General features: G+C 42.8%; 1 protein-coding gene across 1 annotated transcript; it reads left to right on the top strand.

Annotated features, from left to right (window-relative positions):
- The first annotated feature begins 13,845 nt into the window (after positions 1 to 13,845).
- On the top strand, positions 13,846 to 245,916 carry DCHS2 (dachsous cadherin-related 2). The gene is made up of 20 exons (XM_073343187.1): positions 13,846 to 15,288; positions 134,562 to 134,753; positions 144,669 to 144,900; positions 171,963 to 172,199; positions 173,954 to 174,970; positions 176,429 to 176,616; positions 177,432 to 177,531; positions 187,371 to 187,528; positions 188,922 to 189,762; positions 191,821 to 192,060; positions 199,811 to 199,945; positions 200,219 to 200,428; positions 213,057 to 213,914; positions 219,136 to 219,246; positions 221,845 to 222,056; positions 227,476 to 227,627; positions 231,108 to 231,238; positions 232,869 to 233,155; positions 234,589 to 234,727; positions 241,286 to 245,916. The coding sequence occupies exons 1-20, from the start codon at positions 13,846 to 13,848 to the stop codon at positions 243,913 to 243,915; spliced, it is 9,513 nt and encodes a 3,170-aa protein (XP_073199288.1). The 3' UTR covers positions 243,916 to 245,916.
- The last annotated feature ends 9,647 nt before the right edge of the window (positions 245,917 to 255,563 follow it).

Raw genomic sequence — 255,563 nt, 5'->3', positions numbered from 1 at the left:
GAACTCTAACTCTTGGGCTGTCTATCATAACCCATAATAAGGGAGGAGAAAAGAGGTAAAAATAATTCACAACATTTCGATTGAAACCAAATCAGGCAAAAAAAATAAATTCAGAGCTTTGGTAAAACCTAACCAAAAACTAGCCAAAAAGGATTTCTGGGATATTTACATGCCAATGGCAGAAGCCACAAAGATTGCAGTGGTTAAGATGCTTGACGAGAAATATGTTATCAAATACAATAAAGTCTACAGAAATCTGTGTTTTGAAAGGGTATAAAATGGTACCAGGAAAACCATGTTACAATATGGATTATCCTTGCCTATGTAGAGAGGAAAAACATGTCTCAACCCTAATTCGGTAAAGCATGTAAGTATATACTTAAAATCCACTGAATTCAAGTTGAAGTTAAGCATGTGCTTAAATGCTTTAATATGGGGATGGACTGCAGAATCAAGGTCTATGCTGGTGAACTAGTGATATTTTGTAACAATTCTGTGCCATTGTGAACACAAGGCAGGGTAGCCACAGGCATTTATAATAGTATGCTATTAGGTCTGCTCTGAGCAGGGTCTAATCCATCGTTTTTAGACTACTGAAAAAGACCACAGCTGTTTTGCAGTGCCACCTTCTGCAAAAGCTTCACCCAAAAGCTCCCCAATATGTCCTTAGAGGTCTGTGTCCCATAACAACACCCCTTCCTGGGGGCTAGTTTATTAACATACAGTATGCTCAAACACAGTCACCTTCACCCCCCATTCTCCCCTTCTTTCTGAGGTCTGTTTATTTTGAAGCTTCAAATAAAATTTCTTTATTTGGACTACCTAGGGAAGTAGTGGAATCTCCTTCCTTAGATATTTTTAAGGTTAGGCTTGAGAAAGCCCTGGCTGGGATGATTTAGTTAGGGATTGGTCCTGCTTTGAGCAGGTGGTTGGACTAGATGACCTCCTGAGGTCCCTTCCAACCCTGATATTCTATGATTCTTTTCAGTCTTCCACTGGGCACCATCCCTCCTTTGTGATGTCTATTTCCCTTTCACACTCCCTCTTCTCTGAGGTCTGGTTTCAATTGCCCCAGATAAACACAGCATTTATTTTCAGTGACTCCTTCCTCTCTTTCCCTTTGGAGTCACCTGGGTTACCAAAGCTCCTCTTTGAGCCTGTACCCCCAGGTTGGGAAAACTCCAGAAGGTTTCCCCCCAACTGCTTCCCTCAAGAATCCTACCAGAAATTCAGTCCCAGCTCAAACAGGTCTGCAAAAGTATTCCTCTGCTGCTATCTTTCACAGGGAGCTCTCAACTCCCTGCCTTATGAAACCCAGAACCTTACCTTTCAGTCAGTTGGGCAGCAGGCTATCAGTTACAATTGCCTTCCCTTTCACTTCGTGACAACTTCCTATTAAGAATATTGCATCTCTGTTCTTGGTAAAGCACAGCATGCATGTTACTGTTTATTTTTTTGCAATAGAATAACTCTTGGTGCGGGAAAAGGTAGTGTCTCCCCCCCCCCATCCCCAAACACAAAATGTCTATTTCCTGATCTATTGGGGTCAAATCCAGAGCCACTGAAGTCAACGAAGTCTTAAAAGTCTTTTACATTGACCTTCATGAGCTTTGGAACAGGCTCTCAAGGACCACACAGACCCAAAGGAAGAAATGTATGCTCTTACAGGCTGATTTTAAGGACGTGCTAACTTTGCTTTGGGAAAAATTAGAAAAATTGCCTATTTTTTAATAAAAAGTACCATAAGGCTTTGGATATTTAAATTCAAAAGAAAAGTAGTGAATTGGGTCCTGATGCATAGATTTAAAGCCAGGAGAAGGGACTTTTCATAGGACTTCCGTGAATTAATTCCTGGTTTAATTCCAATAGCTGTGCTTCAATTAGAGCAGGTCTTTTAGAAAAAAACATCTAGTCTTGATTTTAAAAATTTCCACTGATGGGGAATCCACCACAACGCTTGGCAATTTGTTCCAATGGATAATTACATTCTTGGTTAAAAAAAGTGCCTTGTTTCCAGTCAGAATTTGTCTAGCTTCAACTTCCAGTCATTGGAAGCCATTGGCTCTTGTTATACAATTGTCTGATAGATTATCAAATGTATGTTCTCCATACAGGTCCTTACAGGCTTATTAGGTCACCCCTTTACCTTTTCTTTCATAAGCTGAATATTAGATTGAGCTCCTTGAGTCTTTCACCATAAAGTATGTTTTCCTCTCATCATTTTCATAGCTCTTCTCTGAATCCTCTCCAGTTTTTCAACATCCTTCTTGAATTGTGGATATCATAACTAGACATAGCAGCGGTTGTACCAATGGCACATACAATGGTAATATAGCCCACCTACCTACTTGATATTCCCTTGTTTATCTATTCAAGGATTGCATTAGGCCTTTTGGTCAGAGCATCACGCTGGGAGCTCATGTTCAGCTGATTATTTACCATGATCAGTGTCACACTGTGTGGGCTGGCTCACAATTGTGAGCGCCTATCTCAGGGCAGATTGTCAGAAAACAGGGCAGACACTCCAAACTGATGGTACATTCTATAATTAGATTTCACCAAGCCAGTAACAAATGTGAACTCCTGGATCACCATACCAGTTTTACCATGGAGTCGCAGGGAGTCACCACAGCTTCTGCATCCTATCTTGCCATGCAGACAGACCAGACTTTGTGATAATGATCACTTAAATCAAAAATCACACCACATCAAGTTTCTCCCAGGGAAAAGTAGTAGGGAGGGGAAGGAAGGAGCCTGGGGGGTGGAAAGCGGTAGTAAGGAGCTGAGAGGGGCAGTTAGGAGCCAGAGGGTTGAGAGGGTTAGTGAGGAGCCCCACAGCAGAGTGTAAGGCTGGGGCTGGTCAGTGGAATGAGGGCATCGCCTTGTGGGGAAAAAGCCTTGCAGGGATAGGGGATCATGGTCCAGGCGCTGGTGTGCCCTCCCACCCCCACAACTTGTAGGGAGTTTCTGGCACTTTGTAACCTCTCCAAAGTGAAGACTTACATGTTGCCTATGCCTAGGAGCCCCAATTATGGACCAGAATTCCATTGTGCAAGGTACTGTACAAACACAGAACAAATAGACAGTTCCTTCCCCATACCATCTAAGTATAAGACAAGAAACAACAGATGGATATAGACAGCCGAGTACAAGGAAACAATGAGAAAGCATTGGGCAGCATGATGAGCAATGGTCTCAGCAAAAAAGCAGCCTAACCGTTGTCACATTTTTTGTAGGCCTCAGAACAAAGGGCCAGTTTTAAGGAGGGTTTTGAAGGAGTATAATGAGTTAGTTTCGCAGATGTTTACAAGAAGCTCCTTGAAAGCGTGTGGGGCAGCATAGCGCAAAGAATGAAAGTGCTTACTTGAAAATTTAACAAGTGGGAGAGGAAGGCTGACATCAGGAGCTGACTGGAGATGGGAGTCAACTTTTTGATGCTGTATAAGCAATGATAGGGGATAGGTCGTGCTGGGCCTTGAAAGTGAAGACAAGTAGCTTATGTTTGATACTACTGGAAGAGAAGAGGGAGCCAGCGAATGGACACAAAAAGAGGGGTGACATGGTCAAAGCCCTGAGATTCCTGGCTCTAGCCTAGGCTCCCACGGTTGCTGCCATAGATTAGGAAACCCGCCAGCCCCTGGAGCCCAAGCTGGAGCCAGGAGTCTAGCAGCCTTAAGAGCCCTGGCTCTAGAGGCTAGCAGGCTCCCAGCAACAGAGGAGCTAAGTGAAATTGACCTTCTTGTCAGTTTTGTGGCTGCTATTCACTGAACAGCAACCATAAAATTGAAAAAATGTCAGTTTTACATTTTCTGTCAGGAACATCGTATTTCAGTGTTTCTGAAACACAATATTTGGGGATCTCTGGTTCACCAAGACGTTTTGGGTAAATTTGCTTTCGTTCTGAATCAGAATGAAAGCAAATTTGAAAATACTGAAACCTCTGGCAAATCAAAATCCCCAAGTTTTGTCCAAGTCTACTCAAAAAATCTAGGTTCAGTACCTTGCTCTGCAACAGACTTTCTGTGTGACCACTGACAAGTCACGTAATTTCTGTACTTCCATTCCCTTTCTGTAAAACGGTGATAAATAAGCCTTCCCTGCCTCACAAAGGTGTTGTGAGGATAAATTCAATAAAGTGTGTGAGTTGCTCGGATACTTCAGTGACTGACAGGCACTATAAAAAAAACCCTACACAAAACAAATAGTAGTTGGAAGAAACTGAAAGAGGATCTGTTAGAGATTGAAGTATATCTGAAAAGATGAAATATGCAAATGCCATAACGGTATTTACCCATATGGACTAAATTAAAACCAGATAAGTTTAGATCAGCTCATGCTTTCAGGGTTCACATATGGCTCAAATTCAGACAAATTTAATCCATTAATTAATTAGGATTTTCACAATACAAAACTGTGACTATCCAAAAGCTCTTAGGTACCCATTGCACCAGTTATATATAAAGCAAACTAAATAGCAGCTTACCCCGACTGCCAACATAACTAGCCCTCCTACAAACATATAACACATACATCCCTTCTCCTTGCATTTATGGGGGATTGAACCCTATCAAACCTTACCCTCCATAGCCACCCACACAAATACATGCACCTTGTAGTGTGCCCTGAAAGTCAACAGATCAGGGATGTTCCAGGTTGGGAGAGCAAGGGAACCAGTTTGTTTTTGCTTATTTTTTGTCTTCCAAAGGCTATTTGAGTAGAATAGGTAGACCTTTTGGAATCATAATAGTGATGGTGTCAGTTAATGCATGGCAGCCCAAGCTTACACGGCTTGTGAAATTTTCATCTGGAAAAAAGCAGTGCACAGGCTCAGCAACTCCAAGTGACTTGGTTGCTTTTGATTCTTTTTGCAAAAATAGCCAAAGGCCTTAATTCACATATGGATTACTGCATATTTTAGTTGTAAGAGCAAAGTCTCTTTTGATTTATAGCTACTTTAAATAATTACTTCGCTAAAAATAGCAAGGGAAGGAGCTGGCATAGTGGCTCAGCACATTAATGATATGTTTTCATGTGTCAACCCTCTGCTCTCAGTGCCACAAGCTTGAGTTCCCAGTAGGGACTTAAACTGATGAAGTGAGAGCTGGAAACTTGCTGCTATCAAGTGTACTGTGTGGGCTGCTCTTTGGTGATGAGGGCAGCTGCCCCCAAAAGCTGGATTTTCATAGATTTTTTTAAGCCAGATGGGAACATTTTGATCATCTAGTCTGGCTTCATATGTAACACAAGCCTTAGTATTACACCCAGTAATTCCTGCATCAGGTCCCATAATTGGTGGTTAAAGCTGAACATATCTGTTAGAAAGACATGTAATCTTGATTTAATGACTCCAGGTGACAGAGAATTTATCACAGCCCTTGGTAATCTGTTCCTGTGGTTCATTATTCTCACTGTTTGCATCTTTTTCCAGTCTGAACTCAGCTGACTTCATTTTGATGTCCTGGCACCAATGGCACTGCACACAACATTGATCAAAAATCAGTATTGGCTATTTTAAATGGTGGCTGTAGGAGGAGCCTGGGGTTGGTCCAAGCACATTGCTTCCAGAAATTATTTCCCCAGCAAAGCATCTCCTCACCTTTAGGTTTATGGTGTGGATTTATTTGGGTGAGAGGGACGAATGATCAGAAAAATTCATTCATTATGCATGTGATACCTTCTGGTTATACTCAAGTATTCAAACAGAGCTGGCTGGAAATTTTTGGGTGAAATTTCGTTATGTCAGAAAACGCTGATTTGCTGGAGTGAAAAGTTTAGCTGAATCCAGCAGATTTCCAGTAGAAACCGGCCAGTGTTCCAAGGTTGACAGCTCTGCAGCAGAGAGCCTGGGGGTCCCTAGCTTATTTCTAGGGGCTAATAGACTTCCAGCTGATAGACTGCTAGCCCCTGAAACCCTCACTGGAGCTGGTTCTCTGGGGGCTGGTTGGCTCCCAGCCCCAATCAGGGCTCTCAGGGCTTCCAGGCCTGCTCAGGAATAGGTCAGCCCCAGCAGCCAGCTGGCCTGGGACTCTGTAAGCACTAGGGTCCCCAGGCCAGAGCAGTCCACATGGCAAGGCTGCCCTGGAGTTGAGGACCTTAGCGGTTCTGGTATCCCAGCGCTCTTGCAGGGAACCTTGAATCCAAGAGTTCTGGCTTAAGTGGGGAGCCTAGCAGTCCCTAGAGCCTGAGGCTCTGGCATGATCCCGACCGGACAGCAACTGAAGGTCAATTTCACATATTTTGTTTCAAGACCATATTTTGTTGTTTCCATAATGAAATTTTCAGGGATCTCCAGTTTGATGAAATTTCAGTAATTTTGCTTTCCTTCTGAACTGGAATGAAAGCAAATTGGGAAGGACCAAAATTTCTCCCAAACCAAAACTCCTGACTTTAGCCAGCTCTACATTCAAATAGGGAAGGACCAATTTGTTATCATGTTTACTCTCACTAAAATTTTGCTTTTTGTAGCTTCTCGACAACTACACCTAAAACTGAATTTTTTAAAGCGTACCAATGTACTTCAGGATCTACCCTCCTATAGATGTGTACTGACCTCTCTGGTCCTGAAGTCACTCAACTGAGTTGAGAGAAAGCATAAGGATGAAGAAAGCTTATTACCTTTTGGGCCAAATTCGGTCATTGGTAATATATAGAATTCCTTTGGAAGTCAACAGGAGTTGCATACAGTTCCAATGGTAGAATTTCGCCCTAGTTTATTTCTTGTCCTGTACCTTCTTCCCTCTTCCCTCTCTCATGCATGTATACAAATAAAATACAACAGAGCTCTGCATGGGCACTGTTTGGACGAGTGAATCGGATTGGACCAATTCTGACATATCTAGTAAGGGATGAATCAAAACAACTTGAACAATCCCTTATTTAGTCAAGGTAACAGCCTTTCTAGTCACAAATGAACTGTTTTAATGGAGACGAGGATGAGTGAGGTTGTGCTACTAGGACTAATTCAGGAGAACTAATTTCTTAATAGACTTTCTGATTTCCAAATCCAACTTCATCAGAGCCCCTGTACTTTGATTCCATCAACAGTAGGTAGGTGGCACAAGAGAACTTTGTGTAAAGCAGAAAACATGCAGCCTAAACTTCTTTTGTCGTTATTGTCTGATGACAAAATAAACACAATATATAAAAACAGTGAACTCTTTTCAGAAAAATCTTAAAGGGATTGTTTTAAACCATCATTAATTTAATCAGTATAATAGGCCAGGAGAGAGAATAGGAAAATCTTCTCAATTGTCTGTCAGAGCTTTTCCTTTTCATTGTAAATGATAAAAGGAATTTAAGAATTAAATGTCCGTGGTTTGAACATGGCACAGTCGCTCACTTTCATACTGTACATATTAGAGTGTTATAGTAGTGAAAGCTAGAGTTAAAGTTGAAAAGGGCATACCATTATCTAGTGTCAATTATTATGTACTACTCAACATGAGTAAAAATCTTACTCCATGAATGATCCCACTCAGTACTGACTTAAATGGGACCATTTGTAGGGTAAGGAAATATCCAGTTAAGTAAGGTTATCAGAATTTGGCCCTAAATATATCTGAAAGCCACTGAATCCCTTTAACATTTATTTTCATATTTCATTTTACCTTAGTTTTCCAGAAGCATATTTTACCAAAAGAAATGAGATAATGTGTTTATGCATCAGGAATAAACGTCCTGATCTTCTTGGGAGAGTAAATAACATATTGTGCAAAATTATGAACCTAGATTCAAATACTTGAGCTGTGTATTCTGTCTAACGATGGCTGGGATAGAGAGCATGCGTGACCCTCTATGCTCCTTCCTTTAGTTATTCAAGAAGAGTTCTGAGGAGACGCTAGGAGAAACATCGTTAAGTGGGTGAGGTGAAAATGGTAGTTCAGATAATAGTGGGAAAAGGTGCGAGGCAAAAAGAGCATGGAACAAGTTTGACAGAAAAGACATGAAGGAGGGAAAGATAACCTTCTAGCCACAACTGATTCTAGATGCATGTGAGCAGAACGGTCTCCCAAAGGGTGACATCCTGCTGCACCACTTAGTTTTTTATATTGCTCTCCCCTGATTGGCCAGTCTTTCCCGTGCCCCAAGGCTGATGGAGGCAGAGGAAGGAAACAAAAATAGTTTCCCCTGGGCGGGCAAAATGACCAGTGCCACTCCTGCTTGTAGCAGAGCAAAAGGGCCAACAAAGGAGGAGCAAAGGAGAGAAGGGAGGGGAAAATAAGACTAATGAAAAAAATAACATGTAAGTATTCTTTGGGCAACTCTACTTTGACTGAGAGTTGGATTCCAATAGCCTTACTCTATATGAGTAAGGTTATCAGTATCTGACCCTGAATGATCACCACATCCAGACTTATAAAACAGTGAACTTTCCAAATCAGACACATGCCTACAAGGAAAATCTCTCTCTTCTGAGAACAAAGTGACGTCTACTCACATTTTACCTGCAGCCACATAGCACTCAAAGGTGTAAAATCCTGCCTTTGAAAATAAACAAAATCAAAGAAATTACTTCCAATCTGATTCTTACAATGAAATCCCCATGGATTAGGGAGGACCAAACATCAGCTTCAGAAATAAATGAGTTGTGCAAAGCAATTTGCGAACAACAGAGATGAATGATGGCTACCAGCAGAACCATTACAGTTAGGTTTTATTGTATCCCTAACTCAGTTTGGAAAGTAAGCTACTAATAACATAGTAACTGTAACAACTTTTATTGGTTGCCACAACATCTTTGTGGGTCCTATAAGAGACCTATAAGTAACCAAACAGCTGAGGATCTACATATCTGAGGCATCCTCCATTCATCACACCTACCAGGCTGAATTTCCATAGTGACTATGGCCACAAGGGAAAAGCAGGTTAGGCAGGGAATAACACTTTGTTGTGTATGTATTAAAGATCCCCCCATACCTCAGTGATGAAAATACTAAAGTCAAAACTTTCAAAACCTATTAAGAATGCCTTGCATCTATTGTAACAGTGGTCTCCAAACTACTTGTGTCATACTAATCTAGGAAGTGAGGCTGATATAATACTCCTTTGCTGCCACTATGGCACTTCTTCACTGCAAAAAACATGTGTTCTTATCTCTATTAACTAATTTAGCTAAATCAGATTAAAATAGCAGTGACAGCAACTCTGCTTCTAACTTAAGTTAGCAGCTCGAGTTTAAGCCTTTATAGGAGTCTCGGGTTGAACTTGAGTTGCTAACCCAATTGAAATGCCATGTTGCTATGTCTTCATTGATATTTTAATGCAGGAGCTAAGAACACACACTTTTTTTACAGTGAAAACATACCTGTGTCTTTAATCTGTGCTATTCCTGTTCTTCATGTAGTTCTTGTCACTCTACAGTGAGTAATCAAAAGAGGTGGTTAAATATAGCATGTAAGTTTGCTTAAGATTTTACTTGTGGTATGGAGGAGAAAAAGATGTGGAAAAAAGACATGGATATGGAAAAAAGCAGAGAAGGAGTAAGAAAAACTGAGAGGGGATGGAAAGCATCAGAGAAGAAGAGGTGGAGGAAGGCAAGGATGAGGGAATGGGGACTGCCAAAGGCAGGGGAGAAGAACTCCAGGGGGGAACACACACACAGCATGTAGATGGAACATTTCTACTGTAATTAGGATGCAATAATTATGGAAACAATGCGGCAACAGAAAAATTTACTAGTTTACTGGATACAAATAGTGAGGAAACACCCAGCTCCCTGCAAACTCCATGGACACTCATGCATGCATCAATACTGACAGATCCACAGAAGTTGGGGAGAAATTAGATAGAGCTTAATGGATCCAGATATAATCCAGCCAAACATAGTCATTCAATGTGTTTCCTCACCAAATTGCTGGGCATTCAGGAATTTCCACACTGATTATATCTGAATACAGACTATTCCCATTTAGGCAGTGACTTGTGCTTGAAAACAGCAGGTTTTGTTTAGTTCCTCAATAACTGCCTTGCTTGAACATGATTCATATGTTTCCTTAGTAACTGCATGGACTGAATAGGACATGGCTTTTTTCCCCTGAATGTGCTGTGATTCAATAGGATCCAGGCATTTTCGTACTGAACATCTGTGACTTGGGAAGGATCCATGTGTTTTCTCAATGAATATTAGTGGAACTGGCAAGGCTCTGAATGTTTCCTTCTTGCTTCCATGCCTGGAATTATATATATAATCAATGCGTTTTGCTTCATCCAGCAAGATGAATAGATCTAGCTTTTACTCTGCCCCACCTTCTCTCTACAAATGACAGCAAGCCATGTTACAAAAATATGGAATAAAGGTAGGAGTAAATTCTCAAATATTCTATTCTTCCCCCATTAGTTAATTTCCCCCTCCTATATCTATCTATCTAATTTATTGATAGTACACAGAGAGAGAGAAAGAAATGTCAGAAATGAAATACCTACCACATCTGGATATGTGGAACTGTAACAACACTGGGGAAAAAATACTTCTCCCCTGAAGCTGCTATTTTAAATGACGTTATAGCAGCACTAGCCATTCTAAAGAGTATTGCCATCCCAGGAGTGGTGCTTAGGAAAGGGGTAAAATATTTGTAGTTCTTACCATGCTTGAAAAAGAGGCAAGTAGCAAAGAAGCCATTCTCCTAAGGGCCTAGCAAACACAAAAACTGTATTCTTTCATACCACCTGACCTATCTATAATATGTGCTCCTGCCACCTTCTTTTACTCACCCTGTTCTTGTTTATCCATGCCAAATTTGCCTTTTCTGAATGCCAGAAATGGTGAGATTCAGTACAAAGAAGGACTAGTAAGAAGAGCAAGACACCTGGAAATGTTGAAATATTGTCCTTAGCTTTCACAGAATGATAGATGCCACAGTTCTTAGCATAGATAGGGTGCTGTATGCTCTCAGTGTCACCATAGAAACATTAACAAATTAATCCTCATGAGATGCCCAGTTAGGTAGACACATGAAAAATGGGGAAACAGACAAAAGGTGAAATTCTGGCCCCACTGAAATCAAGGGAAGTTTTGCCAGTGACTTGAATAGAGCCAAGGTTCCACCCAGAGAGAGTTTAGAGCACTTGCTCAAATTTATTAGATATAGGATTAGAATTCAGGAGTTCCTGGCTACTAAACCTATGCTTAGTCTAGACCTCACAGCTATAAAATCCCAAGTCCCACAGTGTTTCAGAATAAACCACCTCTCCAACATCTGAAAAAAGATGCAGAACTTTCTGGGGACTAATGTGATTCATTTTAACCAGGAAAATGAGAAACTATTTTAGCAATAATCAATTTTGACAATTATTTTGTGACATTAAAACCAGAATAGCTACTGCCAAGAGCAGCAGGGTTTTAGAAGTTGTGGCAAAAGATAATGTGACAGAAAAAAAAAAAAAGGCTATACTGGATATTAAGTTTCACTTAACTTCGAAGTTATTTCTGGTAAATGCTTCCCTGCCGTGCTTTTCACTATTTACTGAGCTAATAATGGTGGGATAAAGAGCTAGCATTCACTTTATGGAAAATTTGGACCAGAATAATAAAGAGAACAAAAACTCGCTGAATGTAATAAAACTGTTTATTCTTGCAGATTTTTGCATAATTTAAATTCTCTCTTCTGATGAAGCATATTTCTGCATCTAAAAGTAGTAGTGTGCTTTATTCACTGCTTTCATTTAAAAGCTGTTCCTCCAGCACCCACCAAAAATCAATCTTTATAAAAGCCATCTCCAGGTTCAAGTTTGTTTTAGATCATTGAAGCATGACAAAATATTACACAATTTAGCAATACACAATAGCAGGGCTGATCACTGCAGGATTCACAAAAATGTAGTGATTTATTTGTATGAGTAGAAAGCCGAGGAAATATATCATCCTTCTAAGGTGCCTAGCCCCTGGGCTCTTAAGGTGTCACCATAACCGCCTACCTCGGGAATATATTTTCTCCTCATGTGGTTTGCACTGTTTTTGTGGTAAATACATTATTACACCACATTTATCTCAGACCTTTGTGTGGCTTCCCCTTCTAGGAATTTAATAAATAAATTAGTGCAATATTGTTTACATGAATCACTGAAAAGAAGGCTGAGATCCTAACTACAGGGACTATACCTGCAATTTTATCCAGCTAATGGCTTTGTACAATTATTTAATAAAATTTGTGAAGTGCTTTGGGTTTCACTTGGCTGAAAGGCTCTATAAAAATGCTAGCTCATTATCAATCTGCACAGTCTGGAGTGTTACAATCTGTGAGCAAACTTCATTGCATTGAAATCATTAAGGCAGGAGACAGGAACTTCTCCCAGATTGTCAATTTTCTGTATTTTAAGAACCTCCAGTCTATCTTTCCCCCTAAATCATCATTTTCAAATGCAGGCACTGTTGTGACTTCGATGAAAATGAGAGCCCAAAGTCAACCCCTTCCGCCTGTGTCCTGGCCTGGCGGCTCTGCAAGAAGCTTGTTTTCCATCACTTTATTTAAATAGTTGTACAGACAGAATTAATGTGGTTTCACATCCCTGTGTGTACTTGCTCATTTTATCCCCACAAGCTAAGCAGTTCTTATATTAACCCCACAAGCTAAGCAGTTCTTGTTTTGGCACAGATTGTCCCTCTATCCAATTGCATTGTCAGTGATTATTTTTGTGTCTGATCTATAAGGTTATTCAAGATAAACGTGCATAAAACCGTATTTCTCCCTCCGATTCCAAATCACTACTTTGCATGGATCACTTGATCGAGGGCCTGCATGTCTCTTCTAACGCTAGATTCAGGTTAGCAGGATCACGCTGTTGTGCTGTCCTTCCCAGAATCTCGCCTCCCAGCCAGAGAGGAAAGAAGGGGACAACTCCCTGCTGCAGTGCTTGCTCCAGCTATCCATAGGAGCGGAGTCTGCCCTTGTCTGAGAGCCGAGTCACATGGGAGGGGGTGTGTTTGCAGCTCTGCTACTCCTGAGACGTTATGGGTAGCAGGCGTCTCAACTGCGGCAGCAGCAAGGAAGCTGTCCCCTCCCGCCTCTCTCTCACACACTTGTTATTCCCCGCACCAACTTTGGCAGGTGTGTGTGCGTGCGTGTGGCTTAGAGGATTTCCTATTGCTCTGGCAACAGGAATAATGCACCTGACTCCGGCGGGGGGAAAGCGGAGCGAGGCGCGGATGCGAAAGAAATAAAGGAGGCGAGCGAGAAGAGGAGGCATCCGGCAGCAGCAGCGCTCGTGGAGGAGCGCACAGGCTGTGGCGGTGCGTGCGCGGCGAGGGGCCCCTGGCTGAGCCGTACGACTGCAAACAAACCGCTCCCGATGCTGAATTGGAAGCGATCCCCGTGTCATTGCACTGGGCTGTGAGGAGGTGGCTGAGGAGCACCCGCCGCTCGGATCCTCCCGCTGCGGGGAGACCCGGACCAGGGGCGCTCGCGTCTGAAACGGGGGGGAGCAGCGGAGATGGGGCAGCGGCCGCTGCCCCCGAGGGCGAGCAGCAGGTGCCAGAGGCAGCGGGAGCGGCCGCTCCCCCGGGGGAGCAGGAGACGCGGGGGCCCAGGGGCGCCTGGGGCCGGGCTGCTGGCGCTGCTCGCGCCCCTGTGGCTGTGCGCGGCGCGGGGCTGCTCGGCCCAGCTGTACAACCTGAGCCTGGCGGTGGATGAGGGGCTCCCGGCGGACACGCTGGTCGGGGACATCCGGGCCGGGCTGCCCCCGGGCGACGGGCAGCCCGGCGGCTTCTTCCTGTCGGAGGGGAGCGGCGAGTCGGCGCTGCTGGCGGATTTCCACGTGCAGCCGGACACCGGCATCATCCGCACGGCGCGGCGGCTGGACCGGGAGCGGCGGGCGCGCTACAGCTTCGTGGCGGCCACGCTGCGCGGGGAGATGGTGCAGGTGGAGATCGCGGTCACCGACGTGAACGACCATCCGCCCCGCTTCCCGCGGGACTCGCTGCGGCTCAACGTCTCCGAGCTGAGCCCGCCCGGCACCGCCTTCCGCCTCCCGGGCGCCCGGGACCCCGACGCCGGCAGCTTCGGCACCCAGGGCTACACGCTGCTGGCCGAAGGGCAGGAGGCGGCGGCGGAGGCGGCGCCGCTCTTCCAGCTGCGCTACGGCTCCCCCCCGGAGCCGCTGGACCTGGTGCTGCTGCGGCGGCTGGACCGGGAGCGGGCGGACTCGCACCGGCTGGTGATCGAGGCCTGGGACGGGGGCAGCCCGCGGCTGAGCGGCCGCCTGCGGGTGGAGATCCGGGTGCTGGACGAGAACGACAACGCGCCCGCCTTCAGCCAGCGCGAGTACCGGGCCCGCGTGCGGGAGGACGCGGCGCCGGGCACCGCCGTCTGCCGCCTGCGGGCCACCGACCCGGACCTGGGCGCCAACGGCCAGGTGCGCTACCTCATCAACCGCCGCCAGAGCGACCCCGCCGCCTACTTCGCCGTGGAGGAGCGGACCGGGCTGCTGCGCGTCAACCGCCCGCTGGACCGCGAGGCCCGCGCCCTGCACCGCGTCATCGTGCAGGCGCGCGACGGCGGCGCCGAGCCCGAGGTGGGCAGCGCGCTGGTCTCCATCGCCGTGCTGGACGTGAACGACAACAGCCCGGCCATCCACGTGCTCTACCTGACCGAGGGCGGCGGCGCCCGGCTCTCCGAGGCCGCGCGGCCGGGGGACTACGTGGCCCGCGTCTCCGTCTCCGACCCCGACGAGGCCGGGGACGAGATCGGCCTCACCCTGCAGGGCGGGGACGGCACCTTCGCCCTGCGGCCCGGCGGCGCCGCCGGCCTCTATTTCCTCTGCGTGGAGGGGCCCCTGGACCGCGAGAGGCGGGACCTGTACGAGCTGCGCCTGGCGGCCACCGACGCCGGCTCCCCGCCGCTCTCCGCCCGCGAGACGCTGCTGCTCCGCATCGCCGACATCAACGACCAGCCGCCCGCCTTCCCGCAGCCCCGCTACCGCGCCGCCGTCTCCGAGGCCGCCTCCCCCGGCACCACCGTGCTGCGGCTCAGCGCCTCGGACGCCGACGAGCCCGGCTCCCCCAACGCCCAGGTGCGCTACGACCTGGAGGCGGCGGCGGGCGCCGCGGGCCCCGAGCTCTTCCACATCGACCCGCTGAGCGGCGTGATCAGCACCCGGCGCGGCCTGGACCGCGAGCGGGAGGCGGCGCTGGAGCTGCGGGTGGTGGCGCGGGACCTGGGGGAGCCGCCGCTCTCCGCCTCCTGCCTGGTGAGCGTCCTGGTGGAGGACGCCAACGACAACGAGCCCGTCTTCGAGCAGCAGGTCTACAACGCCAGCCTGGCCGAGCACGCGGGGCCCGGGCACTGCCTGCTGCAGGTAACCGGGCTGGGGGGCGGGGGCAGCGGCCCGCCAGGGCAGCCCTGCTGGGGCCGGCGCAGGTGGGGAGTCTCGGGGCAGCTTAAGTATCTTCTCCGGAGACACCTGGGTTCGTTGGTACTGGCTGTGCTCAGGGGCCTGTAGCAGCCCTCTCCCTATGTAGGGACAGGGAGCATCCCTGTGGGGGGAGGCATGGGGGCAGCAAGCCGCCTTGGCAGGGTCTGCATCGGGCTCACACTATGGCTGATGTAGAAAACCGCACCTGTTGTGTCCCCTAGGCACGGTTGCCAGAGAGTATTTGCATGCATCTGATGAAGTGGGCTTTAGCCCATGGAAGCTTATGCTTAAATAAATTTGTTCGTCTCTAAGGTGCCACAAGTACTCCTTGAACTCCTATACTGTCAGCTTAACTGTTGTCACGCCCAAATCGCAACATCCCCCTCCACGGGCTTCTGGTTTCAAAACATTGCACACACACTGATTGTAAGGCATAACAGTTTTCTTCCCGCTTTTCTCATTAATTCGTTGTAAGAAGGAAGCCAAAGAAATAGTTTCCTTTTTGCAAACACTGTCACATTTTAAAAACTGGTAGGTTATGTTGGTGACTTGGGGTAAACCAAGGAAATTCACACACAAAATCCTTCCTTCCTGGGCCTCTCTGGAAAACTCCTATAGATTAGGATGCAGAAAACATAGAAAAGGGGCATCTTCAGCATGATACACCCCTTTTGCCAAGTACCATTGAAGATATGCTGTAGAGTTGGGAAGGTATGCCTCGCCATGTGTTTCTGGAGTGTCCGTTATCCTCAACCATGCATGGATTCCATAGCAGAATTAACCCTGACAGTCAATATTAACTTCACTATGCGTCTGCTTTTTCTTTCATGAAAAGGGATTTCTGGAGGAATGGACTAGCTGCAGAGATCCAAGGCAGCACAATTCTATTGACGTTGGTCTTCTGTGGAGCCAAAGAAAGGCACAAGGATCTCTTGAGGTTGTACAGGAGGCTCTGGGTTTTGCCATGTGGGCAGAATCCTGTAACCATTCCATGTGAGTGAGGCAAACTTTGGTCCTCAGAAGAACAATCGTTTTTTGTGCTCCTTGTGGTTTCTCTGGGGGAAAAGTCTTTCTGGTCCCAGACTGTTTTTCTAAACATTCCACAGACCCGGGGAATACATATTGTTCTTTCTCTTCCATAGTATCCTCCAGGCTTTGCATTACCATTTGCTATATATGGTATCATAGAACAGAATTATTTTTTGACAGAGTCATGGCTTCAAGATGTTTGCGTAGTTGTGGTTCTGTTGGTACAAGATGAACAAACTGAAAATGGGGGAATGAGCTATTTTTGCACCAATCTTAAGTGTTTATTTTGTACAGTATGCAGGCACTTCATACTGGTTGCTTTAGAAATTAAAATTATCATCGTATTATTAGTTGCCCTCCTCAGGATTGACTGCTTGGGTGGTCTTGGTGAGCTAGTTTTATGGAGGATGGTGTAACATAGAGTTGGCTAGCTTTTCAACACGAATGCAGTAAAATACGTTCCAACATTAAGGCCTGAACCTGCAAACACTTATACAGGTGAATAACTCCTCTCATGGTTTCAGTAGGGCTGCTCACATGAGTAAAATAACTCATATCTGTAAGTATCTATAGGATCTAGCCCATTGGATGCAACTAAAAAACAAACAACAAACAATCAAATTCTCAAAAAATACAGAATAAACTGCTGATAGTGATCTTGACCCTAACTGGAGCCATAGCAGGTAAAGAAAACAGGAAGGAAAGCTCACAGTAAGTATACTTTCCTTGGCTTCATGTGTTGCAACCAGGGTTTATTCACACCATATTTCTGCTAGTGGAATCCTTTTGCTCCAAAGCCTTGTGGGGTTTTTCCTAGTGTTTGGTCTCTTTACCATGGAGATGTGCTTCCAATTAAATCCTAGTTGTAGCATATGGATCACATGAGTGATAGATTTTCCCATGTGTGCTTTCTGTCAGCAAAGTGATGAAGTATTTTGTATCTGATCTTTATAGCTTTAATTGTATTCATTTTAATATGAACTACAACCTTTGCAAAAAATTAAAGGAATGTATTATTTGTCTTCAGTAGTGGCCACAGTGTGGTAAGCACTGCAATTAGTGCATTTTGTTTTATAGATGGTGAATGCTCTGAATAGCAAGGGCAATTGGTTGGCATTCAACACAAAACTGACTTGACTTATCCTCTGGTGCTCTTCATTTCAGCTCCTCCATAGTTATGCTATCTGGCTTCTGCTCTGGTTTGGTGCCACCAAATACATCATTTTACAACATCACCTACACCATTTTGAGCCTCCATTCAATGATAAGCACTTGCCCCAATAGAGCTTAGCTAAATGGTGTATTTATTGCATTGGGTTTTGTGAAGTGTTCTTAAAAAGATTTAATTTGTATCTCTTGGCATGTAAAAACTCTTTGACACTAGGGCTAGATAATAAACACAGAGTCCCTATGAGCTGGTTCTAATGGTAGTTATTACTGAATGATGGATTCTGAAGCTTTGCTGCAGGAAAGGAGCCAGACAGGATGACATGAGGGAACTGAAATGAAGGAAAAAGGAATAGTTAGCTTTGCAATATGATCATGAAAGTTTACTTGCCAATGAACAAGGTCAGTTCACTGACCTATTACCATGATGATTAATGCTATTTTTTTTTTTAAAAAAAGATGTTTTACTTTCCCGTCAAACAACTACTCCTCTACAAGTGTGGTTGAGTAGAATTTTGCAAGGCTGTTGTTTTCAAAATATCCACATCACAATTGGTATTTGGGAGTCTTGGCTTATAAAATTAGCATTTAAAATGCAGTTTGTGTTTTAAACGGTTAGCTCATTTTAGCATTCAAGTGTGCTGCAATAAGCTCTTTATTGAAGATGGTAACCTTTAAAACCAAAAACTTCTTCCACTCAAACTCCCTCCTGGTTACAGGTCACATGAGATGTTTCCTGCTGGCTTCATGCTTTGGGAAGCAAATAGAAAAGCTGGCAAAACCATTTGAGGAGTTTATCTGCTGCTAGTCAGATACTTCAGCCTCATTAGGGTTGCCAAGTGGTAGCAATAGCGAGGAGGATTGCAGCCAGCAGTCCATGGTGCTGAAGGAAAGTTGTTTTTTTAAATTGATGTGGCCTCAATCTACAGTAGGAACTGATTATTCCTGACATGTATTTAGTCATGTATATATTACCATCCTCAAGGAGGTGCGGAGACTAAAAGAAATGTAATATACATACTTATTTTTTTTAAAAAGGTTTAAATGTACTAGTGGAGAATGAGGGTTTTCCAGCGGGTCATTCAAACGTCAAATGTACCGTATATGTTGACTGTCACTGCACTGTTGTAACTATGAGTAGAGCTTGAAAAAATTGCCATGTGCCTATCATAGGTATAGGACTAAATCTATTAGCCAGAGGTACACACAAAAGATAAGGTGGGGCCCAACAGCAAGGTTCCGCGGGAATGCTGCAGTTAAGTCCAGACATTTCCAGCTGCTAGGAATGAGGAGGGTGCTGGGATTTTCACATGGGTGTTGACCCTGGATTCTAGTTGAGGGCTAAATTTTTCTCATCACTTTGCCTATGTCTAATCCAGTGTTTCCCAAACTTGGGACGTCGTTTGTTCAGGGAAAGCCTCTGACGGGCCGGGCCCGTTTGTTTACCTGCCGTGTCCGCATGTTCGTCCGATTGCGGGCTCCCACTGGCTGTGGTTTGCTGTGCCTGGCCAATGGGGGCCACGGGAAGTGGCGTGGGCCGAGCGACGTACTGGCTGCCGTTTCCTGCAGCCCCCATTGACCGGGCACAGCAAACTGAGGACAGTGGGAGCCGCGATTGGCCGAACATGCGGACACAGCAAGTAAACAAACCGGCCTGGCCCGCCAGGGGCTTTCCCTGAACAAGCAGCGTCCCAAGTTTGTGAAACACTGGTCTAATCAATTGTGAAGCTTCAAGCTAATGGCTTGGACAATTGACTGTGTGAAAAAGCTTTTTTATGCTCTCTTTCCCACCCTCCAGAGCCTCCTGGCTGTCTTAAGGACGATGGGGCTGTTTTGTAGTAACTGCTCTCCCAGAGATTTCCAGCTGCAATTAATAGTGGGGAGCGGAAAAGTCTCTATTTTTCCACCCCTCTCCTAGCCATTTTCTTGGGGCCTATAAGCCCAATATCTGACTTGTTACTGCTCATAACTTTACCAAGAACCTGCATGAAACTGACATCATTATTGATTGTGTCATTGCTGCTGAATAGAACCTTGATAAGTGAAGAATTTTGTTAATTTCACTTTGCTGCTGCTTGGCCAACTTATTAGCAGCAGAAATGGACTGAAGCTATCTGCATAATAAGGAATGCAGCTCTGCATTGTTTTACCTTTGGTTCACAACTGTAGGACCTAAAAACCATTTTTAAATAAAAATTTAAATTCTGCAGAAATGAATGGTTTAATCCCCTTTGCTCATCAGGGAAGTCTTCCCGCTCTGCGGTGATTAGATTTTTCAACCCAGGTGGGTAAAATATAGAAACCTCTTACTTTCTCCCCACTAAACTGATGACTGTAACAAAGAGCTATGTTCTAGGTCTTGCCAGTAGTTGCTCTACTCTACTACCCTGCTATAAATCTAGTCAGTCAGTAAATGCTGGTCATTTTTTTTCATCTGTATTCCAAATGACAAGATGTGGTCAAGAATTTTTGCCTGACAAGAAATTTTACTCCTGTTTTGATTGCTGTTTGGGTTTCCTTCATTTCAATTTTTTTCCTGTTCGAAATGATGTCTCAGAGACTAGTTGTGTGGCTGGTACTGGATCACTCTGCACCTAAATCTGCATTTGATTAATTTCACTTGCTTTACAAATATCCATAGCTTGAATGAACCTGCCCCTCTCATCTAGAAACAACGTAGGCTTTCAGTGCTCCAGTGCCTACCACCATGGGAAAATGCCATTAACTGTGCTTTAAGTGCAATCTCAGCAGCAATGAGAAAAATTTAAAACTTTGTTTATACTGATTCATTTTATTCAGGCAGATTTTCTTGCAAATCCAGCTAATTTAGTAGAAACAGTTACTCCATCTCTTGGTTAGTTATGGCTTCTGACACAATGTGGTGGTGTTCAGCAAGCACTCAGGTAGGTTAGAGAGATGCAAGTCAGCTATTAACTGCATAAACACAAAGATCAATCTGATCTGTCCTTACAATATCCCTGCTGCTCAGTGAGAGACAAAGTATTTTCTGGAAAATAAACTGAATTTATATGCAGCAGCTGATATAAGTTATTAATTCAAAAAAGCTGACAGCATAATGACTGCATCACTGAGAAAACAACTAGGTTGAAATAATTTAGAATCACCACCTGAAATCTAAACAAACAGGAAAAATCCTTAAAAGAGTGTGTGGGGGGAGGGGAGGGGGAACAAAACAGAAATGAATGGGTTATTGGATGTTGTGAAGTAGAGGGGAAAAGTATGCATTGAAATGCACAGAGTAAATTTGTTAGTTATAAATTTTGTGGGTTTTTTAAATTGTCATGCATATTACACGCAAGCCACTATGGGTTATAAGTACACTTATCTTAAACTCACTGTTTACTGGTGAGATGACGAAGCAGAAACAAAAGCAACAGACAACAAGATGAGCTCAGTAGGAGAGAAACTCTGTAAATGAAATTAGATAACACAAGCAAAAAGTGTTATATTAAAAACAAACAAGCAGGCAAAATACCAACCATCCCAAAACAGTGCTCCACTCAGCCTTGCCATCAATTGAGCCCTTAGTGCCTGGGTGAAAAGACCTGCATTTTCCCCCAAAACACTCTTCCGCTTGTGTGTCTCCAGCAGAGATTTTTATAGACCTTCCCTTTTCACATGAGTCCAGGGGGAGGAACTGAGAAGTTGGAATAAACTCTTTTTATGTACTGGAGACTAGGTAATGCCCCTGTACCTTCTCCTACTCGGCCTGACAAATATGTGGCCCACAACACAAGTGGTACCACTCCTCACCCAGCATGTGAAAATGAATTAGCATAGAAGTGTGCTGCTGCCAACCTCTTGGCATACAGTGAAGGAATAGAGCCAGATACTAGGAAATGATCCTGGCATTGGTATCTTCCAAGCTGCAAGGGCGTTATCTGTGGAACTGGTCAGTAATAGGTTGACTAAATGCTTTTGTCAAATGGCAATTGTTGATCTGAAACCAGGATGGATAAAAATCAATGATTTTAAAAAAATAAATAAATAAATTGGTTTTTAATGTAAATCGGATTTTTTTGATAAAATGCTTTTTTAAGATACATTATAGTTCAAAGATATCTCATCATGGAATAGGGATTATAAATTCTAATTCTATAGTATGAGACCATATATTCATGTAATGTTTAAGAAAAGTTTTGTAAATAAGTTCCAAAAGTTCATGGATTAGGGACCCAATCTTATGGGGTTCCAGGGGCTTCTGTATAGATTATTTAGGTTAATCTTTCTATCTACCCAATGGGACTCAGGGCTCAGTCTCGAAGATACCATCAGAGATTCTTAGTTTTGCAGTTCTCAAACTGTGGATTTGTGTCTCCAGAGGTAACATGCTTGTGTAGCAGCAAAAATGTTTTAAAATAAATAAATAAATAAACATAGAGAGGTGAGAAATAACAGACCTCAACCCTATTGTCCCTCTGAAAATTTGTGTACACAGAGTCAATCCCTTTCTCTAAAAGTGCAGACTTTCAAAGAGGTCAGTGAATAGAACATTGTTGGGGGCAGAATAGATCTGGACAAAGAGAAGAAGTCTGGAGATAAAGGTGAGCAGGGAGGGACAGGCAGTAGAACTAAAAGTGACACTGTTTTGAGCAACATATTCCAGAAGTCTTGAGGTCTTTCTGAGTGTAGCCTTCATTGATTTGAGATCTACCATACCATTCCCTTACTAGAAGGGAAAACCTATAATGGCAGCAGGCCGTAAAAGAGACCCAGTTTGTGAATAAGAACCATTCAAGAAATATGTTTTCTTGTGATGCTTTAGAGAAAGTCACACCAGTGAACAAGTGGAAGGCACTTAAGTGGATTCAGAGACTGTTGAAGTGATAATCTCACTGTTAACAGCAGTAGCTTCTTCTGCCAATGTTGAAATAATATTTTCTTACTTTGGACTAATTCATTCCAAATTGAGAAATCGTTTGGGACCTGAAAAAGCAGGAAAGCTTGTTTTTCTTTTCCAGATTATGAACAAACAGGAAAATGAAGGTGAAGATGATTCAGTTAGCTGCAGAAGCCAGTATTTTAAGTTTCTCATGTTGACCTAGTTGACATTGATTTAATTTTTGTTATTATAAAAAAAATTTCATATAATTATTTTAGTTAAAAACAATTTTAACAAAAACAAACCTGATTTTAAAAAACTTAAATGATTAACTAAATTCAAAAATTCACATGCTTGTTTTGTTAAAATGTTATATGTTTGCTGTTGAAGGAAAAAAATCCAGAATACATAATGTTGTTGTTTTAGTTAAATAAAACAATTCAAATGTCTGTCTGGTGATGTTCTCCTCCTAATACAGCATGGCAAGCAAATTCTCCAAATATTAATGATTAACCTGTTGAATTGGAGATAGTTCACCTCCCAATGACTTCATAATTATCTGCTTCAGTTACCTTTGGTAAATGAAATAACCAACAATCATTCATTTTCTGATACAGCTGTAAAACTAATCTGAAAAGTTTTCAAAATAAATCTCTTTAAAAATGTATAGTGTGTACCTTCTAAAAATGAAACCTACATCTATCTCTGAGTTGTGAAGAATATGTTTTATGGTTATAACAACCAACAAGAATGCACTTTTATGTAGAAATCCATGATTAAATCGAGTCTTCCTGACTAGTGATTTAAATCATGATTTAAATCAATTTGATTTAAATCAGATCCACCCTGCCTGAAACTGGGCTGAGTTTGACAAATTCCCCAACTTGTAAAAGATGCTGAGGGGAAAAATGTTTCAAAGTCAAAGTTTTCCAGTTCAAAATGACTTTTTGTTTCAACATTTAAATTAATTAGACTGAAAAAGATTTTTAAAAAGCTGAAATCCAAACAAAACATTTCAAAATTATTAAAACCAAATGGTCTGATTGACTGAAAACAAACAGCTCAGTGTGTGTATATTTTTGAAATTTTGAATTTTCATCTTGATTCAAGATAGCTCTCAGAGTTTGAAAAATTTTCCTATTTGTGGGCCAGAAAAACTGTTTCCTGTCCAGCTCGAAGGGTAAGGGTGATAAGGGTAAAGTGGGTCAGAGGTGGTAATAGCACAGCATCCATAGCTCTATTGCCTATTGCACCGGCCTCTTTTTCTATCATAATATATAATGGTGGAGGGAGCATGGGAGGGTGCACTTCCTGCACAGCATGAATCTCCACTCTGGCAATTCCTGTGTGTCAGTGCACAGGGGGAGGCTGGGGATGGGATGAAGCCAGAGGATCTGCCTCTATATAGTTCCTCACAATTCCCCTCCCCATGGGCCAAAGAGGCTCTCAGAGAAGAGCCTGCAGATCTCTGAGTGGTGGTGAGGATTCCTCCCTGTCTGTGCCCATATTTCACTCCAGCGCCAGCTTGGTTACTTAGGCTATGGGTTGCCCTGTAATGATTTGTGCTGAATAGATTTAGACTGAATGATACATGCTACAGAATCATACCATAAGCATTCAATGTTAACATAAATGGGTAATTTGCAAAGTATTCTACTACAGTTCTGTGAGCCTCAGTATTGTGGGTGTTGACAAACTAGCTCTCTTCTGAGCTGTTCTGCTGATCGTAATGTAGTGCATTGAGGAATGAGTGGAAGTCTTACCTTTAAATTTCCTTGCTAATGTAGGTTTAAATCAGTCTCTTAACTTTATTTTGAAGCTTTTTTGAATGCTTCTGAATGCTTTTCAATATTGTGAGGAACTGTACTGCTGCTTATGGAGTTTTAGTGTGGTATGTGTCAGAAAACAGTATTAACTGACATGCCACTATAGTCAAGGATCTGTCATTGTTTCTAGTCTTCGCTGACTGCGTGTGTGGGGAATATAACATTTGTCTCTTTCATACACAACAGGCTGAAACTTGACCTGTAAATTTTCATTTAATTAATTCTGTTTAAGTACTTTTCTGCATACCTGACACTAGGATTCATTTTCTGGTGCATTAAGAATATAATATATTTTGTATCCTAAAATGTACCTGGTAACTTCCTTTGATGCAAAACCTTTTCCTGATGGGATTTTGCAAAGCGAAATGTTTCAACCCGTAGCAAGGTTACTAAATCAAATCCTGACATAAATTTGTCATGGTAAGCTCTTCAAGGCAGAGACAGTGTTATATTTTATGTTCTATGAATGTTTACAGTGCTATATAAGTGTTTTAGTTGTAATATTAAAATGTATTATTTAAAAATGTGTTTTAGGATTAATAATTAATATTAGTAAGTGCTCTGAATATGTAAAGGTCCGTGTAAATGTTGTTTTTATTATTTATTGATGCAGTAACAGCAGTGGCTTTGAATGGTGTAGTAGTCAAAGAGTCAGGTTTGAAATACCTAGTTTTCTGGGGGTTGATAGGTTGAATTGACTTATCATCCTTCTGAAGTTGGTCACTATGCATTTTATTGTGTGCCACAATGTCTGGAATAGCTCATGACTCAAAGTGCTTATGTCAGGGTAGACACCCCAAAGTAACATTGTGTTCTATAATTAGATTTCACCAAGCCAGTGACAAATGTGAACTCTTGGATCACTATACCAGTCTTACCATAGAGTCATAGACAGTCCCCTTAGACACTCCAGTTTATCTTGCCACATAGACAACCTGGTTGCTTACACCAAAAACCAAATCACATTTAGGTTGCTTCCAGTTGCAAGAGGCCAGTCACATACCCCAGATCAATTGGTACTGTAGGTCTTACACCAAAGACAATACTGGTAGCCAATTTTGTGGTAAACTAACTAACTGTTTATTACCTGAGAAAAGGAAGTGAGAATTATTGAGAGGTTAAAGCTGGTAAAATATATGCATAGTGAGTCACAGTTTGTAATTGCAAATAGTGGCAGTGATGTAATAAACTGCCAGTGTTCCAAAAGTCTTTTTAGGGTACCCAGATTGTCTCTGGGGATCTCTGCTTTGCATCTGGTACACTTCCCTGTAAGAGTCCAAACAGTCCAGAGATCAAGGGTCTTTCCTTGAATCCATACTTATCACATCTTCTCATAGAAAACAAGCTGACATGGTGGCTAACCACAATGGCTTTTTCTTTGATGATGGAGAGTGAGGAATACATTTTGAGTCTTTAATCTCTGATCATCAGACACAATGACCACTTGCTTTGAAATTAGCACTTTTCTGTTAAAAGTTCTTCATTTGCATTCCACAAGGCTTCTTTGTCATTTGATGGGCTATTTAGTTACAAGGGTATACACAATATAAGTGTTTGCTACAATGTTATAATGGGATACAGATAGCTGAGAACAATGTAAGTAACATCTGACTCATTTTCATTAAGTTTAAACACCAAATACACTTCTATATTGAACAATCAGTTTGATCTATAATAAAATACAAGTGAATTGGCCTGGGGCTCTGGCACGAGCTTGCACCTGATCTGCTAACATCACATTGCATGAAGATCTTTTTAGTGAGATTTTAAAAAGTAAAGTCTTGTCTGCTCTAAATAGACATTAAAATCCCATGAGACCTTTTTGTTTTTTAAAGGTAGTGTTTCCCCATTACCTTTGCCCAAATGTCCCCTTCCATCAGTGTGGTGTAGTATAAGGTAAACTGATTGTTTGCCTGGATGCTGGGTGGTGTATAACAGTAGAATACTGTTTTTATTATGCAGTGTATAGGTTTCAGTATATGTCATAGATGTATGATTTAGAGTAAGCAAGAAAGTATATGGTGGAAAGGTGTATTATATAATGTTTTGTATTGTATATTGTATTCTAAACTATGCCCTGTACAAGAGCACAAGCACTCTTGCTGATTTTACAAGATATATTGAAATGTTCTCGATATCTGAGTGGAAGAGAGAATTCTTTGTATACACTGTACAGTCTGTCTTCTTGGTAAGTAGTATGTGTTTCATTATCTAGTGTATCATCTTCACACATTCAAATTAAATATGAAATAAGATTTTGGCAATTAAAATACTAAAAATTCAATATATATTAAGTTTGTATTTCAGAAGTGTGTTTCCTATATGCAGTGATATTTTCAAATATCTAACACAGCATATGCATTTTTTAGTATGGGAGATTCTGCTTGCTAAATCTTTCTTTCCTTACTCATGCAAAATGTCCATTGACTTAAATGAGAGTTTTGTGTGAGTAAGGTGAAACGGTATTGGTGCTGTATGTGTGCTTTCATAATATAGTAGTTTATAGTGTAGGTGATTAAGGCCCAGATCCTGGACTGTAGCTGAGTGCACAGTGCAACAAAGGAATGCTATGTACCACCTTTGCACTTTCTATAATGCTAGGGTGGCTCTGTGCCAGCCTGTTTCCTTGGTGTAAGTTAGAAGCTGGAGGCAGCTCTAATTTGTACCAGATGCCGTTGACCTCAATGGAACAATTGGCAGCCAGAGCTTGCTGGGGTATGGATAACCCAGTCATACCCCCTTTTCCCTGGGCTGTGCTTCCTATGTTGGTGTTGCTCGTAAGGTGGGTGTGGCCTAGGAAGCACAACCTCAACCCTGCACAGATTGAACCTCTCTAGTCTGGCACCCTCAGGACCTGACTGGTGCCGAACCAGAGAATTTGCCGAACCACGGGAGGTCAATGCAGAGTGCCAGTGGGCCTCCGCAGGCATGGGAAGTAGGGATGCAGGGGGTGCTGCAGCAACCCTGGGCTTTGCACCCAGCGTGGCCCCCTGCCTGGGGCCCCGCTGCCACCAGACCCGTGGGAAGTAGGGATGCAGGGGCTGCTGCAGCAACCCCCGCCCAGGGTCCCAGCCGTCGGCTCCGGGTCTTCCCCCTCTCTCCCGGAGTTTGAACGCCGCAAATCTGCTGTTCGTGGCTCTCCAGAAGCGCTGGGAGGGAGGAGGAGGAGTTGGTAAGTGCAGGGCCGCCTGTGCGCAGGGGGAGAGGAGCCAAGGGGGGCAACTTGATGCCGGTGGATGCTCCGCACCCACTAATTTTTCCCCGTGGGTGCTCCAGCCCCGGAGCACCCATGGAGTCGATGCCTATGCCAGACCACAGATGTTGCTGGACCATGGAGTGCCTGATTTGAGAGGTTCAGCCTGTACCACCAAAGGATTCTCATATATTGGGGGTAATTCTCCCCATCATGCTGTTCAGGGATAGAGTGTGCTGATGACTGCAACAAAGCCCAGGATCTCTACTAACTTGATGAAGTTCAACATAAAATAGTTAATTAATGTACCTACTTTAGTATATTGTGTTGTACAGTATAGCCACTGTGTGGCTGTTCGACATACAGGCCCAGATTTTTAAATGTATAGGTGTTGCTGCTTTTAGTGTTCCAAGGCCTAACTAATTTGGAACCTGAGTTTCATTTTCAAAAGGGATTTAGGCACTCATGAGCCAAAATCCCATTGACAGCAGTGCCTAAATACTTTAACTTGGCCACAGTGCCTGAATTTGTTCCCATTGAAGGATCAGATTGTAGTTTATAGTGTAGCTGTATATTGCAAAAAACATGCAGCATAAAAAGAACTGCATATATTCTTATATGAAAGATATAACCAATTATATCTAACAATAGCTTGAAGAGAACACACATTGTGACAAAACTGTCGATCATACACAGTAGTTCTATGCTATAGATCATTTTCTTCTAAGGATTGAATAAAGAAAATATACATATTGTTTTTAGAACAAAATGTTAGTCTCTCTGAAAGTCCAGAAGCTAAAGATCATGTGCTTTATCTGTCATATTATCTAAATCCCTAAGCATTTTGCTGTTAGAACAGTTTGCACTTTTAAGGTCCATAAGAGAATTATAGTAGCTCACTGTTTAGAGCTTCTAAGTTAATTTTATTTCTTCAGAACCGAGGCATATGGAATAACAAAATCTCTGAAATGCGATTGTACTTTTTTGGCTGTGGAATGCACATCTCAGCAAGAAAGGATTTCATATAAAGCTGCAATAGCATATTATAGAAAATATCCATTTTTAATGTACTGAATAGGGAAAGGCCTCTGGATTTTCAGAAAATGTGTTTGAAATACAATATAAATATGTTCAAAACCAAGGAGCATCTGCAGGACTTCGGATTTGTTCATGTTTTATGTATTAAACATAAATAGAAGACAAAGTAATAGAGATGCTCATTCTTACATAAAATGTACATATTTCCAACAGCCACTAATGGAAAGGGAAGATTTTTTTTAAAACTTGTATTTTAATATTCTGGATTTGTTTCCCTTACATGTTTTGCTTTTTCAAAAAAGGGTATTTAGTGCTTCTGGAAGATGTCAGATTGCTGGGTTTAGTGACTGAAATCCTCCCTTTAGCCACTGCACAGAACAGTACAGGCTTCAGCAGTATATATTTTTTTCGTCTGTGTCCCTCAGCACTGAGCTGGGGAGATGAGAGGTTAGTTCTTTAATGTATTAAGACCTGTCCAGTTGATGCAAAGTGTTATTGCTAAGAATTGAACTGCAAACTTATTTCACATAAGTCTCAAACAGCGATCAAAAGCTGACAGGTTGCTGTCAACCTGGGCCAGCATTGAGACAAACTTCTCCCCTGGCCCCAGAAAAATAAAAGGCTTTTACATCTTACTACCAGTCTCTAGAACTATCCAGTCCCACTTCTCGCTTTCTAAATTTTCAAAAAGTTGTCTAGAGTTAAGTAGCCTTTGCTGGCTGGTGGTCTGTTTAATGTGGTTGTAATTTTTTATACTCTAAAACTTGATTGGAAATGGGGGAGGGGAAACCACAAAACAGACAACTCCACTTCCTTGAAAACTAGACAGTACAGAAGTTATTGGTCAATATATAATTATAACTAAATATTATTTATTTGTTCATCCAGTTTGCACTGTTGGTATTTATTTGAACACTGTATTTAGTTTAATTGTTAGTTTATAGCAATTTGTATAATTCATATTCTGGATTTCTAAATTCATGCTGGGTATTCTTCAGCTCTCCAGAAATCAAAGTCAGTGGAGTCCCTATAAAGGATAATAGCTCTATGGCAATAACATCACTTTCCTGACTGCACATACCTTCTTGTAATCCATAAAATATGTGGCTTTAGCGGACAGTGATATTTTATGGCTGCTCTATGTGCAGAGCTTAATGGACAGACATGCAAGGTCTCTCAAAATCCATGCAGGATCTTACTACCTGTTGTACTGTAACTGGTTCTGTATTACAAGAAAAAATATTTTATGGTAGTACCTTTTCTTCAATACCTCTTTTAATTTTGGAGTGAATTTACTTTCTGTATATTCTTTTAATTAGAGTAATATTTAAGTGACTTCTTTTGAAGGTTTTTTTAAGGACAGAAAAGGAATTCGGTTAATAATGAAGACTTTAATTGCCTTGAAACACAACATAATTTGTCCGATGAAGTGAGCTGTAGCTCACGAAAGCTTATGCTCAAATAAATTTGTTAGTCTCTAAGATGCCACAAGTACTCCTTTTCTTTTTGTGAATACAGACTAACATGGCTGCTACTCTGAAACCTAACATAATTTGTGTTCCTTATTGTAATCATTTCAGAACCAGTCTCAAACATTTGACATGCATGAAAGCACTTTTGGTGACTAAATAAAGCTCTGATTCAATGTTAAAAATGCAGGAAAACAACGAGGAGTCCGGTGGCACCTTAAAGACTAACCAATTTATTTGGGCATAAGCTTTCGTAGGTAAAAAACCCACTTCTTCAGATGCATGGAGTGAAAATTACAGATGCAGACATAAATATACCGACACATGAAGCGAAGGGAGTTACCTTACAAGTGGAGAACCAGTGTTGACAAGGCCAATTCAGTCAGGGTGGATGTGATCCACTCCCAAAAATTGAGGAGGAGGTGTCAATACTAAGAGAGGGAAAATTGATTTTGTAGTGAGCCAGCCACTCCGAGTCCCTATTCAAGCTCAAATTGATGCACAGGGGAAAATAAGGGCTGGAAAATTTTAGATAAAAAATCACAAACTAGCTTACTATGTACTGACTGAGATGTCCCAGAATGAGTCTTTATTTTCTAAGCTGCTGTAGAAACAATTCATTCTTGAACAACAAATCATGCTGGAAAGATATCAATGGTTTACAGTGTCTACGTTTGTCGTTTACAATTTATGAGCTTGATTTAGAACCTATTCACAAGTTTCGGAGAGCTCAATTCAGTATGCTTGTGGAAAGCCAGGAGAAATCTGCTGTGCAGTGCGTCAACTGCACAGCATATTTGGGATAACTCCTACTCTGCATTCATTATGAAAGAGAGGTACTAGAAGCAGCTGCAAAGTCAGTAGGAGGAGGGGTCTGGACTGTTTGCGAGAATAGCCAGCTTCTGCTGTAGGTATCAGCAATAAACAGGTACAGATAGCAGCTCACAAAACATGCTTTATGCAAAACATAGTGGAGTGCAGTAGCTGTGAGCGGGATAGAGTATTCCATGTTGGTAGCTAAAAAAAGTATTTCATGTATGTACAGTGGCATATGGCACTTGAACATAAATAAGTGCTGCGACTTGCCAGTGGCCAGGACATGTGGTCTGATCTCGTTTAATCTGTGTGCTGTTAGGTACATTGCTCCCATACTGCCCTCTGAGTTTGGGAGCAAGAGAGATGGCAGCTACTGGAGAGAGAGAAGGGGCTAACCACATAATATTGTAGAGCAGAGGGTACAGGAACTTTAAGGTACCACTCTGACTCTTTAACATCTGTTATGGTGACTGGTGCAGTTCTCCTGAAATGACATTGATGGTTTTTCCAATGCTTACTGAGGGACATAACAGTTTTCTGTGCAGTCCCTCTTATGCTGGGTTGGTGCTTGGAGTGATTCTCCCAAACCTGAGCTTCTGCTGTGCCTCTGTCACCATGGTATGAAATGCACAGTAGGGGACTTCATACCTGGACACTCAACAACATTTTCCGCCCTTGTGGAAAAGTCCTGTAGAACTTAATAGAAAAAGCTTATCTTCCTATGAGGTTTTTTAAAACCATTATGTAGAAGGTAATAGAAAATTATATCTTTGCTATCCAGTTCAATAGTCTATAGAGAAGATAGTTTTCTAGAAAATGTTCTTGGTTTTCAGAGTAACTTCTATAAAACCCTATTGATTTCTTCCTTTTTAATTTCTGTAGGACTCTTCCATAAAGGTACCTCTGCAGCCAGAAGTTCTTCTGTTGTAGTGGGCCCTAGGTGGTTACACACTTCTGTGGAGAATGTGGAATTACAAAGATTCTACTTCTTATTGGAAAACATGCCCAGAAGCATTTAGCATTTCCCAATGAGATGTGCAGGCACTTTGTATGTTTCTGTTTTGAATTGTGCTGATAAAAATACATAGTATGTACAGGAAAAGAAAAACCCAAACTAAATTTTATCCTGCCTAACACACACACAGCCAAATTCAGCTCTTGTCTGCATTTAATATGATCACAGGCACATATTAACTGTATAAAATCAGCATTTATTAGACCCCTTTTCTGGCCAGTCATGTGTGGGTGTAGAATCTCTGTTCTGCGGCCATTGGCAATTACTTGACAAGGATTATGGGGAGGTGAATGCTTCGGGTGTAGGAATTATGTGCTAAAATATATGAAATTCACCTCTGTGAAACCAGTAGAAGGCCTGATAACACTTAAATCTCACTTAAGTCAGATTTTAAGAAGTGCAAAGGCCTTATACTTCTGTAGAGGGGTGAATTCCACCCTACAACCCAAAGCCTTGCCCTGCTCTGTGACTTCAGTTGCTGAGAATCGTATAGAATTAATGGTGCAGGATTTTATGGGAAGATACAAAAGTTGCAACTCTTTCTTCCCCTCCAACTGTGCCATATGCTGGGGTAAGCCAGGACTGAATCAAGCCCATGAGTTTTAAAATGCATTTTTGTTTAGAAACAGTTTTTTGATAATTCTCTAGTTAAAAATACGGCAACAGGCATGCATCTTTAGAGTCTCTCTTTTCCATTCTTCCTGTCAGCTTCCCCACACAAAAACATTTTTATGCCTATACCAGAGTTCACTAGCTCTTAAGATTTCTGTTGTGTATGAACCAAGCCAATAGGTAAAGATCAGGACAGTCTTAGGCCTATGTACTTGGAATTAATGTCTGCACTTTGAAGTTTGTGTTATTTTAAGTATGAAACTTTTAATAGTATGTTAATAATAAAAGTGCTCGTTCCATAGAACAAGGAAACCTACCAAATTCAGCCCTGAAATATGTCTCCTGCATTGACCTTGTGAGACTCTCCTGTGCAGAGAATTAGATTGTCATGCTTGTGTCTGCTCCACTTCCACTGACTGTACCTACATCTGGTACTTGGAAAGGGGTGACAGGAAGGGCAGTTTTTAAACTGACTAAACACACTTGAAACAAACAACTTGTATATGCTTTATTTTTTTTTTACTAATATAAACAAACACATATGGTTTAGGGTAACGTCCAAAGTACTGGATGTACATTACCACTCAGAGAAACTGTTTGGAGCTGTTATACTTTAGTTTTTGTGTCTTTTTTGCTTTTAAACTCTAATAAAATTCTGAAGAGTAACTACAATTTTCATATCACATGGCACATGACTGAAATTCAGTTTTTCTTAGTGCCTACTATAGTTTGAGTAAGGACTTTAGAGCAATAGTAACATAAATCTTGGTAGTGGGAGATATAGGACTGAGCTTCATACATGTTTGAAAATTTACCCCATAGAGTCTTACAGATTTTTTTTTTCGTTGACAGATTTTTCTAAATTGGACATCCATGTGCCTAAGCTTGAGTTTGGTCCTAAATTAATTTAATATCTAATGTTCTTGTGAGGTTGATATGCTATCTTGACAGGAAGATGGGCTTCATGTAAGGGCTTCTGAAACTTCTAACTTCGGTCCCCTAAAGAATTTTCAACCAAAATTAAGTTGCTAACAAGTGGAGGAAAATAAGCTCTCTGGGACATGGACTGTCTTTGTAGCTCTCTGTACAGTATCTTGCATACTGGGGTCCTGATCTGTGATTGGGTTTCCTAGGCGCTATAATAAAAATAGAAAATATTTTTATCTGAAAAACACTTATTGCTGGACATGGGACTAAGATTTAAAACTAAAGGACTGCTTGGATAGGACCAAGAACAGTGGTGGCCCTTATATGCCAAGTTGTCACTTACTCAGTTTTACCAGGCTACCCAGTTTTGACAGGATGGCTCCAGTCTTGACTATTTCATGGACTGAATCAGTTTTTGTTCTTGACCATCAAGAAGCTGAATAGAATTTGATTTTATATTCTTGTTTCTTCTTCGAGTGCTGTCCCTGTGGATGCTCCACTCTAGGTGACGGTGTGTCCTGGCGCTGTTGATCAGAGATCTTCGGTAGCAATGCCTGGTTGGGAGGCATGCGCTCACTGCTGTCTCGCAGCGTCGTTAGGGTCTGCCTAAGTGCGCGCGACCCACACCCCCGCTGTTCCTTCTCAAGTGTCCTCGGCTGAAGACGGGACTCGGGCCAGTGCTGATCCTCTTCCCTGGTTTCTGAAGGAAATGATTACAAAGAACATAGAAATAGTTAGTAACATTCCAGTTGTTTCCCTTCCTTTAGAATAGTTACTTAGTTTAAAAAAACAAAAAACCTTTTCTCTTCAAGTCTGTCTCCCACTGAGACACTCTCCCCTGGCATTTCTAGCACAATAATGCCAGGGGCTTCAGAGTGCAAGAAATGTGCTTCCTGTCAGGACTTTCTGCCAAGGTCCGATGGACACTCACGTTGTGTGAAGTGCCTCAACGAGACACATGTCCCTGCCAAGTGTGTCCACTGCACGAGCCTCAAAACCAGGGCTTGTTGTGACAGGGACACGGCTGAAAATGCTTCTCATGCAGAAATCCCTGCAGCTGCCTCTGGAGAGGGCAATGGCAAACCCTCTCTCTCATGCTTCCCGGCCAGGTCCGAACCATTTGGGAGCATGGCTTCACCCTCTCACGTGAAGAGGCAAAAAGCTCTGCAGCTGCTTACGGAGAAGGGCAGTAAACCCTCTTCCTCATGCTCCCCTGCCAAGGCAGAACCGACCGGGAGCCCGGCTTCACCTTCTCACATGAAGAGGCAGGAAGCCCTAATGTCTCCTCTCAGAGACACTCAAGAGGGTAAAGGATCTCCCGCAGGGTCTTTACCCTTGGTGCTGTCAGTGCGGACAGCAGGCAACTCTGATCGCCCCCGCACTTTGCAAGCCACTCACACGGGGCTCAAAAGCAGGGACCCGACTTCCCGCAGTGGGAAGCTGTCGTCGGCACCGGTCCCTCCGGCACCGACAATGGACCCAGTGCCGACAACGCGCTCCACCCTGGTGCCGATAAGAATGTCGGCACCGAGGCTGCCTGCCTGCCGGAGCAGATTTAGACCTCCTGCAGGGCTCTCACAAATGGCTCTAGGCTTCTGCAAAAGTGAAACTAAAATCACTCCAACTGCCGCTCACACTTCACACTCTGCAGCACACCAGCCTAGGGCGCAGCAACAATTCCTGCATCAGCAGGATATCTCTTTGGCCCCTGAGCATGACTCCGCTCCTAGACACCGAGCACTCACTGTTTGAACAGCAGCTCTCACCACTTGACCTGGATACTTTCACTGATAGTGAGAACGGCACACAGCAGCAGGCAGAGTTCTCCCTGCCTGAGTCTTCACCTCTACCAGAGCCATACATACCCCAAGACATGGCGCATCATAAGAATCAGCCTCAGTTTCCCTAATTTGTCCCCCAGTGGCTGGGACCCAACTTTTCCTACCCTGTGCCCTGGCCTCAGTGGTACCCGTGGTCAGCTCCTGCCACTGCTCCTCCTTGTGCCCCTTCTACCGGACAGCAAGCTCGTCCTACGCCTATATCCCCTGCTCTATCAACATCTAGAGCTCCTGAACCCTCTCCGGAAGAAGTGGGCTATGAACCTTTCACGGTTTTACCGGCTCCTGCCTCGCCATCAGCCGCAGAAGATGCCCTCATGCCTCCATCTCCACAAAACGTGGACGACTTTAAGCAATTCCAGGAACTTTTCAAGAGAATGGCACTCAGCCAGGATATCCCTTTGGAGGAAGTCCAGGAGACACAACATAGACTTCTCAAAATCCTCCAACTCTCTGCACCCTCAAAGATAGCACTACCCATAAACGAAGCTCTTCTAGAACCAGCTGATACTCTCCGGCAGACCTCTGCCTCTATTCCACCAACATGCAAGAAAACTGAACATAAATAGTATGTGCCCACGAGGGAAGTTGATTTCTTATTTCCCCACCCACAACCTAATTCTGTTGTGGATGCAGCGACGCAGAGAACAAAGCAGCCACACTGCTGGCCCACTCCACAGGACAAGGACCCCAAACGCCTTGACCTCCTGGACTGCAAGGTTTATACCTCTTCTGCTCTACAATTTAGAATTGCAAATTATTCCGCCCTTCTTGCAAGCTATGACCATGACAACTACAATAAGCTCTTTGATTTGCCTCTCATTACTGGAGGACAGGAGAGCGGACTTCAAGTTAGTCCTCGTCGAAGGTCAGTTGGTGTCTAGGATGGCACTATAAGTGTCCACGGACATGGCTGATCCAGCAGCCCACACCACTGCCACTGCTTCCTGGCTCTCGGCATCTGGTATCCCCAAAGATTTGCAGTCCAAAGTGGAGGATCTCCCCTTTGACAAAGATAAACTCTTTTCCAAAAAAACAAACCAAAAAAACCCCCCAAAACTCCAAGGATGAAGTCCTTCACACTATGAAAGACTCTAGAGCCACTTTGCACACATTGGGCATATACCCATTCATCCCCAGGAGACCATGGTATCAACCTTATCAGAGGCCCAGCGCACAACAATATCACTCTCCCAGTGTCATATGGTTTGGACTGGGGTCGAACTGCAACAGACCTCCTATGCTCAGGCGAAACCAGGCGCAACCAACTACTTCCTGCCATCGGGTAACAAACAACAATTTTGAAGTGCTGGTCAGGGGTCTGTGTGACCACCCCTTGACTCCTCCACCTATTTGCCCATTTGGCTGCCACCTCCAGGCTTTCCACCATGTCTGGCAACAGATCATGCAGGACCGCTGGGTCCTGGAAATAGCTCAGTCAGGTTACTCCATCCCTTTCCTATCTTCCCTGCCCACCCTTTTCCCCTTCCCCGTCTCTCTTCAGGGACCCCTCTCATGAGCATCTTCTCTGCTTGGAGGTGGCTCATCTTGTCCACCTAGGTGCAGTCGAACATGTACCGAAGCAACATCGGGGAAAACGATTCTACTTCCACTACTTTCTAACCCAAAAGAAAGGCAGGGAGTAGAGACCTATATTGGACCTATGCTGACTGAACAAGTTCGTACGTGTACAAAAATTCAAGATGGTCACATTGGGCACAGTAATACACGTGCTGGAACAAGGGGACTAGTTCACAGCCCTCGCCCTACAAGACGCCTATTTCCGTATATCCATTCATCCAGCACACAGATGCTTCCTGCGATTCCTCAATATTACGCATCTCATAGGCACGATCTCTGTTCGCCCCAGAATACAGGCAAGGACCTACCTTTAGCTTCTTGGTCATATGGCAGCCATCACCTTTGTGGCCAAATACGCCACACTGCACATGAGATGCCTTCAGGGTTGGCTCAACTCCAACTCCAAATCCAGCAGACACAGTTTCTGCATAACACTGACTCTGCCACCAAACATATTGGCCTCCCTGCATTGGTGGACAAAACCAGAGAACCTATGCATGGGTGTTCCCTTCCATCCACACTCCCCAGTACTCATGCTGATCACGGACACTTCCCAGATAGATTGCAGAGCACACTTAGGCGACCACAAGGCACAGTGCCGCTGGTCCCTATCAGAGACGTGTCTGCACATCAATCTCCTAGAACTCAGAGCTGTCAGGCACGGAGGAGTACAATCTCATTCCCTATGCATAGTAGCCATTAAACTATGGAATTGGTGCATACAACATCACGTAAAACTCACCACTTCCTACCTGCCCGCATGTCACAACACTACCTCCGACACACTCAGCAGACATTTCTCTGAGGAACACGAATGAGAATTATATCTCACAATACTCCGACATCTCTCCTCCCACTGGGGCACTCTGTCAATAGACCTGTTTGCCACTCCTCAAAACCGCAAATGCCATCTATTTTGCTCCAGAGCGGGAGCGCAAACGTATCTTTAGGGGATGTGTTCCTCATTCCTTGGAACAACTCCCTCATGTACGCTTTTCCACCGATTCTACTGTTACACAGGTCGGCTTCTTCATCCACAGCTCTGGAAACTCCATCTGATGGTGCAGTTTCTTCATGGTTTCAATCCCACGAATTAGCCTGCTCAGAACAGATCCAACACATCCTCCTGCACAGTAGAAGGGACTCCACTCCTAAGACTTACCTGCAAAAGTGGACACGCTTCTCCATCTGGTGCTTCCACAGATGCCTAATACCCCAGACTGCAACCCTCCCTGACATCTTAGACTATCTTTTCGAACTAAAACAGGACAAGCTTTCATTCAGTTCTATCAGAGTACACCTCGCGGCCCTTACCACCTTCCATGATACTCTGGACGGCTATTCACTTTTCGCCCAGCCCGTCATGAAACGCTTCTTCACGGGTCTGCAAAATCTCTACCCTGAGATTCATTCACCTGTAGCCTCCTGGAGTCTCAACCTAATTCTCCGTGCTCTTACGAAACCCTGTTTCGAGCCCCTGGCCACCTCATCCCTGCTCCACATGTCCATGAAAGTGGCTTTCTTGGTTGCCATAATGTCAACAAGAAGGGTTGGTGAAATAAGCACCCTGATGGCCTACCCTCCCTACCCCATTTTCTCTAAAAACAAGGTTACTGTACGAACCTGCCCCGAATTCCTCCCCAAGGTTGTGTCTACCTTCCACCTTAACCAGTCAATACACTTACCTGTATTCCATCCCAAGCCTCACATGACTCCACAGGAAGCTGCGTTACATACCCTCAACGTCTGACGGGCTCTTGCAGTCTGTCTTGACAGAACTAAACCATTTTGTGAATTCCCCAGGCTATTTGTTTCTACTACCAAGAGATCAAAGGGTGATGCTATCTCCAAGCAAAGACTCTCCAAGTGGATCTCGGCCTGTATCGGAGCCTGCTATCAGACCCAGAATGTTCAACCACAGGAGGGTGTTAGGACTCATTTTACTAGAGCAATGTCAACATCCAGTGCCTTTCCTCCACAATGTGCCTGTTACAGACATATGCAAGGCGGTCACATGGACATCTGACCACACATTTGCCAAACATTATGCTATCACATGGGATACCATGGCAGACACCATAGTCGCCATAAGGTACTGTCTACCGTTGTCCCTCACACAACTCCAAAATCCCACCAACCATAGTGGGTACTGCTTCACATTCACCTAGAGTGGAGCAGCCCCAGGGACAGCACTCGAAGAAGAAGAGAAAGTTACTCACCTTGCAGTAACTGAGGTTCTTCGAGTTGTGCCCCGTGTGGGTGCTCCACTACCCACCCTCCTCCCCTCTACTTTGGAGTACTAATCAGACAACTCTACGGTAGAGAAGGAACTGAGGGAGGTGCGGGACGTGCGTGCTTAGGCAGACCCTAACAACACTGCGAGACAGCAGCTGAGCATGTGCGTCCCAACCAGGCACTGCTACTGAAGATCTCCAATCAACGGCGCCAGGATGCACCGTCACCTAGAGTGGAGCACCCATGGGGGACACATCTCGAAGAACCTCAGTTATTGCAAGGTGAGTAACTTCCTCTTTCCCATACTTGAAGTCTCCTAAAACACTTCAAGTTTGTACAGGATAGATTATTCCAGTTACACCAGTGTAACTAAGAATAACTTCATTGAGACCCTCACACTACTCTTCTTTTTACTTTGACAAGCAGAACAGCTATTATGTTCCCATAATAGTTTGCTGTAGCCATGGATTTAAAAAACGTTTGAATGGAAAGGGAGCATGGGACAGAGCACTGGGTTATCCTCTGTGCCTTTCAGAAACTGCCAAAGAGGCAACAGCTTCCACTTGTGATCAGAGAGAAGTGGAAGAAACTTCAGTTCAACATTTGTGTTTACAAAAATATTTGTAATTTAAAAATATGTAAATTAAATGTGGGTGAAGCTATGCTGGATTCAGTCCATATAGAACTCATTCCGCTGAATAGATGAAACATGAGTAGTCATAGACCAAACTTTGTTTTATTCTCAACCATATCTCTAGGCTGGAGCTGGAGGGATCACTTGTAGGGGCAAGATATATGCATGCCCATTCAGTCCTTTGCTGCTGAGAAAGCTAACTAGAGTGCAGTGGCTGCTAACTGTAATGGTGACTTCTGTGGTAGAGAATTGGCAGGATGTTGGCAGAAAGAAAAGGGGTTAGGTTGGTGATGAGCAGGTGTGACCACTTTCTGTAGGTACAGGCTAATTTTAAAGTTTTTCAAATATCCTATTTAGGATAATAAGTAGGTGCTGCTACATGTTACTGAAGGAAAATTAGTAAATGCGAAAAGTAAATTAAATTTAAATATTTTCCTGCGTACAGAACTGACCTGATGTATATATACCTAAATATGTACACATGTAGCTCGGAGTTGCCTCTAACTCACTGATTCTCGATCAATGGCCTGCAGATCGCCAGTGGTTCATTGTAAGCTTTCTCTCTTGTAAAGAGATCCAGAGAATGAAAGATGGAAAACCTTTAATTAGGGTTACAGCTGGGATGGTACTTAACTGAATCCCTTGAATTCCTGACTTTTTCTTTGCTTATTTATGAGCTAAATTTAGCCCTTGCATAAATATGTGAAACTTGGCCTTATTCTCATTTTTCTTGAGTTACTATCTCTTATTAGCTGGGATCTAAAATGAAATTTGTCCTGGTTTTAATGTTGTCATGAGAAACTCTTCATCCAATTTTTTTATTATATGATTCAGTTCTTTTTGGGGGGTGGAGGATGAGAAGTCATCTGGTGATGCTGGCTCTGGAGTTGTTTCGCTGAGCCATGATGAATGGAGATGAATGGTGTTAAGTTTTTCCTATACATAAAAACCAAACATGCATTTCTCAGTCTGGATAATTTATTTCAGATTAAGGAAGACAGCAATAAAGAACAAAGTCTCCATATGGGGAGGAAGGGGCACTGGGAGGGGGAGAGAGACAGAGAGAGAATATTGTGACTCTGTAACATCCTGCATTTGACCAGTAACCTGAAATCGCAGCTGTCCCTATAGAAGGAAGGAACTCTAGCTTTTAGAGGTGCACAGAAAGGAATGACAACGTCTCATCTTAGGGCTTGTCTAAATGAGCCATTAGTCAGCAGCAAGCTTGGGTGTGAATATACAGTGCTCCATTGTGCCACACACTATCTGTCAGTGTGCTCTAGGGAACTTTCAGACAGTTAGAGTGCAGCACGCTGGAATGCTGGAGATTTACACCCCGGCTTGCTGCTCCCTAGCTGCTTGTTTAGACATGCACTCAGTTATGTAGCTAAGTATGCCAAAGTAGCTTCCTGTTGACATCTGTGTCAGAATTGTTCCTGATGTGTAACCTGGTTTGTTTCTTCCCAATGTCTGTTTTCTCTGTGTGATATATTCAGGGCAATAACTCATGCTATTTCATATAATGAGATTGGTGAAAAACAATTAATAAGACAAGAAAAAAGAGGTAGGTTAATAAATGTTGCCTACATTTGTTATACAAATAATGACTGAGTGAGTACAGTAGAAGTAAAATATTGCCCAAAGAAGGAAATATTTCTGAGACACTTGTGTGATGCCTGAATTCTGAGGGACAATGTGCACAAATGGAGCAGGGGTGGGGGGGGGAGGGAGCGTTGTAAAAAAAAATGTCTCTGAATTCTCTGTGTGCCCTAGAAACAGTTACTATATGTTTTTTATATACTTTCAGATTTGTTTTTTTTTAATGTTCTGGTATCTGTAAGGTCTTAGGTACATCAGTAAGTGAAATGTCTAGTTTGACTGGAAGATACAAGGGCTGCTTGCTGGCTCCTCTTCCTTGTAAAACTAATTGGATGTCTAGTTGGCTCCTCTTGCATAGAAGACACTGGGAAACTGTCCAACTCTTCTCCCTAGTGGGATGTTGTAGGAGAAACTTTTGATTCCTGTCCCCATCCAGAGACATGAGTGGGCTGGCTGATACGTTGACCAGCCTTTACAAGGGTGTCTATATACTGGACTTGATGAACTCAGATATAGGGCTTGTTTTTGCGACCGGGGAGATCGACGCCGCTGCAATTGATGCAGTGGGTGTCAGTTTAGCGGGTCTAATGAAGACCCACTAAAGCAATGGCAGAGTGCTCTCCGATACTCCAGCTCGAGAAGAGTAAGGTAAGTTGACCAGAGAGCGTCTCCCATCGACACAGCGCAGTGAAGACACCGGGGTAAATTGACCTAAGCTATGTTGACTCCAGCTACGTTATTCATGTAGCTGGAGTCGCATAATTTAGGTCTAGTTACCCCATTAGTCAAGGCAAGCCCATAGACTATTGTCTTCTAATGTGTGCTGCGTGCCTAAGAAGAAGCAAAGCCGTGAAAAAAATCTGCCCAATCTAGGCAAGTAACTTTTTTTAAGGGATGAATAAAATATCCACTAGATTTTTTCATTTTCATCAGTCATCACAGTTAAGGAGTGAGAGTAGATTGTGTGTCTGGATAGTAGATTTCCATGAAAACTTTTTAAGGCTGCAGTAGAACAATACATTTTTATCATGTGACCAATTTTTAAATGACTTACCTCAGCTTTGCAGAGCTGAAGAGTCACATTGCCATTGAATAGAGTCCGTTCACCTTCACTGAGATAACTGGGGGGCTATAAAATTGCCATGTAAATGCTCAGGCTAGAGCCCAGGGTCTGAGATTAGCTCATTCACACAGCAATTTTATAACCCACTGAAGGTGAATGGGACTTGTGCTCCAAGTCTCAAAGGCTGTTCTGAAAATACCACACTCAGATCTACTTTGTGTGTGTGTGAGAGAGAGAAAGAGAGGGGAGGGATTCATAACACTACAGGGAACAAAAGGGCCAATAAAAATATGATGCAACTGTGACCCTACTTTTCCAAAGTGTGGAAATGTTTTCTTATTAATTTCAAACGTAAAAATAGCATGCTGGTTCCATCATTAGCAGTATTCGAATAATTGTATCCCTAAAAATTGAATCTGAAAACCAAATCATACTAAAGTAACTACTTTGGTGAATGTTCATTAATCTTGGTTTTACATTGAAAGAATTCTTAAAACAGTTTAGAGGAAAATTTTCCTGCTAGCTTGAAAAAAACAAAATCTTTATGCAAAAATGTATTTGGTCAGTGTTTTTGTTTGTTCTCTTTTGTTACCATTAAAGCAGAACTCCACTTCCTGCTATAGTAATATTTGTTGTTTGTTCAAGTTGTCTTTGATGTCTTTAGCATGGTAAAAAGAACAGGAGTACTTGTGGCAGCTTAGAGACTAACAAATTTATTAGAGCATAAGCTTTCATGGGCTACAGCCCACTTCATCGGATGCATAGAATGGAACATACAGTAAGAAGATACATATATATACTCATACATACACACAGATAAGTTGGAAGTTGCCATACAAACTGTGAGAGGCTAATTAGTTAAGATGAGCTATTGTCAGCAGGAGAAAAAGCTTTTGTAGTGATAATCAAGGTGGCTCATTTAGACAGTTGACAATAAGGTGTGAGGATACTTAACTAAGGGTATGTCTACACTACGAAATTAGGTCGAATTTATAGAAGTCGGTTTTGTAGAAAGCGTTTTTATACAGTTGATTGTGTGTGTCCCCACACAAATGCTCTAAGTGCATGTAGTCGGCGGAGTGTGTCCACAGTACTGAGGCAACCGTCGACTTCTGGAGCGTTGCACTGTGGGTGGCTATCCCACAGTTCCCGCAGTCTCCGCCACACATTTGAATTCTGGGTAGAAATCCCAGTGCCTGATGGGGCTAAAACATTGTCGCGCGTGGTTCTGGGTACATATCGTCAGGCCCCCGTTCCCTCCCTCCCTCCGTGAAAGCAAGGGAAGACAATCGTTTTGCGCCTTTTTTCTTGAGTTACCTGTGCAGACGCCATACCACGGCAAGTGTGGAGCCCGCTCAGCTGACCGTCACCGTATGTCTCCTGGGTGCTGGCAGACGTGGTACTGCATTGCTACACAGCAGCAGTTTATTGCCTTTTGGCAGCAGACAGGGCAGTATGACTGGTAGCCGTCGTCGATGTAGTCCTGGGTGCTCTTTTAACCGGGCACCTGGGCAAACATGGGAGTGACTCAGCCAGGTCATTTCCCTTGTTTCATCTCATGGCGATTGAGTCCTACCGGCAGTGCACTGTCTTTTAACCTCCAGCTAGCAGAAGATGATGGCTAGCGTCATACTGCACCGTCTTCTGTCAAGCACCCAGGAGATGATGATGATGGCGGCTAGCGGTCGTACTGCACAGTCTGCTGCCAGCAAGATGTATAAAGATAGATGAAGTGGCTCAAAACAAGAAATAGATCAGATTTGTTTTGTATTCATTTTCTCCTCCCTCCCTCCCGCTATGAAATCAATGGCCTGCTAAACCCAGTTTTGAGTTCTGTCCTTGAGGTTTTGAGTTCAATCCTTGAGGGGGCCATTCAATTTCTCGCAAAGCCACCCCCTTTGTTGATTTTAATTCCCTGTAAGCCAACCCTGTAAGCCATGTTGTCAGTCGCCCCTCCCTACATCAGGGCAAAGGCAGACAATCGTTCCGCGCCTTTTTTCTGTGCAGACGCCATAGCACGGCAAGCATGGAGCCGCTCAGATCACTTTGGCAGTTAGGAGCACATTAAACATCACGCGCATTATCCAGCAGTATATGCAGCACCAGAAGCTGGCAAAGCGATACCGGGTGAGTAGGCGACATCAGCGCAGTGACGTGAGTGATGAGGACATGGACACAGACTTCTCTCAAATCGTGGGCCCTGGCAATGTGGGCATCATGGTGCTAATGGGGCAGGTTCATGCTGTGGAACGCTGATTCTGGGCTCGGGAAACAAGCACAGACTGGTGGGACCGCATACTGTTGCAGGTCTGGGACGATTCCCAGTGGCTGCGAAACTTTCGCATGTGTAAGGGCACTTTCATGGAACTTTGTGACTTGATTTCCCCTGCCCAGAGGCGCAAGAATACCAAGATGAGAGCAGCCCTCACAGTTGAGAAGCGAGTGGCAATAGCCCTGTAGAAGCTTGCAACGCCAGACAGCTACCGGTCAGTTGGGAATCAATTTGGAGTGGGCAAATCTACTGTTGGGGCTGCTGTGATGCAAGTAGCCAATGCAATCAAAGATCTGCTGATATCAAGGGTAGTGACCCTGGGAAATGTGCAGGTGATAGTGGATGGCTTTGCTGCAATGGGATTCCCTAACTGTGGTGGGGCCATAGATGGAACCCATATCCCTATCTTGGCACCGGAGCACCAAGCTGGCGAGTACATAAACGGCAAGGGGTACTTTTCAATAGTGCTGCAAGCACTGGTGGATCACAAGGGATGTTTCACCAACATCAACATGGGATGGCCGGGAAAGGTACATGACGCTCGCATCTTCAGGAACTCTGGTCTGTTTCAAAAGCTGCAAGAAGGGACTTTTTTCCCAGACCAGAAAATAACGATTGGGGATGCTGAAATGCCTATAGTTGTCCTTGGGGACCCAGCCTACCCCTTAATGCCCTGGCTCATGAAGCCGTATACAGGCAGCCTGGACAGTAGTCAGGAGTGAAGGGTTAATGTCTAGCTATTCCACCTGGAAGCAGGCGGGGCACACCCTGACTGTCTCCTAGGAGCAATGCACACATTGCTCTATCCAAGGACAAGGGCTAGATATGAACCCTGAGAACTTGATTGTTTGGACAGCAACTGTGGGAGGTTTTTTTAGCCTGGGCTCAAGGCCTGAGAACCAGGATTGTAGTAGATAGAGGATGGTAACTAAGCATATGAATCAACGTCATACATTCCTTTGTGTAGCAGTGTGTAATGCTTAGGGGGAGAAATATAATAAAAGGAGAAGGTGGAAGGCAGGGGGGGCAGAACAGCCCATCTCCGCTGACCAGCCTGTTTGCTTGCATAAAGCTGTGTTCTGTCTCATCACTGAACCGCAACACAGGAGCTGTTAACTAAGGCTGAGGAAGTGCAGAATGGTGGTAGACTGTGCATTTGGACATTTAAAAGTGCGCTGGCGCAGTTTACTGACTCGTTTAGACCTCAGTAAAACCAATATTCCCACTGTTATTACTGCTTGCTGTGCGCTCCACAATATCTGTGAGAGTAAGGGGCAGACGTTTATGACGGGGTGGGAGGTTGAGGCAAATCGCCTGGCTGCTGGTTACGCACGGCCAGACACCAGGGCGGTTAGAAGAGCATAGGAGGGCGCGGTGTGCATCAGAGAAGCTTTGAAAACCAGTTTCATGACTGGCCAGGCTACGGTGTGAAAGTTCTGTTTGTTTCTCCTTGATGAAACCCCCCCGCCCCTTTGTTCACTCTACTTCCCTGTAAGCTAACTACCTTCCCCTCCTCCCTTCGATCACCACTTGCAGAGGCAATAAAGTCATTGTTGCTTCACATTCATGCATTCTTTATTAATCCATCACACAAATAGGGGGATAACTAGCAAGGTAGCCCAGGAGGGGTGGTGGAGGAGGGAAGGACAAGGCCACACAGCACTTTAAAAGTTTATAAAACTTTAAAACTTATTGAATGCCAGCCTTCTGTTGCTTGGGCAATCCTCTGTGGTGGAGTAGCTGGGAGGCCAGAGGCCCCCCCACCGCGTTCTTGGGCGTCTGGGTGAGGAGTCTATGGAACTTGGGGAGGAGGGTGGTTGGTTACACAGGGGCTGTAGCGGCAGTCTGTGCTCCAGCTGCCTTTGCTGCAGCTCAACCATACACTGGAGCATATTAGTTTGATCCTCCAGCAGCCTCAGCATTGAATCCTGCCTCCTCTCATCACGCTGCCGCCACCTTTCAGCTTCAGCACTCTCTTCAGCCTGCCACCTCTGCTCCCGGTGATTTTGTGCATTCCTGCACTCTGGGGACATTGTCTGCCTCCACGCATTCGTCTGTACTCTGTCAGTGTGGGAGGACAGCATGAGCTCAGAGAACATTTCATCACAAGTGCGTTTTTTTTTCGCCTTCTAATCTTCACTAGCCTCTGGGAAGGAGAAGATCCTGTGATCCTTGAAACACATGCAGCTGGTGGAGGGAAAAAAAGAAGACAGTGGTATTTAAAAAGACACATTTGCTAGAACAATGGATACACTCTTTCACGGTAAACCTTGCTGTTAACATTACATACACAGCACATGTGCTTTCATTCCAAGGTCACATTTTGCCTCCCCCCCACCACATGGCTAGCCCCTCACCCCTCCCCATAGCTAACAGCGGGGAACATTTCTTTTCAGCCATAGGCAAACAGCCCAGCAGGAACAGGCACCTCTGAATGTCCCCTTAAGAAAAGCGCCCTATTTCAACCAGGTGACCATGAATGATATTACTCTCCTGAGGATAACACAGAGAGATAAAGTACGGATGTTATTTGAATGCCAGCAAACATACACTGCAATGCTTTGTTCTACAGTGATTCCCGAGTACGTGCTACTGGCCTGGAGTGGTATAGTGTCCTACCATGGTGGACGGAATAAGGCTGCCCTCCCCAGAAACCTTTTGCAAAGGCTTTGGGAGTACATCCAGGAGAGCCGTAAATGCCAGGGCAAATTAGTCATTAAACATGCTTGCTTTTAAACTATGTATAGTATTTTAAAAGGTACACTCACCAGAGATCCCTTCTCCGCCTGGCAGGTCCAGGAGGCAGCCTTGGGTGGGTTTGTGGGGGACTGGCTCCAGGTCCAGGGTGAGAAACAGTTCCTGGCTGTTGGGAAAACTGGTTTCTCTGCTTGCTTGCTGTGAGCTATCTACAACTTCATCATGATCATCTTCCTCGTCCCCAAAACCTGCTTCTGTGTTGCCTCCATCTCCACTGAAGGAGTCAAACAACACGGCTGGGATAGTGGTGGCTGAACCCCCTAAAATGGCATGCAGCTCATCATAGAAGCGGCATGTTTGGGGCTCTGACCCGGAGTGGCCGTTTGCCTCTCTGGTTTTCTGGGTAGGCTTGCCTCAGCTCCTTAAGTTTCATGCAGCATTGCTTCGGGTCCCTGTTATGGCCTCTGTCCTTCATGCCCTGGGAGATTTTGACAAACGTTTTGGCATTTCGAAAACTGGAACGGATTCCTCTCCCCATACAGCGATCAGATCCCGTACCTTCCGTTTGGTCCATGCTGGAGCTCTTTTGCAATTCTGGGACTCCATCATGGTCACCTCTGCTGATGAGCTCTGGCCAGCGTGGCAAGCTGCAGGTGACCATGCAAACAGGAAATTGAAATTCAAAAGTTTGTGGGCCTTTTCCTGTCTACCTGGCCAGTGCATCTGAGTTGAGAGTGCTGTCCAGAGCAGTCACAATAGAGCACTCTGGGCTAGCTCCCGGAGGCCAATACCATCTAATTGCGTCCACAGTACCCCAAATTTGACCCGGCAAGGCCGATTTAAGCGCTAATCCCCTTGTCGGGGGTGGAGTAAGGAAATTGATTTTAAGAGTCCTTTAAGTCGAAAAAAAGGGCTTCATCGTGTGGACGGGTGCAGGGTTAAATCGATTTAACGCTGCTAAATTCGACCTCAACTCCTAGTGTAGACCAGGGCTTAGGGAAATAGATTCAATATGTGTAATGACCCAGCCACTCCCAGTCTCTATTCAAACCGAAGTTAATGGTATCTAGTTTGCATATTAATTCAAGCTCAGCAGTTTCTCATTGGAGTCTGTTTCTGAAGCTTTTCTGTTGCAAAATTGCCACCCTTAAATCTTTTACTGGGTGGCCAGACAGGTTGAACTAATTAGCCTCTTACAGTTTGTATGGAAACTTCCAACTTCTCTGCGTGTCTATAGCTATCTTCTTACTATATGTTGCATTCTATGCAGCCGATGAAGTGGGCTGTAGCCCACAAAAGCTTATGCTCTAATAAATTTGTTAGTCTCTAAGGTGCCGCAAGTACTCCTGTTCTTTTTGCGGATACGGACTAACACGGCTGCTACTCTGAAACCTGTCAATTTAGCATGGTAGTGTAATAATTATTTTATGCTGCTGCTAGATTGCTTTGTGCATTCTTTTAATTTAAAAAAAGAAAATATTTTGCATTTGCTTTTGTAATTAAAATGTAAAGCTTTGACTCTGAGTGGTATTATTTTTTTAAAACTCCATTTGAAGGAAAAATCAAGACATTTCAAATTCAGCAATTGAAAAGACTCAGCACTTTTTAATTTGAAAAAAATATGTCTTTGAAGTTTTTGTCATTTCCTTTTTGTAGTCTAATAATTTTTTTCTGACCCAGAGGCTTTGCTGACTAGTTACGACGTGACAGGTATTGAATATCTGGGATTGTGCAAGTAACACAACAACCTCAGAAATTCTTTCATTGGAATGCCTTACTGGAATCCTAACACTGAAAAAGAGAAGAGTCTTTGCATGTACTGAGAGATTATTTATGTAGGTCTGATCTTATTGACAGCCAGTCAAAATATGCCATTTGTTGTTTTGAGATCTTGAATAGATGCAATATTATATTTTTAACTCCTCATAATGCACGCCATGTTTTATGCCTATGGCCATACATTAATAATCAGTATGTTTCTCAAAAGTGGAAGGAAGTTAGAAATAACTGCTGTGGTTGACAGGTGCAAATTGTATCATACAGTATCCCATGAGGACCTCTGTGACATAATTTGACACAATCTCTCATCATCCACCAGATTTTTGGGAAGCAAGGAAGCAGGGTGAATTTGATTTAAATCACTAGTTAGGAAGACTCGATTTAATCATGAATTTCTACATTAAAGTGCATTCTTGTTATAACCTTAAAACATATTCTCCACAACTCAGAGCTAGATGTAGTTTTCATTTTTAGAAGGTGTACACTATATATTTTTAGTGATTTATTTTGAAGACTTTTTAAATTAGTTTTACAGCTACATCAGAAAGTGGATGATTGGTTATTTCATTTACCAAAGGTGATTGAAGCAGATATTTTTGAAGTCATTGGGAGGTGAACTATCTCCAATTCAGCAGGTTAATTAAAATTGTTTTTTAAAAAACCAAAAATTAAATTGACTATGTCAGCCAGGTCAACATGAGAAACTTAAAATACTGGCTTCTGCAGCTAACTGAATCATCTTCACCTTCATTTTCCTGTTTGTTCATAATCTGGAAAAGAAAAACAAGCTTTCCTGCTTTTTCAGGTCCCAAACGATTTCTCAATTTGGAATGAATTAATCCAAAGGAAGAAAATATTCTTTCTGTACTGGCAGAAGAAGCCACTGCTCTTAAAAGTGAGATTATCACTTCAACAGTCTCTGAATCCAAGTGTTTAAGTGACTTCCACCAGTTCAGTGATGTGACTTTCTTTGAACCATCATCAGCAAACATATATGTCTTGAATGCTTCACCCTTAGCTCTGAAGCTTATTATAGTTGGCATTATAGAGGGATGATTGCTGGATGTCCATGTCATAGCCAACTCCTCTTCTTCAGCAGTTTGACCCTGGTACTGAGTACTGAGACTATTTGCAAGAAAATGAGCTAGAGATAGTGCTTGTCCCATTTGTTTTTTTAATGCTTGTAATTTACCCGTCATTGCATATTTCTCTTTTTAAGATCTCACTCAGTTCCTTCCAGATTTCAACAGTGTCAGCAATAGAACAGCTATTTTCCTGCATTTTGTTCAAGGCTACAGAAATAGGCTTCAGGACACTCAGCATGTGTTCAACATTTCTCTTAAGCCCAGTGTTGAGAACTTTGGCTGTGGCAGTGCCATTTATTTTTTCACAATTTTGTTCACAAACTGTCGTCAGATTAGGCCAGTTCTTGATCTAATGCTCAAAACAGTCCACTACTGAGTTCCATCGCACATCTTGTGGGGGAGTTAGCTTGGTTCCTCCCACTTTTTTCAGAGCAGCTGCTGCAAAATGGTTGTTACGGAAGTATTTTGCAATTTCAACAACTTTAGCCTTTATTTCTGGAACACTGAAGTCTTTGGCTAGACGGTGCATCAAACGAGCACTGCAGCCATATGTTAGCTTGGGACTCTTCACTGTCTTCTAAATTTCTTCTCATCTTGGATACATTCGCAGCATTGTCTGTGACCAAGCTGTGTACTAGACATTTGAATTTTTTTCATTTTGTTACAGCTTTTACTGCCACTTCTTGTAAGTATTCTACTGAGTGTGCATTTCCTGATGTATCAATTGTTTCTGTAAGGAAGACATTCCCTTCTTCTGTTATCACACAAGCTGATACTACAGGATCATTGTGAACATTGCTCCACCCATTAAGACTCAGGTTAACAATTTTACCCCCTAGACATTTTGCACACTGGTCAATTTCTCTTTCGGACACTTTATCTAGCAGTTTGTCTGCGACATTTGCTCTGTTGGGTGGACTGTATCCTGGTCTTAATAACTGAACCATATTCATGAAGTGTGGGTTCTCAATCATACAGAAAGGAGAGTTTGTTGCATAAACAAACTGTGCCTTTTTAAATCAATTATCTCTTTTTGTAATCTGCTGGTTCTTATCACAAACTTATCTATGGTTGTTTCTGGATGATGGAGATTATTTTTTTCTTTTTGATACAGGTGATATACTGTGACTGTGTGACATACATGATGTGACTGAAATACTATATTGACAGATAACTCTGAAACTATAGAAAATGATGATGATCTTGAAGGTGGATGGTCTTCAGAATCTTGTATGTTGAGGATGGATTCTCTTAAACAAAACAAGTCAATGCAGTTATTTAATTATTATTACTATACTGATCATATAGTATTACTCATGCATTCACTGACACTCAGTACTACTTTAAAGGTGACATTGTAAAAGGAAGATCTGCCTATTTCAGCTATTTATTTTTCATCACAACTGCATCTAAAATGATAGTACCATAGAGTAACAACTATATTTTTTGCTTAAACATGAGAATTCAAGAATAGTCCAGAAGGAAGACAGGCAGTCCTTAAGAAAGAAGTATAAAATAAAAAAGTTTACTAACCTGAAGGTCATGCAGGTTCAGACATTTTCCTTTCATCGTCTTCAACGCATCTTCCTCCTGAGAAGGAACACTTCTCATGATGTTGTTTCATTTGGGCAACCAGGCCTTGCATTTCTTTGTTGCGCTGTTTGCATTTTTGAATGCATGCATGTCTTACACACACGTAGAGAAACTTCATTAAAATATTCCCAAACTGGGTCTCTTTTAGGGCTTGCTGTCATTATAGGTTTCCCCTTCTAGTGAGAGAATTGTATGGTAGATCTCAAATCACTGAAGGATCTTCCACCCCCTCTCAGAAAGACCTACACTCAGAAAGACCTCAAGACTTCTGGAATATGCTGCTCAAACAGTTTCACTTTTGTTTCTACTGCCTGTTCCTCCCTTCTTACATTTATCTCCAGACTTCTTCTCCTTGTCCAGATCTATTCCACCCCCAACAATCTTCTATTTATTGAACTTTTTGAAACTTTGCACTTTTAGAGAGAGGTAAGGGATTGACTCTGCTTACACAGATTTGCAAAGGGACAATAGGGTTGAGGTCTGTTATTTCTCACCTCTCTATGTTTATTTATTTATTTTAAAACATTTTTGCTGTTAACAAGCATGTTATCTCTGGGGACACAAATCCACAATTTGAGAACTGAAAAACTAAGCATCTCTGTTGGTATCTTCTAGACTGAGCACTGAATCCCATTGGGTAGATAGAAAGATTAACCTACATAATCTATACAGAAGCCCTTGGAACCCCATAAGATTGGGTCCCTAATCCAAGAACTATTGGAACTCATTTACAAAACTTTTCTTAAATGTTACATGAATATATAGTCTCATAGTATGGAATTAGAATTTATAATCCCTATTCCATGATGAGATATCTTTGAGCTAGAATGTATCTTAATTAAAACTATCTTTGGATGGGTTTTTTCCTCAAAAAGAATTTTATGAAAAAAATCCAATTTTTATTTCATTGATTTTGATCCAGCCTGCAAGGAAGGGTGGCTGTCTGCCTCGAAAAAGAGGCATTTTGATCAAACTTTAAACAGTTAAGGGTATGTCTGCACTTCACTGTAAGCCCAGGTTAGTAGAACGTGAGTTAGCAGACCCTGTGTTTGTTATTTTAGGGCTTGAGTGCCTACACCCATTTGTAACCCCAGGTTAGGAATTGTTGAACCCTGGGTCCCAGCATGGAGCTCCTCATTATGGTGGCCTGAGTTTGATCACCCATATGCCAGATTTCCTAGCACTCTCCCAAAATGTGGCTGCCTTAGTCCTTTCTGTATGATGCAGTGTGGGAAAATTTGACCGTGCACCCTCTTTGACTGTACAGAGGAGAAAGAAAGTCAGATCGTGGGATTGTGGGGTGCTTTTGGGGGACTCAGAGCATGAGTCCAGTGGGGCTGTGTCTACACTGTGGAGCAATAGGGCTCGAACCCTGGTTCCCAGCTTGACTCAGGTTGTGTCTACACTGCCGTGTATGCCAAAGGTTTGAACTCAGGCTCAAGCCTAACCCCCCCGCCTTCACTCTGCACACAAATGTCACTAACCCATAGCATGGACCCAGAGTCCTAGGATCCCATGGGGGCGGGGGAGTGGAAGATCCAAGTCTGAATCAAGCTAGGACCTAGGGTTCAAGCCCTATTGCTTTTCAGTGTAGATGGAACCCCACTGGACTTGTGCTCTACGAGCACATCAAAAGCATACCACTGTCGCATGGGCTAACTTTCTTTGTTCTCTGGGCAGTCAAGTTTGGTGGACAGTCAAGTTTTCCCACATTGCACCACGAATAAAGGGCTAGAGCAGTTACATTTTGGGAGGGTGCTAAGAAGTCCTGAAGTGCAGAAAGAATAGCAAATATGGCAGGCGACCACTTTGGCTTACCAGTGGAATCTTCTTGTAAGCTTCCTTTTAGAATTTAAGCTCACCGAAGTGGAAATTTGAACAGATGACTAGGGAGCAGTATAAAAATATTGCTAGAGCATGCAGGGGTATAATCAGGAAGGCCAAGGCACAACTGGAGTTGCAGCTAGCAACGGATGTGAAGGGTAACAAGAAAGGTTTTTGCAGGTATGTTAGTAACAAGAAGGTCAGGGAAAGTGTGGGACCCTTACTGAATGGGGAGGCAACATAGTGACAGATGATGTGGAAAAAGCTGGAGTACTCAATGCTTTTTTTTGCCTCGGTCTTCACAGACAAGGTCAGCTCCCAGACTGCTGCACTGGGCAACACAGTATGGGAAGGAGGTGAGCTGCCCTCCATGATGAAAGAACAGGTTAAGGACTATTTAGAAAAGCTGGACATGTACAAGTCCATGGGTCCAGATCTAATGCATCCAAGGGTGCTGAGGGAGTTGGCTGATGTGATTGCAGAGCCACTGGCCATTATCTTTGAAAATTTGTGGCGATCGGGGGAGGTCCCGGACGATTGGAAAAAGGCAAATATAGTACCCATATTTGAAAAAGGGAATAAGGAGAACCCAGGGGTATTACAGACCGGTCAGCTTCACTTCAGACCCTGGCAAAATCATGGAGCAGGTCCTCAAAGAATCTATTTTGAAGCACTTGGAGGAGAGGAAGGTGATCAGGAACAGTCAACATGGATTCACCAAGGGCAAGTCATAGCTGACCAACCTGATTGCCTTCTATGATGAGATAACTGGCTCTGTGGATATGGGGAAAGCGGTGGATGTGATATATCTTGACTTTATCAAAGATTTTGATACGGTCTCCCACAGTATTCTTGCCAGCAAGTTAAAAAAGTATGGATTGGATGAATGGGCTATAAGGTGGGTAGAAAGCTGGCTAGATTGTTGGGCTCAATGGGTAGTGATCAATGGCTTGATGTCTAGTTTGCAACCACTATCAAGCGGAGTGCCCCAGGGATTGGTCTTGTTCAACATCTTTATCAATTTTTTGGATGATGGGATTAATTGCAACCTCAGCAAGTTTGCAGATGAGGGTAGAGATAGGGTCCAGAGTGACCTAGACAAATTGGAGGATTGGGCCAAAAGACAAAACAAGGGTAAGTGCAGAGTCTTGCATTTAGGAAGGAAGAATCCCATGTACTGCTACAGGCTGGCTAAGCAGCAGTTCTGCAGAAAAGGAGCTGGGGACTATAGCGGACGAGAAGTTGGATATGAGTCAGCAGTGTGCCCTCGTTTCCAAGAAGACCCATGGCATATTGGGCTGTATTATTAGGAGCATTGCCAGCAGATCAAGGGAAGTGATTATTCTCCTCTATTAGGCACTGGTGAGGCCACAGCTGGAGTATTGTGTCCAGTTTTGGTCCCCCCACTACAGAAGGGATGTGGACAAATTGGAGAGAGTCCAGCGGAGGGCTATGAAAATTATTAAGGGGCTGGGGTATATGACTTACGAAGAGAGGCTGAGGGAACTGGGGTTATTTAGTCTGCAGAACAGAAGAGTGAGGGGGGATTTGATAGCAGCCTTCAACTACCTGAAGGGGGGTTCCAAAGAGGATGGAGCTTGGCTGTTCTCAGTGGTGGCAGATGACAGAACAAAGAGCAATGGTCTCAAGTTGCAGTGGGGAAGGTACAGGTTGGATATTAGGAAACACTGTTTCTCTAGGAGGGTGGTGAAGCACTGGAATGGGTTACCTAGGGAGACGGTGGAATCTCCGTCCTTAGAGGTTTTTAAGGCCCGGCTTGACAAAGCCCTGGCTGGGATGATTTAGTTGGTGTCGGTCCTGCTTTGAGCAGGGGATTGGACTAGATGACCTCCTAAGGTCTCTTGCAACCCTAATATTCTATGATTCTAAGTCTGGGATATGGGTGGTTTGACAAGGGCTTGCAGAGTGTAGTGTAGACGTTGGTGTGCTAGGTTGGGGCCCAGGGTTCAACAATTCCTAACCTGGGATTACAAATGAGTGTACATGCTCAAACCCTAGTTTAACAAACTCAGGTCTGCTCACTCGAGTTCTACTGACCCTGGGCTTATATTGCAGTGTAGACATACCCTCAGGCTCAGACCCTCCATCTCCATAGGGTCCTGGGACCCTGAGTCCGAGCCATGGGTTAGTGTGATTTTTGTGCTCATGGAAGTGGGGTTATGCTTGAGGCTAATTGCAGCCTTAATGATATCATGAAGTGCCTTCAAGAGCGGTGTGTGGCAGTATGGCCAGAAACTGAGGATCATTGGTATAGCGGCCTTGCAGTCTATAATTTATTGAAGTTCATGCAGCTGTTAAAAACGTTTAAAAATGTTGCTGGAGGAGGAGAAAGAAAAATTAGAAAAATTGGTGCTGGGAAAAAAAACAAAAGGAAACAAAAAGCCTACCAGTGACTTTTAGTACAAAGATTCCACCATTATTAAAATCTTATCTTTTTAGCTTAGAGATCTACCACCAGTCTCTTTCTTTTGATTCACAGGCATGCATGTGAAGCCATCTCTATGTTTTATATAACGTCCTGGTTAACGGGTATGAACGTTACCCGTTTGCTGTACTAGATGGAATCAGAAATCCTTAACTGTGTGTCATGAACCCAAATATTACTCTTTCCCTAAGAGACTTCTTTTGTGTCTCATATGGAAGGCGTCCTAGAGAATTTAATAAGAGAATGGTAACATACATATGTTTTAGTAATCTTAAATCAACCTCTAGAACTCCACATGGGGATATAATTCTCTGTTAAATTCCATACCTTAGTTTAAAAATGCTATAGAAAAACACTCTTTAAATCCTCCAGGATTTTAGAATAATTTCTTTAGACTCCTATTGGTTTCATCCTTATTAGATTCTATACGACTTTTATGTGAGAGAGAAGTGATAGGGAACTGTGATTTTGGAGAAGTATCTGAATTCTACCTGTGAAAATCGAATGCTACTGTGCACAGTATAATGATTATGAACTCTTAGGTATCTATGTATCTATTACAGTTCAGTCTACTCTATTTTTGTCTGCTGGATAGGGAGTGACATTTACAGGAATTCTCTACTCCTGTGCAGAAGTCTTGTAAATCAGAAATAATTGAAACATACAAGAATAGAGAAGGCAGGCAGTGGTAGACAACTGCAAAGGAGACACCAGCATCAGGCAAGAGTATCATCTAGTTCTCTGATGACATCTCTGGCCAGGCCTGAAAATACAGACAAAAACTAGAAGAGGCATCATGTCAAAGTCAGTAAGTACCAATCAACCTTATCTGGTATGAATGCCAAATTGGAAAAATGAGAACAAGAATGGATAATATAGAGTGGAAAATAGATGCCTCAAAAAAGTAGCTTGAGAGGGTAGCAAACACAGCTTGTTCCAGGTTGGTTTCTCTTTTACGCTTAACCCCATTGTCATCAGTGTTAGTGAAGGAAATGTGTTATGATAATATTTGGAAGGCCTTAATAACAAAGTAGGAGTTATGTCCATATGTGGGACTGCAAAAGCCAGTGGAAGGTGATGGCTGCTATCCTTCTTCGAAAAGTAGATCCTTCAAATTTAAGTAATTTGACATGAATTCACAACCACTATATGTTGTGATTCCCTATAAAATACTGCAAGGAAAAAATAAAGGAAAAACCTCAATGTTCAAGCTGAATGATTGTTTCAGAATAGGGGGTTTAAAATAGAATCTTACAAGCTGCCAAAAAACAGCAGGCGATAAGCTTTCAGAAAAAAAGATTCAGTTTTTTTCCTTATGTGAGTAATGTAACACAGGCAAAATGGAGGAAACCACTAGCTGGAAAACATATGTTATAGAGTAAAGGATTTGATTATGTAATGAGTTGAGGCCACATGCACTCAGCATCAGAAACATAGGCCTCTAAAACTTGAGCTAAAGGAAAATTCTCTCTCCGCTCTGAGATAGTAGCAGACTGCTTAGTTGCCACTTATTAGGGAGAATCATGATCACGTTAACTAGGGCTACATATTTGCTGAATTAAGCAAGCTTATCCAGAGAGTATGGGGTCCACAAGGCTCCGGTGCCATTTTGTAACAAACAGCGGCACAGACGCTGTGGTTGGTAAAAGGGATTGAATGTAGGAACTTCAGTGCCAAAAACATGCTTCTACTACTTGAGCTCAGGGTGAACTTCTTAAGCTGTGAGGAGTAATAGGCTGTTTTTGCTGGTGGGGAGAGGGGATAGCCATAAGAGTAAGATATAATCTCTCAGCACTAGGCTAGTTTATTACACTTTTGTCTGCTGTTGTGTGGCAGGACAAATTTAAGAACACATCATGTCCTGATGCCAGATCCTAAGCTATAAATCAGCATAGCTGCACTGAAGTCAAAATACACTTAGGACACTCTTCTACCCTTAGATATATATGTGCTTTTCATCAAAAAATAGAGTATAGAAATGTGAGTTAATTCAGATATGAGAACTGCTTCTTCCCTCAAAGATAACAAAAATAGGATTTAACTAAAAATGGGAAGTGTGGTTTTATGCACTAATTATCTGGATACTGTTGGAACTTCAGGAACAAATTTTCATGAGTATAATTTATTCCCCATGTTTGCTCGAATATTGCACGTGGGCCTTCTGAAATGGGTAATCATTTTGGAGCTGTGAGCCTATTGTGGATGGGATTTTACTAGTCTTTTAGCTAACTCAGATTTAAATATTGTACAACAATCTAGTCCTCAGGGAAATCATGTAAACATGTATCATTTATTGGAGGAGTTCATGTCTTCAAACAAATTAATATTTCTGTTATCTACATATGGGACATTGGTAATATGGATAATCTTTGTTTAATAAGCAATCCAAAAACAATTTCATAAACTACAAATATAAATTGAATATAGGAATTTCCTAAGTTTTGAGTGCTTGACTTTGCAAGGTTAATTTTTTTTAATGTAGGCTTATTAATGTAATTTCCTAATTTTTAAGAAAACAAACTGACAAAACAGAAGTTCAGTCAGGTGGAATCATATTGACTCTAAATTGGGTCGTGAGCAGGGTTCAGAACTTTAGCTCCACAGTGCAAACTCCTGCTTCTTGAATTAATGAAGTAACTGGTAGCAGCAGTGAGCTCTTATCACACAGCGCAGGCTCTTGCCCCTCACCCCTGCTCCTGTCCACCACCCACAGCCTGATGCCTAGTCCTCCCCACCACCCATTCCTCTCTCTTCTACACACCAGCAAAGGAGGGTGGGCATTGAGAGCAGGGGATTCTCAAGACAATCTGCCACCTTAGGCAAAACTTCAGTGTTGCCCCCCCCCCATTTCCTGAGAAATTAGCATCAGGGACATGCTCTCCATCTGCCCCCTGCAGCTCTGCCAATGCTGACTTAACCCTTTCTCCCCTGGGGTCAGGGACCCTAGCCTGCAACCCCATATGCCTCCCCACCTTTCTGGATTAGCTCCTTGCTGTTCAGCTTTTTTGGAGCACAGGGCTGCTGCATTGCTAGCCAAGAGTGGCAGCAGCTGGGGCAGAAAGCAGGGGCTGCTTTGACCGTAGGGCCTGCCAGGGCTGACCGTGGAGCAGAAGCTGAAAATTGGGGGCTGATATGAAGCCAGGTGGATTACTCTGTTTGAGGCTGAAGCCCCGACAGTGCTTATAGTGCCTCCAGGTGCAGTCCCAAGCTGCTTAGTGCCTGGGCTTTGACCATAACCTTAGCCAGGCTGGGGGGTGAGGAGCAGCAGGGGAAGGGTGGGAACGCTTCCCTAGCAGACTGGCAGCGGGCCGCTTCCTGCTCCTTGGAGCCCTAACTGGTGACTGCCCCCTCCCTTGAGCAGCCCTGCCAGCCTAATACCCCACCACTGCCATCATCTATGGAAGGAATCGGGAGAGGTCTCAAAATCTGCTGCACTAGGCAGGTGCCTAGCTTGCCTATGCCTAGGGCAGCCTCTGCCAGAGAAATGGTCTCTAGGCTCTCCTTTCTTGTCTGGTGTCACAGTGCCTTGACTGCCAAGAGCAACAATTTCAAGGAAAGTCCTGATAAGTCCTTGCAGACCTGGCTTCCAACAAGCTCCAGCGTCCCCAGTACAGACAGAATTTTTGGAGAATATTACTGCCAAATTTTATTAAATCTTTACTGAGCATATGCAAGTTGCGATTTTTGGAGGGTTTATAAATTAATGAGATTTGGGTGGATTTTCACAGGAATGGCAAAAGACACATCCCTGACACCCTGGTGGCCTCCGTGCCAAATTTCAAGCTTTTTCCCCAAAGCATGGAGGCACGAGAGCTTATCAAGAAAACATTTGTTTGTAAGATTTTTTTTTTTTAACCTGGACATACATTATTTGCTTCTAAACTTGTTCTCAGAAATAACTGAGCCATTTTAGAAACCATTAAAAATAAAATAAAGTGCAACCTGAGGCAGACACACAGACTCATAGAATTTAAGGTCAGAAGGGACCATCGTGATCATCTAGTCTGACTTTCTGTATGTGGCAGGTCCCAGAACCTCATCCACTCCTGAAATAGACCCCTAACCTCTGGCTAAGTTACTGAAGTCCTCAAATCATGCTTTAAAGACTTCAAGTTACAGAGGATTCACCATTTACACTAATTTAAACCTGCAAGAGACCCAAGCTGCAGAGGAAGGCGAACCCCCCCCCCCCAGGGTCTTTGCCAATCTGACCCAGGAAAAATTCCTTCTTGACTCCAAATATGGTGATCAGTTAGACCCTGAGCATGTGGGCCAGACCTGCTAGGCAGATACCTGGGAAAGAATTCTTTGTAGTAACTCAGAGCCCTCCCCATCTAGTGTGCTACCAGTCAGCTATACCAGCTCCGCCTAAGATACATGAATACACATACAGACACACACTTTTATATTTAACATTCAGAACAACATGTCTGAGAAAACATAGCAGAGTAACATTTGTTCATGCACAACGTGAGGTACAGCAGTTTATGGCATTGGGGTTACTTCTTCGAGAGATTGCTCATGTGTATTCCACAATCGGTGTGTGTGCTCACAATGTGCACCGGTGCTGGAAGGTTTTCCCCTAGCAGTACCCCTAGGAGGGAGCGCTCCCCGCAACCCCTGGAATGGCGCCTGCCTGGCGCGGTATAAGGAGGGCTGCACTCCCCCCACCCTCAGTTCCTTCTTGCCACCAGTGAAGGTGCGTCGGAACTGCTTAGCTCCAGCTTTGCTGCAGCTCGTCCCCAGAACTCTTCGTTTGTTCAGTAGTACCTGTAGTTAGCTAATTCAGTTAGTTTAGTTAGTCATTGAGCCCAGGCCAGGGCATGCCCCGCGCCCCAGGCTTTAAATCGTGCGGCTCTTGTAGGCGTTCTATGTCAAGGAGCGACCCGCAGGCGGATTGTCTGCTTTGCTTGGGAGAAACCCATATCAGCAAAAGGTGCAATATCTGCAAGTCTTTCAAGCCCCAGACTAAAAAAGAAAGCGACATTAGGCTCTGGGCCATCCTGATGGAGTTGGCGCTGGCCCCGACCCCAGCACACCGCTCCGAACCGGTACCCAGCATCCAGTCAGTACCGCTCCCAGTCCATGGGGCACGTCAAGAGGACCGGAAAGATTCCCTCTTTGTAGCTGCACCGAGGGAAGTCGGGGACAGAGGCTAGGCTCATGTCGGGTAGTCCTCGATCCCCATCGGGTCCTCGGCCTCTGACTCATGTTGAGCGGGGTAGTCCGGCCTCTTCGGAGCAGGCCTCTTCGGATGTCCAGATGCCATCTACGCCCGAAGCCCTCCAGGCACCCAGGGATGTCATGTCCATGCCGGTGCCCGGAGCTCCGCTGATGTTGGCCCCATGCTCCAGAGGCAAGCCACCGCTGGGATCACTGCAGTCGCCACAGGCCCGGTATTGGTCTCGGTCGAGGGAACGTTCCTGACACTGCTCACCGCCCAGCAACCATTCAGGGCTCAGTCCATGTGGGTCGCCCTCGACGCCGGCCAGACTGTCCGGATGGGTGCCCTCCGACCGGGACTTCTGGCACTGCTCATCTTTGCAAAGCGAATATCGGGACCGTGGCAGACGTCGCCCACAGGAGATACCGCAGTCAGTTGCAGCAAGATCGTCGACGCTGTTCCTGCTTGGACTCCCATTCCAAGTCTCCGCCAAGGCACCGTAGCCCTGGGCGTCGCTCGCTGGCATCTCGCCGACGCGGGTCTGCCCGTCGAAGTCGTTTGCGGAGCAGCTACTACCGTCAGTGCTGCTCTTCCGCATCAAGATTATGGTCCTTTGGCCGACATAGATCCCAGCACCGCTGATACTCCCGGTCCAGAGGCAGCAGCGGATCATACACCAGCCCGGCCTCCCCTCACAGCCACCCGTCTACAAGCCAAGCTAGCCAGCCCGAACAGCCGGCTCCATCGGTGCCTCAGCAAGCACAATGGCACCAAGTGTCGTGGCTGGCCCAGTGGTACCAATGGGCACCGTGGACTCCGGTGCAGTCCCCAGTGGGGGCTTGCTCGGTGGCCGAGGCCTCGGAAGCACCGGCGGCATCCATCTTTAGATTGCCAGAAAAAAGGTCGGTGGGAGCTGTTTCCTCAGTACCGTGCCCGGAGTCTGACCAGGTGGTGGATCCTCTGGTGCCAGATGACACCCAAAGCACTGCACCGGCCTCTCCCTGTCTAGAGGAGCTGATTGCGGCCCTGCCCCCCTCGATCCCGCAGGAGGGCTACCGGGCCCACCAAGACCTCCTAAAAAGGGTGGCAGCAAGCCTCCACCTCCAGGCTGAGGAGATGGAAGAGCCCTCAGATTTCCTCTTCAATGTGCTCTCCCCTTCAGCACCAGGCAGGGTGGCCTTGCCGCTCCATAAAGGGGTGGCAAGAATTTTGAATGCCCTGTGGCAAACTCTAGCCTAGTTGGCTCCCATCTCTAAAAAGGCAGCGCGCAAATACTTTGTACCCACGAAGGGACACGAGTATCTATACCCACCCAGCGCCCAACTCCTTGTTGGTCAAGTCAGTCAACCACAGGGAGCGGCAGGGCAACCAGCCCCGACCCCCAAGAACAAAGACTCTCGGAGGCTGGATACTTTTGGGAGAAAAGTTTATTCGTTGTCAAGCTTTCAGTTACGAGTAGCAAACCATCTGGCTCTCCTGGATCGCTATGAGTTTAACCTCTGGGAATCCCTCCCCAAGTTTGAGGACTTCCTCCAGGAGCGTGATAAGAAGGAGTTTAAGGCGCTCATGGAGGAAGGGGCAGTGGCCGTAAGGGCATCCCTGTAGGCCGCTTCGGATGAAGGGGACATAGCCGCACGGTCCATGGCCTCAGTGGTGTCCATGAGACGAGTGTCATGATTTCAGCTCTCTGGGCTCTCCAGCGAAGCACAGTCGTCAGTGCAGGGTCTCCCTTTCGATGGGAAGGCTCTGTTTGCTGAGGAAACAGACACAAGGCTGCATGGCATGAATGACTCCTGCACGACTCTCCAGACCTTGGGCCTCTATGTCCTTCATCCGGAAAAACCCAAGTTCAAGCCGCAGCAGGCTCCCGCCCAGGCCACCCTCCTGAAGTATGAGGCTGCCCACAAAAAGCAGCAGGACTATAGAAAGTGCCCCCAATGGCAATCCCGGCCTGCCCCCCAGCCTGGGTCTTCTAAGGTCAAGCAGGCTGGCAAAAGGCGTTTTTGATGGGACGTTCAGGGGTACCCTGCCAGTTCTCAGAAGGGATCTGTTCCCTTTCTCCAATTGGTTGTATGCTTTCCTCCTGGAATGGTCATGGCTCACCTTGCACCGATGGGTCCTCAATACCATCTCCCGAGATTACACCCTTCAGTTTACCTCCTCCCCACCCAACTGCCCTCCGCCCCTGTCCCTCCTGGGGGACCCCTGTCACGACTCTCTACTCAAGCAGGAGGTGGGGCAGCTCTTGGACCTAGGAGCTATAGAGGTGGTGCCCAAGGAGTTCCTGGGCAAGGGGTATTACTCCCAGTATTTCCTTATCCTGAAGGCCAAAGGGGGACTCAGGCCCATCATGGACCTGTGAGGCCTGAACCACTACATGGTGAAACTCAAGTTCCACATGGTTTCCCTGGCCTCTATCATCCCCTCCCTGGATCCCGGGGACTGGTACGCTGCCCTCGATCTACAGGACGCATACTTCTACATCCGCATATTCGAGGGGCACAGACGCTTCCTCTGTTTCATGGTGGGACAGAGTCACTACCAATTCACGGTCCTCCCATTTGGTCTGTCCACTGCCTCTGGGGTCTTCACAAAGTGTATGGCGGTGGTAGTGGCCTATCTCAGATGCCAGGGTCCAAATATTCCCATATCGGGACGACTGGCTAGTCAAAGGCACCCCCCGGTCGCAGATGTGGCGCTCCTCCTATCTACATGTACTGCCCTGGGCCTGTTGATAAACAACACAGAGTCCACGTTGGTCCCGGTCCAATGCATAGAGTTTATCGGGGCGCTACTGGATGTAACATTGGCCAGGGCCTCTCTCCCACCAGACAGATTTGTAGACCCTGAAAGGGCTCATCGACTCGGTCACAAGGTTCCCAGTGACGACAGCCAGGGCTTACCTGCAACTGCTGGGTCATATGTCTGCATGCACATATGTGGTCCGTCACGCCAGACTCAGAATGAGGCCCCTCCAGCTCTGGCTGGCCTCGCAGTTCTCCCAGGCCATGGACAGAATGGACAAAGTCCTCACCGTGCTGCACTCAGTGATCACCTCTCTGTGGTGGTGGTCCACCCCAAACTACATGCTCCAAGGGGTCCCGTTCAGGGACAGCGCCCTGTCGTTGGAGCTGGTGTCCAACGCGTCGGACCTGGGTTGGGGGGCCCATGTGGGGAACTTTCAGACCCAAGGCCTGTGGTCTCTACAAGACCTACCCCTTCATATACACATCAAGGAACTAAGGGCGGTGCGACCTTCCACTAGCACCTGGAGGGCAAGGTAGTCAGGGTCCTCACGGACAAAACAGCCTCGATGTTCTATATCAACAGGCAAGGCGGGGCCCGATCCACTGCCACGAAGCTCTCAGTCTGTGGAACTTCTGTATAGCCCACGACATCTACCTAGAAGCCTTCCACCTGCTGGGCGCCCGGAATGTGTGGGCGGATTGCTTGAGCAGGGATTTTTCCTCTCAGCACAAGTGGTCTCTTCACCTGGAAGTGTCTCACTAGCTCTTCCGAAGGTGGGGTACTCCCCAGGTGGACCTATTTGTGACCCGGTAGAACTGATGAAGCCCCCGGTTCTGCTCCAGGGCGGTCTGAGGAGGGGAGCTATCTCTGATGCCTTTACCCTGTCGTGGTCAGGCCAGCTCCTCTATGCCATTCCCCTGTTCCCTCTGATCAGCAGGGCCTTGGAGAAAATGAAGACTGACAAATCCAGGGTCCTCCTCATTGCCCTGGTGTGGCACAGACAGCACTGGTACGGGACCCTCTCAGGGCTGGCGGTAGCTCTGCCATGGCAGTTGCCGCTCCAGCCGGACCTGCTCTCTCAGGACCAGGGCCGCCTCCTCCATCCCAACCTAGCAGCGCTTCACCTCACAGCGTGGCTGCTCAGTGGCTACGTGGTGAGGAAAGGACATGCTCGGAACAGGTTCAGCACGTCCTCCTCGAAAGTAGACGTCCCTCCACTTGCCGCTCCTATGTGGCGAAGTGGTCCTGGTTTTCGAGGTGGGCGGTAGGCCAGGGTGTTTCCCTGACGGCTGCCCCAATCCAGCTTATCCTTGATTACCTCCTCCACCTGAGGGCCCCAGGACTGGCGCCCTCATCAGTCAGGGTACACTTGGCGGCCATATCGGCCTTTCATCCCCCAGTGCAAGGGCACACGGTGTTTCCCCATGCTATGACCGGCTGGTTCCTTAGGGATTTGGACCGTCTCTACCTATATTCCATGCCCCTGGTTCCACAGTGGGACCTAAACCTGGTGCTGGCTGGTCTCATGGGGTCCCCGTTTGAACCACTGGCCACGTGTTCCTGGTCTCACCTCTCCTGGAAAGCGGCCTTTCTGGTAGCTATCACATCGGCCAGGCGGGTCTCAGAGCTCTGGGCCCTAACCTCCGAACCGCCATATACGGTTTTTCATAAGGACAAGGTCCAGCTCCGCCCACACCCCGTGTTCTTCCCGAAGGTGGTCTCCACCTACCACAAGGGTCAGGACATTTTTCTGCCAGTCCTCTGCCCCAAGCCTCACGCGACGAGTGAGGAATGCTGTCTCCACATGCTCAACGTGAGGCGAACTCTGGCTTTCTACCTCGAGCGGACCAAGCCATTCAGAAAGTCTTTGCAACTGTTCATCGCCTTGGCTGGGCATGCGAAGGGTCAGCCGATTTCCACTCAGCGGCTTTCTAAGTGGATCACTTCGTGCATCCATTCCTGTTATAAGCTGGCGGGGGTTCCCCTGCCGCCCATTGTGAGGGCACACTCGACTCAGGCGCAGGCCTCGTTGGCTGCCTTCGTGGCCCATGTCCCCATCCAGGACATTTGTAGGGCCGCCACGTGGTATTCGGTTCACACGTTCACCTTGCACTATGCGATCATCTTCCAGGCCAGGGATGATGCCAGGTTTGACAGGGCAGTCCTCCATCCTGAGAACTTGTGAACTCCTACCCACCTCCAACAGATATAGCTTGGAATCACCTGTTGTGGAATACACATGAGCAATCACTCAAAGAAGAAGTAATTGGTGTTCTTCGAGATGTGTTGCTCATGTCTATTCCACATCCCGCTCTCCTTCTCCTCTCTCGGAGTTGTCTGGCAAGAGGGAACTGAGGGTGTGGGGAGTGCAGTCCTCCTTATACTGTGCCAGACAGGCGCTGCTCCACGGGTTGCTCGGGGGTGCTACCCCCTAGGAGTACTGCTAGGGGAAAAACTTCCGGCACCGGTGAACATGGTGAGCACGCATGCCTATTGTGGAATAGATATGAGCAACACACCGGTTACAGAAAAGGTAACTGTCTTTTCTCACTGGTATGCTGGATGGTGTTGGTGGCCTTTGTATACAGAAGGTCAGACTAGATGATCTGTTGATTCCTGCTGGCTTCAAACTGCCTGACTGTAAAACTCTGTCAATGTCATGCTCCAGCTATTCAGCCCTGGCTTTTCACCTGAGTGAGAAGCATACACGACAGACTGCGAGCTTCTACTACAGATGTAATCAAAAATATTGACAGAGAAATTGCATTGGTTGTCTCTGGTGTTTTCCTTATAATATTTCAGCATATTGTGTCTGAGCCAAAGATTTTTGAAGTCAATGGAAAGACCTCCATTGGTTTCAGTAGGTTTTGAATCAGGCCCAGGATGAGAAATAACACTTATAGAAAAATCGTATAGAATGTACTTGAAAACTATAATCTTGCTGTACCATCCCATGGAATTGTAATACAGAAGAATGTCCCTGCTATAGAATTCTATAAAAAAATATTGAGGACATCATTCTCTGTTAAAACTGCTGGGCTTTTTGAGTAATTTCTGTAGAACTCTTTTAAATTTGAAGGCTACTGGTTTCATCCCAATTAAATTCTCTTGGACATTTTTCATAAAGGATGGCATATATGTTTGGTGGTTATTTGGATAGATTGGTTTGACCCTACTATTTCAGCCAATATGCTTTTTAAAAAATCCCTATATAATTTTAGTCAGTGTAACTATATACTAATTTAGCAGATCAAGAAAAAAAAAGTGATACACCGCTACCACCAAGACGGTGCAGCACTTAGACAAGTTGAGTTCATGGATGAAGAACGGCTTATTGAGGCTGAACCTGAGCAAGACAGAAGTTATGCTGGTGGGCCGAGGGAAGCGCTTTGAAGAGTTTGCAGCCATGATACGGTCTCAAGGCATACACCTGCACTTGGTCAATTCTGTCTGTAATTTAGGAGTATTCTGGATACCTTGCTGACACTATAGGAGCATCCATAAGTACAGTAATATTTTCTGCCATCTTTGTTTGGCTAGGAGACTCCATCCCATCCTGGTGGATGATAACCTATCCTCAGTTATTCATGCCTTTGTCACTTCTCAGATGGACTATCGGCAGTGTGACACATCTGCATGTGAAGTATCCAACCCTTAGGAAACTCCAACTAGTACAGAATGCTATAGCACATCTTCTCAGCAATATGGGCTACCACAAACACATCAAACCTGTCCTTTTGTCCCTACACTGGCTTCTCATAGAATATCTAGTCAGGTTCAAGATCTCCGTCCTTATCTTCAGGGTGCTCAGTACTTGGACACAGGGTATCTATAAGAGCGCTTAAAACTCTGAGATGAAGACATTGATCTACAACTCCACTCCTCTGGTGAAATGAAACTTTCTGCAATAATGGTAAAACACATCTGTATGGGAGACAGAACTTCTTGAGGTCTGGTCCTAGACTGTGGAATGAACTCCCACAGGAACGATCTCAAACTTCAGAACCTTCCACTGTAATTGCAAGGTGCATTTATTTGTTAAACCTTGCCTTTTCTAACAATACATAGCAACATTTAAAAAACCCCAAGTGACAACAACAATGAAAAAACAGCTCCCTATCAAAACAAAACATTCCATAGCAAACTCTCTTCTTCTTCTGGGGCGAGATTGAGAGAATAAACAACATGTTATGTGACAGATGTTAGTCACCTTGCTTACTGTGCTACTGGAAGGCACTCAAATGCTGTGGTGATGAGCGTGATATAAGAACATATACAGAACAGAAGAGGAAGCCCACTCTGGACTGGGTAGCCAGAATTAGGCACATATTGTATAGAGAGTGACACACATAAGTAAAGATTTGTACATGGGCACAAGTGCAGATTAAATTCTGACCACGTTTTCCAGAAGTACACCCAGCTCTGATTTCCCTTCCCACACCCAGGTCTGAACACATGGATCTGACAGACCAGAAAGCTAAGCATTAGCAAATGGCTAAAGTGCGAACTCTGCTGCCCTGCCAAAGAGACTCTTTCTCTTTCAAACTTTGGGTCACACTTTGTTCTCTGTTTCACAGGTGACACCACATTGAAGTAAGTGGGAATGCATGGGCGCAATTTATAGTAGAGTACGATCTTATGCAATCTTTACCCAATCCTGAAAGGTCAGAATTGAACTGTAAAGACCTAAAAATGAAAAGAGTTTCATTAAGAACAACCAATGTATGTGGGGAAAATAACTATTATAATACCTATAATCCAAGAAAATATCCCTTTTACTTCACATCCAAACATTATATGAGAAGAGGAAGGTGTTCTCCTTGATCTAATTTTAAATTTAATTTTAATTTTTCTGGGTGGGAAAAGGCAGTACTGTCAGATTCCATCCCCGTGTTACCAGTTTGTTATGCTACAATTAGCACCGGCCTGGTTAAAACACAGATTTTGTTTTATTACCAAAAACTATTTGGAAACGTCTTTTGGGCCCTGATTCTGATCTTATTTACATGAGTTTTACACTGGTATTGCTCCAGTGATTTTAGTGGAGTCATTTCTGATAAACATCAGTGGTAGATCAGGAGTAGGTCCTTTGTCCTATAGAAAATTGTGTGCCTGGTTAGTTGTGTCGAAGTACAGTAGGTCTTAAGGATAGAAAGAGGTTAGTGTAGGCCCATGGTTCTCAACCTGTTTATCATTGCAGGCCACATAGGTAGCTCTCTGTGTTATGTGGGCTGCATCCACACAGTATATGTACTATCTGTATGGGCCTGAGGATGTCACACGGGCCGCAGCTGTGTGCTGATTGGGCCACAAATGGCCCACAGGTTGAAACTACTGGTCTTGGCTAATCAGATACCAACTTTTTGTGTGTGTGCAGGGTTTGTATGGCATAAGGAGCCTTTCTTCTTCTGTACTGTAACCCTAACCAGGCTATTTCCCTTCATAGTGTACAGGTTAAAGTTTCCTGGTTAAAGTTCCATGGTGCACATCACATCCCAAAGGAGGCATAGTGCGTGGATCAGAAAATGTGTGTAGTTTTGAAGCTAACTGATGTGTGGGATACCATCGGCGTCACAGGCAAGAAGGCAATAATTCATATGCAAACTCCTCCCCTGAAAGGAAAGATGCCTCTTGTGTTGGAGATGCAGCCAGAAATGTGCCTCTTTCTCCTCTCCCCCATGCTAGCTAAGACCAGGCATTAACCTCAGTGCATATATGTGAAAGACACTTTATGGAATACTGGGACATCCCCCAATAAGCTTATGATACCAAAGCCAAAATGTAAAATTTGCAGTTCAGGAGGAGGACCACAAAAGAGAAGAAAAAAGTTTGGTTGTGCTTCAGAAAGAATAGAGTATTGTAATATTTGGCATTTCTTTTGTTTTTTCCATGCCCTTTACTTCTACTGGCTTCATTCCCTTCTCAGCATCTTTAGTACTGGAAGCAGCCTGACTTGCTTCTCTTGCATTGAATTAGTTCAACGTTAAATGCACGACAGTGACTATCAGCTGCTGACCTGAGGAAGAGACAAGCACTGAAGTTGTGGAAATGGAGTAAATATGTGAAAATCTCCAGGAACACTTTCCCCTCCCTGTACATTATGGTAAATCTTTCCAGGCACTCGCTTTGGAATGATAACTAGTCACTTAAGGATCTAATTGCCTTGTCCAGATGTTAACAATCTTAAAGGGTACAGCCTAAGTCCTGCTTACTGTACTGGGATGTAACACTTAGTAAGTTAACACTATAACACTGTTCATTTTTGCACAAGAGAATAAGACTGTATTCATTCCTGTTCCCTAGAAGTTTCACCTGTTCTGAATTAGTATACCTCATTCCTTCATTTTCCACTAGGGGTATTATATCACTCATCTCCATTTCATATATCGTTCCTTTCTTTCTCTATTTTAGTATGTATAATATAATAGAAAAGTGGAGAGTTATGAAACAGTGATGTCCAGAAGCTTAAAACTATATATTGAAATTAAATGTTGGATGACATGAATGACAACTGGAGGCATATTGAATGCCTAATTAATCACAAAGCTATGTGCCCTATTATGTCTTTATAGGAGGAGTACTGGGTATGTATGTACATTCTTCTTCGAGTGATTGCTCATGTATTCCGCAATAGGTGTGTGTGCTCCCCATGTGCACCGGTGTTGGAAGTTTTTTCCCTGGCAGTACCTGTAGGGGAGCGCCCCAAGTGACCCCTGGAGTGGCGCCTCCATGGCGTGGTATAAGGGGAGAGAGGCGCGCTCCCCCCATTTTCAGTTCCTTCTTACCGCCAGTGAAGGTGCTTCAGATCGGCTGTGCTCCAGCTTTGCTGCAGCTTGTCCCCAGAACTCTTGTTAGTTCAGTGTATGGTACCTGTAGTTAGTAGTTAGTGTGCACAGGCTGGGGCATGCCCCGCGCCTCAGGTTTTAAGTCATGCGACACTTGTAGGCGACCTATGCCAGTGAGTGATCTGCACGCGGATTGTTTATGCTGTTTGGGTGAAACTCATTTCAGTGATCACTGCAAGATCTGCAAGTCGTTCAAGCCTTGGACCGAGAGAGAGAGACATTAGGCTCCGGGCCATCCTTATGGAGTCAGCATTGACCCCGATTCCAGTGCGCTGCTCCGAGTCGACACCGGGTACCGCAGTGTTGGTGCACGGTGGCCCCCTGGCGCCATCTACCAGTCGGCACCGCTCCCCATCCGCGGGGCATGCCAAGAAGGCTAAAAAGAGGTCTTCTCCACTGTGGCACCGGAGCAAGACTTGGGGAGAGGCTAGACCCATGTTGGGCAGTCCTCGGTCCCCATTGGCCTCTATGCCTCTGACTCAGGTCGAACAGAGTAGCCCGGCCCATTCAGAGCAGGCTTCCTCGGATGTCCGGATGCCTTCCATGCCAGAGGCCCTGCAAGTGCCCGGGACATTATGTCCATGCTGGTACCAAGAGCACCCCAATGTTGGCCCCGCGGTCCAGAGGCAAGCAACCGCTGGGATCTCCGGTGTTGCCCCTGACTGAGTACCGATCACAGTTGAGGGAATGGTCCTGATGCTGTTCGCCGCTCAGCTACCATCCCATGCGTAGTCCATGTAGGTCCTCGTCAAGCCCCCACCAGGTTGTCTGGCTGGGTTCTGTCTGACAGAGACTCCAGGCACTGCTCCGCCTCGAGGAGCAGACACCGACGGGACCGAGGCAGACGCCATTGAGGGTCCTTATCTGAGAGGGGCTATTGTAGCCAGTCGTGACACGGATGTCAATGCCGTTCTCATTCGTCATCTCGCTCCAGGACCCCACCACAGCACCGCTCCCGCAGCCCCAGGCATCGATCACCGGTGCATCGCCGGCATGGATCTGCCCGCTGAAGCCGATTGCAGAGCACCTGCTACCAGCGGTACCATTCCTCCACGTCGGGGTCGCGGTCTCGTGGTCGGCACAGCTCCCATTGCCTCCACTCCTCCCAGTCCAGGGACAGCGGCAGGTCCTACGTCAGCCCGGCCTCCCTTTGTAGTTGTCCATCAATAGAACAGGCTGCTCCACTGGTGCCACAGCAGGTGCAGTGGTGCCGGGACAGTGGTACCAGTGGGCACCGTGGCCCCCAACGCAGCCCCCGGTGGGGGCTTGCTTAGTGGTGGGAGTCTCGGAACAGCCATCGGCCTCCCTCTCCCAGCCTCCGAGGAAGGAGTCGGTGGGACGTGCATCTTCGGCACCGTGCCTGGAGAGCGACCAGGTGGTGGATCCTCCGGTGCCAGTAGACACACAAAGTACTGTGCCTGCCTCCTCACCCTCCCCTGATGAGGCGATTATGGCCCCCCTTCCCTCTGTCCCACAGGAGGACTCTAAAGCCCACCAGGAGCTATTGAAAAGGGTGGTATCAAACCTCAACCTTCAGGCAGAGAAGGTGGAGGAGCCCTTGGACTCTCTTTTTAATGTCTTGTCCGGCTCGGTACTGGGCAGGATGGCCTTCACTCCACGAAAAGGTGGTGAAAATTTCAAATGCATTGTGGCACACCCCAGCCTCGTTGACCCCCATTTCTGAGAGAGCGGAACGCAAGTATTTTGTGCCCGCCAAAGGACATGAATACCTATACACCCACCCTGCTCCTAACTCCCTGGTGACTGAGTTGGTCAACCATAGGGAACGGCAGGGCCAACCACCCCCTACTCCGAAAAATAAAGATTAAAGGAGGCTGGATTCATTTGGGAGAAAAATTTGTTTGTCCTCAAGCTTCCAGTTACAGGTGACAAACCATCAGGCTCTCCTGGGCCGGTATGAGTTCAATCTATGGGGCTCTCTGCCCAAGTTCGAGGACTCCCTCCAGGAGCGTGACAGGAAGGAGTTCAAAGCTCTGGTGGAGGAGGGTACAGCAGCTGCGAGGGCAATTCTGCAGGCAGCGTCGGATGCAGTGGACACGGCTGTGCGGTCCATGGCCTCCGCGGTGTCCATGAGAAGAGTGTCCTGGCTCCTGCTGTCTGGGCTGTCCAGTGAGGCGCAGAACTCCTTGCAGGACCTCCCATTTGACAACAAGGCTCAGTTTGCAGAACTGATGGACATAAAACTGCATGTCCTGAAAGACTCCCGCACTATGTTCTGGCTCTGTCTAGACCTAAGTTTAAGCTGCAGCAGGCTCCCACCCACGCCACCCACTCTAAATATGAGTCCCCTTATAAAAAGTCATGGGACTATAAGAAACGCCCACAGAGACAGTCTCGGTCTGCCCCCCCCAGCTTGGGTCCTCCAAGGGCAAACAAGCAGGGAAATGGCAGTTTTGATGGGATGCCCGTGGGCGACCTACCAGTTCTCATCAGGGATCCACCCACAATAAAGCTTCCCTTCTCTAACTGGATGTGTGCTTTTCTCCCAGAGTGGTTGCGGCTGACTTCGGACCGATGGTTCCTCAGCACCATATCTCAGGGCTACACCCTCTAGTTTACCTCTACCCCGCCCAACCACCCTATGCCCGCGTCCCTCCTGCGGGATGCCTCTCACGAGGCTCTGCTCGAGCAGGAGGTGGGCAACTCCACGGCCTAGGAGCAGTGGAAGTGGTGCCAGCAGAGTTCAAGTGCAATTTCCCGCTCTTTTCTTATCCCGAAGGCTAAAGGGGGGCTCAGGCCCATCCTGGACCTGCAAGGCCTGAACCAGTACATGGTGAAGCTCAAGTTCCACATGGTCTCCCTGGCCTCCATCATTCCCTCCCTGGATCCCAGGGACTGGTACGCCGTCCTCGATCTGCAGGACGCATACTTCCACATCCATATATTCGAAGGGCACGGACACTTCCTCCGTTTCACGGTTGGAACACTACCAATTTACGGTCTTCCCATTTGGTCTGTCCACTGCCCCCCCAGGGTATTTACAAAGTGTATGTCTGTGGTGGCAGCCTATCTCAGGCGCCGTGGGGTTCAGATCTTCCTCTATCTGGACGGCTGGCTGGTCAAAGGCAGCTCCCAGTTGCAGGTGCGGGACCACGTGGCGCTCCTTCTGTCCACGTGCGCCACTCTGGGTCTGTTGGTAAACGACACCAAGTCCACATTAGTCCTGGTACAATGCATAGAGTTTATCGGGGCAGTCCTGGACGCCACGTCGGCCAGAGCCTCCCTCCCACCGGACAGGTTCGAGACCCTGAAAGGGCTCATCGACACAGTCACAAGGTTTCAAGTGACAACATCCAGAGCGTGTCTCTAGCTCTTGGGTCACATGTTGGCGTGCACATATGTGATTCGTCAGGATGAGGCTTCTCCAGCTCTGGTTGGCCTTGGTGTTCTCCCAGGCCAGACACAGGATAGACAAGGTCCTCCCTGTGCCCAAACTGGTGATCGCCTCCCTACGATGGTGGTCCTTCCCAGGGAACATGTTCCCCAGGGTCCCGTTGAGAGGCAGGCCCCCGTCGAAAATAATAATGTGTTAATTAAATTTGTGACTGAACTCCTTGAGGGAGAACTGTATGTCTTTGGCTCTGGTTTACCCGCATTCTGCCATATATTTCATGTCATAGCATTCTTGGATGATGACCCAGCACATGTTCATTTCACAGCAGATATGACAAAATGCAGAGAAGATACCAGTGTGAGATTTCTAAAAATAACTACAGAACTCGACCCAAGGTTTAAGAATCAGAAGTGCCTTCCAAAATCTGAGAGTGATGAGGTGTGGAGCATGCTTTCAGAAGTCTTAAAAGAGCAACACAGATGTGGAAACTATAGAACCCGAACCACCAAAAAAGAAAATCAACCTTCTGCTGGTGGCATGTGACTCAGATGATGAAAATGAACATGTTTTGGATCGTTATTGAGCAGAACCTGTCATCAGCATGGACTCATGTCCTATGAAATGGTGGTTGAAGATGAAGGGACATATGAACAGGGTTCTGTCCTTAGGATTTACGGGGTCCTATGCAGTATTATTAAACTGGTGCCCCTATGCCCGACGGCAGCCTGGGCACGCATGTATATTTTAAAAAGGGGTGGGTCTTTTGAAGGATTTATTTAAAAAACTTTGTCTGAAGATCCAAGCATTTAAGACTAAAGATGCTCAGATTGTGCATCTAAAAATCTATGCAAGGATTTTTTTAGAGGTGTGATTTTATAATCTTCAGCAACACACTAATGAAATATTTTAAAGCGAATTTTAAACTGAAGTCCTGTAGACTAACATGTTCTGAGTAAATATTACAGTAATGTACAACTGGTTTTGTCAGTAAATTCAGAAACTGACAGTATATACCTGGGGGTTGGCAAATGCCTGTTAAATGGCTTCATTACCACTTGACTGGCTCTTAAACAGTTTCAATGTTGTGCTAATAGGTCTGGCAGGCTGGAAGGCCTTTTCACTTTTAAGTACTAGATCGCCTCCAGAGGAAAACTCACCAGGCTGCAGCAGCTAGCTGTGGGAGCCTGCAGGAAGGGTCAGAACAGGGATAGGAAGAGGCGGGAGGGTGGACACTAAGGGCTTGTCTACAGTGGCACTTTACAGTGCTGCAACTTTCTCACTCGGGGTGTGAAAAAACACCCCCCTGCATGCTGCTAGTTTCAGTGCTGTAAAGTGCCAGTGTAAACAGTGCACCAGCGCTGGGAGCTGTGCTCCCAGCGCTGTTAGCTATTCCCCTTGTGGAGGTGTTTTTTTATAGCGCTGGGAGAGCTGGTGCTGCAACTACACAGCCACGTTAAAGTGAAGTGCTGCTAGTGAAGACATGCCCTAAGATCCAGGGTGCCCCAAATTTTCGGGTACCCTACATAGCTGTGTATGCTGCGTATGCCTCAGGACGGCGCTACATATGAATCTTTAGCGCACCTGGCACGTAAATATCTTGCAACGCTGGCTGCAACAGCGCCACGCGAACACCGGCTCTCACTTTTAGGTGACATGGGTTACAATTTACAGGAGATAATGAGGCCCGCTTCTTGTTTACAAAGTTGGTTGTCTGAGCGATTGGCTGAAGTAGGACTGAGTGGACTTGTAGACTCTGAAGTTTTACATTGTTTTATTTTTCAGTGCAGTTATTTTTTGTACATAATTCTACTTTTGTAAGTTCAACTTTCACGATAAAGAGATTGCACTACAGTACTTGTCTGAGATGAATTGAAAAATATTATTTCTTCTGTTTTTTACAGCGCAAATATTTGTAATAAAAAATAAATATAAACTGAGCACTAAGTATTCTGTGTTGTAATTGAAATCAATATATTTGAAAATGTAGAAAACATCCAAAAATATTTAAATAAATGGTATTCCATTATTGTTTAACAACATGATTAATTGTGATTAAATTTTTTAATCACGTGATTAATTGTGATTAATTTTTTTAATTGCAATTATTTTTTTAATCGCTTGACAGCCCTACTTGGAAGTATTAAAAATAATACTTTGCCACAACACATCTATTAGGGAGCTATCCGTTAATGTTTGTGAGGCACTTTGAAAATGGAAAGTACCACATACTTATTTAAATAATATCATTTTATTATTACTTAAAGAACTAAACTGATGCTCTCACATTCAAACACATTTATATACATGCATACTCCCACTAATACTCTTATGTAGGCATACTCATATGCACGCTAGCATCATTAAGCAAAGTGCCTAAAGCCATAAATGGGGCAGGTGTGGGAGGTCACTGTTAGTGCTGGTTTCAGAGTAACAGTCGTGTTAGTCTGTATTCACAAAAAGAAAAGGAGCTCTTGTGGCACCTTAGAGACTAACCAATTTATTTGAGCATAAGCTTTCGTGAGCTACAGCTCACTTCATCGGATGCATACTGTGGAAACTGCAGAAGACATTATATACACAGAGACCATGAAACAATACCTCCTCCCACCCCACTGTCCTGCTGGTAATAGCTTATCTAAAGTGATCACTCTCCTCCGTTAGTGCTGAGATTACAATTCAGGAGTTCCTAGCTTCCAATTCTGTGCTCAGATTACAGGAGTTCATTTCCCCTTCTTTCACACTCTCCGTAATATTTCATTTTACAAAGGTGCACACTATTTCCATTTGTTCAATATGAGATTGGTTGACTTCCAATTTACAAATCAAGGAACTGAAATTCCTTGAATTTGTCTTGATGATTTCTTCCTGAACTGCATGATGTAGAAAAAGGCATTCTGTCTCTTTCAGAAATGACTCATGCAATAGCATATAGAAAAGGAGTACTTGTGGCACCTTAGAGTCTAACAAATTTATTTGAGTATAAGCTTTCGTGAGCTACAGGTCACTTCATCGGATGCATGCTGTGGAAAATACAGTGGGGAGATTTATATACACAGAGAACATGAAACAATGGGTTTACCATACACACTGTAACGAGAGTGATCAGGTAAGGTGAGCTATTGCCGACAGTGGAGCGGGGTGGGTGGGAAACCTTTTGTAGTGATAATCAAGGTGGGCCATTTCCAGCAGTTGACAAGATCGTGTGAGGAACAGTGTGTGTGTGTGTGGGGGGGGTATAAACATGGGAAAATAGTTTTACTTCGTGTAATGACCCATCCACTCCCAGTCTTTATTCAAGCCTAAGTTAATTGTATCCAGTTTGAAAATTACTTCCAATTCAGCAGTCTCTCATTGGAGTCTGTTTTTGAAGTTTTTTTGTTGAGGAATTGCCACTTTTAGGTCTGTAATTGAGTGACCAAAGAGATTGAAGGGTTCTCCGACTGGTTTTTTAATGTTATAATTCTTGATGTCTGATTTGTGTCCATTTATTCTTTTACGTAGAGACTGTCCAGTTTGGCCAATGTACATGGCAGAGGGGCATTGCTGGCATATGATGGCATATATCACACTGGTAGATGTGCAGGTGAACGAGCCTCTGATAGTGTGGCTGATGTGATTAGGCCCTATGATGGTGTCCCCTGAATAGATATGTGGACACAGTTGGCAACGGGCTGTGTTGCAAGGATAGGTTCCTGGGTTAGTGGTTCTGTTGTGTGGTGTGTGGTTGCTGGTGAGTATTTGCTTCAGGTTGGGGGGTTGTCTGTAAGCAAGGACTGGCCTGTCTCCCAAGATTTGTGAGAGTGTTGGGTCATCCTTCAGGATAGGTTGTAGATCCTTGATGATGCGTTGGAGAGCTTTTAGTTGGGGGCTGAAGGTGATGGCTAGTGGCGTTCTGTTGTTTTCTTTGTTGGGCCTGTCCCCAGAAGTTACCTACTGCAGTACTCTTCTGGCTTTGTCAATCTGTTTCTTCACTTCAGCAGGTAGGTACTGCAGTTGTAAGAATGCTTGATAGAGATCTTGTAGGTGTTTGTCTCTGTCTGAGGGGTTGGAGCAAATGCGGTTGTATTGCAGAGCTTGGCTGTAGACAATGGATCGAGTGGTGTGGTCTGGATGAAAGCTGGAGTCATGTAGGTAAGCATAGCGGTCAGTAGGTTTCCGGTATAGGGTGGTGTTTATGTGACCATCGCTTATTAGCACCGTAGTGTCCAGGAAGTGGATCTCTTGTGTGGACTGGTCCAGGCTGAGGTTGATGGTGGGATGGAAATTGTTGAAATCATGGTGGAATTCCTCAAGGGCTTCTTTTCCATGGGTCCAGATGATGAAGATGCCATCAATCTAGCGCAAGTAGAGTAGGGGCATTAGGGAACGAGAGCTGAGGAAGCGTTGTTCTAAGTCAGCCATAAAAATGTTGGCACACTGTGGGGCCATGCGGGTACCCATAGCAGTATACACGGCTGCTACTCGGAAACCTGACAATAGCATATACTGTCACTCTTTTTCTGTTTCACATGAAACTCTTCATACTGTAAGCTATAGGTACAATACTCCAATAGATATATGAACTGTGAAGACTGGAACAAGCAGTGGTTTAATAGAATAACATTTCCAAAGGTATTGAAAAATTTCATATATATGGAGTTTCTTTTATTGTCCCTGTTAAAATTTTGGATTTTAATATTCATTAGCTCAACATTTCTAGGTTAGAATATTTAATAGTATAAACTAAAAACCAAACTGGTGACTTACTTTCTTTGCTTCTAAAGAATTTGCTCAAATGAAAAGTGCTTTTAATAATGTAGCTGGCTTTGCTAGGTGCTTGAAAAAGCTTTTATGTTTTTTTGTCAGCAGCTTTTGCAGTTTCATGCTTACCAGTCAGGAACACTTAAAATATGTCATCATGATAAATGCAGAATATTAATCCTGATGTGATGTTTTTTTGGTTTGTTGCAGGGTTTTTCCTTTTCTAATTAAGTCACACAAAGCCTTTTGGGTTTTTTGTAACACTGCCCCAAAAGTATTCAAGCACAATCTTTCTCTTGTTCTAAGTCTCAGACAAGAGAGTGGTGTAGGTTAAATTTACTGTTTTAACCTGTTCCTTGAAGAAACATCGGCACATATTGGCAAGCTTTATTCCATTTAACTTTCATACTTTTCCTGTAGTTCCTGTCCTGTCGTTGCTGATTGCTAAAATACTCGTGAAAATATGTTAAAATACTCATATGAAAAATGATATTCTTTCTCATCAGCTATCTACCTTGTACACCAAAAATGTCCATTGACTTTATTGGAAGTTTTGGATGGGTGAGATATGCGGGAATTGGCCCTTTGTGATAATTTCCTACCCATGGGATCTTATCACTGTGACACTTTTTCTTTTCCTTCTGTCTCTCTCTTTGTTTGTTAAACCCCCTTGTTATGTCTTGACTTCAGATTAGGAGCTAAAAGATTGCCTGAAGATCTGGGATGAACTCCTCTCCTCAGCCACAATAGAACTTTCTGGCATAAGGACAAAGCTCATCTGGGCAAGAGACAGCAATTTTGGGGTGGGGTGGAGATGCACTATCACAGTAACTAAGGACCACCATTAACCTTACTACCTGCTGTTCCAAGCACAACGTGCGCTGCTTCAGTCTTGCCTTCTCTAACATAAACACATAGCCATGTGCCCATACATATAGATAAAAATTCTACTAAAACAAAATGCTATGCTGTGTACACAATTCTTCCTCTGTGGAGAGAATGAGAAAGAGAATGAACCACCTGTGACAAATGTTAGTCACTTTGCTTAATGCACTAGTGGAATGAACTCAGATACTGTGGTAATAAGGGCAGTATAAGAACCTATGTAGAGAGGCTTGGAAGGATCAGATTTGTATTGGTAAATGTCTATTTCACCAAACACACATAATCCAATGAAAAAATATTTCCCTCAATATTGATAGAATTTACTGATGGACAAAGAAAGAAAAATGATTCTCAAGGACTTATTAGGACATCGATTTAAAGATATTTACTGTGTATATTTTGACATGTGATGTTGATGATTTGTGTTTTAGGGGTTAAAAAGCTTTATCTTTTTGAATCTGTCTACTGTCATTAAATAACTGTAGTCTGACCCTCCCTCTTAATTTCCCACAACTGTAAATGTTGAAAAAATGCTAAAGACTCAGAATTTTGAACAACTGTGAAAATTAAAATGGATAAAAATAGAAAAAAATGCTTAAGAATAAACATTGATATTATCCATCAAAATTATAAAAAATAAAAATAGAATCCCGCCAAGCTTAGATGTAGGTTAGACGAGAGCCATATTCTAGTACCCTTACTCTAACTGGCGAGAACGTTTTTCTCCAAGTAGTCTTATTAAACTGAGGACAGGTCTACACTATAGAAATTATTTTGATATAACTACATCGTTCAGGGGTGTGAATAATTCACACCTGTGAGTGACATAGTTATACCGATCTAAGCACCGGTATAGACAGCGCTATGTCGTTGGGAGATCTTCTCCCACCGACATAGCTACCACCTCTTGCGGAGGTAGGTTAACTATGCCAACAGGTGAGCTCTCTCCTTTCGACATAGAACATCTGAATTAAATCGCTACAGCGGTGCAGATACACCAATTCAGTGTTTTAAGTGTAGACCTGCCCTCAGTGGCATCACTTGGGGAATAAGGTGCTGCGACAAATGTGGGAACATTGGTAATATATTTGATTCCTGTACACGCCTCAGTTTTCCTCTGGGATTTGCACTACTATGCAGCATGTGTAAAAAGAAGGGGCGGGTCTTTGCCTAATATAGCTGCCTGGCTGGAGACTAGAGTCATTAACAAACTGAATAAAGTCTATGCATGTGTCATAAATATAAAGGGACAGATAACAACCTTCCTATATACAGTACTATAAAATCCCTTCTGGCCAGAGGCACAAAATCCTTTTACCTGTAAAGTGTTAAGAAGCTCAGGTCACCTGGCTGGCACCTGACCAAAAGGACCAAGAAGGGGACAAGATACTTTCAAATCTGGGGGGGAAGGTTTGGTCTGTCTGTTCTGTGTGCTTGCCAGACACAGATCAAGGAAGCTAGAAATCCAACTCCATTAGAATTAGTAAGTACTAGCAAGGGAATGTATTAGCTTATTTTTGTTTTGGCTTGTGATTTTCTCTGTGCTGAGAGGAAGGTGTATTCCTGGTTTTCTTTTTGTAACTTTAAAGTTTGGCCCAGAGGGAAATCCTCTGTGTTTTTGAATCTGATCACCCTGTAAGATTATCTTCCATTCTAATTTTACAGAGGTGCTTCTTTTACCTTTTTTTTCTTTATAATAAAGTTCTGTTTCTTTTAGAATCTGATTGGGTATTTTTTTTTTAGTGTCCTAAAAAATCCCAAGGTTGGTCTGTGCTCATCTTGTTTATTCTCAAGCCTCCCCAGGAAAGGGGGTGTGAGGGCTTGGGGGGATATTAAGAGGGGATAGGAACTCCACATGGTCCTTTCCCTGAGTTTGTCTAAATCACTTGGTGGTGGCAGCGTTACCTAATCCAAGGTACAAGGGAGAATTTGTGCCATGGGGAGTTTTTAACCTAAGCTGGTAGAAATAAGCTTAGGGGGGTCTTTCATGCGGGTCCCCACGTCTGTACCCTAGAGTTCAGAGTGAGGAGGGAACCCTGACAGCATGTGAATGGAAAACTCCAGTGGCTGATTTCAGAGTAACAGCCGTGTTAGTCTGTATTCGCAAAAAGAAAAGGAGGACTTGTGGCACCTTAGAGACTAACCAATTTATTAGAGCATAAGCTTTCGTGAGCTACAGCTCACTTCCTCAGATGCATATCGTGGAAACTGCAGCAGGCTTTATATATACACAGAGAATATGAAACAATACCTATTCCCACCCCACTGTCCTGCTGGTAATAGCTTATCTAAAGTGATTTCCAGCACAAATCCAGGTTTTCTCACCCTCCACCCCCCCACACAAATTCACTCTCATTCACACTTAGCAGCCACCAGCCAAGCGAAGGAGATTTCCCCCACCTCTCTGTAGGGAAATAGAGCAAAGGCACTGAGCTGGAGAACAAAGGGGAAAGGTGGCAGGTGGCTTTGTTAAGAGCTGAGCTCATAGAGATATAGGACTTAGACCTGGGATGCTGTGTACAATTCTTCCTCTGTGGAGAGAATGAGAAAGAGAATGAACCACCTGTGACAAATGTTAGTCAATTTGCTTAATGCACTAGTGGAAGGAACTCAGATACTGTGGTAATAAGGGCAGTATAAGAACCTATATAGAGAGGCTTGGAAGGATCAGATTTGTATTGGTAAATGTCTATTTCACCAAACACACATAATCCAATGAAAAAATATTTCCCTCAATATTGATCAGAATTTACTGATGGACAAAGAAAGAAAAATGATTCTCTAAGGGACAGGGATAGACAGAGAAAGCAAAGATGGTTCCTACAGCAGCACGGCTCAAGGACTCCCAGGCATCAGCATCTCTGAACTTTCTCAACCTTTGTTGCCCAGTGCTAACCTAAAGACTTCCAGATTCTGTGCGCCAGGCGACTAATAAATTGTTACATTATTTCGAAAAGACTGCCAGGTGTTGCTGCAAATACTGACTGATCATTGTATGCTGAGGGATAGAAAACAAGCCTTCCACGGAAGTCTGGTTTGATGGGACTCGCAGGGGGCCTCAGACAGAGGGAGGGATTGCTGGTGCCCAGAGGCCCACTTTTGGAGTTGTGAAGGACATGGGGCTGTCCCTGTGGAACTGCGGATCTTTGTCGTCCTGTACACTAAAGAGATACCTCCCTAGGGACTGGTTACAGGCTGTGGCATAGACCAGACTCTGTGAATCCGTGTTGGGTACTAATCAACATAAGGATGGTAGACTCAGGCTTTAGACTGTAAGGCCTTCAAAGGAAGGACTATATCGGGGTGGCCAAACTTACTGACCCTCCAAGCCGCATATAACAATCTTCAGAAGTTCAAGAGTCGGGGTGTGCCTGCTGGGGCTAAGGGCCTCAGCCCAACTGCGTGGTGGTGGGGCTAAGAGCTTCAGTGGCGATGTGTGTGTGGGGTCATGCCACCAGGCCCCCCTGCACAGCAACTGCTGGAGCTAGCAAGCTGGCAGCTGTGGCCCATGGGGAGAGGTAGTAGAAAACATCTGGGAGCTTCAGGGATAGCTGCTGCTTTAGCTGCTGCCTCTTCTGAGGAGTTAAAGCAGCAGCCCCGCCATGCAGCTCCCAGCTGTTTGCAACTCTCCATGCAGAGCTAACACGTAGGAGCTGCAGGGAGGGACCGCTGAGGATAGAAGGGGCGGCATGCCTGGAGGGGCACGACTCAAGCTGTTGGGGAGGGGCGAACCTTTAAATTATGCCCCTCTAGTCTCAGCAGACACTAGTCATCTTTGGCAGAAGCCCCTAGCCTCTCAATCCCACTGCAGGGCAGAAGCCCTGAGCTCCCACTCCTGCACAGTCTGATAGGCAGAAAATGGAGAGGGCATGGGGACTCTGTGAGTCACACTTTAACTGTAAAAGAGCCGCAGTTTGGCCACCCTGGACTATATTTTACCCTTATTTGCATATTGCAAAGCACAGAGGTGTCCCAGTTCCAGTGGGGGTTTCTAGGTGCTATTGTAATATAGAAAATAAATAATTATTGTAAACTTATTAGCAAATTCAGGGAGAAGTAGGTTGATTATAAAGGCGGTATCTTCCATTAATACACAAATGAACTTGCACTACAGATATAAATAAGTTACACCTCTTGGATCTAGATCTGAGCTACAAATGGAAGGAAATTAAAATATGTGGTTATGGTTGGGCTCATTTCTACTTTATACATGACAAAAAGGACATATAGAAGCTAATAGATTTATTGTTTTGTTTAAATAAAATAAGCTTTTATGAAGTTGCTAGAATATAGCAGTGTTTCTTTAATTCTGGACCTTCCCTTTCAATTTTTCTTCATTCTTTGTTTCTACTACTTCCCACTTTCTTTTTTGGAAAGCGAGAACCTCTTTTCATTCCTGTATCAGCCTCTCCTCTTGACTTGACTTGAGTTGGGAAGCTCTGAAGAATTTCCTAATTAAATATTGCTGTGTAGTAAGTGACCAGTCATTTATTAAACTGCCCATTGAGGAAATGTTTGCAGTGTTGCTGTAGCAGTGTAGGTCCCAGGATATTAGAAAGACAAGTGGGTGAGGTAATACGTTTTAGTAGACCAAGTTCTGTTGCTGAAAGAGAGAAACTTTTGAACTACACAGTGCTCTTCTTCAGGTCTTCGTTCACAAACTAACAAGAATAGTCTGATTGTAGCATTCCACCAATGTCTCCTGAAAAGTAGTACTGAATACAGTGCGTGTCTGAAAAATTACAGTTGACAAGTGAGTGCATTTAAAAATAAGAATAAAATGCAGAGCATTCTGCTTACTATGCGAAATTTGAGAAGTATTTTTACTTCTGTTCTGCATTGTAGATATTTGTGCCTTTACTTCTGTTGAAACAGTTGGTTATCTTAATTGGATAGAATCACTCAGTGTGGCACTGATTCAAATAAGAACCTGGGAGTTGCACTCTACCAGTTGCTGGTCTGCCCTGTGTAGTTTACATTGCAGCAGTTAGATGGGCAGAAAGGCCAATTTAGGCGTCCATAACATTGAAAAGCAAACTGATTGAGACAGAAATGTATACAAAATGATCAAATCAGAAGTTTTTATAGTAACTGTCTTACTGGAACAGTCCATCGGATCCAGTCAGGGGTTGCAGGTTTGTAGAAATTTTGGTGGTGCCCAGAACACCCAGAAACCCCCCCCCAACTCCCCACACACACCTGCCTAAGGCTCTGGGAGGGAGTTTGGGTGGGGGAGGGAGTCTGGGGTTCAGGCGATTGGGGAGCACGAGGGAGTGGGGATGCAGGCTTTGAGAGGGAGTTTGGGTGCAGGGGGTGTGAGGGGTCGGGCTCTGGGACGGAGTTTGGTGGGGGACGAGGTCTGGGGTGCAGGCTCTGGGATGGAGTTTGGGTACAAGCTCTTGGCTAGGGCAGGGGTTTGGAGTGCAGGCTCTGGGCTGGGGCAGGGGATTGGGGTGCAGGAGAGGTGCAAGGTGCAGGCTCTGGAAGGGAATTTGGGTGCAGAAGGAGTGAGAGGTCGGGCTCTGGGAGGGAGTTTGGGTGTGGGAGGGGGTCTGGAGTGCAGGCTCTGGGAACAAGTTTGGGTGCTGGGTGCAGGCTCTGGGCAGGGGGCGGGGGTGCAGGAGGGGGTGGGGGTGCAGGCTCTGGGAGGGAATTTGGGGACAAAAGTAGGTGCAGGGGAGGGGTGGGAGTGCAAGAGGGAGTTAGGGGGGTGCAAGGTGCAGGAGGGGGTGAGGGGTGCAGGCTCTCAAAGTGGATGCCGGGGGGGGGGTTCGATGCTCACCTGAGGCACCCCCTCCGGCAGCGGCACCTAGGCGGGGCAGGCTGGGGGGGTCTCCTCACGCTGCTGTCTCCAGACACCACCCCTGCAGCTTCCCATTGGCCCCAGGGGCGTTGGAGGTGGGGGCGGGGGCAGCGTGCAGCGGCACAACCCCCTCACACGGGCTGCAAGGACCTGCCGGCAGCCACATGGAACGAGCACGCAGGAAGCTGCTCAGCCCCGCTGCGCTGCTGGGTGGCGGCGGGAGCCCCCGGTCTGTTTTAAATCGCCTGGGGGTGGCAGGTGGGGCCGGGGGAAACTTTGCTGGAGCCAGGCCCCTGGGAAAGGAGTATTTGTGGTGCCCGGGCACCACGGGCCTATAGAACTCACTGCCCATGGGTCCAGTATTCTGTCTCTGACAGTGGCCAGTGTCAGATGCTTTTGAGGAAGGTACCCCCTAATGCACTTAGTTGAGCAATAGTATATGTTGGGGAAAAGTTTCTTCCAAATCCCAGCAAATGATCGGTTAATATGCTGAAGTATAAAGATTGTGACCCCTTTTAATTGTGTTCTAGTTAGTTTAATGCATCCTAGTGTAAATGCCATTTCTTAAGGGTTTCGACTTTTAATTTTTTTGTTGAGGAGTCTTCATAGCTATAGCTGTGATTTTTATGAAGATACTTAACTTATTTTTGAACAAATTATTTTGAACAAATCTTTTGAACTGTTTGCAGTATGTCCTCAGATATATATGCACACAAAGGTAATCTCCCTCACTGTCTGAAACCAAATCCCAATAATGTGAGAAACAAAGTGTGGAACCTGGAAGCTGTTTCTTATCAGGACTTGAAAAACATTTTGAGGAGATTTATTTTATCTCACAGTAGCTGTCAAATTTTCCAGGTATCTGTACTGCTGGAAACATTCAGACCCAGCTGTGCAGGCTGACTGGGTATCTCACAGAGCAATTACTCAGCAGTCACCCAAACATAAATTTTCAAGTCACACGGTTTATACCTTTAGAACAAGCAAGGGCAGCATTTTATTACAACATTAAATTTGCTGTCTTCCGGACCTCAGCAGCTGTGTGTGTTCAACTACCTTCATTTCATGAGCTTCAAAACAAACAGGTCAGGTTCTGTAGTGAAAAAAGAAACCAACCACCCACTTTCATTGTAAAACAGGATACTGAGTCTGCACTGTGAAATCAGGGCTTGAAGGAGAATGAGAAATAAAACAGCTGCTTTTCAGTTTCTCCTAAGAAGTTTCACATGCCTCTTTGGGGCTTTCGTTCATTGGCCTTAGATATCAAGATACTTGATCTCATGACAAAAAGATCTTGATCTCTTTACTAGTCTGGATATCTTTTTCTGCACTTTACCTGCATGATGACTCATTACATGGCTGTTGGTGCTCAATTCAACCTTTACAAAAAGAAAAGGAGTACTTGTGGCACCTTAGAGACTAACCAATTTATTTGAGCATAAGCTTTCGTGAGCTACAGCTTACTTCACCTCCTTTTCTTTTTGCGAATTCAGACTAACACGGCTGTTACTCTGAAACCTGTCAACCTTTACAGAAATTGAAACTGCCATTATTGTAAAAGAGCTGTTTTCACAAGCAGTTTTGATACGAAATCTACATCACAAAAGTGAATGTGGATTTTTTTAAAAAACCGCAGAATTCGAAACAAGAAGCAATAAAGAGTATTTTTTGTTCCTCTGACATTAGAAAAATGGCATATGCCATTACAGTAATGATGGAATTCTGCATGCATTATCTTTTTGGACAAAAGCAGTCAGTGTTGGCAATTTCTTGGGCTAGTGTTACTGATCTGTTTTTTTCTCTGGATTAACAAGTGTTTATGTAATATGACAGGCAGAGAGCTTTGGTGCCACTTTCTTGTTCAGACCATTGTGTTGTATGCCTGGTACTACCAGATGACATACACAAAGAAGCTATTAAAGAGTAAAATGAGACACTACTGTGCAACATTAATTATTAGAGAAGAGCATATTAACTCTAATTTACAGAACTAGTCAATGTGCCAGTTTTTTATGTGGTTATTTAGGAAGAGAATCTCTGTTTTCCTTAAGCAGATGGAAAATAAGAATACATTTCTATGATAAATGTTTGTGAGGTTTGGTTTGAATTTTTTGTTTGGCTAGTAGAAATCACTACTTTGAAAAGATACATTTATTGCTTTCCTGTGTATTAAAGTAATAATCTGAAAACACAAGATAACATAAGATACTTCAAAATAGTGTAGACCAAATTCTGCCTGCAGTTACACTTGTGTTGTTCTGTTAAGTCTATGGGATTGCGTGAGTGACATGAGTGATGGTCCTGTGTAGTTTAAGTATGGGAATTTTTCCACATAATTCATCAGCTTCTGTCCTTCCCCTCAGAAATACCCCACTTCCCCCCCACCCTACCCTTTGGTGCTAAATTGCAGTGATTTTTTGTCTCTGTCTCTCTCTGGACCACAAATCATGGCTCCCTCCAGAGCATGTCATTGCTGCTGAAACTGCCTGCTAGAGGGAGTTGACTGTATTAGTGCTTGTAGAGCATATAGCAAGGGACCAAGTTCAGTCCTGATCTCAAATGCTTCCACAAATCTGTCATCTTGGTGTTTTCTTATTTTTTTAGGATTGATATTATGCGCCAAAATCTCAACTGACAATTGTAAAAAGAAAGTCCTGTAATCACCTTTAGGGGCTTAACATATTTAAAGAGAAGGGTCTTGCGCATACTCTCTCTCTCTCAGATAAGGTTCTTACACAGTGCTGCTTATCATGGTTTCTGATTGTCTAAGTGCGCACACGGATATGTTTCTCTCTCTCCCCTCTGTTGTCAGGAGGGACTGGAGATTTGTGAGTGTATGTTGTTGGATTTTCATTTGTTTTTTTGCTGCTGTTATGAGAAGAGAAGCTCAGGGAAGTAAATTTCTGCATTTTGTTTTGATAACACTGAGGTTTGTGATCATCTATGTTGAGAAGTGTTTCAGGCACCTTAGAGCAGCGGTCTCCAAAGTTTTTTGGATCACGCACCCCCACGGTGCTACTGAAGAAAGGAGGGGGAAGACCTGCCGCAGGCGTGCCACCCGGAGGGGAAGACCTGCTGCAGGTGTGCAGAGCTGCCGCCAAAAAAAATAAACGGCAGAGTGCCTGCCGTACACCTCCTGGGATCCTCTGGCGCACCCCCTGGTGTGCGCACACCCCACTTTGGAGACCACTGCCTTAGAGGACAGGATTAGCATTCAGAACAACTTTGATAAATTAGAGAATTGGTCTGAAATCAAGTTGAAATTCAATAAAGAGAAGTGCAAAATACTAAATCTAGGAAGGAAAAAGCAAATGCACAACCACAAAATGGGGAATAACTGTCTAAGTGGCAGTGTTGCTGAATAGGATCTGAGGGCTATAGTGGATCACAAATTAAATGTGAGTCAACAGTGTAATACAATTGTGAACAGGCTAATATTCTGGGGTGTATTAACAGAATGTTGAATGTAAGACATGGGAGTTAATTGTCCCGCTCTACTCTTCCCTGGTGAGGCTTCAGCTGGAGTACGGTGTCTAGTTCTGAGTACCGCACTTAGGAAAGATGTGGGCTAATTGGAGAGTGTCTAAAGGAGAGCAACAAAAATGATAAAAGGTTTAGAAAACCTGACGTATGAAGAAAGGTTAAAAAAACTGGGCATGAGGGATAGCTCAGTGGTTTGAGCATTGGCCTGCTAAACCCAGGGTTGTGGGTTCAATCCTTGAGGGGGCCATTTGGGTCAAAAATTGGGGATTGGTCCTGCTTTGAGCAGGGGGTTGGACTAGATGACCTCCTGAGGTCCCTTCCAACCCTGATATTCTATGATTCTATGATTCTATGTTTAGTCTTGAGAAAAGATGATTGAGGTGGAGCTGACAATAGCCTTCAAATTTGTTAAGGGCTGAAGAGGACAGCGATCAGTTGTTCTCCATTTCCACTGGATGTAGGACAAGTAGTAATGGGCTTAATCTGTAGAAAGGGAGATTTCGGTTAGATATTGGGGAAGACCTTTCTAACTGTAAGGGTAGTTAAGTTCTGGAATTGACTTACAAGGAAGTTGTGGAATCCCCATTATTGGAGGTTTTTAAGAACAGATTAGACAAATGCCTCTGAGGGATGGTCTAGGTTTACTTGGTCCTGTCTCAGCATGCGGAGCTGGACTTGATACTTATCAAAGCCCCTTCCAGCCCTGCATTTCTGTGATTCTATCCTGACCTCTTTGGGGGATAAACTCCAGGTTTCTGGGCCAGGCATTGAAAAAGCACTGTCTCTTGTACACACAACTTGTGGTTGACAGTTCCAGTGTTCCAGGGAAGCAGTTCCTTAAGTAATTGGGCCATTCCAAAAGGGGGCTTTCAAGACAAGGACTGAAATCTAGAATTTGATCTGTTCAGTGGAGAGCCAGAGAAGAGATTGGACATTGGGGTGGTGCACTTGGAGTGAATTGCCTGGCAGAGCTATTGGGCTGCTATGTTCTGAACCAACTGGAGTTTATTAAAGGTTGGTAGTTTCACACCTAGGTACAATCAGTTACAACAGTCGAGGCTGAAAGATCCACATATCTTTGGATCAACATGACTAAATCTGTCTGCAAGAGAAGGGATACTGTGTCCTTGCTAGCTGTAGATGGGAAAGGGTATTTTTATGTGGCTATGGCTGTTTGAGTATTCAGAAGTAGTGAGGAATCCAGGTGAACCTCAAAGCTGGCGGCTGTCTTACAATTTAAGAGTAGATATTCTTAATGGAGGGTGATGTTAGAAAGGTGTCAATTTCTTTGAAAAACTCCAGTCTTCCCACCAACGTAATTTCAGTATTGACAGGGTTCAGCCAGTTGACCTAAATTAAGTTGCTGATCTTAACCAGACCGTTGGATAACTGGGAAACTGCTGTTTGTATCTGTTGCAGAGCTGGATGTCATCTAAATATCACTGACATTTCAGTCCATGCTGTTTCACAACTTTTCCCAATGGCTTTGTATAGGTCTTGATCAATGTGAGTGGAGAGAATGGATCCCAGTGATACTCCACTGATGATGGATGTGGAAGTAGAGGAGAAGATGTTTATCATGATTCTCTGGGTATAGTCTGAAAAGAACATTTGATGCCATCTCAATAAAATCCCACTAACTCCTTCCATGTTTTTAAAGAAGCACAATAGGACAACAAGATTCCTGATTGGGAGGAATCCAGGATAATGACTGTTCCTGTGTGGACTTGGAGGCAACTCTTGTCAAGATTCTCAATTAGCTTTCTTGGGAAATAGGTTAAATAATGGACAGCAGATGGAGGGATTGATCGTATTAAGTGAAGGTTTAAATATGGCATACTTGGGGAGTGTGGGGAAAGAATCCCCCTCAAATGATTTGAATAGGAAACACAACACAGTTTAAAAATTATTAAAAACTAGGTCTTTCTCTTTTCATCCATCTATGTATTCTGTGATGTTTATTGAGTTGTGAAACTCATCTCCACTGAATGTTACCACCATCTGCTCCTTCATATCCCTTCTGAGGTGAACTGGAGGTCCTGGGCCAGATACTGGTGTGTGTGTGTATATATGTGTACATCACAGAATCCACTGTTTAAAAAGCCATCTTTGTTGGTATTCAAGAGAACAAAGGATCAAAGGGCATTAATACTGAATTATTCTCTCAACCCTAAAAGTGTTCTCTTTATGTTCAGTTTTGAGGAACGTTAGCAGGAACTTGTGCAAAGGACAAAGACAGGGCTTTAATTTTTTCAGTGCTGTCCAATTGGCATCTTCTATGGGAACCAAATTTTCTTTAAGAAAATATCTGCTTGAGAAGTTTCCCATAAAAATTAATAAAGCCTCATTAAATTTGTTTACATTAAAAGATTTAGATACCGTTGTTCACATGATGTAGCCTGGTCATACAAAAAATGACTGCCAGGTGATCTTTAAAGTGTGACAAGAACTGTGTAATTGAGAACAGCTTAACTCCATAGACATAAAATAATTAATAGCTATTTTTACTCAAGAATTAAGTCCTGAGAAAGAGGGAAAGTATATATACTTATATATTGCCCATCCAAAGTAAATAAGGACCAAGACCTCAACGGTAGCTGGGACTTACGGGTTTCTGATGCTAACTGTAAAAAAGGGCTTATATCAAGTATACACTAGCTTAAAATTAATTCAACATTTGTAACTTTACATCTATATTTTAACTTTATTTATGTATTTAAGCATGTTAATGTGAGACAGCTGCTAGAGCTTTGTATGGAGACAGAGTCCACATGATGAACCTTCTTTCATGTGATCAGCGGGATTTAGTGCTATTCATGATTTTTAAAATGCTGTAATGAAATGCTGTTTCGACACAGAACATTGGTTTGACGTTAAACTAATAGTTAGTTAGATTTCATTCAAAAGACTCAGGGTTCTTTTCTCAGTTCCACTAGCTCAAGATTCAAAACTGTCATTGAAAACCATCTAACATCCAGCAGAGCTGGGTTACCTTCCCAAATTAATCACTCCCCCAAAAAGCTGTACACCATTTCAGAAGGAGGTCGTTTCTAAATATGACCAAAGTGGTATATGGATAAAATCAAATAATATCTTGGTATAGGATCAATACTATTAGACCTTGTCAGTTCAAAAAAGTGTTGTGTACATTTTTTTCTATAAAACTATAGTTTTCTTTAGTGTCAGTGGGAATGGCACATATGAACAAGGACAGATTTTGGTCCTTAAACTGCGTCAGTTATCTCTTAGACATTGTTACCCACCTTTGATGTCTTGTAGACCATGCTAATTGAAGTGATTGGGTAGCATGCTTGAAACTGAGGGCAGAGTTTGGCTCTTTGACTTCTGAGTTGACCTTTCAGCTGAGTCCATCTTGACTTATGCATTGAATGTAGTCGGTAAAATCACTCACACAATGTATTATTCTTTATGGGCCTAGTCCTACATTGATTTCAATGGGAGTTTTGCATGTCTAAAATACATGGTATTGAACCTCTGTATACCTCTCAACTGTACTTCATTTCAAGAAACATCACTCATTTTAGTCCACAGGTTACCTGTGTTCCACCCAAAATTGGTATCCCCTTCACTTTTATTGTTGGAAATTATTTACCTTAGAAATAAAGAACCAGTGAACTGAGCTTATAGAGAGAGTTATTTACTCTAAAGAAATAAATTCCACAGCTTTTTAAAATTCCTCACAGTCATCATTTTTTTTTCCTGCAACATTGAGCTTTGACAGGTTGAGATGTGGGTGAGGCTTTTCACCTGTGACACTATCACACTGTCACTTTATATCTGCCTTTTTATTAAAAGTTGTCTCTGGCTAGATTCTGGACTGAATAATTTATTAGGCTACTCTTTCTGTGACCTTGGACAAATAACGTAATCTTTTTGAGCCTCAATTCGCTTTTCTGCAAAATGGTCTACCTCACATATGTGTTGTGAAGATAAAGCTTATAAAGCCTATTGGAATTCCTCTATTCTTTTCTGTTTAGGTTCTGCAGTCATGTTCATCACTATTGTATCTGACATAGTCCAGCACATAGTGATGACATAATTTGTCTGTCCTAAATTTACGTGCCTAATTAAGGAGACAAACCAGAGACTTATTTGGTAAGAAAATAAAAATATTGCTTCTGTGAATCTTTTGTGAATAAAACCCTCAGATATCAAAGTATATTTAATTATTTTTAATGAATGAGGATGATGTGCCCCCAAATTGGAAGCAACATATAATATATTGTATAAGTAATTATATCCTTTGGGGAATGAGTTACACTTTGATATCATTCAGGCTTGACTGCATTTGGCCACAGTCTATTCCTCTAGTGCTGGAAGCATTATTACTCTGTGCAGTATTTTAGTGCTTTTATTAAGGTGTGATTTGTAAAATTAGCACAAAAGCTGTGTTTAATAAGATACTTCAAAAATGTAAAATATCTCTCTGCAAATAGTCCAGTTTTTGTTATTTACAGGAAGCGTCAGTGGTTTAGGAACAGTTAATCAATGTTTCTGTGGAGTTTGTTGGGGAAGGGTTTGTCTGTGAGTCAGGAAGCAAAAGTTAAAGAAAAAAAACCACCACAGGGGGAACCAAAATTGTTGAAACCTGTTTTCATACCAACTACTTTGATGTTTTGGTTTTTTTTTCTTTTCTGGTTGACTATACAGGGCTAACGTCTATTCAGAGAGGGATGTGTATTTAAGAGGAGCAGGGAAGAAAATCTAAGTCTAATGCAACTGCCTCTGAAATACCTTACTAACATCTTAGACAGACCTTGTAGAAATAGTCCTTAGCCCTGAGACTACTGTACAAGAAGAAATAAGGGTAGTTTGGGTGTAGCATTTCTAGTTTTTATTAAACGCCTAAAATAAAATTGACCAAATTGTCTTTGTGAAGATGCTGCTGTTTTTATTATTTTTACGAATATTTTTTCTTAATTTAAGTAGCTATAATGTGCTTGATGTAGTGCTGTATTTTAGGCTGAACACACCTACATAATCTAGAAAAGGGCCTCAAAATTTAATGTTATGCTGGAGGCTGAGGAAGCTTGTTTTTGAAGCTGTTGTATGTACTGGCCACTTTCAATTCAAGCTAAAGGAGAGAACAATTAAATGTCCCTTTGTTAGTGATAGCCAAAAGGACGGAAAACACCAGCCTGGGGACTGATAACAAATATCACCAGCCAAAGACTAAACTAAATGCCAAGGCAGAAGGGATTGATTTGATTGCAGGGTGTGTGTGTGTGTGTGAGTGTGAGAGAAATAGCCAGAAAGCGGAAGAGAGAGGCAGAAAGCCAAGGAAACATCCAGAAAAGCACTAGGAGTATGGTCCTGAAAGAGAACCTAAAGAGAAAGCTTTTGGGACAGAGTGCTGGCTGGAAAAAGGCATTGAACTGTTATCAAAGAGACTGCCTCCCGTTTGATTTCTGTTGTGTTCAGGGAAGAAGGTTTTTGTATATATTTTGTGAAATAAACAGGATTGCATCAAATAACTGCCTGACTCCATTAGTTTCTTTTCCTAACAGAAACAACCCCTACAGCATCCCATATACTGACTGACTGCTTGCATCAAAAGATGTAGCAGTATTTAATTACATTGGACCTTCAGTTTGACCCAACTCCTCCCCCCAGGGCACAGCACTAGTAAATGGACTGTGCACTGGGGAGATATGCGGGTTTTGAGGGGATGAGACTCTGCCACACAGGCTATGGAGTGGCCGTAGAACTATTCTCTGTCTCTTATTGAAGCATCATGGATGTAGTAGTGCCAGCATGAAGGTACCTGCATAAGCAAGGGAATTGGCCTGTGACAGTATGTAGTTGACTTTTCAGTGGCTTCACCCCTGACTCCAAAACCCATGACCATGCTGGAGCACAGAGAGCTCCTGTGGCGCTGTGTTCCAGTGCACATGATGGGTGTGGACTCTGTGATGTATTGAGGACTGTGTTAGAATTGCAAGCTATCACTTTAAGAGTGTGTGTGTGCGGAAGCGGGGGAGGGAGCTCGGGTTCTGCTTGCAGGCTAGACAGCTCTGTAGGGAAGCCTGCACGGGGAATCCAGTCACTTGGTCAGTCAGCAGAGAGCCAGTCTAGAAGAAGGTGGGGTGAATTATGCCTCTCTCTGTTTTAGGGAACAGCCTGCTTTGTCTCTTTCTGTTTTGAGGTTCTTGTGTGGTGTTGTTCCAGATTCTTAGAAAATAGTGTTATGTTGCAACCTTCCAGCAAGAGTACTTTGTTTTTATCAATCTTGTGCATGTATGCTGTAAACATAACAGACTAGCTATGTAGGCTTCCAGAATTTTCTCCTTACCCCCTTTTATTCAACAGATCTATTTCCAGTATTTAGTAGTAATTTAGTTTTTACAGCTTTGAGATAAGAGGTTTGTTAGCATTATAGATAGGGCCCTACCAAATTCCCAGCCATGAAAAACGCATCACAGACCATGAAATCTGGTCTCCCTCCATGAAATCTGGTCTTTTGTGTGTTTTACCCTATACTATACAGATTTCACGGGGGAGAACAGGTTTTCTCAAATTGGGACTCCTGACGCAAAAGGGGGTTAAAGGGGGGTTGCAAGATTATTTTAGGGGGATTGTGGTATTGCCACCCTTACTTCTGCACTGCCTTCAGAGCTGGGTGGATGGAGAGCAGCGGCGGTTGCCCGGGTGCTCAACTCTGAAGGCAGTGTTCCGCCAGCAGCGACACAGAAGTAAGGGTGGCAATACCATACCATGCCATCCTTACTTCTGCACTGTTGTCTTCAGAGCTGAGTGGCTGGTAAGTAGTGGCTGCTGACTGAGGTCCCAGCTCTGCAGGCAGCAGCACAGAATTAAGGTTGCCAATACCAGACCATGCCATCCTTCCTTCTGCTCTGCTGCTTGCAGCAGCTCTGCCTTCAGAGTTGGGATCCTGGCCAGCAGCTGCTGCTTTCCAGCTGCCCAGCTCTGAAGGCAGAGCCGCTGTCAGGAGGAGCAGCACAGAAGTAAGGGTAGCAGTACCGCAACCCCCACTCCCACCCCCCCCATACAATAACTTTGCGACTCCCTCTCCCCACCCCAACTCCTTTTGGGTCAGGACCCCTACAATTATAACACCATGACAGATTTAAATAGCTGAAATCATGAAAAATGTATGATTTTAAAAATCCTATGACACTGAAATTGACCAAAATGGAGGTGAATTTGGTAGGGCCCTAATTATAGACTTCAGTCACAGATACCGGATGAATGCACACTACTGACTTCACATTTTATCATTGCCATTATTGTTAGGGCCTGATGATATTTTCTATATTATGTGCAGGATAATCCTTGAGAAAGGCATTGAATCTGCATTGCTTTTCCCTGAAATATAGAAAGTGATTGCATTGTTAAAGCTCATTATCACTGTGCGCTAAGTTCCCTGGCTGTTTCTAGCATACTATAAAACTGTGGAGTTCTTCGCTAAGGGGGAAAGCTACTAAAGGAAGTTAAATGTGCTACCATAGCATATGCCTCATGTTTCTTATTATGGTGCAAAGTACATTTTATGTTCATTTATTATAGTAAATGAAGGATCTTAAAAAGCCATTTATTTCTTGTAAATTTTGCTGGGGAATTTTTCAGGATACTGGGGATTGAACTTCTACTAGGTTTAAAAGAGGCATCGAATGTGTATAAAGAGAGGGAAAATAATGAGTTTTAATATCATAGTTATGCCTCGTCACCAAACCAAATTAAGTTACTGTTAAAGATCAGATGGAACTTCAGATAGAATGGTAGAAAGGCATGTCTGAAAAGAATGCTGTGAAATAGAGTTTTCTCTTCATGCTGGCTTAGAGAATGGATTTTTCTTTTGTCTAGAAAATTTCCAGGCTTTGAACAGGTGGTGGCAGTGGGCTTAGGTTCAAATTGTATTTGAGCACAGATGTATTCAGCTCAAATCATTCTCTCAGGCTTGCATTTGATATTAGTGAACACTGAGTACCTTGAGAATTGACTATGATATAGATTTTGCAAATGTGTGTGCTTGGTGTCATGATCAGATTATTAAAAGACTGAATCCCACACGCTGCAGGATAGTGGAAATTCACACCAGTGTTGTGATGACTACCATCTTCTAAGCCTAGGTTGTCATGTTGTTTTTCTTCTTTTTCTCTCTGTGGTGCCATTTTATGCCACTTTGATAATGGATTGTTATTTCTTTCTTGTCCTCTCCCTCAGCTTTGGGCGATTCAGACTCTTTCTCACTGTATTACTCTTCTGTCCGGTTTCATGTTTCCTTCAGCCAATTGAAATGTTTTCTTTCCTTTCTATCCCCTTTTTGGTTTTAGCCTGCTCTTTTTGCCTCCTTCATTCTCCTGTATATTGTATAGTCCTAAATGTATTGTTATGGCCATACATTTAAAAAAAAATGCTAACTTGAACATCTTTGTGGGTCTGTCTGTATTCCCCTTGTGTCAAGCTGTGGAACTGCCTTCAAAAACCGTGTCTGTTGCGGAATGCATGAGCATTCTCACGCAATGGTGATGCCAACCTCTTACTCTGTATAAGGGAGCCCACCCCCAATCCACTTCAGTTCCTTCACCACCAATGCAGAGAGAAAATGGGACTTGTCGTGTCTCTTTTGACTAGATCCTTCTCTAGCATTTTTCTTATAAATAATTCTTTTAATGTAGTTTAGAATAGCGTATGTAGTTAGTACCTGTTTTTTCCCCCTTTTTTCCTGGGCTTGGGAGCCTCCAGGTTCCTTCACTGGGACTATGCTGGGCCTTAAGAACAGAAACACTTCAAGAGGAATGCACCTCTTACCAGGGCATTATACAGAAATCTGATGCACACGTTCGGTTTCAGGTCAATCATACTCCATCACCCAGTGTGAGGTCTGCTCCACCTTTACTCCTGAAGCCAGATGGCAAGATAGTTGAGACTCCAGGCTCGTCTGGCTTTAGAATGCCTAGGGTCCAGTGCTCTGTCTAGCGGGTCTGTTGCTGCTGTTGAGGCCAGCTTCAGTGCTGAGGTCAGTCTCTGCTCTGCCTTCCAATGGATCAGGATCACCCTAACCCCATTTACTTTGCCCAAAATATTTTAGTTTTGCCGAATTTCTTCTTTATTCCTAATTTCCCTTTTCTGTTTCTGTTATGAAATTACACAATTTATATTTTGTAGTGCTCTCAGCAGAACTTGTACCTCATATCAGATCTGCTCCCTGTGTTGATGTTTTTAGAGCCTGTGTTTAAAAACAGGTATCTTTGTGGTCAGGTCCAGGAGGAAGGGATAAGGCTTCCTAGCATGCTGGAGATGAAAGAAGACATTTCTAGGAACTGGATGCTATTGCATCATCCAAGCTCAAGGAAGAGTCAAACAGGACCCCAAGGCTTCACACTACTTTAATGAACTGGGCCTGTCAGCCTTTAATGGAAGGTGAAGACAACATATTGGCGAGTTCTTCAAAGTGTTTCCTCTTTCCAGCCAGCATATCTTTGGTCTTACTTGGGTTCACCTTGAGCTAACTGCTCTTCATTCAAGAGCAGAACACTTTGACATAAAAACAACTTTGAAATTTCAAAATTTCACAGACAAATAAATAGCTTTTCATTTTTTGACCAGCTCAATTCAGCACCTTGCAAGATCAAAAATAGTGCCTTTCATACCATGATGCTAGGGCTCTTACCAAACACTCATTAATTCTTGCAACACTCATGTGAATTAGGGAAGTATGCCCATTGTATAGATGAGGTAGCAAGGCACAGATGAGTGTAGTGACTTGTCCAATGTTACATACTGAATCACTTGGGAGAACTAGCTAGAATGCATAATCCTGTGGAAAAGAAAGACCTCATGTAGCAGAAAAGGAAGCAGTGTTAATCAGAATAGATGAGGAAGCATGTCAGATGATCTGATGCTGGTATAGCTAGAGAGAAGAGCAGAGCACAAGTGACACCCACGTCTTTCTCCTTTCCTCCTTGTGAGCCCTGCTGTCTTTGAAGGTAGGTGATCCTAGCAGCCCTCATCTAAAAGTCCTTTAGAATTAAATGGGATGAAATCAATAGAAATTATTGTAAAAACCCATAGAATTTGATACAGAATGTGATCCTTACACTAGGGTTTTGAATCATTCTGTAGAATAACAGGATATAATTGTCTATTAAATTATACAGGGTTGATGAAAAAACCTAAAGGATCCATAATTTTCTATTACATTCTATAGGACTTTTCCAGAAGAGAAACCAGTTGTGAAAATTTAGGAAAAAAAAGTTGTTTTATTCTTTCTCTCTTTTAAGTCAAATATAGTGCAAACAGTCAGACCACAATACTTCTATTATTGTATGTAACTGTGATTGAAATAATTGGTGACACAAGAATATCATAACTACCGTACTCGGTCAAACATTCTTACCATTTTTCATAAGAAATTAGTTGGGCTGTTAATGGGCTCATGCGATTAACTCAAAAAAATTACCTGCGATTAAAAAAATTAACCACGATGAATCGCACTATTAAACAATAGAGTACCAATTGAAATTTATTACATATTTTTGGATGTTTTTCTATATTTTCAAATATATTGATTTCTATTACAAAAAGAATACAAAGTGTACAATGCTCACTTTATATTATTTTTATTACAAATATTTTCACTGTAAAAATAATAAACAAAAGAAATAGTATTTTTCAGTTCACCTCATACATGTACTATACTGCAATCTCTGTCATGAAAGTGTAACTTACAAATATTTTTTTTTGTTACATAACTGCACTCAAACAGAAAACAATGTAAAACTTTAGAGCCTACAAGTCCTCTCAGTCCTACTGCTTGTTCAGCCAATCGCTAAGACAAACAAGTTTGTTTACATTTATGGGAGATACTGCTGCCTACTTCTTATTTACAGTGTCACCTGAAAGTGAGAACAGGCATTTGCATGGCACTTTGGTAACTGGCGTTGCAAGGTATTTACGTGCTAGATATGCTAAACATTCGTATGCCCCTTCATGCTTCAGACCATTTCAGAGGACATGCTTCCATGCTGATGATGTTCATTAAAAAAATAGCGTGTTAATTAAATTTGTGACTGAACTCCTTGGGGGAGAATTGTATGTCCCCTGCTCTGCTTTACCCACTTCCTGCCATATATTTCATGTTATAGCAGTCTCATATGATGACCCAGCACTTGCTGTTTGATTTACGAACACTGTCACTACAGATTTGACAAAATGCAAAGAAGGTACCAGTGTGAGATTTCTAAAAATAGCTATAGCACTCGACCCAAGGTTTAAGATTCTGAAGTGCCATCCAAAATCTGAGAGGGATGAGGTGTGGAGCATGCTTTCAGAAGTCTTAATAGATACGGAAACTACAGAGCCCAAACCACCAAAAAAAAAAAAAAATCAACCCTGTGCTGGTGGCATCTGATTCAGATGATGAAAATGAACGTGCATCGGTCCGCTCTGCTTTGGATTATTATCAAGCAGATCCCATCATCAGCACGGGTGCATGTCCTCTGTAATGGTGGTTGAAGCATGAAGGGACATATGAATCTTTAGCGCATCTGGCATCTTAGGGCACTGGTTACAACAGTGCCATGCGAACTCCTGGTCTCACTTTCAGGTGACATTGTAAACAAGAAGCGGGCAGCATTATCTCCTGCAAATGTAACCAAACTTGTTTGTCTGAGCGATTGGCTGAAGTAGGGCTGAGTGGACTTGTGGGCTCTAAAGTTGTACATTGTTATATGTTTGAATGCAGTTTTTTTTTGTACATAATTCTACATTAAGTTTTCTACATAGTTTTAAGTTCAACTTTCATGATCAAGAGATTGCACTATAGTACTTGTACTAGGTGAATTGAAAAATACTTTTATCATTTTTACAGTGCAAATATTGGTTATAAAAATAAATATGAAGTGATGCCTGTAAACTCTGTATTCTGCGTTGCAATTGAAATCAATATATTTGAAAATGTAGAAAACATCCAAAAATATTTAAATAAATGGTATTCCATTATTGTTTAACAGTGCAATTAATCTCAATTAATTTTTTAATCTCTTGACAGCCCTAGTTACGGGAATAAAGAACACAGGTTACTGTGTGCAAGCCTCAGAAACATTGGGAAACAAATCCATAAAGTTACTTAAGGGGAACACAAGTACAAACATTATTGTTTCCAAACATTCTCTCTGAAGTGATTTTTGAGGGATGGGTACGGTAACCTTGGAAAAAGTATTTGTTGCTCTTTGACACAACAACTTTTGGATGTTTTTGTCAGTAAATCTCTTTACCTTGCTGGTAAATCTCATTGAGTGTTACTGTACAGCGCCACAGATAATTCCTGTAATTCACTGTTTGGCAACGGTGCCTTAGTATTTGGTGATCCTATTTATCTGAGCAGCTGCCAAGCTACAGTGATCAGTAATCTGCTTTCTGTGATGCATGCTGCTATTTATTTTTAGGCTTGGCAGAATTTGGTTTTTATTTTCTTATAATTTTGATCGATAATATAGATGCTTATTTTCAAGATTTTAATTTTTTTATCTCTTTATATTTTCTCAGTTGTGAGAAATTGGGTGTCAGACAATGGAGGACAACCAGATAATAGTTATTTAATGACAGTAGACATGGAGATTCAAAAAGAAAGCTTTATTACCATTAATACAAAGTGTCAGCATCATATATGAAAATATACAAAGTACATAGCCTTAAATCAAACTCTTAAATTTTCAAACATGATTTTTCTTACTTTGTTTTTCTGTAAATTTTGATTATTGTCAATGGAAATATTTTTTCATTGACTTGTGTGTGTATGTTGAAATCAATGTATATTGACATTTACTGATTTAAAAAAAACTAATCCATCCCAGAATATTTATGTTGGTGTGCTTGTTATAATAAAAATAGGTCCACCAAAAATGAAGTATTAAGGTCTATGGACATATTATCTGTGAGCTTTGGCTGCCACAGACATGATTATCATGTTCAATATTTCCCAATACACTTAAAATCTCTTTTCATTCACTTAAAATATACTTGTTTTATATCACCGCACCTGTGCTCTTGTAGATACAGCATGTGTCACGTGATGGTGCAGAATATTTACGCAGACAAGGCTATTGGAGTATTAGGATACAGAAGTGGAAGGAGCTCAAGTGACAGAATTCTGAGTCTTAAGTAGCATGGTGATGGAATGGAGATTATATTACTTTTCCCAGTCACAAAATCTGAGTCTTCAAAGCACAAGAGTGGGCTTCTGCAGTGTGCAGAGTTCCCTAATTGCGATGAAATAGAATGGTACAAAATGATCAGATAAATCACATTCTTTGTGTGCTAGAGCAGGCATGGGCTGTGTGTTCCCATCAGAAAATGTCAACTCCCACATAATTTATTCTGCCATTAAATTCAGTTAAAGAGTTTTCTCTTAACATCTTTTAATATAAATCAGATTTTAATTAAAATCTGTTTCCCCTCTTTTTCCCACCTAGCTTTTCATCTTTCCTATGTCTTTCTGCAGTTTTTAGTGCCCTTCCTTTTTCATTGCATTTCATTTCATTCATTTCTATTTCTTGTCGTCTTTTCTAATCTCACTCCTCCTCTCACCCAGCTCTTTGACTCCATCTAGACTTTCTCTTCAACAATAATCTTAGAATAATTGAAATTAGAGATGGAAAGATCTGATGGGTGACTTAGTCCATCCGTCTGCCACTGCAGAGTTGTTCCATATCATCTAATTTCTAGAGTTTAGTGATGCTTAGGTGGAAATGTGAAGCAGTGGGGCTCCTTTGGAGACTAGTGAACGATTGAACAGATGTAAGAACGTGTTTGTTTGTGTTAGGTTTAATTTTTTCATCTTGGGTTCATCTCACTGCTCTTAATTGTGGCTGCTCTTACCACCTTAAATAATATCTATCTCTTACTTACATTCTTCCATTATTTGTGTACTCATCTCATGTTTATACTCTTTCACCCTAACCCCATATCCACCTGACTTTATATATTATAAAGCCAAATTATACATATTTAATCCTTTTGACAAAATATTTTAATCTAGTGGGGAATTTATGAAGAAGCCATACACTTCTAGTGCATAGATAGAGTGGGCGTCCAAAAATATAAGCAATACCCTAAATTTAGAAATCCTGGTTCTTCTTTGAGTGATTGTTAATGTGGATTCCAATTAGTTGGGCACATGCCACATGCATGGTCTTCGGAAACTTTTTCTCTTAGCAGCTCCCGTCGGGTCGGCCTGGAGTGGCGCCCTCATGGCGATCAATATATGACCCTGCTGACCTGACCCCCCTTCAGTTCCTTCTTACTGTCCATGGTGATGTTGGAACTGTGTTAGCTTGCTTTCCTGAAAGTCTTCCCTTAGCCATTCTTAGTTTTCTTTTTTGAAATATTTCTTTATTTTCTTGTGTTAGTTATTGTTAGTAGTATAGTCAGTGAGTGGCTCATACCCCTCACGCCACCTTGGGCTTGCCCAAGGATTTAAATCTTGTGGTCTATGCAAGAAGCCTATACCAAACAGTGACCCTCACCACTTGTGCTTGAGGTGTCTTGGGGAGATGCACCAGTCCGAGCGTTGCAAGATCTGCAAGGCTTTCAAGACTAGGACTAGGAAGGAACACAACTTCCATCTGAAACAACTACTAATGGAAGCCGCAATCCGTCCTGCGGCACCTGACCGCCTAGTCCTGGGCTCGAGCTTGGTGCGCAGCACCCCGGCGTCAGTCCGAGAACCGGTACTGAGGAAGGACTCTGGTGCTAGAGACCCTCTGTACCGAAGATCGCTGGCACCACAGCACGGTGTGGTGCCCCGGCAGCAGTCAACATCCCTGATGCCCCTTAAGCGCCATAAGAAGGCCGACAGAAGGCATTCTCCTCAGAGAGTGAGACCATCAGGGGAGACCTTGCTGCCCCAGAGGAAGGACTTAACTTCCAAACAACAAGAACCCATGCCTTCGACTCCAGTGACCCAGTCGGAACTGTTGAGTCCGGCACGCAGTAACTATCCGGTGGGGCTCGACTTAGTGGAAGAGTTGGAAGCCCCCTCCACCCCAGATACCTTTGAGACAGCAAGGAACCTCATAGAAAGTACTCTGCTTCAGCCCCCTGCTGTTAGAGACAAGCCCCCGGCACTGCCTAGACAGGTGCCATCTAGAGGCAAACTAGCACTGATGAGGCCCTGTTCCTTCCCAGACCAGCACCATTCGTGGCACCGTTCCCAGTCTACTTCACCCGTGGCACCACCCTCTATCGCCCGGCACTGTGATACAGCACCGGAATATAGGAGCCACTCCCCGGCACTGGTCCTGTGGCACCGGTCTATGTTGTGGGAAATCTGACACCATTCGTCTACGTGGTCATCGCGGCACTGAACTCCCGACTTCCTCCTCTTGGTACTGGCCGCCAGCACAGGGACTCTGAGGACAGCTCCTACTACTCATGGCGTGGTGGGCACAGGTTGGACAAGCACAGGAGACACGCTCCTTTGTCCTGGCAACCTCAATGGCCACCCACTGCACAATGGCCCTTCTGGACCCCTTGGGCTTACCATTGGGCCCAAGGTACCCCCTTCCATGGTTTTTAGGTCTGTTACGTCGGGGCATCACCGGGCACAGTCACCAGTGGACAGAACCACCCCTCGTACCACAGAGGCAGCTCTATCCAGACCGCCTCCGCATACTACAGAGGGCATATCGGAATCAGCTCCAGATCCACCCTCATCCAAGGTCCCATCGGACCACACTGAGCCACTTGGCACCAACACAGCCCAGAACCAATCTGAGCACATGGTGGGCCATGTTGACTCTGTGCCTCCGCTGGCCTCTTCTTCATCTTCGCCTGATGAGGTGGTGGCAGGGGCCTCAACTTCAGGTCCTCCGCCCATCGACCATAGGGCCCACCAGGTCCTACTCCACTGCATCACCTGTAATATGGGCCTACAGGAGGTGGAGGTCATTGAGCCAGAGGACCTGGTGGTGGACATCCTCACACTGAAGGACCTTTCCACAGTGGCGTTGCCAGTAATTAAGACTATTGGTAACAATTTTAGTGCTTTGTGGCAGACTCCAGCCTCCATTCTACGACCGCCAGAGGTGTGGAAAGAAAAAACTTTGTTCCCTCTAAGGGCTATGAATTTTTGTTCTCTCACCCACACCCATGCTCCCTGGTGGTCTCTGCGGTGAATGAGAAGAAGCGTCCAGGACAACAAGAACTGGCTCCTAAGGCCAAAGAGGCCAAATAGATGGACCTCTTTGGCAGGAAAATTTATGCTGCAGGGGGTTTTCAGCTGAGGATAGCTAACCAGCAAGCTATCCTCACTCAGCAGGTATTATTTTAACTCATGGGACTCCATGTTAAAATATGAGTTACTTCCTGCTGACTCAAAGGCTGAGCTCTCAGCTGTGGTCGAGGAGGGGAAGGCAGTTGCCAGGACATCCCTGCAGGCCTCACTTGACTTGGCTGACTCTGTGGCACATCTTAGAATAATTGATGTGGGTGGTCATGAGAAGAACAGTGTGGCTCCAAGCGTCCCGGCTTCCCCTGGAGGTTCAGCAGACCGTGCAGGACCTTCTCTTTGAGGGTGCAGGGCTGTTTTCTGACCAGACTGATTCAAGGCTTCACAGCCTTAAGGACTCCAAAGCAGCCATGAAATCTCTGGGGATGCGCACACCTGCTACCCAGAGAAAGCCCTTTAAGCCTTAGCCAGTGCAACAGCGGAGGCAATACCTACTTCTCCCTAGGCAGGATACTTACTGTCGAAGGGGCAGGAATTCCAGGCATAGGCTTCGAACCCTCCCTCAGCCAAAGGCAGGGCCCGACCAAGCCATCATCGGGACCCAAGCAAGGGTTTTGAAGGGATGCCCGAGGATGGCATACCAGCCACTGCTATGGATCCTCCTCCTTCCCCCCCCCCCATTTTTTGAACCATTTATTCCACTTTTACCATGCATGGTCCCATTTAACATCGGACTGCTGGCTTCTTCGCACGTTAGAAGTGAGATATTCTCTCCAATTCTGCTCTTCCCCTCCCTTCCACCCCACTTCCCTGTCCCTCTTCAGGGACCCCTCTCACAAGCAACTCCTTATCCAGGAGGTGCAGGCGCTCCTCGCCATAGGGGCAGTGGAGGAGGTTCCTCAGGAGCTACGGGTCAACGGATTCTATTCCCATTATTTCCTAATCCCCAAAGCAAAGGGGGGTCTCAGACCCATCTTAGACCTGCGAGGACTCAACCAGTTCATGGTAAAGTTGAAGTTCCGCATGGTCTCCCTGAGCACAATTATCCCTTCTCTGGATCTGGGGGACTGGTACACTGCCCTCGACATGAAAGACGCATACTTCCACATAGCCATCTGGCCGCCCCACAGACGCTTCCTGAGGTTTGTTGTCAACCGCTTACATTAGCAGTTCATGGTGCTCCCATTCAGGTTATCAACAGCCCCCATGGGCTGTCGTCGGTCAGTTGCAGCCTTTCTCCAAAAGAGACAGGTGTAAGTGTACCCCTACGTAGATAATTAGCTCCTGTGAGGGTGTTCCAGGGAGCAGGTGGAATCCCATGTCCGGTTAGTCAGAGAGACCTTCCAGAGGCTGGGTCTCCTCCTCAATGTAGAGAAATCAACTCTGTCAACCACCCAACGAATAGCATTCATTAGGGCAGTGCTTGACTAGGTTCAGGCAAAAGCCATCCTGCCACAACCCAGATTCCAAACACAGTCGTATGTCATTCAGACGTTCAGACAATACCCCACCACCACCGCAAGGACATGCCTCAGCCTCTTGGGACGCATGGTGGCATGGACCTATGTGGTGCAGCATGCCAGGATGAGACTCAGATCATTCCAGGCGTGGCTCGCTACGGCTTATCACCCGGGTTGGGACAGTCTAGACTCGGTAGTAACAGTACCGCCACGAGTCCTAGATGCTCTAGGATCATAGAATCATAGAATCATAGAATATCAGGGTTGGAAGGGACCCCAGAAGGTCATCTAGTCCAACCCCCTGCTCAAAGCAGGACCAATTCCCAGTTAAATCATCCCAGCCAGGGCTTTGTCAAGCCTGACCTTAAAAACCTCTAAGGAAGGAGATTCTACCACCTCCCTAGGTAACGCATTCCAGTGTTTCACCACCCTCTTAGTGAAAAAGTTTTTCCTAATATCCAATCTAAACCTCCCCCACTGCAACTTGAGACCATTACTCCTCGTTCTGTCATCTGCTACCATTGAGAACAGTCTAGAGCCATCCTCTTTGGAACCCCCTTTCAGGTAGTTGAAAACAGCTATCAAATCCCCCCTCATTCTTCTCTTCTGCAGGCTAAACAATCCCAGCTCCCTCAGCCTCTCCTCATAACTCATGTGTTCCAGTCCCCTAATCATTTTTGTTGCCCTTCGCTGGACTCTCTCCAATTTATCCACATCCTTCTTGTAGTGTGGGGCCCAAAACTGGACACAGTACTCCAGATGAGGCCTCACCAATGTCGAATAGAGGGGAACGATCACGTCCCTCGATCTGCTCGCTATGCCCCTACTTATACATCCCAAAATGCCATTGGCCTTCTTGGCAACAAGGGCACACTGCTGACTCATATCCAGCTTCTCGTCCACTGTCACCCCTAGGTCCTTTTCTGCAGAACTGCTGCCTAGCCATTCGGTCCCTAGTCTGTAGCTGTGCATTGGGTTCTTCCGTCCTAAGTGCAGGACCCTGCACTTATCCTTATTGAACCTCATCAGATTTCTTTTGGCCCAATCTTCCAATTGGTCTAGGTCCTTCTGTATCCTATCCCTCCCCTCCAGCGTATCTACCACTCCTCCCAGTTTAGTATCATCCGCAAATTTGCTGAGAGTGCAATCCACACCATCCTCCAGATCATTTATGAAGATATTGAATAAAACCGGCCCCAGGACCGACCCTTGGGGCACTCCACTTGATACCGGCTGCCAACTAGACATGGAGCCATTGATCACTACCCGTTGAGCCCGACAATTGAGCCAGCTTTCTACCCACCTTATAGTGCATTCATCCAGCCCGTACTTCCTTAACTTGCTGACAAGAATACTGTGGGAGACCGTGTCAAAAGCTTTGCTAAAGTCAAGATACAATACATCCACTGCTTTCCCTTCATCCACAGAACCAGTAATCTCATCATAGAAGGCGATTAGATTAGTCAGGCATGACCTTCCCTTGGTGAATCCATGCTGACTGTTCCTGATCACTTTCCTCTCATGTAAGTGCTTCAGGATTGATTCTTTGAGGACCTGCTCCATGATTTTTCCGGGGACTGAAGTGAGGCTGACTGGCCTGTAGTTCCCAGGATCCTCCTTCTTCCCTTTTTTAAAGATTGGCACTAGATTAGCCTTTTTCCAGTCATCCGGGACTTCCCCCGTTCGCCACGAGTTTTCAAAGATAATGGCCAATGGCTCTGCAATCACAGCCGGCAGTTCCTTTAGCACTCTCGGATGCAACTCATCTGGCCCCATGGACTTGTGCACGTCCAGTTTTTCTAAATAGTCCCTAACCACCTCTTTCTCCACAGAGGGCTGGCCATCTCTTCCCCATGTTGTGATGCCCAGCACAGCAGTCTGGGAGCTGACCTTGTTCGTGAAGACAGAGGCAAAAAAATCATTGAGTACATTAGCTTTTTCCACATCCTCCGTCACTAGGTTGCCTCCCTCATTCATTAAGGGGCCCACACTTTCCTTGGCTTTCTTCTTGTTGCCAACATACCTGAAGAAACCCTTCTTGTTACTCTTAACATCTCTCGCTAGCTGCAGCTCCAGGTGCCATTTGGCCCTCCTAATTTCATTCCTACATGCCCGAGCAATATTTTTATACTCTTCCCTGGTCATATGTCCAACCTTCCACTTCTTGTAAGCTTCTTTTTTATGCTTAAGATCTGCTAGGATTTCACCGTTAAGCCAAGCTGGTCGCCTGCCATATTTACTATTCTTTCGACACATCGGGATGGTTTGTCCCTGTAACCTCAACAGGGATACCTTGAAATACAGCCAGCTCTCCTGGACTCCTTTCCCCTTCATGTTAGTCCCCCAGGGGATCCTACCCATCCGTTCCCTGAGGGAGTCGAAGTCTGCTTTCCTGAAGTCCAGGGTCTGTATCCTGCTGCTTACCTTTCTTCCCTGTGTCAGGATCCTGAACTCAACCAACTCATGGACAGTGCCTCCCAGATTCCCATCCACTTTTGCTTCCCCTACTAATTCTTCCCGGTTTGTGAGCAGCAGGTCAAGAAAAGCTCCCCCTCTAGTTGGCTCCTCTAGCACTTGCACCAGGAAATTGTCCCCTACGCTTTCCAAAAACTTCCTGGATTGTCTATGCACCGCTGTACTGCTCTCCCAGCAGTTATCAGGAAAATTAAAGTCACCCATGAGAACCAGGGCATGCGATCTAGTAGCTTCTGTGAGCTGCCGGAAGAAAGCCTCATCCACCTCATCCCCCTGGTCCGGTGGTCTATAGCAGACTCCCACCACTACATCACTCCTGTTGCTCACACTTCTAAACTTAATCCAGAGACACTCAGGTTTTTCTGCAGTATCGTACCGGAGCTCTGAGCAGTCATACTGCTCCCTTACATACAGTGCTACTCCCCCGCCTTTTCTGCCCTGCCTGTCCTTCCTGAACAGTTTATAACCATCCATGACAGTACTCCAGTCATGTGAGTTATCCCACCAAGTCTCTGTTATTCCAATCACGTCATAATTCCTTGACATCACCAGGACCTCCAGTTCTCCCTGCTTGTTTCCAAGGCTTTGTGCATTCGTATATAAGCACTTGAGATAATCTGCTGATTGCCCCTCATTCTCAGTATGAGGCAGGAGCCCTCCCCTCGCAGACATTCCTGCCTGTGCTTCGTCCCGGTATCCCGCTTTCCCACTTACCTCAGGGCTTTGGTCTCCTTCCCCCGGTGAACCTAGTTTAAAGCCCTCCTCACTAGCTTAGCTAGCCTGCTCGCAAAGATGCTCTTCCCTCTCTTCGTAAGATGGAGCCCGTCTCTGCCCAGCACTCCTCCTTCATGGAACACCATTCCATGGTCAAAGAATCCAAAGCCTTCTCTCCAACACCACCTGCGTAGCCATTCGTTGACTTCCACTATTCGGCGGTCCCTACCCAGGCCTTTTCCTTCCACCGAGAGGATGGACGAGAACACCACCTGCGCCTCAAACTCCTTTATCCTTCTTCCCAGAGCCACGTAGTCTGCAGTGATCCGCTCAAGGTCATTCTTGGCAGTATCATTGGTGCCCATGTGGAGAAGCAGGAAGGGGTAGCGATCAGAGGGCTTGATGAGTCTCGGCAGTCTCTCCGTCACATCGCAAATCTTAGCCCCCGGCAAGCAGCAGACTTCTCGGTTTTCCCGGTCAGGGCGGCAGATAGATGACTCAGTCCCCCGGAGGAGAGAGTCCCCAACCACCACCACCCGCCTCCTTCTCTTGGGAATGGTGGTCGTGGAACCCCCCATCTCAGGACAGCGCATCTCATGCCTTCCAACCAGCGGAGTCTCCTTCTGCTTTCTCCCCCCAGACGTATCATCTGGTCCACTCTCCGCAACGGTACCAGTGGAGAGAACATGAAAGCGGTTAGTTACCTGTGTCCCCGTTGCTGGAACCCGGACATTCCCCCTTCGTCTTCTGGAGGTCACATGTTGCCAAGCTTCTTCACTGGCCTCTTGGCTCCGCTGTGCAACCTGCTCTAAATCTTTAGAGCTTTGTGCCCGTAGAAGCATATCCTGACTTTTGTCCAGAAAATCCTCCGTTTCTCGTATGCAACGCAGGGTCGTTATCTGTTGCTCCAGACCTTCAATCTTCTCTTCCAGTATGGAGACCAGCTTGCACTTTGTCCACACAAAGTCACTTCTGTCCTGTGGAAGAAAGACAAACATGGCACATCCAGTGCAGGTCACAATAGCTGAACCCCTCCCTTCCATACCACCTTCTTACTATGAGCTCCCTCAGAGAAGTTGGCAAGATGTAAGCCTCACTGGGCTCACTCCAGGCGAACTCCAAGGCTAACTCCTGCTGTGTGCTGCTCTGCTGTCCCCCGCTGCTCTGCTGGTTCGCCGCCGCTCAGCTGGTTCGCGAAGCTCTGGCTATTTTTAAACAGCCAGGCTCCCCTGAAACAAACAGACAGACAGCCCCACTGCCTGCCCCCTGCAGGCTACCAGCCAATCAGACACTCGCTCAGGCTCTCACACTGCCCTCCCAGCAAACACGCACTCGGATACTCACCAATCCCAGGCTAACTCCTGCTGTGTGCTGCTCTGCTGTCCCCCGCTGCTCAGCTGGTTCACCGCCGCTCAGCTGGTTCGCGAAGCTCTGGCTATTTTTAAACAGCCAGGCTCCCCTGAAACAAACAAACAGGCAGCCCCACTCACAACCCATGGAGTCCCATTCACAACCCCTCAACTGTCCATGACCTTAGTAATGGATGCGTCAGACCTCGGTTGGGGGGCACACCTAGGACACTTACAGACTCAAGGCATGTGGTCGCAGTCCGAGATCCTGCTCCACATCAAACTGATAAAATTAACCTGCCAGACCTTCCAGACAGTATTGCAAGGTCACTGTGTGGCAGTGATGACTGAATACACCACTGCCATGTTCTACATCAACAAGCAGGGTAGAACCCACTCCTCCCCTTTCTGTCAGGAGGCTCTCCGCCTCTGGGAGTTTTGTGTAGCCCACTCCATTCACCTGGAGGCGTCCTATCTCCTGGGAGCACACAACGAGCTTGCAGACCACCTCAGCAGGTCGTTCGTCAGTCACGAATGGTCTATCTGGACAGACGTCATCCATTCCATCTTCTAAAGGTGGGGGTTTTCCCAGGTAGACCTATTCGCCACATGGAGCAACAGGAAGCGTCCAACATTTTGCTCCTTCCAAGCACACAGCCCGGAATCAATCTTGGATGTGTTCATGGTGCAATAGGGGAACCACCTACTGTATGCCTTCCCTCCCATACCAGTCGTCCACAAGGTTCTCCTCAAGATCCGCAGGGACAAGACAGAGGTAATTCTGCTTGCTCTGGTGTTGCCGTGCCAACACTGGTACACTACACTTCTGGAGCTGTCAGTCAGCACCCCCACTGCGCTGTCGCTGCTTCCCCATCTGATTACGCAGGACCACAGCCACCTGCTTCACCCAGACCTCCAGTCCCTGCACCTCATGGCCTGGAAGCTTCATTGTTAAATGCAAGGGAGCTCCAGTGCATGGAATTGGTGAGGGAGGTTCTGCGTGGTAGCAGGAAACCTTCCACCAGAGCCACCTACCTGTCCAAATGGAAACAGTTTTCGTGTTGGTGTAATCTCAGTCGAGTGTCTCCACTCCAGATATCTATACCATTCAACCTGGACTACCTCCTACACCTGAAGCGGCAAGGCCTGGCTGGATCGTCTATCAAGGTGTACGTTGCAGCCATCTTAGCTTTCCACCATGGAGAGTTGGGGCGTTCAGTCTTCGCCAGTCCTATGGTGGGCCGTTTCCTTAAGGGCCTGGAATTCTTATACCCTCAGTCTGGTCGTAGCTAGGCTTATTGGAGCCCCATTCAAACCACTTGCTACATGTTATCTTCTGTATCTCTTGTGGAAGGTAGCCTTCTGGTTGCAATCACATCGGCCAGGAGGGTATCGGAACTAAAAGCATTCACCTCCGACTTCTCCCCGACCCCCCCAGTCTTCCACAAGGACAAGATACAACTGAGGCCGCACCCAGCTTTTCTCCCCAAGGTGGTATCTCAATTCCACCTCAGCCAGGACATTTTTCTACCCGTTTGCTATCCCAAGCTGCATGCCAACGCACAGGAGCAGAAGTTCCACTCATTAGATGTGCGGAGGGCATTAGCGTTCTACACTGAGCACACAAAGCCTTTCAGGAAGTCTACAAACCAGCTGGACTTCCGGTCTCCTCATAGCACATCTCTTCCTGGATTACGGACTGTATCTGTGCCTGCTATGACGTCGCCAGGGTCCAGCCCCAGCTATAACGGTCCACTCGACAAGGGGTCAGGCCTCTTCCACCGCTTTTCTGGACCAGGTGCCCATCCAAGAGATCTGCAGAGTGGCTACCTGGTCCCCAGTGCGTATGTTTGCCACCCACTATACCATCACACAGCACGCTAGAGACGATTCAACTCTCAGTAGAGCAGTGCTCTAGTCAATGATTCCTTAACTCCGACCTCACCCCCAAGGGGGAGCTTCGGAGTCATTTAATGGGAATTGATGTGAACAATCACTCGAAAAAGAAAAGACAGTTACTCATCTTTTTGTAATTGTTGTTCTTCAAGATGTGTTTTCACGTCCATTCCAATACCCACCCTCCTTCCCCTCTGTTGGAGTAGCCGGCAAGAAGGAACCGAAAGGGGGTCGGATTGGCAGGGTCATATATTGAGCACCATGAGGGCTCCATTCCAGGGGAGTCCCTGGCAGACCCAAGGGGAGCTGCTAAGGAAAAAAGTTTCTGATGACCGTGCATACTGCGCATGCACACCTAGTTGGAGTGGACGTGAACAACACATCTTGTAGAACAGCAGTTACAAGAAGGTAAGTAACCGTCTTCTATTAATAGTTTCCACAGCTTTTTCACACCATTTCTATAAGGTCAAATAAAGTCATAAACAAAGAAAAGAAGAAAAATTCCAATTGTAAAACTTGCTCTATAGGTTTAAAATTAATCAGCACTTACAATCAGTCAAGTTGTACAGGAAACCAATTATGTGTCAGCATCCACCATTTTGAGGAGAAAATACCAAAGCAAAAATTAGAGATACTCCTGAAAAAATAATGTTTTAGCTTCTTGTTGCTCTAATACTGTATAATAACTTCTAACTGATGCATTACAAAGCCTTTATGCAGACTTGCTGGTAATATATAGCAAGGATGCACTGCTTGAAAGAACATTGTGGTGTCAAATACACCGAGTGAGGTCTTCGTCAGAAGAAGAAAGGAAATGTCCTCAAAGGAATGAGGTTACTATCTGTAGTGAGTCGTATTTCAGTTATTATTAGTATCTTCTGGGTTGTAGGCTATGACTACAAAGCATGTTTAATTGGCGTGGTGGTAAAAATCCTGGAAGCTGGTGGAACCCTGTCCGTGCTTGGTAAAATTCCTTAGTGTAGATGTGACCTTGATCGCTGCCATGGACAATGTATTGTATAGTATCAAGTAATCCCAGAAAAAATATATAATTTCCCATCAAAAGTTGCTATGAATTTGGGATAGAAAATTCATTGTTCTTTGAGTGATTGTCTGCATGAATTCCTTTCTGGGTGCACACGTGCACCGTTTATGCAAGATCAGATTATTTTGGCTAGCAGTGTGTATTGGGACTACACCTGTGCCCTAGATGTCCTTGTGTCCCCTATACCACCCTCTCAAGGACAGCGTTCCTCAGTTCCTTCTTACTGCTAATGGTAGAAAATGGAACCCCCGAAGTGTGTGTTAGTTATTAGTATAGTTAATTAGTTAGTTGTTAGTCTTCTTGCTAGCTGTTAAAAAATCCCAACAGGAGCAAAATCCACACCTCATGTGAAGCTTAAATGCCACTTAACTGATAGGCACTTCAGGTGCCTCTCTTATTTCGGAGAAAGACATGTTCCTGAGCTATGTTCCATATGTTGCTCCCTCTGTAAGCAAACTCAAAAAACTAGAGAGCATCTTAAATTGTTCCTCCTGGAACGCTCCTTATAAGCCCCTGCAGACACCGAAAGACAGGATGTAGGTAGACCTCAGTCGTCCAGTCAGTCCCTCTCTGTGAATGCCCCAGTAAGCCGAGATTCCATCCTGAGATCCTGTGCTATGTCAACCAAGAAGCATCCCTATTTGTCTGCATCCATTCTAGCATCTGACTGCAGAGAGAGGTAGGAAGGAGTGACCTACACCTCAGCTCATGACTGGATCATTTAAATAAACCTATTTAAAATTAAATTTGATGTTGTCAATTTATGCTGTCAACTTGTCATGTTGACAACATAAGTTGTCAGTTCCTATGATTTTCTTTTTACGCACCTTTGAAAGAAATGGGTCAATTTGAAAAAATTGACACCCTATGCATGTATCAGAGTAGGGAAAACTGTGGAAAACCAGGACCTGGTACCGTACGTTGGAACAAGACCTTGCCAAAAATATATCAAAATGTATTTACAACAGATCTGAAAGTCAACGATACAAAGTGGAAAGTGTGTGCATTACAGCCCAGCTATCCTATCCCTTCTGGTGTGCTGTCTGCTCCCCTTTGTCTCATGTGGCTGAATTGTAATTGTTTTGTTGTGAAATTTTAGCCTCTGTGATTCCCATCTGTGAAGTTTAACAGGAGCCATGTCCCTATAAGAAATTGTTTGCTTTATAATTTTAATGCAAGACTGTTGCTATGCGTCTGCTGCACAATCAGCCAGCTGAGGAGGAGTTACCAGTCTGTAGTAGGAGTCACTGGGATGGATGGGATCTAGGTTAGGTATGGAATGTCACGTTAAGGGGAAAACTCAGGTTATGTTTCGGTCATATAGTGAAAAGCACCAAAGAAAACAGCTGAGATTAATGAGCAGTGTGGAGAGGTACCAAAAATGTGTATGAGAGGTGAAAGTAATTGAGAGCAGAATTTCATTATTCAGCACTTTCCCATTCTGACCCTATGCACATTCTTTAATTTCTCCAGAAAATAGGGTAACCTTATATAACAATGAAAATTAAAGGGCTGTGATTTTAACACACAAAAGTAACAGAACTACTGACATTCTTTTGGCTATTACATAAGAATATCTAGTCTGTTAATAGCCATAACAAATAACATGCCACAAATGGTCTCATCCATCATTTCAAGAGAAATATAATGAGAAAATAGGGACTGGCTCATCTAAGAACAGTAGCATGTGTGATATAGTGTTTTAATATTAGAGATACGGGGTCTGAATTTTCAGTGTGGCCTCAGCTTTTGCATACCCAGCCGGAACATGCACTTTGTGCATTGTCACTTGCACATGCAGGTGAGGGAATCTGCATACTGAACAGCAACTTGGGCTAAGTTATGCAGGCATAAATCGTCTTAAAAGTCAGGGCACAGTGATCTACCTCAAAGCAGGTTGTGACAATAGCGTTCTGCCTCTAATTTTTTTCACCATATAGGGTATTTTGCTTTCCTGTCGGAACCTAGAGGACCCTCCAAACTAAACTTCCCTCGGTCTGTCTGCACAGTTGGCATCCTTGGAGCCAAGGAAGAGATGTTCACAACAAAACCCTGAGCTATGTAAAACTCACCTGAAACTCTCACCATGTTTGACTGAAGAGGCCCTAGTTTGTGAACCTTTAGAACTAATCTGAGCCTATTGTTGAATGAGCATAAGCCTAATTTCAAGCAAACTCACATTCATTTTTGAATGAATGTAAACCTAGTTCTCAGGAAACATTTATTCCTTTGTGTTAAACTCATGTCTTCATTCCAGTCAGTCAGAAGTGACACTAATTACAAAGCATTGTGCAGCTTCTTGTTGGACTCTTCAGAGTGCCTGTGCTTTTTCCTTTCTTTGTGGAGAGAAGGATTTGAGAGCTGCTCCTACCCTTCAAAGTATTCTGCTACTCTGCTTATTGAGTATGGTATGACAGACTGACACCATGAATGGTCCCTTGAAATATGTTATCTGCATATGCTAACCAATCTGTTCAACTTTGAGTTACTTTCCCAGACGTGAAGAAGAGCTCTGTGTAAGCTTGAAAGCTTGTCTCTCTCACCAAGAGCAGCTGGTCAAATAAAAGATAGTACCTCACTCACCTTGTCTCTCTAATGTCCTGCATATCCTGGATAAACCTTATGGAATTAAGATAACCTTTACTGAATTAAGTAACCCTAATTCAGTAAGGTTTAAATACCTTTGGTATCCTTTGTATTAAAAATACAAATGTGTATGTATTATTGTGGAATTACATGTAACTCCTTTAGGAGGAGGATTACAAACATATCATTCTTCTGTTTCTAGCCCCGTGAAGTTCCCATCTCTCACTCTCCATTTCCAAGTGGATTCTCCAGGCACCAACCATAAAGGAATTTTTGAATATGCTAAAAAGTTAGGTTGACCCAACTACAGTGCTCAAGGGTGTGAAAAATCCACATCCCTAGGAGATGTATTTAAGCTGACCTAAGCTTGATGTAGACAGTATTAGGTCAATGGAAGAATTCTTCTGTCAACCTAGCTGTCACTTCTTGGGGAGGTGGGTTAACTACTGAGATGGTCTACGCTGAAGCAGTACAGAGGCACAGCTGCCATAGCCTGAGTTAGAGCAAATATAGTTAAAATTCGTGTGTGCAGTGGGATGGTAGAAAAATGGGAAGCAAAATGAATATATATTTGAAAAAGGGGCTTAGAATAAAAGGGTGGGTGAAATCTCTCTTTTTTTATTTGAATTGAGCCTGATTTATGCATCAATCATTAGGGGATATATAGACCAACTGCCAATTGTTTTGTCTGCGTTTAGCAAAATGTGAGAGGGTTTTTTTTGTTTTTTTTTAAAGCCATTTGGATACATTAAATGAGCTGTGAGATTGCCTGCTTGAATGGAAAATTTAAAACATAGCCAAAGGGCTTAACCAGACAGTTTTTATTTTACAATGCTCCTTACTTCTAAATATAATGATGACTGTAAACTTTACAGACTGCACAACACACATGCTTTTGTTAGGACGGTAACTTGATTCTTTTTCTCACTTGTGATTATTAACCTTATTGAAATGATTGAAAGACGCATGGGCCATGTTTATAAGAATTGAGCCAAGTCAGTCAGTGACAAATTAGAAAATATTTTTGCTAATGTGATCTCAAAAATAAGGACGTTAAACATACTTCATACGAGAAAGGCACTAGGGGCTAGATTTGTAAAGTTTTTGGCACCTATGCCAAATATGCAGATATGTGCCTAAGCACTTTTAGGTGCCTAAATAGGCTTAAAAATCTGGCCCTAAATCCCTTTATATTTCTTCACAACAGTCTGCCTTATGCAATACAGTAAGAATACCAGATATTGTGTGTGTTGAGAGACAAATTTTACTATTCAATTAAAATGTTTTTTCAGTTTGTTTTTTGGGATAAATCATGCTTGTCTTACTATTATGATAGTCCTGGCTGCAATAGATGTGTGAGAAAAGTGAACAGGATTTTGCCCTGAATAAATAAATACCAGTGACAGTGGTTTGTTACTCTAAAGTTTCTTAGAGCAGACTATGGGATTTCTGAGTTATGCCAGGGGCCATGCCCAGAATTTCAGAGGTGCTAAAGTCATGTTAAGAAATCTTCCCCCACCCCTAGCCTCCTGCACTGTGATGCACAGTTCAGAATCAGAGCTATAGGCTTTTCCAACTTTGATAAAAACTTGGTGTTGATGTTATCATTTATTCATTATTTGTATTGCATTAGTGCCTATGGAACCCAGTCTTGGTTAGAACTTCACTGTGCAAGATGCTGTACAAAAATCTTGCACAGTGAAGGTCCATTTGTCCTTATGTAAAAGTCTGTTAAGGCTAAATTCATGAATATTTGTGAAAGATTTAGATACTATAGTGATGAGCACCATAGGAAAACCTAAAGACATGATGTATTGTTTTTTAAAGTTTTTCCAGATTAAAATTCTGTAAATTAGTAGGGAATCAGGGGGCTAATAGTTGCCAGAGGGTTTGGTGAACATTCTGGTGAATTTTAGCACTTACATAGCACTTAACAATTATTGCCTAATTGTCATGACACCTCTGCCAGGTATATAAATATTATTATGGAGAAACAAAGTCAGAAGCATTAAGTGACTTGTCTAAAGCCAGAGAGATTGTGTTTTGTCAGGATTAAGGCTCAGAAATTATTTGTTCTTTGGTGCCAGAGCATGCAGTGTTAATGGTGACTCGTATTAAAGAATGGGTATAGTTTGTGCTTCCTGAACCTCTGACTTGCTATGACTGGCACCAGGGCGGCTTTCTTAGGTGATGCCAAAGCTGAGGATGGGGTACAAATTTTCACCCATTCCATAAATACAGCTTTGGTGCCAAGGTGGATTGTTGAGAACCTGAGTCATTGGCCTGAACATCTGAAGCCAGGGCTTGTGCCTTAAAGGCCTCATTGATCAAGTATCCCTAAAGCCTTAGCTGTCAGTCTCAGTGTGTTTTGGGCATGAACTGTCAACAGACAGAGCATTGCAAGGGAGTGTGAGCCTCTACTACACAACCAAGCAGTGAACATTTCTGGTTAGAAAGCTGGAAAAGTAATGTGTTTCTTGAACCCACTCTTGAGCTTGGTGTCAATTATCAGTGAACATGCTGCCTCAGGGAGGTCTGAGGCAAAGTCAGTAATTTTAAAATCTTCTTTTCTTGTGTAGAAAGATAAACAAGAGAACTAAGGAAGGAAAACGGGCTAAGAGTGATGCTAAGCAGACCCAACAGAGAGAGGTCCCTAGTGCTTTTAACGGTGAAGCGATTAAAAAAATCATGATTAATCACACCATTAAAAATTAATCTTGATTAATCATGTGATTAATCGCACTGTTAATAATAGAATACTATTTATTTAAATATTTTTGGATGTTTTCTACATTTTCAAATATACTGATTTCATTTATAACACAGAATACAAAGTATATGGTGCTCACTTAATATTTATTTTTTATTACAAATGTTTTCACTGTAAAACTGATAAACAAAAGAAACAGTATTTTTCAGTTCACCTCATACAAGTACTGTAGTGCAAACTCTTTATTGTGAAAGTGCGATTTACAAATGTCGATTTTTTTTTGTTTTGTTACATAGCTGCATTCAAAAACAAAACAATGCAAAACTTTGGATGTTTAGTAAAACACATCCAAAAATATTTAATAAATTTCAATTGGTATTTTATCGTTTAACAATGCAATTAAAACCACAGTTAATTGTGATTAATTTTTTTGAGTTAATCACATGAGTTAACTGCGATTAATTGACAACCTTAATAAAAATAATTTAAATTAAATGCAAAAATAATAGTATTGAATAGCACATGTTTGCTGCCAAGATTTCAAGAAAGTCAAATCACTGAACTGGTCTGTTGAGGCTCTAACCCAGCTTTTGACAGCAGTAGCCTTTTCTTCAGGGGCAGAGAGAATATTTTCTTCAATTCAGTTTAATCAACTAGTTCAATTCAATGACTTGTTCATTCAAAGTTAAGAAACAAGTTGGGAGTTGAAAAAGCGGGAAAGCTTGTTTTCCTCTTCTACTCTCTGAATAAAAACTAGATGTGAGAGGATGAGACCTACTAGTTCTAAAATCTTGAAGGACAATGACCAGAAACAATCACTTCAATTTGCTAACTACAGATAATGCTTTTGTTATATTTGAAACTAACGTATGTATTAAACGTGTCTTGATAATTTTTTTTCTTTTGTATGCAGCGTATTTAAGGTAGTTTTAATTACTGTTTTGTACATTTTTAATTGAATTTGAATTTCCATCCAAATAAAATGAATCTATCCAAGTTAAAAAAAAATCTAGTAGATAAGAAATGTATCACTCACCATTTTCTAATGTAAAAAAGGAAAAATTAAAAATCTGAGTAAAGTAAACTCCTGTTTAGCAGAACCTCTGCATTATCTAAAAAAGAAAAGGAGTATTAGTGGCACCTTAGAGACTAACCAATTTATTTGAGCACAAGCTTTCGTGAGCTACAGCTCACTTCATCAGATGCATAGTGTGGAAAGTTTAGAAGATCTTATTATATACACACGAAGCATGAAAAAATACCTCCTCCCACCCCACTCTCCTGCTGGTAATAGCTTATCTAAAGTGACCACTCTCCTTACATTGTGTATGATAATCAAGGTGGGCCATTTCCAGCACAGATACAGGGTTTAACAAGAACGTCTTGGGGGGGGGGGTAGGAAAAAACAAGGGGAAATAGGCTACCTTGCATAATGACTAAGCCACTCCCAGTCTCTATTCAAGCCTAAGTTAATTGTATCCAATTTGCAAATGAATTCCAATTCAGCAGTTTCTCGCTGGAGTCTGGATTTGAAGTTTTTTTGTTGTAATATAGCAACTTTCATGTCTGTAATCGCGTGACCAGCGAGATTGAAGTGTTCTCCGACTGGTTTATGAATGTTATAATTCTTGACATCTGATTTGTGTCCATTTACTCTTTTACGCAGAGACTGTCCAGTTTGACCAATGTACATGGCAGAGGGGCATTGCTGGCACATGATGGCATATATCACATTGGTGGATGTGCAGGTGAACGAGCCTCTGATAGTGTGGCTGATGTTATTAGGCCCTGTGATGGTATCCCCTGAATAAATATGTGGGCACAGTTGGCAACGGGCTTTGTTGCAAGGATAGGTTCCTGGGTTAGTGGTTCTGTTGTGTGGTATGTGGTTGCTGGTGAGTATTTGCTTCAGGTTGTGAGGGCTGTCTGTAAGCAAGGACTGGCCTGTCTCCCAAGATTTGTGAGAGTGTTGGGTCATCCTTCAGGATAGGTTGTAGATCCTTAATAATGCGTTGGAGGGGTTTTAGTTGGTGCTGAAGGTGACGGCTAGTGGCATTCTGTTATTTTCTTTGTTAGGCCTGTCCTGTAGTAGGTGACTTCTGGGAACTCTTCTGGCTCTATCAATCTGTTTCTTCACTTCCGCAGGTGGGTATTGTAGTTGTAAGAATGCTTGATAGAGATCTTGTAGGTGTCTGTCTCTGTCTGAGGGGTTGGAGCAAATGCGGTTGTATTGCAGAGCTTGGCTGTAGACGATGGATCGTGTGGTGTGGTCAGGGTGAAAGCTGGAGGCATGTAGGTAGGAATAGCAGTCAGTAGGTTTCCGGTATAGGGTGGTGTTTATGTGACCATCGTTTATTAGCACTGTAGTGTCCAGGAAGTGGATCTCTTGTGTGGACTGGACCAGGCTGAGGTTGATGGGGGGATTGAAATTGTTGAAATCATGGTGGAATTCCTCAAGGGCTTCTTTTCCATGGGTCCAGATGATGAAGATGTCATCAATATAGCGCAAGTAGAGTAGGGGCGTTAGGGGACAAGAACTGAGGAAGCGTTGTTCTAAATCAGCCATAAAAATGTTGGCATACTGTGGGGCCATGCGGGTACCCATAGCAGTGCCGCTGATCTGAAGGTATACATTGTCCCCAAATGTAAAATAGTTATGGGTAAGGACAAAGTCACAAAGTTCAGCCACCAGGTTAGCCGTGACATTATCGGGGATAGTGTTCTTGACGGCTTGTAGTCCATCTTTGTGTGGAATGTTGGTGTAGAGGGCTTCTACATCCATAGTGGCCAGGATGGTGTTATCAGGAAGATCACCGACAGATTGTAGTTTCCTCAGGAAGTCAGTGGTGTCTCGAAGGTAGCTGGGAGTGCTGGTAGCATAGGGCCTGAGGAGGGAGTCTACATAGCCAGACAATCCTGCTGTCAGGGTGCCAATGCCTGAGATGATGGGGCACCCAGGATTTTCAGGTTTATGGATCTTGGATAGTAGATAGAATATCCCAGGTCGGGGTTCCAGGGGGTGTCTGTGCGGATTTGATCTTGTGCTTTTTCAGGGAGTTTCTTTAGCAAATGCTGTAGTTGCTTTTGGTAACTCTCAGTGGGATCAGAGGGTAATGGCTTGTAGAAAGTGGTGTTGGAGAGCTGCCGAGCAGCCTCTTGTTCATATTCCAACCTATTCATGATGACAACAGCACCTCCTTTGTCAGCCTTTTTTATTATGATGTCAGAGTTATTTCTGAGGCTATGGATGGCATTTTGTTCCGCACGGCTGAGGTTATGGGGCAAGTGATACTGCTTTTCCACAATTTCAGCCCGTGCACATCGGCGGAAGCACTCTATGTAGAAGTCCAGTCTGCTGTTTCGACCTTCAGGAGGAGTCCACCTAGAATCCTTCTTTTTGTAGTGTTGGTAGGGAGGTCTCTGTGGATTAGTATGTTGTTCAGAGGTATGTTGGAAATATTCCTTGAGTCAGAGACGTCAAAAATAGGATTCCAGGTCACCACAGAACTGTATCATGTTCGTGGGGGTGGAGGGGCAGAAGGAGCGGCCCCGAGATAGGACAGCTGCTTCTGCTGGGCTGAGAGTATAGTTGGATAGGTTAACAATATTGCTTGGTGGATTGAGGGAACCATTGCTGTAGCCCCTTGTGGCATGTAGTAGTTTAGAAAGTTTAGTGTCCCTTTTCTTTTGTAGAGAAGCAAAGTGTGTGTTGTAAATGGCTTGTCTAGTTTTAGTAAAGTCCAGCCACGAGGAAGTTTGTGTGGAAGGTTGTTTTTTTATGAGAGTATCCATTTTTGAGAGCTCATTCTTAATCTTTCCCTGTTTGCTGTAGAGGATGTTGATCAGGTGATTCCGCAGTTTCTTAGAGAGTGTGTGGCACAAGCTGTCAGCATAGTCTGTGTGGTATGTAGATTGTAATGGATTTTTTACCTTCAGTCCTTTTGGTACGATGTCCATCTGTTTGCATTTGGAAAGGAAGGTGATGTCCGTCTGTATCTGTACCAGTTTTTTCATGCAGTTGATAGATTTCCACTCCATACGGCTAAATGCAGTGCCTTGCATAATGACAGGTTTCAGAGTAACAGCCGTGTTAGTCTGTATTCGCAAAAAGAAAAGGAGTACTTGTGGCACCTTAGAGACTAACCAATTTATTTCATTCAGAAACCAGTCGGAGAACATTTCAATCTCTCTGGTCACGCAATTACAGACATGAAAGTCGCTATTTTACAACAAAAAAACTTCAAATCCAGACTCCAGCGAGAAACTGCTGAATTGGAATTCATTTGCAAATTGGATACAGTTAACTTAGGCTTGAATAGAGACTGGGAGTGGCTTAGTCATTATGCAAGGTAGCCTATTTCCCCTTGTTTTTTCCTACCCCCCCCCCCAGACGTTCTTGTTAAACCCTGGATTTGTGCTGGAAATGGCCCACCTTGATTATCATACACAATGTAAGGAGAGTGGTCACTTTAGATAATCTATTACCAGCAGGAGAGTGAGTTTGTGTGTGTGTGGGGGGGGGGGGGTGAGAAAACCTGGATTTGTGTTGGAAATGGCCCACCTTGATTATCATATACATTGTAAGGAGAGTGGTCACTTTAGATAAGCTATTACCAGCAGGAGAGTGGGGTGGGAGGAGGTATTTTTTCATGCTTTGTGTGTATATAATAAGATCTTCTACACTTTCCACAGTATGCATCCGATGAAGTGAGCTGTAGCTCATGAAAGCTTATGCTCAAATAAATTGGTTAGTCTCTAAGGTGCCACAAGTACTCCTTTTTTTTTTGTGAATACAGACTAACACGGCTGTTACACTGAAATCTGCATTATCTGAATCCCTTCCTAGTCCTCCGCCATGAGATGCATGCTCTCTGCAGCATGGTTCTCATGCTGAGGGAAAGGAAAGGATTCAGATAGCATAGAGGTTTGGATAATAGAGCAGACACACTCCCCTGTCCCCCCACAACCAGGACTGTGCGGAGGAGGAGGAGCCCCCAGCTGTGGGGGAGGCCACCCTGCTGCTGAATGGCTCCTGTGGCAGTTCAGGGGAGCCCAGGGCATTCCCGCTGTCATGAGAGTGAGTGAGTGGGGCTGTGACAGCAGAGCTGCGCTGCTGCAGGACTGGTGACACCCAATCCCTGCAGGCACACGGTGCGGGGGCAGGGGGGAGGCTGCGGTCCTGCCAGGGCAGAGCACAACACCTGGCCAGGACTTTGCTCTGCCCTGCCAGGACCGCAGCCTTCCCTGCACCTTGTGCAGTATCACCGGCCCTGCAGCAGCAGAGGGAGCCCTCTCCAATCCTGCTGTCAAGGGAGTGAGGAGTGGGGTGGCAGAGCAGAGACCCCCAGCTAGGACTGTGAGGAGGAGTATGACAATGAGCTCCCAGCCACAGGGGAACTGCCCCACTGCTGAATGGCTCCACCCCTTTCGATGATCTGAACTCCTGATCATCTGAATAAAACCAGTGTCCCCCTTGTTTTTTGGGCAGTTGGGAGTATACTGTAAGTTAAGCTATATAATTGCTTAAATAAATGTGTATAGATATCTTCCTGGTTAGCACAAAAAAAAAAGAAGCTCCAAATTTAGTGCAAAGGCTATATTTATTTGCAAATAAACATGTTTTAGCGCTTATCAGCCAATAAGAATTAACCTTTCTTTAGGAAAATAACCTGAAAAGCACAAATGCAAAACCCAGTTAAAATGGATGATTTAAATCAAGGTTTCCTGCTTGTTGATTTAACTCATGATTAAAATCGGTGATTTTAATTGCTTTGATTTTAATCAATCCACAGTATTGGGAGCTGCATTCCTTTGTATATTCTCAGATATGGAATGCTTCTGTCATTATGGGGTGCTCATGCTGCCCCAATGATGATGACTATTAGAGTTTGTCTGTTTGTGGTCAGGGTATGACAGACTCACAAGTGTGAATGCACAGAGGTGACTCTTGAGAACAGGTACCTTTCTCAGTCCCACTCCACCAGTAGCGTACATGCGTCTCATGCTGTTCAGCTGCCCTGTTCTTCCTTTGTGGCCAGAGGACTCATGGGTGCTCAGTAGACAGGGGTGGCTCTACCAATTTGGCCGCCCCAAGCAGTCGTCACTGAATTGCCGCCGCCGCAACAGCAGCGGAGCTGCCACTGAATTGCTGCCACCCCCGGAAGAGCGGCAGAGCTGCTGCCGAATTGCCGCCGCGGGACAAGGACTGCGGCCCCATTCTGATTGCCACCCCAAGCACCTGCTTGGAAAGCCGGTGCCTGGAGCCGGCCCTGTCAGTAGAGGAGCACTCTAACTCAGGCAGCAGCTCAGAGGATCTTGTAGTGACCCTAACTTGTCTGGTGCCATCCCACAGCCACAGGCTGGTTTGCTATGCTCCAAAATTAAAGGATCTTTGGCATTGGGTTTCACAATCCTAAAAACTGGCCCTTAGGTGTTGTTGGGAAGGACAATGTATTATGCCACTTCCTATCATGCTGACTGATGTTCTGATTGTTTCCTTGTACTCCCCTGTCTTTCTGTATCCATCTACTGTCTCTTGTTTTATACATAAATTACAAGCTGTTTGGGGCAGTGGCCATCTTTTTGTTCTGTGTTTGTACAACACTTAACACAATGAGATCATGGCACATGACAGGGGCTCCAAGGAAATATAAACAACAACAATTAAAAGTTATCTTTAGGAAAAATCAGAATGATAAACTTTCACTACTAACAATTGGTTAGCCTCTTTAAGATATCACTCTGAAAAACAACTAGAAACATACATTAAAACACCTCCAGAAAGCTGTGATATCTTTGAGATGTTTAGGTCCTCAGAATGGAGAGTGCAGGACAATGGCAGCAAGCTTTGAGGGCCATGAAAGTCAATTCTGAATTCAGTGGTGTTGTACTGTGGCTGAATTTGACCCAAAATATTGTTTGGGGGAAATTCTTATACCATGAAAAAATTGACTCAACTCTTTTTCTTGATTCCTGTTTGCTTAAGATAAGCAGTGACTATTCAGTAAGTCATTTGGCTAAACAGCCTGCTGGACTATTTGTACAAAGTGTCCATTTTTAATTCTGTGCTCTAAAAGTCATAAAATCACTTGTAAGACCATGGAGTGAAAATCCTTACTGCTAAAAGGCTTGTGCAAGGGCTGTGCACCACTTAAGTCCCACTTAAGCCCTGTTTCCAGAGCTCAAGTAGTGTATGACCCTAATGCTGGTCCTCTACAAAGGAGTGAATTTCACTCTATCTTAATAGGTTCACACCAGTTTATGGAGAATGTCTCCTCTGCTGGGTTTCTGCATACACACTATTAGCTCATGAATAAATATTCATGTATGACTCCTTTTCCGCAAGTTCAAGTATTTACTCTGCTTTTCAAAATAGATATTGTGGCTACGAAAATAAGAGTTTGGACTAGTGTCATTTTGAAAAATAACCATTCTATAAGGGACATTTCTCTCAAATTACATTTGTTATGGTTGAAAACATTGCACATCTGAGGGTTGATTTAATTCCCTGTAACTTTGGCTATTCTTAAATTCATACCCTGGCACTCTGTCAGAGCAAACTAAACTACTCATTGTTAGAGGATAACTTCTTCAAAACTGATGCTGTTCACATCTTGAAAATAGAGATGCAGATCCACAGCTGGTGTAAATTCTCATAGATCTGGTAAGCTGAATGAAGCTATATTAATTGGTACCAACTGAGGACCTGCCACCTGGACTCTCTCATATCAGCTGTTCTCTCAAATGCAGTCTTTTCTTTCTTAGCATAATATTTAGAAAAAGCAGTGTCACAGCTCCTGGGGGTATTGTCTAGTCTCCAGACTTCACAGTCCTTATTGACCTTACAGTTCTTCAATGCCTTCCCCAGGTGGCCCTTTCTCCCTGAAGCTATGTGACCAATCCAGTAAGCCCCGTCCCAGTTCCTTCTCTGATCCTGCATCCTAGTTATATCTCTTTGGCTGATATAAGGCAGGAAACCTTATAAGCTGTTACCTGTAGCGCACATGACCAGGAGCAAGCATGTGACCTGAAACGTCAGTTCCCTGTTTTAAAGGGCCCAAGGACTATAACAAGCATACTGGGATGTGTGCATGTGCCCCAAGGCCCACCGCCCTGTTACAGCTAGGCTTTCATTATAGTGTTTTCTCCCTTGCCTGCCCACCCTGTAAGACTCCAACCTAGGTCCTCTATAGCTCTCTTTGACTTCCTCCTTTCAATATTCAAACGGTGAGTTCATATTGGTAATTGATTTTTCCAGAGTTTACATTCCTTTAATTCATTGGGCCTTTTCTGCTTATATTTTTATTTATTTTATTTGTACTGTCAACAGTGTGTAAAGCATTTTATAGACAGGTAAGAAAATTATTTTCTTCTGAAGAGCTTGCAAACACAGAAGGGGAGAGAAGACTATAAAAGCAGCATGATTGAATGGAGAAGTTTAGCAGGCATCTTTTCAGTTCCGTAATTTTTGTTGCACTGTAAATTTTTTTATAGGAAATGCTTGTTGTCATCTAGTTCCTGATTCTCAAGTTTATACTTCTTAATCTCATGCATTCTTTTAATTCAGCATATCCAAAACATATCCAGTTAAGTAATAAGAAGAATGCTTTCAACGTAATTATCATCTCCTTTCTTCTGGAATCCAATATCGCATTCAGCCTACCTCTCAGAGCAGAGATGGGTGATACAACAACAAACTCATTTGCCTCCCACATCTGAGGACTATAAGTCTTTTCAGCATTATCCCTTCTGTAATACTGTGAACATTCAACACTCTTGATCAATCCACTGTGAAAATTCTTTCTGCTGCCTTCATTTCCTCTTGTTTTGACTGCTGTCATTCACTTTCTTGCTGTTTCTCTGCATCCCAACTCTTAAATTACTATAATCTACAATAATGGCAGCACCGCACCACTCTTGTAAGCTGTAGTGTTTTGGATCACTACTATAATGTGTTTATATTTCCAAAATGTGTAATGCCTTGTCTCTCCTCATCTGTATCTCAAAATGTGAATGTTAGCCTGTCCTCATTAGCTTCCTGCCTCTAGCAGTAGTACAAAATCTCTCTCCCACACTTCAAGAATTTCCATAGAATGGTTCCATTCAACCTCATCTGTGTTTGCCAGGTAGTTTGTATTCTTCTTTATTGCCAATTTTTAAATTTTTCTTCCCCTTTCTCTTCAGAGTAAGGGTGCCTCATGCTAAGGAGCAGCAGTCCCTTTGGCAAATTCTAGAATGGTGTTGGACACAGAAAAGGGACTTGTATAAAACTGTGCTGGCTGTAACATAGGACCTGAGTCAGAAAGGGAAAGAGAAAGGGGAAATTGAGTGGATACTGAGGAACTTGAGGGGTAAAAGTCATATCGTCTTACCCATGCAACTGCTGTTATTGAAATCAGAGGCACTCAAATGACCAAGGTCGAACATGATTAGGCCCTCAGATTTGTATTGCTGTGTTTTAAAGCATTTTTATTTAAATACCGCATTCATTATTCCTTTGCATGTACCTTAAAAATCTAAGGACTGCATAATGTGCAGGAAGGAAAACAAGTTGCTGACTGTAATGGGCTAACCTTCTAACAATATCCTCTAATTTTGCACCTGTAATTAATCTTCCACAGTCAATTGTGGGCATACATTATAGCATTTAGAACTTTAACTATCTGCAGACACAGCCAGATAGAGCTACATCTTAATGTAGTCACCAGCAGTAGATTGCAGGCACAAAAAGAATATTTTTTGTTTGGTTTTAAACATAGCCAAAACTAGTTAGTGTGGTGGTGATAACAGAGAAATACTATAATAGCATCCAACTCTGATTTAAAAATTAATAGAAATATCAAATTAAATGGTAGGTAAAATATCAAATGTTCCAGACTAGGGATGTAAACTATTAAACAGTTAACCAATAAGTTTTGGTCTTACTGTTAATATATTGTATTTAACATTTAAAACAGATTGGCAGCAGCTCCGGACCCCGACCCCCGCACTGTGTGGGGCTGGGCAGTAGCCCCGGACCCCAACCCCAGACCCTGACCCCCGTCATGTTAACAATTAAATGGTTAACCGATATAATTTTAATAGTTTAAACGGGTACTTTTTAAAATGATATTTACATCCCTATTCCAGACCTGTGTAATGCACAGCTGTAAATCATTTTTAGTGCCAAATCCTTGTTCTATTGAGGTCAGTGGGAGTTTTGCCTTTAACTTAAATGGAATGAGGCTTTGGTCCTTGGTCAGGAATTGAACTGTGTCCTGTACTACAGCTGTGGAATGCAAACTACAAGGAAATGAAAGGAGCATGAATTGTTCTATAACCACATGATCGCTGACAAATCTTTGTGAATGAATTTTCTAAAATCAGTATCAGACACTCCAGTATGTTGGTGTTCATTACTGTCACCAGCTGATTTACAGAAATGGTGGCAAATTATTCTGATGCACCATTATGGTGCATCAGAATATTTAGTGCAAATCTAAATGGTAAGAGGTCCCTCCTCTAAAATAGAGCAAATATTGAACATCCCAGTGATCTTTCAAAGGGTTAAGAGATCAACCTGAAAAAATCCAGAGAGTAAAAAAGTGGAAACTTTATGAATTAACATATACTCCTTTTTAAGTCTTCTGACATTTCGGATTTTGATGGAAGTGACTGGCCTAATCTGTTTTTCACCATTTTTATTTGCACTCTACTTCCTCCAGTTCTTTCCTTTTCAGCCTCACATATGTCTAAGCTCCTTTGGGTACTAATGATTTTAAAGGATAAAGATTACAGTGTGTGAGACTACAGATAGCAGAGGAGTAAGGACTGCTAATTATGAGCCACGTGATAATGGGTAGTCGTGTAAATAAACAATTCACCTAAAAGCAGATCTCTTTCCTTTGCTTTTTCTATACATGTAAACACACATGTACATGCATGTGCATGAACGCACAGGCACTCATAGTAGCAGAGAAAAGAGAGGTCTCAGTAACCTTAAAAAATCAGGTTTTCCTCCCATTTCACCTAAATTCAATCCCAATTCACCATTCTCAAACCAAATTATTCTTTGGAAGGAGAAGATAGGCTTGTGCTTAAAACACTGACTTGAGACTTGGGAGATCTGTGTTCAATTTCAAGCTTATTTCTAGATATTCTGTGTAACCTTGGACAAGTTTATAATGGAACCCCAACTTTAGCTGGCACCTCTAGGTATTACTGTAGCACAAATAACAAAAAGATCGGATATCATAAATGCAGGGTTTAGCTTAGTTAAAGAACTAAACAGAAAGAAAAACAGAACTGAAGGAGAAATCTTTCTTTAAAACACCTCTAATAATCGCAAAATCCAACACACAAAATGGTTCCATTACCATACATTTCTTTTGTTATAAATCCTTTTTCTCCAGTGTGAAAAGTTTTCATTTAATTTTACATAAGTTATAAAATAACCCAACGAGATGCTAAGAAATGTATAACTAACTAGAGAGATTAAGGCAATAAAAATGAAGATGTAATGAACCTGACTTTTCTATTTATAAAAAAAAAATATTTAATACATCCACCAGTTGTCTCAAGAATCAGAGTTTGCCACCTTTTAGTGTTCAACCAAGCATCAACACAGCAATAGGCTCATAGTTTTTGACATAATGCTAATGGAGAAACATTTATGCTTCAGACTAAATTGTATGGGCTAAATTTATCAGCATTGTATGGTTAACGTTCATTACAAAGTAGTGTCTTCCTTTTTATGTTAAAAGAAGAACTTGAATATCGGGCATATTCAGATATGTTTGAAAACTTAAAAACATTTGAAAAGTACATGAATTTCATATTTTTCTTGCCACATTGCTAATTACTGAATACATGATGTTAAAAAACCAATGTTTTCTATCTCATAGCGTGTAATGTTCAGTAAAATATTCTAAAATCGAGTTGGTTGTAGTGAAGGTATGTTACATCAACTGCACAAGCACACAAATCAGGCTGCTTCTTTTCAGACTTCTGGAATCATCTTGTTCAAATTGGGCATGCTCAGAGGCTTAACCTCACCAGAGTTACTCCCATACTGGAAACATGCTACCTCTTCTGTGCAGCTCATCACACTTTTTTGCTTGACGTGTAGTGGAGTTCTAATACTAGATTTTTTGGCATTTCAGTAATTTCCAAAGCCATAGACAGTTCAACCGTAGAGAATAAACAGTTATGCCATAACCTCACTGTTCTGACACCACTGCAGGATTGCACAGAAAGCAACACGTAGCTGACAGAATGCTTATTACTGACACAGATATCAATAGCAGCAGAGGAAATGCAAAAATATTAGCCAAGTACATTCTGATACTTTTTCCCCCTGAAATTTCCTCATGTGTGAAAATTTTTAAGTTTCTCTTTATTAACCTTTATAAAGTTTTGTAGTATAACATGTTCCTAATTTACTGTAGGCTTTAACTCCTCATTAAGAGTATAATCCTAATTAGAGAAACTGGGATAGATAATTTAGTGACATATGCAACAAAATGTACTAAAATGGGTAACAAATCACAATAGTACAGCATTTTCCCAAGGTCTGATTACATCAAGTACTGTCACGGTGTGCGTCACCCAACGCCATACTGGCACCTCCTCCTGGTTGTTCTGGGGATTAGCTCAGGACCAACACCTCCATCTGCACCTTGTCACTCCTTCTCTAAAGTCCGCCTGCAACCCCTCCTGCAGCACCAGGAACCGTAGTGTCCTCTTCGTGGCTCAGCCCTCCAGCCACGTCACTGTCCATGTTTCCCCCTTCCAGGGGAGTTTAGCTCCTAGTCCAGCCACTTCCCAACTGGCGACTGCCGTGAATTGCCCTGCCAGTTCCCCAGGGGCGAGTGTAAGGGACCCGGTCCGCCCACTACTCCAGGTCCCAGCCCAGGGACCCTGTAGATTGCAACCTCCTGCTGCATCCCTCTGCATCTACTATTGCTGCCTTTCCTTAGGCCACTTCCCCGCAATCACAGCACCCTCCTCAGTCTCAGCAGCCCGTCTAGAGCTCCTTCTCTTCTCCCCGGGTTTCTGTCTGCACTGCCCTGTCCAAGGCGCTACAGGGTTGCACCCTACTCCAGACACAGACTTCCCTCCTCAGGCTCCAGGAAGCTACTGACCCTGCTCTGCCCTGAGGCTCTTTTTATACGTAAAAAAAGATTTACAGCTTTTCACAGTCCCTCTCCAATTGGCTGCTTTTCACACAGCCTCCCTAGGGCTCTATTAACCCCTTACTGCCCAGTTTGGGGCAGATACCTTATCACAAGTACACATTCAGATTAATGAAATTCTGAATTCCATTTGTGATAGTGTAATCTGATTACTCCAAGATAAAGTTTATGCTTGGGCTGCTGTAGTGATAATGGGGGGTGGGAGGGAAGAAAGGACATTGCCAACAATAAGGTGGCAGAGCTCTGTATTTCTGCTTGGGGCATTGTCCATAATAACACCCTGATCAGCTTGAAACAGTTTAGGTGATACGTTGTATTTTGTCAGCAGTGTGTTAAGTGGTAAGTAATAACAATGATATTAATGTACAGGCTGGTTGATATTGTTAATACAAATATTGAAATCTATTGGAGAGAAATTAAAGATGTACATTCTGTTGAAGAAAACACATGGTAAAGTTGGGCCTCTGCCTTGAGTCAGTAATATATCTAGCTGCCTAAGTCTTTCATTTGAACAGAAATTTACATAATCTTTCTAATTTAAGAGAGCTGCAAATATTTTAATATATTTGAGATGTTGGTATGTGCCTGGCATCCAGCTCCTCTCCTGAAAATAAATACAGAGTTGAATTCCAAGATAAAGGAGATAAAACCTTTTTTTGTGAGGTGTATAGCTCCGGGCCAAATCCTGCTTGCCTTGTTCATGTAGGATTAAATTAACTCCTCTCCAGAGGCTAGTACAAAGCCTATGCATCACTTAGGTTTGGGATGGCCATCTGGACACGAGTAAATTTCACCCATGGATTTTAAGACTGATGATGATGTATGAATGATGTAGGCAGAATTTGCACCTCTATGCAAAACTATCTCCAAAACCTCACAAGCTTCATCTCAGGGAAAACTATTTACTTCTTGGTTCCAGAAGGGTATAGCTCTGAAGGAAACATTTCTGTGAGATATTAATCTACAGAATTTGGTTTCAGATTTACAGCAGAGTGGTTTTAAGTGATGAAGGCAAAGTGTTGCTGTCCTGGTAAGATCTACTTACTGTAGTGTGAAATGAAATTCTAGTTATCTTCTGCTCAGCATTCCTAACCATCTGCAAGACAGCACCAGTGAGGGAATTTAGCCTGCGGCAAGAATTTTTCCAGTGACTTTGCCAGTGGATGTCTTTTTATCATGCAGGTGCAGATAGACAAGTTTAGTTCAGTTAGTAGGACTCTTGCCTTTAAACTAGGAGATCATGGATTAAAACCTACTCCTTAAAAAGAAAAGGTGTACTTGTAACACCTTAGAGACTAACAAATTTTACTCCTTTTCTTTTTGCAGATACAGACTAACATGGCTGTTACTCTGAAACCTACTCCTTGTACTCCTGTATTGTTAGCTAGGCCATCCTTCAAATGAGATGTTAAACAGAAGGCACAGTAGATAATGTTCTGGCCAGCATTCCCTTTCTCAGTAATACAGTTCTACAGCTGAACTCTTGTTGGCTTTAAGGCCCTGTCTTTATGGGTATTTTAATCATGTTAGTTCAATTGAGTTAGCTTAACACAATTGAAGAATTTCTTCAAGACACAGGCTAACACTTTTAAAGTCATATTGGTTAGCCTTGGTTTAGCCTCTGAGGTTAAGACACGGCAAGCTAATGTTGCTTCACAGATGGTAGCTGATGTCTTGAATAGGCTTTTCAATTGTAGTAAGCCACTTGATTGAGTTGACACATCCTTTTTGAAGAACACATCCTTTTTACTTGTCAAAATAAGGTGTAATAGATCTTTTATTTACCTATGCAATACCTGCACTACCATGATCTAACTCATTGTTTTGAAAAGTGCATTGGGATACCTTAAGTATTAGAGCCAATATATTAAATAAATACACTTTTAAAAAACAATAATAAAGACTTTGGCATCAAATATCCATAATATTTGAAATATTATTATGTAATAATAGTTCATCTAGTTTAATTTTGTTTTTATTGCTTCCCTGCAGGCCAAGGCAACAGATGCGGATGCAGGCCAGTTTGGTCATATCGACTATTTACTTTATGATGGATTCCATAACTATGAAAAATCTAAAGCATTCCGGATAGATCCACATACAGGACACATCTGTGTGTGTCAAGACATTGACAGGGAAAGGGATCCAGCCACTTACGATCTCTTAGTGAAAGCGACAGATGGGGTAAGTTTCACCCTGGAATATTACTTGACTTGTGAGCATGTTTTGTATTTTGAGCACAAATATAAAGTTTTAACAAGGGAGGGAAGTTTTTAATATGTTTATATGGAAGTTGAGAGGACCAGCCTGCAGTCTCTGTAGACTACGCTGGATGCTTGCAGGCTTTGTTGGCTGGGATATATGGAACATATGCCTCAAGAATATCTGTTGAAGGCTGTGCTCTGTGGCCAACTCAAGAACTGCCCATGATGCAGAGGAAGGCCAAAGTTCCAATACAGCAACAAGGCCAAGCAAGGTCTCAAGAAATTCAGCATTCCCACTGACAACTTGAAGACACAACCCACAACTGCTTAGTCTGGAGAAGCTGGGTCAAGGCTGGTGCAGTCATCGCTGAGAGCCATCAGATAGTCCAGACTGAGGCCCACAGGTGAGCCAGGAAGCAGTGCGTGTTCCAACCACCATCTGGCGAGTGGACCTGTAGCAACTGTGGAAAGGTCTGCCATTCTCACACTAGGCTCTTCTCCCACACTGCTGTCAAGCACCATTTATGGACTGACTCTTCATGTTTCCTTTCATCTGTCAAGATGCTGGTTGGCCATGAATTTGGAAGTTGCAGAAATTTTAATTGGAAATAAAGTATTACCCCTAAGGAAATAAAAACATTCTTGAACTAAATCAGAGAATAATAGAAAGTTATTAAAGTCTATGTGTAAATCATATTTTATCTTGCTTCAGATGGGTAAAAATAGTGCTGCTGAATAGATATGAAAATACATATATGTGTATGCAGTATCAAGATTAGATATATTAATAATGGATACTTGATCTGGATGAGAGCATTGGTAGTCTCAAGAGTTTCACACATTTCCCTTTCATTTGGCTCAGAAGATTTGGGTTTTGCCAAAACTCTATGATTTTTTCAAATAAAAATATAGTAAAAGAGGCTCGGATGGAAATGTTATATGTGTATTCTGATCAGATTAATGCCCCAGTGATAAAGTTTAAATCAGAATCATGAGAAATCTGTAGGCACGCCAAAACTATAGACTCTTTCATTTTTGGATCAGTCTGTGATTTATCTTCTTTCAGGGAAATCTGATTTTTCAGAGGTTCTTGACTTGACTTTTAATTGTGGGAGCTCAGTGCTTTTAAAAATCAGATCCTAAGTTCCTCAAGTTGGCACCTAATATCCATGTTCACTTTTCAAATGTGCTTTAGTATATATCAGAGCTGGTACTGAGTCACCTTCCATGTCCACTGCTGAGTTACTGTAGCATGCACCTCCTCTTGGCCCCTTAGAGTATGTTTTCATTGCAAAAAAAAAAAAATAAATAAAAGGGGAGGGGGTATGTGCTTAACTCATGATTGCTAAACTGTATTAATTAACGTCAGCTAAAATAGCAATGAAGATATGGCAACTGAGGTAACCCAGATTAGCAGCTTGATTTAGGGTATGTCTACACTGCAGCTTGGAGGTGTGATTCCCAGCTCAGGTAGACAGATTTATGCTAGCTCAGCTCAAGCTAGCATGCTAAACATAGAAGTGTGGACACTGCAGCACTGATAGTGGCTCAGGTCAGCTTAGGTGCCTGAGTCCAAGCCTGCCCAGCTGACTAGGTCTGAGCTTCGATGGCTAGTCCAAGCTGCTGCCTGTGCCACAACATCCACATTGCTTGAGCTGAGCTAATGAGTCTGTCTGCCTGCTCAGTGAATCACACCTCCCAGCTGCAGAGTAGACATACCCTTAAAGTGTTCAGGGGAGCCTGGAATTGAACTGCAGCTGCTAACGTGAATTAAAAGCCAAGCTGCTGTGTCTTCACTGCAATTTTAACCTGAGTTAACAACCTGAGTTAAGAACAAACTCCCCTTTCCTCCCCCCCACCCCCCCGAGTGAAAACGTAGCCTTAGTGTTTATTTTCAATGCTTGGGCAGGCGCATGAGTGATAGATGTTAGCTGTGGAGTTAGCTGTGGAAGAGGGATTTGGCAAAAGAAGAGAGAAATAAATGGAAAAAGTTGGGAGAAGAGCGAAGGGTCATTGGTAGTGACAAAGGGAGGGAAGGAAGGAAGGAAGAAAGAAACTGAGAAGGTTAAATAGACAATGAAGAGGAGGAGGAGAGTGAATTTTCCAGGTGGTACACTGCTTATTTTACAAATGAAATGGTGCAGTAGAAATATCAGTTTCTTTCACCCTGTTTGTTTCTTCTCTATGACTTGATTTCTGAGCCTGGCTGCCTTTTTTTATATTTGCCTTTTTAGAAGCAGCAATGGGAGAAAAAGAACTGCTCAGAAATGACCACAGGGAGACAAGTGTAAAAAGTAGCACCTTAGAGGCTAACCAATTTATTTGAGCATAAGCTTTTGTGAGCTACAGCTCACTTCATTGGATGCATTCAGTGGAAAATACAGCGAAGAGATTTATACACACACAGAACATGAAAAAATGGGTGTTATCATACACACTGTAAGGAGAGTGATCACTTAAGATGAGCTATTACCAGCAGGAGAGCGGGGGGGAGAAAACCTTTTGTAGTGATAATCAAGGTGGGTCATTTCCAGCAGTTAACAGCAATCCATTGGTGATCTTCCTGAAAACACCATCCTGGCCACTATGGATGTAGAAGCCCTCTACACCAACATTCCACACAAAGATGGACTACAAGCCGTCAGGAACAGTATCCCCGATAATGTCACAGCAAACCTGGTGGTTGAACTTTGTGACTTTGTCCTTACCCATAACTATTTTACATTTGGGGACAATGTATACCTTCAAATCAGCGGCACTGCTATGGGTACCCGCATGGCCCCACAGTACGCCAACATTTTTATGGCTGACTTAGAACAACGCTTCCTCAGCTCTCGTCCCCTAATGTCCCTACTCTGCTTGCGCTATATTGATGACATCTTCATCATCTGGACCCATGGTGGTTAGGGCTCTCATCTGGGAGACCTAAATCCTTGTCTGTATTGAAACAGGGATTTGAACCCAGGTCTTCCCCTCCTCCCAAGTGAATTCCCTAAGCACCACACTATTGGCTATTTTGGGATGAGTCACTCTCAACATCTCCGATTGAAGCTGTTCCTCTTTTTCATAGAGAGAGAGAGTGTGAGAATGGCCCTGTAGCGCAGTAGTTGGGGCACTCACCTGAGAGGAGGGACACCACAGTCCAAGTTCCTGTGCCAGTGAATAATTATTTATAGAAAGTGAAAGAGCCCCCACTCCTCAATCCTGGTGCCATATAGCCTGGTGGTTAGAGCACACCTGAGAGAGGGGAAGACTTTGGTTCAACTCCTGCTCCAGAATGGGGATTGAAGCTGGGTCTCTCACATCCAGAAGTATCCCAAACATTAGGTAAAAGGGAATCTAGCTCTTCATTTCCTTTTATTAAACAAAAGGTGGAAAATACCTGAAATTGAAATGAAATGTTTCATTTTGGGTCAAATGAAGCATTTAGTTTGACCCAAAACCAAATTTTGCAGATTATTTTGATTTGCTGAATATTTTGAAAACTTTTTCGGTTCGACCTGAACTGATTTAAAAAATAAATAAATTCAGAACTGCTAATGAACTGAAAAATGAGTTATTAAGCCAGCTCTACTTATGAAACCTAATCCTTCTGTCATGAACGCTAGTGACAGAACTCTCACTGATATCAGTGAGGGCAAGATTGGGTGCAGTATTACTGTAAGTTGAAAAACAGCAAAGAAATCCAACAAACGTTACACACAATCCCCCCTTCTAGTTTGCTAAATCACTGAACTTACATATTTAAAAGTTTCAGTACAAAAGTTAAGCCATACATGTGACACGTACCTCATTTTGAGAGACGCCTCTCATTGTAGTCCCTAAGTTATCTACATGTTTGGTATTCCCCTCCACACTTTTATTATCGAAAATTACTTACATCAGAACTGTTGTAAGTAAGGTTATAGAAAGGAACGAATCCCATAGCACCTGCATGAATAATTTTTGTGTTGTTCATTTTGGGGTCTTTGTCACACATGATCCTCCGTAACGGACCTTTGCAGATTGAGAGCTGTGTGTGCAGTAACATAAGTTCTCTCATACATCAGATACTGTATATCCTTAGGTATATATTTAGAGTCAGACTGTACCAGTAAACCATAACTCTAAATACAGCTGTGGTATATAGCCACAACTTCCGAGGAAAGCTCCAGGAGGTATTGTGCTTTAATGAGAAACTATGTCTCCTGGAGTTTTTGTGGATAGCAGATGCCGTGCTACCACTTAAGCATGCAGCACATTTTCCCCTCTCTAGCCAGCCCATTTGTGGCTGGTGGTGGCGCTGCCTCCTCCCTTTTCCTTTTGTGGTTGCTTTTGCCTCTGGGTGCTAGTTAAAAAAGCAGCATGTATCCTCCAGAGACCACAGACTTGTGATTGTGGCTGGTCCTGAGTGGGAGGGAAGCAGAAAGAGGGAGAAAAGCACATCAACCCTCCTCTCACATGAACCTGCACAATGCTCAGCCACAGTTTGGCTCTAAATAGTGAAACAAGTGATTAGAAGTAATACATTTGTGTAATATGGACAAGTTAATGATATTAGGAGAGCCTTAATTTAGTGGATTTCCTGTTTTTTCTGTGCTTAAAATGCAATGTTAAAGTTATAATTCTCTTTCCACCTGCAAACCTCCATTTTTTTAGGTGTGTTTGAGTTACTAGTGAACTAAAAACATCTTGAACTGCTGCAAGAATATAATGATTTTCATTCTCAAATAACACAAAAACAGGTGAAGGCATTTCCCTCAGGAAACCTTCCAAAATTTTTCAGCTGTAGGTTGAGACCAGGCATGGAAAATGTCAATCTCAATGGTGAGTTTTTCAGAAAGAGAATATGAAAAACAGGAATTTTAATGAAAGGTCTAACATAGTCTTAAAGGTAACCAAGAAAGGGGAATAAAATTGTATGCCCTTTTTCTGCTTTTTAAAGATATGAGAATAAGGCCTGATACATTTTAATGTTCTTGTTTCCTTTGTTTATCATTTACAATAAGAATGCAATGCAATAAGAAATTCTGTGTTTTGTTTTCCCTGGATTGGATGGAGGTTTGTTTATACCCACGGTGGTACACCTAGCAATACGTATGGTTATACAATGAGGCATTAAAATAAACTCAGCTGCATGTATGAAACAATATCGAGTTTTTAAAAAGTGTGTATATGTTTTTAGTGTTGTACAGTTACACTCTGATCAAGCCTTGTTGCTAATCAAGATACATAGTCCCATCCTTTTGTGTGCTCGCTTGCGTTATTTACATGATGTCCAACAGTTTGGTGTTCTACTTCATCCAAAGAAACAGTGGTCCATACAAATCTATTCTGCAGAAATTGCATTTGCAGGGAGTCAAGGACAAAGCATTTTAACCACGATGCTTTTAAAGAAATCACTTCTAATTACACATGCAAGCACATCTGCTGAATATGAAGGTGTAGTTACATAACTGATTATGATGAAAATTGAGTTGTATGCTCAGAGATGATTACCCCTCTAGTCCACTCAGAATGGTCTGTTTTCTTATTTATGCAGATAAAATTGTAAATTCTTTGCTATTAAGCACAATCTTTTGAAAATTAGAAGTAAATGCAATTGACAGTTTTTACAAATGTAAATCTTAAGGAAGAAAGAGAATGAGCATCATATATGGTGCATGCTCTGACCTTATTGTCAGGGAACACTCGATATATAACATTATAAAGAACAATGTTGATTCTATCCATTTATTCAGGAATTTTAGAAATATGTGTTGTTTGCTTCATTGCATAAAATGGCTTGCAAGGTATATTGTTACCTGGTAGCACCTTTGACATACTGTGGGATAAATATGTACCCTTGACAATTCTTAAATCAGATAATTTTTAATAATCTGTGGCTTATCCCGCCACTGTTTGCTCAGGCCAAATTGCCATTCCTGAAATGAGGATTGCAATGGGAGCTTTATCTCAGAAAGGAGTAGAGGATTAAACCTCAAAATTATCAAATTCATAAGATATTGGTAAACATTATAAAACATATGTCATTTACCTGATAAACTAAAATGGATCTAAACTGGGTGATTATATATGATACTTAGATGTGTTATTAAAAAGGAGTCATTTAGCTAATAAAATGCTATTACATAATGGAAATGTCTATGAAAGCCCTTCAAATAATATTGGCTATGTGTTGAGTGGTCAGTTTTTAATCAACACCAAAACTAGTTGGATCAGTTCAACATTTAAAACTTTCCCAATGCTTCTTGGTATTTAGATGTATTCTGATGAATGTGTGATGATACTGCTGAAACTCGAAATGGCTTTCCTACTATGTGTTGTGTATAGAGAGAGACTTAAGCTTGTTGTCTCTTTCTTGTGTTTTAGCAGATACATGTAACTGCTACCAATATTCTTCTCTTTTTTTTTTTAGTTAAAGCAGTTATTGTAATACGCAAAGTGCCCAGTTCGGCACTCCTTTCTCGGGCAAAATTCCCATTGAAGTTAAAGCTTTTGAAATTAGTGGCTAATTCTATTCCTTCCTTGCCCTACTACAGCATTACAACTTAAAAACTGCATAAACATATTTCAAAGAAAATAAAATCTGTGTTCAAGTCTTGAGAACCTATATATAACCTTTCAGTCTGGAACAACATTTTAGTGGAATCTTATATCCCAGCACGTTGGGGGCTATAATTGAAATCCTGTCAGATTCTTATGCAGTCTTACAATGTAAACAACAAAAATGCAGCTGTTCTACATAACATCATAGGTATTTGTTAAGCAGTAGAATCTCTTCTGTCAAGAAAGTAGTATTATTTATATTTGAAAAATGGTTCGAGAGGTTTATAGTTAGCTCCATGTTTTTACACAGATTGGATGTTGCTAGGGAAAAGAAAGTCTCCAGTTATGGTCATTTCAGCTCTGTAGCAGTATATCATGTTCATTGTTTGTTCCACAAGTAACAAAATTTCAGAATCACAACAATGTGACTTGTACCCAACTTTATTGCCATTCCATCAATCAGCACAACTGTAGTTAAAAGGTTATTTAAGCATTTGAGAGACATGAAGTTATGTGAGCAATATTTCTAGAATACAAAGGCAAAATGAACAACAGTGTTCTACTGTTGCTTGAAATATGTTTTAACAAATGTAATTTTCTTTCAACAATGGGCATGCTTAAATCAGTCTTCATTTCCTGGATAATCAACTGTCATGCTTGTCTCTGAACAGATAAAGGAGCATATTCATGTGGTTAGAAATAGCAGCCGTTTGTTCCCAGTCACTAGGGGTCTTTCTCAAAAATTACCACTGCCAGGGTAACCTTAAAGAAATTCTACTGCATCAAAACAAGAAGGGTTGCATGTCATCCATTATACTGGGTGATGACAATAGTAGAGCCTCTCTTCACTTGTGTCTAATGGATATGCTTCAGGGTCAGGAAAAGGAGGCACTGGCTCTTCAACAACAGTGGTTAGCACAAGGACAGAGAGGAATGAGGTAGACCAGCCGTTACATGCCCCTATCTCATGACCCACCCTTCTAAAAATATTTCAGAATGGACCTTCCCCTAAAAAAGATTTTACAGTCTAACTCCTTAAAATGAACTACTTAGGTTGGAGAGTGAAATGTCTGCATTTTTCCTTAGCAGTCAAGAACACAGATTGGGTCAAGTGGTTTAAAATTAATCCCCATAATACTTTGCTGTTTTTAAACTCCTCCCACCTTTGCCCCCTTTCCCATATTTTTCCTTCCTTCTCCTCCCCCCGCCCCCAAAAAGAAAACCCGACAGCACCAAATGGGTGGGGGATAAGGATTCCATTTTCAACCTAATCTCCACCTGTGGACTAAACTCCTTTAACTTTGTTTGTGGGTTCAGGATTCAATTTATTGTAAGAATACTGCAAATAAGTAATTTTTCATTACTTTACTTAATTTTCCTCATACATTTAAACTAAGGTTCCTCACAACAGTGTCATGACATTGTCAGTGCCAGGCTATAGAGACAACATGACTGTGAAAAAATATGGAAAAATGAAAGCCTCAGTGAGAAAATTTACAGACGTTGATGGATTTATTTATTGTATCTCAGGAATTCAGTACAAGTCTATAGAGTCAACAGACCAAAGATCGAATGCAGTTTTTTTGAGCTTGCTACTGCACTGTAGTGCAAATCCCAAGTGCAGAACTCTGCCTGAGTGACTGGACTGCACTCTGGACAGTTTTGTGAAGGCCAAAAAATTTTTCTCAATAAACGAGGCACACAGTGGTGCATGCAGAAATATACGTCTAAGTTGCACCCATGGTTCCTGTGGCATCATGCATAAATTCAGAATTGCTAAACATAGCTTGCCCTTTGTTCATGCCAGTATCCAATTTTTGTGTGTGCAGTCTCTATAATTACTTACTCAACTTACATGTACACATTTTTTGTGCATAACTCTTTGAAAATCAAACTCTGTATCCATAGATTGTCTTCTTCCATCCGTGTTGTAATGTACTGTCAAGGGCATGTGCAGAAATCTGTATATCCCATTATTCCACTGCCACACAATTGACTTCTTGCTACAGAACTGTGCTACAGAATCTCAGCTTTGTTAAAATGATGTTTTAGCCATTATGGCTGTAGAGAGAACCTTGAAAATGTGAACCAAAGCTAAACTGATACAGTAGTGCTTTCCTACATCTATAGGAAATCTAAAACAAAAGTGCTGAGAGGTGAATGACTGTGCATCTCAGTCACGGCTCTATGGCCTCCATGATTCTGCAGCTACAGAATTCATTTTTTTCCAAAATGGCACAAAATTCAATTTTTTTGCTATGGAATTTACCATATTGCCATTTTTCTGTAGTTCTGCCTTGCTCAGACTGGCCTGCAGCTGCTGCTTTCTCTTCAGCCTTCCCCACAAGGTCGAGTTAATAAGCAGTATATGCTCCCTGTATTGTTCCATGGAGCCAGTGCAAGAGTTTGGATTCTAGCCAGGGTGTGTGAGAGGCAGAAGTGTAAGCCAAGTGGAGAATAGCAGAGCAGCCCAGTCTTGAGGAGCTGGGGAGATGAGTTAGTGACGACAGCTGCAAAGCTCACCACCCCCTCCACTGCCAGATGCACAGGGACAAAAGGAGGGCCAAGGTCCAGGATGTGGAGTCAGGCTTCCGGGCAAGCCTAGCAAAAAAACTATGCTCAAAAGTAGTTGTCTATTATTTGAAAATATTCACTGATGTAAAATTATGAGCCATAGTTGTGTGTATTTGTGTGGGAAATGGGAATGGATAGTATTTCATGTCAGTAGACTAAATTAATGTTGCCAGGGAAGTTAGGGAATGGAATACAGAGGTTGCTCCTGCAGAATTTGATCCCATTGTGCCTCTGAGTACCCAAGGGGGTATGTGTGTGTGTGTGTGCTGGATGGATTGTCAGCACTGCCTGAAAGTGTGTTTCCCTTTAGAAGCTAGTCTGTAGAGGAAATGGGCCCTAACGCTAATACAACTAGTGGAGATTCTCTTTTTGTTCAAGTGCTAGAGGCATTTGTTCTTGAAGAAAAAGGGCCTGACCTTTATCTGTGAAGCCACAGAAAGTGTAATAGGTGATGACTGTGAAATCCTATGTGCCAAGACGTACAAGGGATTTACATGGATAATTCTTGTTAGAGTTAACAAGAGTTCTATACTTAAACCTCATGTTCCTTCATGGGAGAACAGATCCCTTTGTGTAGTGCAGTAGCTAGCACAGTGGAGCTGCATTAAAGATACTATTAACTCCCTAAACTCAATTTTCTGGCTTTTATAGGTGCCTTTAAATAGTTACTTTTAACAAATGTTTTTGTTCAGTTTAATTGTAGATTGTTTTATATTCTAGCAATGCATTGAGGCATGTATTTGTTTAACTGTAACTGACCTTGATTTTTACTTTGTTCTGGTTTATTCAACAGGGTGGGCTAAGTGCCCAAGCTTTTGTTCGTATTGAGATAGAGGACATTAACGATAATCAACCTATTTTCGACCCAGCCAGCTATGTGACAAGCATCAGTAGTCATACGCACCCAGGAACAGAGATCATCAATGTCGTTGCCACAGACAGAGATTCGGGGATATATGGAGTTGTGACATATGAGTTTGTTCCAGGAGAGTTTTCTTCCCTTTTCACAGTGGATACTTCTTCAGGTACAGTATGTGTGTGTGACACAGAAATTATAAGACACACCATGTCACACTTTTTCTTTGAAACTTGGTTTCTTTGTTTAAAATCAAGTCATAAAATCAAAACTTACATCCTGTGGCATATGTGCAAGATACTTTCTTTGTTTTTTGTGAGCAAATGTTAAATGACCTTTGCATCTACTGGAATAAATAGAGCTCTAGAATGTATGTCACAGAAAGTGGAATGAGAAGTAGCTGATGTCATTTCTCTAGCATTTTAAATTGGAAACTAGAGCATTTTGGCCATGCATTAGTTGTGCACTAATAATTACTTTATACAGTATGTTAATGCTTAGAACACTAAAGACTTATCCTAAGTGCTTTTTCTTGAGGGACAGTTAGTCTCTCTCCCTCCTCACCAACAAGGAACCTCTTCTTCTAGACGTTTGCTCCCTCCAGGACTTCTATCAAATAAGACCCTTCCTTATAACCTTCCAGAGTGTGCCACAACAAATTTCTCAGCATGCTGGCAGTCTCATGCTACCCGGCAGTCTCATGCTACCCACCAGTCTCTCTCACTTCTAGTTCTACCTCTCTGCTTGACTCCACTGTCAGCTTCATGAGTATCCTTTCGTGCTCCTTACTTCCTGACCTGACCTTCTCCCCAATTCTGACTTCTGGCTTGAGAGAGAGGTCTGGATCCCATACCTGGGCCCTGAGTCACACTAGGAGTGTAAGCCAAGGCAAGAAGGCATTCTTGATAGGGTCAAAGCAAGTCAGGATGAACTACTTCTAAGAGTCTTTAATGCACCTTGCCGTCACAGAAGTCGCTCTTTTACCACTGCCAAAAAAGCAGACCCTGATGGTTTTTTTGTAATCCTGGGAAATTCGGTGCCTATTGAATTAAATACCAGGGGCATAACCAATGCCTAAAATATACCAGATGTTCAATATTTGGCTTTTAATATTTGGAAACTAAACCAGACTACAGTTCAACTTAAAAATCTAGTATACATACACTACCAGGAATATAGCCTGATAGACAGTATTATTTCCTGATAGTCTGCCATTTAAGATTAATTAACTTTGACATAGGGGATTATTTCATATGTTTTAATAATTTTGCTGTGTGTGTGTGTGTGTGTATTAGCTGTTTGGCATGGAAATCATCATAAGGAAATACTCTGTTCTCTCAAAATGATGCCTATTTGCATCCTGTGACCTAACACCTAAAATATTCTGATGAACAGAAGAAACTAATCTTCTTAGGAAGTTGGCCCGCTTATCTTGGCTATTTCATAATTTACTTTTACCGTGGACCTTAACTGCCTGTCAAATCAGTCCCTCTAGGGCATTACTGATGCCAAAAAATATATAGGTCAATCAATAATCAGGGAACTGGATCTCCACAATCATTTAACCGATTGTTTCAAAACTGCATCAGTGGCTTGTCAGAGAGAGCCCCGGTAGGTTACTCAAGAAGAACTGGCTTTACAGTATGCCTTTCTTTAAAGGGTTCTTCTCCCTTGAATTGTGGCCCTTTATCCTCATTTTTCCAGTTTGGGTGATTTGTATAAGGTAAATGTCATCTTTAATCATGAGGAACACTTGAGACATCAGTATCTTGTGGAACTATCATGGTATTTTATCAAACAGAGATCAAATTAATAATGAAATAACCTGAGGTCATTATTGCTGGCACTTATAAATGAAAAACCATTTGGGTTGAAGACACTATTCCCAACCTTATAGCACTTGGATTCTGATTGCATATAATCAGATCTCATGGGTAATTCCTGAGATCTGGCTGTGTTTTATTTTAACCTATTAATATTAATGCTAATGTATCCTTTTTGGTAAAGGGTACCCTTTTTCCTTTTTTTCATGTCTAGCTGCAGCAGTGTGTATAGTTAATTAATGGTGAGCTGAAATTGTTTCTAAACTGTTGGTGATATCTAAGTGACAATAGCCCTTGTAACTGTTAGACTACTCCCCAGAAGTTCTGCAATCTCCCTGGGTTAAGTAGCTATGGAAGTTGATCAGTATTAAGAATTGGAAGCAAATTTTATGGCTTGTTCTGTGACAGCACAGAGACTGAGTTCCTCCTCTTCCTCATTTTCTGAGAGGCAGGAAGATGACCAGTTGCCATTTAGGATTTTCCCTTTCTGTAAGAATCTCTTCTCTGCTTCTGATATTGGGGGGATTCACTGAGAACACCACGTGTCCCTGCTGCTGTTCTCTCAAGAGATTGTAAGGAGACTTACTCCAGCTGTCATGTGGATTGCATTGGCCCAGTTTCATGGGGAGAAGATGATGTATAGAGACTATCAGAAATAGAAATTGTATTGTGAGAACAGGTGGGCTGCAAACTTCTATAATCTCTCCTCTCTCATGAGCTATTTGAAAACATACTCCAAGGAGGTCATTTTTGAAGCCTTCGCTGTGGACTTTCCCTTGAAACCACCATCTGTGGATTGTACGTTATACAATATTGTGAATTTGTGCCATGGCAAGTCCCATCTCTTTTGCTTTTTTCCACTTGCAAAGAAGGGATTAGGGAGATGACAATGTGGTATGGGTATGGTCATGGAGGTTGGAGTTAGAAGCTGCATGTGGATTTATTTTACAATTCAATTTCTTAATTTCTAAGCGATAACTGTAATTGTTGGAAATGTGTTCAGGGCTCAGGCAAGATAGTTAGTTAATTGAGTCTTTTTGACTTATTTTGTTAGTCCTTAAGTAGTTTGGCTTCCTTTGATATGTACATGGGACAGACAATGGTATTTTCAGTTTTAGGAAAAGACATTACAAAAAACACATTTTTTACTAGCTGAGAATGATAGTAGTATAACAAAACTCATGTACCAGATGAAGCTATTCTCCAGGCCAAGTGAGATTTTTATTTTACGGTGTCCAGAATGTATGTTTTTGTGTATTGTTGTAGCTCAGCTCAGGGGCAGTCGCAAATTGCTGTATTCAGGATTTATAGCACTCACCAAAAAAAATAAAATTTTCTTTCCATTTTCTGAATAAAAAAAGAAATGGATAAGGGAATTAACAACAACAAAAAAAAACCCAACAACAAAAACCTGCTTGTTGAATATCACTTCCTGCCAACTATGGCTTTGCCAAGGAAATTATATGACTGTATTACCAAAACTGTAAGTTTTGCACAGCAAGCGAACTGTGTTCACAGTAAGAAATCTTCATGATCTGTTGGTCATAGCAGTTGGTCAGCAACAGGACATTTAAAAATAAACAACCACTTTTGACATCTAGATATTGAGGTTGGGCCTGATCCAAAACCTATTGAAGTCAATGGGAAAACTGCCATTTATTTCAGTGGGCTCTGGTTCAGGTTCATTGTGTGACTCTTTTAGATCAGTACAATGGAAAAAAGAGCTTTTCATTGAACGGACGGACACAGATACATATTCCAGTACAAGGATTAGTGGAATTTTAAAAGACAGGATTAGTGGCATTTATGTGCTTTTTTATTTTTTAGATTCTCCATCATTTAGAATATTCTTTTAGAAACTTGTAAATTACATTTATTGTACTTTTCTGTATGTAGATATTAGGATTAGCCATTTTTCATTTGGCTGAAGGTGGATTGTTCCAAAAGTAAATAATTTGAAGATTGCATGTAGCTAGAAAACCATTTTGGTGTGTGATTGGTTCCTAGTTCTATGCTCTATGCCTGTTTTATTACCATTTATTTCTATTGGTGGCGCAAAATCCACCTTGGTTCACTTTTATGTTTTACTTTCTTGGGTACCTGCATGATCCATGTTATATATGCCAATGGTTCTCAAACTTTTTTTTTTGCGGACTACTTAATCATCTTCCCAAATGTTATTTGTACCTATTGTGAAGCGCTTTGGATAAAAGCGCTATATAAAAAAAACAATAATAAACAACTTTTTTGTTTTACAAATAAAAGCACACAACTCATATTTTAATATCAGTAGTCTTCCCTTTCTAATGCGATGGATGTGCCCTTTCTCCCCCACTGCAGCAGCCCCCAAGCTGGGGCTGGGAAGGAGGGGGGTCTCTCCATATCTCCCCACCGCGGCAGCCCCTGAGCTGAGTCTGGGAAGGAGTGGGGTCTCGCCCCAGCAGCCGCAGCCCCGGAGCTGGAGAAAGTCGCCTCTTTCTCTGGCCACCGCAGCTCTGCATGATCCAAATCCCCCACCCCCTCTTCTCACCTCACCTTACATATGCGTCTTCTCCAGGGACAAGGCACCTAAGTAGTGGAGCCACGCCTAATTAGGTGGCTGGCTAATTAGGTGGGTGGCCCTTCATTCTCCTGTACGCACCTTAGAGGGAACTATCTGCGGACCACCTGACTGGAGCTCGGACCACAGTTTGAGAACCTCTGATCTATGCTATCTGCTCTGTGAACAGCATTGGTTAATTGCCTGGAGCAGAGCATACTGAAGAGCTATGCAGGCTAGTATGTTGTTTAAGCTATATTTATCTGTTTTCCCCATTAATGGTTAACAATACTTTACCTGAAGTTGTCATGCTGTCTGGAGTGACTCACTGCTGTGAGTGCCAATCTCAGGTCAGCCTGTCAGAAAACAGCACAGAGGTTCTCCAATTAGATTTAATCAAGGCAGTAACAAATGTGCATTCCTGGATAACTATACCAGCTTTATCATGAAGTCCAGACAGTCCCCTTAGGCTCTCCATCTTGCCATGCAGACAAACTGGACTTAGTGATAATGGTCACACAAACCAAAAATCACACCACATCAGATTGCTCCCAGTCCCAAGAGACTAGTCACTTACCCCAGATCAATTGGTATTCCTGATCTTACACCAAACGCAATGATGGCACCAAATTCTATAGTAAACTCTAACTATAGGTTTATTAACTAAGAAAAAGAAATGAGAGGTATTGAGAGGTTAAAGCAGGTAAAATACATTAACAGGTGAATCAAAGTTTGTAAATCCAAAATGATAGCAGAGATGTAGTAATCTGCCAGTTTCCCAAAAGTCTTTTCAGTCCTACCCAGAATAACTCTGGGTCTTCTGTTCAGTTATTCCACCATGTTAGAATCCGAACAGTCCAGAGATAAAGGATCATTCCTTGAAATCCATTTTATATCTTCTTCTTACAGATAACAATGTAAGAAATGTTTTTACTCACTCCGTGACCCCCTGCGTTGAAATTAGCATTTCCTGTTACAGTCCTTAAATCCTTTATTAGCATTTCACAAGATTTCTTTGAGTAATTTAGTTACAGGGTTATACATAAACACAAATGTTTGTAATCACAAACTATGGGGTATTTTTCTAGTTTCCATGAGTTGAACACCTGAACTCATTCTCATTCTAACACGTACTTTAATCTAGGATTATCTAATTATAGGGGCATACATAATGTAAACATAATTTCTGGGGTATATGCAATGTAAATATAATGTAATAGTAAACAACAAGATATAAATAGGTGAAAACAATACAATTAACATCTCCTTTGATCTCTACTAACACAAGTGACTTGGCCTGAATATCTACAAATACATTTAACTCCTTTGATATTCACACACAAGTGAATTGACCTATGGCGTTGCCCTGAGCCAGGCTGTCAGCATCACGGAGGTATAGAATATTTATAGGCATGGTTGAACAAGAAATTAGAAGTTGTGGGCCTTAAGATGCAACTGGCATCATGACAGTCAACCTAGGCAGCAGTAAATCAAAAAAACTGACATTGACTCCTCAATTTATCATCTTTTTATCACAACAGCTGCATTATTTCTGGGATAGCTGATGGAACACACACATTGTTTCTTCTTTGGTTGATTTTTATTTTTCACCCAAGAGCATAGAGTTCATCCTTTAGTCTTGTAAATATCCTACCTGAGAGCTGTAGAAAGCCCTAGGATTATCACCTCAGTTTTTTCAAGATAGCCCTGATTTCAGGAGACTATCTCAAGTCTGCGAAATATGTTTTGAAAATTACTTTGGCCCAGTGTGACATCATCATGTTGAATTGCAGAACTTGGTCTGACCTCACATAAGTGCTCTCTCCTTGTTCTTGAGCACACACCTTCATTGTCTACTATGAAATGTCTGATCTGAATCATAGAGAGACAAGGTGGATGAAGTAATATATTTTATTGGACCAATATCTGTTGGTGAGGGAGACAAGCTTGTCTCCCTCACCAACAGAACTGGGTCCAATAAAAGATATTACCTCACTCCTCTTTTCTCTCGAATATCCTGGCACCGACATGGCTACAGCTACACTACATACATGACCTGGATTATGAAAGTTGAGTTAAAGCATGCAGTCAGCAATTTATTTATTCTTTTTTAGAGTGTTGTATTCTCAACCTGAGCTAATTTTCATTTTCTGGACCATTAAGTTTTATCAGAACTGCTTTCACTGGTCCTTGGGAGTCTGATTTCAGTGGGCTTTGGCCCTTTAATTCGAAGGACTTATTTCTTCTACCTAATCCATTCAGAGAAGATATATGTTAAAAACAGCAATCAAGTAGTATTACTAGTGCTGGTTGGGAATTTTTCAGCAAAATGACTTTTCAATGTGAAATGCACTTTCTGCAAAATTGGCATTTTTCATGTGAAATTTTTGAAGTAGCTTATTTTGGGTCAGTGTGACATATACTGCATCTGCCTAAGTCCATAGGTGTTGTAGTTCAGGTATTTCACTCCCGCATTCTCTTCTATGATTTGCGGTCCTTGGTTTTGACCACCTCTCTAATGGTGCACTGTGGTATCCGGTTTAACTGAGCCACATGATGAATCATGTGAGTAACATTGCTGTGGTGCATCATGGGAGATGTAGTCCAGCCAAGGAGCTAGTTCATAAGAAAGAATAAAGGCATGAAACATTTGAACTACAACTTCCATGAATTACTGCCGCTCCTTAGGCAATACAGTTTAATGTCAAACTGACTCAGAATGAAACATTTAGATTTGGTTCCACACACCAGAATAAAATGTTTCAATTGGAGAGTGTCAAAAAGTTTTGTTTCAATCAATAATGTTGAAGTGAAATATTTTGACATTTTTAATTGAAAATTTTTGATAAAAAAATTTTTGGTAAAAAATTTTTTATCTCGACTTTTCATCCAAATTCAGAATGAAAACAAATGTTGGAATATCAGATGTTGCTGCGGGACATACATTCTAATTTTCACATAACCTTAATTATTACATAGTGTTTAATACGTACCAGATTGTAGACTACATCAAAGAAAAACTGGGGTGTGTACTTCTTTTAAAAAGAATAAAGCTTTTTATGACTGCTAATGATGTTTTCATACTATAATTTATTATAGGAAAGATTAGTCCGCTTAATTTTTAAACTACTCCTGGCATTTTTATATGGTATGCAATAAAATAAAATTGCTACACACATGAAGGGGTTCGCTTGAGTAAAGACAGATTTAAAATTAGGAATGATTTATTTTGGAACGTTCTAAGGCCACATTTTTTAGTACAACCCCTTCAATGCCTCTTTCCCCTATTTTGCATAAGTAATTGGTAGCATATGTAGAACACTGAAAATCATGGGACTGTGTCTGACAATGGGTTAGCATGATAAGCTTTCACCTCCGAAGACCTAAGTCTGTGTTAGGTCACAGCGGAAGAATGACTTCTCCTAGTCATTAGTGGATATTTATCTCCATCACAACAGAATTTAATACAACTGAATTTGATTGGTAGTCTCAGCTATGGAGAAGACTAAGACTGGGAACAGTAAGGACCCAGGATTAGGCCACAGGAACAGATTGGGTTGGCAAAACAGCATGAAAAAAATATACACCGTGCCAGCCCTCGTTGTACATGGTTCTGTTTGCATTCAAGATCAGTAAAATGCAATAGAATCAACCAAATATGGGGAGAAAAATTACTAAAGCCATGTGCTAAAGACCCTGTATTCTGATGGTAGGGTGATGTGGGCATTTGTAATGCAGTGTGTTGCAACACACTGCAAACTGTTTTACAAAATATGTCACATCTATGAATTACAAGATTTTACCAGATGACAGAAAGGGCACACGCCCACCCCATTCCACTGCCACTGCTGTTTGGTCTACAAGAAGCTGCTTACATGGCTTGACAGCAGCAAAAAGAGGAAAAAGTAGATCAAAAACTGCTTGTACAAAAAACATAAAAAATATGTGCACTTAACAAGCAGTAAAATACCATCACTCAACATGCTTCTCCCATAGATAATATACAGGCAACTAGAACATAATCCAACTACTATATAAACAACCAGCAAGTTTTGCTTTCTTCTCTCTTCCAGTCTGCTAATATTGGATTAATCTTCCTAATCAACGGGTGCGGAGATAGATCCAAATTTCACATTAACTATTGTGCTCCAGAGCCAATTTTATAGACCCAGAGAGCCCTGAAGAGTGTTTTCCAGTTTTTACCATTATGTGAATGGCTGACTGGCACCTTTCAGAAGCGAGGGCTCCCCAGGTGTGTCTGTCAGCTCTGGGAAAGGAGGGAGCACTAACCCATTGTGACTGAAAGCACCAAGTCACACCAAAGAATAAGTAGTAGACTTTGGAAAATTCTTCCACTATACTGTTACAGATTAGCATAGTAGGCAGCAGAGCAGATCAGTCTGAGGCTCAGGATGACATGTGTAGTGCCCTCAATGAAGGGGAAGAGTAAAGAAGCCCTTCTGCCAGTGTCTGTCTCTGTGCCTAAAAAAGATCCATCTCTTTGTAGAGTACCTTGAACAAAATATCGTCTTTGGTTACCATGGCAGTGAAGTTTTTGTCAGGTTGAGTGCTGAGAGCTGTTTTAACATCCGTGAGCCTGCCAGCTCACAAAACTCTTTTACTGAAAAGATTGTTGATTAAACAGAGATGCTCTTGGAGAAATTCAGTAAGTTAAATAGTCAGAAAGCGCTGTTGGAATTCTAATGTCTTGCTGAGCAGGTGAAATGCTTTGGCAGTCCAGGAGCCATATAGGTTATCTCAAAAGGCTCTGCTGTTGTCTTTGAAAACACATATGATGGTTTCCTTGCCATGGAACTACGTATGAGCGCAGTGTGTCTCTCAGGGAGATTTGCAATTCATCGTTAGCCTGGATTCCAGCACACTCCATTGTCATGTGCTTTGAGTTTTTGGTTGCCTGTTCAAGCCTTGTTTAGAAGTGTTGTTGTCTAATTTTTTCCATACACAGAGAACAGCCTGAACTACTTCTATGTCAGATTAAGGGGATCAAAAGTATATCTCCATGAGACTGCATATTGTGTCTCTTCTGCAACATTTTGCATTGCTTTGCCTCCCAAAATGGCAGCTGTTCTTGCTGGCAGAGTCAGACTTCTTTAGAAATGTAAAGGTGCAGTATGGAGAAAACAGTAATAATCAGTTACATATTATTAATTAATTTATTTATTTGTATTGCTGTAGCACCTAGGAGCCCAAATCACAATCAGTGCCTCATTGTGCTAGTTACTAGCATACACATAATACAAAGACAGTCCCTGCCTCAAAGAACTTACAGTCTAATTATACAGCAAGAGACATCTAATGGACACTGACAGACAGGGAGGATTAGATAAGCCTGAGGCGATACTGGTCAGCATGATAAGCAGCCGTTTCAGCATTCCAGCTGCTTAAGTCTTGTCAAGTTGTTTTTTGTAGGCACCATGACAAAGGACAGTTTTATGGAGCTATATCGTCCATAGGAAGGAAAGTACTCTTAAGCAGTCCATATATCCTCAGTATTGCCAAGCCAAAAATTCAGAAATCATGAGTTAGATGCCCCCAAATCATAAGATTAAAATAATTATATATATTGTGGTTTTTGGTCTATCTTTTGATTTTTGAATGCCGCCCACCCTGTGTGTGTGTGTGTGTTTATGAGAGAGAGAGAGAAGTATAGAAGTACCAGATTTCCCAGGTTTATAGAGTAAGATGATTTTGACCCCCAAGGCAGGAGTTCTCCCTGGAAGACCCAACTGAGATCAGATTACACAATTTTGTCTAAAATCCGATTAATTTGGCCTGGTGACTTTAATGAGACAAATTAGCAACTTTTCCTGGTGGCTTTGCAGTCTCCAAAATAAACAACTGCCACTGTAAAGTAAACATGCAAATTCAGAGTTTGAACCAGCAATTGAAAATCTCTGCTAAATGATTATGATGTTATGAAGTATGAACATGTTGTGTGAGGGAATTTCAATACTTCCTGAAATAGTTACATTTAAATGCTAGTGTTTAGTTTTCATCACTTTTAAGTACTTGTACAAGTTTGTGGAAGAGAAAATTTTGGTGGAATTCAGAGAGTGTTTAATGAATAGGTGTCAGGAAGTGAGACATGGAGGGTCAGGCCTAATGGATGGAGCAGTGGCAGTCATGCCTATTGGTCGGTGCAGTGGCAGCCAAGCCAGGAACTGGTGTCAGTGGTCAGAGTCAGGAGTCAAAAGCAGGTTCAGAACAAAGCAATGGTGGGGTTGAGAGCCAGCCAGGAGCAAGGGCAAGGCTGGAGCAGGATTGGGAGCAAGGTTGCAGTTGGAGCAGGGGTGGAGCAGGCTAAGGCCTGTGGAGTCTGTCACCCCTCAGGCAGGGAAGAGTGGCAAGCTGTGAAGTGACATTGGGCAGAGTGAGCTGCTGTTTCTTTGGTGAGGCTTATACACCTTCTCTGAGAGACAGCAGACCAGATCCTGGCTTGTGGATTGGCTGGAGCCTAGCACAGAAATGACTTACCTCACTTGTGGCTTAATCAGGTTCTAGTTCAGGGATGTCTTATAACACACACATGCCTCACAATAGGCTCAAAACCTAAATTCAGAAAGCTAACTGAAGATATACAGATATACAGCCAGATGTTTTAAAGTTCCAGTCCTCTGGCACCAGATTGTGACTGGCCATTGTCCAGATGAACTGGGGATAGGAAAGATACAAGGAGGCATCCTTCCCTGGCCCCACATAGCCTAATAAAAGCTCAGCCAAATCCCAGTGCTCAAAGAAGTGCAGGAAATGCTTGCCCCAGAGGCATATGGCTCCCTAAATGGGTCAGAAAGTAGGCAGAGACCAAACTCCCTCTCCATCTAGTGCATCCCCATAAGTATAGCAGCAGGGTTGTTCTAGGAGGCAGGAGGTACAGCTCCATATCACTCGTAATACAAATTTGTGCCTGAATGGTACAGTATTGCCCCCACTCTTGCCTTGCTTGAAAGGCTTACACACTGGAGTACTTTGTACCACCATAATGTTAATGTATTGTGTATTGACTAATAATATCTGGCTCACTAATATTTGTAACTCTGGAAGCTAAAATAATAATGTCATGTTTGAAGGAATAATCTGCCTGCTGGCCAGGCTATGAGTATTGTAGATGGGTATTACCTCCTTTTTTAGGTGTCCAAGTACTGGCCCCTTTTGGATGCAGAATGCCAGACTAGTCAGATCTGAATGACATATTCTCTATCCCTGGTTTCATATTTTGTAATTTTGAATGATTATCATAGCAAAATACATTTTGATACAGATTTCCATAAATTAAGCACCTATTGTGGCAAAACCTACAACTTTATACATCTAGATATTTTCCATATGTGTATTTGCTCTTTTGATAGAAAGTAAATGTAATTCTAGCACAAGAATCCAGGCAAAAGGGGCTATAGGAAGCTTTCTCCATATAGGGGTGTAGATGTAGGAAGGAGCAGCAGACCACACAGATCTTTCAAACTTGTGATGAAATAGTCCTACCAATGGGCAAAGGGCCTCAGTGCCAAGCTTTATAAACCTAATTCTCTGAAGCTAGAGCTGTGTCTGTTATAGCAAATAGAATGTAAACAAAATTGTAAATTCCCCCAAGAAAGCTTTTATTTACTAAACTAGTTATTTATAAACTGTATTTTGGAATGTGTTGTTATGGTTGCTATCAAGAAAATAGCTTCAATAAAACAGATGTGTTTTGAATACAGAAGAAATGATAAATCTGGAACCTAAATTTGATTTTCAAAGATTATAGAAGAAAAAAAATAGGCAATGCGTCAGATGAACTCGAAGTGAGGTAAAGGGCCATCCTCCTCTTCCACCTTTGCAACTATGCTCTTGATGTTAGACACAGGATCCCATCTTCTACATGCTGTCTTCTCTCAAGGAATCTCCTCCTGTTTGCTTGTTCTGCACATTTTTACTATCTAATTTCGCTACCATAGTAACTGGTCTGTCACATGTAAGAGCAAAAGCTGTACTTAAGCCTCAGTGCTGATAGGTTAAAACATACTCTGAATAGGTCATTGGAAATGAGCATTGACCTACATCGTATCAAGTAATGGGTTCAGCTGCCAGATTTGAAGGTGAATTTGGGTAATGAACTATACATACCATTTTTGCCATCTGCCTACTGTCTGAGTTGGGTGTCTGTTCTTGTCAATAGATCAGTCCAAGAATTCTCTGCAGAAATACTGCCTGGGTTAAAGCCACCATGGCAGTCAATTTCATGTGAAAGATTGCTACTAAATAGTCATTGGTCTTACTCTTCTCATGGTTATTTTCTTATTCTAAACTTACTTTTTAGTTTTGTGAGCAAAGAGGGGAAAAAAGCAAGCTAATTGAATAATTAAGTATACTTATAAGCACAATAAAATATGTGGGTTCAGTTAGAGGAGCTCAATTTCTGTCTTTGCTTTTTCAGTGGATGACTAGTGACAAACAAATACTTAGCTACCAATAGCTGACAGCATAAATGGTAATAGTTGTTGGGCAGAGACCAAGATTTTGTAGGAGCATTGATACTATAGTATTTCTTCTTTTTTTGCTAGTTTGTTTTTTTAAAAGGACATTCATTTTTCAAGAGAAAGAGGTTGCTAATTCCAAAAATATGGCAGCTTGCAGCTGTAGACAATGGCCAAATGTCTCAGGCTACATAGCCATGCGGGTGAGAGAGGCCCTCTTGGTGTCCTGTGCAGCTGTACTAGCCTTGCCCAGATTGTGGCTCTGGTGGGGATGGGAAAGGTGGAGAGCAGGGGTTGCACACCTAACATCCCCCACCCCATGAGCAAGTGGGCAAAGCTATGGCTTGGGTTCCTTATTCCCTCCCAGTGCATCAGCCAGCAGAGGGAGTCAATGCTTTATGTTGAAAAGGGCTGTAGCAAAATACTTTCTCCTGGAGCAAGGGTGCTCCCTGGACCACACTGCCCTTACTCTTGGCTGACTTTAATACATCTTTGTTGTCTGAGATTTTTAATATGAGCCCATGGAGAATTAGGATGACTGTCCAAAGCAGTCAGCAGGAGAAATATATAGAAATTCATTAACAAATCAGTGTATTTTTGGCAGACAGAATGTGCTCTTGGCTGGTGGCCTGCTTTGGAAATCTACCTCCATAGCATTCTGATGGCAGATTTGGTGTCCAAAAGGAATGGAACACAAAATCATGGTGAGGAATAAGACCCAAAGAATACCTTAAAGAGCATAATTATGTAGGCCTCTATTCTCCCATCTTTTCTCCTGTTGAATAGTGCTTTACTCCACAGTAATTCCACTGAAACCAGTGAGATTACCTGTGGAGTAAGGTGTTGCTCAACAGGAGTAAGAACAGAAGTATCAGGCCCAAAATGAATGGTATGTAATTGTCACAAGATTGGCCTGTCCCCAAGGGCTAGATTCTACTATCCCTTATGTGGGTTCACATTGTGGGGGAGGAAGTAAGAAGCGTCACCCTAACTTATGTGGCCTTCGTAAAGACCTGATAGAATTGTAATGCCAGCACTGAGGAAAGCACAGGGACTTCTTGCTAATTAGTTCCCTTCGGTAGAGAGAAGAAGGATTTAGAGGGACAGAGAGTAGGTAGGGTCATGATTTTGCCCTCCCTCACTACCAACCTTCACAGTCATGTTGCATCTCTTAAATAGATAAAGCACTCTGGACTCTCCCCAGGCACAGGGAACTATGAGGAAAAATACCATCAGCACTCTTTACTGTCCCCGAAACAGAGCTGTGCCTACAAGGCACAAGCTAGCCCAAACGAGGCTCTGTAACGTTCCCCATTAATGTGTGCTCATTTGCTGAAAAGTCATTCTATACAAATGGTATCATGAAGATCCATATTTATTTTGTTCCTCTCTCAATTCTTTGACATTTATATGTAGAAATATGACCCCTCTAGCTGCCAGCCCTCCAGATTCCATCTAGGATATGACAGTCAAGTGGTTTTCTTTCTGGACTGTGTGTATTGTCACTAACAATAGTTCTTCTTTGAGTGCTTGTTCACGTCCATTCCACGTTAGGTGTGCACACGCTGCGTGCACGAGCGTCGGAAACTTTTTCCCTTAGCGGCTCCTGTCGGGCCGGCGGCCCCCCGAAGTGTCGCCACTGTGCCGTGCATATATACCCCTGCCGGCCCGACCCCCTCCAGTTCCTTCTTACCATCCATGGTGGCGTTGGAACAACCTCTCTCTCTCGTAGAAGAGCAGTCCCTTAGCCTTTAGAGTAGCTGTTATCAGTTAGTTTACATACAGATTGTGGACACTTAAGTCATTAGGTGCCTGGAGGCTGGGCCGCGGGGCATGCCACAGGCCCACGGCTTCAAGGCTTGTGCCACGTGCTGCAAACCTATACCAGTTAGTGACCCCCACGACTCATGTCTACGTTGCGTGGGGGATGGACATCAAACTGAAAGGTGTAGGATTTGCAAGGCTTTTAAGCCAAGGACAAGGAAAGAAAGAGACTTTCGCCTAAAGCAACTGTTGATGGAGGCCGCATTGCAGCTGCCGGGCCCGGAGCGCCCGACGCCGGCTCAGGCTTCCTCAGTGCGTAGTGCCCCGGAGCCGTTGAGAGACCTGGCACTGGCTAAGCACTGTAAACTGTTGGTCCCGGAGCGCCAGGCTAGGCCCCGGCACCAATCGTCCTCCCCGTTGCGGCCCCAGGCACAGCCTAAAGGAAGGCCTGGTTGTTCCCCGCACAGGAGGCTGCCGCCTCCCAAGGCCCCGAGCGCTGACAAGAGTGGGAAGGCCGCGGTACTGGTGCTGACACAGGCGGTCCCGGTAGCACAAGCCCCACCGAGCCCAGAGCTAAGTGAGCTCAGTGCGGATCAGCCCTCTACGCCTGGCACCTTTGAGGCTGCAAAGGACCTCATTGAGCTGTCGGCGGTGAGCCGCCTCCCATATAGGGAGAACCCTCCGGCGCCCATGCCTCGGGTGCCGTCGAGGGGTATACCGGCAATGGTGTGCCTCTCGAAGACACCGTCCCGGCACCGCTCCCGGAGTTGGTCCCAGTCGAACTCCGACTCCGCGGACTCGCACTTGCCAGTGGCCTAGAAGGAGGTTGTGGCACCGGCTGTGGGTCGACGCGAAGAAGCACCAAGAAGGGCACGCCGCTCTCCGGCACCGCCCAGAGACCGGCACCAGGAGGAGTTGAGACTTCCCTCACCAGAGGTCTCCCGCAGACGGTCCCGGTCCAGGGAAAGCTGGTACTGGTCCCGGTCCCGGGGATACCGGTACCACTCCCGGTCCCGCTCAGCCAGGAGCCGCTCCTTCTCCCGCCGGTGCCGATCGTTGGCACGGCCATGGCCTTCGCGATTGGTGTCGTCACAGTGCGGCGCCGGCTCCAGCCGCTATAGCTACCCGCACTGGGGCCCGGAAAGCAGGGACCCTCAAGGGAGCTGGCAACCTCAATGGGGGCCGTCAGGCCATTGGCCTTTCTGGACCTCCTGGGCCTATCAGGAGTTCCAAGGGGCCCCGTCCAGGGCAAGTTACTCAGTGCAGCGGTCCCGGTCTCCGCACCGACGCCAGACAGTGCTGGAGACCAGAGAGTCTGGCTCCGAGCCCGGTGCCGGCCCATGGGCTCCCATCCCGGTCTGAGCCAGAGGCCCCTACCATGGGAGATGGGGAGCAGGAGGACCAACCAGAGGGGGTGGAGCAGCAGCTAACCTCCTTGTCTTCCCCCGATGAGGCGGTGGTGGGTACAGAGGTGTCCAGCCCTCCGCCAATAGACCATAGAGCCCACCAGGAACTACTGCACAGAGTTGCCCAAAATTTGGGGTTGCAGGCCGAGGAGATGGTTGAGCAGGAGGACCCCATGGTGGACATTTTGAGCCCCGAAGGTCCATCCAGAATAGCGGTCCCGCTCATTAAGGCCATCCACTCTAACTATAAGACTATATGGCAGACCCCAGCCTCCAGCGCTCCAACGGCTAAAGGAGTAGAGCGTAAATACTTTGCCCCATCTAAGGGCTATGAGTTCCTGTTCTGCCACCCGAATCCATGCTCCCTAGTGGTTTCGACTGTGAACGAAAGGGAGCACCATGGTCAGCAGGCCCCAGCCTCTAAGGCCAAGGAGGCGAAACGCCTGGACCTTTTTGGTAGAAAGGTGTACTCATCTGGGGGCCTTCAGTTGAGGATTGCTAACCAACAGACCAACCTCAAGAGGCACAATTTCAACTCCTGGGCAGTGGTGGGGAAGTTTAAGGACAGCCTCCCGCAAGGTTCACAACAGGAGTTCACAACCCTGGTGGACAAGGGCAAGGCAGTAGCCAAGACCTCTCTCCAGGCCTCCCTGGATTCAGCAGATGCGGTGGCTAGAACAGTCGCATCAGGGGTGCTCATGAGGCGCTCGGCATGGCTCCAGGAGTCAGGCTTGCTCCCCGAGGTCCAGAATACACTCCAGGACTTCCCCTTTGAAGGGTCCGGACTCTTCGGGGACCAGACAGACGCGAGGTTGCATAGTCTCAAGGACTCACAAGCTACGCTCAAGTCACTGGGTATGCACACCCCGGCGACCCAGAGGAAGCCCTTTAAGCCTCAGCCTCCCCCTCAACGCCAGTAGCAGCCTCGCCATAGGCATGAGCCATACTGTAGGCGAGGCAGGGATAACAGGCCAGAACCAAGGCCAGCAGAAACCTCAGCCGGGCACTAAGCCAGGCTTTTGAAGGTGCGCTTGAGGACAGCGTACCAGACCAGTCACCAGATCCGTCCCTTTGTTTCCTGAACTGCCTGTCCTGTTTCCCCCGTGCATGGTCCACCATTACATCAGACCGTTGGGTATTACGCACAGTGCGGAGCGGGTACTCGCTGCAGTTCGCCTCCCTCCCCCCCTTCCCCATCTCTCTTCAGGGACCCCTTTCACGAGCATCTCCTAGAGGAGTAAGTCCACTCGCTGCTAGAGGCGGGGGCAGTAGAGGCGGTGCCTCACGGCCTAAGGGGAAAAGGGTTCTACTCCCGGTACTTCCTCATCCCCAAGGCCAAAGGGGTCCTTTGCCCAATCCTAGACCTGCACAGGCTCTACAAGTTCCTGGTCAAGGCCCAGTTCCGCATGGTCTCTGGGCACCATCATCCCTTCCCTGGATCCAGGGGACTGGTACGTTGCCCTCGACATGAAGGACGCGTACTTTCATATCGCCATCTTCCCAGCACATGGATGGTTCCTACGCTTCACCGTGGGCCAAGAACATTACCAGTTTGTGGTTTTCCCTTTCGGACTAGCCACGGCCCCAAGGGTGTTCATGAAGTGCATGGCGGTGGTGGCGGCCTTCTTACGGAGGCAGAGAATCCGGGTGTACCCGTACCTCGATGACTGGCTCCTGGCGGGCCGATCCGAGGCGGAGGTGCGGGGCCACGTGGAGGTAGCCCTGAGATTGTTCCGCAAACTGGGGCTCCTGGTCAACGTCCCCAAGTCCACGCTCGGACCCACGCAGAAAGGTCCTTGAGCAGGACCTTGTGCACCAAGGGGAGCAGTTGGCAGAGCGGTCCTCCGAGCAGTTGTTCCGTGACTCCTACCCTCCTCCAGAGGCAAGCTTGTAATTCACCTAATGTGGAATGGACGTGAACAAACACACAAAGAAAAAATGGTTACTTACTTTCTCGTAACTGTTGTTCTTTGAGATGTGTTGTTCACGTCCATTCCACCACCCACCCTCCTATCCCTCTGTCGGAGTTGCCGGCAAGAAGGAACTGGAGGGGGTCAGGCTGGCACGGGTATATATGCACGGCGCAGTGGCTCCACTTGGGAGGCCCGCCAGCCTGACAGGAGCCGCCAAGGAAAAAAGTTTCCGGTGCTCGTGCACGCAGCGCGCGCACACCTAATGTGGAATGGACGTGAACAACACATCTCGAAGAACAACAGTTACGAGAAATGTTTCAGAGTAGCAGCCGTGTTAGTCTGTATTCGCAAAAAGAAAAGGAGTACTTGTGGCACCTTAGAGACTAACCAATTTATTTGAGCATAAGCTTTCGTGAGCTACAGCTCACTTCAGTAACTATTTTTTTTTACAGTCTGGATTTCTGTCTTCAATTACAGTTGTGCAAACCCTTTAAAGCGAATAGGTTTGTATAGGCATAAATTGGGTCAGAATATAGCCCTGCAACTGGAACTTGTGATATTTTGATCACTTGTGAGCCAGAATAGAATCCAGCTCACTGACCTGTACCTGTGTTAACTCTGCTGAGCTAACAGGAGTAAAAGGTAGTAAATTTTATTAGAAGCAGAAGATAGGACTTTCCATACACACTGGGAGCCAATCTGTAAGTAAGAAGGTGCCATTTCTACATAATAATGTCTCAAAGTAGAACCACACTTTTATCTGTGTGGTCCCTGCTGGGAACTTCTGCTGCAATAAAACATTTCCTCCAGAATAGTTGTCTAACCACTACTCCATTCGCTTTCCATCATAAGCCTTTCTTCTTGGAACTGTTTTTCATAGTGGAAGGATATATTCTGTAAAATAGCAACAAAATGTGTTCCCTTTAAAAAAATTTTTTTTTTTACAACTGAAGCCATGAGTTCCAAACAACAAATGCCTGTAGTAGTAGTAATAAGCTGCTGTATTTTCTTAATGACAGAAAAGGAGAGAGTGGAAAAATATAGAACAGCGTTCCACCCCGTGACAAAGCAGAAAAGGGTTAAAAAGCTGCTCTTGGGGCAGAGCCTGAGACACAAGATATTTGTGTCACATAACTGACGGGTTGATATGAATGGATCGTTAAAGGACTGGCTAAAACCCACCCATATCAGTGGAGAATCCCAAAAGACGACAAGAAACCCAAGGACTGAACAGCTGACATCTAACAACGGGAAACTCTGGCAGGCAGAATATATGACTTCAGCATGTGTCTGCAGGAGGAGGACAATGGACTGAGAGATGCCAGGAGGCTAGGGTAAGAGCTGGCCTTTGGAGAAAGACAGGAGCTCATCTGAGACTGAAGGACAGAGGGACAGAGAAAGAAGCCAAGATGGTTCCATCAAGGGTGTCCTGGGTTGGCCAGTATGAACTATGTCTTAATCTTTGCTTTTCTATGCTTCCAGTTGAGTAATAAACCCTACTCTGTTTCAAAAAGGCTGCCTGATATCATTACAACTACTTGCAGAGATGCATCAAACTCTGAAGATGGCAAAAAGTTACTGAATTGGAGCTCCATCTCCACTGGACTCACGGGCCAGATCTCACAGTGTGTAAAACGAGTGCTGGAGCCCAGAGGCTCAATCCTGGAAAAGTGGCCAATTGGCCAACCCTAAAGGAGGAGTGAAACCCCTTAGGGGCCTGGCACACTGAAGGGATTTAAACAAGGGACTGTTTAAAAGCTGGGGCTTAGCACAGCTCCTGTGATGTATGACACACCCATAATTAAATAAGTGTGAGTTCATTACTATAGCTGTCTAACCTCAGAGCTAGTATTCAATTTTATAAGGGCAGAGAGAAAGAGAAAAACTTATATAACCAAACCTAGGGCTAGAGTAAGAGCTGTCCTTACGTTCATTAACAGATTTATCAGATCATCTAGTCTGACTGCCTGTATGACACAAGCCATAAAACTTCATCATGATTAAAGCATATCTTCCAAAAAGGCATCCAGTCTTGAGTTGAAGACTTTAGGAGATAAAGAATTCGCCACCTGCCTTGAAGCATCCTTGTATGTGCTACCCAGACCTGTGGTCTAGGTGAATAGAAGTAGTGAACACTGTTATACCCATTTACGTCTCCTTCCCCAGGAGCAGGTGAGGGAGAGGAGGAGACTAGGGAATGGGCAGAACCTGGACATCATCTCCTCTGTCTTCTGGCCAGTACAGTTGAGTTGGCATGAGGTGTGCTATACTTCGCTGCTGGTACAGATCAGCAGAAGAGACATTCTGATTCTGAGGCATTTCTCTCACAAAATCCTTTCATTGTTCCTGGAGTAGAGCAACTTACGTACCACTCTTTGCTCAGGGATGTCCTAAAGTCACAATTTATTCCTTAAAGAGCAGACATTTCAAAATTTAACACTTTCTCCAGAACCTTTTCACTCTTCACTTACATCTAACTGTATCTTAAAAAATGAAAGTGACTTTTTAACTATTCATTGGCTTATTCCACACAAAAATACCCAGTAGTGAGTTGGTCAAAATTGTAAAATATATACACTTGATCATTCCATGTGAGCTGACAGTGACAATGTTCGAAAAATTTAAAATCCATGTTTATACATTTACCCTCTCGAAACAAAAAGATAAAGACCTTTTCTTTCAAGCTACAGTTGCTCAAATTACTTCAGGAAATGCCAAACGTTTTATGTCCCTGAAATAACATTTTGCTGAGCTGTCTCACTAATTGTAAAATACAGTCATGGTCAGAAGGCAAAAAAGAAGTCAACAGAGAAGGCGGCTGCTTCTTAGAAATGGCATCTGGTAATGGGTTAGAAACTGAGCAACAATAGATTCTGAATCCATCTGTATCTTTGCTGAATTGTGCTGTGGTTTGTCACACTGGAATAAGTGTCTTCTGTTACTAGTAGAAAACATTCTTCCTTAATTTTGAGCACTCTTTAGAATATATTTTAATTATGTCAAGAGACAGTTTGTTATTATAATGTACTAACAGTATAACTGGAAAGTTGACGAAATGTAAATTTGAATATTTATAGCAATTTTAGGTATTTTCCATCCTTCTACTTAAGAAATCATTGTTCCAAATTAGTGATTCAGTTTGATGTTCCTTTTCAAGCAAATATGTTATATTTAATCCTCCTAAAGTGGTGTGACTTTAATATAATTTCCACTCTATTTGATGAAGAGCACCACCAGATTGAGACAGTGTCAATCTTGACCTCCTGATATCATTCCTAATAGATCTGTCTTGTGAGTCAGAAAATGATTAAGACAGTGCTTAGCTTAAAAAAATATGTTTTACTGAATTGCCAGAGGTGGTCTTGCCTCCACTGGTTTCCATAAAGGGCGTTGGGGCATCTTCCTAGTAGAAGTCTATTCATATATAGAACTCTCTCCATATTTACTCTGCTACATTGGTTGAGTCATTTGAGAAACTTTATACAATTACTACTACTCTGGCATTTTAACAGACTTTCCTTAATAAACTCAGGCCTGGGCTACACTACGAGTTTGTCGGCTTTAGCAGTGTTAAATCCGAATTAATCCTGCACCCGTCCACACAATTAAGCCATTTTTTCGACATAAAGGGCTCTCAAAACCGATTTCTGTACTCCTCTCCAACGAGGGGATTAGCGCTGAAATTGACATCACCATTTCGAATTAGGGTTAGTGAGGATGCAATTTGAAGGTATTGGTCTCCGGGAGCTATCCCACAGTGCACCACTCTGGACAGCACTCTGAACTCGGATGCACTGGCCAGGTGTACAGGAAAAAGCTCGGGAACTTTTGAATCTCATTTTCTGTTTGGCTAGGCGAGCTCATCAGCACAGGTGACCATGCAGAGCTCATCAGTACAGGTGACCATGCAGTTCCAGAATTGAAAAACAACTCCAGCATGGACTAAATGGGAGGTACTGGATCTGATCGCTGTATGGGGAGAGGAATCCGTGCTATCAGAACTACATTCCAAAAGGCGAAATGCCAAAACATTTCAAAAAATCTCAGAGGCCATGAGGGACAGAGGCTACATCAGGGACACAATACAGTGCCGGGCAAAACTTAAGGAGCTCAGACAAGCGTACCAGAAAATCAAAGACTCAAACAGACGCTCCGGGACAGAGCCCCAGACATGCCGCTTCTACACTGAGCTGCATGCAGTTCTAAGGGGGGCCGCCGCCACTACCCCACCCCTGTCCGTGGACTCCGAGGATGGGATACTCTCCGCCATGGCTGAGGATTTTGCAGATGGGGAAGATGACGAGGAGGACAAGCTTGGGGAGAGCACACAGCACACTGTTCTCCCCGGCAGCCAGGATCTTTTTATCACCCTGACTGAAATACCCTCCCAACCCAACGAAGCCAGAGAAGGGACCTCTGGTGAGTGTACCTTTTTAAATATAATACATATTAAAAAATGCTTGCTTTTATAATGATTAAGTAGCCCTGAGGACTTGGGATGCATTCGTGGCCAGTATTGCTACTGGAAAAGTCTTTTAACGTGTCTGGGGATGGAGCGGAAATCCTCCAGGGACATCTCCCTGAAGCTCTCCTGGAGGTACTCTAAAAGCCTTTGCAGAAGGTTTCTGGGGAGAGCAGCCTTATTCCGTCCTCCATGGTAGGACACTTTACCATGCCATGCTAGTAGCAAGTAATCTGGTATCATTGCATGACAAAGCCTGGCAGTGCATGGTCCCGGTGTTTGCTGGCATTCAAGCAACATCCGTTCTTTATATGTGTTATTCTCAAGAGAGTGATATCGTTCATGGTAACCTGGTTGAAATAGGGGAATTTGATTAAGGGGACATTCAGAGGTGGCCATTCCTACTGGGCTGTTTGCCTGTGGCTGAAAATAAAACCTCCCCGCAATTAGCCATGCAGTGGGAGGGGCGGCCATTAGCTCTGAGCTGTTTGCATTTGGCTGGCAGGGATCTTCCCTGATACCAGCCAGGTGGTGGGGGGAGGGGAAAAGCGATCATCCCAGAGAATTGGATGGGGGGAGGGGGTTAGTTTGGTTTCTGCTGCTGCACATTAACAGGAAAACTGCAGCAGTAAATGGCCAACTCAACGGGCTTTGCTTGATATGGGAAAGGAGGGGGCTGCTGTTATGAAGGTTGCAGAAGCCAAAAGACTATGGCTTACCATGGCTGCCTGCAAGCCGAGTTCTGTTGCCTGGCCCTGAGTGTGTGATCTCTAACACCAAAGCCGCAGGCACTCAATATAAGATGCAAAATGCGACCTTGTACCAAAATCACATGTGCTATGCAATGTGAATAGTGTTGTTCACTGTGAAAGAGTATAGCCATTGTTCTGTCAAATGTATCTTTTTAAATACTTCACTCCCTTTTTTCCTCCAGCAACTGCAAATGTTTCAAGCCTCCCTCCTCTGTCCCAGAGGCTATTTCAGATAAGGCGGCGAAAAAAACGCACACGCGATGAAATGTTCTCTGAGCTCATGCAGTTGTCCAGCACTGACAGAGCTGTGTAGAGGGACACAATAGCAGAGTACAGGACAGTAGCCGATGAATGTGAGGAGAGGTGGCGGCAGGAAGATCAGAGGAGGCATGAGGAAATGCTGGGGATACTGTGGGATCAAATGGACATGCTCCGGCGTCTGGTGGAGGTTCATGAATGGCAGCAGGATCACAGACTGCCGCTGCAGGCCCTGCTTAACCGTGCTCCCTCCTCCCCAAGTTCCATAGCCTCCTCACCCAGACGCCCAAGAACGCGGTGTGGGAGGCTCCGGGCACCCAACCACTCCACCCCAGTGGAGAGCCCAAGCAACAGAAGGCTGGCATTCAACAAGTTCTGTTTGTAGCCCCACCACAGTTAGGGAATCCCATTGCAGCAAAGCTATCCACTATGATCTGCGCATTTCTCAGAGTCAGTACCTTTGATAGCAGCAGCTCAGTGATTGCGTTGGCTACTTGCATCACAGCAACCCCCACAGTAGATTTGCCCACTCCTAATTATTACCAACTTGACCGGTAGCTGTCTGGCATTACAAGCTTCCACAGGGCTATTGCCACTCACTTGTGAACTGTGAGGGCTGCTCTCATCTTGGTATTCTTGCACTTCAGGGCAGGGGAAAGCAAGTCACAAAGTTCAGATGCGTAAGGGCACTTCCATGGAACTTTGTGACGAAACTTAAAAGGGAAATGACCTGGCTGAGTCACTCCCATGTTTGCCCAGGCGCCCCGACCTCATCGAGGTCGGTTAAAAGAGCACCCTGGACTATGTCGACGACAGCTAGCAGTCATACTGCAGTGTCTGCTGCCAAAAGCAATGCAGTACCACGTCTGCCAGCACCCAGGAGACATACGGTGACGGGTATGCTGAGCGGGCTCCATGCTTACCGTGGTATGGCGTCTGCACAAGTAACTCAAGAAAAAAGGCACAAAACGATTGTCTGCCCTTGCTTTCACGGAGGGAGGGAGGAAAGGGGGGCCTGATGAGTACCCAGAACCACCCGTGACAATGTTCTAGCCCCATCAGGTACTGGAATTTCTACCCAGAATTCAAATGGGTGGTGGAGACTGCGGGAACTGTGGGATAGCTACCCACAGTGCAACGCTCCGGAAGTCGACGGTTGTCTCAGTACTGTGGACACACTCCACCGACTACATGCACTTAGAGCATTTGTGTGGGGACACACACAATCGACAGTATAAAAACGCTCTTTACAAAACCGACTTCTGTAAATTCAACCTAATTTTGTAGTGTAGACAAGGCCTCATATTTAATCTCAATGAACAATGTCCTAAAAAATCTTAAATTTGACTATCAATTTTCTTGTTCAAAATTGTACTTATTTAAGGACAGACAGGCAGAAATGGGTTTCCTTCTACCCATTGATCAGTCATTCTCAAAACATGAGAGGAAAAAGGAGGACACATAGTCTCATGAATAAACAGAACACTTTTGCTTCCTCCTTAGAATCTCAAAATGACAGAGTGATGGGGAAGAGAGAAAAATCAAAGTGCAGCTTCATATAGAAACTGGAGTGAGTGCTACCAAATCAGTGTCTATGTAGCTGAAGTGAGACTGCCTTCTCCACAGCTGTAAATATAATGGTCATGTTGGTGGAAAAGGAAGAAAGAGATTAAAAACACAAAGAAGAAGGAGGAGGACAAAAGAGACAAGAGGAAGGCGAAGAGAAAGAGAGTTAAATGGGAGGAAAATAATTTTTAACCAAGTCGTTTATCAAATAATGTATTATACATCGACTAAAGATAGGAATTTGGTTTTGGTTCTGTTGATGTGCGTTCATTGTAGGCAGACATCTTTAAACAGCATAATCTGGATATTGATATGTGCTAGGTTTATAGGTTTCCCCCTTGCCTGTGATCATCTCTTGCTCCTAATGTAGACTTTTAAATTAACTGTGACAGAAGAAAAATAAGGAAGATATTGAAGTAAAGTAGAATGCCCCCAAAAAGGGGATAAGGGAAGAAACTCTAAAATGTTCCAAAATAACTAAAATTGGCCAACTATCATTTAAACAGCTAGCGTCAAAGCAGGATACCATGTGCATTTGATATCTCCCATCCTTCATTCAGTTATGTGTGAAAACAAATTCTCAGATGACTTTGGAGGAACTCTGTTGCTTGACTAAAAAGGGGCTGAATCTCATTTACACTGTATTGCTCCAGCAGAATAAAGGGGTCTTAAAGGGGCTTAGATGTAAATGAGAATCAGAGTTGAACTGAAATAGACTTGTGACTTTTTCTGAGTTTCATCAGTTATATTGAATACCACTAAAACCAATAATTAAGGCAGAATATGTACAGAATATGATATATACCACACGATATATGCATTTAAAACATTTTAAATATTAAAACCAGCTATCCATATCAACAGCGCTAAAGCATTCTAAAACATAATTACTGTGCCATTATTCCATGTCTCAGATGGTCAAAGCCACTTGATGTTTGGTCTTGTGCCTCACAATGTACCTGTATGCAATTTATGATGCAGCAAACATGTCCTGATGCACTTTCTTGCTCTATCATACTGTACTGTAGAGTGCACTTCCCTGGATCTTTTGGTATTTCCATTCACTTCATGTACACTACAGGCCTCTGTGCACTGTAAGGGTTAATCCGTTTATTTTTGTTGTTGCTTCTTAATTCAGAAATCCTGACTGTTCTTGAAAAGGACAAGTGGCCAATATTAAATCTTACGGAAGAATTACAAGTATTGATTTTGGAGAATCACTCTAGTCCTATATGAACATCTTCGAGAGAGTCATATTTAAATATAACCATTATTACTGAGATTCTGAACTCTTGACTCATGAAAGCTCCCTTTAAAATCAAGAGGAGTTTTGACTGTGTAAGGCGGGAGCATGGACCCCAAAAGAAGACTCTATGCCCATGCTACTGCCTTTTACATTGGAAGTGCTGCTAAAGTTCAAGGTTGTTTCTGTAGTTATATGTAGACTATATGAGAATTAACAAAAACATGATACATGTAATTATTCAAGCAGTCAGAATAAAATACATTTAGAGATATTGATCCCATTCATCTGAGTTAAATGCTGAAAATGAATTTGTTTTGAGGAATGCTGCTCCCAAAGACAGCTGCTATGGACAAGGCACTGCATTACCCTTTCAAAGAGGCAGAAATTATAGCAGTTATTTCTTTTGCTTTAAGCAAAAGAGTAAATTGGTAACATTTTGCCAGTTCAACAGATCTCATAAATTGCTAGTTAAGGATGCCCTTCCCTTAAGCTATGATCAGCCAGTAAGTGATTGCTGTCATGATGTCCACCACAGGTCCCACAGACTTGTGTTTTGTGGCTTTAACTTGTATTTGTTTGGGAAGTTTTGTGAATAGACTGTCATTGTTGCCATTCTGAAGTGGAATGAACTTTCCTGATAGTGAAGTGGAATTAATCTCTTACCATTAATAAAGTTATTTTTTCCCTAATTCACTTCCAGAGTTGTTAGTATTGTTATTGGTCAAACTCTGGTCTCCTTGATACTGCTGTAAGTTCAGAGTTACTCCACTGAAATCACTGAAGTTGTTCTGGATTTATGCCAGTGTAACTGAAAGCAGAATTTGGCATGGTTACTTCAAATGCATCTACATTGCTATTTATGAAATCACAATAAGGGAATATGTAACAGTCTGCTTCCTGCCATATTTAAGTTCCACCCTTCTCCCACTTTTGGGGTGCACTCTGAGAATGTTTTATGTTTTACTAAAACTTGGTGTAGGATTCCATGAACTCAGTGTCTTCATTATTAATTTTTTCTGTATTTTCAGGAATTATTTACTTGATATCAACTCTCAGTCATTTGGATCATACCATGATGTTCTTGACTGTTTCTGCACGGGATGGAGGTGGCCTTACCTCTGTTGTTAATGCATCCGTCACAGTAAACATCCTCCAGACCACTTTGGCACCAGCTATATTTGAGAGGTCACGGTATACCTTTTCTGTTCCTGAAGATATCCCTGAAGGCAGCCCTGTTGGAACTGTAAAAGCCAGAGAGCCTTTAAGTAAGTTGCCCTCTTAGATTGCATTCAGACAGATTACAACACGTTCTAATTGTAACTGGTACAGAAACATATGAAAAAGATCTCTCTCTTTTAGCTCATCATTTTTTAAAATGTGTCAAACATACTAGTAGGCTGGTGGACTCAATCACCCAGCTGTGGAAAAAATCAGCCGCACCGAGATCAGTTCATAGTCCTTGCCTCAGTGATCTCTGTATTGTCCAACACGCAAAAAAGGAAATGTCGAGTGAGAACGCAAAATAATAGTCCTGTTTCTAACATAATCTGTGGGACCCTTTGGCATCTTAGTAGTCAGAGCCTCCACCCAGCATAGGTGAATTTGCGGAGCGTCTCACCCCCTCGTAGTCATCCACTGCAGTTACAGGAGTGTTTTCCCAACTCTCTCCTGGAGGTTCCCTCTGAGAATTGAGACCCACATTTATATTCCTGCCTGGTAATCATCAGACCCAGTCACCTGATGCTGGCCAACTGGGTCAGATGATTCTCTGCACCTGCCTGCCAGGCTTCTCTCCACAACAGGAATAACCAGGCTGTAAAAAGAACAGTTCACCATTACAATACTATATACAAGAAGTATGCTTAAGTTTACAATTGGATCCCCTTTGTATGCCTTTAGAACATAGATTCCCAAACTGTGGTCCATGGAGCACTTCTTGGTGGTCTGTGGTGAGCTGGTAGGTCACATGGGGTACTGCTTCCACCCTAATTGGTCCACACTGAAAAAGTTAACAAATCCCGGTATTAGAGCAATAGTAAGGTGCAACTCTTTGAGGGAATCTAGACAACTTGTTGCCTCAAAAACTGTTTTCCCAAATCAAATGGCGAAATCCTGGTGATCTTATAATGTTTTTCTAAATCTATTTTATTCTTTATTTTCTTAGAGGAAAAGGCTCAAATCCTGCTACATTCTTTATAGCTGCAGAAGACCCTAACTGGGCAGCTCTGGTGTGGCTCTTCTGCAGATCATTGTGGAGGCAGGATTTGGGAATCTCGCAAAAGGAATCCAAATACCATGTTGGTGATGGAGTTCTACATATAAGGAAGCAGGGGCAAGGGCTTTGGATAGATTTGTGAGTACATCAATCCACCGCCTTTCTCCCCCATGGAAGGACAGTGTATTGGCTGCAGGTGTCCTGCCAGGGCTAAAGTAGTGCCCAGGGAGTGGCTCTGCTAATGTTCTGTGGTCCTGTGGAAAAGGATGGGAAAGAATATTAAGCTGTAGTGGAATATTTAATGATCTTGGACGTAGTAAAAGTACATTTAGAGAAAAACTCAATGAAATACAATTCTTTTAATGTATTGCCATGTATCTCAGTTCTTGCTGTAGTGAATTTCAGCTTATAGTGAAATTGTTCTGTTAAAAATGGCATAATTATTGGAGGGTTTCACTATATTTTATATAACGAGAAGAAAATGAGAGAGCAATGACATTTTCTCTATAAAGGTTTATCATACCAGGGAGTTGAAAATCAAACATCTCATAAATGGACAAAATAGATGCAGTCAAATGCAGCCTGTATAGTATTCATTTTATTGAAGGGCTCCAGGGACATGAGCAAGAAAACATAAAGAGCTCAGGAAAGAAAAACATCTGTAAAGGGGATTTCATTTTTTCAGCTGATTCTAACAACATTGCAGCATATTCTTCACAGATGTTCTTTAGTGTATTGTATTAAACACTCATATTATCAGTTGCTTATTTTTTTTACATCGGTTGTTTTTGTTCCCACTTGTAGATACTTTAGAAGTGATCTCTTACAAAATTTCCTCCGGTGATCCTTATGGAAGATTCTCTATTGACCCTCAGTTTGGAATCATTCTCACCAAAAAGCAGCTGGACCATGAAACTCAGTCTCTCATTGTGCTTACTGTCCAGTCGCAGTTGGGCAGCTCTGCTGTCTACAGTAGCACCCAGGTCAATATATCTGTGATTGATGTCAATGACAATCCTCCAGTATTTCTTACAGAATTTGATAAGATAACTATATCTCATAGTACAGTACCTGGCACAGCTCTGTACATTGCTCATGCAGAAGATAAAGACAGTGGGCTAAATGGGGTAATCAAATATACTATTGCAAACAGGCAGTCAAATGCATTTACCATTGATCCAAGCCTTGGGGTGGTATATCTCACCAGGACTCTGTTCACAGATAAGCAGCATGAATATGCTCTGCACATAACTGCTGAAGATTACGGAACTCCTCCACTGAGTTCTCTGATAATACTGACAGTGATTGTTGAAGAGCAAAAGATGGGCACCACCTTGACTTTTGAAAACTTGGTGTATCAAGTGGAAGTCAGTGAGACTTCTTCACTGGATGCCAAAATTCTACAAGTACAAGCCCACACACAAGTTCCACAGCACACTGCCTCACAGATGGTGTACTCCCTGGAGCCTAGCACAGATTCTGCTGCATTTGGAATTGACCCTGTCACTGGCTGGATTTACCTCCGGAAGTATCTGAACTATGAATTTACACAGATGTACAATTTTAGAGCCTTTGTCAGCAGCCCAGAGGACAGCTCAGGGCAAAATGCGAGTACATCAGTAATTGTTAATGTCCTGGATGAAAATGACAATTCCCCGATGTTCATGCGTGATCTTTATTTTTTTGAAATTGAGGAAAGTCCAGTTCCCCGAGGTGTGGTTGGTACCATCACAGCAGTTGACAGAGACTCAGGAAGAAATGGACAGCTTTCCTATTTCCTCTTGTCAGATGGAAAGTTTTTCAAGATTAATTCCAACACAGGTAGCATGTTATGAGTTGTAATCTCCCCGTTATTTCTTTTAGAAAGAAGTCTTCCTCTAAAGGAATTAATGTAATGTGTGAAGTCCAGGAACTGTCATGTCTCTCTTGGGTGGGCGTACGCATAATTAATACGCATAATTCAGAGCCTCAAAAAGTTGGGATGGAATAATCAATGAAGAATAGGATAACCTAGAGGGTTTGTTTTTTCACTCTCAACTCAGTCATAGCTTTTCTTTGCTTACTCATTCATAAGTCTGTGTTTGACCTTAGAAAATTTGGGAGTATTAAATAATAGCTTCAATAAATCATATGAAAAATTCCTAATTGTCTAGTGGTCAAGTAAGGTTGAAAAGAAATGATCAGCGAGAAACAAGAATGAAAGGAATAGTGACATTTTAAAGGGAGCACATTTGTGAAAATCTTGAATAGTATATGTTAAAACTGTGAATTGAAGATATCAGTAGTGTTGCAAAAAGAAAATTGTCTCAGAAAAGTTATGCACTGTAAAATGAATCCCAAAATGTTCTCAGTGATAACCATTATCTCCAGTATGTTTTCGTAGTGTAGAATAAAATACTGAGAGTCATGCAGAAGGGAAGCCTTTAAGAAACACAGGTACTGTGAATATGCTGACTAGCAAGAGATTGCTGTTGCAAGACACATCTGCAATGTGAGATTCCACCACGTAAAATGGTGTATAACCAGGGGTCAAAGGGCCCTTCTAGATACTTTGGAAATGTGACATCTCAAAATAAAACTACTGTTTCAAAGTAAAGTCTTGTATAATAAGTTTATGAAAGTTCAAAGGTAAACAAAGAGAGGGAGACAAGTAACAGAGAAGGTCTTAAAATGTATAATATAAGTTCATCTGTCTGAAAAATAGGGACACTCAAAATCCTCAGATAAATGTGAGTGCACTTGAGCAGCTGTCCGGAAGCTTGTATTAAATTTGACCCCTGGAATCTCCAGCCTCAGAGTACGGTGAAGATTAGGTTTGCTGATCATGAGAGAGACTCTGTGTTGAGTTTCCTAACTCTGAAGCACAGTGAAGATAAGGTCAGCAGTTAAAGTCTGCACTTCAGGTTCTCCAATCTGGGATACAATAAGAGAGGGTCAGATTTCTCCTTTAAAATAGCCAGCCTGCACAGTTGGCTAATATTGTTTCATTGTGCGAGTTTCTGGGATCCAGAGTACAGTGAAGAGTGTAGTATGACCCTGGGGTATATAAGTAAACTTTGATTAACTAGGTGTTTTTGTGGAATGAAGTTTAGTAAACTGGGATAATATTCTCTATACTGTAGTAGGTATATCAAATGACGCAAGCAGTTGGTTTAAACTCTGCATATTTCTATTAATTTTATACAGTCTATTAAGATTTCACTAATACAATGAATACACTAATTCAGTGCCTTTTCCCCCTTTTTTAAAATTTTTTTGTTTTGTTTTTTGGTCCAACAGGTGAAATTATAAACTGGGTTGCATTAGACCACGAGCAGCAAACTCACCATCGATTGATCGTACTAGTGACTGACCACGGTGCTCCCCGGCGTAATGCCACAACAACTGCATATATCTTAGTTGCTGACCTCAATGATAATCAGCCTTACTTCCCTCAGATTCCATCTGGAAAAGAAGTAACCTTCAAGGTTTGTAGTAACTGTTTCAGTGATTTTCTAATCTGGTCAATCATAGGAGTGCAGGATTTGTTTTGAGCACCATCTTGTGGCAAAAAGCTTGAATTGTAAATGAGACTTCCTTCCAAAGCTCAGTTCACACACCACAGTGTTGTGAAATACATGTGCTCTGAGTGCTACATGGACATTATTAAATCAAGTGTATTCTCTCTGTAAGACATGTCTTTTATTCCATGTGAAAGTTACATTGCCTGTTTCCCCTAGCATGACCTAAACGAACAGCGTATTCAGATTCAATTAACAGCCTGACATTTTAGGGTCAGTATCAAATAAACAACTTTTTAAAGAAAATTACTTCTAATGTATTAGTTGCTTTTTATTATGGTATTAAATATCATAGGGCAAAAATTGGGTAAGGCATTCAAGATTTGGCTTCATGTATCATATGGGCAATGTGAATGTATGAACAGTTGGACTTGAACTGTTTCAGGACCATTAGGAGCTGAAGATTGTACTGGTATTTTCTTTAAATTTTGCATCTCATGTTTTACTTATGCTCTCAGAAACAAGAGATATTAATAATTTCTGTAGAGAAGAGACATGCGGACAAATGAACTTCATTGGAGATTTGCTAGAAATGTATTAATTTAGCAGTATCTCTGAAATGTAGCTTATTTTCACTGACTGTAGCCATTTCTAGAATGGAAAGTGCTCCTACTATATAAGTACTGAAGTTAACTGTTTTGTGGTGTATGAATTCAATTATGACGCATTAATGTCCTTTATAATATGTAAAGTGCTCTTGTAAACACATTGTTTGATGGCAGGTTTTGGAAGGACAGCCAGAAGGTACACTTGTCACCACTGTGTTTGCAAAGGACCTTGATTTTGGAAACAATGGTGTAGTGTTATATTCAATATTGTCAGGTAAGAATTTATAATTATTGTGCCCAATAGAAAGTGTATTAAAATAATGATGGGTCTAAGGGAGCCGCTACACATACAGAGTCTGGTTCCTGTTTACACTGAGGCTCAATTAGATAACTCTGGCAGTGAAAAGGGGCCTTGAAGTGAGACTATGTTTACAACCACTTTTGAGCTCCTTTTACGCTGCCATAGCAGAGCCCTCTGTATAAGTAATAATCAGGGTACCATATGACAAATAGGTCATACCAAAATGATCGCGGAGGCATGAGCAGCTAGCTTCCTTCCCATCATCCTCTGCCTCTTCACAGGGGTTTACTTGCTCCTATGACAAGTCACAGAATCTTCAGTTAAAAACTGCAGCTTTCCCAAGAGTAGGACCATAATCATCCAACAGCACATACAGTACAGAGTTTGTCATTATGAGCAACTCTTCAACATCTCAATGGAAAAATGATCTCCTCTTTCCCATGACCAACTGAAAATCTTCCTGCTATAGGAACAGTTCATGACAGCCTGAAACAGGCATCATAAGAACATAAGAGCAGCCATACTGGATCAGACCAAAGGTCCGTCTAGCCCAGTAGCCTGTCTTCCTACAACGGTCAATGCCAGGTGCCCCAAAGGAAATTAATAGAACAGGTATCATCAAATGATCCATCCCCTGTCACCCATTCTCAGCTCCTGGCAATCAGAGGCTAGGGACACCATCCCTGCCCATCCTGATGAATAGCCATTGATGGACCTATCCTCTATGAACTTACCTAGTTCTTTTTTGAACTCTGTTATAGACTTGGTCTTTACAACATCCTCTGGCAAAGAGTTCCACAGACCAACTGTGCATTGTGTGAAAAAATAGTTCCTTTTGTTTGTTTTAAACCTGTTGCCTATTAATTTCATTTGATGACCCCTAGTTCTTGTGTTATGAGAAGGAGTAAATAATACGTCCTTATTTACTTTCTCCATACCAGTCATGATTTTGTAGACCTCAATCATATCCCCCCTTAATGGTCTCTTTTCCAAACTGAAAAGTCCCAGTCTTATTAATCCCTCCTCATACGGAAGCCGTTCCGTACTCTCTAATAATTTTTTTTGCCCTTTTCTGAACCTTTTCCAATTCCAGTATATCTTTTTGGAGATGGGGTGACCACGTCTGCATGCAGTATTCAAGATGTGGGTGTACCATGGATTTATTATCAAAAGATAATCTGAGCAAACGATGAGGCTTGTGTTTTTTAGCTCAGTTTTTACCCTTTGTTTGGCAATATGTGTGTCTGATATTGTTTGGCAACATAAAAATCCCCCAGAACTCCTACACATAGGAGATGGAATAGGCCTTAGGACCTGATTCTGATTCCAGTGAAATCGATGACAAAGATCTCCTACACTTCAACAGGAGAAAGATGGATCCATTAGTGCTAATCAGAGATAAAGATGTGTTCTTGTCTGTCTGTGTCATACATAAAATAAGAAGAGACCATCTAAACAATGAGAAAAACATGGCAGTTCCCTTGGCTATACCACATTATTTGTTCAAGACTGCAAAACCTGTTAAGAATAAAACTTTATTTCTGAAAAACTGTCAGTAAGGCGTTCACATCAGAATTCCGTAACGTTATTTTTTATACCCTGCTTTGTTTCACAGGATTTAAGGAGTCAATGTCTTTCATGCTTAATATTTTAAATCTGTAATAATTGACACATAAGACAAACATTTGATTGAATACAGGCTATGCAAGAAAACGGCTCTGATGTTTCCATCTGAGTTCTACAGTTTCTCATCTGTCATCTTTGCTTAGCTAGAGCTCAGACCCATGCCTCAGTCAGTTTAGACTTGTCAGTCTTATTTGTCACTTCAGAGTAAAGAACCAAAACTAAAGTATCATAAAACTAAATTACATCTCACTCTTAAGGAGAAAGGGAGGAAGTAATACCTTCATGGCAAGGCAGAGGTTACTTGTTATTATGAGCTATATTCCCCGGTATTTTCATGGACTATACTTGCAATTGTAGGAGGAAAACACCATAACCTCCATAAGGGCCCAGATGTTAAATCTGCTCTCTCCCACCAACAGACACTTTTTAAAATTAAATTTTTACAGCTGGATTGAAAATATTTCCGTTGTAATGTATTTGTGTAATAAGAATCAACAGTTTTTATTAATCTGAAGGTTGGTTTTTATTGCATCTGTTTCTCTGAAATAATACAATTTTTTTCTATTATGCAAAAATTACAAGGTGCTAAGAACCCAGGTATACTCCTAAAAATATAGATCCAGATCGCCACCTCCTGAGGAGAGGACCAAAAGGGACTGAAAACTCCTCTGTGTTGAACTATAGAGTTGTCAAAAAATTGTCCCCTCTAGTGCGATTTGAGAGTTAGAGGGCTGCAGAGCAGGTGGCAGTCAGGGCCTCCCAACCCTGTGGACCAAGTCTGACAAATTAAAGGCTAGTCTGTAGAGACGGCTGTCTCTCTGCGTAGTTCCACCTTCCCTTCAGTGTCACAAAGGTTTCCCCCATTGGCTACACAGCGAAGCTTTGGAGAGAACTCAGTAGGAATGCAAATTATTAAAATGGTTACTACCCCAAAATTTAACTGTTTTTGGTATGTTACTGCTACAAATGTCAAAAGGTTAAATATGTTATACTCTGATTAAAAACCTTATTTGGTCAAATAAAGTAAACTAAAAAAAATCCGGTTTCAGAGTAACAGCCGTGTTAGTCTGTATTCGCAAAAAGAAAAGGAGGACTTGTGGCACCTTAGAGACTAACCAATTTATTTGAGCATGAGCTTTCGTGAGCTACAGCTCACTTCATCGGATGCATGCCATGGAAACTGCAGCAGACTTTATTTATACACAGAGAATATGAAAAAATACCTCCTCCCAATCCACTGTCCTGCTGCTAATAGCTTATCTAAAGTGATCATCAGGTGGGCCATTTCCAGCACAAATCCAGGTTTTCTCACCCTCCACCCCCCCACACAAATTCACTCTCCTGCTGGTGATAGCCCATCCAAAGTGACAACTCTTTACACAATGTGCATGATAATAAAGTTGGGCCATTTCCTGCACAAATCCAGGTTCTCTCACCCCCTCACCCCCCTCCCAAAAACCACACACACAAACTCACTATCCTGCTGGTAATAGCTCATCCAAAGTGACCATTCTCCCTACAATGTGCATAATTAAGGTGGGCCATTTCCAGCACAAATCCAGGTTTTCGGTGGGGGGGATGTGAGAAAACCTGGATTTGTGCTGGAAATGGCCCACCTTAATTATGCACATTGGTTAGTCTCTAAGGTGCCACAAGTACTCCTTTTCTTTTTTCAAAAAAATCCAGACCCCTCTTCAACTGTGAAATTAGATATTTTGTCAGTGATCAAATCTAGAGGCATCTGACCTTCTCCGATAATACATTTGTATTTCCTGGCTAATGGCATTTCATGTCTAGATCTTTTATTTCACAGTGGAATGTGGCTTAATATTTAAAAAATAAGAAATCAAGAATTTAGTTTTGAGATATTGTTCAGAAGATAATCCAGTACTAAAACATAATAAAGAAATATAGTCTATATTAATTACTAGAAGACTACTGTAAAAAACAGGAATCAGTTTGGGATCTGCATGCAGATCCCAATGTTCTTTTCAACAATTAAGGGACTGTCCCAGGATCAAGAGTTATGAATATCAATGTCCACAGTGCAGCTTTCAAGGTCTACAGGGATGCTAGTCACTGAGTAATGTTTAGTGTTCTTAAGATCCTTAAGGAAATTCCCAGCTAAAAACAGATTAACTTGTGTAAAGAAGTTAATCATAAATGGCACCTTTATTTAAGGGAGGAAAACCTTTAAGGGATCATTGTAGTTTACTCAAAAGACACAACTGTTAGCTTTTGAAAGTAAATGTTTCACTTTAAAACAAAAAATAAATCAAAACAAAACACCCTCAAATGCTAAAATCTACAGATGTGCAGGATCATCCAATCACAGTTCTGCTCCTATGTCATCACTCATAGAATGACTGATAATCGGCACAGTCATAGCCTTGAAAACCTCCATCTTTATGGCATCAGTAACTGAAAATAGATCTATCTGGACTTAGTTTACTCTTGTTAATTATACAGTAGCATTTCCGAAAAGTGCACCTGTCTTTACATTTCATAAAGTGCACCTGTCTTTTGCTTCATAAAATATGCCTGTCATCTTTAAGACCACCCAGTAGCACTGGAAAAATACAGCCTTTTACAACTCTTTGCCTAAAGCAGTTCCATTCACAACAATTCCATAAAAACATCCAAGATATGAAATTTAGGAGTGTTGTCATATTGTGAGATTTAGGATAGATATGCGGTTACCACAACTGTAGGAGTTTACATGCCAGGGACATGCAGGGTGACAAAGGTCACAGCTGTCTGCCAGAGACAAGTCAAAAGCTTGCTCTCTAAGGGAAGGAGGAGCCCAGACCTTAGTAGAGATGGAATTCACAAACTTCATGTTCCCTGTGGTATCCATACTATTGGAGGGCCTTGCCAGTGACTCCCTCTCACCCAGTGAAGACAAGACCCTTGCCTTCCCTCACCAGAATGAATTGAAGTTGGCAAAAGTTCTTGAATTACTTACCCTCTCCAATGATCAGGTTTCAAAATAAGTGGAAACTTAAATGGGGCTTTATATAGAATACAGTTCCTCTAGAAATCACATAGGAAAATAATTAAGATAATAGCATTTGCATATTGAGGTCACTTATATTTGAGAAAGATCTAGTGTCCTCCTGTGATTAGTCGCTAATGATAGGTTTTCAGAAACAGATTGTGACAGCTTTGGGATTCAGGGCTTGAAAACCAGTTGAGACATCTAAATGAATTACGCAGCACCCTGAATGCCTATGTTCTAATGGCTGGAGGAACAGTTCTGTTACAGTTTCATGGTCGGATTCCTCAATACCTTACAGTTCTACCTCCTCTTTATCTAGATTTGCAGTATGTGCTGCTTTGTGTGGAAAAGAGCTAAGGAGCTTCGTGAGCATTGGAGAATAGCAGATAAATGCGAGAGCGAGCAGAACAGCGAGTGGATTGGGCAGCAGAGGGGAGGGAAGCACAGTGGAATAGAATACCAGGGCACCAGCAGGGAACTAACCAGGAGGGGAGCACTGGGCGAGTAGGGACCCAACCACCCTAGGTGGCTAGGGTTTTCTTCTTTCCCCACTTCTTCCTCTTTCCTCGGTTTCTTTATTTCCCCCCTCTGTTTCCCTTGTTCTCCCCTCCCCTTTATTAACAGAGCACATTGAGATGCATTGACTCAGCTGCAGTTGCCAGATGCATACTGCCTGTGGAGCACCAACTCAGGCAAATGCAGGGAGTGTGCACTCAAGAGCATTAACTAACAGTCGGAATAGCAATTCTGGAATAACTCCCAGTGTGGACACTGTATTCCAGAATAAAAATCACTTGATTCTGAATTATAATTCTCCACAATTGTTTATTCCTCAATAGCTATTCTGATCAATTTCCCTGTGTAGAAGGGCCACGTATCTAAATGTGATATGATTGTATTCCTTTTAACTGAAGGGGGGGGTGTTGGTTACGAGGGGTGTGGCTGCTCAGCTATTTTTGGTTCTTGGCGAGTAGGCTTATTTCTCAGGCTAGCGGGTGTTGGGTACGTTTTTTCAAGTCCCGATTACATTGATGCATCAGGGTAATAGAGAGCACAGGGGAATTTTTTCCTTTCTCTCATGCACCCACTTCAACGGTATCCAGAACACTGGTGTTTTTGTTCCTCAAGCATTCATGAGAGAGGTAGGCTAGTGTGACCTGAGGCACTTTGCCCCCAAAAGGGGGCGTGGCTGGGAAAGCAGGCCCTCTTCTTCCCCTTCAACTTTAGAGCTAATGCTGGGGGCATTGTATGCTGCAAGAGTATATTATTTGCTGAGCACATTCTCCCTGCACAAAGGCAGGCATTTTACAAGACGGAGTACTCCATAGACAGCATTTGATTGGCAACTGCAGCTGAGACAGTGCACCTCCACAGCCGCTTTTAATGCAGTTGTGGCTATAAAAACCGCACTGTTAAATTGGATTAATATTACTTCTGTTTAAATTGGGTGTTCTGAATTTTATATATCTCTATGAAATGTCACACATAGAATTAGTGCAGTGTTGCATATTAACATTAGATAAATGACCATGACAATTACTTCATGTATGTTGTAAATTTAATTGTTTGCATTATGTGTGTTGTGCATATATATTTACATTGTATATATTTGTTTTTGTACAGAGGTAACCCTTAAAATCTCTGGTTTAGATAACATCTCCTTGATGTTTTCTTATTCTGCCTCATATTTATGGAATCCTGAAACAATACCAAAACTATGTTAAGTAAATCAAAAGTGTGAAGTTTTAAAGTATGGTCTAGATGTGTATGTTTGTCTTTTATTATCCTGATTTTATAATTTGTTAAATCAATAAAGAATATTTTTTTTAAATTCAGCTAATTGGAAACCACCTTCATAAAATTGAAAAGGTTTGACTTAGAATTGTGTGCAGTGGATGATAGTTCTGTTTTGAAAGGATTTTGAGATTTCAAAATTTGGCTTCATTCCACATCTAAGTAAAACTTGAAAATTTCAAAATTCTCTGAAAGAAAATTGCTCCCAAATTTGTTTTGGATCAATCACAACATTTTTATGTACAAAAATGAACCATTTTGTTTAGATTTTGACTTTTTATTATATTACAATACATAATATAATACTAAATAAAAAATTCTAAACAAAAAATCATTTCAAAGTGAGGGTTTTTCTAAACTATTTTTTCCTAAAGAATTTCATGCAGCATTTTGTTTTCAGTGGAATTGCATTCTCTGATGGAAAATGGCTCCATCTTAAGTTTTTCCAACCAGTTCTAGTTTTACTCTGCTTTATTCAAAAACCTTGCTTTTGACTGGTTGCTTATTTTTCTTTCTCTTATCAAGTAAGCAAGGTTCACTCCTCCTGTAGTTTTACTGACTGACACCAATCTTAGATTGTACTTCACACCATAGCTGCACACCATCTGTACAGCATTACTTGAAAGAGAAAAACAAATCTGATTCTGAGAGCTGCTGAGCACCCTCGACTACCATTGACGTCAGTGAGAGTACTTGTAGGAGCTCACTCATGCTGTAACTACTTTACTTGGGGGTGTTCTTTGTTTTGTTAATGTAAGCTTCGTTTTGTCAGAACATGAAGGATATTGTATTCATGCACATCTATTTATTATTAGTTTCAATTCTCTTTAATTTTCATTGTCAATTATTTTAAAATGCATAATTTCTAGCACGTTATAAACATATGCTTATAGTTTGGTTTTTTAGTCCTATTTTTTCTGTCTCCTTCAACTTTCTCTTCTACTGGAATTTTCTGACACAAAATGTTGGAATAATGGAGGGTAGCTGTGTATGCTGTGACACATGCTATTAAGGCCTTAAACCCAAGCCTTACCAAGGGTAATATATGAAAACAGTTGTAAAGCAGCATTAATTTTCTGAAAATCCAGGGGAAAAGTGCAGAATACAATATTGTTCCATTAAATATATTTGCTTGTTCACTTTGTGTCTCTTTGGCTGGTAATTTCCCAGGTATACTGCACAATAAAAAGCAAGAATCAAACCAAAAGGGGGTTAATTGAGGCATTAGAAATGTATATTCACTCTAAAATAACCTTGAAACACAATGGAAAAATCTCCTACAGATTGACAATCAAAGCCATGTTTTCACGTTAGTCTCTTAAATTGCATATTCAAAGTATCCAGAACCAAATATTTTGTGGACACAGTTGGGGTAAGGTAATTGAATGCATAAATGGCCATTTGTGTGTGCATCTCTCTAATTTGCATATGCAGATTTGGGGAACAACCGCTCGGGTTCTCTATGGAAATTTAGCTTTTTATGGATATTTTGTGTACTACATCTGTCTTTGATTTGTTTTTACCACAGTAGCTTATTAGAATATGCTGTATGACATGGGTCCTTGGCCAGAAGAAAAGGGGCTGTTACCACTTTAAAGGCTCCCTGTGCAACTGGTAGCAGAGGGGGAAGGGGTATACTGGGCTGGAGCAGGTAGGAGCAAGAGGTGGCGGGCCCAGGTCAGGGGAGGCACTGCCCTTCCAGCTGACTGAATGAGGGGGGCTTATTTATACTCCATGCAGCCCCCCTGAAACCCTCTTTCACCTGGGTTAGGTTGGCAGCATCCACCCTCCCACCCATGAAATCTGAAAAAGGCCTGGGTTCCTTCATGATGTGCTGTGGGCACTATGCTAGTCACCCCTTTTTCCTTGTGGGCTGGGAAGGAATTTTTCCCTCACTGCCAGGTTGGCTGAGGAGGGATGTGGGGTGGGGTTTGCCTTCCCCACAGTGGGTTTGGGACCCAGTGAAGTGGGACGGGGGTCTAGGCTATAATGTTGCAACTTAGTGCCTAAAACTTGTGCCAGATTTCCAATGCAGATACTCATTATGGAAGGGATATGGTTATTGGATTAAATGGATTGGAAAAGGATTTAAAGGAAAGTATCCTTTAATGGAGCTGAGGAAGTGGGTTGGGCCTTCTGTTTCAGATACAGCAGGGAGCTGAACCCCCTCCTTTTATAACCCCCTTAACCCTCATGTGAGGGGAAGATAGCAGTGTCCCAGCAATGGGATGGCTGGGCCCAGGTTGGGGGTTATGTGGACATTTTTAAGGAAATGATGATGACCTGCACTGTGCAATGTATTTTTAGGTATTCCCAGATATTTTAAGTGAATAAAGTTGCAGCCTAATTAAACCACATCCTTTGTCTGCTGGCTGGGTGACAGCAGCTATTATGCTATGCAGTTATATTTGACACACAAGTTCACCTTATTAAAAATACTCTATACACAATATTTTAAGGGGGAATTTTTTATAACAAATGAATTAGAATTTTAAAATTTTTTTTTGCACATTCTAGTAAAATTGGGGAGGAAATCTGCTATTTCGTTCTAGGAATTTCATTATTTCAAGTGTGATAGAGAAGGCATAAATAGCATGGTGTAGCAATACTCTTGTTAGTTAGCATTTTCTTGCTAGTCTAGAATAAATACTAATGTGAAGTGGTTACTAGTGATAATTTAAATGAGAATGTACTGGTTATTGGCAGTGTGGCCGCTCTTTGTATAAACTATAAAAGGGTAGTTTCTTATTATCCTATTTTGTTCTAGGGCAAATATGCATAGGATTTTAACTCCCTTAGAGTACATGCAAAGTGTATTGTTCCTATTCAAAGCAAATACAAGGCTATTTACACTACCCTAGGCGAAGATCAGACTTTGAGAGTCACAATTCTGTTCCTGCTTCCTCCTTGTTTTATGTGGGAAGTAAGTCAGCCCTATATCTGTCTCAGTTTACTTCCCCCTCCAGGACAGTTCAGCTGCTAAGTCCACCCACTCTCTGCTTATGCCTATCCACTCCCTGTCCACTTTCTCTCTTGTGTTAGTAGCAGTCCTATGGGAGCTGATATCCCCCTTGTGCACAATCCAGTAATGTAGGTAGTCTGGTCATGGAAATAAGCGGGTGCCTTATACCTTGTAATCCCCATGAATTGGCATTGTGTCATTGAGCTCACAGCAGATCATCCTAATTATGATCTTGCTCCTCAGAGGTGTGGAGCCCCCACAACTCCCATAGAAGTAAATGGGACTTGCAGATTCTCTTACCTCAGGGACATACTCTGTATTGTTAATTACAAAGCATAGTAATATGTGATCATGGAAGGTGTGTCTTTGGGGAAGTAATATTGTATCTTCAACATTTATATTAACAGTAATTAATTTCTTTTTTTGCTGTAGAAGATAGTTTTGGTCACTTTCAGATTGATGCCAACAGTGGTGAGTTAAGAACAACTGAAGCTCTTTCATATAATTGGAGACCTAACTACAGAATACTGGTCACTGCAAGTGACCAAGGAATGCCTCCTCTTCAAGGACATGCAGTTGTTAACATTCAGGTACCTGTTTGTTTAGCATGGATTGGAAAACTGGTACTGTATTTTCAGTTTATTTTTTTAAACCTTTTAGAAACCCAAAGGATGAAGATGTTGAAAGTAAAATGTATATATTTTGATATAAAGAGCACATCTTCTCATCAGAATTCTCTGTAGTCTAGCTATTGTTCTACTGAACCAGGAAATTAGAGGGTGAACGCATTTTGCCTAATTTTGAAACCATTGCATTATTACGAGTTCAGAAGTTTGACATGCAATTTACAATGTTCATGTCCTTTTAGGAAGAGATTATAAGAGAACATAAGAGAAGAGAGGGAAAATATCCAATAAAAAAATTACAAATGGAGCAGAGAGTAGACAAAGTGAAAAGCCAATACAGAGAGACTGAAAACAGAGTAATTCTGAAGACAAAATACTTAAAATACATGCAATTTCCCCACTATTACCATGTCTCTTCTCTGCCTGCCCGCACCCTTCATGCTGGCTGATATGGAGCTGTCAGAGAGACCAGCTCTGCCATGCGTGGGGAGTGTTAAATTTACTTTCGTGCCCTCTCTGTAGCCACCTACCCTCTGTCCATCAGAACCACGGTAGATCTGCTTTGTCGGGGGTCTTCTATAATCCCTTAATTATAGGTTGAATGTCACCCAGAATATTGTTCGTATATCACCAGTAGGAAGGTTAATTTTTGGAATATGCTAAACGTTTCTCAATCATGAGACTGATGCAGCTCAACTATTGAAGAGTTTCTCCCATTCTGAGATCATTTCAATGATCTGTGGTAAAGGAAATTCTTGGACAATTTAACTAATCCTCAACAAAATCAATTGCTATTCGTATTTGGCAAACTAAATTGCGGATGGTGATTTCTGGGCAACACCACATCCCTGCCACAGGAGGGAAGGCAGCTCAAGAGTAAAGCTGGGTGAGAAACAGTTTTGCCATCCCATTAGAATTTGAGACTTTGAAAAATGTTCCCATCTCAGCTCTATTGAGGAGCTCTGCTGCGGGAAGAGAGCAGTGGGGATGGAGCCTCTTTGTGGAGCTCGTAAGATTCAGGGAGGGGAGATTACCTCTTGTTCCCTACTCTGCTCCAACCTTGAGTGCCAAGGTGCTTGGAAGGATGAATCTAGGTAGTGACTTGTTGGAGGATTTTCTAAGGTTGATTTTTAACTTTTGTTAAATTTCAGGGGAGGAAGGGGGATTAAAGCTTTTCCCTGTGTTACAAGTATACAATTGTGGGGTCTGTTCTGTCCTTGATGTCTGTTAATGGGAATTATGCATGAACAAGCTACAAATGACTATAGCCTCTTAATTAGTAAAGAAAAACAATATTGCAAAAAATCCCAATAGTAGCAATGGAAAAAATATTGCTGTCTTTGTGCTTTTGTTTCAGGTAATCCCATTTTCTAAAGGGAGATCTGTCTTTTCTCAAGATATCAGGCACTTTGTCATACCTGAGAATTTTAAGCCTGCACAAATATTGAGCTCGGTGAAGTTGCCTGGTCATTATCTGCAAACCAACAGAAAACTGCATTTTAGTGTATCTGAAGAAGAGGGTGATGATCATTTTGAAATAGATAGTTCGACAGGGGATCTGTTTCTTTTCAAGGAACTTGACTATGAAACAACTTCTCACTTCCTTCTGAGAGTTGTCATGAAGGATTATAATAAGAATCCTCCACAGAACTACACTATTTTCCTCGGTATTGATGTAGAAGATCAAAATGACCACTCCCCTTATTTCCAGGATAACTTCATAGTGATTGGCATAGAGGAGAATGTACCTGTTGGCACTCTGGTGTACACATTCAATGCAAAAGACGGAGATGGCAGTTTTCTGAACAGCAGAGTACAATATTCCATAGAAACGAGTGACTCTGGTGAAAATCCCTTTCTCATCCACCCTTCATATGGCACCTTGATCACAGCAATTCCGTTAGACAGAGAGGTCACTCACTCTGTTGTGCTGACAGTGTCTGCATCAGATCAGGCAATAAACTTGACAGAGCGCAGACTTGGTTCCCTGACAGCAAAAATTGTCATTTTAGACATTAATGACAACAGTCCCAGTTTTGTTTCTTCCTCTCTTTCCTATGTCATGGAGAACGCAGAGGTAGGCTCTCTGGTGCATCATGTAATTGCAGAGGATCCAGATGAAGGAAGGAATGGACAAGTTACATATCACATTCTTTCAGGCAATGAAAACGAAGCATTTCTGTTAGATAAAACCACAGGTACTGTATATTCTATATAGATTCTTATGCTATGCTCATCACCATACTATCTGCCCACCTTCCAGGAGTGTATTAACCAGTGTTACTAACATCTGTCACAGTTTTGTTTTTTCAACCTCAAGCTAAGGGAAGAAGTGTGTGCATTGGAGTGGGTTTTTTTTAGATGTGTTTTACACACACACACAAACAGCTTTATATTAGAGAATGCAAGGTAAAAGAAGGACACCTTGTACTTACAGAGGAAGATGATGATATAATGATCCTTAATTTCTGTTGGAGTTCATTCCCCACTCTCACACTTTTTTCCCCCAGGAATGCTCTGTCTCCCGCACAAGATCTGTAACACTAATGCCACATCCATTTCAAACATTAATCCATTTTTTCCCTTTTTATAAGGGGTGTGCAGTTGTACATCTTTTTCAGGATATAGTTGTTACCACTTATTTTTGGTTTATAGTCTCATTGCCAATCTTCTCTGTGATTGCAGGCCCATGTATGTTAACTGTTTGTGGGACTCCCATAGATTTGGGACAAATTTCTGGAACAAGAAAAAAGTTTCTCTCACACTGCTCTTTTACTACCATGGACACACAAATATTTTTTAAAATGATGAAAAAGAACCCTCTCAAGTGTAAAATAAACATCACATTAGAAAGGGCTTGTCTACACAAACTTTAGTTTGTGGCAAGCTGAGGTATGACTCTACCTAGCCTGCCGTGGTCTAATTGTGTGACTTTGCCGACGTGCATGAACAGCTCACTAAAATGCTTTGATTTAGTTCTTTGGAAACAAATAGATCAAAGCAAATTAATGAACTGTTAATGTACATCAGCAGGGTGCACGTGGACAGTGAGAGTGTAGCAGGCTAGTGTGAGGAAGATTTCCCCACCATCTGACTGCAAACTAATTATTTGTGAGGACAAACCCTTAGTTCCAATCAGTTACGCCAGTGCAACTCCATTGGAAGCCTGATAGAGTACTTCTACACAGGAATAAAAGACCCGCAGTATCGCTGGACTGGCCTGGGTCAGCTGACTCGGGCTTGTGGGGTTTGGGCTGCGGGGCTAAAAATCACTGTGTAGACATCTGGGCTTGGGCTGGAGCCTGAGCTCTGGGACCCTGCAAGGGTGGAGGGTCCCAGAACTTGAGTTTCAGCCCAAGCCTGAATGTCTACACTGTGATTTTTTTCAGCCATGGAGCCTGAGCCCCATAAGCCCGAATGAGCTGACCCAGGCTAGCCGCTGGCTTTTTATCATTGTGTAGACATGAATGAAATGTGCTAATGCAGTGGTTCTCAACCAGGGGTCCCCTGGGGGGCCGTGAGCAGGTTTCAGGGGGTCTGCCAAGTATGGGTAGCATTAGATTCACGGCAGAAAGCCGAAATCCCACCACACGGGACTGCAGCCGAAGGCACCAAGCCCACCACCTGGGGCTGAAGCCAAAGCCTGAGCAACATTGCTTCCTGTGGCCCTGGGCTATTGCCATGCTTGCTGCCCTGTAACATCAGCCCTGGCTTTTATATACAGAAAAACAATTGTTGTGGCACAGGTAGGCGGTAGAGTTTTTACAGCATGGAGGGATCTCAGAAAGAAAAAGATTGAGAACCCCTGTGTTAAAGTCTTTAGCACAGAATTAAGAAAGCAGTGGGGTTACATGTATGTCACTGAAGGCGTAATTTGTCTAGTAGAATCTTTATCATGTGGTGATGATACAAGGAAAAAACAGCCTGACTCACATATGGAGCCCAAGGCTGAGTTTGCAGGGCTGTCAAGAGGGTGCTGTGATATCACAGTGTTTTAGAGTAGATAGAAAAAACATCTTATTTGTAAAGTGAACACATTTGATATGAAAATCAATGCCACATTTACAAAGTTTTACATTTTCAGAGCGAATTGCACATTAAGAGATTATATAAATATTTGCACTACTTGAGCTTCTCTGGGACTGCAGAGGTTAAACGAATAGTGACTGACTATTGTGATAGTGTAACTTACTGTACTAAGAGGGGAGTGTTGTAAGGAAACAATGCCCTTTTGAACTTTCTTTTCCTTATAACAGGGTTGCTAACCACCGTCTTTCCTTTGGACCACAAAAGTCAAGAATACTACCATTTGACTATCATGGCTCTTGATGATGGCACACCAGCACTCTCTGCAACCCAGATGCTGACTGTAAACATTCTTGATGTAAATGATGAGAGGCCAGTATTTCAAAAGCAATTGTATGAAGCTGCAGTCTCTGAAAACCAAGATCCTGGAGAGTTTGTCATTAAGGTGGAAGCTGTAGACAGAGATTCAGGTAATTTCAGTCATTTTAGCCATTACTTTCATGCTGGAAATAATGTTAATGTTAATTACCGCATCTTGGCTCCATATTTCTAAACCTATGAATGAAGATGGACTCCCCAGAAAGGTTTCACTCTTCTCCATGGAAAATTCAAGCAAGCCAGGGAAAGTGAGAAAAATAGAAGTAGTCTTTCTTGTTTTGCTTAGAGTTTTTGCTGAAATCAGAATCCAGTTTTGAATATTCAGGACCAAATACCAAAACTGTATACAGTAGGTTGTTCCTCATTTCCAAATTCCAAAGTATAAATAATCAGCAAAGAAAAAGTATAGAAGACTACCATTGCTGAGTAAAGGGATGTTGCGAGATAAAAATCTAAAAAAAGAAATTACTCAATAATAACACATTAAATAATTAAAACAGAAAGACTATTTAAAATATAATTTATCTTGTCATCCTTTATGCTGTTTAGTCTTTGCATTTCACTTAGGCATTCTGATCCACATGAGTGGAGCCCCAGTGAAGTCTAGTGGTTCTGTCCAGAGGTCCATCTGTACAGATCACATTGGAGGATTGTGTTCTTAGATTTGGTGCTGAAACTTGTCTGGTCAGGTTCAATTTTTGGCTTTCATGCCCTAGCGTAATGCTGCAGTGTTTGGGTTGCAGACACTAAAGGGGAATGTTTAAATTTATAAAAAAATTATATTTAAAAGACTTCATATTATATCTACTAATACTAGGCTAAGGAGAACATTTATTTAAACAAAAGGTAGAAAAACTAAATGTTGCCTCAAGCTATGTAGCACTCTCCCTTTAAAACATACTTCCCAAATGTCAAATTTCCCCAGCAAGGGGCCTTTTGCTCTAGCACCCTATATAAAAAAGTTTACATTAGGTGAGCTGTGGGTGTATTTTCAGAGTGAAATCCTGGTTCCATTGCAATCAATGGCAAAACTCCCTATTAACTTCAGTAGGCCAGAATTTCATCCTCTGTGCTTAAAGAAAGAATATTATTACAAAGGACTTGATTCTCATGCCTTTGAAGTGAATGACAAAACTTCAGTTGATATCAGTGAGAGCAGAGCAGAATCAGGCCTAAATTTTGGGAAACCATTACTTAAAAGTCGTAGATCTAGAATTGTATGGGAACCTGATGTGGACGGCAGTCAGTGATTTTTTCCCCCAAAACTTGAAATACTAAAATAAATGTAAACTAAATTAAAGTCAATATTTGCAACTTCTGTTCCTTCAAAGCAGAATATTTCTAGTGTTTAAAAGTTATTTTACTAGGTAAAGATACTTTTATTGAAATAGAACCAGCAAATGTGCATGAATTTCTTCTGGCCAGAAAGGGGCACTGTCATCCAAGATTTTTGTTGTAATAGCACAGAAAAGGAATCTTGACCTAGAAGCCAGCTGCAGATTTGTAACACGATGAAAAATTGAGGACATGAAGACTTGGTGTATTTTTTAAAGTTAATAACACTAATGTTTTTTTTCAGAGACATACAAAATGGATGAGGAAGAGGGGTTCCTCTTATACTCAATTCCTCTGTACCACATGCTTTCTTCCTCCACATACGTTTTGCAGTATAGTATAGTGCTGTGCTACGAAAAAAAAATTGTTAAAGAGCTGATTAACAAAACCGTCCTCTGCACTCAGCAAGATTTATAGTTCTACTACTGTGCTCACAATCATTGTGAAAGGCAGGTCTGAGGGGGACAGACCAGTGGAGATACCATGTAGGAGGGACTCTTCATCCCCGTGTGTGCCACATATGTGCACTGTTGTGCAAAAGCTGTACCTAGGAGACCACTGAAGGCAGGTAACCCTATGGGTCCATGCATGGTGTGAATCTACATGGCCCAAAGCCAGCATAACAGCTGAACAGTATCTGTGCCCACCCCCTTACCACATGCCCCAAAGTATTATTTTTATTTATGTTTTGTTAATCACCAACAGCATGTTCAGCACTGTACTCAATATAGAAGTGAAGGCAATACCTGATGTGAAAAGTTTACGGTCTAAAAGAGGGATGCAGAGAAGCATGGGAAATTTGCTTGAATTCCACCCCCACCTAATCCCTGTAATTATTTTTTACTCCTTTCTTGTGGGAAGTGCAGAAATGAAAATTGTGGGAGCATTTAGAATGAGGAGGTGGTAGCGGAGGCTTGGGAAAATGAGATAGGAAGGACACTCCAAGCATAAGGGGTGGCATAGAACAGTATCCAGCAGCAGGCTGTCTGCATAGAAGCACTGGGCTGGAGCAGTATGTTGTGGCTGAAGGTTCCTTCCTTCAGTTCTGTTATTTTTGAACACATTTTCCAGTAATCATAGTCCTTCTGTTGGGGCTTTTTCTCACATTATCAAAATTTGGCCCAGTGTTATGTGTATATTGCAGTCCTATTCAAACCCACAACCAAAAGTAGGGAAACATACAAAGTAGTTAAATAAGCATACAGCATGTTGAAATAAATGTTGTTTTCTTTTTTATATATTTGAGAATAATGCCACAATTATTTTTTGCATATGGGCTGTCACCTTGCTTTTTAAAATACATCGGTGGACACAGCTACATTTCACATCCACAAAGTTACTTGTTTGCCCTAGAGATAGGGCTTACTTTCCTCCTTTCACTGATTCTTTTTTTGTCTGGTGTGTTCCTTGACTGGCCACATCGAGGAGTCCTGTTTACTGCCAAATGCACCTTCCAGTCTTCTCTTCCTCACTAGTTCTCCCACTTTGTAGATTCTCTCCCTATTGAAGAGGGAAAGCATGCAGCTGTAAATTAGTTTGTGTTTGACCACCACTTTGAAGTATCGGTTATGAAAGACTGCATTAGTGGCTGAGGCCACTTTCACGCATTTTGACATCCATTGGACATCCTGCTCCACCAACTCCCACGAGTGTACCACAGGAAGAGTCCTTTAACCATTAGGAAAGCAGCCAGTACATTTCTACTGGCACCCCAGACTGCCCCCTTTTCTCTCAGAAGGAGGACCTCTTGCATTGTATGAGGGCCTGTGCTCCTGTGGAATCTCCACCTACCCCACAGGAACTGTAACTTCGTTGTCTCCTTCTTCTGGGCCATTGCACCCAGGGAGCTGTCTTGTCCTAAATTTTGAGCAGTTTCTCCTGAGCGTGCTTCCTGTGAGTTCCTCAAGCTGCATCCCAAAAATTGTCTGGAGACACATGCTTCCTGCAGGTCCAGTAGGAGTGTGCACTGCAAACAACCCACAAATCTAAGCTCTCAGACATGAGAGCAAAGATAACTGCAGAATGTTTCAACTAGGTAAGATACTTGAGTTGAGGAACCCCCTTTATAGCAAAAATCTTGGGCTTTGAACCAGCTCTGTGTGTATCTAATAAGTTCTGCCTTTAAGCTCCTGCTCACCATTGTCTGCAATTCCAAATATGAGTATCATGAAAACAAAATCAGAGTATTAATAGTGATCTTAATACCATAAACCTGGGTGAGATTTTTTTTTCAGCTTTTGATGTGCAGAAAGAGTTGATTCAAGTATAGGAACTCAGTACTAAAGCTGGAAAGCAGTGTCTTGTCCTGAGAGGAGTCCAGTTCAGAAGTCCCTGTTTCCAGAGAGTGTGTAGTAATCTTCTTGCCGTGTTCTCATACTGCTTCCCACCACATCTATGCATATGTGATTGCCTGATCATTGCACTCTGCCGGATCACTGGAAGAGCATGCACACTCGAGCAGCTGGCATTGCAGGAGAAACTTCATATTTGAGGTTCTCTGTTGTAGTCACAGGTATTGGGGTTAGCGATGTAGCTAACTACAAGGCAAACTACAGTGTGGTGTCGATTAAGGCAAACTACAGTGTGGTGTCGATTAAGACAAAACCTTATAGTCCAGAGCTGATCTTCACTGAGTAGTAGGTGTTCGACTGGTGGGGGCCAGAGCACACAGGCTACAGGGGCATTATCTACTCTTGTTTGCCATTATTGAATCCTTGCCTGTTCGGGTGATAATGTTAAAGGGTTAATGGTGTCAAGAAAATTTTGTCATGTCTTTAGGCAACTAAGCATCAGTGTTAAATCATATAGAAGATGTCTTGGATCTGTGCATTGCTTTGTGCACTCTGCTAGCAACTTTCCCGCGTATATTGGGGGAGCAATACCTGCGAGGATATAGAGGCTGTTGACATGGGTAGGCTTAAGACATACTGTAATGTAGTGGCAGGTGGTGTTAAATACAGGGACCAGCCTCTTTGTATTTGGGTTTTGATGCACAGGCATATTCAGCAGAGGAGTAGCAAAGTGCCAGTGCTGTTGATCGCAGTGTGGATGGATCTGCATCCCTCTTTGATGTAACCAGCTTGCTGAAAACATTGTTTTGGATGGTAACCTTGGCTTTGTTTTTCTCAATATGGGTTCTAAAGCAGAGTGTGTGGTCAAGAGTAACAGCGAGGAATATGGGATTTATGGAATGAGTAAGTGTGTAGTCCTGCTTCATTCATTTCATATTAGTTGTAAGATGCAGTAGCATTTTTCAGCTTAGGAACTCTACAGGAGAGCAGCTACAGAGACTTCCCACCTCCTGTAGAGCTTCTGAGCTCTGCCACGGAGAGGATACTGTGTAGCCAAGAGTTAGAGTAAGTGGGAGCATGGGGGAGCCTGGCTGTCCATCCTCCTGACTTTTCTCTGGCTCGTGAAGTACAAACTCTTCAGATGAGAGATTCTGAATGGTGGAAAAGTGTTTCCTCATTGTGGGTTTGTTGGACTCCAAGCCTTTTTTACCGGTACTTGGAGCAAAGTTCCACTCAAACTTCCAGAAAAATAATTCCACTTGGGCAGAAAAAAGTTCTTTTAAAAAAGGGAATGTTTCAGAAAGTTATAATCAACTGGAAAAGGGAGGTTGGAATGGAAACACTTAAGTTTCCTTAGCAAGAGCTGTCAATAACATACCTCCAGAGGTGGGTTAAGTCTAAATATGTCACTTGTTCTGCCAGGTGTGTGATATTGTAATGCACTGAATGTATGATCACCACTTCCCTCTCCTGGATAGAGTGTCAGACATGCTTAAGTGTTTATCATCCTCTAATGGACTTGTGGTCCAGTGGCTGGAGGCTTGAAGGGAGGATATTATAAGCATTCCCACACTGGCAATTGATCAAGAATGTCCTGTAGCTCAAAGGATAGAAGCTTGTGGTTTTTATTTTAAAGGTTGGAAATTTTATTTCTAATAGTGCATTTATGTGGTTAGCTGACTGTTATGGTAGCTATGTGTCTGTGTAGCATTGGCTACAAATAATGACCGTTGTGAAGAATCTGTCCATGAAGATCTTATTCAAGGCCTTTAGTTGCAAAAAGACACAGGGTTTTATCACAAGTTCATGTCATCTCTACCCCTAATTCAGTAGTTATCTTCTTTCTCTGTTTACGGTGTTTGTCCTTTCAGATGTAGATAATGATTGCTACATACAGATGACTTGTATCAGCTAATGTAGCCATTTTCCAAGCTAGAGCTGCCCTGATGCTTTTATATTTAGGTAAGATAGACTTTGCATGGGGAAGGGCTGCAGTAGGTTGTTGACCTTCAATTTTGCATGAGGTTACTCCAGGGTTGTCTTTTCCATTACATGTTTTTCTCTGATCTAGAAAGATGTAAGAGCATATTTAATGTATCCTCTTTCTCCTACACAACTTTACTTGTATTTTGAATAAACATGTCATCCCTTTGAATTAATAAGAAGCAAGTCCATTTACAGTAGTTAGTCCCTTAATCAAATGACAACAGCTTCATTAAGGTGTGTGAATCTGTTTCACCAATGCCAGTTAAAAGAAAAACAAGGCCTTGGCTGGCAGGCCTTTTTTTCTCCTCACACTGAGTTTACATGGATACAACTCCAACTCTAATGGAGTTTATCCTGATTTCCGCTGGTGTATGTGAGAACAGAATCAAGTCCACAGTGTCTGAGCCTAAATAGCTTCAGAATTCGCTAAGAACTCCAACTCTTTCCAGGTGCATTAACTGTACCTAAACTACTAATAGCCTGTTGTTAGTTAAAAAAAAAAAAAACACAGAAAAATGATCAAATGGAACTTGTGAAAAAGCTGGAAATATACTTGCACAATAGTACAAGATGAATACAAGTTGCCCTTGGTGTATAATATAGGATTAATCTCATTAAAGTTAATAGTGTGAATGATCTTACTCTATAACCAACAATGGAAATGTTATACTTTCCTTGGGAGAGCATTGAAACCACAACAAAAATGGGAGAAATTGTTTTGAATCCATAATGGATAAGAATGTGGAAGCAGATTTATCCATCTACACAGGAGGCAGGCAGCTTTGAAAAGAAAAATTAAAACAAGTCTACCTTTGCTAATCTCCTTATTCTCCAGAGCAGGAGTGGGCAAACTACAGCCCATGGGCTGGATCTGGCCCACGAGCTGTTTTAAGCCGGCCTGCGAGCCGGACCACGCAGCTCAGCCCCGCTCTGGCTGGAGCGCTGGGTTGGGGGCCACACCACGTGTTTTCCAGAAGCCGCAGCATGGCCCCACTTTGGCTCCTATGTGCTCCAATGGGAGCTGCCGGGGCAGTGTCTGCAGATGGGTCAGTGTGCAGAGTGGCCTGGCCGTGCCTCTGCATAGGAGCCGGAGAAGGGACATGCCACTCTTCCGGGAGCTGCTTGAGGTAAGCAACACTCGGAGCCTGCACCCCCTGAGCCTCACCCATCCCCCTGCCCCAGCCCTGATTCCCCCCTGCTCTCCAAACCCCTCAATTTCAGCCCGGAGCACCTTCCTGAAGCCCAAACCTCTCATCCCTAGCCCCATCCCAGAGCCTGCACCCCCAGCTGGAACCTGCACCCCTTCCCGCGCCCCAGCCCTGAACCCCTTCGAACCAGCCCAGAGCACCCTTCTACACCCCAAACTCCTCATCCCCAGCCCCACCCCAGAGCCCGCACCCCCTCCTGCATCCCAGCCCCAATTCTGTGAGCATTCATGGCCCATCATACAATTTCTATTCCCCGATGTGGCCCTCGAACCAAAAAGTTTGCCCACCGCTGCCCCAGAGACACCCAGACATGGTAGTGATCCCATACTATACACCAAGTGATATGTCTGCATGTATAATCAGGAATTACACAAGACAAAGTTATAATGAGCTCGTTAAATAGCAATCAAGGTGTTCGAAGGACTAATTAGGAATATAGTACGGAGTTCATACTTGTAGAAACTTATATTGGAGGGAAAAGTCTTAAACGGTCATTTTTGGGAATTCTAGAAGGCTTTTCAAAACCAAATATTTCATCTTGGAGATTTCTCCCTGGCAAGATCAACTGAAGTAAAGATACTGATTCCAGTCTCTTGAAGTCATCATGGGTTCCTGAACAGGTTCCTCTAGGCACACTGCTTCTGAGATGCACATGAGAAGTGAATCACTAATAATTTTAAAAACAAACACTTTATTGAGCTGCTAAAATGTGCATATGCCAAGACTCAGTTACTGTATGATCTTGTTGCTCTTGTCCTTCTTTGTCCTTAACTCCAATCCTTCTCAACTACATTACCTACGCTGATCATGTCACACCTAAAACTAGATTATAGGTTCATCAGGGCAGGGACCATGTTTTGCAGTTGATTCTGTGAAGTGCCCAGCTTATTTTGTATAAGTTTCCTGCAAAAACAATGCTATTCCATTAATTTCATCCATAACACTTTCCGCAGACTAAAGATCACAGAAAAAAAGTATCATAAAGCAGCATATTTTACTGGATTTTCCTTTCTGTTTTTAAGGAATAAATTCCCTGCTTCAGTATGAAATTTTACCAGGAAATGGGTTTGAGATTTTCCAGATAAACTCAGATACTGGACAGGTGATGACAACTGCCTCACTTGACAGGGAGGCCCAAGAGATTCTCAGTATAAAAGGTAACAGTATGAGATGTTTGATGTACTGTAAAATGGGATGTGGAGAGTGTGGGTTCACTTATCAGTGTCAACTTTTCTCAATTTCATGTGACTTTTTCTGATAGGTGTAGCAAGATGTTCAGGAACAGAAAGCAGCTGTATTAGCACATGCACTCTGATTTTCTGTATAGCAGAACTCTATACATGGACTCTAATATTTTGATACTACTGATGAAGATTCATCATTACACTAACATCACTAATATAAGCTTGCTTTCTGTGTGTTAATCTCAGTCCTCGTTCGAGACAGTGGAACCCCTTCTTTATCCAGCACAGCAACAGTTATCTGCAAAGTACTGGATGAAAATGACAATACTCCTACATTTCTCCTTCCTGTCCCTGAGATTCAGATTCTGGAGAATCAAGAGCCTACAATAGTGCACACTACACTGGCTGTAGATATAGATGCTGGCAATAATGGAACTTTACGATATCAAATAATTGGTAAGTATGGTCTTTATTCCATATATTAGTAATACCAAAAAAAGTTGTCAGAAAATAGTTAAACAGGAGTTTCAGGTTTTAAAATAGTTCTGATTTCAGCCAGTCCAGATAGATCTCAGCTAGTGCAATGGGGAGTCCTAAGACTCCCTTTAAACTGAAAAAAACCTTCCACCTCCTCCATCGGCACACACTTCCAACCCAACCTCTCAGCCTAGCGATCAGATTTGGGAGTGTACAGAAGAGAGGAACAAAAATAATCTGGAGGAGTGAAAATAGGAAGAAAGAATAAAAGACCTAAATATAGCTTGCTGATGAAGAGAGGGTATGGTAAGTATCTGTAAGTGCATGAAGGATACAATCACCAAGAAGAAGGAGACATTTTTCCAGGGTATTACATATGGGATGAAATGTATAATGTTGCAAAAGCTCTTTCTGGTGAGGATAGTGACATAAGGGAAGAGATGAAAGCTCAAATGTTTGGGACATTTAAAACTAGACTGGATAAAGCAATATAAGAATATACAGCAAGAAAAAATCCTGCACTGGCAGGGAATGAACTAGATCAACAGTTTTGAAAACTGAGCTCACCTTCAGGAAAATGAAACCAATTGCACCCTATGTCATCCCCTCCATGGATCATTTAAAAACCTGCCAATCTTAATGTTATACCCCTTATGCATGTCCCACATTTGGGAAATGCTAGATTCTTCTTCAAGTAGATGCAGCTGTGTATCCCACTTAGGTGTGTGCATGCCCAGTGCCTTGTGGTCTTCTCCAGTCACTTGACTAGCAGTGACTAGAGAAGGGCAGTGCTCTTGCCTTGTGGTCTTAGTCCCTCCCCTATCTATCTGAGGTGGCGCCTCTCCAACCCCGATCAATTTCTTCTTACAGTCCGTGGCTGGAGTTAGAGCTCTTTTTGGTCTTAACCTCACAACCTTTCACTATTTTAGTGTCTTGTTCTAGTTGTATATAGTTAGTACCCCTAGTGTTGGATTTAGTGTTAGTTGTATTTAGTTAAATACCCCTGTGATGCCATCACCGGGGTTTAAACATTGTCCGTCATGTGGGGGAATGATCCCAATAACGATACCCCACGCCAGGTGTTTGCTATGCTTGGGTGAGGCCCAAGTCAAGGAGTGGTGTTTGATCTGTAGATTGTTCATGAAATAGACTCAGGTGGATCGGGACCTTCACCTGAAGCAGCACCTATCCAAACAAGCCATGTGGCCTGCTTTGTCACTGTTAGGGGGCTTATTCCTTCACCCACTTACTTCCCTGGTCCTTCTCGCATGAACAGAGAGCAACAATACCCGAAGTCCAAAGGTGCAAACAATTCGATGTTTATTGGGGTGAACTTCCAGCAAGCATGATTCCAGTTTCCTTCCTTAGTATCCTCCTTCCCAGCTCTGACACCACAGAGCCTTACACCTGTGTCCCTGTTCCCATTCCTGCCCTTAGCCAAACATGATTCCAACTTCCTTACTCCCATTCCCTGTTCCCATTTCCCCCTTTAGCAAAACATGGGGGGAGGGATAGCTCAGTGGTTTGAGCATTGGCCTGCTAAACCCAGGGTTGTGAGTTCAATCCTTGAGGGGGCCATTTAGGGATCTGGGGCAAAAATTGGGGATTGGTCCTGCTTCAAGCAGGGGGTTGGACTGGATGACCTCCTGAGGTCCCTTCCAACCCTAACCTTCTATGATTCCAATTTTCTTACCCCCATTCCCTGTTCCCATCTCCCCCTTTAGCAAAACATGATTCCAATTTTCTTACCCCCATTCCCTGTTCCCATCTCACACACCCACATGCCCACCCCCACCCCCACCCCGTCACTTCCTCATTGACTACAGATTATATAGTAAAACTTGAGTTCTGCTTAGCTATACCTTAACCAATCATTTTCCTGAAATTTAACTAACCAATCCTAACATATTGTAACATGATTATGTAACCAATTATATCCCACCACCTCAATTAGTTTACACCCAGCAAAATTATACAGCAGACAGGAACAATCACAGAACCAGACAGAGATTATACAGACAAACAACAGCAAAGTGGGAACTATAATGACAAAACAATACAGAAGTGAGGATTTCACATCCCAGCTATTGATAAGTGAGTTCTTGCCAGACAGGATGCTATCAAACTAAGTTTCCTTTTACATTTTCTAGGCACTTCCCTTTCTCTGGAGGTGATAGGAATACAATCCTGTCCTGATAGTGCCTAACAGCCCAATAGCACCTTATTTCAATGTGACTAGTTTGGAATGTGAGGATGTGACCGTTCGCTTCCCAGCTTATGGCTGCCTCTGCTGCTTAGCCAAAGGCCTTAGCCTAAGCACAGGGCCACAAACTGTCACAGTAAGAGAAGGCCCTTACACTGGCAGACAGTGGTTTTGATTCTTTCTTTTATACCTCTATCACTAACCAAGTGATAAGAGTACACCTAAATTCTTAGAGTATAGGCCTTTACAGACAGGCCTGAATATCTATATCCTAACACTCCACCCCTTTTTTTTCTTTTTCTTTTGGGATCCTCCTGCCCAGGTATCCCTGGAAAAGCATAGGACATATGGCGACACATTTCCTGATAGGGCCAGGCGTCAAGGTGGAAGGTGTCACTATTCCATTTGTCCCACTGCCCCTTGTGTAGTATTGTGCCCTGCACCTTCTCTCATACGGGCATACCACACCTATTCCAATTAGTGTTCCAGACTTCCCATTAGAGTGGGCCTGAGAAGGTTGGGTCCGGGTTGTCTAATACACTGCAGGGTTTGGAGGGCTTATTACATTCCTAATAGGTTATCTCCCTATGCAACGTAACACAAGTACAGTTAACAATACAAAATCCACAGCAACACCGAGTCCTGACCACTGCAGTATGGTCCAACATCCAAGACACCCCCAGAACACTTCCTCTCCTCCTTCGACGGGGTCACGATCTTGTGTCCAGTTGCTGGCAGTTGCAACAAGCTGCTCCTTCAAGTTTTGTATGCTTTTGTCCATATCACAAGTCCATTGAATGTTCACAGAGAAATGGGATATTGTCCAAACCAGCTTGACCACTTGGTATGGAATCAGGCAGTAAGCCCTGGCTTCTTCACAGCAATAAGATTCACAGATCCATTTGTGCACCAAAGTCCATATAGCAGCATGTAGATGGGTGTAGTTTGGTTATGGGCTGGTGTAATTGTGCCCCCAGTAATATGTACATTCCCAGCAAAACACCTTATACACAGTACACCCAATTGTCCACTCCTTGCATAGGCCATTGATCCTGCCCCTCTATAGTCATAGGAGAGGGGCACATCCAAACATCTTCTGTTGATTTACACTATTTTACACACCCCTCCATTGATTCCCAGTGAGCTCCTCCCCTTCTCATTATTTCCATAGGGCTTGTGGGGGCCACCTTAGTTACAGTTCCATTTCCAGGTACCATGGTAGCTATTACACAGGTGCTGGCCTCCTAGTTGAGCATTTTGTATTCCCATACACATCTCCCCCCAAAGGTCAGCCTTTTGAAGCTATCCCCCACCCACATCATGAGATTTTTCTGTTCATTAAAACACAACAATGCTAGCAACAAGACAAACACCACAGACAAACACAAAACACAGATCCATGGTATTGTGGGTTATTCTTCCGCTGGCGCCGGCTTGCTTGTAGAGTGTCTGAAAAACAAAAGAAACAATTTCCACCCCCCTGGTGGGGACAGATTATTGCTTAATAATAATAACACTTTCTTTTACAAATGTCCTTTCTAATTGCAGGAAAAACAGAAGAATTACCTCCAGGCTGTCCTTATTTTGTTCTATAGTCAGGCTACCTCACTCACTGGTCATTTATGAAATTCATGAGATGGTGTACCTCAGTTTCCCCTCTTGTACACAGACCAAGTTTGCAATAGTTTCTCTGCTGTACCAAGCTTTAAGTTTATTCCCAGGTAATAGCTGAGACACAGCTTCAGATTTTAGCACTGTACACACACACACACCCACACACCCACCCACCCACCCCCTTAAGGTTAACATGTCCCCCTTATTTTCAGGCTTGACTTGTTTTGGTTTTTTTTCACCTCCCTTTCCTGGAGGGCCATAATCTGAGTCTTCTAGTTGCTTGTTTGCTGACCAGATGTATTCTTTATTTGCAGCTCCTTTGTGCCCATCAGCTAGGTAATTTGCATTTACACACAGAGGCTTACTAGCTTGCTTTTGGATCCAAAGCTGTTAGCAGTTTAGAGAGTGTCTTAAAGGGGAAACATTCCACTTCCACTAGAGTTCTGATTACTTTCCACTTTCATCTCCTGCTCCAAAACACACAGATCTGAAAAAGAAAGCACAACCTATTGTGGCTCCTTTTGGAGCCCTATTAGGATTTTAATGAAGTACCATTTTTATTTGCATTTCTTTTACCCTTCTCCAATATACACCCCACACGTCCTGGGAAAATGCAAATTCCTTCCATATAGTTTAACCTCCATAACATCATATTAGCCAAATTAATTTTACACAAGGTATAACTGCCTCCCCCATGCCTACAGAGTTTTCATGCACACCCACCAAAGCAACAATCTAATCCCCCAGAGCCATCCCAAGGCTCAGTGTTCCCATCATTCCTCCCCTTTTCCTTTTCTTTTTCCCATGCACACACACAAAATTCTCTTTTGCCTAACATTTCTTGCACTGTGATTACTCTTTTACACAACTGTACCCCAATTACACTTCCATCTTGTACAACTAGACACAACCAGGGGCAGCCAAGTTAAGTTCCAATAGAAACCCCTTCCATCCTTTAGTGATTTTGATTATATTACCCAAAAGTCAAATAATTTTGATCTGATTCTCTCTCTGCCTGCTGCCTGCAGCAGTCCTTTATAGACCATTTCTGTGGGAAAAGGGCCCATGTTCCCTCAGAATAGCTGTAAAGGCTTCTGTGGACAGAAGCATAGTGGTGGTAGTAGCCACTCTACCTGACTCCCTTGGATAATTTAATTACCAAGTTTCCATCCAATGTGACTGCACAGAGTTGCACATACAGTTACATGTATATAACTGGGTTTTATCATTAAACAAAAACTTCTTTCTTGACATCTCACATAAGTATCCAAAGTATCCTCCATTAAAACTTCAGAAAAACAAAAGAGTGTGGAAAGGCAGGTTGCACTTTGAAACTTTTTTTTTTCTCCACTCCCCCAGGACCAAGTCTCAGATCCAGTCTCTAAAGGTAGTCTGTTAACTCTGCTTTTGACCTTAAACCCTTTTGTGCCAAATCATCTTTCACTACCCCTAACTAATTTACAACCCTTCAGCAGCCCTTGCTGAAGCAGCACCAAACTTGAAAGATTACTGGCAGCTTCCCATAATGCTGCCCTTACTTCAAACCTCTCAAGCAGACTGAAGTGCCTCTTTTCCCTGGGAGGCATTCAGTCCCCATGGGCAGGGACCTTCTTCCCCTACCCATATACCAAGGAGGGTGGGCTCCTCAGCCACCCCCCATACCTCTGGGTCCCCTAACACTTCCTCCATTTCCTTTTTAATCTTATCCCAGGTTGACCCCTGTACCTGGTATGGGCCCTGGTCCTCCCTTATCCATTTATCCAAAAAATCCTTTACCCTGGCTTGCCAGAACCCGCAACTACCATCACGAGAGTTCGCGATACCCCCTCCAAGCAGCTGCGCGGACTGTTGGGGAGGGGGACTTACAGGCTGCCACTCACCTATCCAATGCGATGCATCCGAGTCACCGGCACCAAGATGTTAGGGGGCTTATTAAGTGGGTGAAGGAATAAGCCCCCTAACAGTCACCAAGGCTCTCATTGGATTAGAGGTAACTCTCGGGTTCTGAGATTGTTGGCATTTTGTGCTCTGGAGCCAGCACTTCTCTGAATGAAGGAGCAGATCCTTATGGAGAGCGCAGAGGAAAAGGTTGCATAAGACTAATCAAGTCCACTCCAGTTCTCCTGGGGACTCTTCTGCTCCCCCCAGGAAGAGCGTGGACCAGCAAGGGTAAGTGCCAGGATGTGGAATGTCTCTAACCACTCCCCAGAGTAGCATGTAGGGAGGTCAGGGACACCGTACCAGGAACTACACTTTTGACCCTGGGGCATCTGTTGAGTCCAATATCAACAAGGCATCAACTGTTTGCATGCTGTCAGTATACCAGGCAGATATGGACCACCTCTGCCTTACCATCCCAACCTCTCCTTTCATCCGGGACTTTGCCATAGCTACATCCTTTACATCCCTGTTGGCTGGATGGGTCACTGAACCCTTGGGCTAATTGGCACCGCACACCGATGTTCCCCTTCCACAGTCTATGGAACCAGGGCCAGTACTGGGCTCAAGCAAGGGACCTCCTTGGCATTGGAAAACTTCTTGGCACGGTTGCATTTGGCATGACAGATGTTACCATGGTGGCTTTCACAGCCCTCCATTTCAGCACCATCAGCTACTTCAGTACTGCCGCTGACTTCAGGGTCAATAACACTTCCAGTAGCAGCATACTTGGTGCCAGCAGTATGGCTTCCATCATCTGTACTGGTCCCTGCCTTGTTTAGGATGATAGATGAGTCAAACCAGTTAATCACTTCCTCAGATATGGCTCCACCTTTATCCCCAGAAACTTGAGGCTCCTCGGCGTTGAGGTCGCGATCTTCCTCCTCCTGCTTTCTATCACCTGACCCATATCGGGGACCCTTTATGGAGCACTATGAGCATGAGGATTGGCACCTGTCTCACGTTGGGACAGGGGCCCTTGGCCCAGTGCCTGCTGTCCATCAATACCTTATCCTTATGCCTAGTGTCCTCTGTGGAATCCGTGGGACGCTCCTTGGTTGGAGAGGTCACACTTCTCAGCTCACTCTAAGGAGAGATCGCCAGGCAGATGGCAGATGCAGGTGGTGGCAACTGTGGACCCACAGCAGGATCAGGCACTAGTGAGCCTTACCCGTGCAGAGCTCATGGAGCTACTCCTTCCAGCTCCACCAATCCAGGAATGGGAGCCAGCATTGGCATTTTTCAGAGTAGCAGCCATGTTATTCTGTAGCCGCAAAAAGAAAAGGAGTACTTCTGGCACCTTAGAGACTAACAAATTTATTTGAGCATAAGCGTTCGTGAGCTACAGCTCATTTCTTCGGATGCATCCGATGAAGTGAGCTGTAGCTCACGAATGCTTATGCTCAAATAAATTTGTTAGTCTCTAAGGTGCCACAAGTTCTCCTTTTTTTTAGCATTGGCACAGTTAACCAACTCTTCTTCATCCCCAGATGATTCAGCAGTGTCTGGCTCTTCCTCTCCAATACCTGAAGATTTCAAGGACTCTCCAGACCTTTTACAGCATGTAGCTGCTTCCCTGGGCATTCAGGCAGAGTTATTGGCTATCCTGCAGCCTTCTGCTCCTGGGAGATAGCCCTTCCTGTCAACGATAGGATCCTAAAGCCTTCTTTGAAGCACACGTGCTTCCATACCGCCCACTGCAAAGCACATGGAGAAATGCTATTTTGTCCCAGTGTAGGGATTTGAGGGTTTTTACTCCCACCTGGCCCCATATTTCCTAGACATAACTGCAGTGCATGATAGAGTCTGGCAGGACAGGTTTAAATCCTCTCCTAAGGACAAGGACTTGAAAAGGATGGACAGGAAGATTTACATTTCCTCCTCCCTGCAAATGCAGATGACAAACCAGCAGGCATCATTGTCCAGGTACAGCTTTATAAATTGGACAGCTATGTCTAAGTTTGTGGACCAGCTGCCTGAAATTTGTAGAGAGAAAGTTTGGGTGTTTATCATCGAAAGCTGGTGAGTGGCCAAGACGTTATTGCAGTCCATGCTGGACTTAGCAGATGCTTTGGCCAGACTTGTGGCCTCTCTGGTGACCATAAGAAGGGCATCCTGACTGTAGACCCAACATGCAGAGGATTTGCCCTTCAGTGGCAGGGTGTTATTTTCTCACAACATGGATGGAACCCTCTCTTTCTTCAAGGATTCTAAGGCCACCCTATGGTCCTTGGGGTTGTACACACCACTAGTTCAGAGACTTCTTTGGTGGCCAAAAGCAGCAACAATACCACCTGCAACACACCTTTTGGGCAGCCTTTTCCTCCCCTGAGACAGTGGGATTGCCCCAGAAAGGGGCATAGATCCCAGAGGAGAAGACAATCAGGTCCAGGGTTCGGCCAGTCAAAACGCTATCCCCTGACACCCACCCCAAGTGCCCATTTTGACTCCTTGATCCAGAACAACAGTCTGGTCATCACTTCCTTTACCCCCATCTCCTTTTAGCGAAAGGCTAGCTCACTTTCATGATGTTTGGGGATCGATTACAACTGTCCTAAGCACTGTCAGTTTGGTCTTTGCCAATTAGATTCTCTCCACTCCTCCTCCTCACCATCCCTTCCTGTCCCTTTTCGAGGTCCCCCTCATGAGATACTGCTCATCAAGCTGATCCACTCTTTATTGGCCTTGGGAGTACTGGAGGAATTTCCTCCAAAACACTGGTGTCAAGGCATCTATTCCTGGTACCCAAATCCAAGAGAGATTTAAGGCCTAATCTTGAACTCCTCTACCTTAACAAATATATCAGATACAAGAGGTTCCATATGGTCACCCTATCAGCTGTCCTCCCCACATTCACTCAGAATGACTGGTTTGCTGCTCTTGACCTTCAGGACTCTTACTTATATGTGGCAATTCTACTGAGCCACAGAAGACTTCTCTGGTTCGTCATGGCAAGTTGCCATTTTCAGTACACAGTTCCTTTTAGTCTGTCTTCTGATCTCCCTCCCTCCCCCTCCCCCAAGTTGTTACCAAATGTATGGTCGTGGTGACGGCATACCTCAGGAAGAAGGGAATCCATGTCTTCCCATATCTGGATGACAAGCTACTAAGGGGCAGGTCCAGAGAACAAGTTCTTGCTCATGTATGGATAACACCATGCTTACTTGACCATCTGGGTATCATCCAAAACACCAAAAAGTCAACACCGGTTGCAACTCAGAAAATTGAGTTTATTGGGGCCCTAATAGACTGCATGAGTCCAAGAGCATTTTTGTCAAGTAACTGTTTCCAGACAATTCTCTCTCAGTCTGCAGTCTCAATCTTCCACAACGGTTCACAGTTCTTAGGCCACATGTCTGTATACGCACAGATGGTTCAGTTTTCAAGGTTGCACCTTTTTCCTCTTCAAATGTGCCTCAAAACTGTTTACTATCGAACCCCTCATCCCCTGGACAGGTTGGTCCGCCTCCCGCCTTTGATCCTGGACTCCTTGCAGAGGTGGACAGTTCACGGGAATGTATGTCAATCCCTTCGCCTGGCATTCCCTTCGCCTGGCCCTTACCAACCAGCACTATTGTCACCGACACCTCCTTGATAAGTTGGGGAGCACATCTGGGTAGAGTACTGCACTGATATAACATTTGTATCCACGTCTGATCTGCAAAAATCGTCCATGGATGCAGATATCTGTGGATCTAAAATGTATATCCGCAGATTGGCAGGGCTCTACATCTGGGGTCACTGAAAGTTCAGGCTCTGTGGTCAGAGCAGGAAGCTTCAGGCTCTGTGGTCAGAGCAGGAAGCTTCCCTGCATATCAATGTCCTGGAGTTTGGGGCCATCTACAGTGCCTATCTTGTTTTCCTAGGCTGCGTCAAGGGTTCAGTATTTCACATGCTTACAGACAGTATCACCACAATGTATTATGTGAACAGTCAAGGGGGAGCACACACAAGGGTGCTCTGCCAAGAGGCGATCAGGCTGTGGCAGTTGTGCACTGAAGACTGTATCATTCCAATAGCTGATCACTTGCCCGAGGTCCAGACTGATCTTGCAGACGATCTCAGCAGGAATTTTTCTCTTAATCACAAGTGGTATCTGAAGCCAAGTGTCCTGCGAGTCATCTTTTTAACGTGGGGCATCCTGACGATTGACCTGTTCTCTATAAGGGAAAACATGAAATGTCATCTGTCCTGCTCTTGAGAGGTTCTCAGTCCAAGCTCTCTGATCAATTCCTTTCACCTCAACTGGCAGTCAGCTCTCCTGTACACTTTTTTCCTCTGATCCCAATCATTCATCCTTAAGCTGAATGTGGATTGGGCCAACACCATCCTCGTTGCCCCGGCATGGCCAAGGCAGTGCTGGTTTTCTGACCTTCTTGCACTGTCAGTTCAGTCTCCCATATCCTTTCTCTCCATCCCAACCTGCTCACACAGAATCTTGGTCGCACTTCCTATCCCATGCTCAGCTCTTTGCATCTTACAGCTTGACTGCTTCCTGGTTGAACAAGGAGGAAGAGCAATGTTTGGACTCTGTCAACAGGTCCTGATCAATAGTAGATAACCCTCTACCAGGATGTTCTTTTCTGGAAAATGGAAGTGTCTTTCAGTGTGGTCATTGGCCCATGGAGTACAGCCCATGCTGTAAAAGATGAACTGCAAGTTCAGTCATTAGGCATTGTGCTTAGCTCTTTGAGGGTGCATCTAGTGGAGATCTCAGCCGTTTATCCATCGTTTGTGGAAGATCGGTGTTTTCGAGTGCCATGGTGGTGAGATTCTTGAAGTGAATTCTTTGTCTCCATCCACCGGTGGAACCATAACATGGTCTTAGTGGACCTCTGTTCAAGCCTCTGGGATCTTGTCCCTCTCCTCAAAAATGTGCATTCCTCGGCCAATAACATCTGCAAGGAGAGTGAGTTTCAGGCTTTTATGGCAGAGCTTGGTTACACACAGTTCTCCAAAGACACAGTTCTCCAAAGACAAAGCGGTGATGTGGCCACACCCAAAATTTGAGGCTAAAGTGGTCTCTCAATTTCATTTAAACCAGGTGATATATTTGCCTGAGGTTTTTCCTAAGCCGAATTCATCTCCGGAGGAGCAGTGTCTTCACACATTGGACATCAGACAATGTCCGGCCTTTTATTTGGACAGGACTATATCTCATCGGTTTGTGTCGTATGCAGACCGTATGAAGGGGCAGGCAGTCTCCTCACAGACACTTTCTAAGTGGATAACTTCTTGCATCAAAACTGTATATGACACAGCTTCAGCTACGCCCCCTCTCTGGGTGTGAGTTTATTCTATGAGAGTGCAAGCTACTTCAATAGCATTCTTCAGTGATGTCTCAACATTGTATAATTGCAGGGCTGCCATGGGGTTGTCAATATGTACAATATGAACCGTTATGCCATTATCATGGCATCCAAAGCAGATGCAGACTTTGGGAAGGCATTCCTGCAGTCCGTGTTTAAGTAGACTCAGAACCCCACCTCCTGTGGATTCTGTTTGTGACTCACCTAAGTGGTATACATGACTGCATATACTCAAAGAAGAAAAAAGGGCATGTTAATTGTGGTTCTTTGAGATGTGACGCTAATGTGTATTCCATGATCCATCCCCTCTGCATCGGAGACTAGTCTCTTGGCGTTAGGTGTGAAGGAATTGAGTGAGGTCAGGGCGGCACCTCCTCATATAGCCGTGGGAGAGGCTATGGCCACAAGGCATGAACGCCACCCCTTTATGGGTACTGCTAGGCAAACTTCTCTGGCTCCAACGCTCTGGGTGCACACAAACCTCAGTGTGATGTCTGCATCACATCTCAAAGAACCACAGTGACTGTAAGTAACAGTTAATCTAAAACTAAACAAATATCTTTTCAACCTTTTTATGATTCTCTCTTCAGCCTCCGCATATCAAATAAGGGCCCCCAACCCAATCCTCTTTTCACTTTAAAAATAGGTGTGGATAGATACCAAGTCCACCTTCCAGGTGATGAAAGTTTCTTTCATCCACCAATAATAAAATCCTCCAACCGGTCTTCCAAGTTGCCAAACCATCCCCAAGTGCACCATGCCAAGAAACTCCAACACAGTCTCTGCCCAACTATTTAAAACCTTCCTGCACTACCCTCACCCCAAAAATGGCAAGACACTGTTTACTTTGATTTGGAGCCCTCTGCAGTATTACAAAAATAAATTGATGGCAACACTGATAACTGCTGATTAGCCCTGCTTTACTCCCACTATGTAGAAAGGGCTATAGAGTCATCTGATTTTTATGCTTTTAATTTGAAAATTATCTTGATCTATTGAAATATACTTATTCCGGTCACTTTTAACAAAAAACATTATAATTCTTTCTAAAATCCATTGCTCCAGATATTTAATAGTAGCTTTCAAAATGAAAAAAGTGGAAAAGACCTCATTATTGCTCACTTCTAAGAGACAGGTTTGTAGATGAAAGCAAGGGGCAAATAACCATATTTGTTGTCAGCAATGCTTTATGGGTTTCTGGAATTTGTAGCCAAGGTTGGGAAGAGTTCACTTTGTGCAGCAGTATAGTTGCGCTAGATTTTATAAGGTGTGTTGATTTGGGGAAAAAAGACATGCATCTGGCAAAATAGCTGTTCTGTAAAAGGATATGACATTCTGGATTTACTGTCACTGCCACCCACTGATTTAAATGAAGTGCAGGTTTTAATTTTTATAAAAGGAGGAAAATATGCCAAAGGCACATGAGTGCACCAGCTGTACTAGCAATAGGATCATGTTATTACAATTAACATAATGGTACTAGCAAAGGGTTTTTTCAAATTGGAATTGTTTGTGATCGTTTTATTTTTATCGTATTTTAAAGGTGGAAATATTGGAGAATACTTCACTCTAAATGATACTTCAGGAGAACTCTTGGCCACTCGTAGTTTAGACAGGGAGGATGCCAGCAACTTTACCCTCATTATTGCATGTCATGACCTGGGCAGCCCACCAAGAAGCTCAACAACACAGCTACAGATTACAGTCCTGGATGAAAATGACAACAGCCCTGTATTTGCAAAGAAGAACTATCAGACCTCTGTGACAGAAGACCTTAAGGAAGGATCAGTAGTTCTTGAGCTCTTTGCTTCAGATGAAGATGGTGGCCTGAATGGTGAGGTCATGTATTCACTGATTGATGACACCCTTGGAGCATTTACTGTTAACAGTACAACTGGCGCTATAGTTACTACAAAAGCACTAGACCGGGAGACTAAATCTCAGTATGCATTTAGAGCAGTGGCAAGTGACTGTAGCATCCAAGGCCCAAGAAGCACTACAGTTAACATTATGGTGCACATTGATGATGCCAATGACAATAGTCCCGTTTTTCTACAGAACCCTTTCAAAGTTTATGTGCCTCCTGAAACTTCTGTGAATCAGACAATAGCCACTGTGAGAGCTGCAGATGTGGATCTGGGGCCAAATGGTGCAGTGGTTTTTAATTTTGGAGTACCTGGAACTATGTTCCGTATTGACATCAATACAGGAGAGATTTATCTTCAAGAGCCATTGCCTTCTGATGGTTTCAGTTCCCACCTGCTGGTATTGGCTTCAGATCAGGGTGTCCCAGCTAGGACAGCCACAGCTCTATTGGCCATTTCCACAAGGGAACAAGAGGAGGTGATGTCATTCAGCCATAGTTTTTATGCAGTAACTGTGCCTGAAAACAGTGAAGCAGGTGGGTATCAGACTCTAACTCGTGGCTGTCAGAGACCAAAGTCCTAACCTGTTGGGCACTACAGAGAAAGAAGTGTGTAGGGAGCCTTTTTCAATAACATGCAGCATCAGGGTAAAACTGGAATTGGACTATATGCAAACAGTACGTTAAGGAAAAAAACCTTCTCCCTGCCCAGTGCACCCTGGACCAAAGGGGAGCATGATGTGCTGTCTCAGAGGCGTAGTCGGGTTTCTGGTCCCTGCACACATACAACAGAGTGCCACTCATGTTAGGCAGGATTCTCCTTTTTGAAAGAGAAGAAAGGGATTCTGCACTGCATGTTCCTCCCTCACCATGGAAAACCCTTGAGCATCTCTGCTCTGTATCTGCAAAGTGGCTGTAATGATGCATGCACAATTTTTATCCTCTGCGGTTTTCCTTGCCAACATGCATCTCCTTGGAATAAAGGCAAAATGTATCTGTCTCTGTGTGTGCTTGTGCAGATGTGTGTGTGTGTGTGCGTGTGTACCCAAACGAGACTGATTACATAATATGTCACTAATAGTTCACTTAAATAAATGCAGTGAAAGCTCAGATAAGATGAGAACTACTTCCACATGTCTGTTGCGATGTATGATTTTTGGCTTTAGCGAAATCCCTAGTGTATTGTAACTGCATTCAGAGATTTTCCAACACTTTCCTCACAGTTTCAACTTGCTAAAAGAATGTGTAGAAGTAGGCGGGGAATGCACAGAGGCTGAAATACATTCTTACTTAACAAGACATTGTGAAATTGGTAGATGTCTACAAGGGACAAGCAGTAGATAAAAGCCCACATTGTTAAATGACCCCTATAGATAAAAGCCAGATTCACTGCAGTCTCTGCCACCATTGGTGCTTTCAGGCTGTAGTGGAATAAAGTCGCTGGGGGAAAAGTTTGGGTTAGTGCAGCGAAGTCACAGTTTTGACCTGCTGGGAGCTGCTGTAAACTGATCAGAGTAGCCCATAAGACGTTCCACTGGACGTGTTCCTGCAGAGCACAGGACAAGAATTAATACTATCCCTGTCCCCAAGGGGCGGGGGCTGTCCCCTGTGTCATCACAGCAGCTGGAAGATACGATTCTCATTTCCTGGAGTCTAGGATTTTTTGGTTTTGCTTGTTTGTTTTTATCTGGCCCCACCTCTTCTTCCATGCTTTAACCAAACAGTTGTGAATTCAGCTGTGACATTTTAACTGATGGTCCCTAGAATTATACATTATGGGGTAGTGAGGGCAAGACGTTCTCAGTGGAGGGTCCTGGACTCTTGATTTTGCTGCTGCTTTGGCCCAGTAATAAATAAATTAATTAATTAATAATAGCTCTTACATAGCACTTTTCTTCAGTGGCTGTCAAGGCCTGATGACCTTCAGGGTGTGTTGCAGGAGCCCAGTTAGTCAGGTTTTTCCTTACGGTTGTGGAAGAGTGCCTTGTGGGGATCTCAGTTTTTTGTATTATTGTTGGTACTGCATTGTTTGTTTAACCTGTATACATTTAAAGAAAGAAAATCAAAATATCCTTTCAGTAATGGATAAGCTTTTGTGATTCTGCATGTGCCTAATTACAGATATAGTAATGGGACAGGTTAGGCAACCCAGCCTCAAATTATGGAAATCCCCCAAGGAATTGTGGTAAGAGAATACCATAGTCAGATGGTCTCCCACTAAATGTATTGCAAACATAAATAGCAGTAAATTTATATTATTTTGATTAAAGGAAGTTTAAAGAAGCTTCAGGGTAAATCAGAAGATTTCAGCCTGAAAGCTTACTGTGTATAGTAAGAAAACTATAGGGTACGGAAGAGCAAGTTCTTTTATGTATTCTTTTATGAGATGCTCCTATCAAGTAATAGTTCTGTTTCTCTTCGAATTATTTTATGTGATTTCAATAAATACAAAAACATACTAATTTAATTTTCTTTGTCAGAAAAAGTTATGACTATAATTAAACCCTCTGAAGGATTTGGTATGCTAGCTACAGTTCTGATTCTAAAACCCTTACTCCATATGAATAATACTTACTCTCCCACCCAGTCCCATGGAAGTATTTACATTATAAAATTCAATATTAATGTAATCAGGATTAACAAATAACATTTTATCTCATACGTTTTAGTTCCATTTTCAACCACGCAGTGGCAAAACTTCACTGTAGTTAGACAAGAATCAAAGCAATATCAACAGTGAAGCCTGATATCCTTGCTCAATTTTTACTCAGTAGTTATCCAGACAAACTCTTACTTAGGTAAGAACCTCAGGATTTCTTCAACTAAAATGTTTGGACCCAAGTTTGGTGACCTTCATATTATTCCCCTAGTTTAGTTTTGCATCATATTAAATATTTTATACACTGTATCGCAACAGGCACTTTTAGAAGTCAATTAATAAATAATCAAGTCAATGCACTCCGTAAAGTGCAAAAAACCTTTTCATTGTTCACCATGTCTGCCTCCAGTTGAATTATAGTTTGTATAGAGCCCTCTGGGTGTCAGATTCCCCAATAAAACAGTCACAGCTGCTAGGTCTGCAGGATTCTTTTATTTATTTTTGAATACATATAAGGTACCTGGGCTGGACATTTATTTACCCCTCTTTTATTCTCTGTGCTCCATGAGCCTTTTCTTTATTATCCACCCAAGAAATCTATCCTCAAACACAAAGGCAAAAGTCAGACAAATTTAGAGGAAAAAGTGGCATCCCTGGTTCCAATGTCCAGATTACAAAAGAGAGGAGAAAGGAAAGAAAACAATATGGGTATATGTTATTGTTTCATGGATAAACACAGGTCTCCCAGTGACTTGGACTGTAGCAGTAGATCAGTTCTGAGTTGTGCATGTGTGTCTCAAGCCAGAATATGACCCAGGGTTTTTATGTCTGTTTTGACTCCTGTTCTTTAGAAAAAGCACACATACTATACAAACTGTGCATTTCAGGTACTTGGTTGTTTAGTGCAGGTTGAGGTAATTTAACATAATGTTAAGATGCTTCTGATTTAACAGACAAAGCAGGGAAATTCTAAGTTAAGGCACTGGCCACTGCCTTGCCTTGCCCTGTTATGCTTGACTGGTTTGGAAGTTTCAGACGCAGTTGGATATTGTGTCCCTTATTTGAGGCAGTACCTATGCACAATGGACAGAGTCAAGTAAGTTTAGAATTGTAGCTCTTTGAGACAGAGACTGCTTTTTGCTGTACATCTAGTTTTACCTCATTCGGGACTTCAAGATTTGGCCTCATCAATTTAAGATACCAAAAGACACTATCCAAAGTGAAAATGAACTGTACGGAAACTGTAACATTTTGTTGTTTAAATGCAAGCCATATTACTATCACAGTGTGGCCAAAAAGCATCAGAAACCACAGAAATGCCACTTCTTTGCCCTCTACCAAAAAAGGTATCGACAGTTTTAACAGCATTAAAAAAAGGCGTCTGGGCTGGAAATTGGTAGACCCAGAGCAGGGATTTGATTGACCCAGTTGTTATACCCGGAAAAACAATGTATCAAATGGTAATACTGATGCAGCCATTTTTTTTTTTTGGCATTTTTTTCTCTTGCTCCTTTCAAAAATCAGGCAGAGGATGTTGTGAACACAGGACGTAGGGACGTGTCCTTCAGACACTGGATGCTGTGAACAATGGTAAATGTTGGCTGCTGGATTGAATAAAAATTGTACAGTTGTGAACGTGGGACTAGCTGTCCCTGTGATCCAAAAAGGGGCCTATGTTTAATTTCTAGAAACAATGCATTTCTCATTCTCACCTTTAGCCTTACACACATACAAATCATATATGTGTTTTCTTTTGTGATTGGTCCTACAAGTGTCCTAAGTAATGTAAAAAGTTCAGAAGCCACAATGGACATATTTCCCCCACAAGTGTTTCTGGTTTATGTTGCCATGCTTAAGAGCAAATGACTAACCAGTTAACATAACATTTCCTGTGTTTAAAAAAAAAACAGTAACAAGTACTAAGCGTGTGATTTTTGTAGTTAAAGGTAAATTATACTACTGTGATGGCACAGTCCCGCCCAAAATCTAGGACATTTTATATTAACAGCATGCCTCCTGTAATGTAGTAAAATAATGTAAGATTATAATGCCATTTGGAAGAGGTCAAGTTACACAGTAGTCTGATTCCATGACAGTTGGTTAAAATCAATTGTCGTGTGCTAAATGGCTTCATAACTGGCTTGAGAAGAACAACCATTTGGAAATCTTGATAATGTTTTTTGAACTTTGTCTCAGTTTATGTTGAGCGTGATGCTTCTGAGCAGGATAATACATTCAATTTCATATGTATTTTCTGCTCCTATTGCAAACAGCATTTTTATTTCATGCCTTTTCTGTGCTGTGTCAGATCAGTACTGTTTTCGTTGAATTTAAGATTCTTCATGAACAATAAAATGCCCTTATTTTCCTTGATGCTAACACCATATTGCATATCTCTATGCACCCTGTTACGGCACTAAAAGCTATTGTGAGTTGTATTCAGATTGTGTCTACTTAAGATTGATTGATGTATTCATTTAGAATTAAAGTGTCCACCATTACAAAACTCTGGGCTACTGTACATAAGTAAACGAAAATTAAATAATGCCTTCCCAGTTGCTCAGAGATATCAGTCATGCTTAATACCCTCATAAAAGCCCCTCTTCGTCCGCTCCTGCCCCAAAGAATTTGTGAAAGGATGAGGGTAAAATGACCAAAGATGGAGAAACTTGTGTAGGAAGGACCTACACCAAGCCTTGAATACAGCCAGAGATAGATTCCTGTAGACAGCCTCAGGGAGGGAGTTCCATAAATAGTGTCTCTGAAATAAGAAGGTCTAGCCATCAAGCCAGTGGAGGTGTGCAGAGAGCAAGGATCAAGGATTGTTGACCATGCTGAGCAGAGCATGCTGCAAAATCCATCATTTTGCCAAGGGAGCAGCAGATGTTGGGGCTCAACAAGAGTGTTTGTTGATGGGGCAATGGAGGTTGGTGGGGAAGTTCCTGTCTATTAAGTTGTGATGTGGGTGGAGTTTTGTTGAGTGGTTGTTGCTGGTTTTGTTTTTGTTGTGTGCTATTTTAAATAATGTTAAAAGCACCCAGAGTGGCAGATGGGCACCTTTGCATGCATTGTTATTAATCACAGTAAATCTATAAGTAATAAAGATAAGATAAGATCTTGCAAAGTTGACTCTATTAAAAACTATTGATGCTTCTGTAGGAACCTCACTTTTGACTGTAGAAGCTTATGATGATAATTTACTGGGAAAAGGCATAAAATACAGGCTATTCAGTGACAATGAAGATATTTTCTCGATACACCCCATCACAGGTAAATTAATTTATTTAAATTTGTTTTAAAGGCATGTTTAAGGCTTTTGATATCTGAATAAACATTAAATTATGTACAAAGTGTTTCCATGTTGGGATTGCTTTTATACCAAAACATTTTCATTAATGATGTTAGTTTAAATCAAAAACTAGTAGAAGTGGGTGATAGGCAGTTAAGTGTAACAAACATCTGTTGCCATAAGAACCATTTTTATATGTCATAGATATACACATGCCTTTTGTCTACAGTTAATCTAGAATACATGGCCTGATTCTCCTCTTATCATAGGGTAAATCATTAGTAATGTCATTGACATCAGTGGAGTTACACACTTGTAAAATTCTTGTGAGAGGAAAATCATGCCCAAGAGTATTCCTCTTTAAAACTCTTCTGTTCTTCAAGTATATGCAGCTGTGTATTTCACTTAGGGGTGTGTGTACCCACCGCACCAGAGCCAGAGAATTTTGCTAGCAGTACCTGTAGAGGGGTGGTGCTCGCACCTCATGGCTAGAGCCCCTCCCCTGCCTGTATGAGGTGGTGCCACCCCAGCCCCCCTCAGTTCCTTGTTACCTTCCATTGCTGGAGTTGGGGCTCTTAATCTCGCAATTTTTCACTATTTCTTAATGACTTTTTCTAGTTGTATATGTTTAGTAGTACCCTAAGGGTTAGTTAGATTTAGTGTTAGTTGCATTTAATTAAATATTCCCCTGTGATGCTCTCACCATTGTCCGTCATGTGGGGGAGCAATCCCAGCAACAATCCCCAGTTGCAGTGTTTGCTTTGCAGTGTAAGACCCATCTCAAATAGCGGTGTGCAGTTTGTAGATTGTTCACAAAACAGACTCTGGTGGCTAGGACCTTCTCCTGAAGCAGCACATGCTCAACCAAGCCATGTGGCCTGCTTCAGCACCGAGGCCCTCATCAGATTGGCGATCACTCTCAGGTTCTGAGAGTGTTGCTGTTTCATGCTCTGGAGCTGCCTCTTTGAAGAGGGGGAGGAGCTGTTCCTCATCAAGTGCACTGGGGAAAAGGTCCCATAAGACCAAGCAAGACCACTCCAGGTCTTGTGCGGAGTCCTCTGCCTCCTTCAGGAGATGCTAGTGCTGATGCATGGGCTGGCGCAGGTGCCTCTAACTGTTCCATGGTAGGGCACAGGTTGGTTAGAGTCCCGATTCTGGCCCCAGGACATCCTTTGAGTCCAGTACCAATGAGGGTGATGTCGGCATCGGCTGTTTGCATGCTGGCAGCATACCAGGCAGCTATGGATCACCCCTGCCTGTCCAGCTCAATCTTTCCCTTGGTCCAGGACTTTGCCAGGATTACATCATTTATAGCCCTGTTGGCTGGTCAAGCTGCTGAACCTTTGTGTCCATCAGCACTGTACCCTGATGTTCCCTTTCCATAATCTGTGGAAGCAGGTCCGGTGCCAGGCTTGATGCAAAGGACCTTCTTAGCACCAGGAAGATCCTTGGCCCTGTTGCATTCAGCATTGCCAATGTTACTGTGGTGGCTCTCACTGCCCTCCACTTCGGCACCGTCAGCTACCTATCATGCTGCCTCTTCCAGCTCCACCTGTTCAGGAGCAGGAGCCAGCCTTGGTGCAGTTAACTGAATATTCTTAATCCCAGGACAATTTGGCACGGCCTGGCTCCTCTTCTCCTTCAGTATCTAAGGCTCTTCTTTGAGTGAAGGTAAGAAGGAACTGAGGGCTTGGCCCTATATACTGGCGCTATGTGCGTACAGCACCAGAGTGCACCAGAGCAAACAACTTGTGGGTATTCTCCTGCAGGAACTCGGCCATAATGCCCAGGGAAGCAGCCACAAGCTGCAAAAGATCCTGACAGGCCTTGAAATAAAACGATTACTAACATTTCCGTAACTGTTGTTCTTCAAGACATGTTGTGCACATCCATTCCATTGTAGGTGTGTGTGCACCACAAGCACAGTCGCCGGAAATTTTTCCCTCCGTGGTATGCCAGAGATTTAATAAGACCTTTGCTGTGTATTAAATGACTATCAGTTGACTGTTAAAAACTTACTTCCTTCTGACTAACTATTTACAAGACACGTATCTACAGCTTAGTTAAACCTTAAGCTTGTTTTTAATCATGAGTTATTAACATACAACTGTCTTATTTAATATATATTAAATAAACATTTGGCAACTTTTTATAAGACATTATTAAAATATGCTTTTGTAATAAGAAATATAGAACCAGTGGCAGAACCCAGGTAAATTAGGGGATTGTAGCCACCAAAAAAATCCAATAGTTTTCCACCTAGATTGCCTTCTGAAATGTTTTTATTTTGGAGTAACCACCCTGGAATGAAATGGCACTCACTTAGCCTAATTATTTAGAAGACTAACCTTAATCACCCTTGTTTGAAAATCTTGGCAATAACATTTTAGATCTACATTTGTGTTGTAGTTTCTTCCTTTAGTTATACATATATTTTCCTTTGTATTCTTTTATTGGATATATTGAACAGTTATTGTTTTCTTTATTGCACAGTATGTGTCCTCACTTTTAACAGTTTATTTTTCCTAAATATGTATATAACCTGTCCTCCTTTAAATTCTTTTTGGAAAATAAAACAGGTGAACTCACAGTGAAAGAGCCAAAGTTTCTTGACCATGAAGTCAAGAGTAAAGTGCATCTCGTTGTTTTGGCTGAAAATGGCTTGAATTCAGCACACTGTGGAGTGACAGTTTGGGTGCAAGATGTGAACGATAATGCACCTAAATTTGAGCAAAGCTCTTACAAAACATCGGTGTGGGAAGGCCAAATCTACAATACATATGTCATGCAGGTAACAGGGAATACATATTTACAAACCTATTTCTGCAGTTAAAATTAAGAATAGCCAAACTAAGGCCACAGTCCAGCAGTGTATTCATTGGGCTTCCCCCTGTTCAAGATGCATATGCCTTCTTTAATGTTGCTGCTGCCTTGCCTGGAAACCTAAAATTTATAATTATTTTGGATGCATTAGAGCTCACCGTTCAGTTCAGTTTTTATCAAATTAGGCCAATATCCTTTAGCTTCTGACTGATTGTAGAAATAGAAACTAAATTCAACTTTCTTGTTGTCTTCCTCTGCTTCTAACAAAAAGCAATTCTTGCTCATGAATGGTAGTCAGAGAATGATTGTTCAAGGCTAGTTCATATTTCAGCATAGATAGATTCTTGCTCCCAGCAGTGTCTCTAGAGTTTGTCACTTTAAAATTAATCCATTCAGCTCCAGTCAGGAGTAAAATCCTTTTGTCAGATCTAAGCATCTGATTTTAAATCTGCTGCTGAAAGAGTAACTCATCTTATTGTATGTGTGAAAATGCTCCTTCCTCTGAACATTCTTCAAAAGTGTTTCCAGCTGTTCCAGTTTGTTTCCAGCTGTTCATGCGCTATATCTATGTTGGAGCAGAAGAGGGGCATTATTTGGAGTAGAAAGGAGAACAGTTTTCTCCACGCTTCCCCTCCCATTTTTCCCATTGCAAGGTACGTCAGAATGAAGGTCATGTTAGGACCTGAAGATGTTCCTCCTCTGAGAATAAATAAATGGAATGCAACAACTGCCCTGAATGTGAAGCCACTAGGGAGTTGGATGAGCATACATTTGTTTAGAGAAACATATGTCTGCTAATGGAAAAAAAATGACAAAGCAATCAAATGTGTCTGGAATAATCTGGATCCTGTAAAGTGTGTCTCGTGCTTAACAGTAGGAAAAAGAACCAGTGAGGACTCTTCAAGGAGGCTGGGGAAATGTTCTCTATCTTGAGAATCCTGGACTGGTATCTTTTCCTGGTGCCGAACATTGGTTATTCAGCTAGTTTTATATTCTATTTCTGCTCCTTTTCCACTATTCTTTATTCTTTTAGATTTAAACAATAATTCATAATAGCCTATAGAAAGATGCCTTAAGCATTAATAATTATTATTTCATTTATTTGTAATAGCGCTTAGGGTCTCCTGACCAGGGATCAGGACCCTATTGTGCTAGTGACTGTACACACACGTAACAGAGACTGACAATCTACTAATAGCCCTGGTCTACACTACAGGGTTAGGTTGATTTAGCCGCGTTTGGTCGATTTTATAATGAATGCGTCTACACAAGCAACCCCGTTCCGTCGACCTAAAGAGCTCTTAAAATCGACTTCTGTACTCCTCCCCGGCAAGGGGAGTAGCTCTAAAATCGACCTTGCTAGGTCGAATTTGGGGTAGTGTTGACACAAATCGACGTTATTGGCCTCCGGGAGCTATCCAAGAGTGCTCCAATGTGACCGTTCTGGACAGCACTTTCAACTCCGATGCACCAGCCAGGTACACACAAAAAGCCCCAGGAACTTTTGGATTTAATTTCCTATTTGGTCAGCGTGGCGAGCTCAGCAGCACAGGTGACCATGCAGTCTTCCCAGAATCGCAAATGAGCTCCAGCATGGAGCGAACGGGAGACACTGGATCTGATTGCTGTATGGGGAGAAGAATCTGTGCAGGCAGAACTCTGATCAAAAAGAAGAAATGCTAATATATATGCCAAAATCGCACAGGGCGTGATGGACAGAGGTTTCAACAGGGACACACAGCAGTGCCACGTGAAAGTGAAGGAGCTCAGGCAAGCCTACCAAAAGACAAAGGAGGCAAATGGTCGCTCCGGGTCAGAGCCCCATACATGCCGCTTCTATGATCAGCTGCATGGCATTCTAGGGGGAGACCCTACCACTACCCCACCACTGTCCATGGACACCTTCAAGGGGGGAGTCTCACGCAACAGGGAGGAGGATTTTGTGGATGAGGAGGAGGAGGAGAATGTGCAGCAGGCAAGTGGTGAATCCATTCTCCCTGGCAGCCAGGACCTTTTCATCACCCTGGAGTCAATACCTTCCCAAGGCAGGATCCCCGACCCTGACGGTGGAGAAGGCACCTCTGGTGAGTGCACATTTGTAACTACACTACAGGGTTTAAAAGCAATAGTGTTTAATGTTCGATTTTCCCCGAAGACTCGGGATGCATTCGCGGCCAGTACAGCTACTGGAACAGTCTGTTAACATGTCTGGGGATGGAGCGAGAATCCTCTAGGGACATCTCCATGAAGCTCTCCTGGAGGTACTCTGAGAGACTTTTAGAAGGTTTCTGGGGAAGGCTGCCTTATTTGGTCCTCCAAGGTAGGACACTTTAACCACACCAAGCCAGTAGCAAGTAGTCTGGAATCATTGCAGCACAAAGCTTGGCAGCGAATGGTCCTGGGTTTTGGTCGCATTCAAGCAACATTCAGTCTTTATCTTTCTGTGTTAGCCTCAGGAGAGTGATATAATTCATGATCACCTGGTTGAAATAGGGGAACTTTTGTAAGGGAACAGTAAAAGGACACTGTTCATGCTGGGCTGTTTGCGCTTGGCTAAAAGGAATCATACCATAGCCACGCAGTGGGGGGAGGGGTGAAGGGATCATCCCAAATAGCCATGCGGAGGGGTGGGGGGAAGCTATGTGCTGCACATCCACCCGAAAACCGCAGCCCCTCCTTTTAGATGGCAAACCCAACCAGCATTGCTTGCTATAGGAAAGGAGGATGCAGCAGTTTGAAACCATTTCCACATGTTATGAAGGCAATAGAAGCCAGTACCCTTTGGCTTACCATGGCTGCCTGGAAACTGAATTCTGTTGCCCAGCTGTGTGTGATGTGTCACCATACCGACAGGCACTCAATATAAAAGGCAAAATGCGACCTTGTACCCAAAGCACATGTGCTGTCTGCTGTGAATTGCTTGATTCACTGTGAAAGAGTCTCCCTTTTGTTCTCAGAAACGTATCATCTTAAATTTTACACTCCCTTTTTATCCACCTGTAGATGCAAATGTTTCTATACTCCCCCTATCATCTCCATCCCTGAGGTTATCACAGATTAGAGGGCAAAAAAAAAACGCACTCTCGATGACATGTTTTCCAAGCTCATGCAGTCCTCCTGCACTGATTGGGCACAGCTGAATGCATGGTAGCATTCAGTGGCAGAGTCCAAGAAAGCATGAAGTGAGCACGATGAGAAGAGGGAGGATGCAATGCTGAGGCTAATGGGGGAGCAAACGGACATGCTCAGGCATCTGGTGGAGCTGCAGGAAAGCCAACAAGAGCACAGACCGCCACTGCAACCACTATACAACCGCCTGCCCTCCTCCCCAAGTTCCATATTCTCCTCACCCAGACGCCCAAGAACACGGGAGTGGGGAGGCTCCGGGCACCCAGCCACTCCACCCCAGAGGATGGCCCAAGCAACAGAAGGCTGTCATTCAAACAGTTTTGATTTGTAGTGTGGCTACAATAATGCATGGTTTCACAACAATAGTGACTTTATTTTCTTTGCCAGCTGTGATCGAAGGGGGGAGGGTGGTTGGCTTACAGGGAATTAAAATCAACAAAAGGGGCGGGTCTGGATCAAGGAGAAACACACCCAACTGTCACACCGTAGACTGGCCAGTCATGAAACTGGTTTTCAAAGACTCTCTGATGTGCAGCGCACCTTCCTGTACTCTTCTAATCGCCCTGGTGTCTGGCTGTTCAAAATTGACAGCCAGGTGATTTGCCTCAACCTCCTACCCTGCCATAAATATCTTCCCCTTACTCTCACAGATATTATGGAGCACACAGCAAGCAGTAATAACAATGGGAATATTGGTTGCACTGAGATCTAATCTAGTCAGCAAACAGTGCCAGCAAGCTTTTAGATGTCCAAAGGCACATTCTAGCACCATTCTGCACTTGCTCAGCCCATAGTTGAACTGCTCCTTGCTACTGTCCAGGCTGCCTGTGTATGGCTTCATGAGCCATGGGAGCAAGGGGTAGGCTGGGTCTCCAAGGATAACTGTTGGCATTTCAACATCCCCAACGGCAATTTTCTGGTCTGGGAAGTAAGTCCCTTCTTGCAGCTGCTCAAACAGCCCAGAGTTCCTAAAGATGCGAACGTCATGCACCTTTCCCAGCCATCCCTTGTTGATGTAGGTGAAACGTTCCTTGTGATCCACCAGTGCTTGCAGCACCATTGAGAAGAGTCCCTTGCGGTTTACGTACTGGTTGGCAAGGTGGTCCGGGAGCAGTCAGGCATTGCAAGCTTCCACAAGACTATTGCCACTCACTTCTCAACTGCCAGGGCAGCTCTCATCTTGGTATTCCTGCGCTTCAGGGTGGGGAAAAGCAACTCACAGAGTTCCAGGAAAGTGGCCTTATGCACGCGAAAGTTTCGCAGCCACTGGGAATCATCCCATACCTGCAAGACTATGCGGTCCCACCAGTCTGTGCTTGTTTGCCGAGCCTAGAATCGGCGTTCCACTGTATCATCCAACCCCACTGCCACCATGATGTCCCAATTGCCACAGCCCATGCTTTCAGGAATGTCTCTGTCCATGTCCTCCTCATAATCGTCCTCGTGCTGCCATCTCTTAGCCAGGTTCTGCACATACTGCAGTATAATGCACAAGGTATTTACAATGCACGCAACAGCAGTGGTGAGCTGAGCGGGCTCCATGCTTGCCTTGCTATGGTGTCTGCATGGGTAACCCCGGAAAAAAGGCCTCAAAATGATTGTCTGCAGTTGCTTTCACAGAGGGAGGGAAGGGAGACTGACGACATGTACCCAAAACCACCAGTGACAATGTTTTTGCCCCATCAGGCATTGGGAGCTTAACCCAGAATTCCAATGGGCAGCGGAGACTGCGGGAACTGTGGGATAGCTTCCCACAGTGCACCGCTCCATGATTAGATGCTAGCCACGGTAGTGAGGACGCATTCTGCCGACTTAATGCACTTAGTGGGGACATACACAATCGACTGTATAAAATCAATTTCTAAAAATAGACTTCTATAAAATCGACCTAATTTCACAGTGTAGACATACCCATAGTAACCACGCAGCAGCATAGAAATAATCAAATACATAAGAACAGATCAACTCAGCCACCTCTTGCTTTATTGTTTGAAATTTCAGTTCTGCAGCAGAATGTATTAATAGAAGAAAATTGAGTTGTTTTTATTTTGTAAAAATATTTCCATTCATCGTGGGCTTGGTAACTTCCCCTGGGCTAATCCACAAAATTTGGGGCCTAAACTATTTGATTGTCCCTTTTAATCTGTGTGGCCAAAATGCAGCTAACTGGCAGAAACAGATATATGTGATGTAACACTTTGCTTTTTGAAATTGCAGTTTGTTATCTGAGATTAAGCATGGATCTTCTTCCCAAACAGATTTTTGCAGCTGACCTTGACAGTGGGCTAAATGGAGAAATTGAGTATTCAATTTTATCTGGTAATGAAAACAAAACATTCCTGATTGATTCAACAAGGGGGATTTTAGCAACTAATGCAATCCTGAATCACGAAGACATTTCATCATACAGGTTGTGTACAGTGTCTGCATAAAATATATATTGTTGCTAATTGTGTTTACCTCAAATTGATATTGCTCATGCTGTCTGTCTTAGGGTTTTATACTGCTGCCCATCTCTGTCTATTGGGAACACCCACCATGTAAACTCAATAGCAATAGTGAATGTTATCACAGAGTACTTCTCTGTTTTTGGAGTAAAAACATAACCTTGTTAAATCAGCTAGAGCACACACTGACACAAAAGCACAATAGATCTTTCAAGATACCCTGTTTACGTTGACATATGGCCATGTGTGCAGGGGCAGGAATTGAATGTCAAGAAAGGTCATTCAGAATTACTCTTTTCTGTTCTTCAGCACTGTGGTCTTTTTTTTTTTTTGGTAAAAGAAGCCATTTTTAATACAAAAGAGGAAGAGATTTTTAAGAGACATTGTTGGCAGTTTCTTTTACAGTATGGCAGATACGTTTTCAATAGTGAGTGATATAATATTGTAGAATTTCAATGGGATGTGATGAAACAGCATTTCCAGCAGTTCCCACAGCTGCCTTCTTCTCTAGAATCCCAGCTTTCATTTTGAGAAAAATAGAGTAAGTTTCTAGCTGATATGGTTGGAAAGAATCCAACTGTTCATCGAAGTGTGTAAGAAAGAAAAGGTAGCATCATATAAAGAAGGTCTACACAGTCTGCTCTGAAAGACTGTTCATTTTGGTGTCATGAATGGATGGATGCAGGAAAGAATACCACCACTTACTTTTTCTCCCCAGTCAAGAAGCCGCCAAGCCCAAGGAGCCCACCTAGGCCTTTGTGCTACACTGAGGGGAAGCCAAGCCCAAGGAGCCATGCAGAGGTCATGGGTATATTTGGACCCTAGTCAGGGTGAGCCAAGCTCAGAGATCATTCATGGCATGATCCTGCTTTGAACAACTATGCCAACTACTGAGAATAGTGTCTTATTTCGGTACCTCAAGTGGGAGAAGTTTGGAAGATTACCATGAACATTCTTTTTTCAGTTCAACCCCTGCATGAAAGTACATTAAAGTCCATTGTGAAGTCTTTTCAGACAAATTCCCACTTCATTTAATAGGAAGTTTGCTTTCACATGGACAATAGGAGTGATCCCTTACGGCAGTAAGAACATTTCCTTGATTTCCACTTAATTAGCAAGAATTGTACAGCCAGTTTCCCTGCATAAACCCAGTTACAGCAGTATCAACATAAAGAGAACACTGCTAATCCCAGAAATAGCAATGTGTTGACTGCTATAGTTAAGGTTGAATTTGTTCTTAATTCTGCTTTGACTATTGTTACCTGGGTTCTATCCATGTGGAAGGTACTAGAATTTTCATCTATAAGCCTTTTTGTACTTAGTTTTGTTGTGTTTCTCCTGCAACTCCCAGATTCATAATCAAGTGAACTTGACTCTTACATTACAAATCATGCCATAATTAGAATTACAAGGTAAAGAAAGCATGCAAGTAAAGATATGTCAATTGTTTAGCATAGCAAACCAGTTTTATATACTACAGTTCTCTAAGAAATTAAATTACTGTATATTGTATCATTGAAATTGTGACTTTTTTCATATGGCTCTAGCACCAGCTAATGCATATACAAGTTCTCTTTTCCTACTGGGCCTCAGATTTTTAATTATCCAGTCAGAATTTAGAAAACGACATCAACTGTATTACCAGAATGTGACTTTTTAAAAATATCAGTATAATTATGGCAATAGTCTCCTATAGGAATGATTTTGTGTGAACATAATGCCCAGAATATTTCATTTAATTTATTTTTCATTTTCTCCTGAGCCAAGAGTATCCGCCATTATTTTTAATGTATCTACAATAGTAGAAAGATTTAGTTTGCTGAAATAATACTTTAAAAGGGTATTTGAAATGAATCTTCTAAAGGAAATTCTCAGTTAATGAAGCATTCATGTTGTTAATGTAATGATACCTACTTGTGTCCTTAAATGTGAATTTGCTTTTATTTAGTATTTAAATCAGAACCATAACATTCTTTTAATGTAAATTCTGTTTGATGTTTGTTTATATATCATTTCATTCTTAATAATCTGTGGTTTCTTATTTGTAGTAAAAGGAATCAGAAGAGCAACAGAAACTGTTCTAAAAAATGTTTTTCTGACTTTTTTTTTAAATGTTTTTCAAAATGGCCCAATTACATTTTTTCCTCTCAAAATTTGAAAACAGTTGCTTGTTTCAGCTAAATCAGACATTTTCATCCCCTAGAATTTCTAAGTCCTTTGAAATAGAGGGTTTTAATAAAAGTGTTGACAGAACCTTAATTTTAATGTCTGGGCTGAGATGATTTTATGAGATTTTTTTTTCCATTGAAAATTATTATTTTTAGTAAAACATTTCCATGTGTACCTTGAAAATATTCATTCTCGACCAGCTAGGCTTTCTGTATGGAATTACATAGATGGTTACCAACTGAATACAAGTCTGTAATTCAAGTTTTGTGTTCTGCTGGTGTCATAAACAGCAAGAAAATTCAGAGTACAGCATGTGTGGTTCATGATGGCAGTAGAATCCACAGCTTGAATTACAGCTTTGGTGTTCAGTATTGTCAGGTGAACATTAAGAAAGTCACTATTTATTTGTCCCTTTCATCAGAAAGTGCTTGTAAGATGACGGAAGAGTTTAACTCTTCAAACTCAACGAGGGAGACAGAGAAAGTGCTGCTTGCCATTTAAATGTTTATACTATATAAAACATTTGACATTGCTAAGCCCCTGCAGTGTATATACCTTTGTTTAGTCTGACCTTCTGACCACATCTTTTTTTTTTAAAGGAGTTATAGAACAATCCATGGAGCTGAATTAGATTCAACCCTAAATTCCCTTTCTGGGGATTTTCTTTTTATCCATCTTTGTTTATAATAAGCAATTTGATCTTGATTGTATAGAAGTTAATTCTGAGAAACAATGTCAGGAGCAAATTTCTTTTTATGATTTTTTGTTTGATTGGATCACTGCTTTCTTTGTTACATTGTCTAGGAAAATGAAAGTAATGTTAGAAGAATCGACAGCAGTTCCTTGTCCAGGTGTTTAATGAAGACCTAAAAGTAGATGCTTGTTTTATATGCTGATGGGAAAACCCTGGCCTCATTGAAGTCCATAGGAATTCTTTCATTGACTTAAATGGGGCCAGAATTTCACCCTGAGTTTTTAGGGTGACTGTCTAGTCAATCCTACAGCAGTTGTTACATTGTTTCATTGGGTTCAGTATGTCTTTGTCACCTAGGTCCCCTTGGACTTTGTTCTTTCAACCTTCAAAAAATAAAATTGTAGTCACTCATTTGTATATTGGAAATTAAAATGTGATTTTGGCAATGGCAAGAAGAAAGGTAAGACATATTAGCTAATCTCATCGTTTTTCATTTTCGTTTTGTACGTTTGAAATCAGTGTTGAATAATTCTATTATTTCTGGCTACGTGTGACAACTGTGACTTCCTTTCAATACTAGGTTAGTTGTGCAAGTTGCTGATAGAGGAACCCCCAGCCTTTCTGCTACAAGCATAGTAACGATACAGGTAGTCGACGTTAATGACAATACCCCAACAATCCAACCACTAGGCAAAGTGGGAGTCTCTGAAAGTAAGTGTGACGGTGCAGAAAAGTGTTACTGAGTCAAGGGAATGTCAGATCAAGATATTACCTTTCATTTTGATTTGTAACAAAATGTTTTAGTGGAAGAAATCTCAAAAAATCATGGCAATATTAACAGAAATATTGAAGCAAATATGATCTGCTTTTGCTTTCAAAGGCATGATTCTTAATCTTTGGACATTATATTTAGGAACAGTTCGGAGCCAAAATACTGGAAATGTTAAAAAAAAAAATACAGCTGTGGTATATTCTCTGTGGACTCCAGGCTCAAATTCCACAGATGTCTTAAATTTATCTATTTTTTTTAATAGAAAAAAATGCTGTTAAAGCCAATGCTGTGAAAAAAATCTTTGGAATTTTATTATTTTGAAGGAAACATTTTCTTTCCATAATATGAGACCTTTCTTTAGAAACATTCAGCAGCATGGCCTAGTATGGAGCATGGAGATTGGAGTTCTTGAGTTCTAATGCCAGCTCAGCATCTGACTTCTTATGTGACCTTGGACCACTTAGGCCAAACTTTTCTAACTTGTATGTGTCATGTTGGGCACTTCTGACACTATCTAAGCACCTAAATAAGTAGCCTGATTTTCAGAAATGCTGCGCATCCACAGCTCCTGTTGACAGAGTGTATCAAAGTTGTACTTTTTCATGTGGATGTAAGTCAGGCCACTTCTATTTAGATATCTAAGTTTAGCACCAAATTTGAGAATGTTGGCCTTAAACTATCTAGTCCTCATTTCCCAAACTCATGGAAGGGCCCGTTGAGCCCTCAGGATCTTGTGTCCTGTACCAACTTTTGCTGAAGATCTCATGTCCACTGACCATTACCTCATCCAGGAGAGCCTAGGATTTGCATGCCCTGATTCCACAAAGACAAAAGGATACTTATGCTTTACCCAAATATTCTGACAAAAGTTGCATCTGGGCTTATCTACACTTGAACTGCTACCGTGGTGCAGCTGAGCCACTATAACACTTCAGTGTAGACACTCATGATAGCAAAAGGAGGGGTTCTCTTGTCAGTGTAGTTAATGCACCTCCTCAAGAGATGGTAACTGCGTCGACAAAAGAATTCTTCCATCCATCTACCACTGTCTACTCCCAGGGTTAGGTCAGCTTAACTATGTCACTCAGGTTGTGGATTTTTCACACCCCTAAGTGACATAGCTGGGTCAACTTAAATTTTGAATGTAGACCTGGCCTCAGGCTTTCCTCTCAATAAGTCACTATCCCCTATTTGAGCAATTCATAGGAAACTCTATGTAGAAAATTATATACTTTCCTGAAGTTGCCCTTGAAGGAGTAGTCTTTGTGGGATACAACAGGGCTGAAAGTCTAAAATAAAATACAAGTTAAAGGTCACGCTTCTGAGGAATGAAGCAGGGTTACTGTAGCTCCTGATATTTGCTTTATATAGCATGCCCATATCTTGCTCTTATTCTAAGATATACCAAGATTCTAAGCCAAAATATGCCAAAAATACTGTAAAAATACTATGCATGTAAAATCTAAAATTTATAAAATATATTTCAACTAACTAAAATTTACAAAATGTACTTCAACTAACTATATATACTTCAACTAACTAGATTTATTTTGAACATCACTGTTTCAGATGCCCCACCTGGTTTCGTAGTGACTCAGGTTTCTGCAAATGATGTGGATTTAAGCCCAGCTCTTCTCTACAGCTTTACGGAAGATGGCAACCCGGGAATGAAATTTGCTATTAATCAACACACTGGAGTGATCACACTGGTGAAACCATTAGATTTTGAAGAAACTGCTCAGTATGAGTTGTGGATTAGTGTGTCAGATTCTGTGCATCAAACAGAAGCAGAGCTCACCATCCAAGTTTTGGATGTCAATGACAACCCACCAGTATTTACTCAGTATTCATATCAGGTAAGAAGGTGGCAAATAGAGACACCATATGTATAAATGCTCTTGAAAGATGTATATGACCTCTTAGGAGAGGGAGGATCTCTGTCTATCCACCAAACTACTACAGCATCGGCAGGGACAGCACTTCAGGTACACCTCAATCTGACCTAGAGGGGCTAGTTACATTTCCAAGCTTTTTCATTCTCTAGACTCATTGTTGAGACTGCCCAGAAGAGTGCCAGTTAGTGCTATTTTTTTTATGGTGTAAATATCCATAATAAATTTGATTGAGACCACCACACTCTGTTCATATAGGCCACCAAGCAGCCAGCAACTGGTAATAACTGTTGGTTAATATTGTCTTCTGCTGGATTTGAATAGGGATCAAGAGAGAGAAATCTTTCTATGTCCCTTTTATCTTCTATGTTTGCAGAATGGTTTAGGGAAACACTAAACACTATGCAAGATTTTTAACTGAAGGAAATAAGTATTGTTCAATCAACTACATATAAACCAACTGAGTTTCTGGCCCAAAGATTGTGATTTTGATGCGTTTCTTGGACAGTAAGATTACACAGCTCCCCTGCACTCAAAGTATAAAAGCACATCTCATTACCTGTTCATTGCACTGAAATTTTTACCCCTTCTATTCTCAGGTTTTCATTTTTATTCTGTATATGGATTTAAATGCATATAATCCATGTATTAAAGTGATTTTAACTAGATGTGTAACAGCTGAAGTTATGAGGGAGATAGTTGCTGTATCATATAAACATTAGAAGTTTGATTGAAAAGGTTAAAGGAAATTTTGATAATAAAAATAGTGCATGTGGGCTTCAAATAATGGAAATACATGAAAGAGGAAAATGCTTCCTTGTTTTCCAATATTCTGTGAAGAAAGTAAGCAGTTCACAAAAACTAAATTATAACAGTGATCTGTTGATTATTAAGTTCTGTGGCACTTGGATTTTTAGAGCATATAACAATCTTTTAAGGGACCAGGACAATATATGGTCAACTGAATAATTCAAAATAGGCCTCAGAACTCTATTCCATGTACTAAAAACAAGATATCCATGGAAGGGAAACTAAATTGAGCTGCAATATTGTGAGAAGCCTTGCTTCCATTAGTGTTTTGTTGCAGTGAGAGACATTTTAAACTCTCTAACTCACTGAACTACTTCAGAAGAAATAATGGTCAGAATGAAATCTCAAATAGATAATTTTACTTTAAAAATATAGTTCACTCTGAATCTTGGACTGGTTGCCAGCATTGTTTTAGTATCTCAGCCCTATTAGCTTTTTTAAGCTTAAGGAAATCGGGAGGTGAAACCTTTCGCGAAGCTCGGAACTGTATTTGTTTTCTATAATCAAATCAACAAAAATGTAACTTGCTGTGTCCAAGACCTTTTATGTTACTCTTATCAAACATTTCACTTTTGGTTACACTTCAGGTGACCGTGCCTGAGCTCGCTCCTGTAGGTACTTCTGTCCTGACTGTCTCTGCTATAGACAGAGATTCAGAGCATAATGGAATTATTTCCTACAAAATGTTGTCGTCTTATGAGGGATTTTCAATTGATCACAAAAATGGTGAGTTTGTTACACAATTTATTATGAAGTGAAAATTCGTATTCCATTGCCAAATGTTATTATTGGTGATCAGAGTTCTGCATGCCTTTCATGCCTGCAGTCCTCTGTTTATCCATAAGTAAAGGGCACCTGAAGGAGTCACAGTGCACACTCCTTTAGTGTACTTCTGCCATAGCAGAGGGGAAATAAGGTGATTGACTGACTGCTTATGAGAGCTGAGAAACTGATGGCATCTGGGAGTATAGCACTCGATTTATCCACATAGCTACTGTGAACCTCAGCCAGAACTTATGTGAAGCAAAGGTGATGGAAGTAGTGCTGCTGAAAGCTAAAGAACTGATAGCACTAAAGACTGAAGTCCTTTGTCTATCCTCAGGCTAGGTACAAAGCTACTAGTCTCAGCATCCTGTAGACTATTCCTCTACCATGATTTAAAATGAAAGCTACCGTAACTCTTGCATTAAGTTTAAGCTGATTTGGTGTTCATGCTTAATCAATATCTTCTAAGTGCCAGTTGTACTACTTATATTTACAATGAGGCTTGTGTGCAGTGTTTGTGCTCAGGTCTAATGTTTCTGAAGACTGGAACAGCTAGTACTATACATGACTTGTGTTATGTAGTAATTGTCAATGGAATTTATAACTAAGGTTTTTAACACAAGAAAGGCCTCTCTGAAGAATATCATTCTCTTCAGAAACTAGCATCTAAATCTGCTAATGTCTCTTGTGTGTATTTGTTTATACAGAAAAATTCTTGCCACTATATATTTTAAATGGATTTTGGAGATAGCCATTAGAGCTGACTGTATACTGTAAAAACAGCATGGGGCCACTTATTCAATTTGAGTGCATTCAAATCACTTATATTACTTGCTGCCCTTCAAGTGGCTCTGCATATTCCCACTCGGTACTGCAGTGCATTGCCATAGAACCTTCTTCTAGAAGTATCAGCTAGAGTGCTCTCATGTGCCCCCGTCCCTCTCCTCAGTGTCACCAATGATCTGAGGGCAAAGCTATATAAGGCTAGAGCACTCTGTTCCTTCCTACTGTGTGCCTGGAGGGATGTGAAGTTCTCCTGTTTCCTCAGTGTCAGAGGCCTCTTTCTTTTAAAGATAGTTAATGTTAGCTTGTTTTAGTAGTTAGTCAGAATTTTCTTCCCCATTCCAGAGTGTGGCTGAATCGAAGATGCAGTAAAAGCTGGGTATTAAGAGTTTAGCTTCCTGTCCGGCTGTCTTTCCTAGCATCTGACGACCATAAGCGGTTTCTCAAGTGCCTGGGAGAAGGCCACTTGCCTTTTGGGTGTTCAAGCTACCAAACCTTTCTCCAAGAAGATCCAACTCCTCCAGGTCCATTGACACTACCGGCAAGGATAGGAAGACTCCTTTGCAGCTCCTCCTGCTCAAGAAAGCCTTCAAGGCTAGACCCTCTGGATCCATCCAAACCTAAGATTCAAGGTCTAAGGTGCCAGTCACAGTCTGTGTGGGCCCCAGCAGTTCCAAATGGCTGAAGGGTTCCAAGAAACTTCGACCCCTGTCAGTGCCAGACTTAGTTCCTGCAACTCCTTCAGTCAAGCCCCTGAGGTTACCCATCTCCAAACCAAGGGTCACATGGTTGGGATTAGACTGCCCCAGTTCTGGAAGAGAGGTTAGAGACAGTACAGCCACCCTCACTGATATTGTACCTTGTGCTTCGCAGCTATCCAATCCCCATAGAACCCCTGTGGCTGCAAGGCCAGGGCAGTTCTGACTGGCACTTCCAGATCCAGAAAAACGATACGATTGATGTGTTAGAACATGGGCTATCAGCACCTTTGGTTCCAGCTGTTGGGGCACTGAAGAAAAAGAGACATAGGAGCAAGACAGCCACTGTTAGCCATGCCAGTTCCCAGGCATCAGAACTATCAGATCCATCCAGTTCTGCAAAGGGTGCTTTGATTTCGATGCAGAGACCTGTTTCACCTCCAGCTTCAGTAGTCAGGGAGATGAACTAGATGTATCATCCGATCCCATGTTGTCCAATTCTTCAAATCAGCTGTCAGTTCCTGCTCTGGTTCCTGTGTTGGTTCTGACTACATTCTTGGTTTTGGGAAACTCTGTCACCATGGCAGCCCAAGTCCACCTTTCAGCTCCAGTTCATGTGTTTCATCCAAGTGTGAAGTGCAAGATTTCTAAACGGAGGTATGTTTTCCCAGTTCCAAGTTCTTCTTCTTCTTCATCTCCTGTTAGGAAGAAGAGGCCAGAAGCAGTGGCTGTTTTTCCTCTTGAACACTGTAGCCTTTCTCCTCATAGGACTTCTACAGGGTCTCTACAGAGAGCTGGATCTACATTCCTCACTTCGGATCCATTATCCCCGATGCACTCTATCTCAGAGAAGGCTAGAGAAAGAATGCAGAGACCAGTGGTTTGCTTTCTACCACCCTTTAATCTGTCTCCTTTAGGCATGTTGCCAAACCCCAGTTACTGGGGAGACTGGCCGTCCTGGAGCCCTTTGCTTTATTGTGGACCACCTCATGATTTTTTCAGTTATCCTCTACATAGATGGAAAGTTAATGTTTCATCTACTAAGCAACTGGCAGTCCAGAGCTCCTTGGATCCAACTCCTCCAGATCCATCGACACTACAGACAGTGATGCCTGAAATACTGTCGGAGGAGGAAGAAAGAGAGGTAGAGTCCCCCTTTTTGACCAGGAGAATTTAGAAACAGACTATGAACCTGACTTATCAATAGGTGAACACTGGGAGGTGGCTTCAGCCTCCTCGTCTTCTGACACCAGTGCACAATTCCACAATTTGGTGAATCATATGGTATTCACTCTGACACTACCTGCTGTGCCAGTGGAAGAGACTTCACACCCAGCATTTGATGTCCATGGTGTTACTTCTAGGAGTGGAATATCCCTACTCATTTTGGTTGATTTGCCACAGCTGGCTAAATTCATGTGGTCTGCTCTTGCTTCTTGTCAACCTGTCTCCAAAAAAGCTGACAAGTTGTATCAAATATCCTCTGAGAGATTTTCTTACTTTCATACCTGTCTGAGAGATGTAACTCACTGGTCGTGGCTGCTGTCAGTAACAGGGCAAGATCTTGACAACCCCAGCCACCCAAGCTGATAAGGAGGGGGAAAAGATTGACTCCTGGTGAGAACGGTGTTCTCTTCATTGTTCCTTTGTATTAGGCTGGCGAATTATCAGGAGCTCATGGTCCTCTACCAATTCCATTTCAGGGAGAAGATTACATTCTTTTTACAGGACTTACCTGATGACAGAAGAAGGGTTGGCAAATGCCATTTTAATGGAGGGTCAAAATGTAGCCAAGCACTTCCCCAGGGTTCCTGTGACACTCTGGCCACTGCTGGCAAAGCATTGGTGTCTGTTGTGACCATCAGGAAGCTTTGCTTCATTCTTTCTCTCTAGCGCTAGGCACTAGACTTAAGCTGTAGGATCTCCCTTTTGAAAGGGAGGGTCTTTTGAGCGAAAAGACAAATTACTGGAAAAACTAAAGGACATGAGATTGACAGCCCTCTTTCTGGGTTTGATTCCCTCTGCTAGGAGGAGGCCCTCTACTCCTTTCTGGTACCAGAGGGAGTCCTATCCCCATTCTTCATTGTCGTACATCTCATCGAGTAAAAGATGCCCACAGTACCAGCATCCTGCAGTTTTCCAGAGTCAGCATAGAAAGAGGCCTTTCTAATCCATATTTAAATCTAAACAACCTCCTTCCATGTCAGAATCTTTGTTGCGAAGCAGCAAGATTCAGTTTTGATGGGACTATCAAGAGTCAGGAGCTAGTTATTCAAGTCCAATCTACCCCTTTTTTTGGAGACGGCTAGCCCACTTTATCAATGTATGGAGGTAGATTACATCAGATCTGTGGGTCCTAAAGATTGTAGAAAGGGACTATGCCATATAATTCAAACAACTGCCCTCCCTCCACACAGATTCCCTTACCCTTACCCTATTCTGCTTGCAGAAGTAGAAAAATGGCTCCTGATAGGACGGTGTCCAAATACCTGAGGGATCAGGGCTTTTATTCCTGTTACTTTCTGGTGCAGAAGAACAACGATGGGTTTTTGTCCAATACTAGATGTAAGGTACTTGAACAAATATGTTCGGAAGTCTTGTTTCTGTATGCTGACTTTGGCCTCCCTAATCCACTTTGCTATTTGTCCGGGATTGGTTTATGATTCTTGATCCAAATGACACATATTTTCATATATTGATTCATCACACTCATCGCAAGTACCTTCTTTTCTTGGCAGCAGGACACTATTTCCAGTATCAGGCACTTCCATTTAGCTTCTCCATGGTGCCCAGAGTTTTTATAAAGTGCCTCTCTGCGGTAGCGGCTCATCTGAGGAATCAGGGTACTTTTGTTTACCTCTGTTTGGGTGATTGGCTACTGAAGGCTGTTCTGTGTGAGGTCTTATTAAGTCATATTGTCTTTACAACCAACCTTTTCTCAGACCTGGGGCTCTAAATCTCCCAGAGTCAGTTCTTTGCCTTCCCTTTACAGGTTGTGTACTGGACTCTGTGGTGGGAGAGCCTTTTTACCACAGGACACATTTCTCAAATTAAACCAGTATCTATTGAAAATTCAGCAGTGTCCCACTCAAAGAGTAAAATTCTTCCGAGGTCTGATGGGCCTTATGGAGCCACTACTTGCAATTAAGCAGTCTGTAACCTAGCCTCCTGGCTAGGGCATACAGCACACACAGTCGAGGGGCTTGCAGTCTTTGGGTGGGGCAAGCCACAGACAGGTCACAAGCCTTCCAGCCTACAGGGAGTATGCCACCACTCGAGTGCTGGGGCTGGTGACAGGGAAGTAGGGGGACCCAGGCCTACCCTACTCCACCGGATCCCAGTCCAGGGCCCTAACAGCGGCAGGGGATCCCGCCACTAAGGTAGCAGGGTTCCTGCAAAAAACATGCTGACTCGTGTGGCAACAGCACAACCTGACTAATGTCTGGTTCCCCTGGGTTACTTCCTACCACAGTCCACTGGTGTGGCGCCGTAGTCGGCAGGTCCTCAGTCTCCTTGGGGTAGGTGACAGATGGCATTCCCAGCAGCTCCTCTCCACTCTTAGTCTCCTCCTCCAGGGCAGAGCACAGCACAGCTCAGGGTCTGGTCCGGAGTCCTGCAGTGGGCTAGAGACATCTGCGTCCTTCACTGACCCCAGCCCAACTGCGCTAAAGAGCTCACTTCTCACACTTCCTGTCCCGACTCTCTGCTTCTGGTGTGGTGGGTGGGGCTGGCTTGGCTCCTCCCACCAAGGAGAATATAGTGGTTCCTGAATCTCAGGCTCAAAGGGGGGGCCCTCTGCCTCACTACACACTGTAATAGAGGCCCAAATTACATATATATCCCAAATAAAAGAAATAATAAAGACCAAAGAAACTGCTACCATGGCTAAACAACAGAGTTAAAAGAGGTGATTAGAGGAAAAAAGGCATCCTTTAAAAACTGGAAGTCAAATCCTACTGAGGAAAAAAGAAAGAATCATGAACTCTGACAAGTCAAGTTTACAAGTGCAATTAGGCAGACCAAAAAATATTTGAAGAGCAACTAACAAAAGACATAAAGACAAACAAACATTTTTAAAAATACATCAGAAGCAGGAAGCCCGTCAAACAATTAGTGTGACCACTGGATGATCAGGGTGCTAAAGGAACACTCAGGAAAGACAAGGCTGTTGCAGAGGATGTGAGGAAGATCCCCACACCTGTGCCATTCTTTTTAGGTGACAAATCTGAGGAACTGTCCCAGATTGAGGTGATGATAGAGGTGGTTTTGGAACAAATTGATAAATTAAACAATTAAGTCCCCAGGTCCAGATGGTATTCATCCAAGAGTTCTAAACGAACTCAAATGTGAAATTGCAGAACAATTAACTATGGTATGTAACCTATCACTTAAACTAGATGTACCAGATAACTGGCGAATAGCTAATGTGATGCCAATTTTGATAAAAAGGTCCAGAGATGATCCTAGAAATTACAGGCCAATAAACCTAACTTCAGAACCAGGCATATTGATTGAAACTATAGTAAAGAACAGAATTATAAGAAACATAGACAAACACGATTTGTTGGAGAAGAGTCAATATGGCTTTTGTAAAGGGAAGTCATGGCTCACCAATCTATTAGAATTCTTTGACATAATTTCAACACAGTCCTTGAGTTTATATCAGTAGGCCTTTTGTTTGGATTAATTCAGTCTGTCTGTCTCCCTTTTGTGCCTTTAAAATCAGCATTTATTGTTAAAAGTGCATTGTAACATTTTTTTAAACTTTCACTTACCTTTCACGATTGAGCTCACAATTAGGATGCATTTGTATGCCCAGTTATCACAGCAGTGCTTGACTTTGCAACCTTAACAATATTCTTTTATCTTTATATGTAATCTATATCTTTATCTGTATAAAAGCTCCACATACCCACACACACACTACCTTTATATCAGATTGATTTTCAGACCTGGCTATCTATAGTTAAGCTCCTAAATCCATATAGGTACCTAACTTGTTGTGTTCTTCATTTGATTTTGGTTTTTGGTTTTTCAGGGTCAGTATTTACTGCCAAACCAGTGCCACACCTGGGCAAGAGTTCAGTTATTCACCTTCTTATAGAAGCCAAAGACAATGGAGACCCTGCTTTGACTGCTGTTACTTCAGTGGAGATACAGATACAGGATGTAAATAACTATGCACCTCAGTTCACAATGGCACTATACAATGTGAGTGTGAGTGAAGATGCCTCAGTCGGAGGGACTATCCTCACATTTTCAGCCAAAGACTATGATTGGATACATGAAAATACATACATTGAATACTCTATTATAAGCAGCAACACTAATAACCTATTCCATGTGGAAACAAGTGTCATTGAATCAACACCACCTTACAAGATGGTTGGCAACCTTGTTTTGAGTAGTCCGCTGGATAGGGAAACTGCTTCCTCTCACCATGTGATCATTCTTGCATCTGACCGTGGAACACCTCCCCTGAATTCCAGTGCTACTGTTTTGATAACTGTACTAGATGTTAATGATAATCCACCAGTATTTAGCAATCTGGAATATCGCATTCATGTCAGAGAAAATATCCCAATAGGTAGTCATATCACTGTGGTTTCAGCAAATGACTGTGATGCAGGAGCCAATGCAGAGGTCACTTACACTATAATCTCTGGAAATGACAAGGGGCACTTTCGATTAGATGGGAAAACTGGCTCTGTGGATTTGATCAGAACTCTGGATTATGAGGAAACAATTAAATTCACTTTGACTATTCAAGCCTCTGATGGAGGAGTCAATGTAAGAAATGTGGCTTTTTCTGTTGTTTTTGTCAGTGTCCTAGATGACAATGATTATGCTCCACTGTTTTTGTTTCCCAGCCTGAACTGTGTTGTCCATGAAAATCTGCCTGCCTTTTCTTTTGTGTGCACAGTTTATGCACTGGATTTTGATACAGGTCCCTATGGACACCTTACTTACTCAATCCAGTCATCATGTTTGTCTGATCATGGATCTCCTCAAGATCATGACATGTTTTTCATAGACTCTTTGACAGGAGATATACAAACAAAACAAATGCTTGATTATGAAAGTCAGAATAAGTACTGTTTTATAGCCCAGGCAAAAGACAAAGGTGATTCAATAGCCACATTAACAGTTCAGGTAGATGTTGAAGGGACAGATGAATTTGATCCTGTTTTTACCGAAGATCAATATTTTTTTGGTCTCCCTGAGAAAAATGAAGCAGGTCAGCTGGTTGGCAAAGTGGCAGCATCCGATAATGATGCTGGATTGGATGGAGTTATTCACTACTCCCTGTTAAAACCTTCTCCATTCTTTTCGGTAAATCAGAGCAATGGAAATATCTACTTGACTAGAACTTTTCACAGAAAGAAGAGCAGTACCAAAAGGAAAGATGACAACCTTGAATTGTTAGTAAGAGCTCACAGCCCCAAACTGGACTCTAAATCCACTACCTGCACTGTTCTGGTAAATATTTCCAACTCTCCTGAGAATTATTCCATAGCATCTGTAAACATCCTGTCTATTAGCCTTACTATCTCTTTTGTAGTGTTCCTGCTGCTTGCCATCAGCCTTATTGCACTTATTCTGAGATACAAACGAAAAGACATGATAAACTCCTGTATGAAAAGAGAAACATCATCTTCATCAGCTGATTTGAGCTTGACCCATGAAGATAATATTCCTAAGGACTGCCAGAAACTCCAGAGCACTGAAAGTAGTACACTTCCCATGGGCTCCATAACAGAGTGGTTGAGTTTGGTAGGCATCAGAGAAAAGGAAGATATTGGTAACCCCAGCAGGCACTCAGATTCTAGTGGTCATGGCTCAGCAGAAGGGGAAACTGCAGAAGATGAGGAAATCAAAAGGATCAATGAGCATCCATGCAGAAAGGGGTTGGGTTCAGCTTTAAGTGAGCGAGGCTCATGCGTGCCAGACTCAGGAATTCCAAGAGACTCTGACCAGTTATCCTGTCAGTCTGGAGAAACGGATGTGTTCACCGCCACTCAAAATGCAGAGAGCTTCCACACCTTCAAAGATGAAGGAGGAGGAGAAGGCTGTGACCCAAACTATGCCCATAACAAAATTCTGTCCCAAACTCTTCAAAAAATTGGGATAAAAGAGAGAGACATAATGACAGACATCACAAGAGAATACATCTTCATCTCTGATGGCCAGGATTCCCGGTATGGATCACTTGCAACCCTTGTAGCCTCTGATGAGGATCTTAGAGGAAGTTACAACTGGGATTACTTGCTTACCTGGGAACCCAGATTTCAGCCTCTTGCCTCTGTGTTTAATGATATTGCAAAACTAAAAGATGAAAGCTTACAAATTCATAGCTTTCCTAAGGAGAAGAAATCTTTTATTTTCCCTCCTCCCTTGATAACATCAGTAGCTCAACCTGGCATAAGGACAGTGCCACCACATCTGCCAACTATAATATCTGGGCAGGCATTTAAAAAATACCCTTGTTCTCCCCTTATCCATAATCTTAGATACCCTTCACCGGCCATGACTCCCAGTTTTTCTCCTTCTCTGTCTCTACTTACCATGCAGACTCCTACAGCTTCTCCAGTGAGGTCAGATGCAGGACTGACAGGAACATGCCAAACTGGCCAAATTCATGCAACAGAGGAAGAAGTTCAGGTGTAGGTGATTAACCACTGGTAAAATGTTAAAGGAGAATTTGGCTTAAAACATATTTGTTCATTGTTTAATGAGTAAAACAGCATGTCAGAGCTATATCATCAGTATTCATTTTATTTTTTTATGGTTTACAAAAGATAAGATACTTTAGTCATAAACTTTCTCACTATCATGTTTTTTTGCAAAATACGCTCTAAACCTGTGAGAGTTGCCCTTTAATTACCTTTTTCTATCTACTAAAAGCCCTGGTATCTAATGTAAATCACATACCCAGGTGTCTGATAGCTGACTTACCCAAATTACAGGCTATATTGTTTATCATTAAGGATTTCAATGACTCTTCATTGTGATTAATGGTTTATCGCTGAGGATTTCAATTTAAAATGCTGACTGTTGGTGAGGGTTACCTTTAATACCTCTCTGCCTCCCTTAAGCTATTTTTGTGGCAGCTGGAAAGTTGGCTACCTGCGGATTTCTCTTGTGTAGGGGAATCCACTTGGAATGTGGCTGAGGTAGCGTCACCAGTCTCAGGATCAGGGCTGTATAAAGGTTGTATAAAGCCATCTGTGACTCCCCCACTCATCACTGGGACTATGCTGAGTACATCTCAGCTGGTGCAGAAAATCTAGCCCTGTATGTAATATATATCATACATATAACAGCTTATGTGTATATATACACACATACAACCCATGCTGTTTCTGTGTATGTATGTATCGTATCAATAAAACACACATACATATGCTTCTACCATAATTTTAACTCAGAATTGGCACTTGGGGAACAGGACAGGGTGAACTATGGGAAATATGCCTTACAAAGAGTAAGGGTGGCTACCCTTTTGGAATCAGTGGGTATATTATATGTGTAATGGCTTCTGAGCAGCTTTGCCCATGATCACATGTTTGGATCCTTTCTGGATATAAACTGACATTGCTCCTAAGTTATCTGTACACAACATACTGTTCCAAAGAGTATGCAGGCAACAACTGTTTCCAAGAAAAGAAATAGAAAGAAAAGAATCAGAAATGGAGTCAGCCAGAAGCCTGTGCCAGGAAGGGGAAAGCAAAGGAAAGTAGTCATTCTCAATTAATATATGAACAGGGAATTATAAGCTTATGGGCATAGGGCCATGACTGAGAATGCTTTTGGGGTCGTTATATTGGCCACCTCAGGGTTACATAAGCTTCCTTGGACCTTTTTCCAAAGAAGGCAGAGTGTATTTTTTCCATTTTGTCTTGTTACAGGATGCATGTCTGGTTTTTGAAATTTCAAAGTTAATTTATGAACTTTCACACTAAATAGTTTTGGGTTATTCTGGATACTGTAGTTATTTTTTAGCACCCAAATGGGCAGTATTAATTTATGAACTGTGTATTGGTGGGAAATGTATGTACATAAAAATAACCAAAATGTAATGTCATGCTAATAACATGTATAATTGTGTAGCTAAAAATATAATATTTTTAAAAAATAATTTTATGTACTTTTTTACTACTAACAGTTAAAAATTATCCACATAACATACCTCCCATCTGTTAATGTTCTAATGTCTGCTGACCTATTAGGTTCTGATTTGTACGACATGTTAATAGAATGAAATGTGCCCATTGTGGTGTGCAGTTATGTACCGCTACAGTTTCAGGAGGTGTTAATGGCACACAGTGCTCAATTATCTGTCTGTTCAACTCCAAATTAATGTTTTCAGTATCAGTACTCGTGATCAAGTGAGAGTTTGGTGCTCCGAAGAGGAGCAGTGAACATTTTTATTTACATTATGATAGTAGGAATCATCTTTATCCATAGATGATCAGTGGAAGAATAAATATTTTGCACAGCATTATTGTGTTTGATTTTTCATGAAGTGCTGGACACAATACTGCTGCATGCAGGTGACCATTTTTTCCTACTAATATCACTTGTGACAGCTGGAGTGTCGTTCTCTTTAAAAATGTCCAAAACATATAGTGACCACCCAGAAAAGGTAATACGAGAGCTCTATAATAGATACTAGCAATTCAGTAATTAACAATAGTCAGTGTGCACTAGCTGATACACTAGTTAGCTATGTTAGCTAAGAGACCAAGTGGAATGCACATAGAAAATGAACTCATCAGTAAAATCCAGGACAAGTTTGAAGACCTAAAGTACATCTGTTTCCTGTAACCATTCCAGATCAGGCTGTGAAGATTCTCTGTTAGGTATAGTGTAGAGGTAGTGCCCGCCAATAGTATCAGCAGAAACAGGTAGACAAGTTACACGTGTGGAAGGTAGAAAATAAGTCCTGAATTGAGAAGAAGCCCCATAACAATGCACAAACTGGGAGAAGAAAAGCCAAGGTGCCTGCAGGGCCCGATCCAGTAAGCCTGCTTAGACTTTGCCTACTGCATCAGGCCCTATAAGCAATTTTCTACAAGATGCTCAGTGTGGTAGAAAGTAGAGTGAGGAGAAGGAGCAGTTCCCTTGGTAATCGTTAGCCCAGTGGGTAGGGTACTCACATGGGATATTTGAGACCCCTTGTTCAAGTTCCCTCTCCTCCTGAGGGAGGGGGTCTCCCACCTCACAGAGTGCTCAAACCACTGAGTTAGGGGATATTCTTATGTGGGGCTCCCTCAGTCTCTCTCACTGAAGCTGTTTCACTGTGGAATAAATATATATATATATATTTTTAAGTAAGTGTAGGATGGGTTGCAGCTGAGAATCTCAGGCAGTTGGAGGTGCTTCCCAGCAGCAGACTTCAGCACCTGTCTGGGAGCTGCATTCTAAGGCACTTATCTCTCCCCTTGTAAAGCTAGCCGAGGCACCTACCTCAGGCTTTGTGAATCCCAGTGATTTTCTGGACACCTAAAAGTGAATTGGGGTGACGTTGAGCATCACCACATCTAAGTTTTCTTGTGAATATAGCCCAAAATGTTCAGCTGATTTGGCTGTGAATCTCTACAGATTCCCTTGTGCGTCATGTCTCAGTGCTACACCCAAGGGATTATTTCTGCTCTTCTTTGTGCTGGAAACCTCAGGAATTGTTCTTCTCATTGCTGCATATGTCGTTAAAAATGCTATGCATGGTTCCATTCAATCAAAATTATTTGGCAGCCTAGTAAATGATCAGGTGACATAGTCTTAACTTCATATCTGATAAATCTGGAATGGATACAGTACAACCCCCATCTACTACAGATGATATCCTAAACAGACAGGTTCTGTTATATGAATTTAGACTAACTATATGTATGACAAATAAGTCTTGACATTAAATTAACCAGTGGTTCATCCCGTATTCATCTCCAAGGATCCTACATGGATACCAATCATTGCTATTCGGGTGCTAATTTCAAAGTTGCCTTGAGCAGGTTTAATTTTCTCCTTTTAAAATGTTTCTCATGGAAGAGGTTCATAATGAATAAGGGGTTTGGGCCTGATCATACCACCTTGTTTTGGAAGTTCACGCCCAGTTTTCCCACAGTCCACCCGAAAAGTGAGCAAACCATGTGCTCTTCCTTGTGGTTTTCCTTGCATCTTCAAGAACAGCTTTTTTTTTTTAAATCCCTCTTTGAAAGGATTGGATATGACTTGCATCCTATTTGTCAAAAGCATGCTGTATTCCAGATGAGCTAACTTGCCCATGATATTTTGTTTTGCATTAAAGTTCTCCAGTAAAATTTCTTTTTTATCTATCGATTTACTAATTCCGTATCAGAGAATAACACTAACCCTATGTATTGCTGTCTCATGTGTGGCTGACCTTAATAATGTGAATATGCAAGGCAAGTGTCTGCAATAAATCATGTGTCAGCTCTTTTAACCTTACTCTTTTTTCTTAAGTAAACAATATAATTTTTATAATTTATCATGAGTTTAATATTAAACTTTCCTCAAACAGTCTGTTACTTTGCAGATCTGCATACCAGTTCTAGCACTTTGGAGGAGGCACAGAACTTGTTAGTGGAAAATCATATTAAGCTCAAACTGCATAAACTATCAAATAAAAGACAGTTGTCTCTTGTGGAATTTTGGGTGCCTGCCATTCTGTATTTGCTTGTTGGCAGCCTTGAAAACACTGGTGTAAATCAGTACCAAATGGATATCAAAATTCCATATATGAGAAGTAATCATTGAATTGGCATTTGAGCAAATTCCTGTGCAAACCCCCCCCCCTCATATCTTTAGGGAATCCACCATTTAGGAGTCATAAAAATATACTAAAAAGCACCATAAAACATGGACTACCTATATGCTTATATATTTAGTCCATAATATATCTTCAGTTGAAAGCAGCCATTGTTTCTAAGATATTTTTTATCTAATTTCAGATAAAAATGTATCCTTGTTGCTAAAACTATACCCCACATTTAGTGTGCCGCTAATTCCTAGCTGATGTTTGTAATTTACATTTTATTTCCACCTGTTATTTTTTTTTCTTTGATATGTGTACTGTCCTGGAGTGTATCAACATTTGTAAGTCTTTACAAATATATATATATATTAATAGTGTTAATATATATATACACACACGTGTGAATACTATGCTTTAAAGAGATTATAAGCCAAATACTGCAGTCTTTACTCAATCAAAAGTCTCATTAAATCATGAGACACAGGATCAGACTATTGACAGGTGTGCAAATATAGCTTTATATTATTGCCAACCACTATACTAGCAGGGAAGGAAAAGATAGGTCCAAAGTTCCCTAGAAAGTTTTAAATACTCTAGCTTCACATATTCAAGATTAGGAGGACTTGTGGCACCTTAGAGACTAACCAATTTATTAGAGCATAAGCTTTCGTGAGCTACAGCTCACTTCTTCAGATGCATATCGTGGAAACTGCAGTTTCCACGATATGCATCTGAAGAAGTGAGCTGTAGCTCACGAAAGCTTATGCTCTAATAAATTGGTTAGTCTCTAAGGTGCCACAAGTCCTCCTTTTCTTTTTGCGAATACAGACTAACACGGCTGTTACTCTGAAACCTGTCAAAATATTCAAGATTGTTCATGAGACCACTCTGATTAGACAGCCAGCTCTCTTTAGCGTATCCCCAAATATAATGGGTACACCTCTTTGCAAAGACAACCCCTTCATATGCAGGACTTGAATGATGTCTGTATAATGGGGGAGTTGGCATTGTTTTGGTAAATGAGAAAGAATATTGTGGCCATCCAAGATACTCTGGGGAGCAGAAGGGAATTAATGGCACAATTGGTGAAAGCTGGAGGTCTGTGGTTTTATTTTGGCTTGTCTAACAAGTGAAATGAATTTGGTGGTCACTTCCCTGGTCCTTTGTGACCTATATAACAAAACCTGAATGTTGGGGAAATCTGTGACCTGATTCTCCATTTATGAGCAGGAGAAGCCCAGGACTGAAATAACCAAAGTGTTGTAAAGCGAGGCTGTGATGCACTTGTGGAGTTTCCTAAGATAGTTGCTGGTGCCAAATTTGGTTAGATATTCACTTTCTCCTGATATTTTCAAAGCTGGCTAGAGATTTGGATAAACAAAATGAATTGGAATCTGGCATCCAGATCCCTTAGGGGGCTTGGAAAATCCCACCCTAAATTCACACTAAATTTTAAAAATACATTGAAAAGTAGAGATGTCCAGGAAGGGTGCATTGTAGAGAGGAAAATCTTAGTCTCATGCTTTGTTCCTCTAATAAAACCTTTTAACTATTTTAGTCTCACACTTTACATGACTATTGGATACATTCTTCATAACTATGAACATTTCAAATGCTTTCCCCTCCCCCTGCTTTAAAATGTAGGATATATCCTGGAAACGCAGCTGTAAGATACACAGGCAGGAAGGGTGAAATGGTTCTTTCTTGTTACCTCTATTGAAAACACAGAGCTGAGCATCTCAAGAGTGCTTTACTGCCGTGTCAGTGCTTGGGTGAATGTGAAAACTCTTGGTACCTGAGGCAGCACTAAACCAGAAGCTTTCATGCCTGAAAATGAAGATTCCATGGTAAAGAGCTGCGGTGATTTACCAGACAGTTCAATGCTTCGATTAAAAAATGTCACTGTAATTATAGCAGCTCTGGGTCATTGCATATTAAGATGAAAATCAAGGGCGGCGACACCACCAAATGTTTTAAAATCAGGCAACCGCCTAAGCGTCAGTGTCTCCATAATCCCTAGAAACTGAACCTTACACTTAGGATCGCTTTGAAGCTCACAATATTCAGTTAAAATTGCGTGTGGTTGTGAAGATGTTGGCATTTGAACAGATGTCAACTATCTTAGGAAATGGAAGTTGAGTTGTAGATTGAGAGGTCTGGGCAGCTAATAGTGATAGTTATATAAAGAGCTACATTTGAGAACCAATGGGACTGGATTCTGCCCTCACAGTGTAAATCTGAGGACTGCTCCAGATGTTAATGAAGTTATTTAGATTTACATTGCTGTAAGTGAGAGCAGAGCCTGGTCCCACCGCATTTTATTAAACTTTCAAGTCTTGAGACTAAAAGAGTGTCTAAAATAGCTTCACTGATACCATTTCCAAGAGAGTTTAATAACAAGGTCAGCGCAGAATGGGGTTTACACTGTTTGCATTTTACTACTCAGAAACTCTTGTTTCATGTTCCACACAACGAGGAACTGACCAGTGTTTTCTCCTAGCTCTTCCATATGAGAAGCTCTGGGGTTCATTTAATTTTGAAAAGTTTAAAAACTCCTAGGCTCTTATCCCACCCCCGGGACTTCCATTACTTAACAGGGCTTGGATTGGTATGGAACTGCACCTGGAAGAACTGAGCAAGATGTTTCTTGCTGGAACTGTAGTAAGTATCATTGGCAGCAGAGAACTGGTCCCCTGATGTGCCAGGGATATAAACCAGCAGGGGAGGAGCTAAGAAAGAGAGCAAGAGCCTGGAATTGAGAGTGGAACAAGATTAGAGTTTTCCCTTATAATTCATAATGATTGACACAAGCCTTGCCTTAGGTACTTATTTTGGACTACAGTTTAGGGAAGTCTCCTGGGCCTTAAAGGGGCAGCATACTTATTACTGTTTTATTCTAAATTTCAATAAACTAAAGTCTGTTGCTTCATCAGCCACAGAGCTTACCGGCCTGCCACAGAGAAAATCATGACTTTACAATCGTAATTTCTCAATCCATCTCCATCCATCTTTTCTGGAGATCACACGCTGAGTGGGGCTGGTCTTCCAAATGATCATAATGGGTACTGAAGAACAAACAAAAAACAACCACCACGAGGAAATGTGCTTAAAGAACAGTTTCAACCATACTTAAGATTCATCCAGCCCTTGTACTCCCCTCACTAGCGTTTATTTCACATTGTAATGTGGCCTGATAGATCATGACTGATTTGCCACCTCATACCAAAGATTGACCACATAGCTCACTGGATGGAGAGTATAGAGGTTTAAGCAATCTGCTAAATATTCACTGGCAGCAGAATTCCAAAACACTAGGGCAGTGGGTCTCAAACTTTTTTTACTGGCGACCCCTTTCACATTGCAAGCCTCTGAGTGAGACCACCCCTAATAAATTAAACACACTTTTTAATATATTTAACACCATTATAAATGCTGTAGGCAAGCAGAGTTTGGGGTGGAGGTTGGCAGCTTGTGACACCCCCCATGCAATGACTTCCCTATTGCCTGAGGGATCCTGACCCCCAGTTTGAGAACCCCTGCACTGGGGTCTCTATCAGAAGTACACTGCTGAATGCCATGTGCTGTACATTATCAACAATAGGTTTGGATTCTTGATTTTACTCCAGATTTTTTCCATATCTAGCTAACGTGTTTGTGTGCACAGTTGTCACCCCTCATGTGTTTCTTGTAACTTTTAGTGTTAATAACTGAAAATTGGTGATTCTGATTCCTAATAGTTTAAGGTGTGAAATGGAAGAAGTGAATGTTTCTTTTCTTTTCTTTCAGTAAGGTTTGTTAACATGTCCGTATAATCAATGTCCCAGGACAGCTTAGCAGCCTTCTTTGATTTACATTTTGTCTGTCTGCACAATCTTTTATAAGCAATAGTCATGTAATATTATATTTTAAAGGGAATTTTTTTAAAGGATGGTTCATCAGTGAATTCTCTCATGGTCTGTCATTTTAAATTTAATACCATAGGAATATATCACAGATTAATCGAAAATTTTGTTTAGCTTACAGATATGAAGCAAACACTGTATCATCTCCCCGAAAAAACTCTTCACATGTAAACTTCCCATATAAAACTCTCTAAATGTACAGTGTTTTATAGCCCACAGGTTTAAGCTTCTGTTCAGTGTCCTAGAAAGATTGTCCATATTTTGGAACTGACTCCAATCTAAGAAGCACTGAGCATCTGCCAGTGCCAAAACATCTGCCAAAACAGGACCTTGTTTTGTTTCTTATTGTTTTATTCCTGTCTCCTCCATTCTGCCCATGAGGCCAGCCTTGTCCACCCGCTTGTTAGCTTCCCACACAAACCTTTTTAGTATCTTGTTCCATGTTGTAATCCAGAAGGCTACTATTTTCTCCTTCACATCTCGTCTCAAGATTCACCTCAGCTCTAACACCTACACGAAATCAGCCAATTTAGGATGGCCAGATGGAGGTACAGATGAGACTAGTTGGCACTTTATCTAAAATAATGATTAAAAAATAGTTTTGTAGAGTTATGTCTGCCTTCCTACATTAACTATAGAAGCTATTAATGCTCCTTAATATAAATATAAAAATTGTATATATCTGTGTCCTGGGATGACCTATTGAATTCTAGGAGGTGGGCGGGCAGAAGCCCACCCATCTCTGAAGGGCCCTCCCCCAGCCTAAGGGGAGAAGCAATAAAATGGGACCCAAATGATTCTGGGGGACAACTAATAAAACAGGGACAGGAGCGAGATCATAGGGCCATAAGCAGAGAACCGGAGGGGAACACCAAGCAGAGGACCCCAGACAGTGCCCACTGCTCCTCAAAGGTGTCTAGACAGCCGGAGGATGCGGCCAAGAGGAACAGTGCTTGAAAGCATAATAGAAGGGAGGAGTGGAAATAGGCCCCACAGTTGCAGAGCACCTCCCCATTCAGCATCATCCTCCTGGTTTTATAGATGGCCACTTTGGCCAGTCCCAGGAGGAGATTAATGAAGAGGTCTCGCAACTTTATGGGGCCCCAGACAGGATGTGCATAGATCAGGAGGTGTGGGGAAAGTACAGCCAGAACCTTAGGAGAAGGTTCTGGAGGAGCTGGAAAAGGGGCTGCAACTGGTGCATGCTAGGTAGATGTGTGCCAGGGTTTCCCTCACTGCAGAAGGGGCAGGTATCAGGGAGAGGGGTGAACGCTGCTAAGTACATGCCTCTTTTTATGGCTCCATGAAGGAGCCACCAGCTGCTATCCCTGGCAGGCTGTGGAACCAAGGTAGAATACAGACTGGTCCACCAGGGTTCCTTACCCTCAACAGCTGGAAGGAGGTCCTGCCACTTGGTGCCAGGGCAGGACATGAGAGTGAGGAAATGATATGGAGCACAAGCGTGTACAGATGTGTATTTGGTGCAGTTCAGAAATGAACCAGCTGCAGGTCATACAGCCAGCTCAGGTTACAGGGTGGACCCAGGACACAGCTATATACAATTTTTATATTTGTATTCATTTATTATGGAGGAGGGTTGATAGCTTCTATAGTTAATGTAGGAAGGCAGACATACCTCTGCAAAAGTATTTTTAATCATTATTTCAGATTAAGTGCCAAGTAGTCTCAGCTGTACTGCCAATATAATTTTAGAATGCAAAGAAATCAGTTAATAAACACTTCCTTATTTCTGTCATGAGACTGACCCTATAAGTGTTGCCTTCTGCATATTGGTGTTTAATGAAACCTAGCAAGACACTAAGGGGACAGCAGTGAAAATAACTGTCCAATGTGAAGGATTTTGAGGCCTGTATTGAGTAAAGCTGTACTACTGGTATGAACTGGATTTGGGGGGAAACAAAGAAATCCATGTACTTTTAAGCGAAAGAAGAAAATGTAAACAAAAATATGTTTAAACAGATCCATCAATAACGGTAGCATTAGATAGCTTTACCTTGTAAAACTCACAGTGTAATCCCCTTTGGCCTGCAATTCTGTGCTGTTAATTTCAAGGACTCTGTGTAGAATAGTATGTATAGGTACATGGTCTTTACCTAAGAATTCCTTCCCTCCTTTCATCAAAAAGGTTAACTGAATAGTTTCTAAAATTTTCTGACTCCATTCAATCGACGGAAAACTCTTTGGAAATAGGGCATAATCCAGAGCTCACTGAATTCAATGGGAGTTTTTTCATTAATTCAATAGGCTTTGGACCCTGTCCTTACTGAGGCATGTATTATTTAATAAAAACTTGAATAATCTCAATGGCATACCTTATAGAATATCTCATGGTATGTTAACTTCTAAAATTGATGTTTCTTCTTCCTCATATTTCAACTGCTGGGCCATTAGCTTGCTAGGTTTATTATCCCATTCTTACAGCTGCACTTTATGCAAACTAGATTAGGCTTCTATATAATGAGAAGATTACATTTGTCTCTTAATTACAGTCACTTGATCTCTTCTTCTTGGTCTTTAGTCCTTGCTTGTTTTGTTTCCAATTTCTTCATTTCCTTTTTCTGTCTTTTTTGTCATTCATCTCCCTCTTTAGCTGATGTAACAGAGGTAACCTCTTAGTAGAATCTTTAAATGAGTCCCATACCCGAGGAGACTGAACTATGATTGATTTATGTTTTCTAACTGTATTTACTGAAGAGTTCATAAATCCTGAATTAGTTACACATTTCTTGACATTGTTGTGCCAGTCTCTTAAGTAAGAATAAAGAGTATATTACCAAATATACTGTATATACTTGTCTGATATATCTATTACATTTTGGTGGGACCAGTAGTGGCTGCCTGAATTAAAATAAAGATTCATCTTAGATTGTAACTCAGAACCATCCAACTTTTCCAGTTGCCAATAACTTTCTCAAATACATTTTTTTAAAAATTAAGATTTTGGAATGACATGTTCCATGTTGTGTCCCTTCCCAGAGGCAAATTTATTTTGGATAGTTTCATCATAATCCCTTCAGCCATTTCTGAATTCCACATTTATGAAAATGTATATACACTTGTCTCAAGGTATGTCCTGAGCAGAAATTTTGCTATGCATATCTCAAGAATGTGATTTTATTAATATTTGGCTTGCTTGAGGATCTCAGTGTGATGTAAACAACAAACCAAATTTCAAGGAATTTGGTTAATTTGTTTGGAAAATGAACACTGAAAGGGCTTGTATGGTTTTCACAGTTCAAATTTATTCAGAAAGAACAATATGAAAGGTTGCAAACAGTAACCACAACTTAAGGCAACTAGTAGATACGGTGTAATGGAGGAAATATAAAAATCTATATTTGGAAGAAGACTGATTAAACTTAAGACCTTGGCCCATATCATGCCATCAATCTTTAAGTATTGCTCCCAGTTACTCCTACCTCTCCGTAATAATGAAATGGGCAATAAGAGAAAAAAAATCACTAAAGGCTTCATCATGAGCCTGGCTGTCTGCCTGTGCAGGGAAGCAACAGGACCTAGGAGCTCCCTTATTCCCCTGGCCTGATTACCACTATCAGCAGAGATAGCACAGAATGACAGCAGCTGTTGTCACACAGGTAGGTAGAAAGTAAACAGGC

Source organism: Lepidochelys kempii, chromosome 4 (assembly GCF_965140265.1).
Source record: "Lepidochelys kempii isolate rLepKem1 chromosome 4, rLepKem1.hap2, whole genome shotgun sequence".
NCBI lineage: Eukaryota > Metazoa > Chordata > Testudines > Cheloniidae > Lepidochelys > Lepidochelys kempii.
This window is presented reverse-complemented; position numbering and strand designations above follow the sequence as displayed.

Excerpts from the sequence above, each read along its gene's own strand:
- DCHS2 (XM_073343187.1), top strand. The coding sequence starts at position 13,846 with ATGGTGCAGGTGGAGATCGCGGTCACCGACGTGAACGACCATCCGCCC. Across the intron at positions 177,532-187,370 it reads GTTATATTCAATATTGTCAG|AAGATAGTTTTGGTCACTTT; the intron begins GTAAGAATTTAT and ends TTTTTGCTGTAG. Across the intron at positions 234,728-241,285 it reads TTCAATTGATCACAAAAATG|GGTCAGTATTTACTGCCAAA; the intron begins GTGAGTTTGTTA and ends TTGGTTTTTCAG.